This window comes from Oncorhynchus mykiss, chromosome 29 (genome assembly GCF_057628025.1).
Source record: "Oncorhynchus mykiss isolate SJ-2025 chromosome 29, ASM5762802v1, whole genome shotgun sequence".
In the NCBI taxonomy this organism is placed as follows: Eukaryota; Metazoa; Chordata; class Actinopteri; order Salmoniformes; family Salmonidae; genus Oncorhynchus; species Oncorhynchus mykiss.
Genome location: NC_143050.1, coordinates 40,769,660 through 41,008,937, shown reverse-complemented (window position 1 = coordinate 41,008,937; position 239,278 = coordinate 40,769,660). Strand labels below are relative to the sequence as shown.

Sequence of the window (239,278 nt, the reverse complement as noted above, 5' to 3'; positions counted from 1 at the left end):
ATGTAGAGGTAAAGGTTCTCCCTTGAATTACCTAAATTCATAATGTTTTATGATGATACCATCTATCTTTTCATATTTGTGCAAATGGCTGTGTTGTTTGACACTCATATTTAACATTATTTCTAAACAAGAAAATGTGCAATTCAATGGCTGTCAATCAACAAAGAGGTAAGAATATGTTAAAGAATTTACCCGCATTGGGTGCAGATGACTGAACTGCTAACTTATTTGTGTCTGTAGGTATACAGACAAGGAGGCACACACAGGTATGTACAATTGTTATTGGTTTGTCTCATAATGTTATGCAGATCACAAGTGTCATCTCATTTGAATCAATGGTTTCTCAAAAATCTTATAGGACCCAGAGGCCCCTACATTATAAACAAGGTATGTGTATGAAAACCGTTGTCAAATGTGATGTTTTTTCATACATTTTTACCACAAAAACCAAGGTATTGAATATGGTTCTATAATTTTTTGTATTTACAGACTTCACCCTCCTTATACCTCTGACTATAACAGGAAACCTATGTGATCACCATGCACTGCAAAATCATTCTGGCTATGGATAGCCTACAGAGGACATCAACTCCAAGATCGCATAGCAGTTCAGACGTCTTTTGTCCTCGTCTTGTCGTGTCCTATATATATATATATATTTACAACTTTTTTCACATACATTTTATTTTTAACTCATCTTCAAAACACTCTCCTGCAACCCGCCTCACCAATTTATATTTATAAAAAAGTATTATTTACCTCAGATCTGTAATCCTCCAAGAAGCTAGCCAGAAACTCCAAGAAGCTAGCCAGAAACTAGCCAGAAGCTAGCCAGGAGCTAGCCCAGAAGCTAATCCAGAAGCTAGTTAGCTTCTTTACTGGCAAATCGTTAGTATTCAGCTAACCACGGTTTGTGGTCATCAGCTATCCTTTAGCTCGAAAATCTATCAAAAATCCATCGCCAGTTTTGTACGGCGCAGCGCGGTTCGGAACGGAACATACCGGACCAATTTTTCTCTCCATGTCCCTGGATTTCAACTGCTCTCTGGACATTCATACCCGGATCTCACAGCTAGCTAGCTGCTATCCGTGTGACAATCGGCTTTCGTCGATTCCGGAGCAAACATCAATTATTCCGGTGCTAGCCAGCTCCGTCAATCACTCCTGAGTTCCATCATTCACTCCTGGGCTGCAGTCACCTATCCGGACCCGTTTTACTGCCTACGCGGAGCCCCAGCGGGCCTTCACAACTGGACTGCCGACGTTATCTACCTGAAGGAGATCCGGCTGGCTCCTCCGTCGCGACGTTACCTGAACGCCCATCTGCGGCCCGCTAACCGTTAGCTGTCTTACCGGCTGCTATCTGAATAGACAATCGGACAATTTATTTATTTTTATTATTATTATGTTTTCTTCTCGGGCCTCTATAACTATATCTATTGTTCTTATTTTTGTTGTTGTGTGATTTGGATTAATCCCCTCTACCACACGGAAACCCACTAATCTACTGACCGAACGCAAGAGGTGGCCAACAACATACCTCCATCCTATGCTAGCTTGCTACCGATGGCCTGGCTAGCTGTCTAAATCGCGTGAACCTCAACCAACCTCTCCACTCACTGGACCCTTTTGATCACTCGACTAAGCATGCCTCTCCTTAATGTCAATATGTCTTGTCCATTGCTGTTCTGGTTAATGTTTATTGGCTTATTTCACTGTAGAGCCTCTAGTCCTGCTCACTATACCTTATCCAACCTATTAGTTCCACCACCCACACATGCAATGACATCTCCTGGTTTCAATGATGTTTCTAGAGACAATATCTCTCTCTTCATCACTCAATACCTAGGTTTACCTCCACTGTATTCACATCCTACCTTACCTTTGTCTGTACATTATACCTTGATGCTATTTTATCGCCCCCAGAAACCTCCTTTTACTCTCTGTTCCAGACGTTCTAGACGACCAATTCTTATTGCTTTTAGCCGCACCCTTATTCTACTCCTCCTATGTTCCTCTGGCAATGTAGAGGTGAATCCAGGCCCTGCAGTGCCTAGCTCCACTCCTATTCCCCAGGCGCTCTCTTTTGACGACTTCTGTAACCATAATAGCCTTGGTTTCATGCATGTTAACATTAGAAGCCTCCTCCCTAAGTTTGTTCTATTCACTGCTTTAGCACACTCTGCCAACCCGGATGTTCTAGCTGTGTCTGAATCCTGGCTTAGGAAGACCACCAAAAATTCAGACATTTTAATTCCAAACTACAACATTTTCAGACAAGATAGAACTGCCAAAGGGGGCGGTGTTGCAATCTACTGCAAAGAGAGCCTGCAGAGTTCTGTCCTACTATCCAGGTCTGTACCCAAACAATTTGAACTTCTACTTTTAAAAATCCACCTCTCTAAAAACAAGTCTCTCACCGTTGCCGCCTGCTATAGACCACCCTCTGCCCCCAGCTGTGCTCTGGACACCATATGTGAACTGATTGCCCCCCATCTATCTTCAGAGCTCGTGCTGCTAGGCGACCTAAACTGGAACATGCTTAACACCCCAGCCATCCTACAATCTAAACTCCTACAATCTAAACCTCAATCTCACACAAATTGTCAATGAACCTACCAGGTACCTCCCCAAAGCCTTAAACACGGGCACCCTCATAGATATCATCCTAACCAACTTCCCCTCTAAATACACCTCTGCTGTCTTCAACCAAGATCTCAGCGATCACTGCCTCATTGCCTGCATCCGTAATGGGTCAGCGGTCAAACGACCTCCTCTCATCACTGTAAAACGCTCCCTGAAACACTTCAGCGAGCAGACCTTTCTAATCGACCTGGCCGGGGTATCCTGGAAGGATATTGACCTCATCCCGTCAGTAGAGGATGCCTGGATATTTTTTTTAAATGCCTTCCTAACCATCTTAAATAAACATGCCCCATTCAAGAAATTTAGAACCAGGAATAGATATAGCCCTTGGTTCTCCCCAGACCTGACTGCCCTTAACCAACACAAAAACATCCTATGGCGTTCTGCATTAGCATCGAACAGCCCCCGTGATGTGCAGCTGTTCAGGGAAGCTAGAAACCATTATACACAGGCAGTTAGAAAAGCCAAGGCTAGCTTTTTCAAGCAGAAATTTGCTTCTTGCAACACTAACTCAAAGTTCTGGGACACTGTAAAGTCCATGAGAACACCTCCTCCCAGCTGCCCACTGCACTGAAGATAGGAAACACTGTCACCACTGATAAATCCACCATAATTGAGAATTTCAATAAGCATTTTTCTACGGCTGGCCATGCTTTCCACCTGGCTACTCCTACCCATGTCAACAGCAACGCACCCCCAACAGCAACTCGCCCAAGCCTTCCCCATTTCTCCTTCTCCCAAATCCATTCAGCTGATGTTCTGAAAGAGCTGCAAAATCTGGACCCCTACAAATCAGCCGGGCTAGACAATCTGGACCCTTTCTTTCTAAAATTATCTGCCGAAATTGTTGCCACCCCTATTACTAGCCTGTTCAACCTCTCTTTCTGTCTGAGATTCCCAAAGATTGGAAAGCAGCTGCGGTCATCCCCCTTTTCAAAGGGGGGGACACTCTTGACCCAAACTGCTACAGACCTATATCTATCCTACTATGCCTTTCTAAGGTCTTCGAAAGCCAAGTCAACAAACAGATTACCGACCATTTCGAATCTCACCATACCTTCTCTGCTATGCAATCTGGTTTCAGAGCTGGTCATGGGTGCACCTCAGCCACGCTCAAGGTCCTAAACGATATCTTAACCGCCATCGATAAGAAATATTACTGTGCAGCCGTATTCATTGATCTGGCCAAGGCTTTCGACTCTGTCAATCACCACATCCTCATCGGCAGACTCAACAGCCTTGGTTTCTCAAATGATTGCCTCGCCTGGTTCACCAACTACTTCTCTGATAGAGTTCAGTGTGTCAAATCGGAGGGTCTGTTGTCCGGACCTTTGGCAGTCTCTATGGGGGTGCCACAGGGTTCAATTCTTGGACCGACTCTCTTCTCTGTATACATCAATGAGGTCGCTCTTGCTGCTGGTGAGTCTCTGATCCACCTCTACGCAGACGACACCATTCTGTATACTTCCGGCCCTTCTTTGGACACTGTGTTAACAACCCTCCAGGCAAGCTTCAATGCCATACAACTCTCCTTCCGTGACCTCCAATTGCTCTTAAATACAAGTAAAACAAGAAACACTTATCTCCCTCACTAGCTTTAAGCACCAACTGTCAGAGCAGCTCACATATTACTGCACCTGTACATAGCCCACCTATAATTTAGCCCAAACAACTACCTCTTTCCCAACTGTATTTAATTTATTTATTTATTTAGCTCCTTTGCACCCCATTATTTTTATTTCTACTTTGCACATTCTTCCATTGCAAAACTACCATTCCAGTGTTTTACTTGCTATATTGTATTTACCTTGCCACCATGGCCTTTTTTGCCTTTACCTCCCTTCTCACCTCATTTGATAATAAACATTTAAAACTTAAAGATTGTGTTATTGTACCAAATGGAACCTTTAAACTGCCTGCACTCAAAGCTCATCTATACACTGAGTGTACCAAACATTAGGAACACCTTTCTAATATTGAGTTGCAACTCCCAGTTTGCCCTCAGAACAGCCTCAATTCGTCGGGGCATGGACTCTACAAGGTGTCGAAAGCGTTCCACAGGGATGCTGGCCCATGTTGACTTCAATGTTTCTCACAGTTGTGTCAAGTTGGCTCAATGTCCTTTGGGTGGTGGACCATTCTTGATACACACGGGAAACTGTTGAATGTGAAAAACCCAGCAGCGTTGCAGTTCTGGACAAACCGGTGCGCCTGGCACCTACTGCCATACCCCGTTCAAAGGCACTTAAATATTTTGTCTTGCACATTCACCCTCTGAATGGCACACATACTCAATCCATGTCTTCTGTCCTACATCTACACTGATTGAAATGGATTTAACAAGTGACATCAATAAGAGATCACACACAGCTTTCACCTGGTCAGTCTATGTCATGGAAAGAGCAGGTGTTCTTAATGTTTTGGACACTGTGTTTTTATGCACATGAAAGGTCTATTTTACAGGTAGGCTACTGGGGTAATTATCCCCCCCTAAGAACAATGTCTAATTTCTGACACAAAAAATAAATGTTTGGAAAAACATTGGTATGTGAATGAAGGTCATGCTTAGACGAATAAACTCCAAAGGGAAATAATAGCTACAGTTTACAATTTTTTTTAGAAAAGTGGTGTTTTTTTTTAAGAACCGGGGTAACTGCCCCCCTCCCCATGGTGTAACTGGCCACCGAGGGTGCCAAATTACCCCGGTAGAAGATTATGGCATAGGGTTTCACACAGGTGTGTTAAAATCTATTTAATCTGTTTTATTTAGAAGTGATTTAGTAAGTAATACTTCAAATCTATGTCAAGATGTCTTATTTTAATTATTTAAATAAAATATGGGGAGTAAATGCTGTTGCACGTCACCATTAATATCCCCAATATGAGGAGATTTGATGTAAAGCTCCTCTTTTTATCTCACCTGCACATTAATTTTATTTTTTCTTTCTTTCTTTGTTCCTTTTCCATGCAACCCATTATGTATAATTGCGCTAAATATTATTTGAATAACGCAAGATTGTAAATCCCAGCAGCCTTTCAAATTACATTCAGGAGCAAACGGTTTTCAAAGTTGTTTTTAATTCATTAAAAAAATGTATTCATTGGAATGGAATATAACTAATAACATTGGAATATAACATTTAACAACAATAACTTCACTAATTAATTCGGTGTAACATTGACGTGGCAACTATCTTATGCTCTGCTATTGCCAATTCTAATTTGTACATACATTGTAGGTCACAAATAAAGCTATCCCCAGTAATGAGCCCACCGCCTGAACTGCTCAAACCTAATCCAGTCCCCACATGTGACTGAAAATGGGGAGAGATGCCAATTGAAAAACTCTCTCTTAAAAATGTAGCTAGCTATCTAGCTATACAGCTCCAGTGGCGCAGCAGTCTAAGGCACTGCCGCTCAGTGCTAGAGGTGTCACTACAGACACCCTTGTTCGAATCCAAGCTGTATCACAACAGGCCGTGATTGGGTGGCGCACAATTTGCCCAGCGTCGTCCGGGTTTGGCCGGTGTAGGCCGTCATTGTAAATAAGCATTTGTACTTAACTGACTTGCCTAGTTAAATAAAGGTTAAAAAATATATATATATGACATAAAATGCTGTTTAAAATCACTAAAAGTCTATAAAGTCAAATTAATTGAAATACTATCAGTCACTAGTGGAAACATTTACAACTGCAGTTATGTTATGTATTTTACCTCAGACGATCTCATTGTAAGGTTGATCGCTAACCCTCCTATCTGCTTATGCTAACTAGCAAGCTGGCTAGCATTTACTATTAGTGAAGTTGCTAGATAGCAAGTTAGCATAAACTAGCGCTAACTGGGCTGGTCATTGTCTAAATGACAGGTAGAAAGACATTCATAACCATAAAACACTCATTCAACATAATATTACTTACTCAAAAATTATTGAAATATTTCTCTCTAAACAAGTGGATTATTTATTGTAAGGCTTTCCTACTTGTACATTTAAAAAACAATTATAGATCTTCATTGCAATATACAATATATCTAAAATTGCAAAAATAATTGATCAATTTACCACAAAGTCATTTTGTTGATATCGCCAAAAGTGATGACATAGAGGACATTTTTGTTGAGTAACAGCAGTGGCAGACAGGGAAAGTGTTGGGGAAATAATTTGGTGACATCTTGTGGTCTTAATGTGAATTACAGGGGAGGGGGCCATTTACCCCAGGGGGCTAGTTAGCCCTAGTACCCTACACATTTACATTTGTGACACAAACTTTTATTGTGTAGAATACCGGCAGTTTCTGTTTATTCACAGGGGCCAGCTTGATCAAGGCTTTTCACTGATGCTCTGATCATCAACTAATTTACAAGTACAGTAATTGTGTAATAACAGATTGGTTGGTGTGTAACCACGTTTCCATCCATAGTTTTTATGCGAGTAAAGTCATACCTTATATTTTTTAAATCCTGACAGCTGTGATGGAAACAGGAAGTTTCGGTACAATTTATACATGCCGACAGATAATTTGTTGGTTCGACATGGTGGGATCTTTTTGTGTAGGTAAAAGGTATTATGCGAGATAGCGCGGTGGAAACGTATATAGCTCAAATATTGATATAACCATCACATCGAAATTTGGGAGTCACGCAATGACATGGTGTATGGTCCTCCCACTACGACTCCGTAAACCATGCAGTTTATTAGGCTACAGATTAAATACATTATGAACTTCACAAGGTGGTGAAAGTGCACGATTATGAGTTTGAGGCTCCTTTCCAATAAATATACAGGGTCTTATTCTGGTGACATGATGGTCAATGCTTGACATAATATCATCATGTATATTAGCCTAACCGCCAGAGTATGTGAGCAGAGCGGAAGCGCAGAGCGAGATTCCCAAACGCTGGAGCAGCCTTCGTGCCCACTCCAACTCCAATTCAGTAGCGCTTAATTCACGAATTCAGGGTATGCCTGGCAAATGTAAATCACAGTTTATATGCGCTATTTATAGACTAGAATTAGTTAATACAACAAAATGTTGTTTAAATGCCGAGGCTTTATGTCCCTACCAGCCTAGTGTCGCACTCGCAAATGCTTCACAATGTATTTCTTTGTAGGCTATAGCCTTGAAATAATTGAAATAATATAGCCTAAATAATACATTTGTATTCCTTATTAGGCTCTATTTCGAGTGTTTATATGTTGTTTAATAATGTAACCTATTTGAAATGATGAGCACTTCTTACATTCACCTTTTCATGTTTATTAAAACACGTTTCATTCAAATCATGTGGTTTGGTTTCTGCATTGTATCTGCGAGTTGTTGGCTATAGAGAGCATGTGCCAAGGCCAGAGTAGCACCATTTGCTATCTAAACATTTAAAATGCTTTTCATTCAACAATACCGACAGTTTTTGCGACAAAACTATTCGGTACATGAAAACTTAAGCGAAAAAGTACATTTTATTGTGCACTACCTCATCACGCACTGATTTTTATACTGCAACAAGTCAGTTTGGTGGAAACACCACTGGTGGGGAAAATATGAATATTTTGCATGAAAATCTGGATTGTGGACTGCCCGGCCAGGGCCTTGCTCAGACCATTGGGCTCAGACGGGTCATCTAGACATGTAGTTGAGTAGGCCTAGCTCCATTTTGTGGGCATTTGCTGTTCACAGCACTTCAGGTAAACTTCTCAGAGACCTACGGGGAATTTTTGTTTGCTCAAGAATCACAGAAAACTTCCTTAGGTTCCTTTATACTGGTAGCCCTTTATTATTTTAGACGTTTATAAAAACAGCACAAATGATTTCTAATAAAGAAACACATATTCAGGTTTTTTCCCCTTCCAAGCTATACAAACGTATCATATTGTGTTTACCCATGCAGGTACCCATGCAGGTCGATACATTTCAAATGCTTTAAATATAATATAAAAAATAATTGACATCATTCATTTCAAAACAAGTTCCACATCCAGAGCAGGCTATGATGGTCATCTGCTGGTGTTTACAATGTACTGAGAAACTCTTTGACCTGGAAGAAAATCACATAACAAGCTGTTAGCACATAATGAATATGGATTGTAGTGTCAGTGTAAATTGTTTGTCAGGTCAGTGCAAGTGTTTGATGTGGACCCAATGTGGAGCTAAGCTTGGACGTGCCAAAGGATGACAGCGCTTCAACTGGACAGGAAGCAATAGGTGTGTGTGTTTTACTAATTGGCTTTATGATATCAGGCAAAGCATTGGTGTTTACCTTCAACGTGAAACAGCTACATTAGCAGTTCTTCAGGCCTCATTTCCATAAGTGAAACATGCGTGTGTGTGTGTCTTTATCAACATCCCTCTACTAATAACCTGGACTGTACTCAGTGATAACAGGATGTTTTTCACTACTACCGGTGTCCTCCAAACAGTATGCATTCATAAATCACCTTAACAAAATAACAGCTAAATATAGTCACATCTTTCTATTTCTGAAAGACACTGCTTCATTAAAAATATTAACCAATTTCCATTTAAAGACATTGTTTAAAACAAATGGGTTTGATACAACTTCTTACCTTTCCACCATGTCGGCACCCTTGACCTTGTCCCATTTAAAAATGTTGTTGATATCCAGCGTCAGAATGGGCGTGTCAATCAGATACTCCTATACCATGCTGTGCGTAAGGACCAGGAGGGAATAGAGACATACGTTTAGTGACTTCAACAACGCACATGCACGCACACACATAATGCTTATGCAATAAACATATTTTCTCAGGTCAGGCTATTTACTGGTTGTTTCCTTGTTATTTCAAGTACATTTCCATCTTTGTAAGGAAATTCACAGCTCAAAATAGACCTGAGGAACAAGCCTGTTTCCTGTCTCATACAGCTCTAAAACATGTTAGTAGTATAGAAATGTCAAAATGTAAGCTTTTTATTTAATGCTCCCACACACACGCACGTCCGTACCTCAACCTACTCCCTTCCTTAACACTCCCTTCCTCGTTCACAATCCCATCAACACTTCCTTCCTCCCTCTCTCGCCACATGGTTTTGTGCTGCAGCCAGCTCTCGTGTTTGAAGTGGAGTTTCTCCAGGTACTCCAGAGGAATGCCCTGCTCCTCCTCTCTGCCTCTCAGATGTAGCCTCTCCATGCATCTCTACACACAAACACACGAGAAGTACCATTTTAAATGCAGTGTTACTACACAGGTAAAAGTGCACATTAATGTAAAATGTACATTTTTCTTTCTTTCTTTTTTGCATAAGGTGTATGGCAGTACTAGTAAAAAGCCAATAGGCTACATTATGTAATCTACTACAATGCAACTGATATGTTTTGCTACGATAGGTTTCTAACAAACATGTATCGAGGTTAAGTTAGACCTCTGGTGCGGCTTGAAGGTAGATGATGCCGTCCAGCGCGATGCATTTTTAAAAAACTGTTTGTGGAGCCAGCCGTGCCAGTCCTGGTAGATAGACCACTCTGTCTCGTTCAGACTCTCATTCTCATACAGGTTCGCTGCAAAGATGTATCTGGACACAGACAGAACAACAACATAGGACAAATGAGAGGGGTGTGCTTAGAGGCACTTGTGGAAGCTGTACAGATACTAACACATACTTACAGCAATGTTTTTGGAGGGGATAATTATTTCCATTGTTATAGAATTCTAAACCCTATCCTTCGTATCATATTAAAGAAGACATGACTCTCCTGGTGAAATGTCTGGTTTGTCCATACCTGTTGCTGTAGACGGACCTTTCGAAGAACTGCACAGGGTTCCCTGTCTCTCTGAGCTTCCTATTGGTGGCTTTCATCTGGGTTCAGACCCTGCTCATGCAGGCGTAGGTCTGGAAGGTATGGGCCCACCACCTGCCCCAGCTGCTGGGGAATCACAAGTCCTCGCTAAAGGCCTATGTGTTCATCATTGACCACAGTTTGGAGTTAGTGGTCTTCCTTAAGAAGCTGGAGAAGACATCAGAGCCATAAGCCCACAACATCGGCAACAAGTTGCAGAACCTACACGTCTTGGAGTATGGTAGCAAGGCAGAGGCAGATGACTGGCACCACCACTCAGCTGGAGGAACTTCCAGAGCAAGAGAGAGATGTGTGTGCAGAGCTCCTTAAGTTTGCCATGGAGAATGTGCCATTAAGCTACAGGCTGTGATGGAAAGGCACCAGGGACTAGCTTTCTTTACATATTCGATCCAGCACGAGTGGAAGGGTCCAGGAAAGAGAGGAAGGACTATGTGCCCATCATCCCTGCTTTGAGTGAGGTTTCTGAAGAGGAGTGGCACAACTACATGTCAATAAACAAAACTGATGCCAGACAGGTGAGAGCAGTGGACTGGTGGGCAGGAGCTGAAAGACAGGCTGCAAACTGGGGCCCGCATTGCTTCTCTTTATTTGTGGCTCCCCACCACATCTGTGGATGTTGAGAAACTCTTCTCACAGTCCATGAATATGTTAAATCAGAACAGGAAAAGCTTATCTGAGAACGTTATGCTTTTTATTGTCAAGTTCAACGGCAGTGCTCAAGAATGAAGTCCCTCACACGGTCTCACTCCTCCCCCTGCCCTGCTCTAGACATTGGACAGCACACATCTCTCTCTCTCTTTCTCTCTCTGAATTGCTGTAGGTCATACTTACATCATATGCTTAGAGTGTATTGTATAGTATCTTGCTCACCTGGGAGGTGTGCCTTCTGAAGAACCATGGGTCAGTTCAACAGGTTGCAAAGTTATGGGATGTTATAGCCAGAAATGTGTTGTGTTGAACAGGTATTTAGGAAATTATGTTGGTTTTGTTACATTCCTGTCTATGCCTCTCTAGGTTTCGTTTCGTTATCGGATTGACTCTTCAAACACAAGTGATTCAAGTGATTCAAATGCAGATGTAAGTGCTCAGGGTATTATAAATTAAATTGTATTGGTCACATACTGTACACATATTAAGCAGATGTCATTCCTTGTGTAGCGAATTGCTTCATGTTACTAGCTCCAACAATACAGTAGTATCTAACAATTCACACAAATCTAAAAGTAAAATAATGGAATTAAGAAACAGATACACTGCCATTCAAAAGTTTGGGGTCACTTAGAAATGTCCATTACAAAAAAAATTGTCCATTACAATGACATCAAATTGATCAGAAATGCAGTGTATACATTGTTATTGTTGTAAATGACTATTGTAGCTGGAAACAGCTGTTTTTTATGGAATATCTACATAGGTGTCACACAAAATCCATCTCCAGCCTCTAGGTCATCAGGCTGCTGATTATCCCGCACACCTGTCACCATCATCTCGCGCACCTGCCCCTCATGACATTCACCAGGACTCCATCACTTCCTTGATTATCTTCCCTATATTTGTCACTACCTTTGGTTCTTTCCGCAGGTGTTATTGACTGTTTTCATGTCGGTGCGTTGTTTGTGCTTCGTGTTTATTGTTGCTTTTATTTATTGAAACACTCACTCCCTGAACTTCTTTCCCGATTCTCAGCACACTCGTTACAATAGGCGTACAGCGGCCCATTATCAGCAACCATCACTCCATTTGTAATTATGTTAGCACAGCTGAAAACTGTTCTGCTTATTTGTGGGTTTGATTACAGGGTAAAAATGGCCAGCCACAAAGAACTTTCTACTGGAACTCGTCAGTCTATTCTTGTTCTGAGAAATGAAGGCTACTCCATGCGAGAAATTGCCAAGAAACTGAAGACCTCGTACAACGCTGTGTACTACTCCCTTCACAGAACAGCGCAAACTGGCTCTAACAAGAATAGAAAGAGGAGTGGGAGGCCCCGGTGCACAACTGAGCAAGACGACAATTACATTCAAGTGTCTAGTTTGAGAAACAGATGCCTCACAAGTCCTCAACTCGCAGATTCATTAAATAGTAGCCGCAAAACACCAGTCTCAAAGTCAACAGTGAAGAGGCGACTCCAGGATGCTGGCCTTCTGGGCAGAGTTCCTCTGTCTTTTTCTAGTTTCCCGGTTTTGACCATTCTGCCTGCCCTGATCCTGACTGCCGTTCTGCACCTTGTCACACTACCCTGGATTATTGACCTCTGCCTGCCCTGACCCCGAGACTGCCTGCCGTTCTGTGCCTTATGGACTCTGATCTGGATTACTGACCTCTGCCTGCCCTTGAATTGTCATTTTGCCTGCCCCCTGTTCTAGTAATAAACTTTTGTTACTTCGACACTGTCTGCATCTGGGTCTTCTCCTGAATGTGATATGAGTAAAGCAGTATGGAAACATTACGACTAGTGTTCCATTATTAAAGTGGCCAGTGATTCCATGTCTATGTACAGTGCCTTGCGAAAGTATTCGGCCCCCTTGAACTTTGCGACCTTTTGCCACATTTCAGGCTTCAAACATAAAGATATAAAACTGTATTTTTTTGTGAAGAATCAACCAAGTGGAACGACATTTATTGGGTATTTCAAACTTTTTTAACAAATCAAAAACTGAAAAATTGGGCGTGCAAAATTATTCAGCCCCTTTACTTTCAGTGCAGCAAACTCTCTCCAGAAGTTCAGTGAGGATCTCTGAATGATCCAATGTTGACCTAAATGACTAATGATGATAAATACAATCCACCTGTGTGTAATCAAGTCTCCGTATAAATGCACCTGCACTGTGATAGTCTCAGAGGTCCGTTAAAAGCGCAGAGAGCATCATGAAGAACAAGGAACACACCAGGCAGGTCCGAGATACTGTTGTGAAGACGTTTAAAGCTGGATTTGGATACAAAAAGATTTCCCAAGCTTTAAACATCCCAAGGAGCACTGTGCAAGCGATAATATTGAAATGGAAGGAGTATCAGACCACTGCAAATCTACCAAGACCTGGCCGTCCCTCTAAACTTTCAGCTCATACAAGGAGAAGACTGATCAGAGATGCAGCCAAGAGGCCCATGATCACTCTAGATGAACTGCAGAGATCTACAGCTGAGGTGGGAGACTCTGTCCATAGGACAACAATCAGTCGTATATCGCACAAATCTGGCCTTTATGGAAGAGTGGCAAGAAGAAAGCCATTTCTTAAAGATATCCATAAAAAGTGTTGTTTAAAGTTTGCCACAAGCCACCTGGGAGACACACCAAACATGTGGAAGAAGGTGCTCTGGTCAGATGAAACCAAAATTGAACTTTTTGGCAACAATGCAAAATGTTATGTTTGGCGTAAAAGCAACACAGCTCATCACCCTGAACACACCATCCCCACTGTCAAACATGGTGGTGGCAGCATCATGGTTTGGGCCTGCTTTTCTTCAGTAGGGACAGGGAAGATGGTTAAAATGGTTAAAATTATGGGAAGATGGATGGAGCCAAATACAGGACCATTCTGGAAGAAAACCTGATGGAGTCTGCAAAAGACCTGAGACTGGGACGGAGATTTGTCTTCCAACAAGACAATGATCCAAAACATAAAGCAAAATCTACAATGGAATGGTTCAAAAATAAACATATCCAGGTGTTAGAATGGCCAAGTCAAAGTCCAGACCTGAATCCAATCGAGAATCTGTGAGAAAGAACTGAAAACTGCTGTTCACAAATGCTCTCCATCCAACCTCACTGAGCTCGAGCTGTTTTGCAAGGAGGAATGGGAAAAAATGTCAGTCTCTCGATGTGCAAAACTGATAGAGACATACCCCAAGCGACTTACAGCTGTAATCGCAGCAAAAGGTGGCGCTACAAAGTATTAACTTAAGGGGGCTGAATAATTTTGCACGCCCAATTTTTCAGTTTTTGAATTGTTAAAAAAGTTTGAAATATCCAATAAATGTCGTTCCACTTCATGATTGTGTCCCACTTGTTGTTGATTCTTCACAAAAAAATACAGTTTTATATCTTTATGTTTGAAGCCTGAAATGTGGCAAAAGGTCGCAAAGTTCAAGGGGGCCGAATACTTTCGCAAGGCACTGTATATAGGGCAGCAGCCTCTAAGGTGCAGGGTTGAGTAACCGGGTGGTAGCCGGCTAGTGATGGCTATTTAAAAGTCTTAACGGTCTAGAGATAGAAGCAGTTTTTCAGTGTCTCAGTCCCAGCTTTGCTGCACTTGTACTGAACTCGCCTTCTTAATGATAACGGAATGAACAGGCCGTGGCTCGGGTGGTTGATGTCCTTGATGATCATTTTGGCCTTCCTGTGACGTCGGGTGCTGTAGGCTATTGTGTAACACTTATGTCAATGAAATTCTTGAACCCTAGTTCATACATCCAAAAATATAATATTCAAGTTTATTACGGTCTGTGTTGTATAGGCTACATCAATTCGTTGGTTTTTCTTTGAATTTGAAATATGTATCCTCCAGGCAGAAAAGAGGTGACTCGTCCCACAGCATATTTCTCACTCTCTGGCTCTTTCAATCTCTCTCTAACTAAAAAGTATTTATTCTTGACACTTATATTTATTCATTTGATTTATTAACTTCATATCTGTTTACACTGATCGTACAGAAAGAAAAGTTAAATGTTCCAAATCTCAAGTAAGTGGGTGTAATGTCGTTTTACATGCAACAGGTCACCTTTATTTGTATAAAATTGTGTCCCATTCATGATGTACATAGACAGTTAAAGTTGGATGTTTACATACACCTTAGCCAAATACATTTAAACTCAGTTTTGAACAATTCCTGACATTTAATCCTTGTAAAATATTATCTGTCTTCGGTCAGTTTGGACCTAGGATCACCACTTCATTTTAAGAATGTGAAATGTCAGAATAATAGTAGAGAGAATGATTTACTTCAGCTGTTATTTCTGTCATCACATTCCCAGTGGGTCAAAAGTTTACATACACTCAATTAATATTTGGTAGCATGGCCTTTAAATTGTTTAACTTGGGTCAAACCTTTCGGGTATCCTTCCACAACCTTTCCACAATAAGTTGGGTGAATTTTGGCCCATTCCTCCAGACAGAGCTGGTGTAACTGAGTATGTTTGTAGGCCTCCTTCCTCGCATGCACTTTTTCATTTCTGCCTACAACATTTCTATAGGAATGAGGTCAGTGCTTTGTGATGGCCACTACCTTTACTTTGTTGTCCATAAGCCATTTTTCCACAACTTGGAAGTATGCTTGGGGTCATTGTCCATTTGGAAGACCCATTTGCGACCAAGCTTTAACTTCCTGACTGATGTCTTGAGATGTTGCTTCAATCCATCCACATAATTTTCAGTTCCTCATGTTGCCATCTATTTTGTGAAGTGCCCCAGTCCCTCCAGCAGGAAAGCACCCCCACAACATGATACTGCCACCCCCGTGCTTCACGGTTGGGATGGTGTTCTTCGGCTTGCAAGCCTCCACCTTTTTCCTCCAAACATAACGATGTTCATTATGGCCAAACAGTTCTATTTTTGTTTCATCAGACCAGAGGACATTTCTCCAAATAGTACGATCTTTGTCCCCATGTGCAGTAGTCTGGCTTAGTCTGGCTTTTTTATGGCGGTTTTGGAGCAGTGGCTTCTTCCTTGCTGAGCGGCCTTTCAGGTTATGTCGATATAGGACTCGTTTTACTGTGGATATAGATATTTTTGTACCTGTTTCCTCCAGCATCTTCACAAGGTCCTTTGCTGTTGTTCTGGGATTGATTTGCACTTTTCGCACCGAAGTACATTCATCTCTAGGAGACAGAACGTTTCCTTCCTGAGCAGTATGAAGGCAGCGTGGTCCCATGGTGTTTATACTTGCACACTATTCTTTGTACAGATGAATGTGGTACCTTCAGGCATTTGCAAATTGCTCCCAAGGATGAACCAGACTTGTGGAGCTCTACATTTTTTTTCTGAGGTCTTGTCTGATTTCTTTTGATTTTCCCATTATGTCAAGCAAAGAGGCACTGACTTTGAAGGTAGGCCTTGAAGTCCATCCACAGGCACACCTCCAGTTGACTCAAAGTATGTCAATTAGCCTATCAGAAGCTTCTAAAGCCATGACATAATTTTCTGGAATTTTCCAAACTGTTAAAAGGCACAGTCAACTTAGTGTATGTAAACTTCTGAACCACTGGAATTGTGATTCAGTGAATTATAAGTGAAATAATCTGTCTGTAAACAATAGTTGGAAAAATTACAAGTCCTACCCGACTTGCCAAAACTATAGTTTGTTAACATGAAATTTGTGGAGTTGTTGAAAAACTAGTTATGACTCCAACCTAAGTGTATGTAAACTTCCAACTTCAACTGTACACCAAAGAATTCTGCATATTTTCAGCAGAAAACCGTTTTCAAAATACCCCTCAAGTCATGTCAAACTGTGTTGAATTGTTTTCAAATGTCAAAAGAAAATCCAGGGGAGGACCCCCTTCTACTGTTCATCCCCCACAATATCTACACCACAATTTTGCCAATTTTGGGCTGTAGGCTAATCAGTACTGAGTAAACTGAGAGTGAGAGTGGTGCCAGGCTCTAGATTGGCAGAGAGAGATGAGTGATGGGAGAATTAACAGCTTATGGAATGTGTTTCTGGTTTGGAACAATGCCAATAACTTCACAAAGTTTGATACAAGCAGTCAGTGCAACCCATAATTTATCATTCTAAACCTCTCTCCAATTCAGTCATACCTGGGTGCGTCATGCCCTCTAGTGGTCAGTGTAGAAATGGAGAAGGAATTTCTTAATGAAAATATCCCAAGGTACACGTAGAGCCTGTCTGATTCTAATGATGGTTGGAGAGTGTTGGAGATGGGCATAGTATTTATTCACCATTTGGTGCAACTGTAATGTCAGTACACATCTTGATTTGAGATAAAATACAGAGGAAAAAACTTGCTATTTAGATTAAGGAACTGAAAGACTGTGTAAGTGAGAGACAGAGAAGAAAAGAGAGACATGTTTGACATGATTGAACTAGAGATTGCACCTGGGTAATGTATGTTGGGTGGGCAGCCGAGGGTGTATTGGTGTTTAGTAGTGGTGCCCTGTCTCCATACTCAGCTGTTCAGGGTGGGGCCATCTGTCTAACAGACATGGTCCAGTGCAGAGTGGGACAGATGGCAGCTGCTGTATTCTAAACACAGCATGTATAGGCACACACACACACACACTAACACATATATACCAGTGTTTCCCATATATTCATTTAGCAGCAGAGGGACACATTTGTATTATTAATTTTTATATAGAAGTTTTCATTGTAAAATAAATCCCCATGCAGTCTATGTAATTTAAATCATCCTCACTGTATGTCTAATCAATCACTGTATGTGTTTATTTAATGAACATAACTCAAAATATATTTGTAATAATTATTTCCTTGAGCATCCTTTGGCCCTTGAAATGCTCAGTCGGATCATGTGGGGGTGTTAGGAAACAAATTTTAAGATATTTACATACATAGCCCAGAGCCCAGTTCCGCGATAGTGATGGAACTTAAGCTTACGAGTGTTTGTTTTAACGATGCATCTGTCCTACAATGGTCAAAAATGTAGCATGCGTTTCCCAAAACACCACACAGAGTGAACATTCTCCAAGTGCATCGTTGAGACATAGTGTCGATACTGACAGGATCAAAATAAAGGCTGCATGGTTTTCAGATCAGATTTCTCAATTTAAATCATACCGTAACGTTATAATTATTCCACAATGCTGATGACATATCAGCTCGTAGAAAGATATCACCTACGGCTGCAAACATTGAGGCGGCTTACCGCACTAAATCAAGACTTGGCACATTGTTGTTACACATCATGAAATATATTGAGGCAAGCATTACAGATAGAACCATGAAATACAGCCCCAGACCATTATTCCTCCTCCACGAAAAGTTTCAGTTGGCACTACGCATTCGGGCAGGTTGCTTTCTCCTGGCATCCCGATGGACTGCCAGATGGTGAAGTGTGATTCATCACCACAGAGAACGTTTCCACTGCTTCAGAGTCCAATGTCGGCGAGCTTCACATCACTCCAGCTGTCGCTTGACATTTCGCATGGTGATGTTAGGCTCGGCCATAGAAACCCATTTCATGAAGCTCCCGAGGAACAGTTCTTGTGCTGATGTTGTTTCCAGAGGCAGTTTGGAACTCAGTAGTGAGTGTTGCAACCGAGGACAGAAGGTTTTTGCACACTACGCACTCAGCGGTCCCATTCTGTGAGCTTGTGTGGCCGGTGGCTGAGACATTGTTGTTCCTAGAAGTTTTCACTTCACAATAACAGCACTTACAGTTGACCGGGGTAGCTCTAGCAGGCCAGAAATTCGATGAACTGACTTGTTGGAAAGGTGGTATCCTATGATGGTGCCAGGTTGAAAGTCATTGAGCTCTTCAGTAAGGCCATTCTACTGCCAAAGTTTGCTCAATTTTATACACCTGTCAGCAACGAGTGTGGCTGAAATAGCCGAATATACTAATTTGAAGGGGTGTTCACATACTTTTGTATATATAGTGTAACTAGAGTATTGCTTAAAATTGGAACAGTAGTAGGCCATGGAGCTATCTAATTGTGCATCACTTTGTTGATGAACAGGAAACAATGCAACATCCGATAAGAAGCTTTTAGCAATTTGATTAATCGTGCAAAACTATCCAACTAAGCTAAAAAATATGTACTTACCAATATTGGCTTCATTTGAAATAAATGTTATTCTCTTCTCCATACTGTCGTTTAGTAGTTTATGACATCCTCTTCCCGGGGCATGCGTGACAGAGATCTTTGTTCTATTTTTCTGAAATCCAAGGTTTCGTTACAGTTGTAGGGAGTGTAATACAGTTCTGATTGAGCTCTCGCTTTTGTAACAGTTTTGCTTCCATCCCTCTCCTAGCAACAGGGACCCTCTGCACACATCAACAACTGAAACCCTCGAAGCATCGTTGCTCCCCAAAAGCTGCAGCCCTTGCAGAGCAAGGGAAACAACTATTTCAAGTCTCAGAGCCAGTGAGGAAACCGATTGAAACTCTATCAGCGCGCACCCCACTCGCTAGCTAGCCATTTCACACCAGTTACACTTTGTGATGTTTGAAATTTTGCCGACAACAGCTGTCAGTCACATACTGTAGCCTATCATGGGTAAACAGTCCCTGTGGGGAGATGCTATACCACAGATAGAACAATGAGACAGATATTTCACCGGACATATAAATATGAAGCATCTGGTTGGCATTTCCACTCATTACCCAATACGGTAGATAGAGGAAGCCCATTGCCCAGCAGTGGGATAAGATGGAATGAGATGGATTTTGACCGTCATTCTGATAATTTACTGGTAATGAAACATTTTTAGCTCAATACAGTTTCTGTTCCCAAAACTACAATCTGTTAAGAACAGAGTGAACAAAGTTTTGTAGACTTTACCCTTTGCCAAAGTTTCAAAACATTGCATTGTGTAGGAGTGCGAAGGCGAATTGAGTTATTGCACATGCGCACTTCTGAGAATTCATAGGCGAGCGAGTAAACTTCCACTGTTCTATTGGCCAACCTGCAATTATTGGAAAATAAAATCGATGACCTACGATCAAGACTTTCCTACCAACGGGACATTAAAAACTGTAATATCTTATGTTTCACCGAGTTGTGGCTGAACGACGACACGGATAATATAGAGCTGGCGGGATTTTCCACGCACCGGCAGGACAGAGAAGCTACGTCTGGTAAGACAAGGGGTGGGGGTGAGAGTGTATTTGTCAATAACAGCTGGTGTGCAATGTCAAATAATAAAGAAGTCTTGAGGTATAGCTCGTCTGAGGTAGAGTACCTTATGATAAGCTGTAGACCACACTATCTATATTATTCGTAGCCGTCTATTTACCACCACAAACCAATGCTAGCACTAAGACCGCACTCAACCAACTCTATAAGGTCATAAGCAAACAAGAAAATGCTAATCCAGAAGCAGCGCTCCAAGTGGTCAGGGTCTTTAATGCAAGGCAAACTTAAATCACTTTTACCTCATTTCTACCAGCAACCAGAGGAAAACAAAAACTCTAGACCACCTTTACTCCACACACAGAGATGCATACAAAGATCCCCCGCCCTCCATTGGCAAATCTGACCATAATTCTATCCTCCTGATTCCTGCTTACAAGCAAAAACTAAAGCAGGAAGTGCCAGTGACTCGCTCAATATGGAAGTGGTCAGATGATGCGGATGCTACGCTGCAGGACTGTTTTGCTAGCACAGACTGGAATAGGTTCCGGGATTCATCCAATGGCATTGAGGATTATACCACCTCAGTCATCGGCTTCATCAATACAGTGCCTTGCGAAAGTATTCGGCCCCCTTGAACTTTGCGACCTTTTGCCACATTTCAGGCTTCAAACATAAAGACATGAAACTGTATTTTTTTGTGAAGAATCAACAACAAGTGGGACACAATCATGAAGTGGAACGACATTTATTGGATATTTCAAACTTTTTAAACAAATCAAAAACTGAAAAATTGGGCGTGCAAAATTATTCAGCCCCCTTAAGTTAATACTTTGTAGCGCCACCTTTTGCTGAGTTTACAGCTGTAAGTCGCTTGGGGTATGTCTCTATCAGTTTTGCACATCGAGAGACTGACATTTTTTCTCATTCCTCCTTGCAAAACAGCTCGAGCTCAGTAAGGTTGGATGGAGAGCATTTGTGAACAGCAGTTTTCAGTTCTTTCCACAGATTCTCAATTGGATTCAGGTCTGGACTTTGACTTGGCCATTCTATCACCTGGATATGTTTATTGTTGAACCATTCCATTGTAGATTTTGCTTTATGTTTTGGATCATTGTCTTGTTGGAAGACAAATCTCCGTCCAAGTCTCAGGTCTTTTGCAGACTCCATCAGGTTTTCTTCCAGAATGGTCCTGTATTTGGCTCCATCCATCTTCCCATCAATTTTAACCATCTTCCCTGTCCCTGCTGAAGAAAAGCAGGCCCAAACCATGATGCTGCAACCACCATGTTTGACAGTGGGGATGGTGTGTTCAGGGTGATGAGCTGTGTTGCTTTTACGCCAAACATAACGTTTTGCATTGTTGCCAAAAAGTTCAATTTTGGTTTCATCTGACCAGAGCACCTTCTTCCACATGTTTGGTGTGTCTCCCAGGTGGCTTGTGGCAAACTTTAAACAACACTTTTTATGGATATCTTTAAGAAATGGCTTTCTTCTTGCCACTCTTCCATAAAGGCCAGATTTGTGCAATATACGACTGATTGTTGTCCTATGGACAGAGTCTCCCACCTCAGCTGTAGATCTCTGCAGTTCATCCAGAGTGATCATGGGCCTCTTGGCTGCATCTCTGATCAGTCTTCTCCTTGTATGAGCTGAAAGTTTAGAGGGACGGCCAGGTCTTGGTAGATTTGCAGTGGTCTGATACTCCTTCCATTTCAATATTATCACTTGCACAGTGCTCCTTGGGATGTTTAAAGCTTGGGAAATCTTTTTGTATCCAAATCCGGCTTTAAACTTCTTCACAACAGTATCTCGGACCTGCCTGGTGTGTTCCTTGTTCTTCATGATGCTCTCTGCGCTTTTGACGGACCTCTGAGACTATCACAGTGCAGGTGCATTTATACGAAGACTTGATTACACACAGGTGGATTGTATTTATCATCATTAGTCATTTAGGTCAACATTGGATTATTCAGAGATCCTCACTGAACTTCTGGAGAGAGTTTGCTGAACTGAAAGTAAAGGGGCTGAATAATTTTGCACGCCCAATTTTTCAGTTTTTGATTTGTTAAAAAAGTTTGAAATATCCAATAAATGTCGTTCCACTTCATGATTGTGTCCCACTTGTTGTTGATTCTTCACAAAAAAATACAGTTTTATATCTTTATGTTTGAAGCCTGAAATGTGGCAAAAGGTCGCAAAGTTCAAGGGGGCCGAATACTTTCGCAAGGCACTGTATGTGCATTGACGACGTCGTCCTCACAGTGACCATACGTACATATCCCAACCAGAAGCCATGGAATTCAGGCAACATCCGCATCGAGCTAAAGGCTAGAGCTGCCGAACGCTTATAAGAAATCCCGCTAAGCCCTCAGATGAACCATTAAACAAGCAAAGAGTCAATACAGGACTAAGATCGGATCCTACTACACCGGCTCTGACGCTCGTCAGATGTGGCAGGGCTTGAAAACAATTACGCACTACAAAGGGAAACCTAGAACATTCACAAAGCCACGGGGCCAGACAGATTACCAGGACGTGTACTCAAAGCATGCACGCACAAAGTGGCAAGTGTCTTCACTGACATTTTCAATCTCTCCCTGACCGAGTCTGTAATACCCTATATGTTTCAAGCAGAAGTGAAGGTAACCTGCCTAAATAATTACCGCTCCGCAGCATTCACGTCGGTAGCCATGAAGTGGTTTGAAAGGCTGGTCATGGCTCACGTCAACAGCATCCTCCCGGGTACCCTAGACCCACTCCGATTAGCATACCATACCGCCTCAACAGATCCACAGATGATGCCATCTCAATCGCACTCCACACTGCCCTTTCCCACCTGGACAAGAGGAACACCTATTTGAGAATGCTGTTCATTGACTACAGCTCAGCGAAAATACCTCCCTCTGCAACTGGATCCTGGACTTCCTGATGGGCCACCCCAGGTGGTAAGGGTAGGCAACAACACACCTGCCATGCTGATCCTCAACACTGGGGCCCCTCAGGGGTGTGTACTTAGTCCCCTCCTGTACTCCCTGTTCACCCACGACTGCATGGCCAAACACAACTCCAACACCATCATTAAGTTTGCTGATGACACAACAGTGGAAGGCCTGATCACCGACAACGATGAGACAGCCTATTGGGAGGTGGTCAGAGACCTGGTAGTGTAGTGCCAGGACAACAACCTGTCCCTCAATGCGAGCAAGACAAAGGAGCTGATCATGAGCTACAGGAAAAGGCGGCCTGAACAGGCCCCCATTAACATCGACGGGGCTGTAGTGGAGCGGGTCGAGAGTTAAGTTCCTTGGTGTCCACATTACCAACAAACTATAATGGTCCAAACACACCAAGACAGTCATGAAGAGGGCACGACAACACCTTTTCTCCCTCACGAGGCTGAAAAGATTTGGCATAGGTCCCCAGATCCTCAAAAAGTTATACAGCTGCACCATTGAGAGGTTCCTGACCAGTTGCATCACTGCCTGTGTAACAGGGTTATATTGGTGATTCCCCTTGCCACTTTATTGTTAAGCCAATGGGTTTTTGGTTTGAGTTTGTTTTGCCTTCACCTACTCAACATGGCATCTTATTGGCTGGTTTGCGTAGCTTGCTTACGAGGGGGGATGTTCCAGTTAGAATCGTCCCAGTGAACAAGCACCAAACCAGCGGTAAGTTGTTGGTTGCAAAGCACTGTACATCAAAAGTGATTTTTATACTCTCAAGTGATGATTTAAACGTACAATTTATATCAAATTGTTTGTAAATGTTATTCGAACATCACACATAAGATGCAGCGGTTTTTGGAGAATATTTGTTGTGCATTTTGTTGTAGAGAATTCCCGCCAGTATTAGCTAGCAACTTACTGTGTCTGGTGGGGGGGTTCATATATTTTGTACAGTGCGTGAGTGCAGAGTTGGATGGTGAGACGTGCATTGCATGACGTGCAATTTTGTGTCGTTCTTATCAGGTACATTGTTAAATATATTATATTGTATATTGTAATTGTATTATTTTGGTAACTACCCCAGTGAACAAGCACCAAACCAGCGTGTGTGAGTGCAGAGTTGGATGGTGAGACGTGCATTGCATGACGTGCAATTTTGTGTCGTTCTTATCAGAATAAAGCTACATGACTGGTGCTACATGTTGGAGTTCCGTGTCGATGACTGATTGTACACAACACAAGACGAGTACTGTTACACCTGGTATGGCAACTGCTCTGCATTTGACCGTAAGGTGCTACAGAGGGTAGTGTGTACGGCCCAGTACATCACTGGGGCAAAGCTTCCTGCCATCCATGACATACAGTATACACTAGGTGTCAGAGAAAAGCCCCCAAAATGGTCAGAGACTCCAGTCACCCAAGTCATAGATTGTTTTCTCTGCTACCGCACAGCAAGTGGTACTGGAGCACCAAGTATAGGACTAAAAGGCTCCTTAACAGCTTCTACCCCAAGCCATAAGACTGCTGAACAATTAATCAAATGGTCACCGGACTATTTACATTGACTATTTACATACCCCCCCATCTATTTGTTTTGTACACCGCTGATACTCGCTGTTTATTATCTATGCATAGTCACTTCACCCCTACCTACCTGTACAAATTACATCAACTAACCTGTACCCCTGCGGTACAGATACCCCCTGTATATAGCCTCATTATTGTTATTTTTTGTGTTACTTTTGATTATTTTTTACTTTACTTTATTTGGTAAATATTTTCTTAACTCTTTCTTGAACTGCACTGTTGGCTAAGGTAAGTAAGCATTTCACGGTAAGGTCTCACTTGTTGTATTCGGTGCATATGACAAATAAAGTTTTATTTTATTTGAACTGATTGACCAAACTCCAGCACAGTAGGTGGCAGCAAGCACCTTAAACTGACCACCATTATACCATAGAAAAATAATCGAGTGGCGTTGTACAGATTCGGTTTAGTCAGTTCAGTTTAGTCATTCAGACATCCTGATGAGCCCTTCCCAGTTGAGTAGTTTATGGTTAAAAACTTGGAACATGGCATGGGAGTATTCAGAATAATTCTGTTTTTATCTGAGTAATTGTTGGGGGGTATCAAAAAAATGTTTTTACGTTAGATTGTAATGCCGTAGTTGTACATTTTCGGTGAAAATCCCTATGTCTGACATTGGCTACACTATCTAGCTACTTCGCTCTCCTTACTGCAGCAAGCTGGAGCGAGGGACACTGTCTGTGTTGTCGGCATGCAGCGCAAAGATCTCAAATCAAATGTTATTCGTTACATGCTTCTTAAACAACAATGTAGAAAGAAAACAAAAATATATATTAATAAGAAATAGAAAGTGACACGAATAAATACACTTTTTGTATTCGACATGTCAGGCGCAAGTCAGACAATTTTTATCCCCATAATGCTACACACCTACTTGACAAGTTATTCGCTCGAAAGCACACTATAGCAGGAACAGGTTTTAATTGGCTGATCTCTCAGGATATAACCATCTATCTAGCTCAAACCTTAGAACTTCCCTTCTACATTGTGGACTTCAAAGCTCAAGTTGCTACACTCAGAGACGCAACATTGCGAGACTTCCCGGAACGCTTAAAAGAAACAGCCCAAACAGACCAGGCTGGGTTTTGAGAAGTGAAAAATTCTTACCTAGTTGTTAATTTTCTCAAAATCTAAAAGGCACAACCAATATTCGAGACAATGTCTTAAGTAGTTGAACATGTTATTACTCTAACCTCATGAAAGTGAAAAACTGACACACTTCGTAAATTTCGTCAAAAACAACTTTATATCGAAAGAGTGCCTTTGAGGTGACGGCCTGCACATGCGCAGTTCGGCGCGAGAGACCATTAGCCCCGTCGACGTGTTTCTACGCATGAGCATTGCTTGCCAAGGTCGCCATGACATAGCCTACAAGTGTTATCAGCGATTTTTATTGGAGAAGCAGTTTCAGCCTATCTCCATGCTGTACGGTCTTTGGTGCAAGCAGAGGAAGTGTTTCAAGGCCCCCACCCCAGTCCTTTAGCCAGATAATAATTTCACCCCAAAACTTGACAGGTCCAATAGGCAAAAAAACAGACCAGCCCATTTGGTATTTGACCGAAATGCCAGCCCACCCATTTTCACATATATGTCAGAACGCGGAATCAATTGGTCTTCCCCAAAATAATATGGTTAATGTTATTTTTGCCATTTTAGCCACACATTATTGTGTCTTAATTTAAGGTTAGGCATAAGGTTAGCAGTGTGGGTAGTGTTCGGTTTAAAACAGAAATAGGCAGGGTTTATGATTTTGGATGTGTTAACTAGTGATGACCCTCTGCTGCCTCAATTTAGAGCCACACCTCATAGTTGTGTGATTAGCGCAGAATTAAAATTGATTAGCATGTCACTCAGTAAATCCACACCCTAAAATTCTAAACAGTCCCACACTGTTACCACGCTCTATAGCGATTCAAGTCTGGGGACAGGTTAAACTGCAAAGGGCGGAAAGGGCTTATCAGGAGGACTGACTGAAACAAATCCATTTGTCCCCACACAAGACTCTCAGCTGCGCGACATACGTCAACCATTTGGGCACGAGGCCTGTCTGTAGAGCCTCACCCATCTCGGGTGTGAGTGCAGGAGATACTGTAGATCCGCCTAGCTTTTTCCAGTTTGTGTGTATATACTGGTTACAATGTCCCTATACAGCATATTTTCAACACATGATCTGATCACAAAATACATCATGCTAGAAGTCTACTTTATTTTCCACAAAAGTGAGACATACTAGGCAATCTGGTCAAACACCTTTATTTGCCTTATAAACAGCATTCAGTATATTACAGTTCAGTAACTTTCAACAGCCTAATCAAATTCATTATTTACAACTCATTTATCAAAAGATTATATATATTACAGTAAAGGGAATATACAGTGCCATCAGAAAGTATTTACACCCCTTGACTTTTCCCACATTTTGTTGTGTTACAGTCTGAATTTTAAAATGATTAAATTTAGATTTTGTTTCACTGGCCTACACACAATGCCCCATAATGTCAAAGTGGAAAAATGTTTTTTGAAAATTTTACAAATGAAAAGTTGAATACTTATTGTCTTGAGTCAATAAGTATTCAAAACCTTTGTTATGACAAGCCTAAATACGTTCAGGAGTAAAAATGTGCCTAACAAATCACATAAGTTGCATGGACTCACTGTGTGCAATAAGTGTTTAACATGATTTTTGAATGACTACCTCTTCTCTGTACCACATGCATACAATTACCTGTAAGGTCCCTCAGTCAAGCAGTGAATTGCAAAGACAGATTCAACCACAAAGACCAGGGAGGTTTTCCAATGCACCGCAAAGAAGGGCACCTATTGGTAGATGGCTGTAAAAAAAAAAACTATACAAAATAAAAACATTGAATAGCCCTTTGAGCATGGTGAAGTTATTAATTACACTTTGGATGGTGTATCAATACACCCAGTCACTACAAAATACAGGCATTCTTTCTAACTCAGCTGCAAGAGAGGTAGGAAACCACTCAGGGATTTCACCACAAGGCCAATGGTGACTTTAAAACAGAGAGTTTAATGGCTGAGATAGGGGGGAAAAAACTGAGGATGGAATAACAACATTGTAGTTACTCCACAATACGAACCTAACTGACCGAGAGAAAAGGAAGCCTGTAAAGACAAATATTCATCCTGTTTACGAGGCACTAAAGTAATACTGCAAAAAATGTGGCAAAGCAATTAAACTTTTTGTCCTGAACACAAAGTGTTCTGTTTGGGGCAAATCCAATACAACACATTACATTACTGAGTACCACTCTCCATATTTTCAAGCATAGTGGTGGCTGCATCATGCTATGGGTATACTTGTAATCATTAAGGACTGGGGAGTTTTTCAGGATAAAAAAACAAACAGAATGGAGCTAAGCGCAGACAAAACCCTAGAGGCAAACCTGGTTCAGTCTGCTTTTGACCAGACACTGGGAGAGGGCTCCCGAGTGGCGCAGCAGTCTAACGCACTGCATCTCAGTGCTAGAGGCATCACTACAGACCCTGGTTCAATTCCAGGCTGTATCACAACCGGCCGTGATTGGGAGTCCCATAGGGCGGCACACAATTGGCCCAGCAAAGTTAGGGTTTGGGTAGGCCATCAATGTAAATATGAATGGTGTTCTTAACTTGCCTAGTTAAATACAAAAATAATTCACCTTTCAGCAGGACAATAACCTAAAACACAAAGCCAAATCTACACTGGAGTTGCTTACCAAGATGACATTGAATGTTCCTAAGTGGCATCATTAAATCTAAATGAAAAAAAATGTCAAGACCTGAAAGTGGTTGTCTAGCAATGATCAACAACCAATTTGACAGACCTTAAAGAATTTAAAAAATAATAAAATGGACAAATGTTGCACAATCCAGGAGTGGAAAGCACTTACCCAGAAAGACTCACAGCTGTAATTATTACCAAATGTGCTTCTACAAAGTATTGCCTCTGGTGTGTGAATACTTATGTAAATGAGATATTTCATTTGCAAAAAAAATATTCATTATGGGGTATTGTGTGTAGATGGGTGAGAATTAGTATTTATTTTTTTGAATTCAGGTTGTAACACAACAAAACATGGAATAAGTCAAGGGGTATGAATACTTTCTGAAGGAAGAGTATAGACGGGATCAAATTCTGCTGCAATGTTCCCAGAGAAGCATGGCCGATGGCTTTGTTGCTTTACCACCTTATGATCAACACAATCACATTAAATTGTAATTTTCTAAAGCTATAAATCTAAATTAACATATTAAACACAATGATATAAGGAAAAAGGGACTATGACATGGTGGAAATGGGAGAAGTAACAACCTCTAAAAGAGACCTAATAACATTCTAAATCCTTTAATAGACCTACAACTACCAGTCCATGCCGGCTACCAAAATATGATATCACAGCAAATTCCTGGCCTTATTGTTGTATTTACAGTGTGGATTTCTGAACAGAAGTTAGTTATATCTCCATATCAAATCTTCCTGAAAAGATGTCAAGATAAAATGGCATTTTAACAAAGCATTCCATTGCTTTCATGTCTTACTGCATACTCTAGTAGATCTATATTGAAGTCATCCAAAAGCAACGTCTCAGTCCCAACATCTACCTTTTAAAGTAACACCACTAACTATGAATAACACACGTAAAGAAAAGCATTTGTTCCCATCTATGTGAATGGAAACTAGTAATCATTGAAATTTTGAAGAGTGGCATGACTTATTGCATAGTAAACATTTTCATTTTGGATTCCATCACTCAGCAGTCTGCAGCACAGCAATACATTACTCAGACCTTACAAAAGGCATAGGGAATCATCACACTATTGAAACAGAAGCATATAGCACTGAATGTGGTGTTATATTTCATTTGATGGCTTATTAGCCAGAACATTCTATGGGGAGAACATGAGAAACCAGGCTATAAATATGGCACTCTTGATCTCAAAGACAATATTTTACTTGTATACTGTATGTGGCCCATCAAATAAAGCTTTGGCAATTTGCTGGATTACCAGGTATTGTATTGAAAACAGACTTTTACAAAATTACCATATGTTTTGAGGCAAATCACAATGTGACCAATATGCTCAAATACTTATGTAGTCCCTTGAACTTTTATACCCTCTGTTAAAAATGTGCAATCTGTAGTGGTGAACTTCAATACGAGCAGATGATAAATGTTAATATAAAGTTCCAGTCAAAAGTTGACACCTACTCATTTTTTCTTTATTTGTACTATTTTCTACATTGTAGAATAGCAGACATCAAAACTATGAAAAAAACATATGGAATCATGTAGTAACCACAACAACAAAAAAAAGTGTTAAACCAAAGTATATTTTATATTTGAGATTCTTCAAAAGTAGCCACCCTTTGCCTTGATGACAGCTTTGCACACTCTTGGCATTCTCTCAACCAGCTTCATGAGGAATGATTTTCCAACAGTCTTGAAGGAGTTCCCACATATGCTGAGCACTTGTTGGCTGCTTTTCCTTCACTCTGCGGTTCAACTCATCCCAAACCATCTCAATTGGGTGGAGGCCAGGTCATCTGATGCAGCACTCCATCATTCTCCTTTTTGGTCAAATAGCCCTTACACAGCCTGGAAGTGTGTTTTGGGTCATTGTCCTGTTGAAAAATAAATGATCGTCCCACTACGCACAAAGATGAGATGGCGCGTCGCTGCAGAATGCTGCGGTAGCCATGCTGGTTAAGTGTGCCTTGAATTCTAAATAAATCAGTGTCGACAGAAAAGCACCCCCACACCATCACACCTCCTCCTCAATACTTCACAGCGGGAACCATACATGCGCAGATAATCTGTTCACCTACTCTTATTGGTGTCCTTTAGTAGTGGTGTCTTTGCAGCAATTCAACCACTCTCCTCTGAATAGTTGATGTTGAGATGTGTCTGATACATAAACTCTGAAGCATTTATTTGGGCTATAATTTCTGAGGCTGGTAACTAATGAACTTATCCTCTGCAGCAGAGATTACTCTGGGTCTTCCTTTCATGTGGCGGTCCTCAATGGAGCCAGTTTCATCATAGCACTTGATGGTTTTTGCAACTGCATTTGAAGAAACTTTCAACATTCTCAAAATTTTCCGGATTGACTGACCTTCATGTCTTAAAGTAATGATGGACTGTTGTTTCTCTTTGCTTATTTGAGCTGTTCTTGCCATAATATCGACATGGTCTTTTACCAAATAGGGCTATATTCTGTATACCACCCCTACCTTGTCACAACACAACTGATTGGCTCAAACGCAATAAGGAAAGAAATTCCACCAATTAACTTTTAACAAGGCATATCTGTGAATTGAAATGCATTCCAGGTGACTACCTCATGAAGTTGGTTGAGAGAATGCCAAGAGTGTGCAAAGCTGTCATCAAGGCAAAGGGTGACTATTTTGAAGAATCTCAAATTAAATATATTTTGATTTGTTTAACACTTTTGGTTACTACATGATTCCATGTGTTATTTCATAGTTGATGTCTGCACTATTATTATACAATGTAGAAAATAGTCAAAATAAAGAAAAACCCTTGAATGAGTAGGTGTGTCCAAACTTTTGGCTGTCACTGTAAATATACAACACACAGAGGATGTCAATACATAGTTATTTCAGTTTTAGGGATCCGTCCAAATTAAAACCACATAGTACATCCAACTATAGAGCACATACCGGCTCAGACAGTAGTATAGAACTCCCCCATAGTATTACCCTAGTGCCTATAACAGTGCAAGACTCTTCCTTTACTTACCTGGCTTTCTAGAGAACATGTTCGCAAAGTTAGCGTATGCTGTATACATATAGGCCAGGGCAGGGCAGAAGGGGTATCTGTGCAAAAAGAATAGTAGACTATCACAGAGTTAAAATGATCAGTCAGCCTGGGTTTATCTGTCCTTGGTGGTCAGCTTCTCAATCAAATCCTGTAGTGGGACCAGCTCTTTCCTTTCAATCAAGTTAAACTCCTGAAAAAGACAAAAAGAGAATACTTGGGTTAAAGCAGGCAATTGCTACAGATTGGTGGTGGATAAGGTGAGTTACCCCTTACCATTGCAAAGCACTTTGAGCATCTGGAAAAGCGCTATATAAACACAATTCATCGTTATAAAGATAATATCTCAGTCCTGCTCAAAGGGTCATGGCCTCCAGTTCTAGGTCGCATACTCTGAGGATAGCCTGGTTGCAGCTTTGTTTGAGTCAACATCAAACGAGCTAGCTAAAGCAGATATGCTAGACTGGGAACCAGGTATTTACATCTTTATCTTTTAGCGTAGCCTTGCCAGCACTATACAATTACCCAGTCGTGTAAAGTACTTAAGTAGAAATATTTTAAAGTACTACTTAAGTCATTTTCTTGGGGTATCTGTACTTTACTATTCATATTTTTGATAACTTTTACTTCACTAATATTCCTAAAGAAATGAATGTACTTTTTACTCCATGCATTTTCCCTGACATCCGAAAGTACGTTACATTTTGAATGCTTAGCAGGACAGGAATATGGTCTAATTTACACACGTATCAAGAGAAGATCCCTGGTCATCCCTAATGCCTCTGATCTGGTAGACTCACTAAACACATGCCTCGTCTGTAAATTATGTCTGAGAGTTGGAGCGTGCCCGTGGCTATCCATAAAAATTCAAAATTAACTTGAAAATGTGGGCGTCTGCTTTGCTTAATATAAAGGAATTTGAAATTATTTACACTTGTTCTTTTGATACTTACGTGAATTATAGCAATTACATTTACTTTTGATACTTAAGTATATTTAAAACCAAATACTTTTATACTTTTACTCCAGTAGTATTTTACTGGGTGACTTCCACTTGAGTCATTTTCTATTAAGGTATCTTTACTTTTACTCAAATATGACAATTGGGTACTTTTTCCACCACTTCAATTACCAAGAAATTATAGGCCTATTTGTTCCTGTGACATTCATAGAGGTCAGTTTCAGTACTGAAATAGACTTGGGAACCAGGCTACATTGATAGTGGGCTCCAGTCCAGTACCTGAACGAAGAAGATGAAGTGTTTGAAGGAGGTGTTTAGGTGGGCCTCCTCCTGCAGCTGCATCACAGAGTCAAAGTGCTGGTGGTAGATGTGGGCGTAGACCCTGAACAGGCGCTTCAGGATGGTCTTAGCCACCGACATGAAGTTCCGCTTGAACGGGACACCTTGAGGGCAAAGACAAGGGTACAAAGTGTACAGATTAAACAGAGACGAGGTATTCTGATAAATTATGGTGTCACTTTACTACAAATGCAATGTGAAAGACATGGTTATGGAAAAACATGACAGATATGAACTCATACCTATCTTAGATGGGAAGAGTGTCTCGTCATCGAGCTGGTCCTGCACCCAGGTCATTAGGTAATCAATGTACTTGGGAGCTGAGCATTTGATCGGCTTTTTGATGTTGGTTCCATCTGCCCAATGATACTCATATCTACAGAAGAGAAGTTTCATGAATGGCAATTATCATTATGACATGACAAAAAGGCAAGCAAGCACATGCACGTACCTACACAACCACACCCACACTTACTTGGGCCCAGCAGACATGACAGGACAGCTCTCTTCAGTGCAGAAGTCTGTTATGGTACCATAGAGCATGTTGATCTGGTTGAAGAAATCTACAGCTGTGGAAATAAAGAAATAACAAGGACATGTGGCATCATGAGGGACATGTTAGCTGAGCTTCAGAGACTTTTATATCCTACAGACAACATTCATATTGAAGAAAATCAAAGTGCTAGTGTGTGATCTCAGATCTAATTAGTGTGTAGGCAGACATAAGGGGCACAAAGGCATTCTAACATTCCTCCACCCCTCCAGAGTCACCTCTCCCTATACGCAGTCTACTGCAAATTAAATCTTGCTCAGGGTCCCCAAATAGCTAGACTCCCATGTATTCCTCTCAAACACACATGAAATCAAATACCGTCCCATCTAATACACACTGAAGTCAGTAAATGAGCAATGTTCTGAAAGTTCCACCTGTCAAACCATCCTCCCATTCTATATTGAAACATGAGGAACAACTACTCAGAAATGATTTTGTCATAGATTGAACTCTGTCTTAATGATGTTAGCGTAGCCTGGTTCTCTATTTGCTAATCTCACAGCAGAAACCTAACTAGTCAGTCCACTGAGTGACAGAGGTCATCTGTTTGTGTGTGTTTGTGTGCGTAAGAGAGAATGTGTTTGTGTGTGTGCCAGAGGATGTGAGATACCCGCCGGACGAGTCGTTGGTCTTGGTGGAAGACCAGAGACAAACAAAGCACCAACAGGAGTGGACGATGAGGTCTGTTTAACAGTCAAAGTTGTTTTTTAGGCCTACTATGTTAGTGGTGTTTATTGAATAGAGAAGCAGACTTGTTCCTTACTGTTGACAGCCACCCACTCGTTCAAGTCTTCCCCATCAGGCAGCATGACAGCCATGCGTAAATTCCCACTGCCCAGTGTAGCCTCTGCATGTTTCAACAGCTCATACTGGTGAGATCCCTCTGGGATGTTCTTCTTGGGCTTGAAGGTCTTGGAAGACCGATTGCCACTGTGTGAGAAATTAGATGAGTTGGATCGTGTGTCTCTCATAAAGGGAAACAAGAGAAGTGAAGTAGGGAGTGATACAGTAGACTACTCATTTATTTGATTGAAATAAATCGTTATGGAACAGGAAAGAGTATATAATCTGATTTCAACAATAACAAAAGCTGACCGCACACCCTCTTAATAAATAGTAACAGCCAAAGTGCTCTCTTTGATACAGTCAGCTAACTAGCAAATGAGCTAACAATTTAGCTAGCTTTCATTCCAGTGTTTGACAAAGTTATGTAAACGGAAAAGAGACACTCCGACTGTAAAACGACTCCTCTTTTTAGCAAGCTAGATAGACATGGCCAGCTAATAACTAAGGCCTATGTACTTGCATCTTGCTAGTTAAATTAATGGCACAAAATTGCTAATGCTTTAAATACACAACAGAGGGAAATAGTACATTTGGGTAAGTAGCTACCTAGTTAACTAGCAATAGATAATATTTATAATAGCTAACCTTGGCTAGCTAGACTAACTAAAGTTAGTTAATCTAGACATTGTAAATTGGCAATTTATACAAGGCAGCGCTCAGCTGACTTTATTGACCTAGCGCTAGTTAAATTACCAAACCAACCAACAGCTTAGCCAGTTACACTCACTGCAGACACTCAGCTAGCTAGCCTGGCTTGACATGTTGTTAGCCAGCTAGCTAGTTAATCTAAACTAGTTAACTGTGTGTTAGCTGAGCTAGCTAACGTTAACATATCCAACAACGGTGGAAATGGTAACATTAACTTGAAAAGGCAGGCACATTGAACAAGCACATCAAAATAATAAGAGGCAGAATACTCACAAAAGAAAGCTCATGTTTATCTTCTTTAAAGTTATACAATAGGAGCCTTCGCTAGGCCGTTGTGGAAAGAGATGAAGTCAAAACAAATGATTCCAGTCCAGTCAGTATCAGCACAGTGCCAGTGCCGTGGCTTGTCAAACTAGTCCAGATGTCACAGACTGCTTAAAGCGGCCCCTGGACTGAAACAAAACTTCGCCCTGCCATTAAAATGTAGCTTTGCGTCAGCGAGCTCTGCAACATCTAGCCACCGTAATATACATTCGACCGCCCTAAACGTTTGCTTATCTGGTTGATTGAGTAACATTACTGTGAGATCTGGCAAACTGCACAGCACACTTATTTTACAGCTCTCTTCAACGAGCCCTACTTGGAAATGAAATATCGCGATAGAATCACATTAACGTTTTCTTAGTACTCTACTCGGACCAGCAGAGAGCAGTGTTGAATCAAAGTGAATTTAAATATGGTTAAATCGTTTTTCATTGGTAAAACTGGTGCTCTCAACTTTATGTTAGAATCACCGACAGTATTTAGCACTAGAACAAGTGATTCAATTCAGATAGGCCTTTATTAATCCTACTTTTGAAGCACATCTCCGGGAGTAGTTTTGGTCCATTGCCGTCCATTGAAAAATGAAGGCGTTTACATATTTCAATAGGGACTCCTATTGGTCATATTTTTGCAACCCATTTACCAATCACAGTAGCTATCCTCAATTAACAGTATGTTAAATAATACACATTGGCTAATAAGCCAATTAAACGTTGTGACTGTTACCTCCCGTTTTAGTTATTGTGATGATGATTATTAGGTGAGAGTAGCTACAGTTTTTGGCTAAATTATCTAGCTAGCTGCTCTGAGCGTGACTTGCTAGAAAGTTGGAAATAAATTGAGGCAAAAGTAACTGAACAAGACATGTTTTATTATCAGCTGAAACAATATGTTTCTCCTGTCTTCAATGAAAAGGTCATATTAATCTCCCCAAATAAATGTGATCTCTGACGAGACACGACTCTCCTCTATCTTGCGTAACAAACACTACACCTGTCCAACTCGAATATTTTGCATTACCGCCCCAACCAACTAAACTATAGTATATATATATATACACAGTGCCTTGCGAAAGTATTCGGCCCCATTGAACTTTGCGACCTTTTGCCACATTTTAGGCTTCAAACATAAAGATATAAAACTGTATTTTTTTGTGAAGAATCAACAACAAGTGGGACACAATCATGAAGTGGAACGACATTTATTGGATATTTCAAACTTTTTTAACAAATCAAAAACTGAAAAATTGGGCGTGCAAAATTATTCAGCCCCCTTAAATTAATACTTTGTAGCACCACCTTTTGCTGCGATTACAGCTGTAAGTCGCTTGGGGTATGTCTCTATCAGTTTTGCACATCGAGAGACTGAATTTTTTTCCCATTCCTCCTTGCAAAACAGCTCAAGCTCAGTGAGGTTGGATGGAGAGCATTTGTGAACAGCAGTTTTCAGTTCTTTCCACAGATTCTCGATTGGATTCAGGTCTGGACTTTGACTTGGCCATTCTAACACCTGGATATGTTTATTTTTGAACCATTCCATTGTAGATTTTGCTTTATGTTTTGGATCATTGTCTTGTTGGAAGACAAATCTCCGTCCCAGTCTCAGGTCTTTTGCAGACTCCATCAGGTTTTCTTCCAGAATGGTCCTGTATTTGGCTCCATCCATCTTCCCATCAATTTTAACCATCTTCCCTGTCCCCGCTGAAGAAAAGCAGGCCCAAACCATGATGCTGCCACCACCATGTTTGACAGTGGGGATGGTGTGTTCAGCTGTGTTGCTTTTACGCCAAACATAACGTTTTGCATTGCTGCCAAAAATTTCCATTTTGGTTTCATCTGACCAGAGCACCTTCTTCCACATGTTTGGTGTGTCTCCCAGGTGGCTTGTGGCAAACTTTAAACGACACTTTTTATGGATATCTTTAAGAAATGGCTTTCTTCTTGCCACTCTTCCATAAAGGCCAGATTTGTGCAATATACGACTGATTGTTGTCCTATGGACAGAGTCTCCCACCTCAGCTGTAGATCTCTGCAGTTCATCCAAAGTGATCATGGGCCTCTTGGCTGCATCTCTGATCAGTCTTCTCCTTGTATGAGCTGAAAGTTTAGAGGAACGGCCAGGTCTTGGTAGATTTGCAGTGGTCTGATACTCCTTCCATTTCAATATTATCGCTTGCACAGTGCTCCTTGGGATGTTTAAAGCTTGGGAAATCTTTTTGTATCCAAATCCGGCTTTAAACTTCTTCATAACAGTATCTCGGACCTGCCTGGTGTGTTCCTTGTTCTTCATGATGCTCTCTGCGCTTTTAACAGACCTCTGAGACTATCACAGTGCAGGTGCATTTATACGGAGACTTGATTACACACAGGTGGATTGTATTTATCATCATTAGTAATTTAGGTCAACATTGGATCATTCAGAGATCCTCACTGAACTTCTGGAGAGAGTTTGCTGCACTGAAAGTAAAGGGGCTGAATAATTTTGCACGCCCAATTTTTCAGTTTTTGATTTGTTAAAAAAGTTTGAAATATCCAATAAATGTCGTTCCATTTCATGATTGTGTCCCACTTGTTGTTGATTCTTCACAAAAAAATACAGTTTTATATCTTTATGTTTGAAGCCTGAAATGTGGCAAAAGGTCGCAAAGTTCAAGGGGGCCGAATACTTTCGCAAGGCACTGTAACTTGGGCAGTTGGTGTTGCCATCCTGTACCTGTCCCGCAGGTGTGATGTTCGGATGTACTGATCCTGTGAAGGTGTTGTAGCACGTGGTCTGCCACTGCGAGGAGGATCAGCTGTCTGTCTTGTCTCCCTGTAGGGCTGTCTTAGGCGTCTCATAGTACGAACATTGCAATTTATTGCCCTGACCACATCTGCAGTCCTCATGCCTCCTTGCAGCATGCCTAAGGCACGTTCACACAGATGAGCAGGGACCCTAGGCATCTTTCTTTTGGTGTTTTTCAGAGTCAGTAGAAATGCTTCTTTAGTGTCCTAAGTTTTCATAACTGTGACCTTAATTGCCTACCGTCTGTAAGCTGTTAGTGTCTTAACGACCGTTCCACAGGTGCATGTTCATTAATTCATTAAGACAGGGTCCCTTAAAAAGGGACGTTTCTTTTTTTGCTGTGTTTATATACTGTACTTCAGTAAGGTTGGCTCCTTAACATTCACAGCAATGGTTATTAACTGTACCGCAGAAAAGGAACGTAAATCACAGAAAATAAATGTTGTGGTGGCAGCTGCAGAGAAGTACTTAGGGGTACGAGATTTGACTTCAGAAGAGTTACAGCGTGTGTTGAGTCGTAGTGTCCCGTCCTCTCAGGCCATTGGCCTGGGGAAGGATCAAATAGGGTTAAAGTAGTGGAACAAGGTGATGGGTTTTAATGTTACTTTTGATTTTGAGCCCCCCTTTGTTCAAGGCCACGTTATTCCATTTCTGTCATTCACGTGTCTATGGAACTTGTTCAGTTTATGTCTCAGTTGTTGAATCTTGTTATGTTCATACAAATATTTACACATGTTAAGTTTGCTGAAAAAAAACGCAGTTGACAGTGAGAGGACGTTTCTTTTTTGCTGAGTTTATCACTCATTGGCCTATCTCTCTGTGCTGGCACATATCTACTATTCACAGGAATCCTCTCAGAATCCTTCACCCTTGACCCATCCTCCTCCACTTTCTTGACTGCCTCACCAAATGATACCTTCTCCACTACTCTGACTCTAGCCACCTTAACCTGCCTCTCTCCCACCAGACACTTCCTATCCCCAGCAACATGTGCACCCCTACACAACTTTATCCACCAAAAACGACACAATCCTCTATCCCACACCTTCCTGCACACTTCCCACATCTTGGAATCTCCCTCCTACAGACTGCTGTGACGTTACCATAAATGTTGCACCAGAAACGGATTAGCCACAAAAGCTCTAAAAGGATAACTGATTAATCCGAACATTGCCTTGTCCCAAAACTCAGAAGGACTGACAGCTCTGTTTCACCATACTCACCACCGGGTCTTCGTCGCACTAAACCGCGGGCATCACAAACACCAGGAATATTCAACTTCAATTGCTCCACCTTCACACTTAACGCTACCCCAGAAATCACTCTTCAATGGTGCCCTGTTTCTCAGAGCAAAGCAAGAAACAGATCTTGACCCAAGTTGCATGACACGGAGCGCATGCTCCTTCTGATCAGAACAAAACACAAACAAATATCACAAGTCCACTACAGGTTAACTTCACTGATTCAACTGCACCCAACTCCTTTCCCAACTACTCTGAAACCACAAATGGATCCACCAAAATGCAACAATCCACTTTCTCCCAAAATGTCACTCCTACTGGACCAGATTCTTCTTTATCATATCCACCGATGCCATGCTTGGGCTCTGAGTTCTTCACCACACCTTCCACCTCATTTAACTCACCCTCATTCACTTCCATTTCATCTCTAGAACTCGGTGCACGACTCACTGTGTTTGCACTTGACACCAATCTTCTTCGACACCCCAACTCCACTTTTATCGTCATCATCTACTGCTGGGTAGAGAATGCCGAACTTGATGTCCAGAAAGCAATGTAGGAGCCCCCTTACCTCATCGAAGGCAGACATCATCTTCATGCCTGCTCTGTGTTGTCAGGGTAAATGTGAATATTCTGGCCGTTGTGGGTGATGGGAGCCACTCGTGATGCTTTACGGACGACAGCCTCCTTCTCCTGAAGGTAGTCGAATTTGACTATGATGGGTCTGGGCGGCTCCCCATTGTTTGGTGCGGACTGTAAGCTTCTGTACGCACGGTCAAGGGTGGGGCGTAATGGAGCCCTAGAATTTCCTGTAGCAGTTTAGCTATGACAGGCCTCAATCCGACAGGCCGCAATCCGCCTATGGTCTCGAGTCCCTCTCTCACGCCGAAAATGTGACCGTTCCCCCGGCACTACCTGTTCTCGATGGTCTCGACCTTGGAAGTAAGTTTGACGACATCTGATGATAGCCGGGTGACTTTCTCTTCCAGTGTCACCACTTTGTAAGTGGACACTCTTACTGACAAGTAAGTATTTGCGCCGCCTTCCAAGCTATTCAGATGTGTGCCTTGTTCTGCCAAGTCTTCTTTAACGGAATCGATCTTTGTGCCGACCTCAGTGGCGAGAGTGGCTATTTGTGCAGATAGTGACTCCACCTTAGCGAGCACCGTCTGTTCAGACTTAATGATAACCACCATTACCTTAGCTAGGTCGGGGAGATCAGAATCCGTGTCAGTGTCCGGTAACACCGGCCTTTAGTAGAGGCCTGCTCTTTCGTGACTTGTGGACGTTGTTTTGACATTTTAAGATGAAAATGTCAGGAAAAATGGCCAAATTAGTGAATTGGGTTTGATTCCTAATTGAATGTTACAAAATTAACACAGATCGGAAGGTGTTGGTCAAGTATTAGTAGTAAGTTGTTTGCCCTGGACAGCACAGAGAAAACACGTCTTCACGAGTTCCTGTTCACCAGCGCCCCCTGTTGTTGTATTTCTATTTAAAAAACACGTACAAAAATGTATGTAATCTGATTTTTCAGCAGGAGCTGCAGCACCCTCAGTACCCATACCTCAGGCGGCTTTGGCCCCAATTGAACCATTCTTGGTCAGAGTGAAAAAAAGGAGGAGCAATAGGACCTCGCAGACTGCACAGCACAGTTGGATCATAAATGCGCCATGAATCCACATGAGTAACGTTAGCTTGTTGCGAAAACGGAATGTTCCTGCACTGACAGCCCCATGTCAATAAATTACAGACAGTAGCATTTGATAAAGAAATCCCACAATATATCGGGAAGGTAAAAGTCACACCGCTTAGCTAATGGCTTCTCTTCAACCGTGAAAAAGACAACGTTCATTTACAGCGTGTGTTGACAGTTTTGCATTCTCCCTTTCATCTCATTGCAGCAAACCAAGATGGAGTGCGAGTGGAAACCAGACGACCAAGGACTTCAGCAAATTCTACAGCTTTTGAAAGAGTCCCAGTCTCCCGATACGTCCACTCAAAGATCCGTCCAGCAAGTATCCTTCGCTCTCGACTAAACATGAAAGTTTGGACCTCACTGGGTGGTGTATTTGAAGTGTTTGTGTGGTTAGCTTGGCTTGGCAAACATTACACGCGGTTAGGGAACGCGCTAGGCTTCTGTTCTGTACCGGACTAGCGGATAGTGTACTGCATGTAGGTAGCTAGCTACAATGTTACAAATGTACTTTTCTATTGAATCAGCCACACACTATGATGGGAATATTATAAATTGGGTGGCATGCAGTAGCTATCAGTCATTAGTTAATCAAGTAGTCTTAAACACATGTTTTCCCAATGATAGTTTAGTTTTCGTATAGTCTCAAATCCTTTGATCTCCGTGTAACGTTTAGTGTTGTTGAAATAATGTAACGTTAGCGGGCACAGGGTAGCTACTAGCGATTCCTGACCCGTTGGGCTTAAATGCAACAAAGAAACTGCAAGCCTGTGTTTAGAACGAGTCATCCCCCTGTCGCCCCCCAGTATGCTTTCGATTCTCTCCCGTCGTACAATGGTGTCAGAAAGGGGAAAGGGAGCTGAAACCAACGTTCTCATTTTGGTTTAATCTTCTGTCTTGACATCTTGTTGAACCTGTGAGTTTAGGAACGTGACTTTTCAGCCAGCCACTCGCTCGTGGCAGTGATCATGTATACGAGCCTCGTCACATTGTCATCATACAATACAGGTGTTAGAGTATCAAGGTGCATTCGAATCATGAACGTTGGTGTGTGCATTCAATAACGGGCAAGACGTTATGTTGTATTATAACGCCTTTATAGGTTACCTACTTAGTGTATGTGATGCAATATTGTGCATGTATGCAATGCAGATTAGAGTTCTTACTGATTGGTGGTGTTTGTTGAATTGCCAAGTGCTTCTATTTGACTATACATGCTCAGACTGCACAGCATCAGCCTGTTGCGCATCCTATAATAACTGTGACTGATTTATGATTTTGTTATTCATGGTGTCCATTGATGCCCTCAACCATTTAACATTAATTGCTATTTAATATCAACCTTTACAAACAGCCTGTTTTTGTGTCTACAGCACACACTGCATGTCTACTTCTATGGCTGTGTGCCCAATGTAGGCTCTGTCCTTTCCTTAACCATATTTTCCAAAGAGACTGGAACAGCTCAACCATTACCCAGACTTCAACAACTACTTGATATTTGTGCTCACAAAGTTGAAATCAGAAGGTAAGATATTTACCCTTCCACTCTCATTCTCTATTTCCTATTTGTTCTATTTTACTGCTTATTGGCACAAAAGACAACTGTAGGCTACAGAATGGTCGCTGGCAGTCACACAGGCTTATCTCGTCCACCAACCAGCTCTCTCTGCTAGCAAATTAACGTGTGGACGAGGTTACAGACAGGCTGACGTTCTGACCACCTTGTCTAGTGACGGGGGCTGCATGTCAGTCTGCTCTAGGAGTGGCGAACCCTGGAAGAGAACCTCACGGCTGGTGTCTGATGTCTTTATGACCTGCCACTGTCATTAAACAAAGCACGTGTGCCCAAGTATACGGATGATTCAACCATATACAGTGGGGCAAAAAAGTATTTAGTCAGCCACCAATTGTGCAAGTTCTCCCACTTAAAAAGATGAGAGACTCCTGTAATTCTCATCATAGGTACACTTCAACTATGACAGACAAAATGAGAAAGAAAAATCCAGAAAATCACATTGTAGGATTTTTAATGAATTTATTTGCAAATTATGGTGGAAAATAAGTATTGGGTAACCTACAAACAAGCAAGATTTCTGGCTCTCACAGACCTGTAACTTCTTCTTTAAGAGGCTCCTCTGTCCTCCACTCGTTACCTGTATTAATGGCACCTGTTTGAACTTGTTATCAGTATAAAAGACACCTGTCCACAACCTCAAACAGTCACACTCCAAACTCCACTATGGCCAAGACCAAAGAGCTGTCAAAGGACACCAGAAACAGAATTGTAGACATGCACCAGGCTGGGAAGACTGAATCTGCAATAGGTAAGCAGCTTGGTTTGAAGAAATCAACTGTGGGAGCAATTATTAGGAAATGGAAGACATACAAGACCACTGATAATCTCCCTCGATCTGGGGCTCCATGCAAGATCTCACCCCGTGGGGTCAAAATGATCACAAGAACGGTGAGCAAAAATCCCCCCGACCTAGTGAATGACCTGCAGAGAGCTGGGACCAAAGTAACAAAGCCTACCATCAGTAACGCACTACGCCGCCAGGGACTCAAATCCTGCAGTGCCAGACGTGTCCCCCTGCTTAAGCCAGTACATGTCCAGCCCTGTCTGAAGTTTGCTAGAGAGCATTTGGATGATCCAGAAGAAGATTGGGAGAATGTCATATGGTCAGATGAAAGCAAAATATAACTTTTTGGTAAAAACTCAACTCGTCGTGTTTGGAGGACACCATACCTACTGTGAAGCATGGGGGTGGAAACATCATGCTTTGGGGCTGTTTTTCTGCAAAGGGACCAGGACGACTGATCCGTGTAAGGGAAAGAATGAATGGGGCCATGTATCGTGAGATTTTGAGTGAAAACCTCCTTCCATCAGCAAGGGCATTGAAGATGAAACGTGGCTGGGTCTTTCAGTGTTTGATCCCAAACACACCGCCCGGGCAATGGAGTGGCTTCGTAAGAAGCATTTCAAGGTCCTGGAGTGGCCTAGCCAGTCTCCAGATCTCAACCCCATAGAAAATCTTTGGAGGGAGTTGAAAGTCCGTGTTGCCCAGCAACAGCCCCAAAACATCACTGCTCCAGAGGAGATCTGCATGGAGGAATGGGCCAAAATACCAGCAACAGTGTGTGAAAACCTTACAGAAAACGTTTGACCTCTGTCATTGCCAACAAAGGGTATATAACAAAGTATTGAGAAACTTTTGTTATTGACCAAATACTTATTTTCCACCATAATTTGCAAATAAATTCATTAAAAATCCTACAATGTGATTTTCTGGATTTGTTTTCTCATTTTGTCTGTCATAGTTGAAGTGTACCTATGATGAGAATTACAGGCCTCATCTTTTTAAGTGGGAGAACTTGCACAATTGGTGGCTGACTAAGTACTTTTATGCCCCACTGTATATATATATATATATATATATATATATAAAAAAAATGCATCAGCAACCACAGCTAATGAACTCACTGAAACCCTTAGATGCAGTCTGTTTAGGAATGGGTGGCCAGTAATAAACTGGTTCTTAACATCTCTAAAACGACTTTATTCTACTTAACCTTTTTTTAACTAGGCAAGTCAGTTAAGAACAAATTCTTATTTACAATGACGGCCTACCAAAAGGCCTCTTGTGGGGATGGAGACTGGGATTTAAAAAAATAATACAAATATAAATATAGGACAAAACGCACATCACAACAAGAGACAACACTACATAAAGAGAGACCTAAGACGACAACATAGCAAGGCTGCAACACATGGCAACACAGCATGGTAGCAACACAACATGGTAACAACACAAAACAGGGTACAAACATTATTGGGCACAGACAACAACAGCACAAAGGGCAAGAAGGTAGAGACAACAATACATCACGTAAAGCAGCCACAACTGTCAGTGAGAGTGTCCTTGATTTCGTTTTTGGATGAAGAGATTGAGATAAAACTGTCCAGTTTGAGTGTTTGCTGCAGCTCGTTCCAGTCGCTAGCTGCCGCGAACTGAAAGAGCAGCGACACAGGGATGTGTGCTTTGGGGACCTTTAACAGAATGTGACTGGCAGAATGAACGGGTGTTGTATGTGGAGGAGGAGGGCTGCAGTAGATATCTCAGATAGGGGGAGTGAGTTCTAAGAGGGTTTCATAAATAAGTATCAACCAGTGGTTTTGCGATGGATATACAGAGATGACCAAAACTAGGAGCATTGTATTTGGTACAAATCATTCCCTATGTTCTTTACCTCAGCTGAATCTGGTAATGAATGGTGTGGCTGTTGAACAAGTTGAGGAGACTATATTAATGTGTTACCTTAGATTGTGAACTGTCATGGTAAAAACATAAAGATTCAATGGTTGTAAAGATGGGTAGAGGTCTGTCTGTAATAGATGCTCAGCTTTTTTGACAACACACTCCAAAAAGCAAGTCCTGCAGGCTCTAGTTTTATCTTGATTATTGTCCAGTCATATGGTCAAGTATTGCAAAGAAAAACTTACTTACGCTGCAGCTGGCCCAGAACGGAGCAGTACGTCTTGCTCTTAATTGTAATCAGGGGGGGGCTAATATTAATACTATGCATGCAAGTCACTCTTAGCGAAAACTGACTGCGTCACTTTTTTTGTCATACTTTTTACCCCAATTTCGTGATATCAATTTGGTAGTTACAGTCTTGTCTTGTCCCGTACTGACTCGGGAGGTGCGAAGGTCGAGAGCCATGCGTCCTCCGAAACACGACCCTTCCAAGCCGCATTGCTTCTTGACACACTGCTCGCTTAACCCGGAAGCCAGCCGCACCAATGTGTCAGCGGAAACACTGTACAACTGGTGACATGAGTCAGCGTGCATGCGTCCAGCCCACCTCAAGGAGTTGCTAGAGAGCGATGGGACAAGGACATCCCCGATGGCCAAACCCTCCCCACTGCGGTGCAGGGACTTAGACCGCTGCGCATCACTTGTTTTTGTAAGAAACATTGTGTTGGAAATTCCAAATTGTTTGCATTGTCAACTTACGCACACTTACCCCCACCAGACATGGCACCAGGGGGTCTTTTCCCCAGGTCCAGTACAGTATTATACAGTCATGAGTACATGGAACTCCCTTCCATCTTATATAGTGCAAATGAACAGCAAAAAGTGAACAGCAAAAAAACAAATAAAGCAACACCTCAATGCACAACGCCTCTCCCCCATGTGACTTACTTGTGTGTGTATATACTGACATGTATACTGAACAAAAATATAAACATAACATGCAGCAATTTCAAAGATTTTTTAAAATTGGTTACAGGAAATGAGTCAATTGAAATAAATAAATTATGCCCTAATCTATGGATTTCACATGACAAGGCAGGGGCACAGACATGGGTGTGCCTGGGAGAGCATAGGCCCACCCACTTAGGAGCCAGGTCCAGCCAATCAGAATGAGTTTTTCCCCACAAAAGGGCTTTATTTTAGACAAAAATACTCCTCAGCCCCCACCCTTTCTGCTGACGATCCCCGCAGGTAAATAAGCCGGATGTGGAGGTCCTGGGCTGGTGTGGTTACACATGGTCTGGTTGTGGCTGGTTCTAAAATTCTCTAAAATTACATGGTTGTGAAATGAACATGAAATTCTCTGGCAACAGTTCTGTTGGACATTCCTGCAGTCAGCATGCCAATTGCACGATCCCTCTACTTGAGACTGTGGCATTGTGTTGTGCGACAACTGCCTTTTATTGTCCCAGCACAAGGTGGACCTGTGTTATGATCATGCTGTTTAATCAGTTTCTTGACATGCCCCACCTGTCAGGTGGATGGATTATCTTGGCAAAGGAGAAATGCTCACTAACAGGGATGTAAACACATTTCTGCACAAAATTTGAGAGAAATAAGATTTTTATGCAACGAACATTTCTGTGATATTTTATTTCAGCTCATGGACAATGGGACCAACACTTTACATGTTGCATTTTCATATTTTTGTTCAGTATATGTGTAACTGATAGGCACTCACACATGTTAATGATTTTAAATATATGTAAATTGTAAAGTATTTTGTCTGTAATGTTGTGTCAGACCCTTGTAAGACTAGCAGTTGCCATTGGCTTTGGCTAATGGGGATCTTAATAAATCAAATGTCTTGTCACTGATGTGGCACCACACCACTAGAATATGGGTCACTCAAATTTGAAAACTAATCCCCGGCCGGGCACAACTCAACTCCTGACCTGCTGACAACCTGTTTTGTGTACAGTAGAATAGATGACCCAATGGTTTAGGCTTATGAGCCATTGCCTTTTGAGGATGGCATTTATTATGCTGCTCTGGGTTGAGAGAGATGCAGAGGTAATCAAATTTGAGTGTACTTTTAATCAGAACAGAGGTAGACATTGGATCGAACAGCCATGAAGGATAATTATTAGACAGTGAAATACCAATGGGTAATGCCCATTCAGTAGTATTAAGGGAAACTTGTTCCTTGCTGAAAAGACCTTTGATAAAACCGAAATCATGACCGAGGCTATGACTTTGATTGTAGGCTTACTGTAGTTATGCTACACCAAGCTGAGCATCACAGTGTTGGGGGAATGAGTCAAAGAAAATTAACTTTTGAATCAGAGAAGCCAGTGAAAGCAGTGATTTGCCATTGGCTGATTTGCTGTTGCTATCCAGCTTTTCTAATGCCTTCTCAGCCTTTTGCTGAGGTCACACTTTGGTTTTCTTCAGCATCAACAGGAATCTGGCTACAGGCTTCCCTTATTTTGGTTTAGCTGGTTGAGTGCCCCATGTACTGAGTAGAGGGGGTATGATATGTTTTTGTATGTTTGGGTTTTCTAGTAGTGTTGCAATATGAGACATGGCTATACAGCAACCCCATGCCCACTAATTGTTTAGCCTTTGTCTGTAGTGTACTTAATAGTGTATTCAAATATGCAATAATTTCAAAGATTTGACTGAGTTACAGTTCATATAAGGAAATATATCCATTAGACCCTAATCTCTGGATTTCACATTATTTGAGAATATAGATATGCATCTGTTGGTCACAGATACCTGAAAGGTAGGGGCGTGAATTAGAAAACCAGTCCGTATCTGGTGTGGCCACAATTTTCCTTATGAAGCGCAACACATCTCAGTGGGTGATATGTCTGGTGAGTATGCAGGCCATGGAAGAACTGGGACATTTTCAGCTTCCAGGAATGATGTATAGATCCTTGTGACATGAGGCCATGCATCATGCTGAAACATGAGGTGATGGTGGCGGATGAATGGCACAACAGTGGGCCTCAGGATCTCGTCACGGTATCTGTGCCTTCAAATTGCCATCAATAAAATGCAATTGTGTTCATTAACCGTAGCTTATGTCTGCCCATACCATAACCCCACCGCCACAATGGGGCACTGTTTACAACATTGATATCAGCAAACCGCTCGGCCATGATGCCGTACTGCCATCTGCCTGAAACAGTTGAAAACGGGATTAATCTATTAGGAGCACACTTCTCCAGCATGCCAGTGGCCATCGACAGTGAGCATTTGCCTACTGAAGTCTGTTACAATGCCGGTCAGGTCAAGACCCTGGTGAGGACAACGAGCACGCAGACAAGCTTCCCTGAGATGGTTTCGGACACTGCAGAAATTATTTTGTTGTGCAAACCCACAGTTTCATCAGCTGCCTGGGTGGCTGGTCTCATGATCCCGCAGGTGAAGAAGCCAGATGTGTAGGTCCTGGGCTGGCATGGTTACATGTGGTCTGCGGTTGTGAGGCCATTTGGACGTACTGCCAAATTTTCTCAAACGCTTATGGTGGAGAAATGAACATTCAATTCTTTGGCAACCGCTCTGGTGGACTATTCTGCAGTCAGCATTCCAATTGCACTGTCCCTCGACCTGAGACATCTGTGGCATTTTGTTGTGACAAAACTGTACATTTTATTGTCACCAGCACAAGGTGCACCTCTGTAATGATCATGCTGTTTAATCAGCTTCTTGATATGCTACACCTGTCAGGTGGATGGATTATCTTGGCAAAGGAGAAATGCTCACTTACAGCGATGTTAACACATTTTAGAGAAATAAGCTTTCTGTGCATATGGAATATTTTTTTGGATGTTTTTATTTCAGCTCATGAAACATGGGATCAATACTTTTACATGTTGCGTTTTATATTTTTGTTTAGTCTATTTAGATGCCATTCAAATGCATCTAGTAAGTTAGGACAAGTTGTGTTAATTTTATTAAAACAACATTTTGGAGAAAAATTAGAATAGTGTTAATTGGGAAAAATCTTAATTGAACGTTTAGTCCTAATTCAATTTATGCATTTCGGCTCATAGACTAATCGTATATTGACTTAATAGAAAATGGAATTGACCCCTAAATCGATTGCCCCCACTCCTCCCTTCTCTCCAGATGAGCCGACCCGGTCTCTGAGTGGTCTGATCCTGAAGAACAATGTGAAGGCCCACTACCAGAACTTCCCCAATGGAGTGTCTGACTTCATCAAGAGCGAGTGTCTGCAGAACATCGGAGACACCTCACCCCTCATACGGGCCACTGTGGGTAAGTGTCATAGCCTGCATTTGTAAAAGAGAATGTTGTCCTCATTGAATTCTAGTGCTCTCCTCTAAGTGGTCACGTCCATGCTGGACAATTTGATCACTATAATCAAATACACTGTAAGCAGTGTAATAAAGGTTGATTAAGACAGAGCAGGGATCATCAATTAGATTCAGTCGAGGGCTGATTATTATAATTGTTTTCTTGAGTACATGGTCGGTGGGGAGGAACATAATTACAAATAATTTGAATACTGCAAATTGAAAGCAAGCTGCTCAAACGGATATATTTGACTAAATCATAATGTCAAACCTTGCTTAAATTTGTATAAGATCACGTGTCTTTCTGTTATGCGTGGGAATACTTGAACAGATTTCAAAAATTAAAATCACTTGGAACTGATTTCCTGGCGTTTTTACAGTCTCATGTCCAACAATAAATAAAACAAAAATGATATACAGTTGAAGTCGGAAGTTTACATACACCTTAGCCAAATACATGTAAACTCATTTTTTCACAATTCCTGACATTTAATCCTAGTAAATATTCCCTGATTTAGGTCAGTTAGGATCACCAATTTATTTTAAGAATGTGAAATGTCAGAATAATAGTGATTTTATTTCAGCTTTTACTTCTTTCATCACATTCCCAGTGGGTCAGAAGTTTACATGCACTCAATTAGTATTTGTTAGCATTGCCTTTAAACTTGGGTCAAACGTTTCGGGTAGCCTTCCACAAGCTTCCCACAATAAGTTGGGTGAGTGTTTGCCCATTCCTCCTTACAGAGCTGGTGTAGGTGGTGTAAGTAGGTTTGTAGGCCTCCTTGCTCACACACGCTTTTTCATTTCTGCCCACAAATGTTCTATAGGCTTGAGGTCAGGGCTTTGTGATGGCCACTCTAATACCTTGACTTTGTTGCCCGTAAGGCATTTTTCCACAACTTGGAAGTATGCTTGTGGTCATTGTCCATTTTGAAGACCCATTTGCGACCAAGCTTTAACTTCCTGACTGATGTCTTGAGATGTTGCCTCAAAATATCCACAGAATTTTCCATCCTCATCTATTTTGTGAAGTGCAGCAGTCCCTCCTGCAGCAAAGCACCCCCACAACATGATCCTGCCACCCCCGTGCTTCACGATTGGGATGGTGTTCTTCGGCTTGCAAGCCTCCCCCTTTGTCCTCCTAACATAACGATGGTCATTATGGCCAAACGGTTCGATTTTTGTTTCATCAGACCAGAGGACATTTCTCCAAAAAGTACAGTCTTTGTCCCCATGTGCAGTTGCAAACTGTAGTTTGGCTTTTTTTATGGTGGTTTTGGAGCAGTGGCTTCTTCCTTGCTGAGCGGCCTTTCTGGTTATGTTGATATAGGACTTGTTTTACTGTGGATATAGATACTTTTGTATCCGTTTCCTCCAGCATCTTCAAGGTCCTTTGCTGCTGTTCTGGGATTGATTTGCACTTTTCACACCAATGTACGTTCATCTCTAGGAGACAGAACGCGTCTTCTTCCTTTTCTCTTCTTCCTGAGCGGTATGAGGGCAGCGTGGTCCCCTGTTTATACTTGCATACTATTGTTTGTACAGATGAACCTTCAGGTGTTTGGAAATTGGTCCAAAGGATCAACCAGACTTGTGGAGGTCTACAATTGTTTTTCTGGGGTCTTGTCTGATTTCTTTTGATTTTCCCATGATGTCAAGCAAAGAGGCACTGAGTTTGAAGCTAGGCCTTGAAGTACATCCACAGGTACACCTCCAATTGACTCAAATATGACAATTAGCCTATCAGAAGCTTCTAAAGCCATGACACCATTTTCTGGAATTTTCCAAGCTGTTTAAAGACAGTCATCTTAGATTATGTAAACTTCTGACCCATTGGAATTGTGATACAGTGGAATAATCTGTCTGTAAACAATTGTTGGAAAAATTACTTGTGTCATGCACAAAGTAGATGTCTTAACTAGAGGTCGACCGATTAATCGGAATGGCCGATTAATTAGGGCCGATTTCAAGTTTTCATAACAATCGGAAATCGGTATTTTTGGATACCGATTTGGCCAATTAAAAAAAATAATAATAATAATAATAAAATATATACTTTATTTTTTACACCTTTTTTTTACACCTTTATTTAACTAGGAAAGTTGGTTAAGAACACATTCTTATTTTCAATGACGGCCTAGGAACGGTGGGTCAACTGCCTCGTTCAGGGGCAGAACAACAGATTTTTACCTTGAATCCCCTGAGCTGACAATCTTGCAACCTTATAGTTAACTAGTCCAACGCTCTAACCACCTGATTACATTGCATTCCATGTTACGCGAATGCAGTAAGCCAAGGTAAGTTGCTAGCTAGGCATTAAACTTATCTTTATAAAAAAACAATCAATCAATCATGATCACTAGTTAACTACACATGGTTGATGATATTACTAGTTTATCTAGTGTGTCCTACGTTGAATATAATCGATGCGGTGCGTATCGTTGCTCCAATGTGTACCTAACCATAAACATCAATGCCTTTCTTAAAATCAATACACAGAAGCATATATTTTTAAACCTTCATATTTAGCTAAAATAAATCCAGGTTAGCAGGCAATATTAATTAAATTGTGTCACTTCTCTTGTGTTCATTGCACGCAGAGACAGTGTATATGCAACAGTTTGGGCTGCCTAATTTGCCAGAATTTTACGTAATTATGACATAACATTGAAGTTTGTGCAATGTAACAGGAATATTTAGACTTAGACTTATTTAGATTTAGATTTAGACACCCGTTAGATAAAATACGTAACGGTTCCGTATTTTACTGAAAGAATAAATGTCTTGTTTTCGAGATTATGTTTTCCGGATTCGACCATATTAATGACCTAAGGCTCGTATTTCTGTGTGTTATTATGTTATAATTAAGTCTGATTTGATAGAGCAGTCTGACGGAGCGATGGTAGGCAGCAGCAGGCTCGTAAGCATTCATTCAAACAGCACTTTAGAGCGTTTGCCAGCAGCTGTTTATGACTTCAAGCCTATCAACTGCCGAGATTAGGCTGGTGTAACCGATGTGAAATGGCTAGCTAGTTAGTGGGTTGCGCGCTAATAGCGTTTCAAACGTCACTCGCTCTGAGACTTGGTGTAGTTATTCCCCTTGCTCTGCATGGGTAACGCTGCTTCGAGGGTGGCTGTTGTCATTGTGTTCCTGGTTCGAGCCCAGGTAGAGGAGAGGGACGGAAGCCATACTGTTACACTGGCGATACTGAAGTGCCTATAAGAACATCCAATAGTCAAAGGTATATGAAATACAAATGGAATAGAGAGAAATAGTCCTATGATTCCTATAATAACTACAATCTAAAACTCTTACCTGGGAATATTGAAGACTCATGTTAAAAGGAACCACCAGCTTTCATATGTTCTCATGTTCTGAGCAAGGAACTTAAACGTTAGCTTTCTTACATGGCACATATTGCACTTTTACGTTCTTCTCCAACACTTTGTTTTTGCATTATTTAAACCAAATTGAACATGTTGCATTATTTATTTGAGGCTAAATATATTTTATTGATGTATTATTTTAAGTTAAATAAGTATTCATTCAGTATTGTTGTTATTGTCATTATTACAAATACACTTAAAAAAATTGGCCGATTTTAATCGGTATCTGCTTTTTTTGGTCCTCCAATAACCGGTATCGGCGTTAAAAATCATAATCAGCCTCTAGTCCTAACCAACTTACCAAAACTATAGTTTGTTAACAAGAAAGTTGTGGAGTGGTTTGAAAACTAGTTTTAATGACTCCAACCTAAGTGTATGTAAACTTCTGACTTCAACTGTATGCTGAGCACTTGTTGGCTGTCTTTCTTTCACTCTGTGGTCCAACTCATCCCAAACCATTTCAATTGGGTCAGGTGATTGTGGAGGCCAGGTCAACTGATACAGCACACCATCACTCTCCTTGGTCAAATAGCCCTTATACAGCCTGGAGGTGTGTTGGGTCATTGTCCTGTTGAAAAACAAATGGTAGTCCCACTAAGCGCAAACCAGATGGGATGGCGTATCGCTGCAGAATGCTGTAGTAGCCATGCTGGTTAAGTGTGCCTTGAATTCTAAATATATCACGGACAGTGTCACCAGGAGAGTACCATCACACCACCACCTCCATGCGTCATGGTGAGAACCACACATACAGAGATCATCCGTTCATCTACTCTGCGTCTCACAAAGACACAGCGATTGGAACCAAAAATCTCAATTTTCGACTCTTCAGACCAAAGGACATATTTCCATCAGTCTAATTAATGTCCATTGCTCATGTTTTTTGGCCCAAGCAAGTTTATTCTTCTTATTGGTGTACTTTAATAGTGCTTTCTAAGCAACAATTTGTCCATGAAGGCCTGATTCATGCAGTCTCCTCTGAACAGTTGATTTTGATGTATCTGTTACTTGAACTCTGTGAAGCATCTATTTGGGCTGCAATTTCTGAGGCTGGTAAATCTGATGAACTTGTCCTCTGCAGCAGTGGTAACTCTGGGTCTTCCTTTCCTGTGGCGATACTCATGAGAGCCAGTTTCATCATAGTGCTTGATGGTTTTCCTGTATTGATTGACCTTGTCATGTCTTAAAGTAATGCACTGTCGTTTCTCTTTGCTTTTGTGAGCAGCTCTTGCCATAATATGGACTGGTCTTTTACCAAATAGGTCTATCTTCTGTATACCACTTCTACCTTGTCACAACAACTGATTGGCTCAAACGCATTAAGACACAAAGAAATTCCACATATTAACTTAACAAGGGACACCAGTTAATTGAAATGCATTGCAGGTGACTACGTCATGAAGCTGGTTGAGAGAATGCCAAGAGTGCAAAGCTGCCATCAAATCAAATCAAGGCAAAAGGTGGCTACTTTGAAAATTCTAAAATGTATTTTGATTGTTTAAACACTTTTTTTTTGGTTTCTACATCATTCCATGTGTTATTTCATAGTTTTGATGTCTTCACTATTATTCTATTATTCAATGTAGAAAATAGTACAATTTTAAAGAAACCTTGAGTGAGTCGGTATGTCCAAACTTTTCACTGGTACTGTGTGTGTTTTATTTATTAATAAACACACGCACTGAGTGTACCAAATATTAGGAATACCTTCCTAAAATTGAGTTTCCCCTTTTACCCTCAGAACAGCCTCAATTCGTTGGGTTATGGACTCTACACATTCCACAGGGATGCTGGCCGGTGTTGACTACAATGCTTCCCACAGTTGTCAAGTTTGCTGGATGACCTTTGGCTGGCGCAAAATTCTTGATACACACGAAACTGTTGAGCGTGACAACCCCAGTAGCTTTGCGGTTCTTGACACAAACCGGTGCACATGGCACCTACTACCATACCCTGTTCAAAGGCACTTAAATATTTTCTTGCCCATTCAACCTTTTGAATGGCACACATACACAATTCATGTCCCTTAATCAACGCTGATTTGAAATGGATTTAACAAGTGACCTCAAGGTATCATAGCTTTCATCTGTATTCACCTGGCCAGTCAGTCATGGAAAGAGCAGGTGTTCTTAATGTTTTGTACACTCTGTGACTGTCAATACCATTGTACCCATAATGCAGAAAAATGACTTAAGGATGGACAGCTCCAGATCTGAATGGCAGTGGTGTCTAAGCTTTTGTTCCAGCCCAGCTCATACCTGATTACAAAACCCTTCACACACTCCTTCTCTTCAATGACTCAAACAGATCAAAGCAGGAGAATGGTGTTCCAGGCAATGTTCCCTCTAATATTTATAGGCATTGAGCAATTTTTTTGGTCTGCTGATCTCTAACTTGAACCTTGTGAAATTTCTGTGTAACTTCCGGCGTGCGTTTACTGTGAACCCTCAAGGCTGTACCCGCTTTAATATACTGTTTTAACAGTGGCCAAATAGGCTACTGTGGGTATTTGATCATAATGTAGGCCTACCAGAGTGCCCTACCATCAAAAACAATGGAGAAAATGCATACCGTAACAGCTATTTCCATGTTAAAATGTAGCAGCCAATGTAGGCCTACATTCCATGAGACTTTTGAAAAAAACCACACAAAAAAACAACATGCAGGGCTTGACATGAACTTGTTTAGCAACTTGTCCTTCAGACAAGGAGGCGACTGAACATTTTGTTGTGATGCTTTACAAAATAAAATGGATTATTATTCCAATACCATTTATTACAGAGAATAAGACAGATTGTGCTACCCGTTGCCTATTGGCTACTTGGCTTATTCAAGCCTTTTTAAGACATAAGCGCATAATAATTGCGACCGCTCATGCTGTAAAACAGTCCAGTTCAAAGTAAATAGCACAAATCCATATATGGCAATGTTCTAATTGCATATAGGTCTACTGCAGCTCTGATTAGTAATGGCGCACCAGTCTCTGTAGAGTACAGGCCTGAGTCGTCGTGCCTGTCAATGCAATATAATCCTAGTCCGATTGCGCTTTGCCTATTTAAAAAAAAATATATATCTCTTGCATAGTTCGTTTTTGTTTCGGTATGTTGCATTGATAGTGGCTAATATTGTGCTGAGTCCATCAGAATTCCAACAGTAAAGGGAAGAGTTTTCCCCGTTTTAGTTCAGTCTTGTGATTTTCTCAAAGGTGGATTTTGTTATTCTGATAATTATTTAAAAATAAATGCTCATCAATCCCTGGCCAGCTGTGCGCCCACTCGCAGTTTAGAGGGAACATTGGAATCGCTTACCTAGGTTTTAAAGGTGATAAGACTCAGACACACCCATTGGTGTGAATTAACCTGAATCTTTGAGCCATTGAGGGGGATTTGATTATCTGGCCTGGGTTACCTCGGTGGGAGAAGTTTGCAACGGGTGAAAAGTGATTGCATTCTTTTTGGAACCGGGCTGCCTTGCGGGCGTGAGCCAGGTGCCCCGTTCAAAGCCAGTGGTGGATAAAGTAGCCAACTGTCATACTTGAGTACAAGTAAAGATGCCTTAATATAAAACGACTCAAGTAAAAGTCACCCAGTAATATACTACTTTGAGTAAAAATCTAAAAGTGTTTGGTTTTGAATATACCAAAAGTAAAAGTGTAAATAATTTCAAATTCCTTTATATTAAGCAAACCAGATGGCACATTTTTTTTACGGAAAGCCAGGGGCACACTCCAACATTGACGACATTTACAAACGAAGCATGTGAGTTCCGAAGCAGTAGGGATGACCAGGGATCAGAGGCAGTAGGGATGACTGGGGATGTTCTGTTGATAAGTGCGTGAATTGGACAATTTTATCGTCCTGTTACATTTTGAATGCTTAGCAAGTACTTTTGGGTGTCAAAGAAAATGTATGGAGTACATTTATATCCTTTAGGAATGTAGTAAAGTTAAAGTTATCAAAAATACCCCCAAAAAACAACTTTAGTAGTACATTTTGAAGTACAGTGCCTTGCGAAAGTATTCGGCCCCCTTGAACTTTGCGACCTTTTGCCACATTTTAGGCTTCAAACATAAAGATATAAAACTGAATTTTTTTGTGAAGAATCAATAACAAGTGGGACACAATCATGAAGTGGAACGACATTTATTGGATATTTCAAACGTTTTTTAACAAATCAAAAGCTGAAAAATTGGTTGTGCAAAATTATTCAGACCCTTTACTTTCAGTGCAGCAAACTCTCTCCAGAAGTTCAGTGAGGATCTCTGAATGATCCAATGTTGACCTAAATGACTAATGATGATAAATACAATCCACCTGTGTGTAATCAAGTCTCCGTATAAATGCACCTGCACTGTGATAGTCTCAGAGGTCCGTTAAAAGCGCAGAGAGCATCATGAAGAACAAGGAACACACCAGGCAGGTCCGAGATACTGTTGTGAAGAAGTTTAAAGCCGGATTTGGATACAAAAAGATTTCCCAAGCTTTAAACATCCCAAGGAGCACTGTGCAAGCGATAATATTGAAATGGAAGGAGTATCAGACCACTGCAAATCTACCAAGACCTGGCCGTCCCTCTAAACTTTCAGCTCATACAAGGAGAAGACTGATCAGAGATGCAGCCAAGAGGCCCATGATCACTCTGGATGAACTGCAGCGATCTACAGCTGAGGTGGGAGACTCTGTCCATAGGACAACAATCAGTCGTATATTGCACAAATCTGGCCTTTATGGAAGAGTGGCAAGAAGAAAGCCATTTCTTAAAGATATCCATAAAAAGTGTTGTTTAAAGTTTGCCACAAGCCACCTGGGAGACACACCAAACATGTGGCAGAAGGTGCTCTGGTCAGATGAAACCAAAATTGAACTTTTTGGCAACAATGCAAAATGTTATGTTTGGCGTAAAAGCAACACAGCTCATCACCCTGAACACACCATCCCCACTGTCAAACATGGTGGTGGCAGCATCATGGTTTGGGCCTGCTTTTCTTCAGCAGGGACAGGGAAGATGGTTAAAATTGATGGGAAGATTGATGGAGCCAAATACAGGACCATTCTGGAAGAAAACCTGATGGAGTCTGCAAAAGACCTGAGACTGGGACGGAGATTTGTCTTCTAACAAGACAATGATCCAAAACATAAAGCAAAATCTACAATGGAATGGTTCAAAAATAAACATATCCAGGTGTTAGAATGGCCAAGTCAAAGTCCAGACCTGAATCCAATCGAGAATCTGTGGAAAGAACTGAAAACTGCTGTTCACGAATGCTCTCCATCCAACCTCACTGAGCTCGAGCTGTTTTGCAAGGAGGAATGGGAAAAAATGTCAGTCTCTCGATGTGCAAAACTGATAGACATACCCCAAGCGACTTACAGCTGTAATCGCAGCAAAAGGTGGCGCTACAAAGTATTAACTTAAGGGGGCTGAATAATTTTGCACGCCCAATTTTTCAGTTTTTGATTTGTTAAAAAAGTTTGATATATCCAATAAATGTCGTTCCACTTCATGATTGTGTCCCACTTGTTGTTGATTCTTCACAAAAAAATACAGTTTTATATCTTTATGTTTGAAGCCTGAAATCTGGCAAAAGGTCGCAAAGTTCAAGGGGGCCGAATACTTTCGCAAGGCACTGTATTTTTACTTAAATACTTTACACCACAAAGCCCACTGCAGCAAAATCGGCTCAAAACAAAAGTGACGTAGCATAGGCTAGATTATGCATGTGAAGTAATGAGTAGGATTCTCTGTTTCCAATGCAGAAGTGATAGCTTAAAAAATGCTTTATTTGCCTTCCCAATTTTAAAACTACTTTGAAAATTCTAACATATTTTATGGAAAATATGTTTAATGGTTCTGGACGATGTACCATGCTGCCTTATAGCCGACATGACCAAGCGCCACAGATCATTGTTTGATTTGAGAAAGGCACCCCTCCCTCACTGTTTTTGCCTGTTCACGTCACATGCCATAGACTGGTACACCGCGGCTCAGGGTAATATAACTCAGTTCGTCTCACTGGTGTCTGGCTGCATGGATATTTCTGAAGGTTTGATTAGCCAGCTGGCTTGTTGAGATAGCCCAATGGTGTTTGTATGGTGCCTCCTTATCAGAGTCAGCAGGCAAGCAACAGACTGTGCCAGGGCTCTGTTGCCATGGTTACCTAACATCTGACAGGAATGAACAAATGGGAGTATGTAAACTGACTAAAAGTGCAGGATATTGGCTCTGCCAATCCTGATGGTGATCATGATGATTAAGCAAGGAGGTGATTGTTATAAGGGAGGGTTGTGGAGTTGCTTCGAGGAGACCTGTCTCATCTGTCTCTTTCTCTTTCTGTGTCTCTCTTTCTGTGTCTTTGTCTGTCTCTCCTGTCTGTCTTTCTCTCTCGATCCAGGTATCCTCATCACTACCATCGCCTCCAAAGGGGAGCTGCAGAACTGGCCTGAGCTGCTGCCCAAACTCTGCCTTCTGCTGGACTCTGAGGATTACAACACCTGTGAGGTGAGGGATGAGACTAGACTAGGACAGGGTCTGGGCTGCCAGGTCTGTGAGCTGAGCTACATGTTTATCACTTCTGTGAGGTGACGACCTAGGTAAACACATGACTGGGCTGCCGAGGTTTTCTGAACTGTCATATGCTAAATATTGTGAGGAGAAGACTAGATAAGGATACACCTGGACTACACTGCTACGTCTGGGAGCTCAGGTTTACAAATGTACTACTAATACTGTCTCATGACGGCTACTGGGGTGAGTTTGGTTTAGGATAGAGGTTGGTTTGATAGTCGTTGTCTCGTCGCTGTAATCTGTGGATTTATCAGAGATTATCTGTGTTTGAATGAGTGACCTTGACGTTTTGAATGAGTGACCTTGACGTTTTGAATGAGTGACCTTGACGTTTTGAATGAGTGACCTTGACGTTTTGAGTGACCTGGTTTTCTTGTCCTTTTTCACATTCAATACCAGACACAAGCAAAAAATATGTAGGTGTCTGTTTGTTAGTGATCCTGTGCACTTCTCTGGGGAGGGGTGGTCAAATAAAGCAGCATCTGGATGGAGTCCTGCTGACCGACTCAGTTGAAGGGAAATACTCACAGCTGGATAGGAACTAACCCAAAACTGCAGCTTATTCAACATGAAATCACTTATATCATCCCTCTTTCTTTCTCTCTCTCTGCCTATCTTTTATACCAGTGAATATAATCTGACCTCATTTCTTGACTGGCTCTCGCCATGACCAAGAATACCATCTTTGGTTATGAGTTAAGAGCAAGCCAACAACATCAAAGTGGTGGTGCTAGGTTAAGCTTTTTTTTTGGGGGGGGGGGGAAATATTTTTATCACTTAATCACATTTGGTGTCAATGTTGGGTGGCTGTTACTAACACAACTATTAGAATTACTTTTTATTGCAAGAAGTGTTAGTAAGGTTAAAGGGATGGATACAATGCTACTGTACTTTTAACTTCCAGTCATTGTGCTAAAGCTAGTTAGCATTCGCTCCTGAAACTAACACTAACTTCCTTCATAATAAAAAATAAAATAAAAAACTATCAATTTTTATGTCAGAATCTCAAAGGAATCTCACAGTATCCCTCATAGTTGACACAGCAGATCTGTGGATAGTCAGTCGATCAGTCAGATTTGTGATCTTCATTCATTTAATGTGTCATCATGCCATGTTTGGGGGACATTTAAGACTAAAGCCCTATACTATGTATGTGATTTGAGAAGGTAGCGAGGTAATGTAACTTTGGTCAACTCTGAGTTCAACTCTGAATAACTGGTACCATGAAAGTGGCTCACCTATTAGCCAGGTAAATGTATATGGCAACGAATCCTCCAGAACTAACCTACTCCCGGGCAGGCTAACTCCATTTATCCTGAATGTAGTGCAGGGCTCAACAGTAACTTGTTTACTTGTCCGGGACAAGTAAAATACAATTAAAAAAAATCACAATATCAAGCAATTACTCCGATCTGAATTGGATCAGTGAGGCCAACATTGGAATAATATTCTGATCGAATGTTCATATACAGTGCATTTATTTGGACCCTTTGTTTTTTACCCCCCCACATTTTGTTACATCCAGAGAAGTTTGATCGGATTCAAGTCCGGGCTCTGGCTGGGCCACTTAAGGACAGACACTTGTCCTGAAGCCACTCCTGCGTTGTCTTGTCCTGAGTGCTCTGGAGCAGGTTTTCATCAAGGATCAAGCTGTACTTTTATTCTCTGCTCTTCTCCCCCAATTGCTCAGTTTGGCCGGACGGCCATCTCTAGGAAGAGTCTTGGTGGTTCCAAACTTTTTCCATTTAAGGATGGAGGCCACTGTGTTCTTGGGGACCTTCAATGCTTCAAAAAAGTGTTTTGGTATCCTTCCCCAGATCTGTGCCTCGACACAATCCTGTCTTAGAGCTCTACGGACAATTCCTTCTACCTCATGGCTTGGTTTTTGCTCTGACATGCACCATCAACTGTGTGACCTTATATTGACAGGTGTGCCTTTCCAAATCATGTCCAATCAATTGAATCTACAATCAAGTTGTAGAAACATCTCAAGGATGATCAACGGAAACAGGATGCACCTGAGCTCAATTTCGAGTCGTATAGCAAAGGGTCTGAATACTTATGTAAATGAGATATTTGCCTATACACTGCCTATACACAGCCCTTAGCCGTGGTATCTTGGCCATATATCACAAGCGCCCGAGGTGCCTTATTGCTATTATAAACTGGTTACCAACATAATTACAGCAGTACAAATACATGTTTTGTCATACCCGTGGTATACGGTCTGATATACTCTGGCTGTGAGCCAATCAGCATTCAGGGTTTAAACCACCCTGTTTGTAATTAATGATAATTAACATCAAAAGGCTTGATTCTGTCGACATACTTGAGGCATGGTTTGTCGAGCTTATAATATGAAGAAATAAAACGATCAGCATTTTAAGATAAGTCTTTTGCATCAACCATTGCTTTTGTAGTCTGTTTTGAACAGTATCAAATCAAATGTATTTATATAGCCCTTCGTACATCAGCTGATATCTCAAAGTGCTGTACAGAAACCCAGCCTAAAACCCCAAACGGCAAGCAATGCAGGTGTAGAAGCACGGTGGCTAGGAAAAACTCCCTAGAAAGGCCAAAACCTAGGAAGAAACCTAGAGAGGAACCAGGCTATGTGGGGTGGCCAGTCCTCTTCTGGCTGTGCCGGGTGGAGATTATAACAGAACATGGTCAAGATGTTCAAATGTTCATAAATGACCAGCATGGTCGAAATTATTATTATTATTATTATTAAGGCAGAACAGTTGAAACTGGAGCAGCAGCACAGTCAGGTGGACTGGGGACAGCAAGGAGTCATCATGTCAGGTATTCCTGGGGCATGGTCCTAGGGCTCAGGTCCTCCGAGAGAGAGAAAGAAAGAGAGAATTAGAGAGAGCATATGTGGGATGGCCAGTCCTCTTCTGGCTGTGCCGGGTGGAGATTATAACAGAACATGGCCAAGATGTTCATAAGTGACCAGCATGGTCGAATAATAATAATAATAATAATAAGCGTGCAATTGGCATGCTGACTGCAGGAATGTTCACCAAAGCTGTTGCTAGAGAATTTAATGTTAATTTCTCTACCATAAGCCGCCTCCAACAATTTTTGAGAATTTGGCCTCACAACCACAGCCCACGTGTAACCACGCCTGCCCAGGACCTCCACATCCAGTTTCTTTACCTGCGGGATCGTCTGAGACCAGCCACCCGGACAGCTGATGAATATTTATGTTTGTATTAGAATATTATAATATTTCTGTCTGTAATGAAGTCCTTTTTTGGTGTAAAAACTCATTCTGATTGGCTGGGCCTGGCTCCCAGGTGGGTGAACCCATGCCCTCCCAGGCCACCTATGGCTGCGGCCTTGCCCAGTCGTGAAATCCATAGATTAGGGTTTAAGGCATTTATTTCAATTTACTGATTTCCTTTTTACATGAACTGTAACTTGGGCTCCCGAGTGGCGCACTGCATCTCAGTGCTTGAGGCTTCACTACAGACACCCTGGTTCGAATCCAGGCTGCATCACAACCAGCCATGATTGGGAGTCCCGTAGGGCAGCGCACAATTGGCCCAGCGTCGTCCGGGTTTAGCCGGTGTAGGCCATCATTGCAAATACGAATTTGTTAACTGACTTGCCTAGTTACATTTTATTTTTTGTTCAGTATATTTGGTTGTAATTGTAATTGTAATGTTGCTGTATTTTATAGGCTAGCAAGGGTGGTCATCCTCCAGGAGAGCCTTGAAGGGGCAGTGTTGTATTTTGAGACCAGCTTGAATATGCAAAGAAGCAAATGGGCAGGGTGTTTTTCTGCATTTTCTTCCGATTCTCGATGGTAAACAAATATGGTAATGTAGGTTATTTTGTAATGTGGTTCCTTGCATCATACAATGATGAAACTTATTTGTCTTTAATAAAAAAAACAAATTGTTAGGTGTGCAAAATAAGGTGCTTGTGCACGGATTTTCATTTTTTAAAATATAACCTTTGTTTAAACAAATTCTTATTTTCAATGACGGCCCAGTGGGTTAAATGCCTTGTTCAGGGGCAAAACGACAGATTTTTACCTTGTCAGCTCAGGGATTTGGTCTAGCAACCTTTCGGTTACTGGCCCAACGCTCTAACCACTAGGCTACCTGCCAAAGGCTGCATTAATGAGTAATAAAGTAGTAATAAAATTAAGACTGTACTTCAAGCTTATTTCACACGATAGCCTGCTGAATTTGCAAGGTAACTTTTCTTTCCTTTTGACTTCTGCACATGAAAACGTGGCACTGACTCGCCCATGGATTGATGTTTCAGCATTATCAGTGAAGAGTTTGGCGTTTTGACTAGCCATGTGTGACCCGCATCCGCAGTTACAAGCCTGCTAGACTTGGCTGCAGCCGGGCGAGAAATCTCCACCGTCGTAGTACGGATGAAGCCTGAGCTTGAATCTGAAGCTACAAAACCCTGAGAAGATCTTGCTTAAATTGTAGTATACCCCTCAGGTGTTACTCCATCTGCTGTTGGTCTGCCAGTCCCCTCTCACAGCTCTCCTCTCTGACACGCCTTTAGTTATGGGTGTGTCCAGAGTTATAGCCTTCTCTCTGCTATGTTCATTGTGCTCATTCAAGTCAGGGAGAGGGTTAGGAAAATCCACTAAATGCATTTGATGATCAAACTACGAAGGAATGAATGGAGTGTGTTTGCATGGAGGCTAGCGTATTTTAAATACCAATTTGATTGGGGCGTCATACTTTGCATCAAGCCCGGTGCTGCTGATGCAGAGTTGCATCGTGGGAAAACACTCCCTTGCAACAGCCCCAAAAATAGCCTGGCTGTCCCAAGATTCTTTGCGGTGGCCCCTGGCGGCTTGCCAGCAGCAGTAAATATAAAGCCACACACTCGCGCCTCACAAATTAGCTGATTTGAGGGTGCCACACACACACTAGTGATGGGGAGAGGGGGTAATCGACGCAGTTAAATGTCATTATATTATATGGATGCTTTGACTCGATCTATTTGTAAAAATAAAAATAAAATAAAAATCAATGCATATATATATCAAAATGTTGTGTTCGCAAGCACTAGTCTGCTGTACCTGTGCCAACTCCACTATTTTTCATCATATAGCTTGTTCTCCATCCTTCAGATCACTGTGTTCTGAAGGACACACACAGAGAGACGCAGACACGACACACACACACAGGTGAGCTCACACACCTACGTGCATTCACTTACAGTAAAGCCCAGACATACCCTCTCATTTTCTTCTTACTCACACAGACAGCACATGACCTTTGTACTTCAGAATGACCTAATCTTGGCTTGATGACAGATTAGTGTCACTACTTCCTTTTAACATCTCTTTGAACCTCTGTGTGTCTGTGTGTGTGTGTCAATGGCTCATTCAGATCTACACAATCTGCATGCCATTGATAATTTACCATGGAAGCATGGATCACTCTTATAGTATAACACTTAAATATGCCCCAGTGCTATCTTCAACGGGACACAATCTGGACTCATCAAAGGGGATCCAAGTAAAGCCGACGGGAGATCGAGTTGACCCTTACGCCTGGGCCTGGCAGACATCCCAAAGGAAAGCCTGTACAATGGTTCTCACTATTGCCACAGGGTGTTCCTCCCAACACAGAGCTGGTTTAGAAGCAGAGATTTAGCTCTGTTATTTTCTGCGGTGGAGCTGGAGTGAGCTGTGATTGTGTTTTGGTAGTACTCTTCAGGCAGATGGGCGGATACTCCTAGGGTTTGGTGTACTCGGCTAGAGGAACCTCGTCAAGTCGGTTTAGAAGTGTCGCCTTGAGATCTGCGTAGCCTAGTTCTGCTGTTTTTAATTTGCTGAAAGAGTAGTTGCATTCATCAGAGAATACAAATAGTATGCATGTAGCGTATTAGGCCTGCTGTTAATATGTCAGTGATTGATGTGAGTTATTCAGAGCATATGGATGAGCCTCAGCCGGGTCATGTTACAGACAGCCGTTGGACTTGTAAATTCTAGCTGACTGGTACATTTGTGTGTGCGTGTGTAAAAAAAAAAAAAAAAGTCATTCCACTGACTGAGCTCTTTGGCAGTGGTCCTAACAGCTTTGCGTGGTACAGGGCTCTGGGTAGCATATTATGTGAGTTGACGACCTCGAAGTCTACTGGGCCTCAAAGGCAGTGCTATTGGCACTGGGTGGCGTGGCTCTGATTTTGGCTATGAGCAGTGTGTCTTTTATGTGTTTTTATACATAAAGATGATCCTTCAGCGGCTGGCCTATTACTAGATTATCCACATCACACACTGTTTTGAGCGGTGTGTTTTAAAATCCTTATTGCACGCAGACTATATTTGTGTTGAAATCTGCAGTGCTCTGACACAATCTTGAGTTTCTGTGCTGCAGTCTCATTGTCTGCGTTTTGCCCTCTCCTGCTCTCCCAAGTATTAGATGAATCTCAGTCCCTCTGTCTGCACTGAGGTCCCTGTGAGCTGAGTAGATTCTACCGCAGTGTGGAATGGAAATGCTAACTAGGTTTGGCAATTTTACGATTGCATCGTCTACCATCGTCGATCGTGACAACATCGTGATGTCACATGATTGTTTTAGCTCATTTGAATTTGACTGTAGTCTGGCAGTGAGCACATAGCAGGGCAACATGCCAAATTGTATTTTCCCTAAATGCCATAGCCTTCATTTTCTTTCTTTAACCTTTTTATTTTATTAGGGAGTCATACTGAGACAAAGGTCTCTTTTACAGATGAGCCCTGAATTACAGAAAATGCACACATTTAAATACAAAACGAAAGCAGAAAGGAAAAACACTGTCATAAATACGTTCATTAGTAATAAGGTCCTCAATCAGCTTTCTGAATTGGCCTAGAGGCACCAAAACATCAAATTTAAGAACATTTTGAAGATTGTTCCAAAAATAAGGTCTAAGTAAATTTAAAGCTGATTTACCGGACTCCGTAGAGACCAAAGGAATTTCCAGAGTTAGCCATCCCTGAGACTTGGTGTGGTAACTTTTTTAGTAATAATTTTTTAGTAAAGTTTAGTAATGATGGGTACAGAGGGACTTTTTGTAGACTATACAATCGTATATCAACAATGTTAGGATGGGAAAACCCTAATGCTAACTCCACACAGGTGTCTGTCTCTCTGACCGTCAGCACAGCAGTCACAACGACCGCAGACCGCTTCCGAACCGGTTCTGTCTCTTGTCACAGCAATACCCCTCTCTCCCCGTTCTCCTCTGTCACCCCTTTCCCTCTCTTCCCCTCTTCCCTCTGCTCCCCTCGCTCTATAAAAAGGCCAGAGCAGGTATGTGTGTGGGATGTCACCTCATGCTTATAGAATATTGGCTGATTGCTTCATTTAGGTTTTGCTGGAGAGCCGTTTTTACTGTGGTGATTAACGGGCGGTTGGAAGGTGCTGCTTTCTCATTCAGACACATTGTACTGTATACTCTACCATGTTGTCTGAACATAGCTTTCTAACAGAGGATAAAGGAGTAGTAACATTTTTTTATTTTTTTTATATAATTCCTTTCTCTGCCCTCAACCGGCTCCCATTTTCTTTTGCATAGTTGTAATTCTTGCACGTTTCCACAGCAAAGCTCTTAGTCTTACCAGGACTGTCCAGGTTCATTGGAATGTGCTCTTAGTCTGACTGCCCTCCCGCTTTCTCTGCTGCTTACACACACACACACACACACACACACACACACACACACACACACCTGTCCCAGTCATCAGAAGACGCAAAAATATGTTTGTGCAAAAATAAATGAATGAATGCTAGCTATGTTTTTCCTGGTTGGACCTTTTCCTGGTTGGATGTCATCTTGGTAACCTTTTTGAACTTTAGGACTAGGGATATACATTTTGTCTTAATGTTTTAAAGTGCCATTTAAAAAAACAACAACATAAATAGAAAAAGTTAAGTGACGAGTTCAGATGTGGTTCTACGTATGACCGCTAGGGGGCAATGCAGTTCAATCTACCACGGTCCTGGCTTCTATCTACCTGTCGTTGCCACAGCAACAAAATCATAAAGCCTGTGTTTTTTTTATTTATTTAGTAGGCAAGTCCGTTAAGAACAAATTCTAATTTACAATGACGGCTAAACCCGGATGACACTGGGCCAATTGTGCGCCTCTTGTCCCTCTTGTTGCGAGGACTGCAGGGGGGAGCTCAGGCTTGTTCTTTTGTACTGTGCCAACCATGGTATCTTCCTCTTCAGGAGCTGCTGGCTGAGTTCATAAGAGGTAAAGAAATTGTTACATGGGACATTGTGCCCCCTCAGTCCATCTGTCACATCAAGCACAACCCGCACCCCCTGGTTCTTCTCCAGGCCTCCACTGGTCGGCTTCACTGTGTAGACTTGCATCTTCCAAGTGTAGCTGGATTGTGCGTCACAGGCCACCCATATCTTGATGCCATACTTTGCTGGTCATATACTGCCGGAAAGGACAGCAACCTTTTGACAAAAGAGATTACTATCAGTAATTAGTATCAGTGTCACAGAAAACAATCACATAAATCAAGGATATTACAGCAATACATAATAAAATGAACAGTGAAAATCACTTACATTACAGATATGAACCAGTTGCTTATCCACTGTTACTTCAGGGCCAGGGTTGTAGAGGATTGGCAGACGCTCAATCCACTTCTCCCAGACCTCTCTTATGGTCGTTCGATTGTCTCTCACACGCCTTGCAGGTGAGAGACCGTAGCATTCTTGAGAACGTGTGAAAGACTTAGTGGCATCGTGGCACTGAAAATCGCCCTTCCACTCTCAGCATCCCAGAGACTACATGTAGCCTCGCCTTGGGACCTATACACACCCGCTAAGATTAGCAGCCCTATGTAGGCACGCAGGTCAATCTCATCCATCTTTTTCCAGTTGTCTCCATATTTACGGAAACCCTGCAAATTTGTAATCTCCAGGATAATTTTTTCGATGGCTGGTGTGATGAACCTGTAGAATGTTGAGGCGATGTCCTGGGCATGGGCAACCGCATGTCTTGTGGGCTCTGGGGTCATCCTTATGATATTTTGTGCTGCCATCCTGCCCTGGTTATCATATGGCGACAAGGACCATGTTATTTTGCTGTTCTTTGACAGAAATGTCTCTCTTTCAGCTTGGGGGATTTCTTCATCTGAAGATGATGCATTGTGCTCTGGGTTGTATTCTTCCCCATCTTCTTCAGATACCTCCTCTTCTAAATAATTTGTTTCCTTATTCCTCCTGGACATCTTAATAAATCAGGTCTACGACCTGTTGGGCACTGAAACGTGCACTCATGGCTTCAGCAAAGAGAGAACTGGGGGGACTGTCATCTGAAGCACCTTTATAGCCTCTGACTGCATTCCCCATTAGTAAACATCGCTTTCAAGAAATGTTTATTTTGCCTGAAACTGTTTATTTTGTGTTTTTATTTTTTCTGTGAACTTGAGTCGTGTGAGGTCGTTGAGGGGAAATGCTGCACATGCACAAGAGTTTTAGTTTTGTCTGAGTTCAATCGGTAGCACACAATCTAAATTTCTCATTGTCTTTGTGGTTTTTGTGGTGTCTAAATGATTTTATAACTGCCGGGTCAAAAAGGACTCTAAGACAATATTTGTACCCTGGTCGAGAACAGCTTTCATGGAAATATGAACAAAGGCGATGTTTCACTTTTTCTAATGTTGGGGTCACACTAGGAAAAGTCCAGTTGAAAAATGTCAGTTAGGGGGTTTTCTCTGCAGTTAACATAGTGGTGGGTCATTTTTTGTTTACCCTTAAGACAACACAAGGGTTAAAATGTGATTTTTAAACCCTAACCAAACTGCCAACCTTATGCCTAACCTTAAGTTAATAAATGTTTACGTATTTCTACGTATTCCCCAAGGTGTCTACAGCATTGTGACTTAGTTTTACGCATTTATGTTGAAGAATCCCCGTAGGGGGGCGACATTGCGCAAGTGGTCACATGATGCTCCCGGAGAGAAAATCTCACGTAAAGTACAGAGGTAGCCATTATTCCAATCGCTTCTACTGAGAAACCAATTGTCCCGGTGGATATATTATCGAATAGATATTTGAAAAACACCTTGAGGATTGATTCTAAACAACGTTTGCCATGTTTCTGTCGATTTATTATGGAGCTAATTTTGAATATTTTTCGGCCTTGTCGTGACCGCAATTTCCGGTCGATTTCTCAGCCAAACGTGAAGAACAAACGGAGCTATTTCGCCTACAAAAATAATATTTTGGGAAAAAATGTACTTTGGCTATCTACCTGGGAGTCTCGTGAGTGAAAACATCCGAAGTTCATCAAAGGTAAACTATTTTATGATTTTCGTGACAAGGTTGCCTGCTGCTAGCAAGGCATAATGCTATGCTAGGCTATCGATAAACTTACACAAATGCTTGTCTAGCTTTGGCTGTAAAGCATATTTTGAAAATCTGAGATGACAGGGTGATTAACAAAAGGCTAAGCTGTGTTCCAATATATTTCACTTGTGATTTTCATGAATAGGAATATTTTCTAGGAAGATTTATGTCCGTTGCGTTATGCTAATTAGTGTCAGATGATGACAACGGTCCTGTTCACGGGATGGGGTGTCACTAGAGGTTAACTTCTTGGCGCACTCATCCCTTTAGCGGGATCATTTTCGTCAACATCCGCTGAATTGCAGAGCGTCAAATTAAATGACAAAAAAATGACATTTTCATGAAATTACAAGTGCAATATAGCAAAACACAGCTTAGCTTGTTACAGCTTAGCATGTCAGATTTCTGTTAGGACATCTCTCTCAGCAAACAAATCATTACAAACAGCCAGCAGCAAAGTAGATTGGTCACAAAAGTCAGAAAAGCAATAAAATGAATCGCTTACCTTTGATGATCTTCGGATGTTTCCACTCACGAGACTCCCAGTTACACAATAAATGTTCCTTTTGTTCCATAAAGATTATTTTTATATCCAAAATACCTCCATTTGGTTGGTGCGTTATGTTCAGAAATCCACAGGCTCGAGCGGTCACGACGGGGCAGGCGAAAAATTCAAGTAGTATCCGTAAAGTTCGTAGAAACATGTCAAACGTTTTTATAATCAAATTAGGTTGTTTTTACAAAACATAAGTGATGATATTTCAACCGGACTATAGCTTCTTCAATAGGAGAGAGAGAGAACATGTCTGCTCCACTCTGTTGGCGCATGCAAAACGCTGCTGGCACCCAGCCATCCAATGACGCGATGTGATCTTTCGTGCTCATTTTTCAGAATTAAAGCCTGAAACTATGTCTAAAGACTGTTCACACCATGTGGAAGCCATAGGAAAAGTAATCTGGTTGATATCCCTATAAATGGAGGGAAGGCATGCAATGGAACAGAGAGCTTTCAGGAAAAACAGCACTTCCTGGTTGGATTTTCCTCAGGTTTTCGCCTGCAATATCAGTTCTGTTATACTCACAATATTTTGACAGTTTTGGAAACTTTAGAGTGTTTTCAAACCTAATCTGACAATTGTATGCATATTCTGGGCCTGAGAAATAGGCAATTTCATTTGGGTACGTTTTCATCCAAACATCAAAATACTCCCCCCTACACTCTAAGGTTTATGCCATTGTAGGTTATCTGTTGTGTGCCTCTACTCCATGTTCTGTTGCCAGTACCTACTTCATGTTCCACTTCTCATCAATGTGATTGCTCGTTGCAGTGATGTATGACAGCATATTCATAGACATCTAACATAAAAAAAAAAAAAACATTTTATTTAACTAGGCAAGTCGGTTAACAATAAATTCTTATTTACAATGACGGCCTACCCCGGCCAAACCCTAACCCGGACGACGCTGGGCCAATTGTGCGCCGCGCTATGGGACTGCCATTTTTCTTACAGATAATGACGATGACGTGCGGCGCGCTTTTTATCAGTGGCAAATCAATTAAAAGATGCATATCTTCTACTAATGTTACAGCATTTATTATTTTTCCCTTGATGATGGTCGGGGCCTGTTAGTAGTAGTTTTGTGATAACTGCACTGTGATTTTATGTTAACGATCCCGTTTAAACAGTCACACCCCTAGTTAGGGCAGCATATTGTATCAGTATGAAGAAACTGCTTCTTCAATAGAAATCTCTGATTACATTTGTAGACGATGTCATGGCGACGTTGGCTAGGGGAAACGCCTTCACACTGCTTGCTTAGCGAGTACCACTTCCTCTCATTTCGGCCCATACCTGGCGCAAACTCGGGTCCTCCGTTTCACAAACACACGTGGCCACCCTCCTCAAGCGTCTTTGCCGATCGTGCCACCTCAAAAGCTCGATAATGAGGCGACGCAAGCAGGACATTTTAAGGCTGAGGAGTACATGTCACAAATCCCCATGTGCTACACTTGCTAAGCTCATGTTCAGAAGCACGTCATTAGGTCTAAAGGTTTAGAAACTGGCCAAACTTTTATTTTTAGCAATCCCATGAGCGTTTGCAAGTTCAGACAGATCAGCAGTATCTGATTTGAAAGTGCTGTCCCGTGTATCTACAGTAAATATAATGTCCGTTCTAGAATGTTCTTCTAGCCAATCAGAAATGAATTTGAACAATTAAACAATAAGGCCTGAGGAGGTGTGGTATATGGCAAATATACCACAGCTAAGGGCTGTTCTTATGGACAACGCAACGTGGAGTGCCTGGATACAGCCCTTAACCTTTGCCTGCACAGTCTCCATCCTAATAGGCTGCATCCACTTCCTTGTAAGCTATATCATTGCTGACCTTGGTTTAACCTGCTGTCTCTCATACAGACAGAAACCTTATTTTCTTTAACCACATCGTCTCGGTCTCAGTCTCTAAGCTGACTGGTTGGAAGGAAAGAGCGCCCGCCCTGGAAATGGTTACCTAGGAAACGGCCCTCAGACAGCGCCGCTGCCACGGCCACCGTGGTCTTTGTTGCATTCCTCTCTGTGTGTGTAATGTATGACTGACGGCATATTGAATTTGTCTGCCACTGCCGTCAATCCCAGAATATATATTTCCCTGGGCTGCATTATCATTATTTACAGACAGAACTGCAAATCATCAGATGCATTCAAACATGATGCAGGCTTACATCGTCAATGTCCTCGTTAGATTTAGACAATGGAGCTTTTCAAGGGGCTTGTGCTTATTTGTGTGTACATTGCCTTCAGAAAGTATTCATAACCCTTGACTTATTCCATGTTTTGTTGTTCTAGCCTGAATTCAAAATGTATTTAAAAAATAAATGTAAAAAATCTCACCCATCGACACACATTGCCCTACAATGACCGTGAAAGCATGTTTTTAGAAATGTATTAAAAATAAAATCCAGAAATATCTAATTTACATAAGTATTCACACCCCTAAATCAATACTTTGTAGAAGCACCTTTGGCAGAGATTACAGCTGTGAGTCTTTCAGGATAAGTCTCGAAGAGCTTTGCACACCAGGATTGTGCAATATGTGCATATAATTTTTTTGAATCGTCAAACTCTGTAAAATTGGTTGTTGATCATTGCTAGACAACCATTTTCAGGTCTTGCCATGGATTTTCAAGTAGATTTAAGTCAAAACTGTAACACATCCACTCAGGAACATTCACGGTTTTCTTGGTAAGCAACTCCAGTGTAGATTTGGCCTAAGTGTTTTAAGTTATGCTGAAAGGTGAAGTCATATCCCAGTGTCTGGTGGAAAGCAGACACAGGTTTTCCTCTAGGGTTTTGTCTGTGCTTAGCTCCATTCTGTTAGTTTTTTTTTATCCTGAAAAACTCCCCAGTCCTTAACAATTACAAGTTTACCCATAGCGTGATGCAGCCAACCCTATGTTTGAAAATATCAAGACTGGAACTCTGTGTTGTATTGGATTTGCCCCAAACATAACACTTTGTATTCAGGACAAAAAGTGAATTGCTTTGCCACATTTTTTGCAGTATTACTTTAGTGCCCTGTTGCAAACAGGATGCATGTTTTGGAATATTTGTATTTCGTACAGGCTTCCTTTTCACTCTGTCAGTTAGGTTCGTATTGTGGAGTAACTACAATGTTGTTGATCCATCTTCAGTTTTTTCCTATCACGGCAATTAAACTCCCTAACTGTTTTAAAGTCCCCATTGGCATCATGGTGAAGTCATTGAGTGGTTTCCTTCCTCACAGGCAACTAACTGAGTTAGGAAGGAAACCTGTATCTTTGTAGTGACTGGGTGTTGATACACCATCCAAAGTGTAATTGAATAACTTCACCATGCTCAAAGGGATTTTTAATATCTGCTTTTTTTTATACCCATCTACCAATAGGTGCCCTTCTTTGCGAGGCATTGGAAAACCTCCATGTGGTTAAATCTGTTTTGAAATTCACTGCTCGACTGAGGGACGTTTAGAGATAATCGTATGTGTGGGCTACAGAGATAAGGCAGTCATTCAAAATATAATGACACTATTATTGCATGCAGCTTATAATGTGATTTAAGAAAATGTGTACTCCTGAAATTGTTTAGGCTTGCCATAACAAAGGGGTTGAATATTTACTCAAGACATTTCAGCTTTACATTTTTTTTATTAATTTGTAAACATTTTGAAAACCACAATTCCGCTTTGACATTTTGGTGTATTGTGTGTGGGCCAGTGTCAACTCTAAATGTAATCCATTTTAAATGAAGGCTGTAACACAACAAAATGTGGAAAAAGTCTAGGGGTGTGCTAGTTTTGGGCTCAAGGGCATTGAGTGACAGAGGTTGGGAGAAAATAATACACATTTTAAGTGTGGAAAATAAGACACTCCTGTAGAGTAGTCAAGCGTAGTGCATAGACACATGTGGCTCTCATTGATACACTATGTATACTGAATGTGGACACCCCTTCAAATGATTGGATTCGGCTATTTCAGACACACCCGTTGCTGACAGGTGTATAAAATTGAGCACCCAGCCATGCAATCACCATAGACAAACATTGGCAGTAGAATGGCCTTACTGAAGAGCTTGGAGACTTTCTACGTGGCACCGTCATAGGATGCCACCTATCCAACAAGTCAGTTTGTCAAATTTCTGCCCTGCTAGAGCTGCCCCGGTCAACTGTAAGTGCGAAGTGGAAACGTTTAGGAGCAACAACGGCTCAGCCGCAAAGTGGTAGGCCACACAAGCTCACAGACGGGACCGCGGAGTGCTGAAATTGTCTGTCCTCGGTTGCAACACGCACTACAGAGTTCCAAACTGCCTCTGGAAGCAATGTCAACAGAGAACTGTTCGTCGGGAGTTTCTTGCAATGGGTTTTTGCAAGAAGCGCCCGACGAACAGTTCTCTGTTGACATTGCTTCCAGAGGCAGTTTGGAACTCTGTAGTGCGTGTTGCAACCGAGGACAGACAATTTCAGCACTCTGCGGTCCCGTCTGTGGAGGACCCAACTCCATTTTAATGCCCATGATTTTGGAATGAGATGTTTGACAAGCAGGTGTCCACATACTTTTGGTTGTGTATATCTAGCTGCTCTGCCAAGTGGACACCTGCTGGACTCATGTTTAGTGTGTGTGTGTGTGTGCTCACTGTGAGTGTGTACCAAACTGTATATCACGGAAGTGCTGTTGACCTTTATGGTAAAAACGTTCTTTACTTTAGTCGTTATAGAGCGACTACAGTACACACTGACTGCCTCTCCCTTGACTAGGCCTATAGTGTAGCTGTTTTTATGTTTAACCGTCAAATTCATCATTACCTCCTGCTGTTCATTTCCTAATTGACCAGCCGGGTCTGGTTTATGTGTTTATCCTTGTGCTGACGTTAGATATAGTACTTGTCCTTTTTTATAGGTTGACTCAGGATTGATGGAGTGTGACATGTTTCCTGTCCATATGGTCTCTGCTCCATCTTCTGTCTTTGAGGCGACTGTCTGGCCCTGAAACATGTTGGTTAACCCTTCACATCCTCCATTTTCATCTCGCTATCCCTTCCTCCTCTCTCTTGCTATTTTTCAATCTCTCCCTCTATCTCTCACTCTTTTTCTTTTTCCCCTATCTTTTAGGGGGCGTTTGGAGCTCTTCAGAAAATCTGTGAGGACTCCACAGAGGTCTTGGACAGTGACATGTTGGACCGTCCGCTCAATGTCATGATCCCAAAGTTCCTGCAGTTCTTCAAGCACAGTAGCCCCAAGATCAGGTACTGGCTATCTCTCCCGCTCCCCCTGCTCACTGCCTTGTCTCTCCCTCAGTCCTCACTCCTTGGCCAATGAGGTTCCTTAACAGCCCTTACCGCCTGATCAGGCACTCAAATTAAACCAAATATATTTATAAAGCCTTTTTTTACAACAGCAGTTGTCACAATGTGTAGGGTGCACTAATATGAAAAGTGTAAAATAAAATGTGAAAATACTACATGTCATATCCATCTTACATCTTGTTTTATGTCCTCTGGATTTTATGAAGAAAGATGACTAGTTCAACGGTGAGCCTTTCAGTTAGCCTCAGTTCGTGTACAGCATCCAGCCTATCTGACTATTATATTTTTTGTTGTCTTTTTTTTGGCCTCCATTGATTTAGTTGCCCTAATTTTGGCCATCATAAAAGGGTAAAAACTCCAATAACCTTTGAATGGATTATGATAAAGACATTAGGTTTGGACCATTGGTTTTCTTTAGAGGAGTATCTATCCAATTAACATATCTTACCCATTGGTCAAAAGATGCATTTTTGTTTGGACACACTACAAAGTGACTTACCTGGCCTAGACCACAGACAGCAAGCTGAAGCACAGTGGTAAGCAAAAGTCCCTAGAAGGAATGACTGTACTCTAGTATGAGTGTACTGTACCTCCCTCTCTCTCACAGCCTTGCCTTTTTCCCCCCACTCCTCACTCCCGGGGGAGCCAACACCTTGCACCTCCTCTAATCGGTCCCAAAACAACCCATAGCCAAGTATTTATTAAAACATTTGAGAGAAATTCACAGGCGCTTTGACCCAAAATGTCCCCTCACAACCCTCTTTCCTCAGGCTTATAGATTAAACTTTCTCTCTGATTTGTATCCATCCTTTGGTGTTATCAAGGTCTGAGATTCCAGATAGGAGACTGGAGAAAAGGGAGGTGGGGGGAGGAACAGAGACCGAGGCAGCGTTGATGAGTGGATCATGTGAATTTGGCTTGTGTGAAGTTAAGGTTTTAAAGGGCATGTTGTGTTGCAGGTCTCATGCCATCGCCTGCGTCAACCAGTTCATCATAAGTAGGACCCAGGCCCTCATGCTGCACATCGATGGCTTCATTGAGGCAAGTCTGACCCCGCAGTGACCTCTGACCTATACACTCTGACCTCTCATAACCCCCAGACAGCCCTGTAACTCTCTAATATGCCCACAAAGTCAGACACGTGGTATGGTATGAGGCTTATGTGACCCCTAAGTTATGCAAGCAAGTCATATACCACACGTACAAACACACAACTAGCACATATTCCCCTTGACACACACAACACCTCTGCTGACCATCACACATGGCCATTAGATTATCACACACCCACCCCAGCCATAAGACCCAGAAGGCGTCATCCAGGCAGGCAGGTATATGGCCTTAGTGCAGTGTGTCAGTGGGTTAGCTCTGAGCCTCTAGGCAGCACAACACTGTTCTACCCTAGCTTCAGTTCAGTACACAAACCCCAATTCCTCCGATTGGATCAGGGCTGGTAAGCCGTTGGAAGTAGATCAGGTTAACCACTGATGAGCTTAAATTCCAGTCAGCTGGGCCCTGGATGAGGACAGATGCACCCAGCACGGTGACGTTGACAATACATGACAGGCAGAAGAATATTGCAGGCGGATAAGGGATAAAGAAAAGGCTGCTGTTGAAAGTCCCTCTGTCTTTAGGTGTAGGGGTGAGAGAGCGGGCACTCGGCGTAGAAGAGGGACAGGTCACATGGAATCTGATTTGCATAATCTAAATTGGTTTATTTCTGCAGGGTGTTTTTATAAAGCTATTTTCACTGGAGTTCTTTATGTGATAACAGTCTGAAGGCCAGAGTTGATAGCAGGCTTTGAGTAAAAGGAGATGGCTGTGGTCAGTAGAGGCTCAGGTGGTCGGTAGATGGCTAGAGGCTCAGTAGTTGGAAGTGGTACAGGTCAGACCTCAGGACGCACATGAAGACATTAATGTCTGAACTCAAGTAACCCTTCCTTGGCTCTATCTCAATTCCCCTAAAATGTGTCCTTATCTCGTCTCCTTCCCTTTCTCTTTAAGATTGGAAATGCGATTCAATAGTAATGGGATTATTATTATTATTATTATTATTATTATTATTATTATTCTTTTACAAATAATGTAAAGTGAGGAATGACAGTCCCTTTGAGACTAGTATGGGTACATAGGTGTACAATGTTTGACCCCCTTCCCTCCCTGTAGAACCTATTTGCCTTGGCGACTGATGAAGAACCGGAGGTGAGGAAGAACGTGTGCAGAGCTCTGGTCATGCTGCTGGAGGTCCGCATGGACCGTCTCCTACCACACATGCACAACATAATAGAGGTGAGACGGGCTGGTTGGCGTCGGGCTGGTTGGCGTCGGACTGGGGCTGGTTGGCGTCGGACTGGGGCTGGGTGTGATAGGACTGGGGGAGGGATATAGGCGGTTGAGATGGAAGGAGAGGGCGTGGGGAGGGATATAGAGATGAAAGAAGGGAGAAAAACAAACCAAGAGACTAGAATGGGTTCAGCTAAGTCTTTCATCACATGAGCTCAAGATGCCACCTAGTGGCCAAAAGCTATATTTCCCAACTTGATCCATAATCAGGTGATTGTGGCGGCCCAGCTTGTGGCCTTGGAATGGATCCTGAATATTGATGGAGGAAGTGCACTACAAGTATAATGCAAAAGGACACATTTTCCCCTGGTACTCTCCTTCTCAGTACATGCTGCAGAGGACTCAGGACCAGGATGAGAATGTGGCTCTGGAGGCCTGTGAGTTCTGGCTGACCCTGGCTGAACAGCCTGTATGTAAGGACGTTCTGTGTAACCACCTCTCCAAGTGAGTAACACAATTTACACACACACACACACACACACACACACACACACACAGAGAGAGAGAGAACATCTCACAGATACTACAAGAATGCTAGATATGGCATATGGGAACGCAAAGACGGTCATAGCAGCACAAATGCTTTGTGACACATGCACAGTACAACACCAGCCTCCATATCAAAGCTTTAGCTATAACATTTGCTCCAATCCTAGACCTCACCCCTGGGTGTACTGTCCTCATCCTGTCACCCCGGCCATTGCTCAAGAGACATAGCTGTTAGAGCTCATCTGTTACACGGTGGTGACAATGCTGACGTATAAATGTGGCCTGTCCTTGCCCCCTCTCCCCTACCCTCCGTCCCCTGTCTGTTTTCAGGCTGACTCCGGTGCTCGTCAATGGGATGAAGTACTCGGAGATCGACATCATTCTGCTCAAGGTCAGTCTGCTCCGAGTGTGAGCCAGGAAATGGATCTATGGGCTGCTAGACTGCTGCTGGACTGGAGACTGTGATTAAGATGTACTAGACACATCACACCTCAACCCTGGGGGAGGGAGAGGGTGGAGGGTATTGCAAGGCATATCAATCTTGTTGCTGTGCATGACTCTTGTTTCAACCTTGGGTATGTGTTGGTCCTGAGGTTTGAGTATAACCCATCACTGACCTGTCACTATGGTTACAATTATATACATTTTTAAAGATTCATAAATATGTATGGGTCTCTGTCTGCTTGTAAGATTATAGTCTGATAGGTTAACTGACAGCTACCCAGCTACAGCCTAAAGGCAGCTCAATGTCTTAAAGTAGTATAAATAATTTGAATTGCATACGTGTGTGTGTGTGTCTGTGTACACTTGCAAGTGTCTAACTTTGTGTTTTTGTGAGACTTGTGTGTTTAACTGTGTGAGTGTGTGTCAGGGTGACGTGGAGGAGGATGATGAGGCCATCCCTGACAACGAGCAGGACATCAGGCCCAGGTTCCACCGCTCCCGTACGGTTGCCCAGCAATACGAGGGTGACCGGGACGGCATTGAGGAAGACGACGATGAAGACGATGACCTGGAAGATGATGACACCATCTCTGACTGGAACCTCCGTGAGTGGACCTCTGATTATCTGTTTTTCAAATCAAATTGTATTAGTCACATGCGCCGAATACAACTGTTGTAGACCTTACAGTGAAATGCTTACTTTACGAGCCCCTAACCAACGGCAATGCAAATAGTCTGGGTAGCCATTTGATTGAGGTGTTCAGGAGTCTTATGGCTTGGGGGTTTAAGCTGTTTAGAAGCCTCTTGGACCTAGACTTGACACTCCGGTACCGCTTGCTGTTCGGTAGCAGAGAGAACGTTCTGTGACTAGGGTGGCTGGAGTCTTTGACAATTTTTAGGGCCTTCCTCTGACACCTCTTGGTATAGAGTGATCAAATCAAATGGATATATATAGCCCTTCGTACATCAGCTGATATCTCAAAGTGCTGTACAGAAACCCAGCCTAAAACCCCAAACAGCAAGCAATGCAAGCAAGCACAGTGGCTAGGAAAAACTCCCTAGAAAGGCCATGTACTGGGCCGTTCGCACTACCCTCTGTAGTGCCTTGTGGTCGGAGGCCAAGGAGTTGCCATAACAGGCAGTGACGCAACCAGCCAGGATGCTCTCTGGTGCAGCTGCGGAACCTTTTGAAGATCTGAGGACCCAGGCCAAATCTTTTCAGTCTCTTGAGGGGGAAAAGGTTTTGTCGTGCCCTCTTCACGACTGTCTTCGTGTGCTTGGACCATGTTAGTTTGTTGTTGATGTGGACACCAAGGAACATGAAGCTCTCAACTTTCTCTACTGTACCCCATCGATGAGAATGGGGGTGTGCTCGGTCCTCTTTTTCCTGTAGTCCACAATCATCTCCTTTTGTCTTGATCACGTTGAGGGAGAGGTTGTTGTCCTGGCACCACACGGCCAGGTCTCTGACCTCCCTATAGGCTGTCCCGTCGTTGTTGTGTCATCGGCAAACTTAATGATGGTGTTGGAGTCCTGCCTGGCTGGGCAGTCATGAGTGAACAGGGAGTACAGGAGGGGCCCCTGTGTTGAGGATCAGCATGGTGGATGTGTTGTTACTTACCCTTACCACCTGGGGGTGGCCCGTCAGGAAGTCCAGGATCCAGTTGCATAGGGAGGTGGTTAGCCCAGGGTTCTTAGCTTAGTGATGAGCTTTGTGGGCACTATGGTGTTGAACGCTGATCTGTAGTCAATGAAATGCATTCTCACATAGGTGTTCCTTTTGTCCAGGTGGGAAAGGGCAGTGTGGAATGCAATAGAGATTGCATCATCTGTGGATATGTTGGGGTGGTATGCAAATTGGAGTGGGTCTAGGGTTTCTGGGATAATGGTGTTGATGTGAGCCATGACCAGCCTTTCAAAGCACTTCATGGCTACAGATGTGAGTGCTACGGGTCGGTAGTCATTTAGACAGGTTACCTTAGTGCCTGTGCCCAAGAACACTATGGTAGTCTGCTTGAAACGTGTTAGTGTTACAGACTAGGACAGGGGGAGGTTGAAAATGTCAGTGAAGGCACTTGCCCGTTAGTCAGCGTATTCTCGCAGTACACGTCCTGGTAATCCGTCTGGCCCTGCGGCCTTGTGAATGTTGGCCTGTTTAAAGGTCTTGCTCACATCGCCTGCAGAGAGCGTGATCACACAGTCTTCCGGAACAGCTGGTGCTCTCATGCATGTTTCAGTGTTATTTGCCTCGAAGCGAGCATAAAGTAATTTAGCTCGTCTGGTAGGCTCGTGTCACTGGGTAGCTCTCAGCTGTGCTACCCTTTGTAGTCTGCAATGAATTGCAAGCCCTTCCACATCCGATGAGCGTCAGAGCTGGTGTCCTGATTTTAGTCCTGTATTGACACTTTGCCTGTTTGATGGTTCGTCGGAGGGCATAGCGGGATTTCTTGTAAGCTTCCAGGTTAGAGTCCCGCTCCTTGAAAGCGGCAGCTCTAGCCTTTAGCTCAGTGTGGATGTTGCCTGTAATCCATGGCTTCTGGTTGGAGTATGTACGTACGGTCACTGTCATCGATGCACTTATTGATGAAGCCAATGGCTGATGTGGTGTACTCTTCAATGCCATCGGAGGAATCCCGGAACATATTCCAGTCTGTGCTAGCAAAACAGTCCTATAGCTTAGCATCTGCTTCATCTGACCACTTTATTGATCTAGTCACTGGTGCTTCCTGCTTTTAATTTTTTCTTGTAAGCAGGAGGATAGAATTATGGTCAGATTTGCCAAATGGAAGGGGAGTTGCGTCTGTGTGTGTGGAGTAATGGTGGTCCAGAATGTGTTTTTTCCCCCCCTCTGGTCTCACATTTAACATGCTGATATACATTTGGTAAAACAGATTTACGTTTCCCTGCGTTTAAGTCCCCGGCTAATAGGAACGCAGCCTCTGGGTGAGCGTTTTCTTGTTTGCTAATGGCGGAATACAGCTCTTTCAATGCTATCTTAGTGCCAGCCTCTGACTGTTGTGGTACGTAAACACTTACTCAGTTTTTTTTCCACATTCACAATTTCTCTAGCTCTCTCTCCCTCCTCTCCAATCTCCATCCACTTAAGTCCAATGCTTTTGTCTTGCTGTCTCTCTTCCAGCCTTACCCCACATACAGTGCCTTGCGAAAGTATTCGGCCCCCTTGAACTTTGCGACCTTTTGCCACATTTCAGGATTCAAACATAAAGATATAAAACTGTATTTTTTTGTGAAGAATCAACAAGTGGGACACAATCATGAAGTGGAACGACATTTATTGGATATTTCAAACTTTTTTAACAAATCAAAAACTGAAAAATTGGTCGTGCAAAATTATTCAGCCCCTTTACTTTCAGTGCAGCAAACTCTCTCCAGAAGTTCAGTGAGGATCTCTGAATGATCCAATGTTGACCTAAATGACTAATGATGATAAATACAATCCACCTGTGTGTAATCAAGTCTCCGTATAAATGCACCTGCACTGTGATAGTCTCAGAGGTCCGTTAAAAGCGCAGAGAGCATCATGAAGAACAAGGAACACACCAGGCAGGTCCGAGATACTGTTGTGAAGAAGTTTAAAGCCGGATTTGGATACAAAAAGATTTCCCAAGCTTTAAACATCCCAAGGAGCACTGTGCAAGCGATAATATTGAAATGGAAGGAGTATCAGACCACTGCAAATCTACCAAGACCTGGCCGTCCCTCTAAACTTTCAGCTCATACAAGGAGAAGACTGATCAGAGATGCAGCCAAGAGGCCCATGATCACTCTGGATGAACTGCAGAGATCTATAGCTGAGGTGGGAGACTCTGTCCATAGGACAACAATCATTCGTATATTGCACAAAGCTGGCCTTTATGGAAGAGTGGCAAGAAGAAAGCCATATCCATAAAAAGTGTTGTTTAAAGTTTGCCACAAGCCACCTGGGAGACACACCAAACATGTGGAAGAAGGTGCTCTGGTCAGATGAAACCAAAATTGAACTTTTTGGCAACAATGCAAAACGTTATGTTTGGCGTAAAAGCAACACCCTGAACACACCATCCCCACTGTCAAACATGGTGGTGGCAGCATCATGGTTTGGGCCTGCTTTTCTTCAGCAGGGACAGGGAAGATGGTTAAAATTGATGGGAAGATGGATGGCGCCAAATACAGGACCATTCTGGAAGAAAACCTGATGGAGTATGCAAAAGACCTGAGACTGGGACGGAGATTTGTCTTCCAAGACAATGATCCAAAACATGAAGCAAAATCTACAATGGAATGGTTCAAAAATAAACATATCCAGGTGTTAGAATGGCCAAGTCAAAGTCCAGACCTGAATCCAATCGAGAATCTGTGGAAAGAACTGAATACTGCTGTTCACAAATGCTCTTCATCCAACCTCACTGAGCTCGAGCTGTTTTGCAAGGAGGAATGGGAAAAAAATTCAGTCTCTCGATGTGCAAAACTGATAGAGACATACCCCAAGCGACTTACAGCTGTAATCGCAGCAAAAGGTGGTGCTACAAAGTATTAACTTAAGGGGGCTGAATAATTTTGCACGCCCAATTTTTCAGTTTTTGATTTGTTAAAAAAGTTTGAAATATCCAATAAATGTCGTTCCACTTCATGATTGTGTCCCACTTGTTGTTGATTCTTCACAAAAAAAGACAGTTTTATATCTTTATGTTTGAAGCCTGAAATGTGGCAAAAGGTCACAAAGTTCAAGGGGGCCGAATACTTTCGCAAGGCACTGTATGTACAATATGCCATCGATATTGTTGACCTTTTTTTGTGGGCAAGGGTGTTTTTCTGTGTACCCCTCTATACTTACATGTCCTTCTCTCTCTCTGTTTTCAGGTAAGTGTTCAGCAGCGGCGTTGGATGTGTTGGCTAACGTGTTCAGAGACGACCTGCTCCTCCCTATCTTGCCTCTCCTCAAAGAGCTCCTCTTCCACCCAGAGTGGGTCATCAAGGAGTCTGGAATACTTGTTCTGGGGGCCATCGCTGAGGGTAAGGCCCTGTTATAGTACCCTAACCCCTAAGGTCGGGGGGCGACTACTAGAAACCCGAGGGAAGAGAAAGGGAAGGAAGTGTTATGCCGAAAGAGATGGGAGAAAGAGACTTTGGAGGGAGGATGAGAATCACCTGGAAGTGCTAGAATATCGTCTATATGTTAACTTTGAAACCAGCAGACATCATTGGCATACATGGTAATTATAGTAATAACACCCACCTTTGTCCTTCCAGGTTGTATGCAGGGTATGATTGCCTACCTGCCAGAGCTCATCCCCCACCTGGTGCAGTGTCTGAGTGATAAGAAGGCCCTGGTGCGCTCCATCACCTGCTGGACCCTGAGTCGGTATGCCCACTGGGTGGTCAGTCAGCCACCTGACACCTACCTGAAGCCCCTGATGACTGAGCTGCTCAAACGCATCCTGGACTCCAACAAGAGGGTGCAGGAGGCCGCCTGCAGGTGAGAGGGAGGTTGACTGTGGTTCAGTTGCGGTCAGTGTGTGGTTTGCTCAGGTTACTTTTGTCCAGATGTGTCCTTTTTTTCTTCTTTTTTTGTAAATGATCGATAGATAACCAAAAGCCACTTATTACTGGTTTTCCCACTCAAGCTGGTGATGACTGTCCTTGGGAGTGGAAGTAAAGATGATGATCATTGATGTTTGGTTGACCCAATCAAATGTTTTTGAACAGCTTGATTGCAAAGTTACGTTCCAAACTACCCTTTATTTTTCTCACTCTAGTACTTCCAGCGCCGACAGAGATGGCCGCCTCGCTTCGCGTTCCTAGGAAACTATGCAGTTTTTTGTTTTTTTTACGTGTTATTGCTTACATTGGTACCCCAGGTCATCTTAGGTTTCATTACATACAGTCGAGAAGAACTACTGAACATAAGAGCAGCGTCAACTCACCATCAGTACGACCAAGAATATGACTTTCGCGAAGCGGATCCTGTGTTCTGCCTTTCACCCAGGACAACAGAATGGATCCCAGCTGGCGACCCAAAAAAACAACTTTGTAAAAGGGGGAAACGGAGTGGTCTTCTGGTCAGACTCCGGAGACGGGCACATCGTGCACCACTCCCTAGCATTCTTCTCGCCAATGTCCAGTCTCTTGACAACAAGGTTGATGAAATCCGAGCAAGGGTAGCATTCCAGAGGGACATCAGAGACTGTAACGTTCTTTGCTTCACGGAAACATGGCTCACTGGAGAGACGCCATCGGAGTCGGTGCAGCCAGCTGGTTTCTCCACGCATCGCGCAGACAAAAACAAACATCTTTCTGGTGAGAAGAGGGGCGGGGGCGTATGCTTCATGGTTAAGGTGACGTGGTGTGATCATAACAACATACAGGAACTCAAGTCCTTCTGTTCACCTGATTTAGAATTCCTCACAATCAAATGTCGACCGCATTATCTACCAAGGGAATTCTCTTCGATTATAATCACAGCCGTATATATTCCCCCCCCAAGCAGACACATCGATGGCTCTGAACAAACTTTATTTGACTCTTTGCAAACTGGAATCCATTTATCCGGAGGCTGCATTCATTGTAGCTGGGGATTTTAACAAGGCTAATCTGAAAACAAGACTCCCTAAATTTTATCAGCATATCGATTGCGCAACCAGGGCTGGAAAAACCTTGGATCATTGCTATTCTAACTTCCGCGACGCATATACGGCCCTGCCCCGCTCTCCTTTCGGAAAAGCTGACCATGACTCCATTTTGTTGATCCCTGCCTACAGACAGAAACTAAAACAAGAAGCTCCCGCGCTGAGGTCTGTTCAACGCTGGTCCGACCAATCTGACTCCACGCTCCAAGACTGCTTCCATCACGTGGACTGGGATATGTTTCGTATTGCGTCAGACAACAACATTGACGAATACGCTGATACGAATACGCTGATTCACTTTTAATCAGGGCAAGGTGACCGGAAACATGACCGAATACAAACAGTGTAACTATTCCCTCCGCAAGGCAATCAAACAAGCTAAGCGTCAGTATAGAGACAAAGTAGAATCTCAATTCAACGGCTCAGACACGAGGAATGTGGCAGGGTCTACAGTCAATCACGGATTACAAAAAGAAAACCAGCCCCGTCACGGACCAGGATGTCTTGCTCCCAGGCAGACTAAATAACTTTTTTGCCCGCTTTGAGGACAATACAGTGCCACTGACACGGCCCGCAACTAAAACATGCGGACTCTCCTTCACTGCAGCCGACGTGAGGGAAACATTTAAACGTGTCAACCCTCGCAAGGCTGCAGGCCCAGATGTCATCCCCAGCCGCGCCCTCAGAGCATGCGCAGACCAGCTGGCTGGTGTGTTTACATATTCAATCAATCCCTATCCCAGTCTGTTGTTCCCGCATGCTTCAAGAGGGCCACCATTGTTCCTGTTCCCAAGAAAGCTAAGGTAACTGAGCTAAACGACAACCGCCCCGTAGCACTCACTTCCGTCATCATGAAGTGCTTTGAGAGACTAGTCAAGGACCATATCATCTCCACCCTACCTGACACCCTAGACCCACTCCAATTTGCTTACCGCCCAAATAGGTCCACAGACGATGCCATCTCAACCACACTGCACACTGCCCTAACCCATCTGGACAAGAGGAATACAGTGCCTTGCGAAAGTATTCGCCCCCCTTGAACTTTGCGACCTTTTGCCACATTTCAGGCTTCAAACATAAAGATATAAAACTGAGTTTTTTTGTGAAGAATCAACAAGTGGGACACAATCATGAAGTGGAACGACATTTATTGGATATTTCAAACTTTTTTAACAAATCAAAAACTGAAAAATTGTGCGTGCAAAATTATTCAGCCCCTTTACTTTCAGTGCAGCAAACTCTCTCCAGAAGTTCAGTGAGGATCTCTGAATGATCCAATGTTGACCTAAATGACTAATGATGATAAATACAATCCACCTGTGTGTAATCAAGTCTCCGTATAAATGCACCTGCACTGTGATAGTCTCAGAGGTCCGTTAAAAGCGCAGAGAGCATCATGAAGAACAAGGAACACACCAGGCAGGTCCGAGATACTGTTGTGAAGAAGTTTAAAGCCGGATTTGGATACACAAAGATTTCCCAAGCTTTAAACATCCCAAGGAGCACTGTGCAAGCGATAATATTGAAATGAAAGGAGTATCAGACCACTGCAAATCTACCAAGACCTGGCCGTCCCTCTAAACTTTCAGCTCATACAAGGAGAAGACTGATCAGAGATGCAGCCAAGAGGCCCATGATCACTCTGGATGAACTGCAGAGATCTACAGCTGAGGTGGGAGACTCTGTCCATAGGACAACAACCAGTCGTATATTGCACAAATCTGGCCTTTTATGGAAGAGTGGCAAGAAGAAAGCCATTTCTTAAAGATATCCATAAAAAGTGTCGTTTAAAGTTTGCCACAAGCCACCTGGGAGACACACCAAACATGTGGAAGAAGGTGCTCTGGTCAGATGAAACCAAAATTGAACTTTTTGGCAACAATGCAAAACGTTATGTTTGGCGTAAAAGCAACACACACCATTCCCACTGTCAAACATGGTGGTGGCAGCATCATGGTTTGGGCCTGCTTTTCTTCAGCAGGGACAGGGAAGATGGTTAAAATTGATGGGAAGATGGATGGAGCCAAATACAGGACCATTCTGGAAGAAAACCTGATGGAGTATGCAAAAGACCTGAGACTGGGACGGAGATTTGTCTTCCAACAAGACAATGATCCAAAACATAAAGCAAAATCTACAATGGAATGGTTCAAAAATAAACATATCCAGGTGTTAGAATGGCCAAGTCAAAGTCCAGACCTGAATCCAATTGAGAATCTGTGGAAAGAACTGAAAACTGCTGTTCACAAATGCTCTCCATCCAACCTCACTGAGCTCGAGCTGTTTTGCAAGGAGGAATGGGAAAAAATGTCAGTCTCTCGATGTGCAAAACTGATAGACATACCCCAAGCGACTTACAGCTGTAATCGCAGCAAAAGGTGGCGCTACAAAGTATTAACTTAAGGGGGCTGAATAATTTTGCACGCCCAATTTTTCAGTTTTTGATTTGTTAAAAAAGTTAGAAATATCCAATGTCGTTCCACTTCATGATTGTGTCCCACTTGTTGTTGATTCTTCACAAAAAATAGTTTTATATCTTTGTTTGAAGCCTGAAATGTGGCAAAAGGTCGCAAAGTTCAAGGGGGCCGAATACTTTCGCAAGGCACTGTACCTATGTGAGAATGCTGTTTATCGACTACAGCTCGGCATTTAACACCATAGTGCCCTCCAAGCTCGTCATCAAGCTCGAGACCCTTTGTCTCGACCCGGCCCTTTGCAACTGGGTACTGGACTTCCTGATGGGCCGCCCCCAGGTGGTGAGGGTAGGCAACAACATCTCCACCCCGCTGATCCTCAACACTGGGGCCCCACAAGGGTGCGTTCTGAGCCCTCTCCTGTACTTCCTGTTCACCCACGACTGCGTGGCCACGCACGCCTCCAACTCAATCATCAAGTTTGCGGACGACACAACAGAGGTAGGCTTGATTACCAACAACGATGAGAAGGCCTACAGGGAGGAGGTGAGGGACCTCGGAGTGTGGTGTCAGGAAAATAACCTCACACTCAACGTCAACAAAACTAAGGAGATGATTGTGGACTTCAGGAAACAGCAGGGGGAACTCCCCCCTATCCACATCGATGGAACAGTAGTGGAGAGGGTAGTAAGTTTTAAGTTCCTCGGCGTACACATCACAGACAAACTGAATTGGTCCACCCACACAGACAGCATCGCGAAGAAGGCGCAGCAGCGCCTCTTCATTCTCAGGAGGCTGAAGAAATTCGGCTTGTCACCAAAAGCACTCACAAACTTCTACAGATGCACAATCGAGAGCATCCTGTCGGGCTGTATCACCGCCTGGTACGGCAACTGCTCCTCCCACAACCGTAAGGCTCTCCAGAGGGTAGTGAGGTCTGCACAACGCATCACCGGGGGCAAACTACCTGCCCTCCAGGACACCTACACCACCCGATGTCACAGGAAGGCCATAAAGATCATCAAGTACAACAACCACCGAGCCACTGCCTGTTCACCCCGCTATCATCCAGAAGGCGAGGTCAGTACAGGTGCATCAAAGCTGGGACCGAGAGACTGAAAAACAGCTTCTATCTCAAGGCCATCAGACTGTTAAACAGCCACCACTAACATTAAGTGTCTGCTGCCAACACACTGACTCAACTCCAGCCACTTTAATAATGGGAATTGATGGGAAATGATGTAAAATATATCACTAGCCACTTTAAACAATGCTACCTAATATAATGTTTACATACCCTACATTATTCATCTCATATGTATATGTATATACTGTACTCTATATCAGCTACTGCATCTTTATGTAATACATGTATCACTAGCCACTTTAACTATGCCACTTTGTTTACATACTCATCTCATATGTATATACTGCACTCAATACCATCTACTGTATCTTGCCTATGGCGCTCTGTACCATCACTCATTCATATATCTTTATGTACATATTCTTTATCCCCTTACACTTGTAAGGTAGTAGTTTTGGAATTGTTAGCTAGATTACTTGTTGGATATTACTGCATTGTCGGAACTAGAAGCACAAGCATTTCGCTACACTCGCATTAACATCTGCTAACCATGTGTATGTGACAAATAAAATTTGATTTGATTTCTCTCTCTCCCCTCTCAGTGCCTTTGCCACTCTGGAAGAGGAGGCGTGTACAGAGTTGGTTCCCTACCTGGCCTATATTCTGGACACTCTAGTGTTTGCCTTCAGCAAGTACCAACACAAGAACCTGCTCATACTGTATGACGCTATAGGGACGCTCGCTGACTCTGTGGGACACCACCTCAACAAGCCGGTACACACAGAAGCGCACACAAATACTAGGGATGTGATAAATGGAACATGTTGCTTTACGTTTAAGCTAGAGAGATCAGTTTTTTTTGTTGCCATGGTGTTGCCATGGGCTGTTTCTCAATCGACCGCATCGGCCAATGTCGGCCTTCCGCATTTGCGGTGAAAGGGGCCGAGCTACAGCAGTGTTTGTCAGACCATGTGACATCCCACAACTAAATTACTGTACCTTCATACTTCCATTTATTTGTATGGGTTACCTTCAGACAGTCCTGTGACACTTGTGGGGGTTGTAGAGCAAAACGGAGAACACTGTGTTCGTGAGAGTCCCCTTTCCACAGAGGCCAAACCTTTTGGGCGCTAACAGACGTTTTTGTGAGAAGACCGATTTTTACGATGACTCATGGGCTGACGAACACTGCTGTAGCTCGGCCACCTTTCACTGCAGATGCGGAAGGGCGAAATAGGTGGATTGAGACAGAGCCCGTGCAAAAAATATCTCCAGCTTAAACTGAAGGATTTTGATGGGAATTTTAAAAAATTATTTATTTAGATTGATGCGCTGGTGTGTCACACTCTTAAGAATTAAAACAATAACATATTTTAGTTTAGTAAACCCTGCCCTCGCACAATTCCACATCAATTCACAATGCAGAATAATAGTCATATTAGGCATGTATGCTACAGTAGGGCCAGGCAATGAAGTTGTATTTTCCGCAGTCATATACCCATGAAAGTGCCTCGGCTATGGCCCGTTTGTTTGTAAGGGTACACTACGGCTTTTTAAATGCCGACACGGAACCTTCTCTGGAGACTAAATCATCTTGAGGATATTCTACATGCGACAGACCGAAGAACTAAAACACTTGCATCATTAAATAAGTGAAAGAGCCGGCGAGGCAGATACACTGTGACCTCAAAATGTGTGTGTGGGGGGGGAATGTTCCTTTAGGAATTCTCGTCTTTAGACACACACCACAATGACTTGAGCAATACAGAATCTGCACTTGCATTTGATTTCCCCTTTCAGGTGCCTGTCGGATTGTGATTGCTAATGTGTGTACTACTGTATGTGTTTAGGAGTACATTCAGATGCTGATGCCTCCACTGATAGCAAAGTGGAACCAGTTGAAGGATGAAGACAAGGATCTGTTCCCTTTACTAGAGGTGAGCCTCACCATTAGGGTTGCAAAGCTACAGGTAGTTTACCAAAGTTACCGTAATCTTAAGTAATTACGGTAATTAACCGAAAATCTATGTCGATCTATTGTAAATCTGGAAATGTATTCTTGATTAACTTTAAAAAAAAATGTATTCATATAGTCTTCATTTTTATTTGTGTTCGTATTGTCCATGAGTTTCTAATAGATAGATAGACCATATGGTTCAAGAATAAGTATCCTACATAATGAAAAAAAGCATCTAATCAACAATGGCATTATTTTCAATTAACTCTGCAACTCTTCCAACTATTGACTTTTTTCACAACTGCCACCAGTTTGACACCAAAACATTGACAAAAAATACATGTGACCGACCTTATGTAGCAAAATTTTAAATGCAGTTTTTTACATTGGATAAAAGTAGAGACTTGGAGATAAAAAAAATGTTATATCTTATATTACAGTTGAGAAACAATGGGAAGGTTATTCTGATGTTAAAGTTGATAAACTTGTAACCCCACGTTTGAGAAAATGACCCTATTTTGGTACACCTACTGGAGAGCCTTTCTTTGTCTACACCCACGCAGCATCGTTCACGCACCCTCTTAAGCCTTAGCCCCACCCATCTCCTTTAAGGATTCACATGAGGCCATGTGCTAAACAGAGTGAGTACGGTAGTGTACTGAACAACCAAAGATTTCATGACTAAAGGCTGGTTTATACTACGTCTATGGACATGTCTGTAGACTGTTGTCGCTGTGACATCATGAATATTCAATTGTCGTCCGACATCGAACTTGTCATTATGAAAATGAATTAACACAAAAACGGGTTAGTTTCTAGCTTGTTAGGCAGTTCAAATAATGACCATATCATATACAGTTGATGTCGGAAGTTTACATACACCTTAGCCAAATACTTTTAAAGTCAGTTTTTCACAATTCCTGACATTGAATCCTAGTAAAAATTCCCTTTCGTAGGTCAGTTAGCATCACCATTTTATTTTAAGAATGTGAAATGTCAGAATAATAGTAGAGGGAATGATTTCAGCTTTTATTTCTTTCATCACATTCCCAGTGGGTTCAGAAGTTTACATACCCTCAATTAGTATTTGGTAGCATTGCCTTAAACAATTTAAACTTTGGTCAAATGTTTCGGGTAGCCATCCACAAGCTTCCCACAATAAGTTGTGTGAATTTTGGCCCATTCCTCCTGACAGAGCTGGTGTAACTGAGTAGGTTTGTAGGCCTCCTTGCTCGCACATGCTTTTTCAGTTCTGCCCACACATTTTCTATCGGATTGAGGTCAGAGGGATTTGTGATGGCCACTCCAATACCTTGACTTTGTAGTCCTTAAGCCATTTTGCCACAACTTGGAAGTATGCTTGGGGTCATTGTCCATTTGGAAGACCATTTGCTACCAAGCATTAACTTCCTGACTGATGTCTTGAGATGTTGCTTCAATATATCCACATAATTTTCCTGCCTCATGAAGCCATCTATTTTGCCATCTACCCCCACAACATGATGCTGCCACCCCCGTGCTTCACGGTTTGGATGGTGTTCTTCGGCTTGCAAACCTCCCCCTTTTTCCTCCAAACATAGCAATGGCCAATATTATATTTTTGTTTCATCAGACCAGAGGATATTTCTCCAAAAAGTACAATCTTTGTCCCCATGTGCAGTTGTAAACCGTAGTCTGACTTTTTTGGAGCAGTGGCTTCTTCCTTGCTTAGCGGCCTTTCAGGTTATGTCGATATAGGACTCGTTTTACTGTGGATATAGATACTTTTGTACCCGTTTCCTCCAGCATCTTCACACGGTCTTTTGCTGTTGTTCTGGGATTGATTTGCACTTTTCGCACAAGTACGTTCATCTCTAGGAGACAGAACGCGTCTCCTTCCTGAGCGGTATGACGGCTGTTTCATGGTGTTTATACTTGCATACTATTGTTTGTGCAGATGAATGTGGTACCTTCAGGCATTTGGAATTTTCTCCCAAGAATGAACTAGACTTGTGGAGGTCTTGGCTGATTTTCTTTTGATTTTCCCATGATGTCAAGCAGAGGCACTGAGTTGGAAGGTAGGCCTTGAAATACATCCACAGGTACACCTCCAATTGACTCAAATGATGTCAATTAGCCTATCAGAAGCTTCTAAAACCATGACATCATTTTCTGGAATTTTCCAAGTTGTTTAAAGGCACAGTCAACTTAGTGTATGTAAACTTCTGACCCACTGGATTTGTGATTAAGTGAAATAATCTGTAAACAATTGTTGTAAAAATTACCTGTGGAGTTGTTGAAAAACTAGTTTTAATGACTCCAGTCTAAGTGTATGTAAACTTCCGACTTCAACTGGAGCTGACAACGTCTTAAATTGAGCTCATTTGTATTTTAATATTACAGGAAAATAAACTGACATCAGATACTTTTTTACAAGTTAATGGTGAGCTCATTACAGAAAATAGCTTACCGTCGTGAGTTTTGACAAAGTAAAAAGCAGGGCATTCTACCGGAGAATTTTAGAACTTGGACACTGTCTCTTTGACCTAATGTTATATCCTAATATGACATTGGTGCAGGTCATGTTCTCCACATTACCGTTGCTGTTAAACACACTCTATATCAAATAAAATCAATGTTTATTTATCACATGCACAGGATACAGAAGATGTAAACGGTACAGTGAAATGGTTACTTGCATAGTGGAGTCTTTTGTTTAGACATGTGCAGTAGCTAGCTAGCTAAACAATGGACAATAATCCCAACTCATAACATTACTACCCTGCATGAATCTGCTGGTAGCTAAAGCTAACAAACTAGCTAGGTTCAATGTTGGCTAGCTAGCTAACATTAGGCTATAACTAGCAATGAAAATGGATCTGAGAAATGAATAATATTACTACATTAGATCATACACGTAACGTTAGCTAGCTTGCTAACAGTACACTTGAACTAGAAAAGAAAATTACTTTCTGACAATTAGAAATGTATAATATCTGAATGTAGCTAGCTAGACTCTCTTAGCCGTATACATAGATGAATGCTTCCCCCTCTGTCATGGATGCCACGGTTGCCCTTAGTTTGAAGATGTATAAAACAATTGTCTCCGGATTACAACAGCCTTCTTGTGTTGTCTTTTCGACTCCCTCCACATTATTTGTAATCAAATGGCTGAATTTCTCCATCTCTTTAGCTGTCATACTCTGCTTTCACCGGGCATTCCACTGATTTCAAAACTCTGTTCTCCAGAAAGTGGAGAGCATTAGAAATTCTCATGCAATTCTTTGTGATATCTTTAAAAAAATCTGCTTTAGAAAGGATAAACCTATGCATATTGAGCAGCTCATGTTATAGACCGACGCATGCTACATGGCAGACCAATGCGTATTCATCACTCGGCATCTCCGGCCCATCCATTATCTCAGCCGATCATGGCTAGCGGGAAGGTTCCTGACTTTTTCTGTGGCTAAACCAACTAGGCTTGTAATGTAACCATTTGATTTGTATTTACAGATGGCATAGTTTGTTATTAAGGCACAAGAAAGTTCCAGAAGGCATTTCTGCAAATGCATTTTGATAAAAAAAAATATGTTCAAATGCCTCTCCTGTAAAGTAGTGATGCGCGACATAAGCCTAGTTTCCTGAAACGAGTCACATATTGACATAGTAAAAAAGTGTGTAAGAAAATATAAAGGATATTTCATATTGAAACCCTCATATGAAACCCCAATGGTTTTCATTTAGGGTTTGTATTTGGGATGTTTTACAGCTTTGTCATTATATTTTAATTTCAAAATCATCTTATTGAATTATTTCATATACTTTACATGTGATCATGCCACACATAGGGCCATAGATAATGACCGACACCTGTGATAATCTCATGTACCCAAAAGGGCCACTAGATCTCTTGTGGTAGATTAAATAAAATCCTTGAATGATACCACAATTCTGGTAGTTTACTGTTAAACTTTGAAAGTTTCCAGTAATATACCCTCCTTTTGCAGCCCTACTCTCTGTCCTCTAATCAGACCAATCCACTAGCCTCAAGGGGAGTTTCTCACTCTTTACCGACAACAAATGCTTACCCTGTAAAACGATGAATTACTTCCTGTAACTGAGGTTATCAAGTATAATATTATTTCTTCCTCTTATGTCCTCTCTCTTGTTCCATCCCCTTTCTCTCAATCCCCCCCAACTCTCTTCCCCCTTCCGCATTTGTATTTCTTTCTCGCTCTCTCATCATCCCTCTCTCAGTGCCTTTCGTCAGTAGCCACGGCTCTCCAGAGTGGTTTCCTGCCCTACTGTGAACCTGTGTACCAGCGCTGTGTTAACCTGGTGCAGAAGACCCTCGCTCAGACTATGGTGAGACACACGGGCAAGCACGCACACAGTGCACATACAGTGCATTCGGAAAGTATTCAGACACCTTGATTTTTTCCACATTTTGTTACTTTACAGCCTTATTCTAAAATGGATAAGATTAATTTTAAAGGCCCACATCCTACCAAGTGTCTGTCTAGTGAATGATGTAAATGTTTGGCCTGGATTCTGGCTCCCCTAAATCAGTCTGTTGCATGAGTAACTTTGTTTGTGTAGCGCAATGCTTGTTTTCTTGCCTGTAAGCAATATATTGTTTGTGCAAACTGGCTGCGTGAGTTGGCACTGAACACACCATTGGCACAGATTGTGTGTGAGAACGTTCGGAAGACTTTCTGCTTGCAGTAGGGTGTCATGCTTGGGGAATGTGGCATCTAATTGTAATCCACACTCTCACTTCCTCTACCACTTGTCTACCCCCCCATCATCCAGCTCCACCAGTCCCAGCCAGACCAGTACGAGGTCCCTGATAAGGACTTTATGATTGTGGCCCTGGACCTGCTCAGTGGATTGGCTGAAGGGTTGGGCGACAACATCGAGCAGCTGGTCGCGCGTAGCAACATCCTCACGCTCATGTACCAGTGCATGCAGGTAACCTGTGTCCTCATCTAGAGCTGTGACAATAAACTGAAAATTACCGCCATTGCCTTCCTCTTACCGGTGCATTTAGTTTACATCGGTCATTTTCAGTGATTTTTATTTTTTATTTTAATTTTTTCTATTTTTTTTGCTACACAAAGTTGCTGTAGATTGTTCTAAAACCATTATTTGGTCAACAGGAATAGCCTATGGATTATGTTGATTCCTGCTATGAAGGTACTGTATCTGCCTGACCCCGTTTCGCTGTCGGCTGCTGTGTGAGCGAGCCATTCTCAATCTCTCCCCACTCTGCTCAAGAAGGGAGAGATGCATTCTGAGAAGCACAAGCATATGACCGTTGCTAAAAATACTGTTTTCAAAGCAACTACTGTTCTAGTTACATAGAGGAGAGTCACAGCTTTCTGTGATTTTTATCATGTATTTCTCACCTCCTTAATATTGAGTTCATGGCACCACTACATCCGGAGAAGGCTGTAGTTAGTATGGTTTTGATGCGCCCAAAGAGCGCAGCGCACCATTTGCAGTGAATAGTAGCCTAGGCCTAGCACTGGAAAGTTTGTAGGGCATCAGGCTACATTTACAGAATGATTCATCAATTAGCCTACATGGCTATCTAGCAACAATATCATATTTAGAGTTAGCAATCTCACTAAGTGTTTTGAGTTCCCACTTCCTCAGGTGGTGAATAATATAGCCTATAGTGTAGGCCAACATGGACGAAGATGTCAGAAAATTCTCTGAAGCACCAAAAATAAATCGGAGCAGTCTGGATCCAACATCAAAGGTTGCACATCAAAATATCAATCATGCATTTCCTGGATATGTTAGATGAAATGGCTTATTTTTTTAAATCATAGGCTACCATCACAGTTGTCTGTCTTGACACTGCCGCTAATGTAAAGTTACTATACATTAAATGTTATTTTTTGAAAAAATTGTATTTGTTTTTATCGACAAATTCTCTCAATCTCTTTGTTTCCTCTCCCAACTCTCTCTCTCTCTCTCTCCTTCGCCTTCTCTTTCTCTCTCTTCCTTTGTCTTCCCCTTTCTCTTCATTTCCCCCTCTTTCACCTCTCTCTCGCTCTTTTTTCTTTTCTCTCTTCCTCCCACTCAGGACAAAATGCCTGAGGTGCGTCAGAGCTCCTTTGCTCTGCTGGGTGACCTGACTAAGGCTTGTTTCCTGCACGTAAAGCCGTGCATTGGTAAGTACTCTTTCTCTTAATCCACATTGGCAGTAACACACCGCTTCGTAGTCCAAATGTCAGGTTATCAATTACTGATGATATAAGCCTCTTTCTCTCCTGTGCAGCTGATTTCATGCCTATATTAGGCACTAATCTGAACCCAGAATTGATATCGGTGTGCAATAATGCAACATGGGCAATCGGAGAGATATCTATACAAATGGGTGAGTGTTCGCAAAATGTCACAAAACAGTCACACACACCAGCTTACATGCATTCTAATGAACACACGCACTTGCACTCACACACACAGCCTCCTTCACGGACCTTTTCCCGCCTTTCCCCAGGTGCTGAGATGCAACCATACGTGGCCATGGTGCTGCACCAGCTGGTTGAGATCATCAACAGGCCCAACACCCCAAAGACCCTGCTGGAGAACACAGGTACCACAAGGTGGCACTTTGCTGAGCCCGCCAGCCACAGTGCAGGGAGGTGTCGCACAGTCCATCAGGCCTGCTCTGAGCGCGTCCCAATCGTTCCTCCCTTCTCCAAAAGTGTGCACTTGTTCACTTCCCTTCATGGATTTGACAGGAAATGACCGGTATATGAAAACTCCCCCTTGCCAAGACTAATCCAAAGTGTTTACATTTTTGCGGAGTAGTGAACAAGTGCACACTTCAGGATGAAGGAGAGATTATTGGGATGCACCCTCTGACTGGAGAGAGGCCATTCATCTCTATTATCTGAAAGCCTCCCCAAGCCCTATGCCTTACAGGTTTCGCCGGTTTCGCCCAAATATTCCAACTATTCCTACCAATCGATTTATGGCTTAGAGGCTCTGTTTATGGGCTGTTGGATCCCAGCTGAAGTAAATGAAATGTTGCTCAGGTGGAAAGACTGAGTGAACCAGGTTTCCACCCATCCATTTATTTATATTTTTTTACCCCTTTTTTCTCCCCAATTTCATTATGACAATCTTGTCTCATCGCTGCAACTCGCCAACGGGCTTGGGAGAGGCGAAGGTCGAGTCGTGCGTCCTCCGAAAACATGAACTGCCAAACCGCGCTTCTTAACTGACAACCGAAGTCAGCCTGTAGGTGCCCGACCTGCGTGAAGGAGTTGCTAGAGCGCGATGAGTCTATTATTTTTTAAATAGACCGCTCACTCGGGAGGCCTCCTGAAATCCTTTTATGCGAGTAAAGTACATGTTGGATAAAAAATGTCATGACAGGCCTGATGGGGAAAGGCACATTTTGTCTAAACTTTCCAAATGTTGACTAAACAAAATACGCTAGACAAGGTGAACTTTTTGTCGGTAAAATTTGTTGTGCGAGAAATGGCATTGGAAACTACACTGGTGACCCACAATAAATTCTTCCGCTGTTCTTTCATTCGCTACATACTTTAGTCTGCAATCATTGGAAGTCATTTGTGGTGACGATGGGCATTGTACAAAAGTCATCATCGATTGTATCCTCTCCAACCAATCAGATTATCAAACCCAATGACGAATTTTCCATCTGCCGCTTTACCCACGTGTGTTCTGGCTCTGGCCCAACCGATTAGTTTCTGGACCAATCAGATGGCCCTGAATATGTTCGCATTCGGTGATGCGTCAGGGAGGTACTTGGATCCAGACTCATTTCAGAGAAGAAACTAATGTCCATGGGCGTTGTGTACCGTTTGGCCGAGGCAAGGGTAGCCAGGCACGGTTGAAACCCCTTTATGCACAAATAAATATAATAACAAATGATATAATAACCATCATATCGAAGTAAACTTGGAGTAACGCAATATGTTGTGTGGTCCTCCCACTACGACTCGGGAAAGCATGCAGTTTATTAGGCGACAGATGAAATAAATGATGATCAACTACACAGGGTGGGGAAAGAGCACGGTGATGAGCTTGATGCTCCTTTCCAATAAATATTGAGGGTCTTATTCTGGTGACATGAGGATTGACGCTTGATGGCTGTTTGACAAGGGGGGAAAAAATGTATGCTCTTAGCATGTATGTATCCTACCTGCACTGTACCTGCAAGCTGTTGGTTAGAGCACACAAATGCAAAGACCAGAGTGGGCACATTCGCTATTTATAACGGAACATTTGTTGTGACACAACCATCAGTAGGGTTGAATATGCGATAGAAACCAATTTAACTTGTGTTTCTTTATTCGTTACATGGGAATTTAACTGCAAAAGTTATTTTATATGCACCACGTCATCACGCACAGCCTTTTATCCGCAACGTTATTTTATATGCACCACGTCATCACGCACAGCCTTTTATCCGCAACGTTATTTTATATGCACCACGTCATCACGCACAGCCTGTTATCCGCAAAGTTATTTTATATGCACCACGTCATCACGCACAGCCTGTTATCCGCAACGTTATTTTATATGCACCACGTCATCACGCACAGCCTTTTATCCGCAACGTTATTTTATATGCACCACGTCATCACGCACAGCCTTTTATCCACAACGTTATTTTATATGCACCACGTCATCACGCACAGCCTGTTATCCGCAACGTTATTTTATATGCACCACGTCATCACGCACAGCCTTTTATCCGCAACGTTATTTTATATGCACCACGTCATCACGCACAGCCTGTTATCCGCAACGTTATTTCATATGCACCACGTCATCACGCACAGCCTGTTATCCGCAACGTTATTTTATATGCACCACGTCATCACGCACAGCCTGTTATCCGCAACGTTATTTTATATGCACCACGTCATCACGCACAGCCTGTTATCCGCAACGTTATTTTATATGCACCACGTCATCACGCACAGCCTTTTATCCGCAACGTTATTTTATATGCACCACGTCATCACGCACAGCCTGTTATCCGCAACGTTATTTTATATGCACTACGTCATCACGCACAGCCTGTTATCCGCAACGTTATTTTATATGCACCACGTCATCACGCACAGCCTGTTATCCGCAACGTTATTTTATATGCACCACGTCATCACGCACAGCCTTTTATCCACAACGTTATTTTATATGCACCACGTCATCACGCACAGCCTTTTATCCACAACGTTATTTTATATGCACCACGTCATCACGCACAGCCTGTTATCCGCAACGTTATTTTATATGCACCACGTCATCACGCACAGCCTTTTATCCGCAACGTTATTTTATATGCACCACGTCATCACGCACAGCCTGTTATCCGCAACGTTATTTTATATGCACCACGTCATCACGCACAGCCTGTTATCCGCAACGTTATTTTATATGCACCACGTCATCACGCACAGCCTGTTATCCGCAACGTTATTTTATATGCACCACGTCATCACGCACAGCCTTTTATCCGCAACGTTATTTTATATGCACCACGTCATCACGCACAGCCTTTTATCCACAACGTTATTTTATATGCACTACGTCATCACGCACAGCCTTTTATCCGCAACGTTATTTTATATGCACCACGTCATCACGCACAGCATGTTATCCACAACGTTATTTTATATGCACTACGTCATCACGCACAGCCTTTTATCCGCAACGTTATTTTATATGCACCACGTCATCACGCACAGCCTGTTATCCACAACGTTATTTTATATGCACCACGTCATCACGCACAGCCTGTTATCCGCAACGTTATTTTATATGCACCACGTCATCACGCACAGCCTTTTATCCGCAACGTTATTTTATATGCACCACGTCATCACGCACAGCCTGTTATCCGCAACGTTATTTTATATGCACCACGTCATCACGCACAGCCTTTTATCCACAACGTTATTTTATATGCACCACGTCATCACGCACAGCCTGTTATCCGCAACGTTATTTTATATGCACCACGTCATCACGCACAGCCTTTTCTCCGCAACGTTATTTTATATGCACCACGTCATCACGCACAGCCTTTTATCCACAACGTTATTTTATATGCACCACGTCATCACGCACAGCCTTTTATCCGCAACGTTATTTTATATGCACTACGTCATCACGCACAGCCTGTTATCCGCAACGTTATTTTATATGCACCACGTCATCACGCACAGCCTGTTATCCGCAACGTTATTTTATATGCACCACGTCATCACGCACAGCCTGTTATCCGCAACGTTATTTTATATGCACCACGTCATCACGCACAGCCTTTTATCCACAACGTTATTTTATATGCACCACGTCATCACGCACAGCCTTTTCTCCGCAACGTTATTTTATATGCACCACGTCATCACGCACAGCCTTTTATCCACAACGTTATTTTATATGCACCACGTCATCACGCACAGCCTTTTATCCACAACGTTATTTTATATGCACTACGTCATCACGCACAGCCTTTTATCCGCAACGTTATTTTATATGCACCACGTCATCACGCACAGCCTGTTATCCGCAACGTTATTTTATATGCACCACGTCATCACGCACAGCCTTTTATCCACAACGTTATTTTATATGCACCACGTCATCACGCACAGCCTTTTATCCACAACGTTATTTTATATGCACCACGTCATCACGCACAGCCTGTTATCCGCAACGTTATTTTATATGCACCACGTCATCACGCACAGCCTTTTATCCGCAACGTTATTTTATATGCACCACGTCATCACGCACAGCCTGTTATCCGCAACGTTATTTTATATGCACCACGTCATCACGCACAGCCTGTTATCCGCAACGTTATTTTATATGCACCACGTCATCACGCACAGCCTGTTATCCGCAACGTTATTTTATATGCACCACGTCATCACGCACAGCCTTTTATCCGCAACGTTATTTTATATGCACCACGTCATCACGCACAGCCTTTTATCCACAACGTTATTTTATATGCACTACGTCATCACGCACAGCCTTTTATCCGCAACGTTATTTTATATGCACCACGTCATCACGCACAGCATGTTATCCACAACGTTATTTTATATGCACTACGTCATCACGCACAGCCTTTTATCCGCAACGTTATTTTATATGCACCACGTCATCACGCACAGCCTGTTATCCACAACGTTATTTTATATGCACCACGTCATCACGCACAGCCTGTTATCCGCAACGTTATTTTATATGCACCACGTCATCACGCACAGCCTTTTATCCGCAACGTTATTTTATATGCACCACGTCATCACGCACAGCCTGTTATCCGCAACGTTATTTTATATGCACCACGTCATCACGCACAGCCTTTTATCCACAACGTTATTTTATATGCACCACGTCATCACGCACAGCCTGTTATCCGCAACGTTATTTTATATGCACCACGTCATCACGCACAGCCTTTTCTCCGCAACGTTATTTTATATGCACCACGTCATCACGCACAGCCTTTTATCCACAACGTTATTTTATATGCACCACGTCATCACGCACAGCCTTTTATCCGCAACGTTATTTTATATGCACTACGTCATCACGCACAGCCTGTTATCCGCAACGTTATTTTATATGCACCACGTCATCACGCACAGCCTGTTATCCGCAACGTTATTTTATATGCACCACGTCATCACGCACAGCCTGTTATCCGCAACGTTATTTTATATGCACCACGTCATCACGCACAGCCTTTTATCCACAACGTTATTTTATATGCACCACGTCATCACGCACAGCCTTTTCTCCGCAACGTTATTTTATATGCACCACGTCATCACGCACAGCCTTTTATCCACAACGTTATTTTATATGCACCACGTCATCACGCACAGCCTTTTATCCACAACGTTATTTTATATGCACTACGTCATCACGCACAGCCTGTTATCCGCAACGTTATTTTATATGCACCACGTCATCATGCACAGCCTGTTATCCGCAACGTTATTTTATATGCACCACGTCATCATGCACAGCCTGTTATCCGCAACGTTATTTTATATGCACCACGTCATCACGCACAGCCTTTTATCCGCAACAAGTCAATTTGATGGAAACGCATCACTGGTGTGGAAATGCGCGTTTTTATGCAGATTTTATAATATTAGCATGAGAATCTGTCGCCAATTGGATGGAAACCTAGCTATAGACTAAGAATCTTGGAACGTTTTTTTTTAAAAACCGAGCGAACCCTGTAAGTGTACAGTCTTGGCGTGATTAACTGACATGAATTGATTCTATTGTACCTGTGGTTGTCAGCTTTTTCTAGCTGTATTTCCATTGAAGTGAAGTTGAAGTGTTGAGCAGCATCAGTAGCTGACAGTGAGGCCTTAACTGAGACAGATGAGTGTCTCCCAACCTCACTTACAGTTAAACGCTTAAAGAGTTCATAGGGTTAATTGAATGTTTACCAAACACTCGGATAATAGTAATGAATAATAATAACTAGTCTTTTTTGCTGATTGAGGAAAGAGCTAATCCCACCCTAAACATTTTTGTGGTGTTATAGCACCTACACTTAGCAAACGAACCTTCGGTTACACTCTGCTCTTATTTAGACGCTCTATTGGAATTATAAACTGTGCTTGGGAAAGCCAAAATGGCCAGTTGACATAAACTAGAACTACTGAGCCAAAATGAGGGTGAAGTGTAACCTGCTTAACTAACCATACCAGGAAAACTAGGGAATTTGTAGATGTTCTGTTTGTCAGTTTATTTGTTTTTAGTTACTGTTTTTTTTATGTGAATGCATATCTGCCAATAGATGTTGAATGTTGTTTAGTGAAAGGATGGCAAATGTTTGATGCAGGATACGTGATGGATTGATGGAGCCCTAGCACTATGATGTTGAGCTCTGACCACTGCCATTCTATATTAGTTTGATAAATTGAAACATAAATCTCTTTGTTTCCATTTGGTTTCCCAATCTCAATTTTTCCCCTAACCAATCAAAACATTCAGAAAAATGTTAATGTTGATTATCTTATACCTCACCAATTTGATCATTCAGAGCACAGTTAATGTCACATCAACACGAAAATTGAGGTGGATTGGGTTTGAGGCCATATATAGCTATAACTCCTCCCCTCCACCCTCATTTGAAACTAATCAGCCTATCCTGCACTGAACTTGATTTCTAATGAGCCTATCATCTGCTTTCTGCATGTCTCATTGGACTGTTCATAAATGCCTGTTTTCTTAATGAGAATGTTGCATAGTTTTGTGTCTCTTAAACGTAGGTCCTCTCTGCCTCTTCATAAGAACCTGCTGTGCTGGATACTAGTCTCCTTCCATGTAGTTGGCTTGGAGTAATGTAATTTCTTTACAACCAAAAGAAAAAGTTTGTTTCTTAAGGAAAGATTAACCTTTTTGTGAGTTTAAGGGAGAACCCTATGAAAGCTCAATTCCCAGATACCAACTTTGAGAGGAATAATAACCTTGTAAACATTCCATGCTGGCAGTTAACTAATGACTTCACATTTACACTTTTTTTTTTAGTTAGACGAAGATCATTAACATTTTGGAGAGAGGAGTTTGTTGCAAGAGGCCATATTTCTGACGTCATATTTCTGACGTCCGAGGTCCGAGCAGGCTTGTTGCCGTTTGATTGTGTCGTCAAAGTGTTCTCCCTTAAATTATTTTTTTGTTTTTACTATCTTAAATTCCTCCCAAGTAGTGAGTGGGGCTGTAATAATCAACACTAGTGAATTCTTCTGTCTATTATCATGCACAGATTCTGTTGATTTATGTTTCTGAGTTTTCTTTATTTTTTCTTTTTTTTTCTCCTCATTGCTCATGTCTTGGTTGGCGTTTGGTGGTGTATATCCGTGATTGCGTTACCTTAGCAATAACAATTGGTCGTCTTGGTTACGTTTGTCCTCAAGACGTGGCACCGATGCTACAGCAGTTTATAAGACCCTGGTGTGTATTTTTCAATATTTTATTTTATTCATTTTCTCTGGGTCTGTCGCTCCCTGTCCTGTCATTCTCGCTTTCCTTTCCTGTCTCTCTTTCTCTTTTTCTTTCTCTTTTTCTCTCTCTTTTTCTCTCTCTTTTTCTCTCTCTTTTTCTATCTTTTTCTCTCTCTCTTCCTCTTTCTTTCTCTCTCTTTCTCTCTCTTTCTCTCTCTTTCTCTCTCTTTCTCTCTCTCTCTTTCTTTCTTTTTCTCTTTCTTTCTAAAATAAGTATTTTCTGTTTCTCCTGAATCAGTCTGTAAGCATTGCCAACCATGTGACTAATCCTGTCCTCTTTTAGGTCCCCTCAGTCTGTGATTTATTTTTGCCTCAGTAGCACCTTCATGTATTTATTTTACTTTTTTTGTTGTCGTTGTTAAATGTCGGTGACTACTAATTAGTGCATGGGATCAGATTGTCACATGCCTGCTGGTTCAGAAAGGGAAAACAAACGGATTCCCAAAAATTCCAGACGCATTCCAAAAAAATTCCCGAAAGCATTCCCAGATCCAGATCATTCCCAAATCCCCCCTCTCGTCCAATAGTCCCTATACGTGCTTATCCCAGAATTCCTCAAAACTTCCTTTAAGAAAAAAATGATAGTAAAGGCTTCCCTGAATGCCATATCGGCCAAAGTGAAGTTATAAAGCAGTTTTAGTGACTCACGTGTAAGTGAATAGAGTTAAGTGCCTTCACACAGTCTCAGAATGACAGGTTTGTTTGATCTGCATGCACAATTCTGATACTGTTTTAGATAACCTGAGAGAAATAATTTTCTCTCCACAAGAATGTGTTGTACCGAACTAAGTAGTCTTTGTAAAAGTACTTCCAGTAGTATCAAATCTTTGAAAGATCTAAAAGGTCGTAGATTGAATTAACATGTATAGAGTAAAAATGGCAAGTTGACATTTAATGTACTATAGGTTATATTTATAAAAATGTTTACAGTAACATATAATCAACATACCCTTTGAGGCAATATGTAGTATTTTTATATTTTAGAAGGTATTTTACTTATACATGACATTTCATACGGAATTTGTTTTTGAATTGTGTTAGAATGTATTAATGGAAAGTAATAGTAATATGGCATACCTGTACAAGTAAGTTATTGAATGCAGTCAATGGTAACTTCAGAGTGCTATAAGGGTATTGAATTGTAATTCTATGCAGTACTTAAAGGCAGCCCTTCTGGCCTGGTGTAAAAACGTGGCTGTTCCTGTTGGCAGGTGTACCTCTTTGCGTAACATAAGAGACAATGAGGAGAAAGACTCGGCGTTCCGAGGCATCTGCACTATGATAAGTGTCAACCCAGGAGGAGTTGTGCAGGTGAGGCCGCCTAGGCAACGCTGCCCTCTTGAGGATAACGTATGAACTGCACTTTTCATGGCCCCATCAGTTGAGGACTAAGAAAAAATAGGAACTGCATTACTGTTTCGATGGCCCCATTTCGTGAAGGACGTTAGTTGTAAAACTTGTCTCAAGCCAGACTTTTTCTCATTTCCTCCAGGATTTTATATTTTTTTGTGATGCAGTGGCCTCATGGGTAAATCCAAAGGATGATCTGCGAGACATGTTTGGCAAGGTAAGAACTGATCGTGACTTTGGCCTTTTTCATTTGGGCAAAATTCCGTCCACTCTCTTCCGTGACCCGGAAACTTGTAAGTGGTTGAGGAGAGTGTCAATTTCTTAGTAGGGTGATAGCCTTGATAGCCAGTCCTTTTATGGAAGAGTTTTGACATCTGCCACACCCCCTTTGAAGCAGTTGTTTTCTCGAAGGAGAAAAGTATGCAAACGTTTAAAAATTATATCCTACTTATACTTGAATCTTTAACATTTCTTGCACAACTAGCTACATTAGTTTTGACTTTACACATTCATTTTGGGATTCCACCCCTATAAATGTAATTTATGACGCGCGAGTGGAGTTATTTCATACAAGCGCATTTTCGTCCACGTTCCTTCACATCGCCAACTCTCCTCGATTACCTTTGACCTTTTTCAAAAGGAGGCGAGCGTGGAAGGAGGAGAGAGGACGCAGGAGTTAAACCTTTTCTCAATTGGAGTTGCTCATGTGCCATGGGCCAAGACTGAGTACCTTTGTGTGAGAAAGGAGAAGATGAGATTATCCTGATGCACAATGTGTGTGTATGCATGTGCGTGCATAGCTTTGTGCGTACATTGTAATTATGTGTTGATATTTTCAGATCCTCCATGGGTTCAAGAACCAGGTGGGCGAGGAGAACTGGGGGCGTTTCTCAGACCAGTTCCCTCTGCCTCTGAAGGAACGACTGGCAGCCTTCTACGGGGTGTAACGCTTTCCATAGGAACAGGCCTGTTCAAGGGGGTACGTCGCGCATTCATGTTTAAAAATGGTTGAAAATCTAATTAGAGCTGAGATATTGGATCTAAGGCATTTTCGAGTCTCAGTTTGTCATCCACCTTATTTGAGCAAAACGATAAAGCTAGCAAAATTATGTTGATATTAGAGGTCGACCGATTATGATTTTTTTTTAACGCCGATACCGATTATTGGAGGACAAAAAAAGCAGACACCGATTAATGTCTTTTTTTTTTTTTTTTTTGTAATAATGACAATTACAACAATACTGAATGAACACTTACTTTAACTTAATATAATACATCAATAAAATCAATTTAGCCTCAAATAAATGAGACATGTTCAATTTAGTTTAAATAATGCAAAAACAAAGTGTTGGAGAAGAAAGTGCAATATGTGCCATGTAAGAAAGCTAACATTTAAGTTCCTTGCTCAGAAAATGAGAACACATGAAAGCTGGTGGTTCCTTTTAACATGAGTCTTAAATATTCCCAGGTAAGAAGTTTTAGGTTGTAGTTATTATAGGAATTATAGGACTATTTCTCTCTATTCCATTTGTATTTCATATACCTTTGTTCTTATAGGCACTTCAGTATCGCCAGTGTAACAGCATAGCTTCCGTCACTCTCCTCGCTCCTCTGGGCTTGAACCAGGAACACAACGACAACAGCCACCCTTGAAGCAGCGTTACCCATGCAGAGCAAGGGGAACAATTACACCAAGTCTCAGAGCGAGTGACGTTTGAAACACTATTAGTGCGCACCCCGCTAACTAGCTAGCCATTTCACATCACATCGTTACACCAGCCTAATCTCGGGAGTTGATAGGCTTGAAGTCCAACTGCAGAGCTGCTGGCAAAACGCAGTAAAGTGCTGTTTGAATTAATGCTTATGAGCCTGCTGGTGCCTACCATCGCTCAGTCAGACTGCCCTATCAAATCATAGACTTAATTATAACATAATAACACACAGAAATGCGAGCCTTAGGTCAATTATTTGGTCGAATCCGGAAACCATCATCTCGAAAACAAGACGTTTATTCTTTCAGTAAAATACGGAACTGTTCCGTATTTTATCTAACGGGTGGCATCCATCAGTCTAAATATTCCTGTTACATTACACAACCTTCGATGTTATAGCATAATTACGTAAAATTCTGGAAAATTAGTTCGCAATGAGCCAGGCGGCCCAAACTGTTGCATAAAGACTGACTCTGCGTGCAATGAACGCAAGAGAAGTGACACAATTTCACCTGGTTAATATTGCCTGCTAACCTGGATTTCTTTTAGCTAAATATGCAGGTTTAAAAATATATACTTCTGTGTATTGATTTTAAGAAAGGCATTGGTGTTTATGGTTAGGTACACGTTGGCGCAACGACAGTCCTTTTTCGCGAATGCGTACTGCATCGATTATGTGCAATGCAGGACACGCTAGATAAACTAGTAATATCATCAACCATGTGTAGTTATGTTTAATGCTAGCTATCAACTTACCTTGGCTTCTTACTGCATTTGTGTAACAGGCGGGCTCCTCGTGAGGCAGGTGGTTAGAGCATTGGACTAGTTAACCTTAAGGTTGCAAGATTGAATCCCTGAGCTGACAAGGTAAAAATCTGTAGTTCTGCCCCTGAACAAGGCAGTTAACCCACCGTTCCTAGGCCGTCATTGAAAATAAGAATGTGTTCTTAACTGACTTGCCTAGTTAAATAAAGTTTCATTTTAATCGGCGTCCAAAATGACCGATTTCCGATTGTTATGAAAACTTGAAATCGGCCCTAATTAATTGTCCATTCCGATTTAAGCGACCTCTAGTTGATATACAGTGCCTTCAGAAAGTATTCACACCCCTTGACTTTTTCCACGTTATGTTGTGTTACAGCCTGAATTTAAAATGGATTCAATTTAGATTTTTTTTGTCATTGGCCTAAACACAATACCTCATAATGTCAAAGTGGAATTATGTTTTTTGACATTTTTACAAATTAATTTAAAATTAAATGTCTTAAGTCAGTATTCATGTAAATAAATGTCTTAAATCAGCTTAAATTCATGGTTAAAAATGTGCTAAACAAGTCACATAATAAGTTGCATTGGACTCACTCTGAAATAATAGTGATTTTTGAATGACTACCTCATCTCTGTACCCCACACATACAATTATCTGTAAGGTCCTTCAGGCGAGCAGTGAATTTCAAACACAAAGAACAGGGAAGCCTGTACAGAATAACAATACACAGATATAGACAGTTGAAGTTGGAAGTTTAGTGTTCTTCAAACACGCCACAAATTTCTTGTTAACAAACTATAGTTTTGGCAAGTCGGTTAGGACATCTGCTTTGTGCATGACACAAGTCATTTTTCCAACAGTTGTTTACAGACAGATTATTTCACTGTATCTCAATTCCAGTGGATCAGAAGTTTACAATACACTAAGTGCCTTTAAACAGCTTGGGAAATTCCAGAAAATTATGTCATGGCTTTAGAAGCTTCTGATAGGCTAATTTACATTATTTGAGTCAATTGGTGGTGTACCTGTGGATGCATTTCAAGGCCTACCTTCAAACTCAGTGCCTCTTTGCTTGACACCATGGGAAAATAAAAAGAAATCAGCCAAGACCTCAGAAAAGAAATTGTAGACCTCCACAAGTCTGGTTGATCCTTTGAGCAATTTCCAAATGCCTGCAGTTACCACGTGTACTTTTGTTTGTACAGATGAACAAGTATAAACACCATGGGCCCACGCAGCCGTCATACCGCTCAGGAAGGAGATGCGTTCTGTCTCCTAGAGATGAATGGACTTTGGTGCGAAAAGTGCAAATCAATCCCAGAGCAAAAGACCTTGTTTACCCGTTTCCTCCAGAATTTCCACAAGTATCAATATCCACAGTAAAATGAGGCCTATATCGACATAACCTGAAAGGCCGCTCAGCAAGGAAGAAGCCACTGCTCCAAAACCACCATAAAAAAGCCAGACTACGTTTGCAACTGCCCATGGGGACAAAGATCGTACTTTTTGGAGAAATGTCCTCTGGTCTGATGAAACAAAAATAGAACTGTTTGGACGTAATGACCATCGTTATGTTTGTAGGAAAAAAGGGGTAGGCTTGCAAGCCGAAGAACACCATCCCAACCGTGAAGCACGGGGGTGGCAGCACCATGTTGTACTTTGCTGCAGGAGGGACTGGTGCACTTCACAAAATAGATGGCATCATGAGGCAGGGAAATTATGTGAATATATTGAAGCAACATAATAATGACCTGGGGCTGTTTCTCATGGTTCGTTCTAGGCCCCGTAGATCCAGTGAAGGGAAATCTGAACGCTACGGCATACAATGACATTCTAGATGATTCTGTGCTTCCAAATTTGTGGCAACAGTTTGGGGAAGGTCCTTTCCTGTTTTTGATTTGACAATGTCCTCGTGCACAAAGCGAGGTCCATACAGAAATGGTTTGTAGAGATTGGTGTGGAAGAACTTGACTGGTCTGCACAGAGTCCTGACCTCAACCCCTTCAAACACTTTTGGGATGAATTGGAACGATGACTGCAAGCCAGGCCTAATCGCCCAACATCAATGCCTGACCTCTCTAATGCTCTTGTGGCTGAATGCTAGTCCCTGCAGCAATGTTCCAACATCTAGTGCAAAGCCTTCCCAGAAGAGTGGAGGCTGTTATAGCAGGAAAAGGGGGACCATTTCCATATTAATCCAATTAAATTTTGGAATGAAATGTTCGAAGGATCTGCATGTGTGGGGGATGGGATTAAAGCATATTTTTCTATTAATATTGGTCTCCCTCTGTCTCTCTCCTACCAGGTCATTCATTATGGGAGACGACGGATTGGAACCTCTTATACCCAGGGAACATGTTACCCTTTACTGGGGGTAGGGTCTGTCAGCTGGGGAGGGAAGGGGGTGCAGACCGTGACCCCTCCTCAACCTTCTGGATGGGCGGGGTGGGAGGGAGGTGTTAGCCAGCCGAGGCACTCACCGCCCCCCCACGCAACAGGCGAGGGGGACATGGGGACCGGTGGGCCAAATTTATCAAGGGATGAAAAATGTATTTAATCATTTCAACATCACAATCAGTAATGAAAAGATGTCAGCTTAGCTTTTTGTTTCGTCTCTTTTTTAAACATTTTCTTTCATCCATGCTCTCCAGCGACGTTAAACAAAACAAAAAATACGGGGATAACTTTTGTTTAGTTGTGTTAAAATCATGGTTTTATATTTACAGAGGGGGTAGTGCTGATTTGAGGGTAAGCAGTCAGTGAAGAGCTTTTTAATCAATACGTATCGGCTGGAAAGTGTCACTCAGGGGTAGGGGGAGGGAGGGTCTTGGTGTAGAACTAGACTGGAGGATACCAACCATAAAATGTATGTAGGGGTGGTTAAAAAAAATCAGGAAGTTGCATGGAAATGTTGTCAATGGTCTCAAAGACAACATAGTATCCTCAACAGCCAGGACGGCTGCTAGCCAAACAACAGCAGCAGCAGAGGGTATTTGAGTAAAGTAAATGCTGATACTATCATTAATTTCAAAAATCGAACCAGCAAGTTTTTCTTTTTTCTTTGGGAAACAGCCTCTACATATCTTAGAATAAGAATAGCATGTATTTTCTTGTAGTCATCAAAGTAATTACATTGAGTTAATAAAACATCTTGTCAGTGCATATTTAGAGTAATATCAGAGTTTAAATCTTTATAGGCAGGTCAGAAGTTGTGTTGCCTAGACCAGTCAGTCAAACGCACATCACAGACAGAAGTGCATATGATTTTTATTTGTTGTGGTTGAAAAGTGACTTGTCTTAAAAACAGGAAATAACTAAGTAGCATGCTTGCGTCAAAGTTGGAAGTGAGGACAGTTGGTGTACAACGTTAGAGTGACGTCAGTGTGTGGCGTCATCGGATAGTTGTGGTATTTCTTGTGTAGCCCTGTGATGAGGTTTCTTAAACAACCATGTAGTTTCTTGTTTTTCAGGTTTTTATCCCTCCACCACCCCTTTGTTTACCAGAGGCTTTCCCGTCAGTGTCTAGCATGAACCAGGTTTAGAAAACATACATACCTTTTTTTATATTCTCATCTAGTTGAATCCATCTAGCAGGGTTTTGGTTGTGATTCTAAAAAGAGACCGTGAACACTGCTTCATACATGTCATAACTTTAAGGTCAACTTTCTCAGGCTGCCTCTGTTCTGTGCTGTGGAAGTGACGTGTTCTCTGCATGCATGGACGTTTTACTAGCGGCCATAATATCAGACTCTTAGATGCTTACCTGACTCATATTGTTTAAAATCTCAATTTCCATCTTTCTCACCTTTCCTGAAAACAAAACTTTGTATCGTGGAGACGTATTTCTAACCTTATCAGAGGAGGGAGGTAGGGAGCGGGGTAGAGAAAAGGCATACAGGGCTTTGGCTGAACGTGTTCCTCCTTTGTTCCTTGAGTATTACTACTGGGACTATGGCACTCTTGATAGCGTGTCTGTCTCTGACCTTGGTTGGTTGTCGATCCAAAACTCAACAGCAAGCAAATCGTTGTTTTAAATGATATATATATATATTTTTCCTTGTACTGTTTTTTTCTGTTATTGTGGCTTTGCTTTTTGTTTTAAAAGCACGACCTTTGAGGATGATTGTAATGACCGTTTTGAATGCAGCGTACTCTAATGCTTGATCCCTCGCGTGTTGGTGGCCCTTTACTTCCCAAACCATTTAGTTGACGTACAATATTGGACCTCGTATCATACATACCTGCAGGAGCATTTTATTCCCCCTTAACCTTTTACCCGTAGCCCACATCCAAATGTATTATCTTGTTAAATACTGTGACGCTTGACCTACTTTTGGTTCCTTTTTGTTTTGGAGTGTTATTGTTTTTGACAGAAGTCTTGAAGTCGTTGATTGCCTGATTTTATCCCATGGTTGTCAAAGATTGGGTAGGGGAGAAAGCATCTTTATGCCCAACCAACTAATCAGATTCACTCTGTAGGTGAGTGTAATCATTTTGTAGTATTTTTGTCCCCCTTCACAAAGAACATTGGAAGCACTTGTTCAAACAGACTACACATACACATACTTTAGTAGACCCACACATTTACGTACTCATAAAGTATTCATTTACAGGAGACTTATAACACTAAACACCTCATGTATTACTTCACTGGGTATTCGATATGGTATAGTCACTTCTAAATATATATATTTTTAAACTTGTTGGTGTATTTGACCTGTTTTTAAATATACAATTCTCAATATCAGAAATGCTCTAAAAGATAACTGGTGTACGTAAACTAAGCCTGGATATGAAGTACTGCAGATATAGCCACAAACCCTTTCCAAAGCCAACAAACTAAGGTTGTTATTATTATTATTATATATTTTGTATTGTTATTTTTGTAACTTTGTATTGATGGGAGGTTTTACTCATTGGTAACATGTAGTTAATAGGACATTTTAACACTAGTAAAAAAAACAAAATGATGGGGTATGTCAAGTTAGATCCAAACTGGATTGTTCCTTTTCACTTCACCAGGCTAATAAGACATCATGGGATATATGGAGGCACTTGATTCTGTAGTTGTTTTTGTGCCATGTCTGTTGTGTCCTGAAGTTGAAATTAATTTAGTTTTTGTCACATTCCAGGTGTTTGGCATGTAAAAAATTGGATGAGGCATGGCTTGATTGGTTTCGTCCTACCACTACTTGTCACACTGAATTTAAAAAAATACAAACATAGGAGGGCCGGTTTCCGAGACACAGGTTAAACCTAGTGGTGGACTAAAAAGCATGGTGAATGGAGAATATCCACTGAAGTATTTGTTTAGTCCAGGATTTAGCTTTATCTGTGTCCCCCGCAGAACCGGTGTGCTGTGTGCTGTTTTACCGATATTGCCGCTGCTATGATGTAGTTTCTTTACTTGAATATTTGTTTGTAGTAACCTCAGGAGGTTATGTTTACCGTTATTTTTCTTGTTATTTTCCAAATGTATGCCTTTTTTCCATCTCCCTTTACCGATAAGAGATTAGTAAGCCTCTCCTGCTTTAACCCTTGAATACAGAGCATATACCTGTCCATGGGTGTTCAGTTCACTGTGTTTTGATATGTGTGCTAGCTCACCATTAAGACACAGACTTACACACACCCAGAGTCAGTGTCAAAGAATAATTGTACAGACACAGACATTCAAATTGACTTGTAACTTTGAGGAATATGAAATTAGGAAGAGAACTTGCACATAATTATTGCAACTGTGGCAAAGTGATTGAAAGACATTTTTAGGTGGTGTTAAAATGTAATATGTACATGACGCCTTGATAACAACTGGATGATTTTGATGGTGATTTGTAATGATGGTGATTCATAATGTTTTCCAATAATGGAAGAAAGACCTTGGACATTAAGCGAAAAACAAATAGGCTTACAGCTTTGTTTGCAAATTGAGGTCTTTCATTTTGAAGAAGCGAGGAGCAAAAATAGCTTTATTGAAAAATCTTTTTACAGCACCAACCAACCGCAGTAGAATGTCTCATTTAAAGAACACCTCTAACAATAGCCTAATTCATTTAGCCATGAGAGAAAAAAAACTTGACTAGAATTTCTCCCAAGTCTGCCTTCACCCTTTTTGCTGAATAATGTAAGAAACTAGTGATTTTATTTAGATACAGTACCAGTCAAAAGTTTGGAAACACCTACTCGTTAAAGGATTTTTATTTATTTGGACTATTTTCATTCATTGTAGAATAATAGTGAAGACATCAAAACTATGAAATGGCACGTGGTCATGTAGTAACCAAAAAAGTGTTAAACAAATTAAAACATTTCAAATTGTTTAAAGTAGCCACCCTTTGCCTTGATGACAGCTTGACACACTCTTGGCATTCTCTCAACCAGCTTCATGAGGTCGTCACCCTGGAATGCTTTTCCAACAGTCTTGAAGGAGTTACCACATATGCTGAGCACTTGTTGGCTGCTTTTCCTTCACTCTGCCGTCCAACGCATCCCAAACCATCTCAATTGGGTTGAGGTAGGGTGATTGTGGAGGCCAGGTCATCTGATGCAGCACTCCATCACTCTCCTTGGTCAAATAGCCCTTAACACAGTCTGGAGGTGTGTTGGGTCATTGTCCTGTTGAAAACAAATGATAGGCCCACTAAGCACAAACCAGATGGGATAGCGTATAGTTGCAGAATGCTGTGGTAGCCATGCTGGTTTAGTGTGCCTTGAATTCTAAATAAATCACAGACAGTGTCACCAGCAAAGCACCATAACTCCACCACCTCCATGCTTCACGATGGGAACCACACATGCAGAGATCATCCGTTCACCTACTCCGCGTCTCACGCGGCGGTTGGAACCAAAAATCTTATATTTGGACTCATTAAAAGGACCTATTTCCACTGGTCTAATGTCCATCACTCATGTTTCTTGGCCCAATCAAGTCTGTTCCTCCTCATTGGTGTTCTTTAGTAGTGGTTTCTTTGCAGCAATTTGACCATGAAGGCCTGATTCATGCAGTCTCTGAACAGTTGATGTTGTCTATTACTTGAACTCTGAAGCATTTATTTGGGCTGCAATCTGTGGTGCAGTTAATTGCAGATTTGAGGCTGTTAACTCTAATGAACTTATCCTCTGCAGCAGCGGTAACTCTGGGTCTTCCTTTTCTATGGCGGTCCTCAATGGAGCCAGTTTCATCAATGCGCTTGATTGTTTTTGCGACTGCATTTGAAGACTCAAAGTTCTTTCAATTTTCTGTATTGACTGACCATGTCTTAAAGTAATGATGGACCATAGTTTCTTTTTGCTTATTTGAGATGTTCTTGCCATAAGATGAACTTAGCCCCATTTGGTAAGAGACCATCTTCTGTACACCACCCCTACCTTGTCACAACACAACTGATTTGGCTCAAAAGCATTAAGAAGGAAACAAATTCCACAAATCAACTTAACAAGGCACACCTGTTAATTGAAATGCATTCCAGGTGACTACCTCATGAAGCTGATTGAGAGAATGCCAAGAGTGTGCAAATCTGTCATCAAGTCAAAGGGTGGCTACTTTGAAGAATCTCGAATTTAAAATATTTATTTAACACTTTTTTTCTGTTACTACATGATTCCATATGTGTTATTTCACAGTTTAAGTCTTCACTATTATTCTACAATGTAAAATGTAAAAATGAAGACAAACCTTTGAATGAGTAGGTGTGTCCAAACTTTTGACTGGTTTCTGTAAATGCTGATGAAATTCCCAGTGCAGTCAAACTTTATTTAACTGTTTTATATACACTATGAGACTGGAATAATACTGTGAAAATTATAATGCCCTTTTAGTGCGAGAGGTTTTTGAAAAGGCCACCTGAAATTTCAGCCTGTTTTGGTGGGATGGAGTTTTGACCTTCCATGGTGACATCACCATGAGGTAAATTAGCTAATAGACCAATAAGAAAGAGGGTTATAATAAACCTTTCTGCCAATAACAGCTAATTTTCAGTTTTCCCCTCCCCACTCCCAAACAGTCCAAGCAACATTTTTGCTTGAGAAATCGATCTTTGCTAAGAAGCTATTTTTGTTTATTTTGGACCATTTTAATTGAAAGCGTTGGGCCAGTAACTGAAAGGTCACTGTTTTGAATCCCGAGTCGACTAGGTGAAAGATGTCTGTGCCCTTGAGCATGGCATTTAACCCTAATTGCTCCTGTAAGTCGCTCCGGATAAGCGCGTCCACTAAATGACTAAAATGTACTTAATTGTTTCCCAGAAATGATTTGATAGTGAGATAAAAACAGCTGCATTGGACCTTTTTTTAAAGGTAAAATAATTTTCGGGGCCACCAAATATTTTGGATCATGCAAAGAATCTATATTGTACTGTAGTAATTTTGTAATGACATTTGTATGATGTGATGGATGTTAACGGTAATCACTGCTTGGATCTGTACATAGTTGAGAATAAATTGTTTACATAAGTCTGGGACTGCTCTTTTCTGTTACTTTAGTGTTAGTTTTTTAAATGCACTTTAAATGCACTTTAATTTGATCTAATGGTTTTGAACCTGGTAAACATCAGGTCGGATAGACCAGTTATCGATTACCCCCATTGACCCCATACTTTCATCCACCATAGACAATTAGAGGCGAGGTGATTGTCTGACGGCAGTGTAATGTCCCTATGGAGGAGCCCGTTGCAGCCTAGTGTATCCAGATAAGTGTGTTAATGGGAACTACATAGCTACGGAAAGACCTACCACTCTTACATAGCATCACCAGTCTTAAGACTTTCTCTTAGAGCAGTGTTTCTCTATCTCCCATTCATGCGATAATGACTGAACAATAGTTAGTAGTTGACAGGCACCGAGAGGTCCACCAAAGAGAATAGCCCACATGACACAGAAAAGGATTGTACTAACTGCCCTGAAGGAGGTGAAATGAGATACCCAGTGGTTCTAATGTTATAAAACATTTTTGCATAGCCTGGTATCCTTGCCCACAGGCTGATAGTCATCACAGCAATATAGAACATTAAAATACACTGAAAATAAATATAAATGCAACAAGTAAAGGGTTTGTCCACTGTTTCATGAGCTGAAATAAAATATCCCAGAAATGTTCAATATGCACAAAAAGCTAATTTCTCTCAAATGTGCAGAAATGTGTTTATATCCCTGTTAGTGAGCATTTCTCCTTTGCCAAGATAATCCATCCACCTGACCGGTGTGGCATATCAAGAAGCTGATTAAACAGCGTGCTCTACGGACAACGAACACAACTGGATTTTATCAATGGCAATTTTGAATGCACAGAGATACCTTTACAAGATCCTGAGGCCCATTGTCGTGCCATTCATCTGCCACCATCACCTCAATGTTTCAGCATGATAATGGCCATCTCGCAAGGATCTGTATACATTTCCTGGAAGCTGAAAATGTCCAAGTTCCTCCATGGCCTGCATACTCACCAGACATGTCACCCATTGAGCATGTTTGGGATGTTCCAGTTCCCGCCAATATCCAGCAACTTCACACAGCCATTGAAGAGGAGTGGGACAACATTCCACGGGCCATGGAACTTCAGAGATTTTACATTATACGTGGAATTAAACAAGGATGCCAAATTTCTCCTTATGTATTGGTCACAAGTTATGGCACTTCATATAAATAAGGATAGTTTTAGGGGTATTCGGATACAAGACAAAGAGATACAATGTTCACAATTGGCTAATGATACCACAATTTTTTTTAAAGATCATAATGAAGTCTTCAAAGCTATTGAGTGCATTAATGCCTTCTCACATGTATCTGGTTTATCTCTGAATATTAGGAAATGTGATTTATTTGGGTTGAAAAGATGTGGCTTAAACTCAGTATTTAATATCCCTGTAAAATATGTGATCACATATCTTGGTATTAAAGTTAGCAAAGATCAAAAAGAAAGGGCCAACTTAAATTTCTCTTCTATTGTAGAGAAAATTGGAAAGAGATTTAACTCCTGGTTATTAAGAGATCTTTCTTTATCTGGACATGTGCTTTTATCAAAATCTGAAGGTCTGTCCAGATGAGTTTACACCTCCCTTGCCTTAGATGTTCCTGTCAGTAACTAAAATGGTTGATACTAAATGATTTAACTGCATATGGAAGAATAAACCTCATTATTTAAGAAAAGCGGTAATATGTAGCACCCAAAGTGAGGGAGGGTTGAATGCTCTGAATTTTAAAACCTCTAATATAATCTTTAAGATCCAATGGATACAAAACTATTTAAGAAATAAGGATTGCATTTGGAATATAATCCCTAATTTAATATTCCAACAGATTGGTGGTCTAGAATTCTTACTCAAATGCAATGTTGATATGGGTAAAATCCCTATTAAGCTTGCTAACTTTCATAAAAAAGTACTTCTAACTTGGAACCTCATGTACAAACACAATTTTTCCCCACATAGGTATACATTCTGGAATAATAAAGACATAAAATACAAAAACAAGTCTTTATTTTTCAAGAACTGGTTGGACAACAACATTATTTGGGTTAAACAATTATTGAATAATGGCCAACTATATGATTATCAAGAATTCTAGGAGAACACACAATATTACATTCACTCCTGAGGAGTATCACATTGTTGTTAGAGCTGCCCCTAAAGGTGCTTTTCTTCTTTTAGGAGAATATAACAATACTCCAAGTGCAACTGTTGAGGATTTTGTAGCCTCAATACAATTAGAAGGAATTTACATTTTAAACTATAAATGTAATAACATGTATATAAGGAACTATGTCCCTCTGCTAAAATGTACTGGAATGCAGCCCTAGGACAAGTAAACTGGAACAAAGTTTTGTTGTTGTCTGGTAAGTATTGTATATCTAATAAGGTGAAAGAAGTATCCTACAAACTCATTCATAGAATCTACCCTGTAAAGACCTTTTGTTATACACAGATTTAAAATAGCTATTGACAACAAATGTGTATTTTGTGGTTGTGACCCTTCAGAAACTCTAGACCATTTATTTTGGGACTGTTCTTATGTCAGAAGATTTTGGAGTGAGTTAGAAGATTTTATTTTATAAGAAACGACTATTAATGTTAATCTGAGAGACTCTGATATGTTTTATTTTGATCCAAATGATATGGAACCTGATTTAACTTTCCTTGTTAATTTGTTCATCTTTCATGGAAGATTCTTCATCCATAAAATGAAGTGGGCAGAGAACAAACCCCTCTTCATATGATTTAAGATAGAATTTAAATATTATTTTGAAATTATCAGTAAATGTAAAAACAAAAAAGCAATACGCACCATAAAACAATGTAACAAATTGAAAATTAATATTGATATGTAATACCACTGTTAGGTTTATGTACTTTAGCTTGTATATTTCTGGGGGGGGGGGGGGGTTGTATTTGTTGTGTTCATAATAATAATAAAAAAACACACAAAAACGTGTTCAGTATAATTCTAGAACCCATTCTAGAATATCAGTGCAGAACAGAAACTGCTGTTGTTTTTCTTCCCACCATGGGTGGCGCTGTTTTCTTCGTCTGAATTTTTGGAGGAGAAAGATTGAATTCAGTTGCCTTTCGCTTCCTAAAGGAGGTGGAGTCTGAGGTTGGGGAGGGAGAAGAAAGAGGAGCGTAGGGAAAAGGAGCAAAAGGCAAACAACTGAAACGGAGAACGGCGGAGCAATTGCCTGAATTTAAATTAAACAAGAATATAGTTGCTGAGAGAAAAGAAGAAGAAACCAAGATGATAACGCCCTACTTCCTAGAGAATTTCTGGGTAGGTTCAGCTTTTTTTTTGGCCGGGATAGTAGGCTAAATTGTTTAGCTCAAGTCCCACAGTCCCGCAAGTGGATGTGACAAAGACATATAATATAATATAATATATATATATATATATATAATATATTATTCGCTTCAACCAGATTTATGCGGGATCTTTCCAGTGAAATTGAAGGATCTGGGTCAACACAATGTCACCCCCGCTACTTTTCTCGGCGAATATTATTTTGTCACCCCGGGGATTGGGCCTCTGAATGATATCTAACATGACCGCTGAATTGAATCCACCTCTTGTGCAGTCAATTGGCTGTAAAGGAGTGTCTTGGAATGTTTATGGTCTTTCCCGTGGAAATGATTGGACCTTTGTCATTGTCATTCACAATCCCTACTCGTCAGTTTCTTCCATACTGATGTTTCAGTGAGTCCAGATGTTTTAATACGTTTGATGCAGGCTTATGCTAACTAAGGTGCTACGTGGTTGCAACATTTGTCTGAGTAAGAATGGTTACAATGTTGCAGTTTCCGTTACTGTACTAAGTTGAAACATACTGAATTCTCCCTGAGCGATCGGTTCTGTTTTGACGTGGCCACATTGTGACTGAAGCTAGTTCAATTTAATCGATTATGAAGGCCTTTCCCATAAGGTCCACAATGTTTATTTTGCATCAAATTGTATTTGTCACATGCGCCGAATACCACAGGTGTAGACCTTAAAATGAAATGCTTACTTACAAGACCTTAACCAACAATGCAGTTTTAAGAGAAATAAGTGATAAGTAAAAAAAATATAAGTTACAAATAATTAAAGAGCAGCAGTAAAATAACAATAGTGAGGCTATATACAGGGGGTACTGGTACAGAGTCAATATGCGGGGCACCGGTTAGTCCAGGTAATATGTACGAGTAGAGTTATTAAAGTGACTATTCATAGATAATAAACAGAGAGTAGCAGCAATGTAAAATAGGGGTTCTTGATGATTAGCTGTTCAGGATTCTTGTGGCTTGGGTGGAGAAGCTGTTAAGAAGTCTTTTTGACCTATACTTGGCGCTCCGGTACCGTGCTGTAACAGAGAGAACAGTCTATGACTAGGGTGGCTGAAGTCTTTGACAATTGTTAGGGCCTTCATCTGACACCGCTTGGTATGGAGGTCCTGGATGGCAGGAAGCTTGGCCCCAGTGATGTACTGGGCTGTTCGCACTACTCTCTGTAGTGCCTTGCGGTCGGAGGCCAAGCTGTTGCCATGCCAGGCAGTGATGCGACCAGTCAGGTTGGTGCAGCTGTAGAACTTTTTAAGGATCTGAGGACTCATGCAAAAACCTGCTCCACTACAGCCCCATCGATGAGAATGGGGACGTGCTTGGTCCTCCTTTTCCTGTAGTCCACAATCATCTCCTTTGTCTTGATCACATTGAGGGAGAGGTTGTTGTCCTGGCACCACACGGCCAGGTCTCTGACCTCCCTATAGGCTGTATCATCGTTGTCGGTGATCAGGCCTACCACTGTTGTGTGTGGGGGGGGGGGACTAGGGTGATCTGCTTGAAACATATTGGTATTACAGACACCGTCAGGGACAGGTTGAAAATGTCAGTGAAGACACCTGCCCGTTGGTCAGCGCATGCTCATATTACACTTCCTGGTAATTAATCTGGCCCTGTGGCCTTGTGAATGTTGACCTGTTTAAAGGTTTTACTCACATCGGCTGTCGAGAGTGCCATCACACAGTTGTCCAGAACAGCTGATGCTCTCATGCATGTTTCAGTGTTACTTGCTGCGAAGCGAGCATAGAAGTAATTTAGCTTGTCTGGTAGGCTCGTGTCCTTGGGCAGCTTGTGGCTGTACTTCCCTTTGTAATGTGTAATAGTTTGCAAGCCCTGTCACATCCGCCGAGCATCGGATCCGGTGTATTACAATTAATTCTTAGTCCTGTATTGACACGTTGCCTGTTTGATGGTTTGTCGGAGGGCATAGCGGGATTTCTTATTAGCTTCCAGGTTAGAATCAATGGCTTCTGGTTGGGGTATGTACGTACGGTCACTGTGGGGACAACGTCATCGATACACTTGTTGATGTGGTGTACTCCTCAGTGCCATCGGAAGAATCCTGGAACATATTTCAGTCTGTGGTAGCAAAACAGTCCTGTAGCTTAGCATCTGCTTCTTCTGACCACTTTCTTTATTGACAAAGTCACTGGTGCTTCCTGCTTTAGTTTTAGTTTTTTTAGTAGTCGTTCAATCTTCTCTGTGTAACATTTGGGATAGTGGGACAATTTGGAGTACTACAGATTTCTCATCCCTTGATTGAGGTACGTTTTCCGAGCCATATCTCGCACCCGCTCCGCAGTGTCCTAATTTAAGCAAACGGCCTGTTTTACCATGTCGTGCAGATGAAAGCAAGCGTAAGGTGTTGGATCTGCTGGCTACCCCCCCCCCCCCCCCCTTGCCTACTGTACATCACACACATATACAGTAACCCTACCATAACATGACATCAGCATTTCCCTGTTGAAGGGCACAGACGGACAGTGACAGTGCATGTGGTGTGTAATCGCTGGTGTTTGGGGCCATAAGGAAGTAGCGGTCAGGGTGCGTCCCCTCCGTTCTCTTTCATAACAATCACAACAGTCAGCTGGACTAACCAGACCCAGAAATGAGGTCCTGCTGAGATGGAGCAGTACAGTGGAGAGGAAAGAGGCCAGAAGTCTGGGATACAACACTGGTTAGCCTAGTCTGTGATTCAGTAGGTTGATATCGGCTGTGACTGGTTGAACGCTATCAATAAGGCTTCATTGACAGTAGAACTCATCTTGATGAAGATGTAACACACACACACACAGCATACTTTTTGAAGACCTTTGATATATATTTTTATCTACTAGAGCAATGGGTATATGATACAAGGAAATTGGCTTCGGAGTGAAGAGCACAAAGTGTATTTTTACCCTGCCATATGATAGTACAAGGAGAGGAAGGAGGAGGATGACTGTGTGCCTACACTAAGAGTAGCTACACAACTGATTGTTCACTTTCAGTGGTGGAAAAAGTACTCAATTGTCATGTAAAAGTAAAGATACTTTAATAGCAAATGACTCAAGTAAACGTGAAAGTCACCCAGTAAAATACTACCTGAGGAAAAGTGTAAAAGTATTTGGTTTAATTAAGTATCAAAAGTAAATGGAATTGCTAAAATGTACTTAAGTATAAAAAGTACAAGCATAAATAATTTCAAATTCCTTATATTAAGCAAACCAGACTGCACAATTTTCTTTTGTTATTGACGGATAGCCAGGGGCAGTGTGTGAATTGGACCATTTTCCTGTCAAAATGTAACAAGTACATTTGGGAAAATGTATGGAGAAAAAAGTACATTATTTTATTTCGGAATGTAGTGTAGTAAAAGTTGCCAAATATATAAATGGTAGAGTACAGATACCCCCAAAAATGACTTACTGTAAGTAGTACTTTAAAGTATTTTTTACTTAAGTCATTTATACAATTGATCGCTTTCAAGTCACTCGACAATTGGACTAATCTTGATGTCTAACATGCGGTCTAACATGCTGACCAGACTCGTCGCGTGCTCGAGCGTTGCAAAATAAATGTACACATACATGTTATTCAATCATTGCACCCACACTGCTCGCGAGCGTCGGCGTGGCCAGGCGCTAAATAGAAATCGCCTCTATTTGTGACGCTCAACACGCTGCAAGTCCGGCCTCTCCCATCTCCTCATGTTTTTAGAAGCATATACCCACGTGGGTGATTGTAGCATATAACCCCGGTAGGTTGTAGTAATGCTGTAAAGTTGGTTGCCAACTGGCATATTAAGTCCAAAATAAGTTAAAGAAGCCTGAGGAAGGAGGAGAGATGATGAGAAAAAAACGGCAAACTGAATTCCTATCTGTGGATGAATGCTTTTCGACCTGTCCGCACACACTCGTCTGGTTTGGTCAGCAAGTTAGGCACTATCTCAGTGCTAGAGGCGTCACTACAGACCCTGGTTAGATTCCAGGCTGTATGACAACCGGCTGTGATTGTGAGTCCCATAGTGCGGCGCATAATTGACCGAGCGTCGTCCGGGTTAGGGTTTGGCCTGGGTAGCCCTTCATTATAAATAAGAATTTGTTCTTAACTGACTTGCAAAGTTAAATAAAGGCTAAATAAAAGAGAAAAAATATATATAGGCCTTGGCTAAATACCACCACTGATTTCTTGAAGAATTTTTTAAATATATGTTTTGATGTACTTCAACTTACTAGACTAGAGAAACCGGTATATGATGGTAGGAAATCAGGTTTAGAGAGAAAGAATGAAGACCGCAAGGTGTCTTTTTACTCTGCCACATCACAAGCACTCTGAAGTTCAAGGTTTATTTCTGAGGTTGAATGGCTTTGATTATGTCTTGCCACACAATCAAAAGAAACCGACGCCGGTTCAATTAATTGAACTCCATGTATTTTTAAATATTTTTTTTGCGAGCCCAACGTGTCGTTTCTCTAGAGAGAAATCAAATCATTTACAAGAGAAATCAAGTCATGAACTATGTGGGATGCTGGGCACACACACACTCTCTTACACACACACACACAGATATTTTCACCGACTCTTGCACATCATCCATCCATGCAAATGCCCTGAATTTCAAAATGTTGACATGGCAGCATCTCTTCCCTCAGCTAAACACACAAGTGTTTTAGGAATGCAGGAAACACAGTGTAGTGTCTACTGTGTCACTGCTATGCTTCCCATTCAATGGATTTGCTCCCCATTTTAAATGAGTATTTCATATTTTCTACCCAACAGTCAATAGTATAGTACAGTTGCAGCTGTACTGAAACAGTACAATATTCAGTATTGTTTGCGGTCTACTGTGTTTGTTTGCATGCATAATGCATTGTGTTCATGTACAGTAGGCTCCATATAATCCAGGAGCGTATTCAATAATGTTCAGATAGACATGTATTGTGCAGAACAGACATGGCTCTCTTATCGTGTGGAATAGCTTTGTGTCGGCTCTAAACATTAGATTTCTGTCTGCTATTTCAATGTCTCAACCTACTGAATGTGACTGTACCCCAGGCCAGGCATATAGCCTACTGCCCTCCAAGTGAACTGTCTGTCAGTGGATCAGCAGGTTGGGTTGAGAGAGCACTGTAGCTCTCTAAACCAGTGTTGTGTGGAGGCAGGGCTTGTGTCTGTCCCCCTCAGCGTTTTATGGGACAATAAGATGGCACCGCGATAAGCAAACAGTGTTAATAGAGCAAACAGCCCTGGGACATATTTCTTATCCCTGTGGTGAGGAGCTTGTGTGTGTGTGTGTACTAGTGGAAAGGGAAGGGAGCTAGTGGGAAGTTTATTAGACCACACACCAGGAAGGAGAAAGCTGTCCTAGGGACACACATATCCACATAATTCGTACACACTGAAACACACCGAGAATGTTCTAAAAAAATGACTTGACATTTGTTTGGGTTTTTACTTTGATTAGCCTCAAATGTAGTTTCAAATCACTCTATCCTTCCAATATGTGATGAAACATGGTGAGATGAGACACCGGGCCTAGTAACATTACCATAGCTTCTGCCCTCTCCCTCACTGTAAAGAGCCACTGTCCAAAAATAATAAATGGCTGCCTTTGTTTGTCTTGCCTCTTATTTGTTTTCCTCCGCTGAGCGTTGAATATGAGGTCATCACAAAATGTCATGCTAGATAGAGGATAGCTCCTAACTCCGACCCCTGACTCTCTCGCTCTGTGGAGAGGAATATAGGAGAATTTGTTGTTGTTTTGTTTTGGGTTATGGCCATGAGATTCAGTGTTGAGCTCATCAGAGATGGGCCCAGCCATATGACAGTTGGAGGAATCTTTTCTTTCTCCCCTGGTATCTGGGGTTGGGAAGAATAGGTCAACATTGAGTTGGGAAACGTGGGTTCCGCAGGGAACGGCTACTCTTGAGTTGAGTCAATTTAGATTTTGCCTCCCAAATAAGGCCCAGAGTTTTTCCTCGTCAGGTCACATTGTCAGGAAAACTCCTGGCCCTATAGACATTTGTGCTTGGGAGCAACTTGGAAAGGCCACTATTCCTCTGCCAACAGAATGCTTGATTATGAATGGGGTGTGGTGGTGACAGCAGTAAAATATAGGTCTAGAATGGTAGTTGCTTGCCTCGCAGCAATTTCTGCAGGCTCTTGTTTTGTCTAATCCTGATTATTGTCCAGTTGTGTGGTCCAGTGCTGCAAGGAAAGACCTAGTTATGCTACAGCTGACCCAGAACAGAGCAGCACTTTTTGCTCTTAATTGTAATCAGAGGGCTAATATAAATACTATGCATGCCAGTCTCTCTTGGCTAAGAGTTGAGGAGAGACTGACTGCATCACTTCTTCTTTTTATAAGAAACATTGCGTTGAAAATCCCAAATTGTTTGCATAGTCAACTTACACACAGCTCTGTGACACACACACACTTATCCCACCAGACATGCCCCCAGGGGTCTTTTCACAGTCCCCAAATCCAGAACAAATTCAAGAAAACGTACAGTACTATATAGAGCCTTTATTGCATGGAACTTCCTTCCATCTCATATTGCTCAAATGAACAGCAAACCTGGTTTCAAAAACAGATAAAGCAACACCTAGCGGCACAACGCCTCTCCCCTATTTGACCTAGATATTTTGTGTGTGCATTGATATGTAGGCTACGTGTACCTTTTTAAAACCATGTAGTTGTGTCCTTGAGCTGTTTTTGTTTTTTAATGATGTTCTGTATTATGTCATTCTGTATTATGTTTCATGTTTTGTGTTGGACCCCAGGAAGAGCAGCTGCTGCTTTTGCAACAGCGAATGGGGATCCTAATAAAATACAAAAGGTCATGACATTGAGGAGGAGGCCTTACAGATACTACCCATCTGTCCTAGCTTCATGCAGTCATAGCAAACCTCATGTGAGTTTACACTACAACCTTGTGTGTACTTACTTAACCATGAAACTCTCCGGTCCAGTGTGAGTCAGTGAGTTACTGTTGGTTTGACATGTTGTGACAGACCTGCGTGCTGCTGCTCTGCTCGCCTCTCGGGCGTTCTCTAGTCACATGATCCTCAGCGCCATCGGCAGGCAGACATTCTGATGATGTCATAAGGGCGTCTGGGTTTACACATGCATGTGTTGAGGAGAGCTCTCTTGCGCTCCCGAGGGCTCCCTCCCTGCCCCCCACCCATTTACAGAGGGGAAACCTTTTACAATATCTGTCTGGAGAGAAAGAGACTTGTTAAGCTGTCAAACATACTAAAAGCCTTCGTGAGTTTGTACAGACAAGGATGTTTTTTCATAGCTTTCACTTGGCCAGTGTGAGAGTGTCCACCTGGGTTATAAGTACCATTGGTCAACTAACTGCTCCAAAGCTTCTTCTGGCTTCGTCACTGAAGTTTCCACCACTGAAGAATCAAAGGATATGTGAACATTTGATCTGATGTTATTTGATCTAAATGTACACAAGTACAAAACAAAGTTCCTGGCCAAGCCTAGTGGGAGTGAAGAGAACCAGACATTGCACTTTTTGCCTCATTTATTTATACAGTGATGACCAATGATGATTTAGGGAGTAGCTTCAACCAAGTATTTTAGCTGTATTTGTTTGAATGGGCAAAATAAACCATGTTCTGTTTTTCCACATCTCACAAATCAAATCATGAAGTTTAGATGAGGATACATATTCTGGTCTGGTGGCTCTTTAGTCTGGTTGCTGTAACACACTTTTCTCTTCCAATCATTTTTTTTTTGTTGAGAATTACAGCAACCTTTTTTCGGTCCTGTGCTAGAGTTCTGATCTATGCACTGCAATTTTCTTTTTCCTTTGTTATGACTTGCTTAAATCCATGTTATTCGTCATTGTGTACATTTTGTGCTAGGCTCAAATGTGAAGATTGGTGCTAACGGGCTATTTCCCATAAAGATCTAGTTTAGCATAATTTGTTCTACCAAAAGCAAACGGAACACATGACACATTCTCTGTTTGAGGCCAGAAAGACAGATGGACCTGGGGCATTCCCATCCGTAATCGATATGCATCAATTTATTTGTAAAATATAGAGACCAGAATGGATCCGAGGACAACTAAACCTGTTCTCTCTCTCTATCTATATATATATATATATATACATATATATATATATACATACATACATACATACATACATACATACATACATACATACATACATACATACATACACACACACACACACACACACACACACACACACACACACACACACACACACACACACACACACACACACACACACACACACACACACACACACACACACACACACACACACACACACAGTGGGGCAAAAAAGTATTTAGTCAGCCACCAATTGTGCAAGTTCTCCCACTTAAAAAGATGAGAGGCCTGTAATTTTCATCATAGGTACACTTCAACGATGACAGACAAAATGAGAAAAAAAATCCAGAAAATGACATTGTAGGATTTTTAATGAATTTATTTGCAAATTATGGTGGAAAATAAGTATTTGGTCACCTACAAACAAGCAAGATTTCTGGCTCTCACAGACCTGTAATTTCTTCTTTAAGAGACTCTTCTGTCCTCCACTCGTTACCTTTATTAATGGCACCTGTTTGAACTTGTTATCAGTATAAAAGACACCTGTCCACAACCTCAAACAGTCACACTCCAAACTCCACTATGGCCAAGACCAAAGAGCTGTCAAAGGACACCAGAAACAAAATTGTAGACCTGCACCAGGCTGGGAAGACTGAATCTGCAATAGGTAAGCAGCTTGGTTTGAAGAAATCAACTGTGGGAGCAATTATTAGGAAATGGAAGACATACAAGACCACTGATAATCTCCATCGATCTGGGGCTCCACGCAGGATCTCACCCCATGGGGTCAAAATGATCACAAGAACGGTGAGCAAAAATCCCAGAACCACACGGGGGGACCTAGTGAATGACCTGCAGAGAGCTGGGACCAAAGTAACAAAGCCTACCATCAGTAACACGCTACGCCGCCAGGGACTCAAATCCTGCAGTGCCAGACGTGTCCCCCTGCTTAAGCCAGTACATGTCCAGGCCCGTCTGAAGTTTGCTAGAGAGCATTTGGATTATCCAGAAGAAGATGGGGAGAATGTCATATGGTCAGATGAAACCAAAATATAACTTTTTGGTAAAAACTCAACTCGTCGTGTTTGGAGGACAAAGAATGCTGAGTTGCATCCAAAGAACACCATACCTACTGTGAAGCATGGGGGTGGAAACATCATGCTTTGGGGCTGTTTTTCTGCAAAGGGGCCAGGACGACTGATCCGTGTAAAGGAAAGAATGAATGGGGTCATGTATCGTGAGATTTTAAGTGAAAACCTCCTTCCATCAGCAAGGGCATTGAAAATTAAACGTGGCTGGGTCTTTCAGCATGACAATGATCCCAAACACACCGCCCGGGCAATGAAGGAGTGGCTTTGCAAGAAGCATTTCAAGGTCCTGGAGTGGCCTAGCCAGTCTCCAGATCACAACCCCATAGAAAATCTTTGGAGGGAGTTGAAAGTCCGTGTTGCCCAGCAACAGCCCCAAAACATCACTGCTCTAGAGGAGATCTGCATGGAGGAATGGGCCAAAATACCAGCAACGGTGTGTGAAAACCTTACAGAAAATGTTTGACCTCTGTCATTGCCAACAAAGGGTATATAACAAAGTATTGAGAGAAACTTTTGTTGACCAAATACTTATTTTCCACCATAATTTGCAAATAAATTCATAAAAAATCCTACAATGTGATTTTCTGGATTTTTTTTCTTCTCATTTTGTCTGTCATAGTTGAAGTGTACCTATGATGAAAATTACAGGCCTCTCATCTTTTTAAGTGGGAGAACTTGCACAATTGGTGGCTGACTAAATATTTTTTTGCCCCACTGTATGTATGTATGTACACTGCCTTGCGAAAGTATTCAGCCCCCTTGAACTTTGCGACCTTTTGCCACATTTCAGGCTTCAAACATAAAGATATAAAACTGTATTTTTTTGTGAAGAATCAACAACAAGTGGGACACAATCATGAAGTGGAACGACATTTATTGGATATTTCAAACTTTTTTAACAAATCAAAAACTGAAAAATTGGGCGTGCAAAATTATTCAGCCCCCTTAAGTTAATACTTTGTAGCGCCACCTTTTGCTGCGATTACAGCTGTAAGTCGCTTGGGGTATGTCTCTATCAGTTTTGCACATCGAGAGACTGACATTTTTTCCCATTCCTCCTTGCAAAACAGCTCGAGCTCAGTGAGGTTGGATGGAGAGCATATATACATATACATACATACATACACATGATCAGACCCCATCCGAGTGCGGGAAGCAGCAGAAAAGTCCATTTTTAAGCTACTTTATTAACCAGAGCTGATAAAGGCGAGAGAGAGGCGGCAGAGTGAGGTGATGCTCTAGCCGGTTCCGCTGTGTGTGTATAGGCTACCGAGTGACACAGCGAACCGGGAGGAGCGAGGGAGAGACAGGAGGGAGGGAGGGAGAGAGAGACGAGAGACAGCAATCAACCATGCCGACTCGCGCTATAGTAGGCTAATACCTGCCATAGCTAGGTTATTTATCATCCAATATGATTACGTAGTAGCTACATGTCTTGACTGTAATGAAACCCGGAGAAGCTAGTTAAGCTAGCTAGATAACTAGGCTAATTGAGACTGCATGCGCTTTCTCGTCCTACAGTTACAAACAACAACTCAGAATATACAGTAGCAGCCTACCTGTTGGATCTTGGTCATTGTAGCCTATCCTTTTAATTCCATCTTCCATTGATTTATCCCCTAACGTTTGCCCCAAACAGAGGCTCTATGACTGTAGCCTAATGCCGCTTTGATGACTTAGAATTGAACAACAACAAGCTACACGCGCCACTCATGAAAAGCAAAGAGCAGTAGCATAAATTATATAATTTCTCTCTCCATCTCTTCCCCCAACCCTGACCTCACACTGCAGTATTTGGATCTGTATGGGTCCTTCCGGACAAGTCAGTTAACTTTACACAGACCCTTGACAATCAGATCTGACCAGGACCCGTGACATTATTTAGAATTCTGGATCCGGGTATTCGGGTACGGGTGGATCTCTGAAGACCTCTACCACAGGCCAGCTCTTGTTAAAACTAATGCACGATTTGCTAAGTGACTGAAATGAGCACTAATTCATGATCATCAGAGTTGAGCTCTGTACTGTCTCTCCCTGCATAAGGCTCTGCAAAACCACACAATCGCCACGTCTGGTGTGCAAACACACACCAACACCTCTTCCTGGTCTATAATGGTAGGTAGAGAAATGGGAATACTGTAGAGTTAGTGTAGTTGGAGGTGGAACAGACATGTTCTAATGCTATCCATTGCATAAGCAGCAATTCAGCCATAACCAAATAACTTCCTCAGGATATGGAACGTTGTGAACTACATGTGGTTATATTGGCGCAGAATGGAGGCCTCCTATTGGCATAGAATGGAATACATATATTGGAAAGCCATGCACATTTCACACGACATAAAGCAGCATGGTGTTTGATTAGGATTATAACATCTGCCACATGTGGATATAGGATATTTGACATGTTTTGTGTCTTAATTTAATCTGCTGCTACTCTGTTTACCATATCCTGATGCCTAGTCACTATATCCTGATGCCTAGTCACCTTACCCCTATACTTTTGTACATGTAGCAAAGATACAGTTGAAGTCGGAAGCTTACATACACCTTAGCCAAATACATGTAACTCAGTTTTTCACAATTCCTGACATTTAATCCTAATAAAATTCCCTATTTTAGGTCAGTTAGGATCACCGCTTTATTTTAAGAATGTGAAATGTCAGAATAATAGTTGAGTGATTTATTTCAGCTTTTATTTCTTTCATCACATTCCCAGTGGGTCAGAAGTTGACATACACTCAATTAATATTTGGTAGCATTGCCTTTAAATTGTTTAACTTGGGTAAAATGTTTCGGGTAGCCTTCCACAAGATCCCACAATAAGTTGGGTGAATTTTGGCCCATTCCTCTTGACAGAGCTGGCGTAACAGACAGGTTTGTAAGGCCTCCTTGCTAGCACATGTTTTTCAGTTCTGCCCACACATTTTCTATAGGATTGAGGTCAGATCTTCGTGATGGTCACTCCAATACCTTGACTGTGTTGTCCTTAAGCCATTTGCCACAACTTTGGAAGTAAGCTTGGGGTCATTGTCCATTTGGAAGACCCATTTGTGACCAAGCTTTAACTTCCTGACTGATGTCTCGAGATGTTGCTTCAATATATCCACATCATTTTCCTGCCTCATGATGCCATCAATTTTGTGAGAGCACCTTCTGCAGCAAAGCACCCCCACAACATGACGCTGCCACGCCTGTGCTTCACAGTTGGGATGGTGTTCTTCAGCTTGCAAGCATCCCCCTTTTTCCTCCAAACATAACGATGGTCATTGTGACTAAACAGTTATATATTTTTTGCATCAAAGGACATTTCTCCAAAAAGTACCATCTTTGTCCCCATGTGCAGTTGGAAACCGTAGTCTGGCTTTTTTTATGCCAGTTTTGGAGCAGTGTTTTTTTTCCTTGCTGAGCGGCCTTTCAGGTTATGTGGAAAAAGATACTTTTGTACCTGTTTCCTCCAGCATTTCCACAAGGTCCTTTGCTGTTGTTTTGGGATTGATTTGCCCTTTTTGAACCAGGAGACAGAACGCGTCTCCTTCCTGAGAGGAATGACGGCTGCATGGTCCCATGGTGTTTGTACTTGCGTACTATTGTTCGTACAGATGAACGTGGTACCTTCAGGCATTTGGAAATTGCTCCCAAAGATGAACTTGACTTGTGGAGGTCTACAACTTTATTTGAGGTCTTGGCTGATTTTCGATTGATGTCAAGCAAAGAGGAACTGATTTTGAAGGTAGGCCTTGAAATACATCCACAGGTACACCTCCAATTGACTCAAATGATGTCAATTAGCCTATCAGAAGCTTCTAAAGCCATGACATACTTTTCTGGAATTTTCCACGCTGTTTAAAGGCGCAGTCAACTTAGTGTATGTAAACTTCTGACACACTGGAATTGTGATACAGTGAATTATAAGTCCTAACCGACTTGCCAAAACTATAGTTTGTTAACAAGACATTTGTGGAGTGGTTGAAAAACAAGTTTTAATGACTCCAACCAAAGTGTATGTAAACTTCTGACTGTGGACACCCCTTCAAATGAATGGTTTTGGCTATTTCAGCAACACCCGCTGCTGACAGGTGTATAAAATTGAGCACACAGCCATGCAATCTCCATAGACAAACAATGGCAGTAGAATGGCCTTACTGAAGAGCTCATCAGACAGTTTGTCAAATGTCTGTCCTGCTAGAGCTTCCCATTCAACTGTAAGTGCTGTTATTATGAAGTGGAAATGTCTAGGAACAACAACGGCTCAGCCATGAAGCTCACAGAACGGGACCGCAGAGTGCTGAAGCTCGTAGCGTGTAAAAAACGTTTGTCCTCAGTTGCAACACTCACTACCGAGTTCCATACTCCCTTTGGAAGCAACGTCAGCACAATAACTGTTCATCTGGAGCTTCATAAAATGGGTTTCTTTGGCCAAGCAGCCGCACACAAGCCTAAGATCACCAATCGCAAAGTGTTGGCTGGAGTGGTGCAAAGCTCGCCGCCATTGGACTCTGGAGCAGTGGAAACACATTCTCTGGGGTGATGAATCACTCTTCGCCATCTGGCAGTCCGACAGACAAATCTGTCGAATGCCAGGAGAATGCTACCTGTCCCAAATGCATAGTGCCAACTGTAAAGTTTGTTGGAGGAGGAATCATTTTCTGGGGCTGTTTTTCATGGTTCTGGCTAGGCCCCTTAGTTCCAATGAAGGGAAATCTTAACGCTACAGTGTACAATGACATTCTAGACCATTCTGTGCTTCCAACTTTGTGTTGGGGAAGGCCCTTTCCTGTTTCAGCCTGACAATGCCCCTGTGCACAAAGCAAGGATAATACAGAAATGGTTTGTTGGAAGAACTTGACTGACCTGTACAGAGCCCTGACCTCAACTCCATCAAACACTTTTGGGATGAAATGGAACTCCCGACTGCTAGCCAGGCCTAAATCACCCGACATCACTAATGCTCTTGTGGCTGAAGCATATCCCCACAGCAATGTTCCAACATCTAGTGGAAAGCCTTCCCAGAAAGGTGGAGGCTGTTATAGCAGCAAAGGGGTGGACTAACTCCATATTAATGCCCATGATTATAGAATTAGATGTTTGACGAGCAAGTGTCCACATACTTTTGGTCATGTAATGTACCTCTGTCACTCCAATATCACTGCACATTGTAAATATGATATTGGAACGGACAAAATGCTTTTCACTGTACTTGTGTACGTGACATTAAAACTTAACTTAAACTATGTTTTGCTGGCAACCGTTGCACATGTCATGAGATTAGAAGCATTGAGTGAGTTGTTGACATTTGAGGTGTTGCTACATTTGGCTGATCTCTCTCAGTGATCCGTGCATTGATGGCAGGGGCGCAACTTCCACTGCATTTTTGTCCCCCCACAGTTTTATCATTGGAATGTGATGCAAAATGAGGGAACGGTGCACTTTAGGACCATGTGGAGGCCTCTGCGTAGTCGGGTATGAAGTCCCCACCCACTTCTAAAGCCAAAGTTGTGTCCCCTGAATTGATAGTGCGGCACTATAGGCTAACTGATGGAAATGTCAATTGCATAATGTGTGTGCTACTTTTTCCACTCGGGCCTATTGACTACTGTATGTGTAAAGTACAGTACATGTTGTATTTTGTTTGTTAGCAAAAATGTCCCAATGAATTTCCACTCATTAGAGAATATAGGCTAGTTAGTTGTAAACTAACGCGAGATGTACAGAGGTAGTTTGAGTGAAGCTCTAAGTGAGACTGAGTATGAGAGACCGAGAGCCATTACAGTTTAGCTTGAGTTCACTACCTCCCCACCTGGCTAGCTGTCTGTGTGAGTGAAACCAGTGTTCCCAGTAGAAATACACACGTTTACACGTACGGCAAAACAATATTCTACTGCATTTGGCAAAACATTACAGAATCCATTCTTTAAGCGGGGTAAAAGTAGCATGTTGTACTGTTGCTAATCATCGGCACAACTTGAATAGGTCTATTGATTCTATTTGGGTAAATGGGTACATTTATTAAAGTGATCTCTCTCTTTCAGCTTTCTCAGCCTCTCTCTATCTCTCTTTCCCAGTTCTTGGGAAGCTTTGAGCCCTTTCAATTGGACATTGTGGCCATCTCTAGTCTCGCTCCACAGAGGCATCGATTGATATGCACGTGCCAACCCCTCCACAGGTTATCTTTCACTGGGGTGGAGGGCAGTCTTTACAGGCCACTTACTGCCAGGCCAAGAGTAATGACTGGCCTTGAATTTCACAATGTGTGGTTAGAATTTGAATCACTCTACACCAGAGCCTTGGTCAATACGTCTCCAAATCTGGCATTTAAAGTCGAGAGCCATGTGGCACTCCTGTCTCCTAGTATCACTGAGTAAGTAGTGTTACAAAATAGCACGGTTGTTTTCAGACTCATAACCGTGACAGCTTTCCCTTGTATAGAATGTGTGTGACTGTTACTTGCGAGTCACTATGGGGCATTGTACTGGTGGGGTGGAAAAAGCAAGAACGCCCAGACCTGTTTCCTGTGATTGTTTTTGTATTCATTTTTTTTCTTCTATACTGCTGCATTCCAGTAGCACATAATATTAGCCCTTCCTGTTGCTGTAAAAAAAAATTGTTTGGAGTTTTATTTTGTCTCAGACTCCTCTCTCTACAATCTTAATTTCTCTCTTTTTCCTGCCTCTGTCTCTCACTCTCTGTAGCTCTCTTGGTTATCTAGTCATTGCGGTGACTAAGGTCTGGGACAGCCACGGTCTTTACAGTAGGTGGCAGACAGTGGACACAGTTTGCAGCTGTTAGCCTAGGGTATGTAAAGCATGGTGTGTGAGTCATGTGCTAAAGTCATACTATTGATTATAGCCACAGAGCTGAGGCCCGAGTCCAAAATAGCACCCTGTTCCCTATATAGTGTACTACATTTGACTAGACCCTGTGCAGTGACACTTCAGACAACAGACTGGACTGGTTTAAATAACACTATAACAAGAAGTCCATTTCAGACCAATGCTGTTCTGTCTGCAGGAAACTACAGGGCACTGCAGAGATGTCAGAGATGTCTTTTTCTCTCTTGTTTCTGTTCGCGTTGCAAATATCTATCCTCGTATGCACTAGGCTGCAGGTTCGCTTGGAATGAGCCTTGCATGACCCTTGACCTCTCGGAGGGGATAGGTAGGAGGGAGCACACAATATGGTGGAATTAAATGAATCCATGTGTTAAATGAGCACAGCGGGGTGTGATGATGATGTATGACACCGATACAAAGCGCTGACTGTGGCCCTGTTCAGGATGCAACCAGGAAGTGGCTGTGTGGCAGTCAAGGGTTATTTCAGTTGATGAGGTAAATCACAGCTGGTGCACAGATGGATGAATGAGGGTATTTCATATCTATGCTGTGCCAGGGTTGATGGTTTAACCAATGAATTGGTTTCTGTCATACATTCTCTATAAACTGCTTACAGGGTAAGGAAACCAATATGTAATATTTTGTCATTTGGGTTTACTTTCCCTTCAACATTGGGTGTCCTTAAAAAATATATATGTATTATCACCTAATGCAGGTCAACCTGGTAATATCAGAATGTAGGATACAGTTCCGTCAGATTATATTCACACCCCTTGACTTTTTGCACATTTTGTTGTATTATAGCCTGAATTTAAAATAGATTAAAATTTGTTTTGTTTGTCACTGGCCTAAACACAATACACAGAGTTCACAACCTGCTACACTTGTTTATTTCATACCATAATTTACGAGATTTGTACTTTTTGTCTTTTGTTTGGAGTGCTCCATGTGAGCAATGAGCGTGTGTCTGGTTTATCTGTCCTGGTAATGATGAGGGAGTACGCGTACCTGAACATTTATAGAAGTACCTGGCCTGCTACGTGAAAATGTAGAAAAGTGTTGTTTTTTTATACATATATTCCGAATTATATATTAAAACTATAGCTCCACGCAGTAAGCTATTTGAAAAATCTTTACAGCAGTCTCCCCCTCGATAATCACCATTCCTTGGTGTGAAAGAGCAATAGAAGTTATTGGCCTAGTGCTGCATAGGCTATGAGTTCCAGCCCTAATTTCTTTAGCCGTTAATGGATCAATGTGTCCTTATGGCAGGCTGGTGATCTCGCATTGGTTGACTTTATTATTATTTTAGATGTTTATGATTAAACACGTGACATTGATTTTGAGAAACAAAAAGTTATTTAAAATGAAACTGTTCCACGAATATGCACATATGAAAATTGGAACTGTCACGCAGAACGGATGGAAATTGTAGAATAAATTGTAAGCTCCCGGGGCGGCAGGTAGCCTAGTGGTTCGAGTGTTGTACTAGTAACCGGAAGGTTGCAAGATCGAGTCCCCGAGCTGACAAGGTAAAAATCTGTCGTTCTGTCCCTGAACAAGGTAGTTAACCTACTGTTCCTAGGCCGTCATTGAAAATAAGAATTTGTTCTTCACTGACCTTAATAAAATAAAATAAAAATATATAAATAGCTCAACTCACGAGCCGCCTATGAAGTCGTCATAAAATAATCGCCTCCACGTTTCCACGGTTGGATTTTGCCTATAGGCTACTTTTAAGCAAGGTAAGACATGCCTCATAATATGAAATAAAACTTTTTATGTTTTCAAAATGCATGCTGCCTCCAGCTCACATTGTAAGGTGGTGGATGACATGCTGATAGCCTGTTGCCTGCACCTCAATGGTGAATGGGAGGTGTGCTTCAATTACAAGTTTAAAAAAATAATAATAATAATTAATCGTGCAGCAAAAACCTTTTTTAACACGTGATTGCATTTAGAATTGTTGCACAATAAATGGGTTTATAAAAGCACATGTTTAATCCAGCAGCAACCAGTTGAGAAAAAACAATAGGCTCTGTCTGTGTGATAGTTGTGAACAAAATTATGCAAATTCACCTATAGACCAATAAGCATGACGGTCAAATGTATTTCCATCGACTGGTATTTCCATTTAATGACTAAAAAGCATTATTTCGCAATGGGATTATTTGAACGTCAAAAGTTGTATTTATCGTCCAAAAGCCTGAAATTGACAGCTAACCGAAAACCTGCCCGAGACGCAGCTCCATACTACTTGTCAGACATAAAGAACTGATACTATACAGTGCCTTCAGAAAGTACTCCTAGCCCTTGATTTATTCCACATTTTGTTGTGTTACAGCCTGAATTCAGAATGGATTAAAAAAATTTTCCCCACAATACCCCATGATGACAAAGTAAAAACATGTTTTTCGAAATGTTTGCACTTTTTCTTAAATTGAAATATCAAATTTACAAGTATTCACACTCCCGAGTCAATACATGTTGGAATCACCTTTGGCAGTGATTATAGCTGTAGGTCTTTCTAGGTAAGTCTTTTAAGAGCTTTGCACAGCTGGATTGGACAATATTTGCACTTGAATGTTAAATTCTTGAAGAAGCACTGTCAAGTTGGTTGTTGATCATTGCTAGATAGCCATTTTCAAGTCTTGCCATATATTTTGAAGTTAAAACTGTAACTAGGCCACTCAGGAACATTCACTGAACTCTTGGTCAGCAACTCCAGTGTATATTTGGCCTTGTGTTTTAGGTCATTGTCCTGCTGAAAGGTGAATTAGTCTCCCAGTGTCTGTTGGAAAGTAGTCTGAACCAGGTTCTCCTCTAGGATTTTGCCTGTGCTTAGCTCTATTCTATTTCTGTTTTATCCTGAAACAATCCCCATTCCTTAACGATTACATGCATACCAAGTGGTGTAAAAAGTACCCAATTGCCATACTTATATACTTATATGAAATGAAAGTCACCCAGTAAAATACTACTTGAGTAAAAGTCTAAAAGGATTTGGTTTGAAATATACTTAAGTATCGAAAGTAAAAGTATACATCATTTAAACATTTTTATATTAAGAAAACCAGATGGCACACTTGTTTGTGTTTTTTATTTATTTAAGGATCGCCAGGGGTACACTCCATAACTCGGACATCATTCAGAAACAAAGCATCTGTGTTTAGTGAGTCTGCCAGATCAGAGGCAGTAGAGATGACAAGTGGTGTTCTCTTGATAAGTGCGTGAATTTCAGGGAAAATGTATGGAGTAAAAGGTACATAATTTAGTGAAGTAAAGGTTGTCAAAAATATGAATAGTAAAGTACAGATACCTCAAACTACTTAAGTAGTACTTTAAAGTATTTTTTACTTAAGTACTTTACACCACTGTGCATACCTAAAAGATGATGCAGCTACCACCATGCTTGAAAATATGAACAGTGGTACTCAGTGATATTTTGGGTTGGATTTGCCCCAAACATAACTCTTTGTATTCAGGATCTGAAGTTAATTTCTTTGCCATATTATTTGCAGTTTTACTTTAGTGTCTTATTGCAAATGTTTTGTCATATTTTTCTATTCTCTAAATACTTCCTTCTTTTGACTCGATTATTTCGGTTTTTATTGTGGCATTACTACAATGTTGTTGATCCATCTTCAGTTTTCTCCTATCACAACCATTACACTCTGTAACTGTCACAATTGGCTATTGTGAAATCCCTGAGCAGTTTCCTTCCTCTCCAGCAACTGAATTGGGAAGGACACCTGTATCTTTGTAGTGACTGGGTGTTGATACACCATCCAAATTGTAAACCATGACTTCACCATGCTCAAAGGGATTTTCAATGTCTGCTTTTTTTTATACCCCATCTACCAATAGGTTCTTTGAGAGGCATTCTAAAATCTCCCTGGTCTTTGTGGTTGAATCTGTATTTTAAATGCACTGCTCGACTGCGGGACCTTAAAGATTGTTGGATGTGTAGGGTACAGAGATTAGGTAGTCATTCAAACATCATGTTAAACACTTATTGAGTCCATGCAACTTATTATGTGACTTGTTAAGCACGTTTTTACTCCTGAACTTATTTAGGCTGACCGTAACAAAGGGGTTGAATACTTATTGACTCGATATTTCATTTTTTCCCATTTGTTTAATTAATTTGTACAAATTGTCTTATTTAAGATTCTCTTTGAAGAGGTAAGGTTTCAGCTGTTTTCAGAAGATGGGCTGAGACTGCTGTCCTAGCATCAGGGTTGTTCCAAGTTCACAACAATGCTTAAACCACATCAGAAGACCACTTTTGAGGTCTGGGAGAAATATAATGCATTTTAATTTTAGCTTGTAGTTACCCTTTAATGCAAGTGTGCACCAGCCGGAGACTGTTGTTTGGTTAGCAATGTTTCTGTAGCGCTCATGTGATTTGCAGAGTTTGCAAAACAAATGGCCATTGGATAGATGCAAATAATCATGATGTCATTTTGTCATAAGCTACTTTGTAGTCAACATGGACCTCAAATCTTGAGTGGATAAGTGACAGTGACCGCATGGAATTCAAATTGACAGGTGAGAGAAGGGGACAAAATAGAAAATCTCAGTTTAGGAGAAATTAGTAGCCCTGTGCCATCGCCGCGATGACCAGATGCTCTCGGATTATGAGAGAACACATAAATGATGAGAGATCAGCTGGAGTAGCATTGTTCTCATGGGGTAATCCATGTCTCCATCAGAAAGTCTAGGGACTTTAAGGTGACAAAGGCTGCAGGAGACTAGGAAGTCCACATGCGTTGTGTGCGCTGGGATGAGTTTGCTAATTTCTGCCCTCTGCTGGACAGACCTAGGCTCTGCAACAGGATAGCCCTTTGCTGCAGGAGGATGTTGCCTCTAAGACCTGATCTTAGGCCAGTTTTGTGTTTGACCTCCATAATTTGTAGGGGTAAAATTATGGCACTGTAAGGTATTCCTCGAACGACCATTGAACTTCACTAAACCATAGCCAACTATTCAGAGGAAAGCATGAGGTTTGGAAATCATTGTTTATACTTTTGGCACAGTGAATTTGATTGTTTATTTTAGCTCAGTGAAGTTTGCACATATAGCCTATTTTGGAAATATGCTAAACAAAAATAAACAATTTCAACGATTTTACGGAGTTACAGCTCATATAAGGAAATCAGTCAATTGAAATAAATTCAATAGGCCATAAACTATGGATTTCACATGACTGGGCATGGGATGCAGCCATGGGTGGGCCTTGGAGGCCATAGGCCCACCCACTTGGCAGCCAGGCCCACCCACTGGGGAGCCAGGCCCAGCCAATCAGAATTAATTTTTTCTTCACACAAAAGGGCTTTTTTTTTTACACTCCTCAGCATCAGCACAACCATCCCCCACACCCCACCCCCAGATGATCCCGCAGGTGAAGAAGCCAGATGTGGAGGTCCTGGGCTGGCGTAGTTACACGTGTCTGCGATTGTGAGGCCGGTAGGACGTACTGCCAAATTCTCTAAAGTGACGATGGAGGCAGCTTATGGTAGAGAAATGAACATTAAATTATCTGGCAACAGTACTGGTGGACATTGCTGTGGCATTGTGTGACAAAACTGCACATTTTTAAAGTGACCTTTTATTGTCCCCAGCACAAGGTGTTTTTTTGTGTGTGTGTTTTTTTTGTGTGCATTTTTTCTCCCCAATTTCGTGATATCCAATTACGATCATGTCTCATCGCTGCAACTCCCCAACAGGCTCGGGAGAGGCAAAGGTCGAGTCATGCGGCCCCAGAAACATGACCCGCCAAACCATGCTCTTTAACATCCGCCCGTTTAACCCGGAAGCCAGCTGCACCAATTTTTCGGAGGCGAAGTCAGCCTGAAGGCACCCGACGCAGCACAAGGAGTTGCTAGAGCGCATTGAGCCAAGTAAAGCCCCACCTCCCCAGTCAAACCCTCCCCTATCCCGGACGACGCTGGGCCAATTGTGCGCCGCCCTATGGGGCTCCCGGGTCATGGCCAGTTGTGACACAGCCTCGGATCGAGCCCAGGTCTGTAATGACGCCTCATGCACTGCGATGCAGTGCCTTAGACCATTACAGCGCCACTTGGGAGGACCCCGTGATCATGCTGTTTAATCAGCTTCTTGATATGCAACACCTGTCAGGTAGATGGATTATCTTGGAAAAGGAGAAATGCTCATTTAACAGGGATGTAAACAAATTTTTGCAAAACATTTGGGAGAAATATGCTTTTAATGTGTATGAAACATTTCTGGGATTTAAAAAAATTGTCAGTTCATGAAACATGGGACCAACACTTTACATGTAGCCTTAATATTTTTGTTCAGTGTATTTATAATGCTGACCTACCCAGTGCTCTTTCTCCCTGTCGGTTTGGTATTTGAGGTACATTAGCAGTGTTACTGTGTCAGCCCTATTGTCTCCTCTGCTGTGAATAGAGTTAATGATTCAGCTGTGTTGTGAAAGAGCCGGCCTTATTCAACTACTTAATGCTTAAAACAAAGGCCGAGATAAAAACAGTTCAAAAGTAGTGTTTCTTTTAAAACTGCATTTCCAGAGCAAGTTAACCATGAATAATACATTGCCACCTTTTAAAACTGTGGCTCACCTAGCTTATAGGGGACACCTAAATAGGGGACACCTATTTGAAATGGCAGGCGGTTAAAATCAGCTGTGTCAATTAGCCACATCCCTTAGAGCTCAGCCAATTGAAATAAAGAAATGATTAAACATAAAAACACTTTGCTGTCGAGGTTTGAGATGGTGGATAAGTTATCTTAGAACTGTTGAATGAATAAATAGGCTGCGTAGACAAAACACAACTTGCTCTTCAATAAATAATGGGAAGAAATACCTTCAGTGTGTGTGTGTATGATCAAACCAGAATGTCTTTAGGTGAGGAGCCGCTTCCCCACGTGTATGAAATGCAATATCTAGCAAAGGACCTCTGCATCACCTGTGCTCTGAATGTGTTGTAAAAAAAACTAAATGTCTCACAAGCTTATTTCAACTGTCTATGAGAAGTCTGTCCATAGTAAAGTGCTGCTCTGCCTTTTTAACGACAGGCTCTAGTTTTGTCGCTTTCTTATTGTTTGAACTACAGATCGACATTTTTAAACTAGCCAAACAGACAGTTTTACACATGTCCACGGCATAATAATTATTGAGTGGTGGTGTATGGGGCTGGCACAATTACTGTGTAACCGACGGTTACAGATGAAGGCCGTCATGAAAATTAAAATAATAATATATATTATTTTTTAACTAACAGTTGACTGAAGATGGATGTTTCTGCGGTACATGGACTCTTAACGTGATGAGACTTTGTTGCTCCTTGCTGAAACACAGAAAGGTGCAAGCAAGGTGCAGTTATTACAAAAACCGTGGCCATTTGCCTGGCCAGTTACCAGCATCCAAAAGTCCATGACCGTCACAGCCCTAGTGATGCATTTTTAATGCATTTTTAAATCCCCGTGGTACAACCCTTCTCCAGAGTAGTGATGGTTACAGACACACAAACAAACACTGTCGTCCACTGTCACAGGGCCACTATCGACACAGTCTGACTGTTGAGGACCTGCTCCATCAACGTTATTCAGAACATGCTTCATGTATGGGGATTGTAGAAGTGTTTTAGGCAGCATAGAATCGTACAGGGACCGTTAGAAGTATTCTAGGGACCATAGAACTGTATAGGGAGCATAGTAGAACCTGAACACTATGGCCAGGATGACTATGGTGGACCAGTCAAGGCTGCTGAGGATGCAGCTGACAGCCATGCAGACCATGAGAACGCTGATAGTGGAGAATGCCAGCGCGGTAAAGCATGGAGGAAACGCTTAAGTCAAGGGAACACTACAGAGTGTTTGATGTTCTCAGTGGATTTAGGCTTACTGCCTACTGGTAGTTCAGTTTACTAACCATCTGTTTGTTGTTTTTTTACCCCAGGGTGAAAAAAACAATGGATTTGATGTTCTCTACCACAACATGAAGCATGGCCAAATCTCCTCCAAGGAACTTACTGATTTCATCAGAGAAAGGTACGTTGTTGGTTAGCCTGGTTCCACATCTGTTTTATGCTATGTCATGTGCTAACGATGGTTGTAATCAGGCTATGGGGTTTTCTTAGTTAAACTTCCACTCACTCTCATTTTGAGCCTTTTAACCCAATGTTGTTCTTCTCATCACAGAGGTGAATTTGAATTTCGAGGCTTACTTTCAAAGTTACTCAGCCCTCTTTTTCTAGTTTACCTTTGAGCTGACCATCTGTTTAAACATTTCATGTTCAGTCTGGCTTTCTCTCAGTGCAGGTGTTGTTTTCAGTCTTTCAGTTCAATGGTTATGCAAATTAAATGTTGGGGATTTTCTGTTTGACTTGTTATTTGGCATTCGTTCATAGCCTAACCCTAACTTGAGATTCACACGCATCTCAAGATTTGCACCCATTTGCCCTTGACGTCGATAGATGATTTATAGACACAGAAGTTTCTCAAGACTTTATGGAACCTATTTTCCATTTTATTTTTCCCAAACATGCTCACTTTTGCATTAGTAACCAAATTATATTCTCAAGTCAATCAATCACTTAAAGTAGGTTAAAATAATTGTGAGACTAGGGCTAGAGAACCTATTTGCTGTACAGGGAACCAGTGTTGTAGTTAATCAATCACTTGACTTATACACTGAGTGGGAAAAACATTAAGAACACCTGCTCTTTCCATGACATAGATTGGCCAGGTGAAAGATATGATCCCTTATTGATGTCACTTGTTAAATCCACTGCAATCAGGGTAGATGAAGGGAAGGAGACCGGTTAAATAATGATTTTTAGGACTTGAGACATGGATTGTGTATGTGTGCCATTCAGAGGGTAAACAAGACAAAATATAAAGTGCCTTTGAACGGGGTATGGTAGTAGGTGCCAGGCGCACCGGTTAGTGTCAAGAACTGCAACTCTTCTGGTTTAGTTCTTCACGCTAAACTGTTTCCTGTGTGTATCAATAATGATGAATAGATTAGGTCCTAATGAATTTATTTCAATTGACTGATTTCCTCATGAACTGTAACAGTAAAATTGTTGCATTGTTGTGTGTTATATTTTTGTTCAGTATATTTATAACTTATAACCATGCATTTAGCAGCACCACATTTCCCCCTAAGCCTGTCACCGCTGCTGAAAAACATCCTAGGGGAAGCACTGGTTCCCTAATGATGAAAGGGTGGCATGAGTGAAAAAGTGATGATCACATTTCTGTGTGGGCCAGCCTGTGTGGGCCAGTAAGCATTCGGAATTCCTGTAGAATTTGATGGTGGAATTCCTGTAGAATTTGATGGTGGAATTCCTGTAGAATTTGATGGTGGAATTCCTGTAGAATTTGATGGAATTCCACCATCAAACATTTTAGAAGATGAGGTTATAAATATAGAGCTCAGACACAATGCAAGACATCTCAAGGTGTGAGAGGAATTGGCAAGGAAGGTAGGATTAAGGTCTTGTTATGGTTTAGACACTACAGTTATGCAGTCCACTAGGCCAGTGTTTTACACTGTATGGTGTGGCCTACATAGGCCTAAGCCTGTGTGAATGGGCTACACCGCAGACACCTTCCACAGCAAATTCTCTGTGTTGAGTAGAGCTAAAGGGGACTTTCTCTACTTTCTCCACAGATGTTTGTACTCACCAAAATTCATTGAGTATACCAAACATTAGGAAATACCAAATTCTCTAAAATTACGTTGGAGGCGGCTTGTGGTAACAATCATTCTCTGCCAACAGCTCTGGTGAACATTCCTGCAGTCAGCATGCCGGTTGCACGCTCCCTCAAAACTTGAGACATCTGACAAAACTGCACATTTTAGTGGCCTTTTATTGCCCCCCCGGCACAAGGTGCACCTGTGTAATGATCATGCTGTTTAATCATCTTCTTGATATGCCACACCTGTCAGGGATGTAAACAAATTTGTGCACAAAATTTGAGCGAAATACGCTTTTTGTGCATTATGGAACATTTTGGGGATCTTTTATTTCAGCTCATGAAACATGGGACAAACACTTTACATGTTGCATTTATCTTTTTGTTCAGTGTAGCTCTCTAAGGTCTGCAGTGAGTGACATGGCGAGGAAAACTGCTGATGCACTACCCAATTTTGAAATTGCACCTTGTGCATTCCATCTATAATACTTTCAAGAGTAAGTTGAAAGCATGACCTGAGCTCCTTAACAAACAAAAAAATATATATGTATTTGTTTGCGTTGTTCATGTCCCTCTAACTCTCCACACCCCAAACTGGTTAGCATAGCTCTAGTCCAACAAAAAATAATTGTTCTAAATATTAGCTAGCTGGCTAGAATTTACAAGACCAGCAAACATGTTCCTCATACGCTAGGAACACATTTCCTCCAACACTATGATGAAAAGGCGCCTCGCTCCAAAAACACGTTTTCTGGAGGCGTGTGGTCCGAGTGCTGATGACGTCGCCCAATTTATGCACTTTCGGAAGCCTAATTGCGTCCAGACTGAGGAGAAATCCACACACAATGCATCCCTGACCACCTCCTGAGGTGCTCAGCCGGACCTGAACACAATCAGACCGCAATGCGACTTTTGTGCGTCTTGACCCGTCTTTTCAATACAATATTCATATTCTGATAGCAGAAGTCACATGCAAGTGTCAAGTGTAGACACGGCCTGTGGTGTAGACGGGTAGCTTACTAGCCTACATCTGAGGATTATAAGCCTATGCTATATCTTTACTCCTCTGTGAAACTGAAACTCATCTTGCACACTTACCTACCCATCAGAATCATTCTTCTCATGTGACTGGATCTGGGTTTTCTGAGACCGTTCCCTTGTGGAAGTCTCTCATATCTCAGAAACACTGCACCGTGACTCCCTCTGGTGGCCAGAAACAGACATGCACCTACAGTACTGTATTGTGTAAAGTGATCGCCTGCTGTCATGACTGTGGCCTGTTTCCCAGGCCTCTCAAACACACAACCAATATTCGTTCTGCAGGGAGTTGTTAACTTGTATCTGTCGAAAAACTGAGTATACAAACATTAAGGACGACTTCCTAATATTGAGTTGCACCCACCCCATTTTGCCATCAGAACAGCCTTAGTTCTGCTGGCCTATGTTGACTCCAAAGCTTCATACAGTTGTCATGTTGGCTGGATATCCTTTGGGTGGTGGACCATTCTTGATACACACGGGAAACTGTTGAGTGTGAAAAACCCAGTAGCGTTGCAGTTCTTGACACAAACCGATGAGCCTGGTACCTACTACCATTCCCCGTTCAAAGGCACTTAAATATTTTGTCTTGCCCATTCAACATTTGAATGGCACACATGCACAATCCATGTCTCAAGGCTTAAAAATCCTTCTTTAACCTGTCTCCTCCTTCATCTATGATCCCTTATTGATGTCTCCAAGTGACATCAATAAGGGATCATAGGATTCACCTGGATAGTCTATGTCAATGAAAGAGCAGGTGTCTTTAATGTTTTGTACAATCAATGTTTAAGTCAAAGATAAATAGATTTCAGTGAGGTTTGGTCAGTAACTTTGAGTGTGAGTGTTTTAGTTTGGAGTGGAGGGGTGCAGGCAGGTCTGTGTGAGTCAAAGGCGCTGCACGGTCAATCCGACGTCTGCATTGGCCGTGCAAGAATTTATGGCGATGTGGCCTCTGCAGAAGACCAGTCATTCCTACGTCTTGCACTTTGCGGAGCAGTGCAGAGCTGTTGTGAAGGAAGTTGTCAAGGAAGTGAGTTTGTGTTTATACAGGACCTCCCGCCCTCCACCTACCATCAACCAATCATGTCAATGCAGAGTTATACGGAGCCCTCCGCATTGTTACAAAATTTGAGAGGATCATGGCGATGCGGTACAGAGCTCAATTTGGCCGCTACGTGCCTCCGGTGGCTCCATCACACCATCCATACGGAGCCTCCGACCACATTTTTGGATCAAGCATAAATGAGCTTTTAGGAGGGGAGAATTGTCTTGGCCCAGAGAGTATTTACACACCTGGAGTGTGTTTGTTCTCTGTGGAGTCATGTCTTTTTCTGTGTGTCTTTGTGAGAGCCTTGAGTTATGGATTTGGGAACTGGGGCTATTTTATTATTGACCAACCATGGTAACCTGTCAATAATAAATTCTATAAACCTTCGTTTGGTTGCGTTCCCGTGCATCTAGGCTAAGTTACACCAATATCTGTTAGTGAAGGTAGGTTCTGTCTTTGTGCCTGCCTGAGTACGTGCGTGCCGTGCGAATGCGTGCTTGCTCCCGCTCCCCCTGCCTGACCCTCTTCTCCTCCCGTGCTGACGTGACTGCAGTGGGAGGCTTAGTAAATGACACATGCATAATTCAGGCCTCCACTAAACCAACGTTTTAAGTTTTTACTTCTGTCACTTCCATGCAGGAGAAATGGGGGATGATGAGGGAGGAATGAAGGGGAGGGATGGGCAATTCTTTCCTTTCTGTGCTTCGATATGACACTAGATGGGAGACTGTGACGAGCAGCTCTCGCTACTAGATGAGCCACACTTAGTCAAAGCAAAGCCCAAGCAACACTCAACTTTGTGCCTGCAGTCAAACATATATGTTACGTGTGTGTGTGTGTGTGTGTGTTTTGTGGGAGTGGAGTTGTCTTATGCTTTGACTTACATGTACAGTACTTGTAATCACTCAATTAAAACTCATTTCAACTGGTAGAGGTTTTGAGGGCTTTTAATACCGTGTTGTTGGATTTATATTGATGTTGAGGATGAATCCCAAATAGCAGCCTGTTTCCTATGCAGTGGACTGCTTTTGACTAGGGGCCCATAGGGTCAAAAGTAGTGCACTATATAGGGAATCCATTTGGAACGCATACTGAGTGATGTTTACTGATTCAGTAGGTAAAAATGACGAAGGTAATGACGTGATGTGTTTTGTCCCTCTAGGGCTACCATAGAAGAGGTCTATGCCAGGTCAATGACCAAACTTGCCAAGTCAGCTGGCAACTTCTCTCAGCTTGGGTAAGACACACACACACACACACACACACACACACACACATTTTGTTCTTCTATCCTCGTGAGGACCTAAAATAGATTTCCATTCAAAATCCTATTTTCCCAAACCTGTAACCCAAGCCCTAAACCTAACTCTTACACCTTACCTTAATTCTAACCCCAAAGCTTGAAATAGTCTTTATCCTCACGGGGACGTGTGACATGTCCTCGCAAGGGACAATTTTCCTTGTTTTTACTAACCTGGTGGGGACTTTGGGGAAGAGCGATGAGTTTGTGTTCCCTATCAACCCTCCCTATTTAAAGATAAGACAAAGTCTTCCCTGAATGCGCCACTGAACACACTCCAGTTAATAAAGTGTGTGTGCCTGCGTGCCCATGTGTGTCCTGCAGGACATTTGCCCCGGTGTGGGATGTGTTTAAGACGTCCACAGAGAAGCTGGCCAGCTGCCACCTGGAGCTAGTGAGGAAGCTACAGGAGCTTATCAAAGATGTGCAGAAGTATGTGGACGACCAGGCCAAGGTCCACAAAAAGGTATGGCATCGAGAACTGCACACAACAACACACTAATAATATGCCATTGATCAAATGCTTTTATCCAAAGCAACTTAGTCGTACGTGTATACATTTTGAATGTATGGTTGGCTCCGGGAATCGAACCCACTATCAAACGCCAAAGCAAACGCCAAAGCCATGCTCTACCAACTGAGCTACAGAGCACCACTGCTTTGTACCTTTAGGCATCAGCTAGTCTGTCCTTTTGTATGTCTGTGTGTTTGTACTGTTTGTCCACGTAGGCTGCTGCTGGGGACAAACCTATGTTCACCCTCAAGATCAATAAAGTTGATTCCTTTCAGTCACCACTATGGGGAAGAGTTTTAGTGGAGTGATTCTACAGATTCTGGAGAGAATGCGTGTGTTCTGTCTGGGATTCACTGTCCTGCCTGCAGTAGCCACACTGTGTAGCTGTTGAGCTTGATCAGTCTTCCCTCCCTGCTTGTGGATCTGACCCATCTTCCAGTTAACGTGTAATGTGTTTACCCGTTCTGAGTTCTATTGGCTTTATTGATTCTGTTATGATCAGCTTGCAGACATGATGTCACTACTCTAGAGGAGCCTCCTAAAGTAACCATGAGGTTCTGCTTGTGATTAATCATTTAATTTCTCTAGAGAGTAACAAAGCAGGGGCTCTGTTTGATCAGCCTTTTAGCCTGCCAAAGTCTGCTGATCAGTAGTAGCTAGGCTAGTTGTTGCTGTCGTGCCAGGGCTGTGCTTTGAAGCCTGCATTTTAGACGCCTCTCTCTCTCTCCCTGCTCGATTTAGACTCGGAGCGCACAGGAGGTTGGTAGCACCTTAATTGGGGAGGACGGGCTCGTGGTAATGGCTGGAGCGGACTAGGTGGAATGGTATCAAAGGCATCAAACGCATGGTTCGATGACATTCCATTCGCTCCGTTCCAGACATTATGATGAGCCGTCCTTCCCTCGGCAGCCTCCAATGTCGGAGCGTCGTCTCATGCATGAGTCAGGAGGTCCCAGTCGAAACGAACGAAAACAGGGACTGTGAATTAGCGGCGGAGATGTGTTTTGTGCTTTCAGCATGACAAAAATGTTGTCACACACACAGCGCCTATCTCTCTCCCTCTCTTCATGCGAATGTGGTTTTAACCAATCTCTTCTATTTTAATTAACTTTGTTGCCGTTAAGGCGGTTTAAAAAAAAATTATTTTCAAACTATACTAACGTGATTGTTTTAATGGTTGTTGTCTCCCCCCCTGCCTTGTTCAGACGAAGGAGGAGGTGGCATCCACTAATGGGGCAGTACAGACCATCCAGACAACCGGGGTGGCCTTACAGAAGTCCAAGGAGAACTACAACGCCAAAACTGTGGATCAGGAGAGACTCCGCAAGGAGGGAGCCACACAGAGAGAAGTGGACAAGGTACACTAGACTTAAGTACACTAGACCAAACTACTATAAGAGAGAGCAATGTGGACAAGGTGGGAATGTGGGAAATCACAGGTAGACAACCGAAGACAATAAGTGTGCAGCTGTAGATTCCCAATACCTCCGATCACTAGCCCATTCTCTGTCTCCATTTCCATACCCAAGTCTGTCATTATCTACATACGTAATAGTAAAGCCAGAAGAACTGTTTACTGCCACAATCTGTTTCTGAATCACATACTGTGGTTGGTTGTTGTGAGTAGTAGTTTGGTGTCTCTGGTCTGGCGAGATCTGTTGCTCCATAGAGCACCCTGCGACTCTAATGCTGATGGTGACACATGAGAACAGATGGCCATTTTCCTCTTGTCTGTCTCTCTCTGTTCTCTGCAGGCGGGAGTGAAGGCCAAGAAAGCCACAGAAGCCTACAAGGGCCTTGTGGAGAAATACGCCACAGCCAAGTCCGAGTTTGAACAGAAGATGGCTGAAACTGCGCAGGTGTGGGTTTGTGTGATTTGGTTATTCCGTGCACTTTCTAGTACCACAGTAGAATGTGGTTGTGTGTTTTTGTGTGTGGTGTACTGTACTCGTGTGTGTGTGTGTGTGTGTGTGTGTGTGTGTGTGTGTGTGTGTGTGCGTGCGTGTCCACCACTCAGTATTCCGTGCTGTGTGTGTTCTGCGTTCCATGCCTTTATCATCTCCAGCTTGTTTTTTCCTCCCTAACGGAATCATTGTGGAAAACTCTGATTGGAACCATCTGAACGGCTGATTAGATCAACTCTAAATTAAAATCAGATCAACAGAATTTGGCCCTCCATATCCTCCTGCACCGCAGCGAGACACACGGCCAAACTGGTTTGAGTTAGGGGAGCGTTTCTGTTTCCCCCCCAGAGAAAACAGCAGGACAGCTCTGCTTCCTTAGATCACAGTCGACAGCTCATCTCAAATTCAACACATGTGCACATGACTTATAAACACGGCGCGGGCGTGTTCTGTGACGTCACTTGCGTGTGTGTGTGTGTGTGTGTTTCGAGTTTGTGTCTCTTATCTGTCTGTCTGACTCTCTGTCTGAGTGTAGGCTGAAGTGAATACTGGGGTTTATGCCTGTGTGCTCGCCTGTGAATGTACTCTGTGTGTGGTGCGTTTTTGTGTACACACTAAATGTGGTAGTGTTTGCTCGAGCAATCATGGATGTTTGTGTGTGAAAGAATATGAGATTGCCTATATCCATGCTTGTGCACATTTTACGAGATTGTGAGCGTGTGTGTGTGTCTGCGATGTCTGTGTTTATGTGGTCAGGCACGCTCATCTTCCCCTCTTTATCCACCATGTGATTTAGGAGTTTATGATTCTTTATAGTCATTCTCCTCAGTTTACCCCAAACTCTCTCCAGCCAGCACTTGATGGGAGTAAACACCAGCGTTTAGAGCCCCCCCCCCCCCCCACACACACACACAGACCGCTCCAAACCCAGAGATGAGCCCAGCTCCTTGTGGCTGGCCCACCCTGGATAATTGGCACCTTGTGCTGCAGGGGGATCTGTGTTGGTGTCCCTTCGTTTCCAGACCACCCAAATAGAGACGACACACACAAGAAAGAAGTGGCCAGGGCACAAAGAGGAAGTCTTTAGGGAAATGTATACATGTGTTTTTATCAATCCAAGAGTAATCCTTCCACGCAGTGTTTTTCCTGCATTGGACACGGTGCACATGTTCTGTTGTACACACACATTGGGCTCTTTTGAATTCCTCTTTTCATAGACCGTGACAGAGCCCAAAGTCTTGCCTGACCAGGAGAAAGTATTTGTCTTATGTAGGTTATCTATAAGCTACGCACACCAAGGCACATTGAAGCTGTGGTGACCTAACGCCCTATTAAGACACTTTTATGTTGGTGTTTCCTTATATATATTTTTTTTTACCTTTTATTTAAGCAGGGAGTCATGCTGAGGTTCCGGTCTCTTTTGCAGATGAGCCCTGCATCAACACATCAATAGACCACCGTTACACTATTGGCTACGTAGCCTATCTATATACACATCAATTACACAATACATGAAAAGCAAACACGGAAAAAACGAAAAGCAAAACACAATCATATGAAACAAACACATTATTCAGTAAAAAGCCCTCTAACATCCGCCTGAATTGCCCTAGAGGCACCAACTCCACCAACATTTGGATATCATTCCACATGAGGCGCAACAAAAAAACTAAAAGCAGATTTACCTAACTCGGTGGAGCATGAATGGATCTCCAGGTTTAGCCACCCCTGATTCCGGGTCTGGTAACTTATACGTCTGAAGGTTAACAATGTAGTAAGCTATGGCAGAAGTTTATGCAAGAGTACTTTATAGACATTGAGTGTGCAACGCATCAATATACTAGCCTTCAAAGAGGGCCAGTCTGCTTTCTGATAGGTTCAGTACACATCATTGCGTTTTCGATCACCCGTAATTCTTTTAAATTTGTTATTTTTTAATTTAACCTTTTATTTAACTAGGCAAGTCAGTTAAGAACAAATTCTTATTTTCAATGACGGCCTAGGAACAGTGGGTTAACTGCCTTGTTAAGGGGCAGAACGACAGATTTGTACCTTGTCAGCTCGGGGGTTTGAACTTGTAACCTTCCGGTTACTAGTCCAACGCTCTAACCACTAGTGCAATGCGCTATGATAAACTGTGTTAAATGGCTTCAATACAGTAGCAGCTGCATTCATATAGATGATATAGCCATAGTCAATAACCAGAATGAATGTTAAGTGAATGATTTGTTTTCTGCTATTTAAAGTAAGACAGGACCGTGTCCTAATATAATATTTATAAGCGGGGGCACGATTAATGAGGGCACCATCCAAAGTACGCATGCACAAATCATCAAACATTTTTACGTGATTTGGAAAATAACATATACTTGGTTTTACATACATTGAACTGAAGTTGGTAGTTAAAGGCTTTCAGCAGGGCAATAAAAGCTGATTGAAGCTCTGACAGAGCCTGGTCAGCTGTGGGGGCATTATCACGCACTACATTGTCATTTGCATACAGATGAAAGTTTCTTACAGAAAAAACAGACTATTTTTTTTATGTAAATAGTGAAATGAACCTGACCAAGAATCAATCCCTGTGGGACACCCTGATTTAACACCACCAGTAAATTCTGTTCTTTAAATACATTCCAGCTACACACAGCCAGGTCCAGGCCAATTGATGAAAGACTCTGAATAAGTAATGATTGGTCCACGGTGTCGAAGGCTTTAGACAGGTCAATAAAACGGGCCGCACAGTGTAAGAACATTATTTAAAACCAAAGAAGTATCAGAAATTGTTATATGACCTGGTCTGAAACCTGACTGGTGTACAGTTGTGGCCAAAAGTTTTGAGAATGACACAAATATACATTTTCACAAAGTCTGCTGCCTCATTTTGTATGATGGCAATTTGCATATACTCCAGAATGTTATGAAGAGTGATCAGATGAATTGCAATTAATTGCAAAGTCCCTCTTTGCTATGCAAATGAACTGAATCCCAAAAAAACATTTCCACTGCATTTCAGCCCTGCCACAAAAGGACCAGCTGGCATCATGTCAGTGATTCTCTCGTTAACACGGGTGTGAGTGTTGACGAGGACAGGGCTGGAGATCACTCTGTCATGCTGATTGAGTTCGAATAACAGACTGGAAGCTTCAAAAGGAGGGTGGTGCTTGGAATCATTGTTCTTCCTCTGTCAACCATGGTTACCTGCAAGGAAACATGTGCCGTCATCATTGCTTTGCACAAAAAGGGCTTCACAGGCAAGGATATTGATGCCAGTAAGATTGCACCTAAATCAAAAATGTATTGGATCATCAAGAACTTCAAGGAGAGCCGTTCAAATGTTGTGAAGAAGGCTTCAGGGCGGGCAAGATAGTCCAGCAAGCACCAGGACCGTCTCCTAAATTTGATTTAGCTGCGGGATTGGTGCACAACCAGTACAGAGCTTGCTCATGAATGGCAGCAGGCAGGTGTGAGTGCATCTGAACGCACAGTGAGGTGAATAATTTTGTAGGATGGCCTGGTGTCAAGAAGGGCAGCAAAGAAGCCACTTCTCTCCAGGAAAAACATCAGGGACAGACTGATATTCTGCAAAAGTTACAGGGATTGGACTGTTGGGGACTGGGGTAAAGTCATTTTCTCTGATGAATCCCCTTTACAATTGTTTAGGGCATCCGGAAAAAAGCTTGTCCAGAGAAGACAAGGTGAGCGCTACCATCAGTCCTGTGTCATGCCAACAGTAAAGCATCCTGAGACCATTCATGTTTGTGGTTGCTTCTCAGCCAAGGGCGTGGGCTCACTTACAATTTGGGCTCACTCACAACACATCCTCCGAGAGCAACTTCTCCCAACCATCCAGGAACAGTTTGGTGACGAACAATGCCTTTTCCAGCATGATGGAGCACCTTGCCATAAGGCAAAAGTGATGCAGTCTATCACAGTGCCATCCGTTTTGTCACCAAAGCCCCATATATTCCCCACCACTGCGACCTGTACGCTCTCGTTGGCTGGCCATCGCTTCATACTCGTCGCCAAACCCACTGGCTCTATGTCATCTACAAGTCTCTGCTAGATAAAGCCCCACCTTATCTCAGCTCACTGGTCACCATAGCAGCACCCACCCGTAGCACGCACTCCAGCAGGTATATCTCACTTGTCACCCCCAAAGCCAATTCCTCCTTTGGCCGCCTCTCCCTCCAGTTCTCTGCTGCCAATGACTGGAACGAACTGCAAAAATCACTGAGGCTGGAGACTCTTTTGAACCTCACTAGCTTTAAGCACCAGCAGTCAGAGCAGCTCACAGATCACTGCACCTGTACATAGCCCATCTGTAAACAGCCCATCCAACTACCTCATCCCCATAATGTATTTCTTTATTTTATTTATTTCTTTATCTTTCTCCTTTGCACCCCAGTATCTCTACTTGCACATTCATCTTCTGCACATCTACCATTCCAGTGTTTAATTGCTATATTGTAATTACTTCGCCACCATGGCCTATTTATTGCCTACCTCCCTTATCTTACCTCATTTGCACTCACTGTATATAGACATATCTTTTTTTCTACCATATTATTGACTGTATATTTGTTTATTCCATGTGTAACTGTTGTTGTATGTGTCAAAATGCTGTGGTTTATCTTAGTCAGGTCGCAATTGTAAATGAGAACTTGTTCTCAACTAGCCTACCTGGTTAAAGAAAGGTGTAATAAAATAAATACAAATTGTCAATAAAAGCCTTTGACACTTATGAAATGCTTGTAATTATACTTCAGTATTCCATAGTAACATCTGACAAAAATATCTAAAGACACTGAAGCAGCAAACTGTGGAAATTAATATTTGTGTCGTCCTCAAAACTTTTGGCCACGACTGTACATTTTAGTATACATTTTGTAGTTAAAACCAATCTAATGTTGAGTATTTACCAAGGATTCTATAATTTTTGCTCGGCAAGACAGTTTGGAAATGGGGCAAAATTTATTTAGGTCACGTGTCACCACTTTTCTGAACGTGGGGGTATATATATTTGCAGACCCAAGAGATGGTACCAGAAATAATTGTAAGGTTAAAGATTCTTCGGAGGAGCAGAAAGCTGAAGCAAGAGAGGATCATCCATCTTTCACAAGGCATCTAGCACGTCATAAGTAGAAAGTTGTTGAAATTAAAACAAAGATTCTCTAGAGGGGCAGGCAGTCAACTGGACCTGTAGCTTAAAGGAAAATCTTTTGGTAATTGTTTCATTAGTCCTATTATTGATATAGTCCCAAAATATTTTGCATGTCAGCAATCAGGTTTTTAAGATACTCTGTGTAACTTTCAGAATACAATAATACAGCAGGTATGATGCAAAATGCAAAACATAAATCAGCCGGGGCTGTGTTTCCTGTTCAGGTCAAACGTCATGGAAAACTCAGGATCCTAACTCTTCTACTGGCATATTTGTTTTCCTCTAGTTTAGTGACTCCTAACTGTAAGTGGATGATTTGCTGCATATTTACTCCTTTGTGTGTTCTTTCTGTGTTCCAGAAATTTCAGAACATCGAGGAGAGCCACATTGTTCACATGAAGGATATCATTCAGTCGTACGCACAATCTGTTGACGAGACACACGTTCAGATCGGAGAGGTGAGTCACACACACACACATTCCTGTGGGTGGGGTGGGGTTTGTGTCCTGTCCCCTTGCTCAGTGGGTTCACTGTGTGTCAGATGAATTAGTGTAGTCTTTGATCACTCTAATCGTTTAACTGAGAACCAGGAAGCCTTCCATTCAGTGGTTTATACCAACCAATTAAAAACTGATCAAAACTCCCTCTCGACCAATCTAAAACACCTTCAACATGCAACCAGAGGCACGGCATGCCAACTGTACTAGGCATCGCACTCTGATCTTAAGAAGTGTTTACAAAACTGTGTTTTGCTGTACATATAGTACTGAATCAGTGATAATTACAATGTTGATCATTCCAATTACAACATAATATCATTAAAAACATTTTATCTCAAATGTTTATCTTCTGTGATAGATATTCTTAAAGAAATTCTAGAGGTTTTACTACTTGACGGAATAGACAACTCAAAAGAAACTCCGCTCCACTGTGTGTGTACTGTGCAATGGCTGTTGCTGCTGCAGTCCCAGTAGTGTCCACAGGGGGAGCCACAGCCCCACTCTCTGCCCTAAAGCTCCTGTCTTACCATTCATTTGAACAGGAGAAGGACAACGTTGTTAGCTTGGCTAGGCTGGGCTGGGCTTAATTAAAATAGAGCCTAAAGGTGGGTGAGTGCTGTCCCAAACAGCTGGGAAATGACGCGCAGGCAGCCCAAGTAATTGTGATTCCGTGATGAATACCCTTTAAACCAGGTTGGAGGGGAGAGGGAGAGGTGGGATCGGAGCGAGGGAGGGAGAATGTGGCCACTCTAATCGTGCAAGATACTGCTTCATCAGTTAGACCACAGGCGCTCAAACTCGGCCCAGATATGCAAACACGCACGCACACGGTATACTTACTTGACCAGCACTATAGACAAACAAATACACACACTGTCAATATACTGTACACACGCACAGGGGTGTCTTGCTCCCATTATTTTAGAGGGGGCACAAAGTGTGTGAGGATGGAATCTGCAATCTAGAACCAAAATATTTTATGCCATGTAAAACAAATCCATTTTTTTTGCATAAATTATCTTTACCTGTTAAATTGTCATTTCAATGAGGGTGTCATTCTGACTGTTGTAAAATCACACATCTCAATATACTGCATTAACATGCCTATGATATTACATCCAAATGACAACATAGTACATGGGATCATAACATAAATGATCAATACAGGCACATATCATGGCATCATAATATCATGATCATTTGTAGATTCATTATCATAAGGTGCCTGATTTGCTTGTGAACCAAGTATTTTTTTCCCCGTATCTAAGCATACGCTGTTTGTATCCTGGTGCTTTTTTTTTTTTTTTAAGAAACCTAATTTGCTTCTCTGCTAAAATCTGGGTAAAATATTGAAAGGAATGTGAGTCTTATTACATTTATAATAGCTTGCTTTTCTAAAGTGTAGCCACATTTCCAGCAGGCATGCCAGCTAAGAGAGCAGCTTGTCTAACTATGACCTGATTGATAGCCAGAAATGGCTTGGTAGGCAGTTGTGAGGTTGGGAGATTCCCATTCTAGCTGGCTAGCTGAAGCCAACTTCATAAGATTGCTAGGTGGCTGTTATTACAGAGAAACAACAAAACATTTTTTTTAAATTATTCATCAAGAAGGAATCAATAGGCTGCATAGCTTAATCATATTCATTGACAAACATACCTCCTGTGAGTCCTGCCCATCACCGGCAACTAAAATCAAATCAAATGCACCATTGTGCTCTATGGAAGGAACCATGTACTGGGGGGGGGGGGGGTACTTTTTGCCTGGTCCAGTGTGCCTCCTCAAAAATACAACTAAATAATGATGATAAAACATGGGCTTAAAAATGAAGTTTAGTAATCTATGCAACGTTTTAAAACAGGGGAAATCGGATGTGCCCTTGTGCCCCATGTAGGCATGACGCCTCTGCACACGCAAATGGACATTACACTGTACACACACATGGTCAAGTAAACACACTCTTAAACAATCCATATTTTCCAAACACATCAACACACTTAAATAATTAATACGGTCTAGTGACTCAAACACACACACACACACATTAACTGGCCAGGTGATCACAATGTGTACCGACATGCACACAGCCCCAGTTTGGCTGTTTGGCACACTGGCTAGCCTGGCGTTAAGTGTAGTTTCATGTTAACCTGGGGCTGGGGTCTAAACAGTGGCGTGGCATTCTGCATGTCTCAGCCATTTTCTAGTTATACTACCCCTCTCCTCTCTGGACATGAATAGAAACCACTAAAGACCACGGCATGGGAAAAGAGGAGGGAAGAGGGGAGGATGTAAAGAGACTGCATGGAAGTAAAGAGGGGATGTGAGGCCACACGGTACCATGTGGTTTAAGAAGAGAATGAGGTCCTCTGTAGCTCAGTTGGTAGAGCATGGAGCTTGCAAAGCCAAGATATTGGGTTCGATTCCTGGGAACACCCATATGTTGTTTTTTGGCATGTACTATTATTTATGTATATATATATATATATATATATATATATATATATATATATATATATATATATATATATTAGAATGTGGACAATTTAACTAAAAGTCATATGGTACTACTTCATTACTACTGCGTGTTTATTCTGGTTGATATTTTTACAACGATATGCCTCCTTGCTGTGCAGAGTCACAGGAGGGCAAGTGTGTGTGTGTGTGTGCAATGTTTGTATTTGTAAGCGAGCAGTTGTGTGTGAGGGAAGTGCCCTTGAGTGCGAATGTGTGTTTTTTTTTTGTGCATGTGTGAAAAATCACTACCGGTAGAGAGGGGTTTGAGGGGGGGTTGTGTGTGTGTGAGACGCAGGTGATGAGATTACAGTGCATTTCCTCACGGCAGCAGTGAGCAGCTGGGCTAGAGCACCTGACATATCGCGTGTGCTGGAGTGAGCATTCGACCTCGCCAAGGCCCCCCCCACCCCCCCACCCCCCCACCCCCAGTGAGGGTGCAGGGGGCTAATGCACTCCGCCTTGCCGGAGGGGCTCAGGAGGGGGGAGGGGGAGACGTGTATGTATGGTCATGATAGTGGATGGAGGTACTCTGTTGTGCTTACAGTATCACGCACATCTGAATCGTTTGGCAAGATGGCACAGTCAGTCAGTCCCTGTTCGTCATCTGTCTGGTCCTTTTACCCTTCCCCGATACAGTCTCACACAGATACACACACACACACACACACACACACACAAACCACTGACATCCACACACAAACGGCGCACACACACTGACACACACGCCACTGACATCCTAAACAAATAAACAAACACCATCCTTCCTGTGATAGCACCCAGAGGGCATCAGGAAACCGCTCTGTCAACAACAAACCTACCGACACAAAACCATACCAACATGTATTATGTAAGCCAGTCTCCACAGGCCATTGAGACACATTGTACAGAGATTTGTATATGTTTTTTAAATAACAGAGCAAAGCAAACACTGGGTAGTACAGTGTTTTAGAGGGAGTATACAGTGAAAAGCACAGAGACATATTGAATGTGTCACTCCTTCTGAGCATTCTAAAATCAGAGACACCCAGAGAGCAGTCCCCAAGGACATGAGCTGTCACTCAAAACACAAACCATCACACACCACACAGCAAATAAACACATTCTCCCTCCTTTCTCTCCGTCTCACACATGACTATCACACACACACACACACACACACACACACACACACAGATACAGGCACACCCACTCTCTGTCACACACCCACTGCCCCATTTTTATTATTGCACAAGCACCTCCCAGTGTTACTACTACCACAGTGTGCCCTCAATGGACTCAATCAACACCCTTTCAAGTGTGTCGTATTCCAAGTGTCTGCCTCTCTGCCTTCATTTCTTCAAGTTATTTTTTTGTTTATTCATATAATGCTAACTGTATTGATGCCATTCCGTGGTCAAATACATGTGAAAATGCTTGAGCTGAGCTTGATTTAGTTTGCCCTGTACAATGGAACCAATGGAATAGTCCCAAAAGTGCAAACTAGCATATTCATTACTTACCAACAACAGCTGCAAATTCCAGTAAAACAACATTTTTGAAGTTCACTTTCCTTACTTTGTCTAACAACACTATGATGAATCTAACACTTAAGTTGTGTGGGTCAATGCAGCATTTATTTAGTTTCATGGCACAAACGTTTGTTAGCATTCTTACACTGGCTTTATCCAGAGGGAGCAGGCCTGTTCAGGGCGGTTGCCGAGCAACACGTGCCTTGGAGGGAGAAACGTTCTGCATAGGGCAACAAATTTCCATGATTTGTGCATCTGTTCGAACCGAACAGCTAGGTTGACAGCTAAAATTGCTTTGAAAAAACTATGATTTCAGCTAATAAGGAGAAGTATCTCACAAAATGGCATTCACTAACCATAAACTATTTATAAACTCAGCAAAAAAGAAACGTCCTCTCACTGTCAACTGCGTTTATTTTCTGCAGACTTAACATGTAAATATTTGTATGGACATAAGATTCAACAACTGAGACATAAACTGAACAAGTTCCACAGACATGTGACTAACAGAAATGGAATAATGTGTCCCTGATGTTACCCCACTCTTCCACCAAGGCACCTGCAAGTTCCCGGACATTTCGGGGGGAATGGCCTTAGCCCTCACCCTCCGATCCAACAGGTCCCAGACGTGTTGTTACACGTGGTCTGCCACTGCGAGGACGATCAGCTGTCCACCCCGTCTCCCTGTAGCGCTGTCTTAGGCGTCTCACAGTATGGACATTGCAATTTATTGCCCTGGCCACATCTGCAGTCCTCATGCCTCCTTGCAGCATGCCTAAGGCAGTAGAAAGTGTCCTAAGTTTTCATAACTGTGACCTTAATTGCCTACCGTCTGTAAGCTGTTAATGTCTTAACGACCGTTCCACAGGTGCATGTTCATTAATTGTTTATGGTTCATTGAACAAGCATGGGAAACGGTGTTTAAACCTTTTACAGTGAAGATCTGTGAAGGTATTTGGATTTTTACAAATTATCTTTGAAAGACAGGGTCCTGAAAAAGGGCTGTTTTCTTTTTTTTGCTGAGTTTATATAATATACATTTTGGGGACAAAATTCTAACTTACTCAATCTGTAAACGAAAGGCACCTCTTGACCCCATGTGTTTGTTGCGTTGTCCCTCTGCAGGTCCATACAGAGTTTTTGGGGAACATGGAGAACACCTCTGTGGAGGGCTTGATACAGAAACTGGCTGAAAGTAAAGGAACGGGCAAAGAGAGACCAGGTAAGATGCCTTACACGCACATACACCTGCCATGATAGGAAAAACACGTATGCAGATGTATTACACACATGTTATTGTGTATGACTGGTGAAGCACTTCAGTGGTTAGGGGCAATTTTATATAATTTGTCTACTCCTTCAGTATGCCTGAATCTGACTGTGGATCAGTGGTTATTTAGGGGCAACTTCTATACTTACTCCTTCAAGGTGGCTGAATCTGACCCTGTATCAGTGTCCGTTTATTAGAGGCCACTTCCTTTAAAGTAACTTTCTGTCTTTAAGATGGATAGGGGCCTATGATAGGGAGTTAGCCAATGAGAGAGCAGTAATGAGAGGTTGTAAAAGGCCATCTGACTCAATATATGTAATCTGCTGTAAAGGTAGGTAGGTGATATTCCACTTAGCATGTGACACCATGCAAGCTGGGACAGTGGTCGGAGCGTTTACACACATGATAGCTTGGATATATACTGTGTCGATGTGCATGGGTACGAGGTAATTGAGGTAGATATGTACATATAGGTGGGTGAAGTCACTAGTCAACAGGATAGATAATAACAGCAACATATATGATGAGCCAAAGGAGTGAATGCAGATAGTCCGGGTAGCTATTTGGTTAACTAATTAGCAGTCTTATGGCATGGGGCTAGAAACTGTTTAGGGTCCAGTGGATATTGACATCAATGTCGCTTGCCATGCGGTAGCAGAGAGAACAGTCTATAACTTGGTTGGCTGGAGTCTTTGACCATTTTCAGGGCCTTCCTTCCTTTTAGGGCCTTCCAATTTTTAGGGCCGTACGCACTATGTGGGGCCTTGCGGTCGGATGCAGCCAAGCGGTTGCCGTACCAAGCGGTGATGCAGTCAGTCAAGATTCTCTCAATGGTGCAGCTGTATAACTTTTTGAGGATCTGAAGGCCCATGCTAAATCTTTTCAGCCTCCTGAGGGGGAAGAGGCGTTTTCGTGCCTTCACGACTGTGTTGGTGTGTGTGGACCATGTTAATTCCTTAGTGATGTGGACACCGAGGAACTTGAAGCACTACAGCCCCAACGATATGGATGGGGGCCGTGCACGGCCCTCAGTTTCCTGAAGTCCACAATCAGCTCCTTTGTCTTGCTGACGTTGAGGGAGAGGTTGTTGTGGGCCTTCAAATAGCCTGTAGGGAGGAGGTCAGTCAGTCTCATCATCGTTGGTGATAAGGCCTACCACCGTTGTGTTGTCAGCAAACTTAATGATGGTGTGTTACGTTTCCCAGCAAGAAAACCAAATACTGTTGCTCAAACAAAAGAGGGTACTAACAAACATTCACTGACAACTACCAAAACGACACAGGTGGGGTTTTAGAAGGGGTTATAAAATACACACTTGGGGGTGTCCACTGAAAGTTGCATAGCAGCAACAACAACTGGGACCTAAAAACACCCACCATGAGCACCCACTAAATTAGTAAAAAACAAAAACAAAGCCTGTAACAGTGTTGGAGCCGTGGCCCGTCAGGAAGTCCAGAATCCAGTTGCAAAGGGAGGTGTTCAGTCCTAGGGTCCTGAGCTTAGTGATGAGCTTGGAGGGCACTATGGTGTTGAACGCTGTGCTGTAGTCAATGAACAGCATTCTCATATAAGTGTTTATCTTGTCCAGGTGGGAGAGGGAAGTGTGGAGTGCAATAGAGATTGTGTCATCTGTTGATCTGTTGGGGGGGTATGCAAATTGGAGTGGGTCTAGGGTATCTGGGATGATTGTATTGATGTGAGACATGACAGGCTTTCAAAGCATTTCACGGCTACAGATGCGAGTGCTACGGAGTGATAGTCATTTAGGCAGGTTACCTTGACGTTCTTAAGCACAAGGACTATGGTGGTCTGCTTGAAACATGTAGGTGTTACTCTGGTGGTCAGGGAGAGGTGGTCAGCGCATGCTCTGAGTGCACGTCCTGGTAATCCATCTGGCTCTGTGGCCTTGTGAACGTTAACCTGTTTACTCACATTGGCTGCAGAGAGCAAGAACACAGTAGTCTGGAACAGCTGGTGCTCTCATGCATGGTTCAGTGTTGCTTGCCTCGAAGCAAGCATGTAAGGCATTTAGCGCGTCTGGTAGGCTTGTGTCACTGGGCAGCTTGCGGCTGCGTTTCCCTTTGTAATCCCTGATAGTCTGCAAGCCCTGCCACATTTGACGAGCATCAGAGCCGGATTCGATTTTAGTCCTGTATTGACGCTTTGCCTGTTTGGCTTGTCTGAGGTCGTAGCTGGATTTCTTATAAGCGTCCGGATCAGTGTCCCACTCCTTGAAAGCGGTAGCTCTAGCCTTTAGCTCAGTGTCGATGTTGCCAATAATTCATGGCTTCTGGTTGGGATATGTCCGTACGGTCACTATGGGGACATCGTAGTCGATACACTTATTAATGATGCCGGTGACTGATGTGGTAAAACTCCTCAATGTTATCGGATGTATCCTGGAACATATTCCAGTCTGTGCTAGCGAAGCGGTCCAGTAACTTAGCATCCACTTCATCAGACCACTTCGGTATTGAGCGCATCACTGGTACTTTTCTGTTTTGCTTGTAAAGAAGAATCCAAAGGATGAGTTATGGTAAGATTTGCAAAAGGGAGGGCGAGGGTGAGCTTTATGCATTTCTGTGTGTGGAGTAAAGGTGATCAAGAGTTTTGTTGCACAGGTGACATGCTAGTAAAAATGAGAACTGAGTCCTGTTTCCCTGCATTAAAGTCACTGGCCACATGAAGCGCCACCTCTTGTTTGCTTACAGCCCTATAACGCTTGTTGTGTGCAGTATTAGTGCCACCATCGGTTTGTGGTGGTAAATAGACAGTTACGAAAATAAAATAGTATGGTCTGCATCTTATCATGAAGTATTCTAACCTGTGCGATCAAAGACTCTAGACTCCCTTAATATTAGAGATCGCACAACAGCTGTTGTTAAGAGCACGCCCCCCCCCCTCTTTCTTACCTGAGGCAGCCTAGGCAGGTCTAGATGATTTATGGAAAAGGAACAGCGAGATGTATATTATCCATGTCCTTCATCCGAGAAACATAGAATATTACAGTACTTCAGGTCCTGTTGATAGGATAGTCTCGAGCGGAGCTCTTCCAGTTTGTTCTTTAGTGATTGTAAATTTGCCAATAGAATGAAGGGTGGAGGCGGTTTATTTGTTCGCCAACATAGTCTTGTCAGGATGCCGGCTCGTTTGCCTCTGGCGCCGTTGCTTTCTCTTTCGAGTGCCGGGGATTAGTGCCTGGTCCGGAGAAAGCAGAACATCCAGAGCTGCTGACTCATTGAAGTAGAAATTGTCATCCAAATCGAGGTTAGTGATCACTGTTCTGCGGTTCAGAAGCTATTTTCGGTCATCGGAAATGATGACGGACATATAGACACACACACACACACACACACACACACACACACACACACACACATTGCTGTGTTGAGGCTGAAGACTGAACTAAGCAGCCGGAACCAAGCTCTTCTGGAGGTCAGGAGCTCAACATTGGCTCTTGTGTAAACTACGACATGCTACAGTAATCAAGGGAAATCTCTCCAAATGGGATAACTCCTTCTCCCTCTCTCTTGCTCGGTTGGTCTTGCACTCTCTCGCACTCTCGTCTGTGTAAAACCTTGCGTGTCAGGAGTTTATTAGCTCCTAATCTTAAAGCCTTCGGCATACAGTGCCTTCGGGAAGTATTCAGACCCCACGACTTTTTCCACATTTTGTTACGTTACAGCCTAATTCTAAAATGGATTAAATAGATACAAATCCTTAGCAATCTACACACAATACCCCATAATGACAAAGCAAAAACAGGATTTTAGACATTTTTGCCTCTGGCAAAATGAGGCATAAAAGTACTGTATTTACATATGTATTCAGACCCTTTGCTATGAGACTTGAAATTGACCTCAGGTGCATCCTGTTTCCAGTGATCATCGTTGAGATGTTTCTACAACTTGATTGGAGTCCACCTGTGATAGATTCAATTGATTGGACATTTGGAAAGGCACACACCTGTCTATATAAGGTCAGAGCAAAAAACAAGCCACGAGGTCGAAGGAATTGACCGTAGAGCTCCGAGACAGGATTGTGTCGAGGCACCGATCTGGGGAATGGTACCAAAACATTTCTGCAGCATTGAAGGTCCCAAGTGGCCTCCGTCATTATTACATGGAAGAAGTTTGGAACGACCCAGATAGAACATCTCTATAGAGACCTTAAAATAGCTGTGCAGCAATGCTCACCATCCAACCTGACAGAGCTTGAGAGGATCTGCAGAGAAGAATGTGAGAAACTCCCCAAATACAGGTGTGCCAAGCTTGTAGCGTCATACCCAAGAAGACTCGAGCCTGTAATCGCTGCCAAAGGTGCTTCAGCAAAGTACTGAGTAAAAGGGTCTGAATACTTATTTAAATGTGATATTTCAGTTTTTATTTTGAATAAATTAGCAAACATTTCTGAATCTGTTTTTGCTTTGTCATTATGAGGTATTGTATGTGTATATTGATGAGGAGGGAAACTAATTAATCAATTTTAGAATAAGGCTGTAACCTAACAAAATTTGGAAAAAGTCAAGTTTCCTGAATACTTTCCCCAAGGCACTGGTAAATATGGCAAAGATAATGGGGCATTATTCACATCTTTTCCTTACACACCCTTCTCTCATCTCCATATTCATGAATAGCTTATGCCATTCTTTTGACTCCTGGTGAAGGAGTTATCTATGGTTACAGCCGATGTTGTGTTATGCATCGTGGCTTTCCCAGGGGCTTGCGCCACATCCTATCAAGTAGCCGACACAATGTGCCCAACTTGGGGTGTGTTTGTGTGTATACAAATGGTGACCCTTGACCTCTGTGCCAGACGTGGCGTTCGGACTGCAGCGGCCTTCATTTTGTTTTGACAGCAGAATTAATTGAGGGCTGAAAACAGTTGTAAAATTCCTCCCCTCATCAAGCTGTTCATTAGAGATCGCACCGTGGCCTAGGCCGTGTCAGAAAAATAACCTGCCTGTCCCTTGATGAAATAGCTGAACGGATGGCCGGTCCAGTGCCTTTTAGAGAGAGGGAGCTTGAATAAACTTTCTACTGCGGAAACAATCCTAAAGTGACACGCTGCGAGGGTGGGTGGGGTGGGTGGGGGGGTTCGCAGTGTTCACCGATATCCAGCTGAGCTGTCAACTGGCTGCTAGCCAGACACGCAACCCCTCCGCCCCTCTCCCTCTCTCCCCGCTCCGCTCCGAGCACCATATGAAGCATATGCAATTTAAAAAACCATTCTCCGCTCATGTGTGACTCGACTGCATGCTTCTCTCAAAGAGAGAAATAGAAAAGAAACCTCTTCCTCTATATAAACAAAGTCGTCTGTCTGTTTATGAAATGTTTAAACGGTTCCCAATGCCGCCTGTGCAGATGTAGGTAAGATTAGCGTGTCTAGTTTGTAGGTTTTTTGCTGTAGTCCATGTATGCGTAAATATTGTCAGATGCAATTTTAGGATGCTGTCAGCGAAAGGTTCCTGCATTGTTCTTGCTTTATTTCAGGCAATAGCCATTTTGGTCAGTCATGCAATGTGGAGTAGCCTAAGTATATGCTTTAGAAATGTTCTTTCAAATATGTTTATTATTCTCTTAGAATTGGTTACTATGGGGTGTTTGGCAATGGCAGCAACTGTTTAATACTTTTGGAGATTATGGTAAATGTAAGTATTCCCTCTTGGCTAAGTAAATATACCTGCTTCGTGTCAGCACTGTGTGGATTAGGCATTGAGCAAGGGTCTCTCTCTCTCTTCTCTCTTTTCTCTCCTCTCCTCTCTCTCTCGTGAACTAGTTCCTGGATGAGCGTAGCGTTTGTGTTTTGATTGGAACGGAGCGCACACACAAACAGCAGTCACGTCAGTGTGTGTTAGCCGGCGGTGAAGAGTTAACGGTAGACGGTCTGATATTGCACAGTAGAGTAGATCGGTCATTGGTGAACTCTATCCACTTCACTTGGCGTGATGCGTGCCTCTCGTGACTCGCCGCTTCCATGCGCTTCTCCAAGCTCTGCGCGCCCTGAACAATGCGTCAATTCTGCCCGCGACTGACGTTCTCTGGGGAAGGCTGCATTGAACCGCTGTTGCCGTATATGTTTGACTAAAATATCATTAGCTTTGTTTTTTCAGGTCAAGGCATTTTGGTGCCATGGAAATAAAATCATGCCCAAGGCTGGTCTCCTCCCCTCTCTTCTTTCTCTTTCCATGGTCTGGTATAGGCTAGTAAACGCAGACTGTGTGTTGTGCATGAGCTTTTAAGAAGATAACTACAAAGGAAAATGCCCAAAAAGGCACTTGGAACGGATCTGTGTTCTGTTGAGTAGGCTGTGTAGTCACGGAATCCCAACATTGCTTTATCAACGGACGAAATAGATAACAAAATGGGATAAAATCATAGTTATTCCACCTACTATAGACTATACCAGTTTAATCTTATGTTAATAGGAATTAATTTATTGTTCATAGATTATTCCTCTAAAAAAATTAACGTAAAACAAGGTAAAAGTCACCATTTCACACTAGCTTTTGACTGTCTGACTTGTTATTGTGCCAACGTCATATGGGGCCTTGTACTATTGACACGCACATTCATCGTGAGTGTTGCTTTTCCCCACAGCTTTTATTTATTTTTATTCAACCTTTTTTTTAACTAGTCAAGTCAGTTAAGAACAAATTCTTATTTACAATGACGGCCTACCCCGGCCAAACCCAGATGACGCTGGTCCAATTGTGCGCCGCTCTACGTGACTCCCAATCACGGCCGGTTGTGATACAGCCTGGAATCGAACCAGGTCTGTAGTGACGCCTCTAGCATAGAGATACTAGAGGCATTTTCTCAAGACTCGTGGCATTCCAAGTGCAAGAGCTCAGAGGTAAATATGCATAATTGGTGAACATTAAATTAAGCAAGATCTTTGTTGTTTTTCGCAGGGGGTTTTCTTATTCATTTATGTATGATTTTTTTTATATTTTAGTTAATTTTTTTAAATCAAGTTCGGCTCCAAATTACATCAAGGTCATTCCTCCGAGCAGACTTGACCTTTTTGTTTGAAAAAAACAAAAACATGTCTACTTATTGAATTATCACTATATGCATTATCATTGGTTTTTGAAGACTGAGATGGAGCCAACTCACAAGCTCTGTGTGTTTTAGTGTGTGCGTGCGCTCTCGCTTACGAGAAGGGCAGATCAGGACCCTGTCTGCCCTCTAGGATCAGCATGGACAATTTGCCGTCTGTCTGTCCGTCTGACCGACCGACCAACCGACCGACCGGATGCTGTCTGTTCCTGCCAAGCTGTGTGTGTGTGTGCGACATTCACAACACTGCCAGCAGAGGGTCATATTCACCACGGGCTCGCACAACTACCGTATAACCATGTGACCGACGGTTATGGATGAAGACTGTCATGAAAATACAATTTAACCGTTTAAATTGCTGTTTTTGTGGAGCAAACTGCTGACTGAATAGCGGACGGCCGGGCATTCATTCAGTTGAGTCCGTTTCTGTCTGTAACATGGACCCTTAACAACTTATTGAAACTTTGTTGCAACTTGCGAAAACAAGCAAGTTGTTGTAGCAAATGAGTCGGTTGCCTAGGCAACACCCCCCCACAATGTAGCAGCAGGGCATGGACGTTCTAAACCTGGCAATTTGACTGGTAAACTCGTGTACACTTGCAATGGCTGCCTGGTATTGTCATGTAATAATTTTCATGGTGTTGTAGAATGTTCATTCAAATGATGTTAACTGATGTGGCTCATGCAATGGATTTATTTTGTATTTTTATGTCAGTTGAGTTTAATCCACAAATCACGGCACATTGATGGGTGCACTTCCTGCTTTTACTTCCTATGGGTACACTCGCAATGACCGCTAGTCTACCCGTTTTGCCATCATTGACTTGAATGAGGATGCCCATTCTATTAATTATATTTCTTTGTCAGCACATGTAGTCCAGAGAGGAGAAAATGTGCGTAAAAAATATATATATGTTTTGCTGTTTGAGCGGTTATTACAATGACAGCGGTCATTTGGCTGGACAGTTACCGTCATCCAAAATTCCATGACCGTCACAGCCCTGCATTCACCTCTTAAATGCCAAATTAACCTAACTTATTGTTTCTGTCTTATCAGGAGACTCTAGAGAAGGGATTATTCATTATTCAAAACTGCAAACATTTCTCCCCAACCCATTGCAAAAATGGGTAAAATTGCATGAAATCGGTAATAAAATTGCTAAATATTCTCTCCGCCCCATGGCAAAATGTGTAGAATTGCAGCAAACTTTCTTTAAAACTACCACGTTTTCTCTACGCCCCATGGCAAAATGCATAAAATCACTGGAAATGAACTCTTAAACGTATTTCACTTCGTTCCCCTAAAAGGCTAGGACCAGCTCTGACTGCATGTGTGGGTCAGGATGTGGGTAAGCAGACCTGCGAGCCACTGCAGCCCCTCTAAATGGCAAATGAACCTAAATGATTGTTTCTGTCTTATCAGGTCCTATTGAGTTTGAGGAGTGCAACACTGCCATCGCCACTGAAGGTAAGTCTCACACACACTCTGCTTTTCTATAGTCTATTCCCACCTCAATGAAACAAGCAAACCAACTGAGAACTGGATGAAAATCTGAAATAAATGTGAAAAGTCAGACTTTATATTTTGCAAATAAATGTTGGTAACACTTAAAGTCTAGATGTTTTAAGTTGTCCGACCTCTTCCCAGCTCAATTGTGATAAATTTGAAGAATTGAGTGTTTCTAAAAGTTGATGATTTATCACTTTTTTTTTTCGGTTTGGAGTTTGTCACTCATATTTGTCAAAACAAATACATTTGTTCAGTCTCACACGCACTCCTTTGGTTTGTTTCTAGGAGCCAAACCCAGAAAGAGAAAAACATACGCCTTCCCTGGCCGCCGGAAAGACAACAAGGACACAGACTCCACGTGAGTGTACAGTTTCTACTTTTACACTTTGAAAAGTATTTATCAAGGATTTGTAAGTCGTTTTTATACTGTTAGTTATGTACTTTCCACTGTCTGGGAATAGGATGGGATGGCTTTTAACTGAATGATTCTGTTTCAAATTATCCAAGATAAATTCAAATGATCTTGCTTTTTAATGGTGGTGTCCTGTTTGACTATCTCAAATATCTCAAGTAGTTTCACGTATACGTTTCGAAATACGTATTCAGATAGAATTTGAAAATGCTCATGTATTTGAAATAAGTATATGAAAACTCTTTGAAATAGTAGGCTATTTATAGGATATGATTAGAAAATACGTTTAAATACTTCCAATAGAAGTAGTTGATTTGGCCAAGTTATTTGAAAAATACACAGAAAATACAAATGTAAATAACAAATAATCAAATACTCATGTAACCCAGGTTTGGTGTCCTGATAGATGATACTCCTTTAACTTCGTTGGACTCCATGATAAAATGTTAAACTTTTATGACCATGGCTTTTTTATGAGTATGAAACTACTCTTGGTTGTTTCTTTTGGCATGTTCTCAGGGAGTCGACAGAAGTTGAAGCTGCTGTGAGTACCCTTTAGTTACATACTTTAAAATGGAATTTATTTGAATTCGATAGTATGTATGATACTGTGTTATTATACTAGTGAATTATTTTGTAGTGTTGTCATCATGCAATAGTATTGCAAATATTTGTCAATTATTGTAGAAATTGTCAAAGTAATGAAATTTGTTGAAGTTATAGTAATCCTCTCTCTCTCTCTCCCCCTCTCTCGCTCTCTGCCTCTCTCACTCTCTGCCTGTCCCTCTCTCTTCTTCCCTGGGCTGTAGAATAATGCCAACGGAGCTCCTCCTGGGTACTATGGCACCATAGACTTCCAGAACGCTGTGAGTGTCACACACACACTAACAGCAAAATACCACAGCAAGTTATGTGCATTAAATGACTCAATATTTTGTCGTGTCTCTTCTAGAATGTCCCCACGGTTGACGAAGATGGCTTCTGTATCAGACCAGAAGACCGCAACGAAAATGATATCCTCCAACACTCCTCAATGCTTTACACTGTTCAAAAACTCTTTGTATTCAAACGCATCTTATCATTCCTTCTTGCACCGATCCCATTCTAATATGCATTCAATAAGATGTACCTGTTGGTTTCATGTTACCGTAGTAACCGTAGCCTAGTGGTTAGAGCGTTGGACTAGTAACCGAAAGGTTGCCAGTTCGAATCCCCGAGCTGACAAGGTACAAATCTGTCGTTCTTGCACCTGAACAGGCAGTTAACCCACTGTTCCTAGGCCGTCATTGAAAATAAGAATTTGTTGTTAACTGACTTGCCTAGTAAAATAAAGGTAAAATTAAAAATGATCTGTTCTGCTCCTTAACCGTGTGTTCCACATGCCAAAGAGAACTCGTTCTATTCATCGAGTGACTCGGAGGACGAGGATGAACCCAGGAAGTTCCGCGTGGAGATCAAGCCGGTGGCGCCCAACAACGGGACGCACCAGAGCCGAGCCACCATCGACGAACTCAAGGCCTCCATCGGAAACATCAGCCTGTCTCCACCAACCACGGTACCTCAATTCTGTGGTCTTTACAACTTAATTTGATAGAAACCTGTTGCTCCACAGTTCTGTCAGAGATTCCACACACATATTGTAGACAATCACAAACGTTTTGGTCTTCTGTTGCTCAGTTGGTAGAGCAGCATGGTGCTTGCAATGTCGGAATAGTGGGTTCGATACCTGGAACCACCCGTAGGTAAAATGTATGCACGCATGGCTAAAAGCATTTGCTTAATGGTGATATTATTATTATTATTATATATTCCAATATATTATGATCACATTTTATTTGTCACATGCGGCGAAGACAACAGGTGCCGACCTTACCGTGGAATGCTTACTTACAACCCCTTAACCAACGATCCAGTTCAAGAAATAGAGTTAAGAAAATATTTACTAAATAAACTAAAGTTAAAAATAAATCAAAAGTAACACAATAAAATAACAATTACGCAGCTGTATACAGGAGGTACCGAGTCAATGTGCGGGGGTACAGGTTAGTCGAGGTAGTTTGTACATGTAGGTAGGGTAAAGTGACTATGCGTAGATAATAAACAGTGAGTAGCAGCAGTGTAAAGACAGGAGAGGGGGGGGGGGTCAATGTAAATAGCCCGGGTGGCCATTTGATTATATATCAGTCAATAATGAAGGAGTCCTCCATACTTGAATACTTTCAAAAGACCAAGAAAGAGATTTGGGATAAAGGAGATCCTATATCCTACAATGTTAAGACCAAGAAAGTGATATACAGTACTACCATTATCACTTTAGACATGTACATATAAAACAAATTTATTCTGATCTGTATCCTATCTAACTCCATAAGATGTTTCCTCTGTACACTTCATCTGGACCCATTCACTGACCTTAGTATTTTTGCCTGAGGAGCAGTACAGTTTATGTCCGTCTGTCCGTCTGTCTGTCCCATCTCCTCTCTAACACTAGGGGGCAACAGTACATTGTATTTCACCTGTAAGTTCTGGGAAACGGGTACTTATCAAAAAGCTCTCCTTGCTGACAAACATTATTAGACAGTCACTGTATCGTTCATATTTGAAAGTCGTTCATGAGGTATTCCGTTCTTCCTGTTTGGACCATTGTCTCTATTCTCTAAGATGACTCACTAGAGATACCTGTTTTTTTCACCCCATCTGCCGATGTCGCACTTCTCCATCTGTGTTGAAAGATAGAGCTAGAGGTGGTGTTCTCCGTACTTTATGACCCCCACCCCACAAGCGTCTTGGGACTTGTCAGAAGTCAGTCCTGCCGATTTGTCAACTTCTTTCTGTAGCGTCCGAATAGTTTGGGCTACACACTACCCCTCTGTGGAAAGGTGCGTATCAGTTGTACGTATTACAACGTATCAGTTGTTTTTCTCTACGATGCCCACAGGCCTGACGAGACTCATCTGAAGGTCTCCCGGTTCCAGTTTTTTTTTTAAATATGGAAGTAGTGTGTGTATGTATATATGGAGACTGTAAGGGGTTAAATATATGTTGTTGTTTTTTTAAATGTTTCCTGATCTTTCTTATATCTCTCAGATATAGGACAGACACTTCAGAACAAACTTCCTTTAGATTTTTTAGGGGGGGCTATCTGTTGTTACATGTAGTGAATCTGTTATTCAGTGCATTTGTATGGGCTAATAGCAACATGATCTTTGGTATAGCATTCTTAGAACAATTCCATATAGCTTAGACAAGGCTTAGACTGTTTAGTGCCAAAAATAAAGGGTTAAGACTTTGACGTGTGTTTGTACGCTCAAACCGGTGTGATTAGAACGCTTATTTAGAACGTCCATTTACGATTGACGCAACAGTCAGTGATTGAGCTGGCCATACTGTTTTTTTCACAGAAACATTTTGCAAAGACAGTCTTTACAACGTTGTGTCCTCAATGTGAGCCGTTTAGTAGCGACATCATAACACAATTAGTCGTAGCGCTGGGTAAAGAGTGACCTAACACAGGCTGTCATATTTAGCTAACTCTCGGGTGACAGAAACCATAATATGATTTAGCTAATAACAATTACTATTTACAATTCATCACACCACAGGTGACCTTACCAGTGATCGAAATAATTTAGTAAACTACTTTTTTTTTTTTTATCTGAAGTTATCAGACAATGTGTAGTTGTGTTCGCTGCCATGTTTGTTTTTTCGTGTCAACCAAAGATTAGAAGTTACAAGATGAGTTGGGTCTGTTTTACAGTATGCATGTTGAAGGGGGTGTGTCATCTACCATCATTCACTTCCATCATTCATTCAGTTTACTCGAAAGTTGAGTGAACCATCCTTTCACCTCATTTTGTTATAATATCTTTGGCCAGATTGCATTGCAAACATGGCACCACACATAGCTGGCAATTAACTTAGCATTAGCTCATCATAATCAGTACAACCTTCAAAAAAGTATTTTACACACATCATACAGTATGTGTCCATTACAATCTATGCAAAATCGGAATGCATGACTTGTCACCAGTACTTGAAAATATGTGAATAAAACAGTAAATACATTATGCTCCATACATTCATACGGTGTGTTACAGAAGAAACGTCAACACAATGTTCAGAAACTATAATGATAACGTAATAAGGCACTTTGATAGGAACGCACACATCCAAAGTTATTTATTAGTAGTGAAAGCAATGCGGGTGCCAGCCGGAAAATGTGCCAGGGAGGAAAAAGTTTGTGCTTGATCTCTTGTCGAAGAGATCCGGCTCAGTAAAACCTCAAAGGTAAATTTTCCGCAACAGTGAAATGGGCTACTTCTATGTGAATTAATGAGGAGGCGGAACACACCTCAATTCAAACTGTTGTTTGAAAATAAAACTTGTTAGAAAATAATTTGAAATTGGTAAGTTGAAACCTAGCCTATAGATAATTAGTAGGCAGCGTGCCTTGGTTTGAATGCAGCGTGGGTTAACTGTCCTGTTGCGTAACAATCACATTTTGGAACAGTGAGTGCATTCTGACATCACACACATAAAAATAAAAACTCACGCTGGGGACGACCGTTAGAGATATTTGGAACTCACACATGGAAAGGTTAAATACATTTTAAAAAAATATACGTTTCCTGATCTTTCTTCCATCTCTCAGATATTGGACAGTCACTTCAGAACTTACTTCCTTTTAGATTTTTGGTGAATTTTTTGGTGAATCTGTTATTCAATGCATTTGTATGGGCTAATAGCAGCAAGGCCAAACATAATTTTGATCAAATGTTTTTGTATATATTTTTTAATACTTCAGAGTCTTAAAAATTCAAAATCAAAGAGCTAAATAATCCTTGGTATGACTTTCTTAAAACAATTCCATCTAGCTTAGTAGAACCACCCCCCCCCCCCCCCCCCCCCCCCCCCCCCGGCTTAGACGGCAGCAGGGATGCCCGCTTCTGTATAGTTAGTTGCGTGGTGTTACACAGTAGAGTCAGTAGACAAACACACACCACTTCACCCTGCTGTCACATCATGGCATGGCATGGGATAGGAGGCGCTGGCATGCAGAGACTGTCAGAGCTGCACTGCACGCAAAGCCTGGCCTGACCTTTGACCTTTCTGCCTGGAGTTGAGCTCTCCGTTCAACCTTAACTGACTAGCCATAAAATCTCTCAATGTCTGAGCCTCTGTCTCTCTCTCTGTCTTTCTCTACCTGCCTGCTCAGGTTGGAATTAGCGCCTGCCATTAAACTTCACTACTATGTGCGTGTTTGTGTGCGGTAGGGGGCACGCTCAGTGTGCTGATTCTAAAAGAGGTCGTGTGAGTACCCCCCTCCCCATATCAGCGAGAGGAATCCTACTGCTCACTAAACAACTGTCACGGAATCTCTCTCTATCATTTTCTCATTCACTCTGCCACGCTCTCTTTATCTCTCTCTCTATTGGTCTTTTGCGCTCTTGTTTTATTAGGGTCATTTTGCTTCTTGGTTTGGACATTACTTGTATGTGATTATTTATGCACACTTTATAGGGTTTAGTCGCCCATTAAATGTGACAAAGTGTGTAGAAATGTTTTTCCAGGTATGTTTTATTCATACAGTTTGTTTTAAACAGAGTGATTCCACTTTGGTGAAAATTCCTACATTTATGGATAATTTATTGATATTTTCTAAGCATTAAGGAGTATCTTGAGGAAAAACATTCTATGGCTTTTCCACGGCCTGAACTTCTGACTTGGTTCGCTACAAATAATATTTTCTCAGTCCAACGACAGAAAACAGCAACCTACTGTTTCTTTTTTTTCTACTTTGTCTTTCAGCTAAATACTGGACGATTCCCTCCATGTTTTCTCTTTTATCGATACCTCCTTTAAATCTCTTCACCATTTTTTTCCCCACGTTAATGTTGAAGGAAATGTTCTGTGCTCAAAGTTCTTAAGTAAAAAAATCTAGGTGACGAGACGAACATTGCATCATCTGGTGTGAATTATTGAAGACACTTTCCTTTTCCTTCTTCCTCCCCATTCGTTGCTGTTCGTCTTTCTCCTTTTCCTGCCCGGTACACTTCTGTGCTTCTTGTTCCTTTATTGAAACCACAGTTGGAAGCCGGAATGGTGTGTGCCTGTGTATAGAAGTCTTGATAAGGTGTGTGTGTGTGTGGAGATCTGTAACGTTTGTGTTGCTGGCTACAGCTGTGATTGAACCCATTTGCTGCTTAGTGCCTGTGGGACTAAACCCTGACCTCACAGCGCTATGGTGGTTTAACGCTTTAGCTGCGTCCCTCTAAACCCCCTTCTGGTTCTCTTCTTCTCCCTCTTCCCTTTTTCCCTCTCCTTATCTTTTTCAGTGTGTGAATATAGGCTTTATTGGGATTGATGGTCTTAGTTTCCATTGGGTCACACAAAAGTACATGCAGATCTTCTGTTGGTTGCCACGACAACTGGTTTATGTCCTCTGTTAGGGAGCTAGACTAGCAGTGTCAGTATCTCTGTCTCTCCCTCTGTGTGTAGTACCTGATTGATCACAGTGCAGGGTTAGATACTGTGTCCTCTCTGTTCTGTGCAGCTGAATCCCTCCCCCTAGGTTTAATGTGTTATGTGTGTTTGAGGCTTAATCCCGTGATTTACTGTCTTTTAACACTGGTGTGAAAAAGTTAATAAAGTTTCCATGTATCAATTACACAGTGTACAAAACATTAAGGACACCTGCTCTTTCCATGACAGACTGACCAGGTGAATCCAGGTGAAAGCTATGATCCCTTATACATGTCACTTGTTAAATCCTTTGCAATCAGCATAGAAGGTAGATGAAGGGGAGGAGACAGGTTAAAGATGGATTTTTAAGCCTTGAGACATGGATTGTGTATGTGTGCCATTCAGAGGAAGAATGGGCAAGACAAAAGATTTACACAATGTGCCTTTGAACAGGGTATGGTAATAGGTGCCAGGTGCACCAGTTAGTGTCAAGAACTGCAACGCTGCTGGGTTTTTCACACTCAACAGTCTCCCATGTGTATCAAGAATGGTCCACCACCCAAAGGACATCCAGCCAACTTGACACAACTGTGGGAAGCATTGGAGTCAACATGGGCCAACATCCCTAAAGAACGCTTTCGACACCTTGTAGAGTCCGTGCCCCGACAAATTGAGGCTGTTCTGAGGGGGAAAGGGGGCATTCAAATCAATATTAGGAAGGTGTCCTTAATGTTTTGTATACTCAGTGTATACTCTTAACCGTTTGGGGCAATTTGGGGGTCACCACTGATAAATATAACCTGTACCGCACATCTCTGTTTTTAGGAAGTATTATTCAGAAAGTAAGTTATTACTCAAGTGTTGATTCTTGAAGAGCAATACATTGAGGAACTTTGTGCTGTCATTTTAAGTAGGTCTAGTTTCAGTCCCTGTAAACAGGCAAAAGTGAATTGACACCTGCTCTGCTCAATATCTGTCCTAAGGCTAGGCAGTACTTAAGCCACGTCTTAAAATAATTTATAGTCTGTGATAATGACATTTAAGTACGGATGCTTTTCAAGCACATTCCAGATACAAACATGTTTTACATACGTTACGGTATCTACTTCAAATGTACTTTCCTTGATCTTTGGTTTGTTCTGGATTTGCGAGTCTTTTTTGTTGTTGTTGTGAAATGAGGGCTGAAGTTCAGTGTGTGTGTAACTTGTCCGAACTGTAGTTAATTAGTGTGTTTATATTCTCAGGGTCAGATGCGAAAGAATCAATCCAGTGAGTATTTTATTTTACACTCCTCTCTCTCTGTGTTTCTGTCTCTCTCGCTCTCTCTTACCATTTGACTTTTCAACTTCATTTTTCTTAGCTCGGTCATTTTTGAAGAGGTTCGCTCTTCTTTTTTTCTCCCAAAATCCTAGCGACCCCGCCAAAACCAACACATCCCCAGCGAAAGTAAACATAGTTTGTTTTTTATGTGTGTATTTGAGAAATGACTTCCATTCCCCCTCTAAGCTACGAGTAAGATGAATTGCTTAATTGCTTGTTTCTGTTTTGCATGTCAGAAATTATATTTTTCCTCCTGCGCTTTGGCAACAATTTTGTATATTTTCCTACATTTGATTTTCTGCTTGGACAAATTAGTGCTTGAACAAGTTAATTAATTTTCTATGGAGGAATGCAACAAGTCACGTAGTCTCAAACTGTGAACTCACTATGAAGTATTAGTGGCGGTTAGCAAGTAAAGAATGAAGAAAGAATAATATATTAAGTATATTATTTATACACACTATACATGTACTGTATACATTGTTCAAACCCCTTGACTTAGTCCACATTTTGTTGTTACAGCCTGAATTCAAAATGTTATAAATATAATTTTAAATATCTCACCCATCTACACACAATACCCCATAATGACAAAGTGAAAACATATTCTTAGAAATGTGTTCTTTTTTTTCTTCTTTTTTTAAATGAAATACAGAAATCTAATTTACATAAGTATTCACGCCCCTTTTCTATGACACTCCAAATTGAGCCCAGGTGCATCCAATTTCCTTTGGTAATCCTTACAACTTGATTGAAGTCCACCTGTGGCCAATTAAATTATTTGGACATGATTTAAAAAGAAACACACCTGTCTATAAGAAACACACCTATTATAAGGTACCACAGTTGACAGTGCATGTCAAAGCAGAAACTACACAATGAAGTCCAAGGACTGGCAGTAGATCTCCTAGATATATCTGGGGAAGGGTATGAAACAATTTCTTGAGTTGTGAAAATCTCCAAGAGCAATTGAAAAAATATGGAACTACCCAGACCCTGCTAGAGCTGGCCGTCTGACCAAACTGAGCAACGGCGAAAGAACAACCTTGGTCAGGGAGGTGACCAAGAACCCAATGACCACTCTGACAGAACTACAGAATTCCTTGGCTGAGATGGGAGAACCTGCTAGAAGGACAACAGTATAGCACTTCACCATTCTGGGCCAAATGGGAGAGTGGCAAGATGGAAGCCACTCCTATGAAAAAGGCACATGTCAGCACGCCTGGAGTTTGCAAAAATGCACGTCAAAGACTCTGAAAGCATAAGGCAACGGATTCTGTGGTCTGATGAGACAAAAATTGAACTCTTTGGACTGAATGCAAAGTGAAAAAAACAGGCATAGCTCATCACCTGTCTAATACCATCCCTACTGTGAAGCGTGGTGGCAGCATCATCCTATGGGGATTATTTTCAGCAGCAGAACTGGGAGACTGGTTAGGATAGAGCATCTACTAAATTATAAACATAATAGGGGGAACAGTGAATGGAGCCAAATACAGGAAAATCCTTTGAGAACCTGGTTCAGAGTGCAAAATACCTTAGACTAGGGCAAATATTTAGTTTCCAACAGGACAATGAACCCAAACATACAGCCAAAGCAATGCTGGAATGACTTCAGAACAAGAATGTGAGTGACCCAGCCAAAGCCCAGAAAATCTGTGGAAAGACTTGAAGATTGCTGTTCACCGCCACTCCCCATCTAACTTAACAGAGCTTGAGAAAATCTGCAGGCAAGAATGGGAGAAAATCTTGAAATCCAGATGTGCAAAATGATCAAATCAAATTGTATTGGTCACACATACACATGGTTAGCAGATGTTAATGCGAGTGTAGTGAAATGCTTGATATAGACATACCCCAGACAACTCAAAGCTGTAATAGCCGCCAAAGGTGCTTCTACAAAATATTGACTCTGGTGTGAGATATTTCTGTATTTCATTTTCAATAAATTAGCAACATTTTCTGAAAACATGTTTTCACTTTCTCATTATGGGCTATTTTGTGTAAATGGGTGAGAAACTAATCAATTTTGAATGTGATATGAATACTTTCTGAAGGTTTAAATAACATCACTTTATGATCCCTTTATTCATATTTCCATCATATCAAGTTATAGTTTTAAAGTATTTTATCCATTTGATAGAGTTAAGGCTAATCCTCCAATTTTTTTATAGAGTTTAAGAGTGATAGTTCAATCCTTAAGACTGTTACTGGGTATATTTGGTAGAGATAAGAAATTGATAGCCATGCGTTCCACACGTGCTCAGGGCTTTTAGGAGTGTACCCCCCCCCCAGGGTTAGGCTCTCAGGTGCCAGGTGAGTACTATGTACCTCTCTAGTCAGTTTGACCTCCCACCACCACACTCCATGCCAGGTAGTCCTCCTGACCTCCACCTCAGTCCAACTGCCACAGCCTAGGCTAGTGGACCATACAGTACCTTGGCTTATTCTGTTCTCTACATCTAAAGCAAACATAATAACATAATAACAATGCTATTAGAAATTCTTCAAAACTAGAATATTCTAGTTAAAGCTAGAGCTTTGCTAACACTATGGATATGCGGCTTTGTGGCTATATTTGCCACGGTCTTAGAGAGGATACACGTAAGTTTAAGTAGTTTGATGTAGATCTGAACAAATATGTGTCCAAGGAATGTCTTGCTGGTGGGAAACCTCTGCTTCACATAGCACCTAAACACACATTCTAGTTTGAGCCACGCAGAGCACTGCAGCCCTGTCCTTTAACATGGGCTCTCTGCAGTGTGTGTTTTATGTGCGTGTCTGGTTGGGTATGTATGAGACAGGGTTTTCCTCTGCACCTATGTAACCTTGTGTGTGTGTGTCCCGAGGTTAAGTCTGTAATTTGTATGTTCTTTCTTCAACCAGGCGATGAGTTGGGAAAGACCAGGATTCCAGTGTCTTTCAACGAGTAAGTTGATGTCCCTTAACTTTCGCAGTTAAAAATGGGCTCAGAAACACTCACAGTAAAAACACTCACAGCTCCTTGACTGACACCCTACTGAGTGCCCTTCTCTCACTGTTTAGTAATTGCTCTAATTTCCATGTTTCTTTCTATCCCTACCTCTCCCTTCCCCCTGTCCCTCCCTTCCCCCTGTCCCGCGCTCGCTCTCTCTCTTGCTCTCTCTCGCTCTCTCAGCAGTAGGCCTGCTTTCAATAATGACCTTCTCTCTCTGGATCCTTTCGGCCCGACCCTGGGAGGCTCCTCCTCATCAACAGGTAAGCCCCGCCCCCACCCACCATGTTTTTCCAGAGCTGTATAAACAGAGTTTCAATGTACTCCTATGGGTGGCTGGGCGAGTTCGGTGCCAACCATGGGGTTCTATCTAGATCACTTTCCTAAAGTATGGGTCGTGACCATGTTAATGGTGGGTCGCTGTGTGTGTGTGTGTGTGTGTGTGTGAATACATTTATTTATTTAATATTTGTATTTTTTAAAATACTTTTTACCCCCTTTTTCTCCCCAATTTTGTGTTATTAAATTGGTAGTTACAGTCTTGTCTCATTGCTGCAACTCCCGTACGGACTCGGGAGAGGTGAAGGTCGAGAGCCGTGCGTCCCCCAAAACAGAACCCAACCAAGCCGCATTGCTTCCTTGACACAATGCCCACTTAACCCGGAAGCCAGCCGCACCAATGTGTTGGAGGAAACACCGTACACATGGCGACCGTGTCAGCGTGCACTGCGCCCGGCCCCCCACAGGAGTCGCTAGTGCGCGATGGGACATGGACATCTCTGCCGGCCAAACCCTCCTCGAACCCGGACGAAGCTGGGCGCCGTTGCATGGGTCTCCCGGTCGCGGCCGGCTGCTACAGAGCCTGGACTCGAACCCAGAATCTCTAGTGGGACAGCTAGCACTGCGATGCAGTGCCTTAGACCACTGCGCCACTCGGGAGGCCCTTGTATATATTTTTTTATGATCTCAGTCGGGGTCTGAACTTATTAGAATAGTAGAATGCACAACGTGCAATTAGCAGTTTTTCTCTTGTAATGTCAGTCACTAACAGTCACTCAATTAGCCATGTCAGCTAACAAGTGTTAGATTAGTAAATTAGTCTAGCCAGTTAGTCTAGAAATGATATCCGATACCCACCGGGCATGTAGGGCATATGCCCAGGAGCCCTGACCCCCAGGGTGCCCCCATTTTGATTTTGGCAAAATGTCTGGAATTGCAGGAATTTATCTTTAAAACTGCAAAGATATCTCTCCACCCCATGGCAAAATGAGTAGAATTGCATGAAACGTGCTTTAAAACAACACATTTTTCTGCAAGCCCCAAGGCAAAATGTGTAGAATTGCAAGAAATTAACTTTAAAACAAAAATGTTTCTCTCTGCTGTCAAGAAGGGAGTCACTATATATATTTTGTGTTAAAAATGTTTTTAGACCTTTCATTATGGGGTATTTTGTGTAGGTGGGTGAGATCTAAAAAAAAAACATTTAATTCATATTTAATCCATTTTGAATTCAGGCTGTAACACAACAAAATGTGGAATAAGTGAAGGGGAATCTGTACATTCAGAAGGCACTGTATAGGGAGGAATGGTCTATGATCCCTCCCAATATGTTCTCCAATCTTACAAAACATTTTAGAAAAGAGCTTAGTCCTCACAAGGGGAAGGTGCCGGAGTATTGAAAACAGGGGTGCCAATAATGTTTACCCATATCTTTTTTTATATCTTTTTCATTACTTGTTTTAACAAAATCAAATTTTCTTAGCAATTGTATTAGTATAAAATAATATCAGTAAACCGTATGTTTTGCACGTAATATAGCTCATTTGTAGATTTGATTTTATAGTCTTTTTTTTCTAATTTATTTTTGCTCATTTATCGAGGGTGCCAATCATTTAGGTCATGTTTTCACTATCATCTCAGACTACTACTGATACAGACATAACCCCACACAGCTCCACAGGTAGGCCAGGCAGTCCCCTGCAGAGCTCAACAACATTAGGAAGCTCCTACTGTGTACACATTACACATTGACATCAGTCTTCCTCATACATATCTTGTGTTGACAGGGAACTCTCCAGTGCTCATGTTTTGTGTACTGTTTGTATTGGTTATGAGTTTTTAATAGATGTGACCTTTATTTTTTTATTTTTTTTTAAATTTGACTTAAAGGTGTCATGTGAGGAGGTTTTGTTCATACCTTTATTTTGCGGTGTATTTAATTTTACAGATTTTTTGTGTGGAATTCTTGTCACAGTTTTGATTAGTATGCATTTGGCTGTCTTCAAATGTAAGTACAACCCCCCCACACACACACACATGTATGTTTACTTTATTTAGCATCTCATTTACATCCCACTTCTTCTCGTTCACTCTTTCCTGCCTCACTCCAGTACAGATATGTGAGAACCTGTTTTTTAGTGGCAAGGTTTATGTGGTGTGGTGTGCCTATCAAAACCGTGTGTGTGACTAGGGCTGTTACGGTGACCATATTACAACTGGCGGTCACGAGTCATGATGGCAGTCAAATTCCACATGACCGTTTAGTCATGTTTAGGAAGGCCACCAAAAATTCAGAAATTTCCATCCACCAACTACAACATTTTCCGTCAAGATAGAACTGCCAAAGGTGGCAGAGTTGCAATCTACTGCAGAGATAGCCCTTCAGAGTTCTGTCACACTATCCAGGTCTGTACCCAAACAGTTCGAGCTTCTACTATTAAAACTCCACCTTTCCAGAAATAAGTCTCTCACTGTTGCCGCTTGTTATAGACCCCCCTCAGCCCCCAGCTGTGCCCTGGACACCATATGTGAATTGATTGCCCCCCCATTTATCTTATGAGTTCGTACTGTCATACTGCTAAACAGGGATGCCTAACACCCCGACCGTTCCTACAATCTAAGCTAGATGCCCTCAATCTCACACAAATTATCAAGGAACCTACCAGGGACAACCCTAAATCTGTAAACATGGGCGCCCTCATAGATATCATCCTGACCAACTTGCCCTCTAAATACACCTCTGCTGTCTTCAACCAGGATCTCAGCGATGACTGCCTCATTGCCTGCGTCCGTAATGGGTCTGCGGTCAAACAACCCCCCCCTCATCACTGTCAAACGCTCCCTAAAACACTTCAGCGAGCAGGCCTTTCTAATCGACCTGGCCCGGGTATCCTGGAAGGATATTGACCTCATCCCGTCAGTAGAGGATGCCTGGTTGTTCTTTAAAAGTTATTTCTTCGCCATCGTAAATAAGCATGCCCCATTAAAAAAAAATTGAACTAAGAACAGATATAGCCCTTGGTTCACTCCAGACGTGACTGCCATTGACCATCACAAAAACATCCTGTGGCATACTGCATTAGCATCAAATAGCCCGCGCGATATGCAACTTTTCAGGGAAGTCAGGAACCAATTTACACAGTCAGTTAGGAAAGCAAAGGCTAGCTTTTTCAAACAGAAATGTGCATCCTGTAGCACTAATTCCAAAAAGTTTTGGGACACTGTAAAATCCATGGAGAATAAGAGCACCTCTTCCCAGCTGCCCACTGCACTGAGGCTAGGAAACACTGTCACCACTGATAAATCTACGATAATCGAGAATTTCAACAAGCATATTTCTACTGCTGGCCATGCTTTTCCACCTGGCTACCCCTACCCTGGCCAACAGCTCTGCACCTCCTGCAGCAACTTGCCCAAGCAATTCTCCTTCACCCAAATCCAGATAGCTGATGTTCGGAAAGAGCTGCAAAATCTGGACCCCGACAAATCAGCCGGGCTAGACAATCTGGACCCTCTTTCTAAAATTATTCGCTGCAATTGTTGCAACCCCTATTACTAGCCTATTCAACCTCTCTTTCGTATCGTCTGAGATCCCTAAAGATTGGAAGGCTTCCGCGGTCATCCCCTCTGCAAAGGGGGAGACACAGTAGACCCAAACTGTTACAGACCTATATTCATCATGCCCTGCCTTTCTAAAGTCTTTGAAAGCCAAGTTAACAAACAGATCACCAATCATTTTGAATCCCACCGTACCTTCTCCACTATGCAATCTGGTTTCCCAGCTGGTGATGGGTGCAACTCAGCCACACTCAAGGTCCTAAACGATATCATAACCGCCATCGATAAAAGATGGTACGGTGCAGCCGTCTTCATCGACCTGGCCAAGGCTTTCAACTCTGTCAATCACCGCATTCTTTTCGGCAGACTCAATTGCCTTGGTTTCTCAAATGACTACCTCGCCTGGTTCACCAACTACTTCTCAGATTGAGTTCAGTATGTCAAATCGGAGGGCCTGTTGTCCGGACCCCTGGCAGCCTCTATGGGGGTGCCACAGGGTTCAATTCTCGGGCCGACTCTTTTCTCTGTATATATCAACGATGTCGCTTTTGCTGCTGGTGATTATCTGATCCACCTCTACGCAGACGACACCTTTCTGTATACATCTGGCCCTTCTTTGGACACTGTTATCAAACCTCCAAACAAGCTTCAATGCCATACAACACTTCTTCCGTGGCCTCCAACTGCTCTTAAATGCTAGTAAAACTAAATGCATGCTCTTCAACCGATTGCTGCCCGCACCCGCCCGCCCGACTAGCATCACTACTCTGGACAGTTCTGACTTAGAATATGTGGACAACTGCAAATACCTAGGTGTCTGGTTAGACTGTGAACTCTCCTTCCAGACTCACAATAAGCATCTCCAATCCAAAATTAAATCTGCCAAACATACCCTCGTAAAACTGACTATCCTACTGATCCTTGACTTCGGCAATTGTCATTTACAAAATAGCCTCCAACAGACTACATCCAGTTTGCTGAGTAGAGTATCACAGTGCCATCCATTTTGTCACCAAAGCCCCATATACCACCCACCACTGCGACCTGTCTGCTCTCGTTGGCTGGCCCTCGCTACATATTCAACGCCAAACCCACTGGCTCCAGGTCATCTATAAGTATTTGCTAGGTAAAGCCCCACCTTATCTCAGCTCACTGGTCACCATAGCAACACCCACCCATAGCACGTGCTCCAGCAGGTATATTTCACTGATCCCCAAAGCCAACACCTCTTTGGCTGCCTTTCCTTCCAGTTCTCTGCTGCCAATGACTGGAAGGAATTGCAAAAATCACTGAAACTGGAGATTTATATCTCCCTCACTAACTTTAAGCATCAGCTGTCAGAGCAGCTTACCGATCACTGCACCTGTACACAGCCCATCTGTAAATTGCACATCATCATCTGCACATCTGTCACTCCAGTGTTACTGCTAAATTTGAATTATTTTGCCACTATGGCCTATTTATTGCCTTACCTCCCTAATCTTACTACATTTGTGCACACTGTATGTAGATTTTTCTATTGTGTTATTGACTGTACTTTTGTTTATCCCATGTGTAACTCTGTGCTGTTTTTGTCACACTGCTTTGCTTATCTTGGCCAGGTCGCAGTTGTAAATGAGAACTTGTTCTCAACTGGCCTACCTGGTTAAATAAAGTAATGGTAATTAGGCTACTCCAAGCTCTGATGCTGCTCATGATAATTAGTAGCCTACCAAACTTGCTAACTGCCTGGTACTCAGCACTCTATTGTCCCTCTAATCACTCTGACATTAATGCAAATGTGATCGAAAATCTAATCAAACACTTTATGAGAGCCCATGAGCTCATGTTGCACAACATTTCTATAGGCTATGCAATTGTGTGAGAAAACAGAGTGATGGCCTCTATTAAAAAGAGGAGGATCCCATCAGCTTTCTATAGGCTAGGCCTACTATATAATTTTTCTAAACTTTCCTAATATTAAGCACATTGCTTCTCTTTACAACAGGAGTATAGCCTACCTGGCTGGCATGAAAATGATCCACGGGACAGTCACTGGCTGACAAAATTTCAAGACCGTCACAGCCCATTGTGTGACTGGCTGTGTGTGTGTTCATATAGTACGTTACATACGTTACTGATCCATTGCCTGGGCTAATCGTAATCCACAGTTAATATCACCTAGTTTGGGTCAGAGGGCTGGCTATAAGGCCCACTGGCACGTATGTTGTCAAACACTATCTCGTTACTGTCAAAGGTCTTAGCTTAAAAGCCAAAAGAGCAGCATAAAGTTCCCTGGTTAAGATACTGTGATGTTTTTTAAGCTCTCTCTGTACAATGCAGGCTTTTCCAGGCGACAACACATTCATCACATTCAGCTACTGAACTGCTAACAGTTCATTTGAGAAACCTGTAAGAATGTATAGTTGTTTGATTATTTATTTCCAACTTTGAAGTTGGTTCTTTTGCTTTTTGTTATTTTTGAGTCATTTTCTGTGTAAGATTTGCAGTCTTGTGTTTGGTTTGGTTGCTGTGTTATTGTTTTTTGTTGCTGTCTGTATGTGTGTTTATCCTCCCCCTTTCTCCCCTCCTCCTCAGACATTTAGTATTTTCCTCTCCATCCCTTTATCTCCTCGACACATTAACAAGTCCCCTGTCTTTCTACCAGGGTAGCCAGGTAACATCTTAGCTGCCCCTCTTTAAAGCAGTATGGTTGCACTGTACTAAATAGTTTTCCAAGTATCCAATAGCTTTTCAACTGTCTAACCTCACTTACAAATATCCTTTACATGGCATCCGACATTCGATGCAATTGCTTGTGTTTTTTGGTGGCATTTTTGGTTTTTCAAATGAACACGTTTTGTGTCAAAATTTGCTTTGTTTGTCTCTCTCCAAAAATCCACTCTGTTATCGTAGGATTTCATAGTTATGAGTTGTAGCTATGTTTACTTTTTTTTAAATCAAGCCAGTGAGCAAGATAGCTAATTTAAACAGTGGTAGATTGAAAGGCCCTGCTACGCTTTGATACGCTGAGAGCTCTGTGTGACGCTGCGTGTCTGCAAGGTGTGATGACCTAACACCAAACAGTCCGAGTAACTGAGCTCCCCTCAACCAGCTGTAATCCTCTAACACATTTATTACCCACAACCAACCCTTCACAGTTACATTTTAAACATGTCAGGCATTCCTATCATAGCCTGATACTCACATTGCCTAATGTTGCACAGAGATTGCATTTGATTGCAGTTCACAGTGAACTAAGCCTGGCTGTCTCATAGCAGGGTTGGATTTAATGTTTCAATGGTTTAGATGGAAACCATTTTTTATTATTATGAAAGTCACTGCGTGTAAGGATTATAAAGCCCTGTTCTTTGAATTGGTGACAAAAAAAAGAAAACTACGCTACTGGTTTGTTCAATTAAAAAAATTGTTTCAAATGTTTTACCTTTATTTAACTAGGCAAGTCAGTTAAGAACAAATTCTTATTTTCAATAATGGCCTGGGAAGTGGGTTAACTGCCTGTTCAGGGGCAGAACGACAGATAGTGGTCAGAGCGTTGGACTAGTAACCGAAAGGTTGCAAGTTCAAATCCCCGAGCTGATTTGTTTCTGTCCATTTTGAGCCTGTAATCGAACCCACAAATGCTGATGCTCCAGATACTCAACTAGTCTAAAGAAGGCAGGTTTTATTGCTTCTTTAATCAGAACTACAGTTTTCAGCTGTGCTAATGTAATTGCAAAAGGGTTTTCTAATGATCAATTAGCCTTTTAAAATGATACACTTGGATAAGCTAACACAGTGTGCCATTGGAACACGGGAGTGATGGTTGCTGATTATGGGCCTCTGTACGCCTATGTAGATATTCCATAAAAAATCTGCCGTTCCTAGCTACAATAGTAATTTACAACATTAACAATGTCTACACTGTATTTCAATTTGATGTTATTTTAATGGACAAAAATATAGTGTGTGTGTGTGTTTGTTTCTCAACTCCTAATATTGAGCAAATTACACTCACTGGAGTATCCGACATAGGCTTTGATAAAGCACCATTGCGACAAGTGTCGCTGGCTGCTGGTAAGCTCTCTTGACACATTTTTGCCAACACATGGCTAACCTTTGTTTTAACCAGTTAAACAGCTGCTCGTAGTGAACATGTGTTTGGAGTCACCTTTCTAGCTAATAGGCTATGTTAGAGTTTACACTTCCTCTTTCAATTATAATGTGGGGTGGTCATAATAATGAAAAACTATCTATCAAATCTATTCATTTTAAAATGTTGATTACTTCTCCTTGTCATTATCATTCACCTGATTAGGTAGGAATGTAAAGATGTTTTGCATGAATATCTTTGGTTCATTCTCCTTAATCTGTGGCATGTGTCTATCATTCTGCCCCACCCTGGACTCTCCTGCGCCCCTCACAGCTGAAGTGATATTACAACGGGAGCTCTCCTCTCCCCCACTGGCAGACAGCCTGCAGACCAAAGGAGAGGTCACCCCTCTCCCTCCCCTTGCCTCCACCACCACTAATACCTTCTCTCCATGGGAGGCCTCACCGGACGACCCCTTCCTGGCTCTGAAGCCCATCCCAGCCCGGGCCCAGAGTGCCCCCATCACCCGGCAGGCTGAGCCCATAGACCCCCAGGATCCAACCCCAACCCCTGCAGCCACAGCCAGGCTCCCTCAGGGAGAGGACCAGTCAGCATTCTCCTGGTCCCAGAGCCAGTGGATAGCCTTCAACGATGACTTTGTGCCATTCCGACGCCAACAGAGTTGCGGTCCTGGTACAAGTACAGGCCCGGTCAGCCATGACCGGACCCAGTCAAATCCCTCTACCAGCAGGACCCAGTCTAACCCCCCTATTGACAGGGTCCAGTCTGGTCGGTCCATCCGTTTCTTCTCTGAGGACCCCGCTGACCCCTATAACAAGATGCCGCTGAGCAGTGGGGTTGTGGAGGACAGCGCCTCCTGTGTCTCGGAGGTGTTATCAGCACTGACAGAGGGGATGGTAGCCTCAGCAGCTAGCCAAACAAACAACGGTAACCTCTAGCATGCCATAAACACATTTTTTTTGTCTGAGTGAAGTTTTGACTTGAGTTTTTTTTCAACTTCTTAAAATTGTCTTTTCAGTTTGAAATGTCCAACTTTTCATAACAATGTTGTTCTTTTGATCTTATTTACAATATTTTTTGGTTGAATAATACATTTGTATTTGTGTGTTTTTGTTTTGCGGGGCATATGCTTGTTTGCCTTTAGAGAATTGTTAACCTAAAGTTTTGTGAGCTATGTTCATTTTTTTATGTTTGTATTCTATGATTTGGAATTTGCATGTCGTGACTTCTGCATTTGATGCATGATTTTGCATTACTTTGAGAGATTCTGTTGACTAAGAAGTTTAAATTCACTGAACCTGTTTTTTCGAATTCCATCAGAAGTACAGTGCCTTGCGAAAGTATTCGGCCCCCTTGAACTTTGCGACCTTTTGCTACATTTCAGGCTTCAAACATAAAGATATAAAACTGTATTTTTTTGTGAAGAATCAACAACAAGTGGGACACAATCATGAAGTGGAATGACATTTATTGGATATTTCAAACTTTTTTAACAAATCAAAAACTGAAAAATTGGGCGTGCAAAATTATTCAGCCCCCTTAAGTTAATACTTTGTAGTGCCACCTTTTGCTGCGATTACAGCTGTAAGTCGCTTGGGGTATGTCTCTATCAGTTTTGCACATCGAGAGACTGACATTTTTTTCCCATTCCTCCTTGCAAAACACCTCGAGCTCAGTGAGGTTGGATGGAGAGCATTTGTGAACAGCAGTTTTCAGTTCTTTCCACAGATTCTCGATTGGATTCAGGTCTGGACTTTGACTTGGCCATTCTAACACCTGGATATGTTTATTTTTGAACCATTCCATTGTAGATTTTGCTTCATGTTTTGGATCATTGTCTTGTTGGAAGACAAATCTCCGTCCCAGTCTCAGGTCTTTTGCAGACTCCATCAGGTTTTCTTCCAGAATCGTCCTGTATTTGGCTCCATCCATCTTCCCATCAATTTTAACCATCTTCCCTGTCCCTGCTGAAGAAAAGCAGGCACAAACCATGATGCTGCCACCACCATGTTTGACAGTGGGGATGGTGTGTTCAGGGTGATGAGCTGTGTTGCTTTTACGCCAAACATAATGTTTTGCATTGTTGGCAAAAAGTTCCATTTTGGTTTCATCTGACCAGAGCACCTTCTTCCACATGTTTGGTGTGTCTCCCAGGTGGCTTGTGGCAAACTTTAAACAACACTTTTTATGGATATCTTTAAGAAATGGCTTTCTTCTTGCCACTCTTCCATAAAGGCCAGATTTGTGCAATATACGACTGATTGTTGTCCTATGGACAGAGTCTCCCACCTCAGCTGTAGATCTCTGCAGTTTATCCAGAGTGATCATGGGCCTCTTGGCTGCATCTCTGATCAGTCTTCTCCTTGTATGAGCTGAAAGTTTAGAGGGACGGCCAGGTCTTGGTAGATTTGCAGTGGTCTGATACTCCTTCCATTTCAATATTATCGCTTGCACAGTGCTCCTTTTGTATCCAAATCCGGCTTTAAACATCTTCACAACAGTATCTCGGACCTGCCTGGTGTGTTCCTTGTTCTTCATGATGCTCTCTGCGCTTTTAACGGACCTCTGAGACTATCACAGTGCAGGTGCATTTATACGGAGACTTGATTACACACAGGTGGATTGTATTTATCATCATTAGTCATTTAGGTCAACATTGGATCATTCAGAGATCCTCACTGAACTTCTGGAGAGAGTTTGCTGCACTGAAAGTAAAGGGGCTGAATAATTTTGCACGCCCAATTTTTCAGTTTTTGATTTGTTAAAAAAGTTTGAAATATCCAATAAATGTCGTTCCACTTCATGATTGTGTCCCACTTGTTGTTGATTCTTCACAAAAAAAATACAGTTTTATATCTTTATGTTTGAAGCCTGAAATGTGGCAAAAGGTCGCAAAGTTCAAGGGGGCCGAATACTTTCGCAAGGCACTGTACATCACAAGTATTGCAGCATGGCGTTATCTTATCATTCCGTAGCTCACTTCTGCTTTTAGTCTATGATTGACCCTCTCTACCCCTTCCTCCCCGTCCCTCTGCAGTGCCTGCCCTGGCCAGACCCAATACTCCTCTAGCTGGAGCCCTGGTGCCTCCTCCACGACCCTCCTCCAGACCCAAACTACCCACAGGAAAACTCACAGGAATCACTGAAATTGTGAGTATCTCCAGCAGAGTATCTGCCCAGTATCTAACATATATCTTTGTGCATTAGAGCATTGATTGATGAAACCATTCTCTTTTAATTAATGATAGTGGACTACATTTATTTGGAGTTTTTCACTCTTGCTATATACAGTACCCTGAATGGGGTTAGCGTGCCATATCCGTTACTATTGGTTAAATTTACGGGTTTGTGTGGTCTATCCAACCAGGTGCGGCCGTTCAGCCCGCCAAAGACGTTGTCCAACGCCAGTCTTACTCTGGCTGCTCCCCTCGCCCGGGCAGAGAGCTCCTCCTCCCTGTCCTCCACCGCCTCCCTCAGTGCCTCCAACACACCCACCGTGGGTAAGAACATGACCAAGCTCCATGACCTTCCCTTCTCTGTACCTCCTCTTTACAGTCTTCTCCTTTCACCTCCTCTACTGCGATTCACATTTCTTAACAACGTCCTTTCCTCTCAAACAAATCTCAGCTTGTTTCCTCTCCTCCACTCTCACCTGACCTAACCCCACTTCTTGTCTTTAAATCTTATTGGGCTTCTCTCCTTCCCTCACACCTCTCCTCCTCACAGGGTCTGAGCATACCTTTCGTCTCTCCCGCTCCTCTCCGGAACCAGAGTTCCTCCTTTCTCCCTCTCCTCTGTTTCTCCTCAGCCAAAGTGAGTCTCCTTTCTCCCACCTCCAACCTCACTGTCACTCCGTAAATCACCTAATGCACACAGTGTGTCTTTAGGGTTTGTCACCCATCCTGATTTCGTACACATGCTCACATTCACACCCAGGTGTGTTGGTTTGGAGCCCATTGCCCTGTGTCATCATCTCACCTCATCTCACCACGTTCTTGGGGGTTTTTGTGTCTTTCCTCTTTCTTTTCTTTTGTTGGGCCCTTTAAAGAGGATGATGGTTTCATTGGGAAGCTGCCCACCTTTGAGAAGCGCTGTGAAACGCCTGCAGGTAGGGGGTGTGGTCAAATAGCCCGGACACGCCTCTCTGTGTGTGACACACTAACAACGGCCACTCGGATTGGCTGTCTAATCTCTGTCTGCCTGCTTATGAAATGTATCTCTCTTCTCAACGCGTCTGTCAGCATACGCCCGTCTCTCACTGTGAACGTCCATGTAATCAACAAACCGTAAAGCATGGTTGTGTTCTGTTAAATAACAAATCATTTAAAGGCTGGAAGTTAATTGCAGTGTTTAACAGTTCTTACTCAAAGAATCCCAGACAGTAATTAATTCCAATGGTACTTTTATAATAATTCATAACAATACATCATATTTTACCCATATCTAGAACATTTAATTCCTAGAGAGGTGTGATTTGTTTTGGCATGTAATGTCTTGGGATTTTTTAAATGTACTTTTCCTCTGAAATAATGGAATGATTATTAGCCTATTTTCCTTAATGATATAATTTAATGAATGACCTTATTATGTAATAAATTAACTGTGTTCTTCAGGTTGTGTTGTCTGTTGCATGAATGAGTGTGAGCCTTTCTCGTTTTGATCTCAAAGTTCAATTGAACTGTACACTTCAGTCATAACAGTACACTCATTTGATCTTTCTTTATCTCTCTCCCTCTCTATCCCCCACAACTCCCTCTCCCTCCTCTTTCTTTCTTTCTTTCTTTCTTTCTTTCTTTCTTTCTTTCTTTCTTTCTTTCCCTCCCTCTGTCAGGGACATCTCGCGGTCCCAGCCCGGTGACCCTGGCATCCCAGGATGCCTTGCCCATCGCTGTGGCCTTCACAGAGTCTGTTAATGCCTACTTCAAAGGAGCTGATCCCACTAAGTGAGTCTCACATGACCACCTACAGCACAGAGAGCTAGCCTGGGCCTAACACACACAGCACCCAAGCACGAACACACAACCTGCACGCAAGTAAACACACACCTTGCACATAGACACACACACACACACACACACATATCACTGTACACACAAACGCGTACACACACTATGAACAACCATTGTTGCACTGCATTTACTGCTGCATATAGCTATTCAACTCGTCCATGCACATAATATGTTACACGAATATTAAAGTAAAAATTTGCTCCATACTTCACACACTCATGACGAGCCTGTCTGTCTCTCTCTGTCTGTCTCTCTCTGTCTGTCTCTCTCTGTCTCTCTCTGTCTGTCTGTCTCTGTCTGTCTGTGCGTTTGTCTGTCTGTGTGCGCCTGTCTGTCTATGTGCGTCTGTGTGCCTCTCTGTCTGTGTGCGTGTGCGCCTGTCTGTGCGCCTGTCTGTGCGCCTGTCTGTGCGTCTGCCTGTGCATTTGTCTGTCTGTCTGCCTGTGCGTTTGTCTGTCTGCCTGTGCGTTTGTCTGTCTGCCTGTGCGTTTGTCTGTCTGTCTGTGGGTCTGTCTGACTGCGTCTGTCTGACTGTGCGTCTGTCTGACTGTGCGTCTGTCTGACTGTGCGTCTGTCTGTCTGTGCTTCTGTCTGTCTGTGCGTCTGTCTGACTGTGCGTCTGTCTGACTGTGCGTCTGTCTGTGCGTCTGTCTGTGCGTCTGTCTGTCTGACTGTGCGTCTGTCTGTCTGACTGTGCGTCTGTCTGTCTGACTGTGCGTCTGTCTGTCTGACTGTGCGCCTGTCTGTCTGACTGTGCGTCTGTCTGTCTGACTGTGCGTCTGTCTGTCTGACTGTGCGTCTGTCTGTCTGACTGTGCGTCTGTCTGTCTGTCTGTGTGTCTGTCTGTCTGTCTGTCTGTCTGTCTGTCTGCGTTTGTTTGTCTGTCTGTCTGTCTGTCTGCGTTTGTTTGTCTGTCTGTCTGTGTGCGTCTGTTTGTGTGCATCTGTCTGTGTGCGTCTCTGTGCGTCTGTGCGTGCAATGATTTTGGTTTGACCGACATTACTCTTTCATAGTGGATAACCCACATGGGGCAGATTATAGTCTGGGACATAGAAAACATACACCCTTTTATTGGTTAACTGCTGTTAGATTGCTGCTGTGCAAAATGATTATTTTTGCAGGGATTAGCAAATGGAACATTTCATAAGCAGTACAGTGGACACACAGGGCAGGGTTGGGGCTCACACGTGGACCACACCACAGCAGACTGGGATGGGGCTAGACTACCGGGCCTTGTTTACATTTGGACTGAGGTAGCCTTGGCCTGAGTTGTACAGGGTCGAATTTAGACGTGGATGAGTTACATTTGGAGTTAAACGAGTGGACTAACTAAGACTGAGACTGTGCACTGCCTTGGACTACAATTCCATTAAAGGTACAGTACTGTGATAGACTGGACTAGTGGGCAGATGTTTAACCCTTTGAGTTAACACTCTGCTGTGCCGCTCAGGTGCATAGTGAAGAGCACAGGTTTAACAATAGAACCCGCTAGGCTAGATAGAGAACGTTTCCGGGCATCCTCTTTAGCATACGCATCAGATGCATATCAACCCGCAGGCCAAATTATTTGCAATAAACATAAGCACCAATGCTTATGATCACGATTAGGTTATTGTTGGAGTAAGGTGTGTTGGCGGGGGCAAACTGTGACACCAATCAGGCCCTCGATGACTGGAATTGCCCAAGACAAAGGAGATGATTGTGGACTACAGGAAAATGAGGACCGAGCACGCCCCCATTCTCATCGACGGGGCTGCAGTGGAGCAGGTTGAGAGCTTCGAGTTCCTTGGTGTCCACATCACCAACAAATTAACATGGTCCAAGCACACAAAGACAGTCGTGAAGAGGGCACGACAAAAACTATTCCCCCTCAGGAGACTGAAACGATTTGTCATGGGTCCTCAGATCCTCAAAAGGTTCTACAGCTGCACCATCGAGAACACTGGTTGCATCACTGCCTGGTATGGCAACTGCTCGGCCTCCGACCACAAGGCACTACAGAGGGTAGTGCGAACGGGGCCAAGCTTCCTGCCATCCAGGACCTCTATACCTGGCGGTGTCAGAAGAAGGCCCTGAAAATTGTCAGACTCCAGCCACCCTAGTCATAGACTGTTCTCTCTGCTACTGCACGACAAGCGGTACCAGAGCGCCAAGTCTAGGCCCAAGAGGCTTCTAAACAGCTTCTACCCCCAAGCCATAAGACTCCTGAACACCTAATCAAATGGCTACCCAGACTATTTGCATTGCCCCTCCCCCTCTTTTACACCGCGGCTACTCTTTGTTGTTATCATCTATGCATGTCACTTTAATAACTCTACCTACATGTACAGTTTAAGTCGGAAATTTACAAACACTTAGGTTGGTTAAAGCTATTTGTGGAGTGGTTTTTCAACCACTCCACAAATGGCTTGTTAACAAACTATAGTTTTGACAAGTCGTTTAGGACATCTACTTTGTGCATGACACAAGTCATTTTTCCAACAATTGTTTACAGACAAATTATTTCACTTATAATTCACTGTTTCACAATTCCAGTGGGTCAGAAGTTTACATACACTAAGTTGACTGTGCCTTTAAACAGCTTGGGAAATTCCAGAAAATTATGTCATGGCTTTAGAAGCTTCTGATAGGCTAATTGACATCATTTGAGTCAATTGGTGGTGTCCCTGTGGATGTATTTCAAGGCCTATCTTCAGTGCCTCTTTGCTTTACATCATGGGAAAATCTAAAGAAATCAGCCAAGACCTCAGAAAAACAATTATAGACCTCCACAAGTCTGATTCATCCTTGGGACCAATATCCAAACGCCTGAAGGTAACACGTTCATCTGTACAAACAATAGTATGCAAGTATAAACAGGGGACCACGCTGCCGTCATACCGCCCAGGAAGGAGACGCGTTCTGTCTCCTAGAGATGAACGTACTTTGGTTCGAAAAGGGCAAATCAATCCCAGAACAACAGCAAAAGACCTTGTGAAGATGCTGGAGGAAACGGTGCAAAATAATCTATATCCACAGTAAAACAAGTCCTATATCGACATAACCTGAAAGGCCACTCAGCAATGAAGTTCCGGCGCCGACAGAGATGGCCGCCTCGCTTCGCGTTCCTAGGAAACTATGCAGTTTTTTGTTTTCTTACATTTCTTACATTAGTACCCCAGGTCATCTTAGGTTTCATTACATACAGTCGAGAAGAACTACTGAATATAAGATCAGCATCAACTCACCATCAGTACTACCAAGAATATGTTTTTCGCGACGCGGATCCTGTGTTCTGCGTTACAAACAGGACAACGGAGTGGATTCCATGCAGCGACCCCAAAAAAAAACAACTCCGAAAAAGAGGGAAACGAGGCGGTCTTCTGGTCAGACTCCGGAGACGGGCACACCGTGCACCACTCCCTAGCATTCTTCTTGCCAATGTCCAGTCTCTTGACAACAAGGTTGATGAAATCCGAGCAAGGGTAGCATTCCAGAGGGACATCAGAGACTGTAACGTTCTTTGCTTCACGGAAACGTGGCTCACTGGAGAGACTCTATCCGAAGCGGTGCAGCCAACGGGTTTCTCCACACATCGCGCTGACAGAAACAAACATATTTCTGGTAAGAAGAGGGGCGGGGGCGTATGCCTTATGACTAACGCGACATGGTGTGATGAAAGAAACATACAGGAACTCAAATCCTTCTGTTCACCTGATTTAGAATTCCTCACAATCAAATGTAGACCGCATTATCTACCAAGAGAATTCTCTTCGATTATAATCACAGCCGTATATATCCCCCCCCAAGCAGACACATCGATGGCTCTGAACGAACTTTATTTAACTCTTTGCAAACTGGAAACCATTCATCCGGAGGCTGCATTCATTGTAGCTGGGGATTTTAACAAGGCTAATCTGAAAACAAAACTCCCTAAATTTTATCAGCATATCGATTGCGCAACCAGGGGTGGAAAGACCTTGGATCATTGTTACTCTAACTTCTGCGACGCATATAAGGCCCTGCCCCGCCCCCCTTTCGGAAAAGCTGACCACGACTCCATTTTGTTGATCCCTGCCTACAGACAGAAACTAAAACAAGAGGCTCCCACGCTGAGGTCTGTCCAACGCTGGTCCGACCAAGCTGACTCCACACTCCAAGACTGCTTCCACCACGTGGACTGGGACATGTTTCGTATTGCGTCAGACAACAACATTGACGAATACGCTGATTCGGTGTGTGAGTTCATTAGAACGTGCGTTGAAGATGTCGTTCCCATAGCAACGATTAAAACATTCCCTAACCAGAAACCGTGGATTGATGGCAGCATTCGCGTGAAACTGAAAGCGCGAACCACTGCTTTTAATCAGGGCAAGGTGTCTGGTAACATGACCGAATACAAACAGTGCAGCTATTCCCTCCGCAAGGCTATCAAACAAGCTAAGCGTCAGTACAGAGACAAAGTAGAATCTCAATTCAACGGCTCAGACACAAGAGGCATGTGGCAGGGTCTACAGTCAATCACGGACTACAGGAAGAAATCCAGCCCAGTCACGGACCAGGATGTCCTGCTCCCAGGCAGACTAAATAACTTTTTTGCCCGCTTTGAGGACAATACAGTGCCACTGACACGGCCTGCAACGAAAACATGCGGTCTCTCCTTCACTGCAGCCGAGGTGAGTAAGACATTTAAACGTGTTAACCCTCGCAAGGCTGCAGGCCCAGACGGCATCCCCAGCCGCGCCCTCAGAGCATGCGCAGACCAGCTGGCCGGTGTGTTTACGGACATATTCAATCAATCCCTATACCAGTCTGCTGTTCCCACATGCTTCAAGAGGGCCACCATTGTTCCTGTTCCCAAGAAAGCTAAGGTAACTGAGCTAAACGACTACCGCCCCGTAGCACTCACATCCGTCATCATGAAGTGCTTTGAGAGACTAGTCAAGGACCATATCACCTCCACCCTACCTGACACCCTAGACCCACTCCAATTTGCTTACCGCCCAAATAGGTCCACAGACGATGCAATCTCAACCACACTGCACACTGCCCTAACCCATCTGGACAAGAGGAATACCTATGTGAGAATGCTGTTCATCGACTACAGCTCGGCATTCAACACCATAGTACCCTCCAAGCTCGTCATCAAGCTCGAGACCCTGGGTCTCAACCCCGCCCTGTGCAACTGGGTACTGGACTTACTGACGGGCCGCCCCCAGGTGGTGAGGGTAGGCAACAACATCTCCTCCCCGCTGATCCTCAACACTGGGGCCCCACAAGGGTGCGTTCTGAGCCCTCTCCTGTACTCCCTGTTCACCCACGACTGCGTGGCCACGCACGCCTCCAACTCAATCATCAAGTTTGCGGACGACACAACAGTGGTAGGCTTGATTACCAACAACGACGAGACGGCCTACAGGGAGGAGGTGAGGGCCCTCGGAGTGTGGTGTCAGGAAAATAACCTCACACTCAACGTCAACAAAACTAAGGAGATGATTGTGGACTTCAGGAAACAGCAGAGGGAACACCCCCCTATCCACATCGATGGAACAGTAGTGGAGAGGGTAGCAAGTTTTAAGTTCCTCGGCATACACATCACAGACAAACTGAATTGGTCCACTCACACAGACAGCATCGTGAAGAAGGCGCAGCAGCGCCTCTTCAACCTCAGGAGGCTGAAGAAATTCGGCTTGTCACCAAAAGCACTCACAAACTTCTACAGATGCACAATCGAGAGCATCCTGGCGGGCTGTATCACCGCCTGGTATGGCAACTGCACCGCCCTCAACCGTAAGGCTCTCCAGAGGGTAGTGAGGTCTGCACAACCTATCACCGGGGGCAAACTACCTGCCCTCCAGGACACCTACACCACCCGATGTCACAGGAAGGCCATAAAGATCATCAAGGACATCAACCACCCGAGCCACTGCCTGTTCACCCCGCTATCATCCAGAAGGCGAGGTCAGTACAGGTGCATCAAAGCTGGGACCGAGAGACTAAAAAACAGCTTCTATCTCAAGGCCATCAGACTGTTAAACAGCCACCACTAACACTGAGTGGCTGCTGCCAACACACTGACACTGACTCAACTCCAGCCACTTTAATAATGGGAATTGATGGGAAATGATGTAAATATATCACTAGCCACTTTAAACAATGCTACCTTATATAATGTTACTTACCCTACATTATTCATCTCATATGCATACGTTATACTGTACTCTATATCATCGACTGTATCCTTATGTAATACATGTATCACTAGCCACTTTAAACTATGCCACTTTGTTTACATACTCATCTCATTTGTACATACTGTACTCGATACCATCTACTGTATCTTGCCTATGCTGCTCTGTACCATCACTCATTCATATATCCTTATGTACATATTCTTTATCCCCTTACACTGTGTACAAGACAGTAGTTTTGGAATTGTTAGTTAGATTACTTGTTATTACTGCATTGTCGGAACTAGAAGCACAAGCATTTCGTTACACTCGCATTAACATCTGCTAACCATGTGTATGTGACAAATAAAATTTGATTTGATTTGAACAAGTCCTATATCGACATAACCTGAAAGGCCACTCAGCAATGAAGAAGCTACTGCTCCAAACCGCCATTAAAAAGCCAGAGTACAATTTGCAACTGCAAATGGGGACAAAGATTGTACTTTTTTTATAAATCTCCTCTGGTCTGATGAAACAAAAATAGAACTGTTTGGCCATAATGACCATCGTTATGTTTGGAGGACAAAGGGGGAGGCTTGCAAGCCGAAGAACACCATCCCAACCGTGAAGCACGGGGGTGGCAGCATCATGTTGTGGGGGTGCTTTGCTGCAGGAGGGACTGGTGCACTTCACAAAATTGATGGCATAATGAGGATGGACAATTACGTGGATATATTGAAGCAACATCTCAAGACATCAGTCAGGAAGTTAAAGCTTGGGTCTTGGGTCTAAAGCTTGGGTCTAAATTGATATTCTATATGGACAATGACCCCAAGCATACTTCCAGAGTTGTGGCAAAATGGCTTGAGGACAGCAAAGTCAAGGTATTGGAGTGGACATCACAAAGCCCTGACCTCAATCCTATAGAAAATTTGTGGGCAGAACTGAAAAAGCTTGTGCGAGCAAGGAGGCCGACAAACCTGTCTCAGTTACGCCAGCTCTGTCAGGAGTGGGCCAAAATTCACCAAACTTTTTGTGGGAAGCTTGTGGAAGGCTATTGAAACTTTTGACCGAAGTTAAACAATTTAAAGGCAATGCTACCAAATACTAATAGAGTCTATGTAAACTTCTGACCCACTGGGAATGTGAAATAAATAATAAATAATACTCTACTATTTTTCTAAAATGTCACATTCTTAAAATAAAGTGGTGATCCTAACTGACCTAAGACAGGGAATTTTTACTTGGATTAAATGTCAGGAATTGTGAAAAACTGAGTTTAAATGTATTTGGCTAAGGTTTATGTAAACTTCTGACTTCAACTGTATGTACATATTACCTGAACTAACTGGTAGTCTCGCTATTGTTATTTTACTGCTGCTCTTTAATTACTTGTTACTTTTATTTCTTATTCTTATCCGTATTTCTTTAAACTGCGTTGTTGGTTAGGGATTCGTAAGTAAGCATTTTATTGTACAACACCTGTTGTGTTCGGTGCATGTTAGTAATAAACTTTGATTTGCTAAATAGTGCATAAACAATTATAAAGGATGTGGAAATATATCCATGACAAGATATAAAAACAATCGTTATTTGTTTGGATAGAGTCAAGGATAAGTTTTGTAATGTTCTACAAAGTCGTCGTGAAAAACATATAGCTTATTTTCGTTCCCTACAATAAAACATTACAGTGTAATACATTTGATACATTTTATTTGTAGATTTGATTGGCAATGGAGTTATAGTAAGTAATACAGTTAAGTTTCAGCTTCTTTTGACAATGTAGAAAGTAAAAGATAATATAACCAGGTGGTTATCTCTCCGGTCTCTCTGGTCTCTCTCCGTCACCGATATGGAGTACAGCTCCGCTGGTATGTTTTGCGCAGAGGGCGGCAGCTCCCTACTCTCTTTGTTCAAGGTTCCCGAGCAGGCTAGTCTTCTTTGCAATCAACTTGTCTGCCAGGGAAATTGATGTGAAGAAGTTGTCCGTTGTCACTGCCTTTGCCCATGTAACGCTCTGAGTCTCAAAACCACAGGCTCAAACAGTCGATCACCCGCTGGCCTGGATTCATCTTTCCCCAGATATGGAAAGCCATTGAGCAAGTACTTGGATTCGACATCGGCGGCCTACCAAAACTTGGGTCCAGTTTGTTGGCCATGTATTGGGTGAAATGGCACCGAGAATTGGTTTTGGAATAGTTGCTCATCAACAGTTTTATATTCTCTCCTGGCAATGCAGTTCTTCACACAACATTTCCAGGTGTCTGAGACGGCAGTGATCTTGGTCCGCCTGCACGCGTGTTTGGTATCCTTGCCATCAAAATGCAGGTGTCTCTCAATCTCTCTGAAGCGGTTGCGTGGCATGGTCTCTTGGGGAAAAAAAGTTAACCTCAAACCTATCAGATCAAATTGATATGAGTGCAATAAATGCTTTGAGTTCATGCATAGACATGTCCCACGTACTGTTTCCTTTTCTGTGCGCATCCGCGGCAGTATAATCTCTGATGTGCTGTAACATCCGCATGTCACTTGAACAAAACTTTCCAGTGTGGTGGCAATTTGTCTCTTTGCGTGAGCTGTAGGGCCTGCTCTCTTTCTTTGCTGCTTTTCTCATCTGTGTGGTGAAGATCACAGGTTTAACCCTTTACGTGCTGCTCTCCTTCACTCTCTATCTAGGTGCATAGTAAAGATCACTGGTGACATGACCCTGTCCTTCCCCATGGGTATCATCAAGGTGTTCACCAGTAACCCCTCCCCTGCCGTGCTCACCTTCAAACTGAAGAGCACGTCCAAACTGGAGCAGATCCTCCCCAACCAGACACTACTGTTCAGGTGAGTGGAGAAATTTCAACATTCTGATAATGTTTTATTCACAGTTGATATGGTTAACATAAACATTCATACAATGTTTTAATGAACCTGATTGGTGTGTGGTTACCATACAGGCATACAGGACCATAGAGAATCATTCAGCTATATCAGTAATGACCAGATTCCAATACAGGAGTGTGCACGTTTGGACCCAAAGAAAGGCTATAACACTGGTTGAACACCAGTGGACAAGACTGGAGCATATCAGGGTGGCAGCCCATAGAGAGAGAGAGGTGTTGAGGAGGGGATAGTGGTGGTGGGGTAATGAGGGGAAACCTAGCTTGCGTCATTGAGGGGAAATTCTATTAGCATCGGTCATAAACCTATCATTATCCTGACAGCGAACTATTTTCCACCATTCCTCTTCAGACATCAGGTTCTCAACAGGCCATGTCTAGAGGAGTGTTACGTCAACTCTCAACAAGCGATAATATCACCTCTAAATTGAAGCTTCATGTTGTGTTTTCTCCAGCATAGCCACCATGTGTCTAGCCCTAGCCAACTTATTAGCAGTGAATCATCAGTGGACAACAGACAGCCACCTGAGAGTCTCTTTGAAGAGTGGATTCCTTTCTTCCCCCAAAGGAAAAGAATATATTTTCTTCCCCGTTTTCTTTCTGTCCTTCTCGGTCTGCTTCATCTGGGTAACTCTGAGTCCACATGGCTGAACTAATTGAATCAAACAGAATTCATTTTTTAATAGCTGGGGGGCAATTAAAGGGTTTCCAAGCTATTGGAGCTTGGTGCAAGTGCGCATGCACACACAGAGCAATGAATACTTGAGTCTCTGATAATTTCCTGTGTGTGTGTGTGTGTGTGTGTGTGTGTGTGTGTGTGTGTGTGTGTGTGTGTGTGTGTGTGTGTGTGTGTGTGTGTGTGTGTGTGTGTGTGTGTGTGTTATCCAGTGATCCCTCGCAAAGTGACACTAATACCAAGGACTTTTGGTTCAACATGCAAGCTCTCACATCCTACCTCAGGAAAGCATCAGAGCAGAACCCTGCTGCATCCTACTACAATGTGGACATCCTCAAATACCAGGTTAGTCCCAGACTAAATTAAATACTCACTTTAGTATATTGAAAACCCCTACAGTACTATTTAGTTTCTCCAGAAGTAAAATAAGTTGTACTCAAAATGAAATGTTTATTACCATCAAATTTGTGTTTGTAATTGTATTTATTTCACATATTGTTAGTGTATTAATTGTTTTGGCATCTCTCCAATGATATGATCTTTGCTGTTTTCCTTCTGACCTTATGCTGTGTCACTGGGTGTGCAGGTGTCCTCTAATGGGATCCAGTCAACCTCCCTCTGAACCTGGCAGTGTACTGGAAGTGCACCCCCGCTACCACTGACTTGATCTCTGACCTGTCCCTCTGTCTAGGTGTCCTCTAATGGGATCCAGTCCACCCCTCTGAACCTGGCAGTGTACTGGAAGTGTACCCCCACCACCACTGACCTGAGGCTGGACTACCGTTACAACCCAGAGTCCATGCTCTGCCCCGGCCCTCTTTCCAACGTACAGGTCCTAGTGCCTGTAGACGGAGAGGTCATCAACATGCAGTCCCTGCCCAATGCTGTCTGGTGAGAGAAATGACCAGAGAACATGTGGACAGCAGTACTATTTAGTTTCTATATATTTTATTAACCCCCTCCACCCCTCTTCGGAGGACAAATATATTTTTGTTTTTTTACAGCTTTTTTTGCTACATACATTTTACATGCAAATTTAGCATATACATTTTACATAAAAATTTGACAGAAATGGTACTTTTATATTTAAAGCAGTCACATAACAATAATACAATACCAAACTCTTTCATCTCAACCCTCAGCCATTCTCAGACCATCCCACCTATCACCATAGACCACCCTCGTTTGGTTTCCATGTGCCGTATATTTTTCATTGTGCTGTGATGTTTTACATAATTTTTTTAACCTTTATAATCATGTAGTATCCACATATTGTGAGCTAAAGTTGAAAACCTTTCCTACGAGTATTATTATATTATTTATTGACTGACGATGGCTTTCCAAATCGGCCAACAATGGTATTTGTAAAGTTAATTTTAAGTGCATGTTGTGTTTTTTCTTTTTTTTTACAATTCCTGAACCTGTGACCAGAAACAAGCTACATCGGGGCAATACCAGAATAAATGATCTATTGATTTTGTCTCTTCGCAGCAAAGTCTACAGAGCTGAGATAGTTGTATGCCCCAAATACAGTGAGGACGAAAAAGTATTTGATCCCCTGCTGATTTTGTACGTTTGCCCACTGACAAAGAAATTATCCGTCTATAATTTTAATGGTAGGTTTATTTGAACAGTGAGAGACAGAATAACAACAAAAAAATCCAGAAAAACGCATGTCAAAAATGTTATAAATTGATTTTCATTTTAATGAGGGAAATAACTATTTGACCCCGTCTCAATCAGAAAGATTTCTGGCTCCCAGGTGTCTTTTATACAGGTAACGAGCTGAGATTAGGAGCACACTCTTAAACCTGGTGGCTAACTACAAGAAACGTCTGACCTCTGTGATTGCCAACAAGGGTTTTGCCACCAAGTACTAAGTCATGTTTTGCAGAGGGGTCAAATACTTATTTCCCTCATTAAAATGCAAATCAATTTATAAAATTTTTGACATGCATTTTTCTGGATTTTTTTTTGTTGGTATCCTGTCTCTCACTGTTCAAATAAACCTACCATTAAAATGTTAGACTGATCATTTCTTTGTCGGTGGGCAAACGTACAAAATCAGCAGGGGATCAAATACTTTTTTCCCTCACTGTATATAACAATCTGTTGGTGGCAAGAATTTTATAAACTCAGCAAAAAAAGAAACGTCCCTTTTTCAGGACCCTGTCTTTCAAAGATAATTAATAAAAAATCCAAATAACTTCACAGATTGTAAATGGTTTAAACACTGTTTCCCATGCTTGTTCAATGAACAATAAACAATTAATGAACATGCACCTGTGGAACTGTCGTTAAGACATTAACAGCTTACAGACGGTAGGCAATTAAGGTCACAGTTATGACAACTTAGGACACTAAAGCGGCCTTTCTACTGCTACTGACTCTGAAGAATACCAAAAGCAAGATGCCCAGGGTCCCTGCTCATCTGCGTGAACGTGCCTTAGGCATGCTGTAAGGAGGCATGAGGACTGCAGATGTGGCCAGGGCAAAAAATTGCAATGTCTGTACTGTGAGACGCCTAAGACAGCGCTACAGGGAGACAGGACGAACAGCTGATCGTCCTCGCAGTGGCAGACCACGTGCAACAACACCTGCACAGGATCGGTACATCACACCTGCGGGACAAGAGAAAACAACGTAGATACAGTTCCTTGCGAAAGTATTCGGCCCCCTTGAACTTTGCGAACTTTTGCCACATTTCAGGCTTCAAACATAAAGATATAAAACTGTATTTTTTTGTGAAGAATCAACAACAAGTGGGACACAATCATGAAGTGGAACGACATTTATTGGATATTTCAAACTTTTTTAACAAACCAAAAACTGAAAAATTGGCCGTGCAAAATTATTCAGCCCCCTTAAGTTAATACTTTGTAGCGCCACCTTTTGCTGCGATTACAGCTGTAAGTCGCTTGGGGTATGTCTCTATCAGTTTTGCACATTGAGAGACTGAAATTTTTTGCAAAACAGCTCGAGCTCAGTGAGGTTGGATGGAGAGCATTTGTGAACAGCAGTTTTCAGTTCTTTCCACAGATTCTCGATTGGATTCAGGTCTGGAATTTGACTTGGCCATTCTAACACCTGGATATGTTTATTTTTGAACCATTCCATTGTAGATTTTGCTTTATGTTTTGGATCATTGTCTTGTCCGGCTTTAAACGAGTAAACCTGTAAAACCAACCCTCTCTCCACGTTTTTATTCCAGGGTCGTTGCTCTATCACCTCGGCTGTTTTACACATAGGCCTATATCATTAGGCTCAATAATATAAAAGGTAGCATAAATGGTTTATATAGAAATATAATATACCTCTCTCTCTCCCTTAGGGAAGTGCTTCCATAAGCCAGTGATTGTGTTAGTTCTACCTTTTACTTCAATGAGTTTATCCGTCTTAACCAGCCCGCCACACACTAATAGAAACAACAACCCTGTAGACAATACCTACTCCATTTGCCGGGGGTATCGGAACAATAATCATTCTTTAAATTTTTTATATTGAGATTTATATTTTAAATGTAAAAGGGTTAATAACACCAATTATTTTAGGATCGTATAGGACTATTCCAATAGAGAACCTAGGCAGGTTTTTAGTTCTATAATAATTTAGCCTTATAATAAATCTATTAATATTTATTACGTTTTATCTTAAAAGCTAATCAAGAACCGCACTATATAACAGCTTTTAAGTCATAATATACCCGACCTCTACAATTAGGCCATATCATATCAAACTAAAAAAAAACAACCTTGGTATTTCTAATGTTCAATCTTCAAATTAAATAAATAAACAATCAGAAAGAAAAAAGATCAGCCTTACCCAACTTCGCCTTCCCCTGAATCAAAACCTGATACTACGTCCAAAGTTCCATATTGCCTAAACAGAAAAAGGATAAGTTCATCATACCCATTCTCCATTACCACAAGTCCAACCTTATTTTAAGTCCACATAGTCCACAGTTCCATACTGTATGAAAAAGACAAATAAAAGTTGTTCATGTAAAAAACAAATCAATCAAATCAAATGTTATTAGTCACAGGTGCCGAATACAACAGGTGTAGAACTTACAGTGACATGCTTACTTACGAGCCCCTTAACCGACAGTGCAGTTTAAAAAAATATGGATAAGAGATAAAAGTAACAAGTAATTAAAGAGGAGGAGTAAAAAATAACAATATATACAGGGGTATATAGCCGGTACAGAGTCAATGTGTGGGGGCACCGGTTAGTTGAATCCATATGTTTACTGTGTAATGCGGTGCAAATATGTATCTGGAAACTTATTCAACAGGAGGTAGCTATCACTCACAGCCACGTTGTAATCTTTGAGTCCTTGAACATTTGGTTGTTGACATATAATTTATCGACCACTAGACAAACATTCTGCCTCTCTGCTCGGAGCCTTTTGAAAGTGGGGTACAGGGCACGTCGTCTCACCACTATTTCATGAGGAAATTGTTCATTAATAGAGAACGGGGTGTTCTTCCCTACCCTGTTGTAGTAACTAGGCAATTTTCATGTTGTAGTGGGTTAGCATAGCTACGATCGGACGGGGCCATCCCTCTGCTCTGCCACCGAAACGGTTTCCACCTGTTTGTCCGTCATCTTGAGATTACGTTTCATGAACACCTTGACTTTTTTCTTTATGCCCATTATAACAATTATAACAATATTATTTTTCATACTTCTGCACTTTAGATCAAGTAATTCGACTTTCATTGTTTTATCATACCAGAGCCTCTCTGTAGTGTCTTTTAGGGAGCTTTCAATATCTTATTTTCCGCTCGTATTTCTTCCAGCATTTTATTACTGTAATCCATTCCTGTTTTTAAGGCCTCAACCTCCCCCAGTAGCCCAGGCAATAGATCCAGTTTTTTTTTAACTGCTTGCTCATACTTGTAAGCAATGCTCCATCTTCTGGAGACATAGTTATAAAAACGTCCCCCTCCAATGTTACATTTGGAATTTTAGACGGCTTCTCTTCAGTTTCGCTCGCAGAACTCGATTAAAGGTCTTCTCTTGTTCGCTTCTTTTTCGAGCATATCAAAATGCTGATCAATAAGTAGCTCCAGATTCTCTATATTATCCAGAATGTTTGTTTCATAGTTATCAGCTAATCCTCAATTTTTGTGATGAATTCATGGGACAAGCTGTTCCTACCACGCTGCCACCTGCCAGTCATTGATGCTTTGATATATTGCTTGCTTGATTGATTCGAATTGACTGACTCTTATTGGTAAATTTGATTTTCCATGACAAAAACAGACCACAACAGTCAAGACAGCACAGCACTGGCATCAGCTGTGAGCATGGTTAATGTTGTACTGTACTTATCGCTAGCATTACATGTGTTTTTTGTTGTTGTATATCTGTAGTAATAGCAGTGTTTCATCGAGGATTTTTTTCTGGAGTGGGGGTAGAGGTAGAGGCGAGGGTGGGGTCTTCCTGAATGACTGTGAGGTCATTTTTTTAAAAACATTTTTTAAAAGGACATTCCTACTCCAAAATGCATGAACATTTAATTATGTTCTCTTTGAAATTCATTTATTTTTACCACATTTGAAATTCGAGGGCTGTTTTAATTGTATTTCTTGAACTCAATGACATCACCAGCCAATTCTATATTAACCCACAAAGAATTTAGCTAGCTTAACATTACTGCTTCTTAGCTAACAATTATTACCTGTGTCTATTGGCTACACATCCAGGATTACACGCTAGCTAGCTAGTTACCTTGGAGGTTTCTCGGACGATCTGATGAGAATCTGAAGATATGTAACTTTGCAACTTGTCACTCTGATTTTAAAAGCCCATCTGTGCAGAAAAACATTTGAATTCTATATATACTTTATATTAAACATTGCATTCTGAAAGTATTCAGACCCCTTGACTTCTTCCACATTTTGTTACGTTACCGCCTTATTCTGAAATGTATAAAATATTTTTTTTTCCCTCATCAATCTATACTTAATAATGTCAAAGCGAAAACAGGTTTCTAGAATTTTTTTCCCATCATTTTTGAAAATAACAAACAGAAATACTTTATGTACATAAGTATTCTCAGACCCTTTGCTATGAGACTCACAATTGACCTTTTTTTGTCCGTGGTGGCAACGATTTAAAAATGAATGAATTTAGGGGAAACACTGAATAGTGTATCTCTGTTTGTCATGTCTCTATGGTAGAGTGGAAGTGCAACTGCTTGTGTAAGATACTACTTTCATCTCTTTCCACCAGGAACTCAGAGCTGAATAAGTCTCTATGGAAGCTGAGTGATATCTCAGAGAAGTCTGATAATGAAGGCTCGGGGTCTCTGAGGGCTAAGTTTGAGCTGTCGGACGGCCCGTCCACCCCAACCACCCTGGCTGTGCAGTTTATGAGCGAGGGGAGCACGCTGTCAGGGGTGGACATGGAGCTGTTGGGAGCCGGGTACAGACTGTCCCTCAACAAGAAGAGGTTTGCCACAGGTATGTATAGGACCAAGATCTAGACACAGAATCTGACGCCTGATAAAGGCTTCTGCAGCCGAAACATATGGGTGCAGGAGTAAAGCAAAGGAGCATATAACATGTATGGTAGATTTTCTTTCCTACTCACCACATAATCTATTCTTAGATCTATTCTTAGATCTATTCTTAGATCTAATCTATTCTTCTTTGTATCTGTTGTGACTTGAGGTGAAGAAACTCCCTTTTGGTTAGTCAAATGTGAATGATGTGGTCTATACTGGGGTCTAATGTCTGTGTTGTTCCTTATTCTCCTAGGTCGTTACATGGCAGACTGTTGAGTCGGCACACCGGCCTGGACCCCCAAGCACAACGGCTCTATTGAAAGTTTTTATTTTCAATAGTTTAGTCTTTTTTGTCATATTTAAGGAAAGGGAGGGTTAGAGGGGAGAGGTGCAAGCGAATACAACAGGTTTTTGTGACACATCCAGACATTTTGTAAACCGTCTTAATATTATGTCCCAATGGACCCATCTGTCCCCGGGAAGAGATAAGAGAGCTTCTTACTGCAGTAAAGCAGCACTGAGTATTGAACACTGTTTTTTTAAAATATTAAAATCAAAATAAACGTTGGGCTGTCAGGAAATGTAAAGGTATAGATATTGAGAAGTGTAATGCTTTCTGATTTAATTCAGACTTTTATAAAGTCAGAATCGTAGTGTTTTGTTATGTATAGGTGACAATGAATGGCTTATATATAAATATATATATATTATTTCAACAACAACAAAAAAATGGTAAAAAATTCTGCACTAACAATCTTTCCGGACATTTTATTTTCTCCTTTGTAAATGTTCTGTGTATTCCACTGAAGCTCTTGAGTAACAAAGATTTTGTGTAAAACAGTGAGAAGAGAAGGCGTGAGTAGAGGAGTGGACAGGCCAAACTATCTTCCCTCACCCCCTCTCCTTCTCTTCTCCAGTCGAAATACGGTCGCTGAGTATTGTACTTTACAAGACAACTCGAGATCTCTTTTTACAGATTTTTTTTTTCTGGGCTCTTTCTATTCTGATTGTGTGCAATGAAGAAATTGAAGTAGAAGCTGTCTTAACTAAACAGCTTCTCTAAAACTGTCATAGCACAAGCTTAATTGGTTGTATGTTGCTTCAGACAACCATACAAAGTACATTTTAAGTGTTCTCGTTCAAAGGCAAAAAACAATTTGTGTGCTGCACGTTTCGTCACAATATTGTTTTGAACATTGGTTTTTAGGACTGATGTCCAACTTGATCATTCCACTCAATGCATTGTCAATTGGTGCTGATGAATATTTAATCAAAAGTGCATTACAGTGGCTTGGAAATATAATTACATTACTAAAGAAGGAAAATAATTCGTAGGAAAACCTTTTGTCAACATTTTGATCTTGCTATATTGACTTTAGATGTAGTGTAATGTTTGCTGGCTAGCTAAGATTGAGAGGAATCCACCGGATGGCTAACGTTAGCATTGCTAGCTAACAACATTTCCATCTGCATGAAGTACATTTGACAACATCATAATGATGGCAAAGTTGTTTCTTACTAAATATTTGCCTACTTTAGAAATGTCATAGTATTTCCATAGTGTAATTTAGACAAAACACTCATTAGCCCCCATTCAAAGTCATTAGCCCACATTCTACTTTTGGGTATCAATATGGCTGTGACGTCTAGAACATTGATAACAATGGCAATGACACGGCTGAGTGACAGGCGCAACCCATACTGGACTGACCTCAGTGCCTCTTCTTACTGTGGATAAATTCATTGAGAAACGTGCCTATCTTTTCTTTCTGCCCTTTTGTATGTTAAAAAACACCGCTAACAAAAAAGAAAGCACTAGTCTTGTGCCAGTTGTTGTTTTATAATAGTACTGTTTTTGGACATTGAAAGGAAAATGCCTCCAGTTTCTACACCAGTCAAACCCAAAGGCATCTGTCTTCCAGAAACCACTGATCCAGTGGACTCATTGTCTCAGTTCGCTCTTTGCTACGATGTCATCTTTGAAAGTCTTTTCTATCTGGGGTATTTTTTCTCTCTTTGATCAGAGAGAGATCTTTGTTCCCAAAAAGCCTTCTGTCTATTTAAGAGCACTGGACAGCCTACTGACCTAGCTTCTTAATCAAAATCAGGCCAAATAAATTCTAGAAATGCCTTAAGAAAATATACCTTGACATCTGTTGATGACGGTAATAAAATGCTACCCAGTTGGGATAGGTTACATACTGTAACTGCCATGTTTGCCTGTGAGGAGAGAGACAGACAAAGGTTCTTGGTGCTGACTCGATGTCATACTGAGTGATTCATTCTTGCCTTATATACCAATGGAGGACCAGTATCTAGATGGGCTACATCTCCTAGATGGAGGGATATGCATGCAGGTTATGTAGCAGTTAGTTCTATCAATATCACAAACATGTTTTTGTATGCCTTTTTCATCCAACGCCTCCTCCCCAAAACCATTGTTTTGACATGTAAAAGATAAAAGATCAGTACTGTAATGTCATTACAAACATTGATAATGGGCACATCAGCAACACTGTGATTGTGGACTATTTTCTAAAGGCCCCTCTAGGCATTGTAGGTTACTTCAATACTAGATTTGTACTGTTACTGTCCATCCTGTATGTGGCCATCTGACCACTGTATCCTTGTAGATACCTGGTCTTTGGAACAGTTAGGGTTTGATACTGTTAACATTCTTGCTGCTTCTGAAATGACAGCCTATGCTCCAGTTCAATTATTTTGTTTAATAGTAGTGCACTATGGAATAGTGTGCCATTTCAGAGGCACTATGAGTAGATCTGGTTAATCCAAGCCTTTCGCTTACTTGTATAAAAATATGCCTTTCATCACATCGCATCGCTTACTAGTTAATATGTGATCCGCCCATAGAGATAGATAGAGGACTCATCTCCATATATCCATCTAGACTCCTCTCTATCTATCTCTATGTATCTCTGTATCCAACCTATCCTCAAAATGAAACTGTTCAGTACAACAACAAAATACTTAGTCCATGTGGCCACAGAATTTAATAACAATGAGAAAGAAGTAATTATTGTTTAACAATGTTGATGTTTAAAATATTATTTGTTTTGTACACAGTACGATTCGGTCAAGATTTAGTTTTGTAAGGGCATGGATTCATCTGAATCACCACTGTTTTATTGGACATTTTTAAATTGTATGTACAATTTTTTTTAAAGGTGAGATTTGCAACCTTCAATAGCATTGTAGAGGCAGATACTTACTTTAGTTGTATGATGGGTAAAATAATACACAAAAAAACTCAACATTTATTTAAATCTCTTCAAGAACACTATATGACACCATACTGTCCCAACCAAATGATGTGAGGTTATCTGAATGGAGTTTACTAAACTAAAGCATTATCATGCAAAACAAATGTAGCAGGTGAGGAACGTTTAGAGAGGAACAACGTATTTCTGTGGCGTTCTCCTTTAAACAGCACAGGCTAATCTCGATTCACCCCTTCGATCAGAGAAACCCCACACAGAAACGGGAATATATATGCAACGTATATTTAGCAAGCTGGTTCTTGCTGTCTCTACATAACACCCTGTGATTTTTTTTTTTGGGGGGGGGGGGGGGGGCTTGTCATCATGGTAATTCTCTGTATGTATGTCTGTCAAAAAGGATAGTTAAAAAAGCAAAATTGTGTGTATATGAAATGTACATTTTTACAAATATCTCAGCCACTTTTTTTCTGTTCTTCTCTTCATGATCGATCTCAATATGCCTCTATTAAATGTGTAATATATGAATATATACATGTGTATATAAAAATGACTACTTAAAATGGTGTATTTTGTATGTTTTTTTTTTCTTCTTCCTGTGCACCTGTGTGAATCATCTAGATTGTAAATGTAGATCCTAAATTCATGATGATGCCTTATAAGGCTATTGTCAAAGGGAGATCATTCAGAGATCGCTATCATGTCAAAAAGAAAATCAGACATGAACCCTTTGTCAACTAAAGGTAAATTCATAACTAGGTCACTATGTGCAAGAACAATCTAAGGGACACACTTGCATAATATTGCTTTTTAAGAGATGACGGTTGATTTCTAGGTTGAGATAGAGCCTCTATTTAGGTCTGATTTGAGTTTGGGGATCTCAACAAGCCCAGGCTCTGAATGAAAAACAGAGGGTGATGAGACCTTGTTAGTATGAACCCTATTACAGCAGTGCATTCGGAGCAATTTTCTCACTGACCTTCCAGAGACCTTATTATGTCCAACTGACTGGCCTTTGCCTCTCTTCTCCTGTCCTGGCTTCATTCAGCCCCACAATGACTTTAGAGTATTTAAGTCAACAAATGACCGGTTACTGTTAGGATGACCATATTCTCTGATTTTTCTGATTTTTAGTATAGGGAAAAGGACTTGAAGTGGAATAAACAAACCTGATAGCCTTACTATACCCACTGCTCATATGAACGGTCCTGGCTGTGTTTCTTTTTCTTCAGGCAGGCTGAGTTGGCCTTCAGAGACTAGCAACACATCCAATGAATTCACTGGTACACCTTTTAGCCTAATTTATTCAGCTAATTAGCCCCCTGACACTCACAATCTGTGAGATGTAATCGTGTGTACATATCCACCCACCCATGTGTGTACAGTGTGTGTGAGTATGTGTGCGTGCGTTGCTTAATTTTGCTCATGTCTGACCATTTTGTTTCATAAAGTTCCATACAGCCACTGTCTGTACAGCATACTCTATTCAAGATGTATCATTCTGAACATTTCATAATGAGGGCATTGAAGCTATTTCACATGTGATGTATAAGCAGTGGCCTACAGTAGACCGACCATCAGAGAGAGGGAGTGTGTCACGGGAGACGAGATGAGAGCATCAGGCTCTGAGGCTGAGGTAATGGCGTGTGCGTACAGGCACTACATCCGCCTCCTTGTGCATATTTACACAGCCAGTCATGCCTTATGTCACAGCTGCTCCACTTCCAGACCTCCTTGCTAATTGAAATAAAGCTTCTCTGAGCCGTCTGGTCGGTCGGCCTGCCGGTCCTCAGGCACTCTCTCTCTCTCTCTCTCTCTCTGACCTCTCTCTCAGACCCCTCTCTCTCTCAGACCTCTGACTGTGTTTTGTTCGTTTAATTCCGTCGATATATATCCAAAATGTCCATTTATTTGGCGCGTTTGATCCAGAAAAACACTGGTTCCAACTTGCGCAACGTGACTACAAAATATCTCAAAAGTTACCTGTAAACTTTGCCAAAACATTTCAAACTACTTTTGTAATACAACTTTAGGTATTTTTTAAAAGTAAATAATCGATACAATTGAAGACAGGATGATCTGTGTTCAATACAGGAAGAAAACAAACTGACGCTACCTTTCGGGTCACGCGCCTCTAACAAACAGTACACTTGAAGTAACCCTCGTTTTGAACAAGGCTACTTCTTCATTACACAAAGGAAAAACCTCAACCAATTTCTAAAGACTGGTTACATCCAGTCGAAGCGGTAGGAACTGCAAGAAGGTCCCTTAAAAATGAAAACTCATTGAAAATGGTGACCTAAAAAAGGGGTTTCACCTGCTACATAAGTTATGTTATACTCACAGACATGATTCAAACAGTTTTAGAAACTTCAGAGTGTTTTCTATCCAAATATATTAATAATATGCATATCTTATCTTCTGGGGATGAGTAGCAGGCAGTTGAATTTGGGCATGCATTTCATCCGGACGTGAAAATACTGCCCCCTGTCACCAAGTTTAAGACAACTTCCGAATAGTAAGACGTATAAAAGCAATAGATACCATTAATAAGAAGGGACTAGAAGCATCGTATATAGTGAGCTACGAGTGGCTAGGACAGGCAATCCCCATGCTATTGTGGAGTATTTAATTATTCCTGCTGCCGCAGATATGGCTGGGACAATGCTGGAGGAAAAGGCCCCAAAAAAACTACACAGACAATGTCTTCATCAAACAACACTGTTTCACAACGCATCAGTCATGGCTGGAGATGTTTTGAAACAATTACTGCTTCGCATCCAAGCCAGTGAATTCTATGCATTACAGCTGGATGAGTCAACAGACTTGGCAGGCCTGACACAGCTCCTGGTATATTCCCATTACATTTATGGGGGGTCAATTAAGGAAGACATCCTCTTCTGCAAACCACTGGAAACCAGCACAACAGGAGAGGATATTTTTAAAATAGTGGACAGCTTTGTGACATCAAATGGACGTTGGTGGTCAATATTTGTTGGTATCTGAACTGATGGCGCAAAAGCCATGAGACATAGTGGAGTGGTAATGCGGGTGCAAGCAGTTAATCCCGATGCCACTTGGGTACACTGCAGCATCCACCGAGAGGTTCTTGCTGCCTTGGAATGCCTGACAGCTTGAAATACGTTTTGGACACTACAGTGAAAATGGTAACTTTGTTAAAGCAAGGCCCCTGAACTCTTGTGTATTTTCTGCATTATGCAATGATCTGGGCAGCGACCATGTAACGCTTTTATAACATACAGAAGAAGTGTGCTGGTTATCAAGGGGAAAAGTACTTTGTTTTTATTGAGGGACAAGCTTCAAGTTTTTTTTACTGACCATAATTTTCACTTGTCTGACCGCTGGCCTATCTGGGTGATGTTTTTTCACGCCTGAATGATCTGAATCTAGGATTACAGGGACTCTCAGCAACTATATTCAATGTGCGGGACAGAAGTTGGAGCTCTTCTCTGTCTGCATTAACTTCTTATGGCTGCAGTTGCAGTATTGAGTAGCTTGGATGAAAGGTGCCCAGAGTAAATGGCCTGCTCCTCAGTCCCAGTTGCTAAAATATGCATATTATTATTAGTATTGGATGGAAAACACACTGAAACTTCTAAAACTGTTTGAATGATGTCTGTGAGTATAATAGAACTCGTATGGCAGGCAAAAACCTTAGAAGAAATCCAAACAGGAAGTGGGAAATCTGAGGTTGGTTGATTTTCAACCACGCCCCTATTGAATACACAGTGGGATATTGGTTATGTTTCACTTCTTAAGGCTTCCAGTAGATGTCAACCGTCTTTAGAAACTTGTTTGAGGATTCTACTGTGAAGTGAGACTGAATGAGAAGGGAATGAGTATGGTCTGCCATGAGCTGACCATGCTCTGACCATGCGCGTTTACATGAGAGGGAGCTCTGTTCCATCGCACTTCTGAAGACAATGGAATTCTCCGGTTGGAACATTATTGACGTTTTATGTTTTAAAAAATCCTAAAGATTGATTCCATACATAGTTTGACAGGTTTCTACGGACAGGAACGGAACTTTTTGACATTTCGTCTGCAACTAGGGAACGCGCTTCATGACTTTGGATTTGTTTACCAAATGTGCTAACAAAAGTAGCTCTTTGGACATAACTGATGGACATTATCGAACTAAGTCAAACATTTAATGTGGAACTAGGATTCCTGGGAGTGCATTCTGACGAAGATCATCAAAGGTAAGTGAATATTTATAATGCTATTTATGACTTCTGTTGAATACCCAATATGGCAGGATATCTTTTTGGCTGCTTTGTTGTCTGAAAGCTGTACTCAGATTATTGCATGATTTGCTTTTTCAGTAAAGTATTTTTGAAATCTGACACAGCGGTTGCATTAAGGAGAAGTGTATCTATATTTCCATATCTAACAATTGTATTTTCATCGACATTTATAATGAGTATTTCTGTAAAATTATGTGGCTCTGCAATATCACCGGATGTTTTTGGAACTAGTGAACGTAACGCGCCAATGTATAATGAGATTTTTTTATATAAATATGCACTTTATCGAACAAAACATATATGTATTGTGTAAAATGAAGTCCTATGAGTGTCATCTGATGAAGATCATCAAAGGTTAGTAATTCATTTTATCTCTATTTGTGCTTTTTGTGACTCCTCTCTTTGGCTGGAAAAATTGCGGAATTTTTCTGTGACTTGGTGGTGACCTAACATAATCGTTTGTGGTGCTTTTGCTGTAAAGCCTATTTGAAATCGGACACTTTAGTGGGATTAACAACAAGATTACCTTTAAAATGGTATAACATACAGTGCCTTGCGAAAGTATTCGGCCTTTGCGACCTTTTGCCACATTTCAGGCTTCAAACATAAAGATATAAAACTATATTTTTTTGTGAAGAATCAACAACAAGTGGGACACAATCATGAAGTGGAACGACATTTATTGGATATTTCAAACTTTTTTAACAAATCAAAAACTGAAAAATTGGGCGTGCAAAATTATTCAGCCCCTTTACTTTCAGTGCAGCAAACTCTCTCCAGAAGTTCAGTGAGGATCTCTGAATGGTCCAATGTTGACCTAAATGACTAATGATGATAAATACAATCCACCTGTGTGTAATCAAGTCTCCGTATAAATGCACCTGCACTGTGATAGTCTCAGAGGTCCGTTAAAAGCGCAGAGAGCATCATGAAGAACAAGGAACATACCAGGCAGGTCCGAGATACTGTTGTGAAGAAGTTTAAAGCCGGATTTGGATACAAAAAGATTTCCCAAGCTTTAAACATCCCAAGGAGCACTGTGCAAGCGATAATATTGAAATGGAAGGAGTATCAGACCACTGCAAATCTACCAAGACCTGGCCGTCCCTCTAAACTTTCAGCTCATACAAGGAGAAGACTGATCAGAGATGCAGCCAAGAGGCCCATGATCACTCTGGATGAACTGCAGAGATCTACAGCTGAGGTGGGAGACTCTGTCCATAGGACAACAATCAGTCGTATATTGCACAAATCTGGCCTTTATGGAAGAGTGGCAAGAAGAAAGCCATTTCTTAAAGATATGCATAAAAAGTGTTGTTTAAAGTTTGCCACAAGCCACCTGGGAGACACACCAAACATGTGGAAGAAGGTGCTCTGGTCAGATGAAACCAAAATTGAACTTTTTGGCAACAATGCAAAACGTTATGTTTGGCGTAAAAGCAACACAACACACCATCCCCACTGTCAAACATGGTGGTGGCAGCATCATGGTTTGGGCCCGCTTTTCTTCAGCAGGGACAGGGAAGATGGTTAAAATTGATGGGAAGATGGATGGAGCCAAATACAGGACCATTCTGGAAGAAAACCTGATGGAGTCTGCAAAAGACCTGAGACTGGGACGGAGATTTGTCTTCCAACAAGACAATGATCCAAAACATAAAGCAAAATCTACAATGGAATGGTTCAAAAATAAACATATCCAGGTGTTAGAATGGCCAAGTCAAAGTCCAGACCTGAATCCAATCGAGAATCTGTGGAAAGAACTGAAAACTGCTGTTCACAAATGCTCTCCATCCAACCTCACTGAGCTCGAGCTGTTTTTGCAAGGAGGAATGGGAAAAAATTTCAGTCTCTCGATGTGCAAAACTGATAGAGACATACCCCAAGCGACTTACAGCTGTAACTGCAGCAGAAGGTGGCGCTACAAAGTATTAACTTAAGGGGCGAGAATAATTTTGCACGCCCAATTTTTCAGTTTTTGATTTGTTAAACAAGTTTTAAATATCCAATAAATGTCGTTCCACTTCATGATTGTGTCCCACTTGTTGTTGATTCTTCACAAAAAAATACAGTTTTATATCTTTATGTTTGAAGCCTGAAATGTGGCAAAAGGTCGCAAAGTTCAAGGGGGCCGAATACTTTCGCAAGGCACTGTACATGTATGTTTGAGAATTTTTATTATAAGATTTCTGTTGTTTGAATTTGGCGCTCTGCACTTTCACTGGCAGTGTCATATCAATCCCGTTAACGGGATTGCAGCCCTAAGAAGTATAACAAGGACAACACACAGGTCATTCCATCATTGTATTATTTTTTGTGTGCAAATGAACTCAAGCTTACGGACAATGTCAAATGTGATATAGCGAAGCACCTGAGTGAATTGGGTGCCCAATTACACAGGTACTTTAACGAAACGTATAACACAAACACCTGGACTTGTTATCCCTTTCATGTCCTGCCTCCAGTCCACTTACCGATATCTGAACAAGAGAGCCTCATCGAAATTGCAACAAGCTGTTCTGTGAAAATTTTATCAGAAGCCACTGCCAGATTTCTGGATTGGGCTGCGCTCCTGCCTTGGCAAATTGTGCTGTTAAGACACAGATGCCCCACGCACCTATGTGAGAGAGTGGATTCTCGGCCCTCCCTAGCATGAAAAATAAATACAGGCACAGACTGTGTGTGGAAAATGATTTCAGATTGAGACACTCTCCAACACAACACAACATTGCAGAGTTATGTGCATCCTTTCAAGCACACCCTTCTCATTAACCTGTGGTGAGTTATTCACAATTTTTGATAAACCAAAATTGTAAGATGGCTAAATAAAGACCAAAATGATTGATTATTATTATATTATTATTTGTGCCCTGGTCCTATAAGAGCTCTTTGTCACTTCCCACGAGCCGGGTTGTGACAAAAACTCAGACTCATTCTTATAATTGTATCGTATAGAGTGTGGCAGGCTTACAATGTCAGTCTTACAATGGCTGACCCTGGTGCTAGAGGGGGTACGCAGCTGGAGGTTGAATTTTTGAAGGGGACTATAAAAAGTTTGGGAACCACTGATCTAGATGATCAGTGAGTCTGGAGTTGACTGAGAGGGTCTATGATGGTGGTGTAGGTTGAACAAAATAAGAGAGAGACTATAGTGTACACTTAGACTATAGCCCTGAAGGTCTATGAATCTGGTGTGGATTGAGGGGGTCAGTGTGTCTGATGTACTCTGTAAGGATATCTATCTGGTATAGATTGAGATTGTGTGTCTGGGCCTCAGATGGACTCCGATTGAGCCTGGAGCACAGGGAGCAGTTGGCCTTTGCTGGCTGCCATCACACACACACAGAGAGTCATATTTGTCCAGAGGCCCAGTGGAGCCATAGACATGAGTTATTTTAGAAATCAGAGAACGAGAGCAACATCAGTTACATTTAATTGATGTGCTTATTTGATCTCTCTCCCTAACATGAGGAAAACCATCTGAACAAACAGGGATGGTGTAAGTTTATTACATTAATATGGATTCCTATCCTCCTTCGCCACGCTCTAAAGCCCAGAAGACCTCTTCAGTATAACTCAGAGCTTGAAGTGGTACAGTTTACATCCAGGGGAATGATCTCTCATCATATTTTCCTTTGGAAGAGCAGCTCAAGCCCCATGTGCATCCCCAAAGGTATCCTATTCCCTACGTAGTGCACTACTTTGACCAGAGCCTATGTGTTTCTGGTCAAAAGTAGTACACTACATATGTGTAATCGGGTACCATTGGTGACGCAGTCCCTGAACTATTCATCCCCGCTCACTGAAAATAGGAACAAAAGGACAGGTTTCAGGACCTTTCATTCCAATGTGATAGAAAATGTATCTCTAGCTATTATTCAGTTGCATACATGTACTGTTTTCCCTCCTTTTTCTAGTGTATTTGTCAAGTTGAGTATTCACTTACTGACTCACATACAGTATGTCACATGAAGAAAATAAATCACGACCAGTTAGTGTCAGTAAGTACATCAAGTATCCCGTATTTAAATCTTATTATCAAAATTACAGTTTCTTCTCAATTGGTATTCTGTGTTTGTATACACACTAAGAAAATGGCGCCGGAGAAGAAGGCAGACATTTTTATGTGTCCCCAACCGGTTGTGTTTTTTTGTACGTTTATTAGCGTTTTTTGTAACTTCTTTTATTACTTATTTTGTGCATAATGTTGCCGCTACTGTCTCTTATAACCGAAAATAACTTCTGGACATCAGGACTGCAATTACTCACCACGGTCTGGCAGAATCCTTTTTTTCTTTTAACGAGTCTGATGATCCCGACGTGAACAATATACTGCTTTCTCGGGAACAGGCCCAGATCACTGTGATTTGTGTGAAGAAGAGCTGGAGAAAAAGGGGCAGGAGGGCGGGCTGCCTTCTGAGAATTCGTAGGTGATCGAATAAACCCCCACTTCCTTCCATTCTGCTAGCAAATGTGCAATCGTTGGAAAATTAAATCGATGACCTACTCGCAAAATTAAACTTCCAATGGAACATTCAACACTGCAATATCTTATACTTCACGGAGTAGTGGCTGAACGACGACACTATCAACATACAGCTGGCTGGTTATACGCTGTACCGGCAGGATAGAACAGCCGCTACTGGTAAAGACAAAGGGCGTCGGGCTATGTATTTTTGTAAATAACAGCTGGTGCACGATATCTAAGGAAGTCTCAAGTTATTGCTTCCCTGAGGTAGTGTGGTCTACAGCTTATCATGATATACTCTATCTATCGAGAGAATTTTCATCCATATTTTTCGTAGCTCTTTTACCACAGTCAGAGGCTGGCACTAAAATAGCATTGAATGAGCTGTATTCTGCCATAAGCAAACAAGAAAACGCTCACACAAAGGCGGCTCTCCTAGTTGCCGGGGACTGTAATGCAGAGAAACTTAAATCAGTTTTACCTAATTTCTATCAGCATGTTAAATGTGCAACCAGAGGGAAAAAACCTCTGGACCACCTTTACTCCACACACAGAGACACATACAAAGCTCCCTCCTGCCCTCCATTTGGCAAAGCTGACCATAATTCTAGACTCCTGAGTCCTGTTACAAGCAAAAATTTAAGCAGGAAGCACCAGTGACTAGATCAATAAAAAAGTGGTCAGATGAAGCAGATGCTAAGCTTCAGGACTATTTTGCACAGACTGGAATATGTTCCGGGATTCCTCCGATGACATTGAGGAGTACACCACATCAGTCATTGGCTTCATCAATAAGTGCATCAATGACGTCGTCTCCACAGTGACCATATGTACCTACCCCAACCAGAAGACATGGATTACAGGCAACATTCACACTGAGCTAAAGGCTAGAGCTGCCGCTTTCAAGGACGGGACTCTAACCCAGAAGCTCTTAAGAAATCCCGCTATGCCCTCTGACGAACCATCAAACAGGCAAAGCGTCTATACAGGACTAAGATCAAATCGTATTACACCGGCTCTGAAACTTGTTGGATGTGGCAGGGCTTGCAAACCATTACAGACTACAAAGGGAAGCACAGCTGAGAGCTGCCCAGTGACACGAGCCTACCAGACGAGCTAAACTACTTCTATGCTCGCTTCGAGACAAATAACACTGAAACATGCATGAGAGCACCAGCTGTTCCAGAAGACTGTGTGATCACTCTCTCTGCAGCCGATAAGTAAGACCTTTAAACAGGTCAACATTCACAAGGCTGTAGGGCCAAATGGATTACAAGGACGTGTACTGCGAGCATGCGCTGACCAACTAGCAAGTGTCTTCACTGACATTTTCAACCTCTCCCTGTCCAAGTCTGTAATACTAACATGTTTTAAGCAGACCACCATAGTGCCTGTGCCCAAGAACACTAAGGTAACCTGCCTAAATGACTACCGACCCGTAGCGCTCACATCTGTAGCCATGAAGTGCTTTGAAAGGCTGGTCATGGCTCACATCAACACCATTATCACAGAAACTCTAAGACCCACTCCAAGTTGCATACCGCCCCAACAGATCCACAGATAATGCAATCTCTATTGCACTCTCTATTGCATACACTAATCTTTCTCACCTGTACAAAAGGAACACCTACAGTGCCTTGCGAAAGTATTCGGCCCCCTTGAACTTTGCGACCTTTTTGCCACATTTCAGGCTTCAAACATAAAGATATAAAACTGTATTTTTTTGTGAAGAATCAACAACAAGTGGGACACAATCATGAAGTGGAACGACATTTATTGGATATTTCAAACTTTTTTAACAAATCAAAAACTGAAAAATTGGCCGTGCAATCACTGCCTGGTATGGCAATTGCTCGGCCCTTGACTGCAAGGCACTACAGAGGGTAGTGTGAACGGGGCCAAGCTTCCTGCCATCCAAGACCTCTATACCAGGTGGTGTCAGAGGAAGGCCTTAAAAATGGTCACTCCATCCACCCTCTTTTACACCACTGCTACTCTGTGTTGTTATCATCTATGCATAGTCACTTTAATAACTCTACCTACATGTACATATTACCTCAGCTAACCGGTGCCCCCGCACAATGACTCTGTACTTGTACCCCCCTGTATATAGTCTCGCTATTGTTATTTTACTGCTGCTCTTTAATTACTTGTAACTTTAATTTCTTATTCTTATCCGTATGTTGTTTTAAACTGCGTTGTTGGTTAGGGGCTCGTAAGTAAGCTTTTCCCTTTAAGGTCTTCACCTGTTGTATTCGGCGCTCGTGACTAATACAATTGGATTTGACTTGCATGCTTGTCCAAGCTATCCCTTAACCTTTGCCCTCTGATCTCTTGTAGTGATCTCACAGTGTCCTTTGTCACTTCCTCTGGTATTAACAGAATAATCAGATGTAATTAGAGGGTCTTCCCGCTGGCCCTGAGTGAGTGTGCGTGTGCATGCGTGGTTGCTGGTACAGTCATTTGGTGTGTGTGTTTCTGACACCCCAAAAAACCCAGCAGGTTGAAGTGTCTGTTCCCCCGTTCCTTGCTTCGATTGTGTGCATGAAGTCTGGCCCAAATCCAGTTAGAGGCTGGAAGTGATACAATTGGCCATCTGCCGAGGTGAACTAAAGCAGGCTTTGTGATTTGCTAGTTTTCGAAGCCGCCAGCTGTAGAGGCAGAAGCCTCTCTCTCCGTTCCACAACACCCCCCCACCCCTTTGTGTGTATGACTCTCTCTCTCTCTCTCTCTCTCTCTCTCTCTCTCTTTTTTTCTCTCCTCTCCTTCACTTCTCCCGCATTTTTAGGCTTAAGTGCTGTAGTTTACTTTAGGTTAGAGGTCAAACTGTGGATTGGGACAGGTATGCCTATTGTGTTCCTTTATAAAAAAAAAAAATTGGGGGGTAGCTGCTCTTCATATCATATAAATAAACCAGGTCTTCGTTTCCCAGAGATTTTGTAGCGTTGACATCATTGTTAAGCATGAAACACACCAATAATCTCACAGCCGATAGACTGCCGATAGATACTTATCACAGTGGGAAGCCGTTCCTTTTCTTGCTAAAACAAAAGCGGTACCTGCTGCGTGCCGACCCAGTAGCGCCGAACCTACCGTTTCTACTTGTAGAATCCCAATGCTTGTCAGTGGCCAACAATGCTTGTCAGGAGCCAATCAGAGAGCAATAACTCCCACATCGGGGAGCCCCAAAAATACAGTGCCTTGCGAAAGTATTCGGCCCCCTTGAACTTTGCGACCTTTTGGCACATTTCAGGCTTCAAACATAAAGATATAAAACTGTATTTTTTTGTGAAGAATCAACAACAAGTGGGACACAATCATGAAGTGGAACGACATTTATTGGATATTTCAAACTTTTTTAACAAATCCAAAACTTAAAAATTGGGCGTGCAAAATTATTCAGCCCCTTTACTTTCAGTGCAGCAAACTCTCTCCAGAAGTTCAGTGAGGATCTCTGAATGATCCAATGTTGACCTAAATGACTAATGATGATAAATATAATCCACCTATGTGTAATCAAGTCTCCGTATAAATGCACCTGCACTGTGATAGTCTCAGAGGTCCGTTAAAAGCGCAGAGAGCATCATGAAGAACAAGGAACACACCAGGCAGGTCCGAGATACTGTTGTGAAGAAGTTTAAAGCCGGATTTGGATACAAAAAGATTTCCCAAGCTTTAAACATCCCAAGGAGCACTGTGCAAGCGATAATATTGAAATGGAAGGAGTATCAGACCACTGCAAATCTACCAAGACCTGGCCGTCCCTCTAAACTTTCAGCTCATACAAGGAGAAGACTGATCAGAGATGCAGCCAAGAGGCCCATGATCACTCTGGATGAACTGCAGAGATCTACAGCTGAGGTGGGAGACTCTGTCCATAGGACAACAATCAGTCGTATATTGCACAAATCTGGCCTTTATGGAAGAGTGGCAAGAAGAAAGCCATTTCTTAAAGATATCCATAAAAAGTGTCGGTTAAAGTATGCCACAAGCCACCTGGGAGACACACCAAACGTGGAAGAAGGTGCTCTGGTCAGATGAAACCAAAATTGAACTTTTTGGCAACAATGCAAAACGTTATGTTTGGCGTAAAAGCAACACACCATCCCCACTGTCAAACATGGTGGTGGCAGCATCATGGTTTGGGCCTGCTTTTCTTCAGCAGGGACAGGGAAGATGGTTAAAATTGATGGGAAGATGAATGGAGCCAAATACAGGACCATTCTGGAAGAAAACCTGATGGAGTCTGCAAAAGACCTGAGACTGGGACGGAGATTTGTCTTCCAACAAGACAATGATCCAAAACATAAAGCAAAATCTACAATGGAATGGTTCAAAAATAAACATATCCAGGTGTTAGAATGGCCAAGTCAAAGTCCAGACCTGAATCCAATCGAGAATCTGTGGAAAGAACTGAAAACTGCTGTTCACAAATGCTCTCCATCCAACCTCACTGAGCTCAAGCTGTTTTGCAAGGAGGAATGGGAAAAAATTTCAGTCTCTCGATGTGCAAAACTGATAGAGACATACCCCAAGCGACTTACAGCTGTAATCGCAGCAAAAGGTGGCGCTACAAAGTATTAACTTAAGGGGGCTGAATAATTTTGCACGCCCAATTTTTCAGTTTTTGATTTGTTAAAAAAGTTTGAAATATCCAATAAATGTCGTTCCACTTCATGATTGTGTCCCACTTGTTGTTGATTCTTCACAAAAAAATACAGTTTTATATCTTTATGTTTGAAGCCTGAAATGTGGCAAAAGGTCGCAACGTTCAAGGGGGCCGAATACTTTCGCAAGACACTGTATATACAGAAAAAAAGACTGCATTTTCTCCGTGGCTCGGATGAGCCAGTCAGACTTCATATGCAATGTAGGCTATGGTATGGTAGCTAGCCAAGTGCACAGACGCAATGCACACAAAATGCCTGTGTTAGCAGCCCAGTTAGTGCAGTGGCCTTAGCTAGCTAGCTACTGAATGTTGTGCTAGCTAGAAAATATGCTAACATTAGCTAGCTAGCTAAACATTTGGCTATAGGCTGGCACTGGCAGTATGGGATTATTTAGAACAAATTCCATTTTTTCTTCGTCATCTTGCTAGGTAGTTATCTAGCTGTGGATATCTGGCTAGTATCAACAAGGGCTATCTACAAAATAGCAAAAAGTATTTGCAATTGTTAGAAACAAGGGAAGGATAAAATGATACTTCAATGAATACATAGATGATTGCATTAAATGATACATAGGCTACATGGGCCTAAATAGGCTATTTTAAATATATTGAAATCAATTTCATGTTCAATCAATTGAGTTCTATTTTACTACATTACTGTCTAAAATGTTGCCGCAAAGTGTTTCATGATGTGTGACAACTTGCTCATTGATATGCCCAATCTGTGATGTAGTGCATTATTACTGGGTAAGCGTCATAAACCACCTCAATCCGATCCGTATTCAGTATTGTGGATTAATTCTAATAGGCTGACCACACCGCTCGCGTCGCGTGCACAAGCGTTGCAAAATATATTTTGAAATCTATGTTATTCCATTATTGCACCCACTCTGCTCGCGGGCGCCAACGAGCGTCTGCGTTGCCAAGGGCTAAAATAGAAATCAGTTCTATTTCGGACGCAGATCGCGCTGCAAGTCCAGCCTCTCCCATCTCCTCATTGGTTTGTAGAAGCAGGTACCCACGTGCCATCTCCTCATTGGTTATGCCCACGTGGGTGACTGAAGATGAACAAGGTCAGTGGCGGTAATGCACCTAATTTATGAAAGTTGCCAATCGCAATATAAAGTCAAGAGAAGAAAAAGCCTGGAAGGAAGAGAGATGACTAGAAACAATTTGCTTGACAGTTTTATGTGTGGATTAATTGTCAGAGTAGAGGACCTTGGGCATTTCAGGTAAAATAACAACTCAATGTTTATATTCCAGGACACATTAGCTAGCAACAGCAAGCTAGCTAAATAGGACAAATTAGCTAGCAAGTGCAAGCTGGCTAGCTAAATTTCCATAAATGTTTAATGCTTTTCGAGTTTGTTTTGATATTTTAACCTGCGTGTCGTGATCGCATTTGGTGTGGGAGGACAAAATACATTTATGCATGATGGCGCAGCCGGTTTGGGTTCATTCGATCCTATCATTATAAACACCTGGTCTATACTGATGTGCAGTTCACAAACGATTATTTATTTATTACATTTTTTCTCCCCAATTGCTATCCAATTACGATCTTGTCTCATCACTGCAACTCCCCAATGGGCTCGGGAGAGGCGAAGGTCGAGTCATGCGTCCTCCGAAACATGACCCGCCAAACCGCGCTTCTTAACTACAGTTCGCTTAACCCAGAAGCCAGCCGCAACAATGAATCAGAGGAAACACCGTTCAACTGATGACCGAAGTGGGTCTGATCTTCATGTCTTAAAGTAATGATGGACTGTCGTTTCTCTTTGCTTATTTAAGCTGTTCTTGCCATAATATGGACTTGGTCTTTTTTCAAATAGAGCCATCTTCTGTGAACCACCCCTACCTTGTCACAACAAAACTGATTGGCTTAAACGCATTAAGAAGGAAAGAAATTCCACAAATTAACTTTCAACAAGGCACACCTGTTAATTGAAATGCATTCCAGGTGACTACCTAATGAATCTGATTGAGAGAATGCCAAGAGTGTGCAAAGCTGTCATCAAGGCAAAGGGTGGCCACTTTGAAGAATCTCAAATTTAAAAGTAACTTTCTTAGTTACTACATGATTCCATGTGTTATTTCATAGTTTTGACATCTTCCCTATTATTATACAATGTATAAAATTATAAAAATGAAGAAAAACCCTTGAATGAGTAGTTGTGTCCAAACTTTTGACTGGTACTGTGTACACATTTTATGAACACAATATATTTTACTTTAGTTATCTTGTTATTTTCAGTCCTACCCTTCATCTCCACTCAACCCCTCCCATCTATCTCTGAACACTATCCAGTTTTGTATTTGCCATATATGTTTCAACCGTGCTGTGATGTTTCATAAAAGTTTTAATCTTCTTTGTGATATCAGACCAGGTTTGGCAGAAGGCATGATGGTCAACTGCCCTGATTGATAAATATTGTGTCACTTTTGTTTACCAAAGACCCCACATTGAATTAAACTTCTTCCCACTAATAAAAGGACTCCACACAACATTATTGTCCAAATAATCCATGCGCACCTCCAAAATGTTTTTCCCAGTAGGTGGCTTTTGACTCCTGGTAGCTTAAAACCTCTTTGGGCTAGGGGGCAGTATTTTCACGTCCGGGTGAAAAGCGTGCCCAAAGTAAACTGCCTGTTACTCAGGCCCAGAAGCTAGGATATGCATATAATTGTATCCCAGTCCCTTCCGTTAAAAAACATCCTCACAGCATGATGCTGCCATCACCATGCTTCATTGTAGGAATGATGCCAGGTTTCTTCCAAACGTGACGCTTGGCATTCAGGCCAAAGAGTTCAATCTTGGTTTCATCAGACCAGAGTATCTTGTTTCTCAGGGTCTGAGAGTCTGTATGTGCCTTTTGGCAATCTCCAAGCGGGCTGTCATGTGCTTTCTACTGAGGAGTGGCTTCCGTCTGGCCACTCCACTATAAAGACCTGATTGGCGGAGTGCTGCAAAGATGGTCCTTCTGGAAGGTTCTCCCATCTCCACAGAGGAGCTCCGGAACTCTGTCAGAGCTGTGCATGTGCCTGCATGGTATCACATGTAGCCATTTTGCATCACCATGTTGCCACATTTATTCACATGAGATTTCATTTCCACATGTGCTCATGTAACAGTACTCTTCTTGCGTTGTGTACAATCAATCATCGACACGGACTCCAACTTGTAGCACCAGTCATGTAGATTTATTCTGATAGAAACAGCACAAAATTGCACGTCATGCAATGCACGGCTCACCATCCAACTCTGCACTCACGCACGCTGGTGTTACGATCAACTAGGAGTGGTGGGTGGAATCAGGCGCAGAGAGCAGAGTTCTGTTGTTTGTCAAATTTATTCACCAGCGCAACAAAACAATCACGCCAACACACAGGGCGTATATAAGTTGCCAGTCCAAACAACAGGACAAAAATAGTCCGGAGAATAAAGACTTGAATAAATCACACCATCAAACACAGCGTAACAAAAAACAAGCCCGCACAAATACCCAGCGGGCCTAGTGTCCTTAAATACCCTACAAACAAACCCTAATACAAAACAGGTGTACCCAATTACCCAATAACCAAAACAAACAGAAAGGGAATCGATGGCAGCTAATAGGCCGGCGACGACGACCGCCGAGCGCCACCCGAACAGGAAGAGGCACCATCTTCGGCGAGGTTCGTGACAGCTGGTTTGGTGCTTGTTCACTGGGCATGTAGTTACCAAAATAATACAATTACAACATACAATATATCTTTAACAATGTACCTGATAGAAACATCACAAAATTGCACGTCATGCAATGCACGGCTCACCATCCAACTCTGCACTCACGCACATTGGTTTGGTGCTTGTTCACTGGGACTAAGTAGTTACCAAAATAATACAACAACTACAATATACAATATAATATTTTGAACAATGTACCTGATAGAAACAGCACAAAATTGCACGTCATGCAATGCACGGCTCACCATCCAACTCTGCACTCACGCACTGTACAAAATATATGAACCCTCCCACCAGACACAGTAAGTTGCTAGCTAGTTTTAGCTGGAATTCTCTACAATATAATGCACAACAAATATTCACCAAAAAATGCTACATCTTATGTGTGGTGTTCTAATAACATTTACAAACAAATTGATATAAATTGTACATTTAATTCATCACTTGGGAGTACAAAAATCACTTTTGACGTAGAGTGCTTTGCAACCAACAACTTACCGCTGGTTTGGTGGTTGTTCACTGGTACGATTCTAACTGAAACATCCTCCCTCGTAAGCAAGCTACGCAAACCAGCCAATAAGATGCCATGTTGAGTAGGTGAAGGCAAGACAAAAATAAAAACCAAAAACCCATTGAATTAACAATAAAGTGGCACCAATATAACCCTGTTACACTCACATGTTGTCACGTGTAGTTTCATGTTATCACATGTTGGAATTCTGCATCCCCATGTTGTCACATTTATTTCACATGAGATCATGTGTAGATTTCTGTTATCACATGATGCTTCACATGTTGTCACATTACCTTCACATTAAATGACGTGTTCATGTCTCCACATATGAAATTCATGTGGTTTTTCCATAAGGACCCTGTCCTCTCTACTCCCCTCTGACCTCAGAGAAAGACATCACAGACTACTACCATGTAATTCTAGTTCAACCTCTCCCTGGGTAAAGTGCGAAGTACTCTGAATTGAGACTTTTAATGTAAAAATCATGAACACAAAAAGTACATTGTCTCAATCAAAGCAGCTGTGGACTCGTAGCGTGGTATTATGGTGGGTGTGGTTAATGTAGGAAATGGATTGTAAAAGCAGGGTGTGGTGGCGAATCAGGTTAGCATTCCATGGTCAGACACCATGCCCAATCCGTCCGTCCATCTGTCTGTCGGGCAGAGGGCAAGGAGCGACGCTTGGAGTCTAGCCTAGCGTGCAGTTAAATACTGTGTGCAGCTGAGCATGCGAGACGCGAGACGGAATGAGGGGGAGGGGTGTAGTGTGGAGAGAGACAGACAGTAACTTTTCTGTGAAAGTTAATAAAACATTCAGAATCATTTTAGCTATTCAAAGAAAGATTGTATGTTTCCCTTTGCTCTGCTATTAGGAGCTATAAATGTGTATTTTTATTAACTTGTTCAAAGATGGTGTAGATCTAGGGAAAGTAGGAAGTGAAGGGAAGGGAAGCAAGAACACAGGGAATCAATTTGAACTCTAAATGAGTCAGCAGGACACACACAGAGTCATCGATCCCCCACGTCACACACACACACTAGCTCCAGAGAGGAAATGTTCTGATTATAAATATTTGGACTTGTCTTAATTGAAAGAATGTGTGGCGCTCCAATTCTGGTGGGTTCTTTTAAACACTGTGTTCATATGGATTCTTTGTATAGTCCCCGCATTCATTAGTGTTTGCAGTTGTAAAAACCCAACCACATTCAATGAACTGCCGGGCAGATTACACACGAAGGATGATTAGGGCTATACATGAACCGAAGGGGGCAAGCAACCGAACGCCTTACTAACACCTTGTTGAATGTGTGAACACCTGAACGCGTACAATAACAAAAATAAACAATTGTTCACGCGTCTGCTTGATCGTTAAATTTTTGTATTATTATCATTTTTAAGAAATGTATTGAATTGCCACTTTTTTCAATACATTTCTTAAAGATGATAATAATACAAAAATGTAACGATCAAGCAGACGCGTTAACAATTGTTTATTTTTTTTTATTGTACGCGTTCAGGTGTTCACACGCGTACAATAAAAAAATAAACAATTGTTCACGCTTCTGCTTGATCGTTAAATTTTTGTATTATTATCATTTTTAAGAAATGTATTGAAAAAAGTGGCAAGTCCATCCAATACATTCGGCCTAGAACTGGATGACCAGGCCCTTTACGCGTGTGTGTGTGTGTGTATGTGTGCGTGAGTGTGTGTGTAGCAGACAGAGTATAGGCTACAATTCTCAGCCATGACAAGTTTTCACTCAAGATATGGACTTGATAAGAAACAAGATCATCTTTACTTATTCTGGACAGGTTGTAATTCAGTTATGTTTAGGGCTGTTGGTAGCCAAGCCTAACAGTTCTTTCAGTTCATTTTGTAAATTGAACGGTGTAATTTGCAATAAATAATGTCATTTTTTTTCCTCCAAATGGGACACTCTTTATTTAATTTTAAATGTTTTTCTTTTTTTCTTCTCCAAACCAGTTACAAACATATACATACAAACAACAACTTATAGAAGCACACAAACAAGGACTACATTTAATCTGCCCGGACCCACATGCTCACACCCCCATCCCTAGTGCCTGCATTAGTGTTTGCCACATGGCCTTAAATTGTATCAACATGGTTGCCCGTGCTGTTTCAATAATAAATTATTGGATTTTTCCATTGTGTTAATGATGGTGGATTAATTGATTTCTAGGTTTTTAGCATACGTTTTTCCAAGATGAGCACCCCCATATGCCATGTCTTGAAATATGCAGACCGATGGATTAAAAGTAAGTTTACATTTTAATGCTTCTGTCAGCCAACTTTTTTGCTCCACCAACAACTTTTGGACTTCATAAATATATATATATACAGTAGGGCAAAAAAATATTTAGTCAGCCACCAATTGTGCAAGTTCTCCCACTTAAAAAGATGAGAGAGGCCTATAATTTCCACATAGGTACACTTCAACTATGACAGACAAAATGAGAAAAAAAATCCAGAAAATCACATATATTGAGATAAACTTTTGTTATTGACCAAATACTTATTTTCCACCATAATTTGCAAATAAATTAATTAAAAATCCTACAATGTGATTTTCTGGATTATTTTTTTTTCCTTTCATTTTGCCTGTCATAGTTTAAGTGTACCTATGATGACAATTACAGGCCTCTCATCTTTTTAAGTAACATCAGAAGGTGGGGGGAAATGAACCATATTTTGGTAATCCAACCAGTTGAACATATGCGTTGGTACCTAATGAATATGATGTCAGTTCGGTTGTCATCTGAGACATTCTCATCAATGACAGGATGACATAAACTGTACAGTGGAAAGACTACACATTATAGTTATCAGATTCACATGGAATTGTTGTGCAATTTAAATGTTTGAATATTAAATTATTTGTGAGGGGATGAAATGTGATTTTAGCTTCTAAAATGTGCGAATTGGGTTTTCATGAGTGAATTAGGCCCGACTCAGTGGCCCTCCCACGTGAAGAGACATTAGTTATAAACTATGAAACACGCCCTCCTCTCCCTTCCTATATAAAGCCTTGACAGCAATATAACTTTCTGTTCCGGGTATATTAAGATGATGATTGTCACGTTCTGACCATAGTTCCGTTATTTTATTCTTTGTTTTAGTATGAGCAGGGCGTGAGTTGGGGTGGGCAGTCTATGTTTGTTTTTCTATGTTGGTTTTTGTGTTTGGCCTAGTATGGTTCTCAATCAGAGGCAGGTGTCGTTAGTTGTCTCTGATTGAGAATCATACTTAGGTAGCCTGGGTTTCACTTTTGGTTTGTGGGTGTTTGTTTCCGTGTGAGTGTTTGGGCCACACAGTACTGTTTCACGTTTATTATTTTGTTCCAGTGTTCAGTTGTGTTTTTGAATAAATCAATATGGACACTTACCACGCTGCGTTTTTGTCCGATTCTTACTCCTCCTCAGAACAAGAGGAGGAAATCTGTTACAATGATCCGATGTCAGAATGGTTCAGATAATAACTACAGAACGAAGCCAACCTCAGCGTGAGCTTTGGTTGCGAATGGTATGAACTTTGAACTCTTATTCGCTACAGAAGTGATACCTCCTAGCCGTTGAGTTAGCAACAGCAGATGAAAACTTGGGCTAGGAGAGGACAGGCAGAGTATCCCGTCTACCACACAACGACTACACTACAACGTTTCCCATTCACCACCAGAATCACTCTCAAAGGACAAAGGACTCTGTTGGATAACACGGCCTTCCATCTACCACCGACCTACCGAAGAGCAGCCCAGAGTAAATATTTATTGCATTTTCCTTTTCCAAATGGGCGGTAATTTAGAATGCATAAGATTCTGTATTTAGATAGAGTAGTTGCCTACGGCCCGATAGACATCGCTTCTCCCTTTGTTCTAAAGTCTTCCTGCTCTTTCACTCAAACCCAGCCCCCTTTTCTTTGCTGTCATATCTGTTCCGTCCGCTAGGGACGTTTTCCTTTATGACGTAATTTGTAATCAAGGTATGATTAATTCTGTGTATATGTAATTCTGTGTGATTAGTTAGGTATTTAGTAAATAAATAATTAAACTCAATTTTGTATTGCTGATTCAACTTGTTAGCCAGGGTTCGTGAAGATAACGGGGTGGCAGGGTAGCCTAGTGGTTAGAGCGTTGGACTAGTAACAGGAAGGTTGCAAGTTCAAATCCCCGAGCTGACAAGGTCGTTCTGCCCCTGAACAACCCACCGTCATTGAAAATAAGAGTTTGTTCTTAACTGACTTGCCTAGTAAAATAAATAACCAAGAATTTACAACTTTCAGGTGAGACTGAAATAAGGTGACGATTAATATTGATGTAAAATATTACTAGGTCTTTAAGAGTTTATTCGGCTCTATAAATATTATTTTGTGGTGCCCCGACTTTCTAGTTTATTACATTTAGCTCAATCAGGTAATATTAATTACAGAGAGGATTTTATAGAATAGCATGTCACATCATTTAATCCGGCATAGCTGACACTAGGCAAGTCAGTTAAATTCTTATTTATAATGACGGCGTACTAAAAGGCAAATGGCCTACTGCTGGGATGGGGTTTGGGATTAAAAATATAAGACAAAACAAACATTACAAGAAGAGAGACAACGCAACACTACATAAAGAGAGACCTAAGACGACAACATAGCATGGCAGCAACACAACATGACAACAACATGGGAGCAACACAACATTGCAGCAGCACAAAATGGTAGCAGCACAAAACAGGGTACAAACAGTTTGGCACAGACAACAGCACAAAGGGCAAGAAGGTAGAGACAACAATACATCAAGCAAAGCAGCCACAACTGTCAGTAAGAGTGTCCATGATTGAGCCTGTGAATGAAGAGATGGAGATAAAACTGTCCAGTTTGAGTGTTTGTTGCAGCTCGTTCCATTCGCTAGCTGCAGCGAACTGAAAAGAAGAGCGACCCAGGGATGTGTGTGCTTTGGGGACCTTTTACAGAATGTGACTGGCAGAACGGGTGTTGTATGTGGAAGATGAGGGCCGCAGTAGATATCTCAGATAGGGGGGACTGAGGCTTAAGAGGGTTTTATAAACAAGCATCAACTAGTGGGTTGGGTATACAGAGATGACCAGTTTACAGAAGTATATAGAGTGCTGTGATGTGTCCTATAAGGAGCATTGGTGGCAAATCTGATGACCTCAGAGGTTGTAATCACACCTGTGGGGAGAGGGGCATTCTTCTTACCAAACCACATGACCTTTGATTTGGAGGTGTTCAGAATAAGGTTAAGGACAGAGAAAGCTTGTTGGACACTAAGAAAGCTTTGTTGTAGAGCGTTTAACACAAAATCCAGGGAGGGGCCAGTTGAGAATAAGACTGTTTCATATGCATATAAATGGATGAGAGAACTTCCTACTGCCTGAGCTATGTTGTTGATGTAAATTGAGAAGAGCGTGAGCCTAGGATCGAGCCTTTGTCACCCTTGGTGACAGGCAGTGGCTGAGACAGCAGATGTTTTGACAATATACACTCTATTCTTTGAGAGAGCAAACCAGGTCAAAGGCCCTTCAGAGACACCAATGCCCCTTAGCCGGCTCACAAGAATGGAATGGTCTACCGTATCAAAAGCTTTGGCCAAGTAAATAAAAATAGCAGCACAACATTGCGTAGAATCAAGGGCAATGGGGATATAATTGAGGACCTTTAAGGTTGCAGTGACACATCCATAACCTGAGTGGAAACCAGATTGCATACCAGAGATAATACTATAGACTTCAAGAAAGCAAGTCAGTTGATTATTGCCAAAAGGTCAGCGATAGGATTGGCAATTATAGACGCAGCAACCTTAACCTCTCTGGGTTATGTAGCGTCCCACCTGGCCAACATCCAGTGAAAATGCAGAGTGACAAACTTTTAAAAAATTACTATAAAAAGTAAACTTTCATGAAATCTCACATGCAATACACCAAATTAAAGCTACACCTGTTGTGAATCCAGCCAATGTGTCAGATTTCAAAAAGGATTTACGGTGAAAGAAAATGATGCTATTATCTGAGGACAGCACCCCAGCAAACAAACACAGACAATCGTATTTCAACCCTCCAGGCGTGACACAAAACGCAGAAATTAAGATATAATTCATGCCTTACCTTTGACGAGCTTCTTCTGTTGGCACTCCATGTCCCATAAACATCACAAATGGTCCTTTTGTTCTATTAATTTCGTCGATATATATCCAAAATGTCAATTTATTTGGCGCGTTTGATCCAGAAAAACACAGGTTCCAACTCGCGCAACATGACTACAAAATATCTCATAAGTTACCTGTAAGCTTTGTCCAAACATTTCAAACTACTTTCCTAATACAACTTTAGGTATTTTTTAATGTAAATA

The 239,278-nt window shown here is 42.0% G+C and overlaps 3 protein-coding genes and 2 long non-coding RNA genes across 20 annotated transcripts; 2 read left to right on the top strand and 3 right to left on the bottom strand.

Annotated features, from left to right (window-relative positions):
• Positions 1-8,397: 8,397 nt before the first annotated feature.
• LOC110509569 (uncharacterized) lies at positions 8,398-12,619 on the bottom strand. Its single transcript, XR_002471447.3, has 4 exons — positions 10,022-12,619; positions 9,605-9,795; positions 9,208-9,306; positions 8,398-8,678 (listed from the first exon to the last, which is right to left on the bottom strand). It is a non-coding gene; the product is annotated as an uncharacterized LOC110509569 (long non-coding RNA).
• A 14,379-nt stretch (positions 12,620-26,998) lies between these two features.
• LOC110509571 (MOB kinase activator 1B) lies at positions 26,999-35,524 on the bottom strand. Its single transcript, XM_021590528.3, has 6 exons — positions 35,167-35,524; positions 34,163-34,329; positions 33,322-33,415; positions 33,089-33,222; positions 32,787-32,950; positions 26,999-31,739 (listed from the first exon to the last, which is right to left on the bottom strand). The coding sequence occupies exons 1-6, from the start codon at positions 35,178-35,180 to the stop codon at positions 31,662-31,664; spliced, it is 651 nt and encodes a 216-aa protein (XP_021446203.1). The 5' UTR covers positions 35,181-35,524; the 3' UTR covers positions 26,999-31,661.
• A 5,212-nt stretch (positions 35,525-40,736) lies between these two features.
• Positions 40,737-117,316, top strand: LOC110509572 (transportin-1). 5 transcript variants are annotated; one of them, XM_021590529.3, is made up of 25 exons: positions 40,737-41,037; positions 41,147-41,260; positions 42,388-42,463; positions 49,335-49,484; positions 59,301-59,407; positions 75,460-75,593; positions 76,613-76,694; positions 77,820-77,942; positions 78,322-78,440; positions 78,816-78,876; positions 79,357-79,534; positions 83,790-83,942; positions 84,180-84,405; positions 89,659-89,830; positions 90,907-90,993; positions 95,250-95,357; positions 95,805-95,963; positions 97,087-97,174; positions 97,282-97,380; positions 97,504-97,599; positions 104,909-104,984; positions 106,246-106,345; positions 106,527-106,601; positions 107,224-107,363; positions 111,171-117,316. In XM_021590529.3, the coding sequence occupies exons 2-24, from the start codon at positions 41,156-41,158 to the stop codon at positions 107,329-107,331; spliced, it is 2,682 nt and encodes an 893-aa protein (XP_021446204.2). In that variant the 5' UTR covers positions 40,737-41,037; positions 41,147-41,155; the 3' UTR covers positions 107,332-107,363; positions 111,171-117,316. The 5 variants fall into 5 exon arrangements, 2 of the variants coding, with proteins under 2 accessions (XP_021446204.2, XP_090083330.1); XR_016493391.1 differs by lacking the exon at positions 104,909-104,984; XM_090227204.1 differs by having other exon boundaries at positions 97,282-97,599.
• Positions 117,317-120,342: 3,026 nt separating this feature from the next.
• On the top strand, positions 120,343-215,819 carry fcho2 (FCH and mu domain containing endocytic adaptor 2). Of its 12 annotated transcripts, XM_090227192.1 has the most exons (28): positions 120,343-120,622; positions 144,611-144,702; positions 149,607-149,681; positions 150,069-150,210; positions 151,464-151,616; positions 152,013-152,117; positions 157,683-157,781; positions 162,968-163,064; positions 171,597-171,641; positions 171,969-172,041; positions 172,615-172,639; positions 172,905-172,961; positions 173,048-173,110; positions 173,477-173,650; positions 179,802-179,826; positions 182,764-182,806; positions 183,035-183,114; positions 191,094-191,708; positions 193,819-193,931; positions 194,149-194,281; positions 194,508-194,594; positions 194,830-194,889; positions 195,613-195,724; positions 204,619-204,774; positions 205,719-205,851; positions 206,198-206,397; positions 211,747-211,976; positions 212,274-215,819. In XM_090227192.1, exons 1-28 carry the CDS (start codon positions 120,590-120,592, stop codon positions 212,294-212,296), a joined length of 3,243 nt encoding a protein of 1,080 aa, XP_090083318.1. In that variant the 5' UTR covers positions 120,343-120,589; the 3' UTR covers positions 212,297-215,819. The 12 variants fall into 12 exon arrangements, with proteins under 12 accessions (XP_090083318.1, XP_090083324.1, XP_090083323.1 ...); XM_090227198.1 differs by lacking the exon at positions 191,094-191,708 and having other exon boundaries at positions 183,038-183,114; XM_090227197.1 differs by lacking the exon at positions 191,094-191,708.
• On the bottom strand, positions 206,435-209,798 carry LOC149970453 (uncharacterized). The gene is made up of 3 exons (XR_016493394.1): positions 209,578-209,798; positions 209,329-209,385; positions 206,435-208,127 (listed from the first exon to the last, which is right to left on the bottom strand). It is a non-coding gene; the product is annotated as an uncharacterized LOC149970453 (long non-coding RNA).
• Positions 215,820-239,278: the final 23,459 nt, after the last annotated feature.

Bases quoted from the DNA above. Each gene is read 5' to 3' on its own strand.
- fcho2 (XM_090227192.1), top strand. From the start codon at position 120,590: ATGATAACGCCCTACTTCCTAGAGAATTTCTGG. The intron at 144,703-149,606 runs GTACGTTGTTGG...TTGTCCCTCTAG, and splicing joins ACTGATTTCATCAGAGAAAG to GGCTACCATAGAAGAGGTCT. The intron at 183,115-191,093 runs GTAAGCCCCGCC...CGCCCCTCACAG, and splicing joins AGGCTCCTCCTCATCAACAG to CTGAAGTGATATTACAACGG.
- LOC110509572 (XM_090227204.1), top strand. From the start codon at position 41,156: ATGGAGTGCGAGTGGAAACCAGACGACCAAGGACTTCAGCAAATTCTA. The intron at 78,441-78,815 runs GTGAGTAACACA...GTCTGTTTTCAG, and splicing joins CTGTGTAACCACCTCTCCAA to GCTGACTCCGGTGCTCGTCA. The intron at 84,406-89,658 runs GTGAGAGGGAGG...CTCCCCTCTCAG, and splicing joins GTGCAGGAGGCCGCCTGCAG to TGCCTTTGCCACTCTGGAAG.
- LOC110509571 (XM_021590528.3), bottom strand. The intron at 33,223-33,321 runs GTAAGTGTGGGT...TCTCTTCTGTAG, and splicing joins GTCATGTCTGCTGGGCCCAA to ATATGAGTATCATTGGGCAG. The intron at 31,740-32,786 runs GTACTGGACTGG...TGTCTTTTTCAG, and splicing joins ACTTCATCTTCTTCGTTCAG to GAGTTTAACTTGATTGAAAG.